Below are 288,358 nucleotides of genomic sequence, written 5' to 3'. Positions count from 1 at the left end.
TAACTCCGATGCGCATGTACGCGCCAATCGGAGCTACTACGGGTGAAATTTTTCCCGCCAACAAAAGTTGGCTGTATTGTGGCCAAATACCGCGCACCTCAGAATGGCGAGTTTCACGCCAAGTGAAACTCGCCTAATTAACAATTTCATGCACACCGCGCTACCGGAGTACCCTGCATAGGACAAAATTAAATGCCAATCCTGTGGCGAATTTAAGCCTTTCTGGTACGTACCTCTCTGCATAAGCCCCTGTATCTGGCAGCAGTATTTTTTTGTGCACAAAACCGGAACAACCGCAAGGGAATCCCAAACAATAGAATAATGCATATTAAGAGTGCTCCTCTGTTTAGATTTACATGTGAGCTCTTGAACACAAGGTCTTGTGGAGGACATGGGAGTACAGTAGGGCCCCACTAATACAGCGGGTTCCGTTCCATGGCAAAGCGAAAAATCGTCAAAAAGCTAAACCGGCGATTTTTGGCGTCTCCTACCCTTCTGCGCATGCGCAGACTTGCAGTCTCCCGTTCTGCGCATGCGCGACCTCAGCCGTCCCCCATTCTGCGCACGCGTGATCTCGTCCGCCCCCCCCCGTTCTGCGCATGCACGACGTCGACCGTCCCCGTTCTGTGCATGCACAGGCATGGCGGCCCCCTTCTCGGTACCGCCGTAGTGAAGGATCGCCGAGAAGCGAAACGCCAAGAAGCGGGGCACTACCGTACCTGTATTGCTGCTTGCAATCTCTCAGGCCAGTGATGGACCATGATGCATCAACAGCCTGAGAAAATAATTCAAGGGAAGCAACATGTGCATTGGGTTAGTGCAGGGAGAGTTTCATACAGTATCTGTCTAGAACTGACCATCCAGATGATCCTAAACCCAATGGCATCCTGCAAATTTACTTATAAACTCCAGACAAGTGGAGCCATGGCGTAAGTCATGCAGCGTTGTATTGCTGCCTGCAATCAATTCACGAGAAGATGAATCAAGATGCCACCTGATCTGACATATTGTGGTACTCATCAGAAGGAGGGTATAGAGTGGAGGTTACTTTTGCCTTAGGGAAATTGCAGGATGGAGTGTAACGTTCAAAAAGCAGCGTTTACCAACACGCTCCATTTCGTTATTGTTTGTGAGTAGTGAGTTGTTTTGTACCCCAAAAATTGCAGCAACAGAAACTGAAAATATAAAACAACCAAAAAATATGTTGCAGGCACGCCAAACACCCTGTTGACCAAATTGCCATTAGTATTCCCACTACTCGCCTTTAGCACCAGGGTATTTTGTCCTTTTAGTGCAAGACACCTGGAATATTAACCTGGAATATTAACAAACAATCCTTCATTTGCTGACTGCAATGTAGAAAGGATTGATTTTATAGGTCTTATCTTTAACCCATTATCAATAGGGACCACTTTGAGCATTCTCTAGATAGTATGGTTCAACATTAGGGACACAGTGTCCATTACACTTACTTTCCAGGTATGCACATCACTTAGTATATATTATATTAATTTTCACTAGAGAAGAAATTCTCCTTTCTCTCCTTTTCACTCACTACAAGTGTGGTTTCTTTGCACAATTACACGCCTTATATACAGGACTACAGTGATCCCTTCTAATTGTGTATATGCACCAACAGATGCATTTTTTAGTTATTAACTTAGGATACAGTGTGGTAGAACAATATCTATAAGCACACTTTTACACACGTGGCTTATTTATTTGACACGCTATTGTTGAATTAGGTTTTAAAATTAATTTGCTAGGTTACTTTAATTAATAAAATGTATTAGTGAAGGTGGATTTCCACCTCTTTCCAATGAGAAAAATTGAGTTCTATTTAAGAGGTTGAGTGCATGCCTTGTATGGGTATACTAACCCCCTTTTTGGTCAAGACTCCTGGAAACCTGTGTTTCTCTGCCCCCGCTTCATACTGGCGAACTTAAAGGCCGTGGTCATGTAAGTGAAAGGAAGCAAGCAGACAGGAAAGCTTTCAAATGTGCCTGTTCTTTCTTCTTCTCAGTACTACAAAGCAAAACAGGAAGCTTTATCCAATAAAACTAGGAATGGTGTATATTAACATATCAACTGAAATAATATATTAACTGCAATAACAGATCCCAAGATGAAAAGAATGCAAGTTTTCACTGATCCAAACTGAGGATAGTATTTCAATGTCAAGAAGTTAATACTACTAATTTAACAAATATCCTAAGCTTGGTATATGTTTTTATGAAAAAAATGGTGTGGGGGGATCCTCCGGCGCGTGGTTCCACTTGTGACTCCAGGACACATAAATTGGAAAAGGAAAAAAACCACAATCAGGGGTGGTTAAATGCAAAAGATATAGGTTGGATTCATCTATATAGGAAATACACTCACATTGAAACAGTGACTCTTCAGTAGGGATGAGGGAAACTTCCTGATGGCACCTCAACATTTAAGAAAAAAGGGAAATATAGTGTAACACCATTTATTAACAAAAAATGTAAAAAGAGATTGAAAACTCACAAACAGCCAACAGTATATGGCAATTAGAAGGAATGCATCCAGACTCCACAAGCCGTCCTCCAGACCCTCTAGATGTCGGTGTGGGCTCTGCTTCGGCAATCAAGTTGTTCGGTCCGCAAAGATGTACCAGCAAGGGGGCTCTTCCGGTGCTTGTTCACAGACGGTTCCTCCCTTCACTGTCTTCTGTGCCGCAGCTCCCGCTCTCACTTCCCGCGCATGCGCGTCAGTCACAGTGCTGCCACCAAGCTGAATGAAGCTAGACCTTCTCAGTACGGTGGCCTGTAGTGTCCAAAGTTTGTCAGACACGTTTCGCCCTTAGCTTCCTCAGTGACAATGATCCAATTGGGATAACAACAATATATATATACTACACATTCTTAATTACATAATTGATTAAAATTTCCACATTAAAATTCGTTTTATGGATCCTCCTTTACCTTATTCTTGGTATCTATTACATTTTGGCTACATTCTAAAAAGGATAAATTCATATTAAAAAGGTTATATACTCAATTAAATTTAGGATTTAAAACTTGCATATTCAGCTATGTCTGTATCAGAGGGAATAAACACCCTCCTTTTAGCATATTATGATCATAAAATACTATGTTGAAAAGAATTCACTTCAGATCAAGGCAGTTACTTCCATCTCTAGATTTAACCCCTTAGGTGCTAAAGTCTGAAGGGTGAAAATCCAGAAAGATTCTCTTTTAGATATTTTCTGAGCGAAATCACCCCCCCTCCAATCTGCCTTAACTTGCTCAATGCCCCAAAATTTTAGACACGCTGGGTCCTTATTATGTTTGTTCTTATTGTGGTTTGATACACTATGTGTCTCTAGATCATTGGTAATATTCCAAATATGTTCACCTATGCGTGTTATTAATTTGCGGATTGTTCTCCCTAAATATTGGAGATTACAACCGCATTGCAGAGCATAGACTATCCCTTTACTGGTACACATAACATGTGATTTTATAGGGTAGTCAATTGATGAAACAGAACATTTGAATGAGACCGTTCTCGTGCTCAGCTGTGTGTTATTTTTACAGGCTTTACAATTGAGACATTTTGTAAAGCCCTTAGAAAGTTTATCCAGCCAACATTGTTTCTGTTGTATGGGGAGGTAGCTTGGTACCAATTTTTGTTTTAAATTTGGTGCCTTAGAGAAAACTACATCTGGTTTCTCCCCTACAATTTCCTTCGGCCAATGGTCTTGTTTTAAAAAAATTTAATAAATGGTGTAACACTATATTTCCCTTTTTTCTTAAATGTTGAGGTGCCATCAGGAAGTTTCCCTCATCCCTACTGAAGAGTCACTGTTTAAATGTGAGTGTGTTTCCTATATAGATGAATCCAACCTATATCTTTTGCATTTAACCACCCGATTGTGTTTTTTCTGATTGTTGCACATCTGTGCTTGTTATCTTTATATGCTAAATAAATAAATAAATAAATTGATGTATAATCTATCTATCTTGCAGTGAGGTGTGTGGATGGGAGGGGTTACATTAGCAGCAAGCTGAGCAGTGCTGTGATTAGGTGGAGGCGGTTCGGTGGACAGTTTTGTCCCTCGCCGCTGCCCATACTGTGTCCCCGCGGTTGCTGAGGTAACGCTGTGCTCCGGGATTTGTTAGGAGGATGTGCCCCGGAGCGGGATTCAGCAGCTAGGACCGGGCGGTGTGGCAGCAGGTGGGACCGGTGAGCAGCAAGTAGGACCGGGATTGTCGGGAACCAGGGGGCGGCAGGTAGCATCACAGGCTCAGTAAGGGACGGCCACTTAGACCGTCTCGGTCAGTGGGATATTCTTATTAATTAGCTGTCTCTGAGTCATTAAAAGCTAGAGTCGAGTGTTGGAAGTCTCATTGGAAGGGTCTGTCCTCTGAGAGAGGAAGAGGAGAGGGGTCAGAGAGGAAGAGGAGAGGGGTGAGAGAGGACGAGGAGGGGGCGAGAGGCAGATTAGTGAGAGAGGAAGAAGATGAGGGGTGAGAGGATGAGGGATGAGGGAGAGGAAGAGAAGGAGGGGTGAGAGAGGAAGAGGAGGGGGCGAGAGGCAGATTAGTGAGAGAGGAAGAAGATGAGGGGTGAGAGGATGAGGGATGAGGGAGAGGAAGAGAAGGAGGGGTGAGAGAGGAAGAGGAGGGGGTGAGAGGCAGATTAGTGAGAGAGGAAGAAGATGAGGGGTGAGGGAGAGGATGAGGGATGAGGGAGAGGAAGAGAAGGAGGGGTGAGAGAGTGCACACTCAGTTGTACAGTGCGATTTATAAAAAAGAATTGCGCTGGGTGGAGTGGGGGGGGGGGTCCCTTTTTTATCTGGCGAGTAGCCTTTTTTATAATTTGTCCAGCCCTGTATATATCCTTGAGAAAGGACGGATTGCGGTCCGAACCTTTGCTCCCGATGCTTCTGATTGTCATATGTGGTAAATACATTTATTTTTGCTGATACCTGGAGAGTGCTGCGGATTTTCGACAATATATATAATTATTTTATTTATATAGTGCTTTTTTCCCCAATGGGACTCAAAGCACTTAACAGTTACAAAAAGGGAAAAAGAAGAAAACATTTAAGATTAGAAACATAACCAAACACAAGGAAAGATGCAGTACCGGATGGGACGGTACTGTAGCTATTAAACGTCGGACAGGTTGTGCTGCATTAATTATCTGGGAACAGGTACGTCTTGAGCCCGTTTTTATAGATTCCCAGAGAGGGGGCCTCGCGAACTGTACACGGCAGACTGTTCCAAAGAGTGGGAGCAGCGTTGCTAATAGCTCGGGCCCCAGAGGAAGTCAAGGAGATTCTGGGAACTGTTATGACTCCTTGATCTGCAGATCGAAGTGAGTGAATGGGAGTGTAGGGAACTAGAAGCTCTTTCAGACAGCTGGGAACCTGGTTAGGTAGTGCTTTGAATGTCAGCAAGTCCATCTTAAATATATATATATTCCACATGACACCTGTTCTTTGTTCTCTGCAATGACTGATTATATATATGTAACTGTGTTCCCCTGTTACCAGGTGTGTGTGGTGCCAATTACCTGCTGGTTCACAGGATGCTGAGCTTTCCGCCGTTGTTGTTGGGGAAAACAGGACAGGCTTTAGGGGTGATAGCTGGTTCCCCTTCATTCTTGGGCCAGCGCCTCCATCTGTCACAGGTTCCAGGAGAGCTGAGGGCAGTCCCTGCAGAAGAACTCTCTCATACTCCCAAACTCAGGCAGGAGTATATTTTATAACAGGAACAGCTTTATGCTCTCAGTGAAGAATACCGCAACCAGTCTGCAATACACTAGCACTTGATCTCCAGCCTTATAATGATTCCTGGACTCAAACTCTGGGTCTTGAGGCCTCCAGAGCCGGTCCTATGCTCCTCCCCTACTGTCTGATGGAGCAGGAGGTATGGTCCTCACTCCCACTCCCCTAAGGGAGGGGATGGGAGGTGAGAGAGACCTGCGCACCTCCTCCGTGGGACCAGTCTCTCTCAAGGGAGAGACACACTGGCTAAATTTAGGAAGTGCGGCCCCTTAAGTACCCTGGTGGAGTGACCAAGGTCTGAGCCCAGGATTGGGCAGAACACCGGCCTTGTCCTGCCCCCCGTCACTCAAGGGAGCTGCTCACTGCTGGGGAAAACCCAGATTGGGCCTAACACTGCCTGCACGGTACCAGGACTTACATGTTAGGCAGGGTAGTAGCCAAAACCAGACATGGGTGTGTGTGTGTATATATATATATATATATATATATATATATATATATATACACATATATAATCCATATGCAAAGACATACAATACAATATACAGATATAGAGAAGGTGTGTTTATTTTGTTGCAGCACAGTGGAAATCAGGTAATGTTTCCGTCTGTTTATATTTTGATGACGTTATTAGCTCATTGGCATGCTTATTGTACCGTTTGGGTTCCTGGATGGGGGGGGGGGAGCCATTGTTAATTATGAGTTATGGCTTTCTCTTGGCTGGAAAGGGAGAGGTTACTTTTACTTGGAAAGTTCAAAGGATGCTTGTCAATTTACTGCTTGTTTAATAAAAGTGTGCTGCTGCCTTAGCACTACCTTACATACCTGCATAGCGTGTGATTTATTCTTATAGGGGGGTGGCTTGTACATTTGGGAAGGGGAGTGTATCTTACATTTTCCATCTACTAACAGATCTTTTTAGTTGATCGTCACACCACAAAACAATAACTGGAAAGTGGGCACAATGGGATACCCTTTAAAGCAAACTGCCAGCGTTATTTTGTCTTCATTATTTTTTTTATTTGATTTACATTTGTTATTTAAAAAAGGACCAAAGTCTGCAGGAGATTGTTCACATGCAAATGGCCGAGGTCCCGCTGCATCCGATGGCGCGCGCGGCCGCGCCACTCACCTGCTCATGACTTCCTCCCGAGTCGGCCCCAGTCCCTCCTCACTGCCAGGCTCACTACGCGCTGTGACGCGTCAGCCAGCAGGGGCTGCAACAGGGTTGTGTTCCCGTGCGGCGACGCGTCACATGGTGCGCGAGGGAGCCAATCACAGACTGGATCCCATCAGCCAATGATAATGTGAGCTGCTTTGTGCCTGTGTTTTAGACCCCGCCCCCCTTTGTCATGGCCGTGCCCCCCCCCCCCTAACCGTTTTGGTCACGCCCCCCGCACCTGAAAATGCTCCCTACGGACCGCAGATAGCGGTGAAGCGCTGTACACACGCCACCTGGACGCAGTGCGGTCACACCGGTGCGTGCAGCGGGGCCTCGGCCTAACTAGTGCCGTTTATCCTCAGTTTCTCCACTCTGCCGGAGCTGCCTTATCTTAATCTTCTGAGATATGTTTCCTTGAAGTTTAGTGATGTCACCAGAGCCCAGACTCACTAAACTCCATAAGGCAGGGATAGCAAACTCCAGTCCTTAAGGACCACCAACAGGTCAGGTATTCAGGATATCCCTGCTGCAGCACAGGTGGTGCAGTCTTCGACTGAGCAACTGATTGAGTCACCTGTGCTGCAGCAGGGATATCCTGAAAACCTGACCTGTTGATAGCCCTTGAAGACTGGAGTCGGCTACCCCTGCCGTAAGGCCATTTACCGCAATGTTAACCTTACATTAAAGATCACATTAATGATAAAGCTGTACTCGCTAAAGAAAGTAAATGAACATTAACCTATGCTAACAGCCCCTTGAAAGCCTAGCAGTATAAACAGCGGACGTTAGGGAAACGGAGATGCACATTATATGCACAGGAGGCGCTAGCATACTATTTGCCCTCTCACGGAGCTGTGCTAACGTTAAGGCCACACAATAACGTCACATTATTTCGAGACGGTGTGATCAACTCCAGTCCTCAAGTCCCCCCAACAGGTCAGGTTTTCAGGATATCCCAGCTTCAGCACAAGTGGCTCAATCAGCCAAAGACTGAGCCTCTGATTGAGCCACCTGTGCTGAAGCTGGAATATCCTGAAAATCTGACCTTTTGGGGGGGGGGGGGGGGAATCAGGGGGCAGCAGGACTGGAGTTGAGCACCCCTGATTTAGATCATATCTAAACCCACCCTGCCACAGAAATAGGGCAAGTTTCAGGGTCTGGATAGAGGCAGCGACAGGCTTACAGTAGGGATGACCTAAGTAACGTAGAGTTATTTCCCTCTCTTCTCCACTCCTCCGGTGCGTGGCTGAGCGGAATGCCAAGACTTAATTAACGTCATGTTATTTGAAGACAACCGAGTAGCGTTATCCTGAAATAACATGACGTTAACCCTAATGCTAATGAGCTCTAGTACGGACATACTAGATGTAGGTAACGTCACATTATTTGCCCTGATTTAATAGTTTAGTACCTAAACTCTTAGATCTGCTCGATCTGGACCTAAGTGAGAAGGGCTTGGGGTCCATATTCATTTAGGGCCTCATGCAGAGAGCAGCGTTATCGGGGGAAGCGCCATTTTTTGGCAAAATCTGCCTTTAGAAAGGCAGGTAATGGCGAGTTTTGAAACAAGCGCCATTTTTTTTTATTTGAAAATTTCGCCGCGCGGCTGGCGAGAACCTACATCTCGCCAGCTTTAAAAATTTCCAAATTCAGAAACGCGCGAACGCCATCTAGCAGCTGTTCGCGCCAATAACATGGCGCGATTTTCTTCAATTTTCTCCGCCAACTAAAGTTGGCAAGAAGCAGGAGCTCGCCGGCTATAGAGAAAAAAAAAAAAAAGCGCAATTTTTCCCCCCCCCCCTTTTAGCAGCGCGCATCTCCTCATTTACAATTCTCCACATGCAGTAATGGTATAAATAGCGGATTTCGCCCATTTCTGCATATGGAGAATAAAACTCTCCATTAAACCAACTATTTATTCCCCTCGCCAATTTTAAAAAGCGCTGCTCTCTGCATAGGCCCCTTAGCCTGTGTTTTTTTTATTTTTTTTAATTAGTGAGCAAGAAAAAACCTAGGGAGGTGAAATCAGACACTATTACGGTGAAGAAATGTTTAAAAAAATCAAATAAAAAAATAAACATGTAAGGGGGAACTGTCTCTTTTGTAATCTTTCCAGTTATCATGTTATCTTATATGATATACGATAACCTCTTTGCTGCAACACAGTTGTGCAACTTAGGGGTTCCAAAATAATTGTCATAGCAACCCATCTTCAAAATGCCTTGTCGCATTGGTAAGCACGATTTACAAGGAAAATAGCAGCACTAACTTGAACAGGAATAATGAAGTGTCAGGTTAACCCCGAGGAGTTTACAGCCTTTCAAATGCAGCGCAGTGCCTACCGCTCTCCCTTTGTTCCAATGGAATGAATAAAAAGTCGCTCTAATTTACTTGCTGCTGCTTTGCAGATAATACCACATTGCAGCTTCAGTTAATTGTTGCTCTCTGTCTTGCTCAATTATAACACACACACACACACATAGTGCAGAATAAATTAGTTCTTCAGTATTCGGTGATACCTTTTTTATTTGGACTAACAATTTATGTCATAGGACAAGCTTTCGAGAGTTCTCCTCTCCTCCTCAGGTCGGCAAAACTAATTAGCAAAGGAATCTATGGCTAAAACAGTGTAAGGGAGAGCAGGGGGGGGGGGGGGGGAAATAACAGAGATGTACTGTAGATAAGGTAGGGTGAGAAAGTGTTTGAAGACATGGAAGGGTATAAAACGGTGACAAGAAACAGCATGGCGGGGGATGGGGATGCTGTGGGGGGGAAGGAGGAAGGTGTGGATAAGAAGAGAGGCAGGCAGGATAATTACAAACAATTGTGATAGTGTGTGAGAAACCCCATATCCACATTAAGTCCTTTTGTTTTGGTGTCAAAGAGTCTTATCATTCTGAGTTTGAACTCAGAATGATAAGACTCTTTGACACCAAAAGGGCTGAATGCGGATATGGGGTTTCTCACACACTATCACAATTGTTTGTAATTGTCCTGCCTACCTCTCTTCTTATCCAGACCTCATCCCCCCAACAGCATCCCCATCCCCCTCCATGCTGTTCCTTGTCACCATTTTATATCCTTCCATGTCTTCAAATGCTTTCTCATCCTACCTTATTTACAGTACATCTCTGTTGTTCCCCCCCCCCCCCTGCTCTCCCCAACACTGTTTTAGCCATAAATTCCTTTGTTAATCAGTATTGCCGACCTGAGGAAGAGAGGAGAACTCTTGAAAGCTTGTCCTATGACATAAATTGTTAGTCCAAATAAAAAAGGTATCACCTAATACTGAAGAACTCATTTATTCTGCACCATCGCAACTGGACTAACACGGCTATTTCTGTATATATACACATACACACACACACACACACATATATATACACACACACACACATATATACACACACACACACAAAGATAGATAGATATTAAGGGAAAGACAAACCCCAGTAATACTCAGCCTGAGTGAGCTCCCATGCATCCACTCCCATGAATAAAGCCCACACTCAGAGTGATCATAGTTCATGAACCTCCCTGGCTCGCGCCTCAGCCTTAGGTGACAGAAGGAGGGTTCAGTGTCATGAAAGGCAATTAATGTCTTTACGGGAGGGCAAAGCGAGAGCTCAACAAAGGTTAATAACCTCTGGGGGAAGGTGGATGCATTGCACCACCCCACATTGGTTCAGCTCATCGCAGTTTAGGGACTCAGCCAATACTTTACCCCTTATATACCAGATAATAAAAGCACAGCTTCTATTCTTGGGCAGGAATATCGTGTGCTCTGCAGGGTGAACTGGATGGGAATGCGTTAAACTGTGGTATGCTACTATTTTTGTAAAATGTTTTCTCATAAGTCTATTTTTCATGTTTGTAATTCTATGCAAGAGATAAATCATTAAAAAAATGTAAGTCATGTTATACCATGTCAATTTCCCAGGTGGTTACCTGTAAATTAAATAAGAAATAAATACAGCCAGAATTAAGCCACAAAAATGTGGAAAATTGCAGATCTTCCCATAGACAAAGGGCAGTTAATCTGAATGTTTAACTCAAAATAAAAACAAGGAAAAAAAGAGAGAAAAGTTGTCATTTGTAAGAATTTTTTGTGTGGTTTCCAAAACAATGGCTAAATCTTTGATCTCACATTCCATTAGCAATACCATGTCCCCTGGGCCTACAAATCCCTAGGAACCGTCTGCTCTGGTACTGACCTCATTTCTTCATTAGCTTTATAACATGCTTCAGGCAGCACATGTGAGATAAAACAGTGACATTCTCATTTCTAAAATGTGTGACAATGCAGTGCCAGAAATGCAATGTCACTAGCAGTCCCACAATAGATTTGTAAATCAATAGTTCTTCTACATTAAAATGTGAATTATGCACAGCGCTGACTGAGAAGTGCTACAGTATATATCAAAATAACCACCAAAAATAGAAAATAAAGCAGACTCATAGCAACAGCAACTGTCCTCAATTAAAAGGTTTCCTTTAAAGCACCTGCAGGGTTCCCCCAAGATATTCCCTTTTGTTCCTCAAGACCAAATACAGTGGGCACAGGCTACAGTATCCAATCAATGAGGACAATTACATTCCTTTAATTCATTAGCTAACCTGTATATACTGCTAATCATAGATTTAGGAAGAAAATGAGAAAGCTGTCTATCTTCCATTGCGCCAAGGAAACTTATTTACAGATATAGTAAAAAATTATTTTTTTATATATATATATACACACAAACATTTTGAAGTTAATACTATGGGAGTCTCTTTGGAATAACGGGGGAGTTCTTCCATATTTTCCATTAATACTAGATGATATATTGTAGAGGTACGTCAGCTGTACTAGTGTGAATATTAAGATGGTAAAATTAGCAGGGTCACTTTCCTTGTTCAAGTATGTAAAAAAAAGGTAGCTGCTATTCACCCAGCTCAGGCACTTGTTCAACCTTTTTTCACAGGCAGATGGATAAATAAGGGACATCTTCAGCCTTATTTAAGTGGAGGGTCATCACGTCCATTTTGATCAGGCCGACGGAGCAGTCAGACCGATCATCCCTTAAAAAAATTAGCAGTGTGCAATGATGTAACAGGTACCTTTATAAGGGCACCCTAATTAAGGTAAATGGCAGCAGGATATATAAATGAATTGCACATACTGTACAGTATTGATTCCAGAATCTTTGTGGCACCAGAGCGCCATAGATATTCTGGCAAGTGTGGTAACCATATGATTTTGATCCATCTACTGACGTCTCCTACAGTTCTCTGAACATAACCCCAGATCTGAGAGCCACAGTCATGATTACCCCTAAATGTACAGTAGGAGAAATAGGGAGCCATTGCAGTGCTGACCTCCAAGAATGTCTAAGGACATACTACATTTTGAAGGGACAGCCACACTTGACTCTGCTGATGACAAAATCAGCATACCAAAAATAGCAAAAAAATATATATAAAAAAGGTGGGACAGGTGGTTTCTTGGTAACATTTCAAACGTTTAAATCTGCAGTAGCATGAAGATCTGTTATGTTCATTCAGTGCCTGAGTGGCCAGCACGCCCCTTTGGCACTAGAGGGATTAAAAGGTTAACGCTGTGCTAGTGTTGCCCTAAAGATTTCACGCTGGGGGTATACAAGACATGGTCACACACTGTAATTGCTTAGGGCCACAGGCAATTAAAGAGCGTATCTATTCACAGGGATTGTCTTTCATTTTTCTCTGTGAGAAAATTAGTGATAAGCAAAAGCATATTGGTTGCCCTATGTCCACTATTACCGGAACATGCTGTATTTATTTTCCTGTTTATTGTATTCATTGCAGCGAATGCTTTGAATTATAGGAAGACGACTGTAGGACCCTACTAATTCTTTTTTTAGAAAAACTGAGGGGGTTGTTGGTGTAAGATGGTAACTGGAGTCACTCTATAACGTCTACCAACGGTGTTTTCCGGTGACCTTAACACTGCCTAGTAAATATGGGCCATTATGTCTACATTCTACAAGTTGATAAGAAATATATTTTCAAAACACTGATGAGTCCTAAGGGGTTACCACAGAACATATGTTTTAAGGCCTTCCTTGCAAGAGAGGATTGCGACACATTGCGCTGCAGTGCCACCATTTTGTTAGGAACACCAGTAATTCTTGTATGCATGTATATCTTCTAAATACAAGTCTCATGATATTTTTTTTTGCACATTCCTATTTACTTATTTTTTTAAACTATTTTTTATTTATTTTTTTGCTTCAAGAGCAATTCATTGCAAAGCACTTCATATTCTTTCTTATTCCCACAGCCCCAATGCCTGACACATGTAGGCTCTGGTGGTGAATAGCCGCCCTTGGGAAATAGTGTCACTGCTGTGAAACATTCCTGCCAATTGAACTTCTGCTCATCCTCAAGACTCCAAATCACGACATTCCCACTCACTCCTATTCAGCACGCTTTTCCCTGTTTGCTTTTCCTGTGCTCGCTTCCTCTTCGAGCTTCAAATACCATGGCACAAGTTTGCACTAGCTTTACAAAAAAAAAAAAAAAAATTTAAAGTGTGTTATTTTCCTGTCTTGTTGTGACTGGCATATGGTTTGCCTATTGCCAGCTAATCCCAACTTCCTACCTGTCTCGCTCACCTTCAGACAGCTTTTCCTTTGCTGTCAGTCTTCTTCCAACCCCCATGTGTATTAGGTATGGGTGTTGCCAGCACCATCTGACCACCCTGCTTCATGAATATTAAAATGACACATGCCTCCCCCCCCCCCCCCCCTCTCTCCTCTCCCTCCTCCAGCTCCTCCTGCAAAGCCTGCATAGATGAAGCAGTCAGCGAGTGTGCTCACAGACGGGCTTTCAGGTCTTTGGCTCTTATTGTCTGTCTGATCGAACGGTTGCAGCTGATTTTGCAACAACAAAAAAGAGAGAAAAGGATCAGAATTAAAAAAAAAAAAGCAGAAGAATCCAAATAATAGAAGGAGGTTGGCTGCTTGGCATTGAAGATCGGCGTACAATAGGAAAGCCTTGCAAAGTGTGTTGTTTTCCACTCGTGCATGCTCAAATCGGCAGAGTATATCAGAGCTGCGGCCACAGCTTTTAGTTTGTGTGTGTGAGCAGCAGCAGCAGAAAGGAGGCGATGCTTTTACGGAGGAGACCGCTCTTAGCTGATATTTCCTTCAGGCTTATCGTTGTTTTACTATGTTTACGGATCAAGGTATGTTGAATCTTGCTCTGGATCGTGCAAAAAAAAAAAAATAAAAAAAAGTACCTTTGCTCCTGCATACCAGGATGGTCTGATCTTTAAGTTGATATCTATTTTTTTTAACTAATTCCCCAGCGATTGGATGATAAAGCGGTACCTGCCTTGCACGCTTTCTGCCGTGCCTCGTCTGTTCCTATAGAGTAGCATTTTACCTAAAAGTTGATTGTTTCTGCACTTTTGTGACAGATAAGGATTTTTTTTATTTTTTGTAACTTTTTTATTTTTTTAAAGGATTGCATTGTTTTTGCAGTCCATGCATTTAATTTTTTTTTTTAGTATTTGGTCATTATTGCTCATGGTTTTCTTATAATTCCCCGGTGCTTTTTTTTTTTGTTTTTCCTGATTTTTGTAACAGGTGTCTGTAGCATCAGGGCAGTTCGAGTTGGAAATCTTATCTATGCAGAACCCCAATGGAGAGGTGCAGAATGGGAATTGCTGCGACGGATCCCGTAACCCAGCCGACAGAAAGTGCACCAGAGACGAGTGTGATACCTATTTTAAAGTTTGTTTGAAGGAGTACCAGTCCCGGGTGTCTGCGGGGGGACCCTGCAGCTTCGGATCCGGATCTACTCCTGTCATAGGGGGGAATTCCTTCAACTTAAAATACAACAGGAACAATGAGAACAGGATTGTCCTCCCTTTCAGTTTTGCCTGGCCGGTGAGTCAATGGATTTATGTGATCTCAGTTTATTCTATTAAATAAGTATTTGGGATACTCCTCTATAAAGGATTTTTTTTTTGGTGGGGGAGGGGTGTGGAAAGTATTTCCGTTTTAAATGAATGATGCTGTAATATATTTGGAGGGCAGTCCTATGTGTCTTTCTCTGCTAATGGTGGAAGCAGTGGTCATGTCATGCATGTTCTTCTCAGTCAAGAGAGGGTTGTGTTGCAATCCTCCCAGCTGGAGTCTTTTTAGTAGCTCAGATTTTGGTAGCAGGGAAGGGGTTACATGCATCTGCAGCCCCTGAATTTTTTTTCTTTGTAGATCTAATTGATATAAACCAGAGACGGGATATCAATATTGATGTATATGTTGAGACTAGAAGTGATCTCCAACAAGTGACCCAGGAGAGATGGATGGGTGCCTGGGAATATGATTGGGGTGATGACCCTGCTCCTTTTTAGTTCAATCCCCTCATGCTGTTCACAGCAAACCTTTTTTTTTTTTCCTTCAGATCTGGAGTGGGAAAAGATATGAGTTAAAATTATTATTATTATTATTATTATGTATTTCACCCAACCAACGTATTAAAGGGTCAGAAGTTCGTTGTTTTTACTGGCACAGCAGATATGACGAGTTAGGAGTGGATTAATCTCATTTAAAGCTCTCTAGCGGTGTCCGGTTGGGTTGAGTTTTCCTATACCCTCTCCCCTCCTGTGTTTATGTGTTGTGCTTTTGTTGCATTGATAAGTTAGCCATTTCTTTGCATGTGTGTTTTTTTTTTTTAAGGCAAGGCTGGCACTGCGCCAGGAGGCACGGGGTTTATACAGTATCATCATACCTACAGTATCTCTGTGCCTCCTCCCTGTTCCAGTGGTTGCCCTGCCCTTCCCCTCCAGCTGTGTGCTCCGATCCCAGCCAGGTGTTGCTGGGGTGGGCGTGGAGCTCATGTGGATCAAGGAGTGCCACTTATATTAATCATTTCTGTTTTGCTCTGGTGCTTTGGAGTCTTAACTCCTTTGGTGCAAAGAATGTGCAATATATCCCAAATGTAAATGGAGCAAGCTACCCCACCATAAATAGCCCAGTTGGTAAGTGGGTTAATTGCATGAGAGTTGCTGACCTGAGTAATTTAACGAAGGAAATGGCATAATTGTCCGCTATCTGCTGTACTCCCATATAAAAATTGTAAATATCATGTGAGAATTGTCAGTACTGTATATGTTTAATTCCATACGTGCAGGAAAAGGAATCCAGTAATGTGTTGCTCAGATGTTGATGTAGGTCGAAATTGAGATTTTTCCAAATGACTTTGTACAGTATACCTGCATTTTACACTCCAGTTACAGTATGCTGCAGACATCTTCACTTTTGTATTGTTTGGAGCCAGCAACACATTGCATTCATTGCGTGGAACAGCTCTGTAGATGAGACAGACTCAGGGGAAATACAACTGTTTTTTAATGTGCTTGAGAAGTATAAACAAAACTCTGTATTAACTCCTCACTTTTAAGGGTCTGTTACTCTTGGACTAACCGTGAAGGGGTTACGGGTTGCTAATGTTTCTTTTCTGCAACAACCAGCACATAAACCTTAAATACAATTTTTTTATTATTATTTTTTTTTTATTTCATTGTCCATCTTATTGGAACAACTTTGCAGATATGTATTATAATCATCCCGATAACATGAATTGAAATGGTCCAAGTCTCCTACTAGATAATAGATAATATTTTTTTATATATATTTTTTTTAAAATACTGATTTTAATTGTATTGTTTTTTTTTTATTCCCATCCCCCTTGTCATTTATATGGAGTGCTTCTCCTCCCTGTGTGTGGGCATCCCATGCTTAACCTAAAGGGAGTCTAATTGGCTCAAAAGCCAGCTCCCTTTTGTCTTGTAGTGGTTTTCACTTTGAATTTTTACCATGTTGTTGCCCAATGGGACCACAGTTTTTTTGTCTTCGTGATAAGGCCACCCCTGTTGTAACACAGACTAGTATGAAACAGTCAGATGTCCTGGGCCTGCAGCACTGTCAGTCCCCCCATTACCCAGAAGTTTGTATTCAACAATCTGATTTACAAGTGTATCATATAACATCCATAAAAAGAATGCAGAAAGAATTGTGCTTCCCAAGCAGAGTGTGCCTTCACTGTGTCACTTCTGGTTTCCTGAGCAGCAGATCGGGAAATAAAGTTTCATTTTGGGGAGATACTGGCACAATAGTTTGGTTCACACAAGTAGCCTCTGTTGGGAGAATAGGAGCCAGGTTTTTAGCTCGCGGTGAGATAAAAATGTTATCAAATATGCCATCAAAGGGATAAAAGGTTTTATAAAAATCTGTGGTATTTGAAGTACTGCCAATGCCTGTAGTGCATGTAGTAACTCCCCTTTCCCCCCCCCCCCCTTTCTTCTTTTGAAGGACAGGGTCATTTCGGATGTTTGCCTTCCAACTTGAGGAAATAAACTCAGGTGTTTGATCCTGAATACAATACTGTATAGTAGATTTATGCCCTGCTACTGTTTTCTCTTTTGTTCCTTGTAAAGTATTTGGGGAGAGGAACGGATTGAGAAACATAGGAGTTAAGCACAGGATGAGCCATTCAAGCACTCATTTTTGTAGATACTTATTGATTTATTTTTTTTGTAGGTCTTCACCACCAATAATTTGATTTGTGGTTTCCTTACCAAATCGGGTACAATTCTAAAAACGACATGATGAAGGCATGGTACTGGTTTTCATACCAATCTTCGTTTCTCATTTGTGCAATTAGAAAGTCTCTATCCATCAGCTGTATGTTTCTTGTATATCCTGCCTACATCCCTTCTGCAGCCTATGTCAGGAATTAGTGTTAATAAGACTGTTCTTTTGTTTCCGGCTTTCTTTGTATTCCACTGCACTTAATTCATGTATTGGATAACAGAGTTCACTGTTATATAGGTTTGAGTAATGGGTCTGGAGATGGGGGGCTGTAAATTTAATTTAAGTCCATTGGAGGTTTGAAAAAGTTGCTAGGAGACAGGTCTACAGACCAACATTGAATACAAGGAGTGTTCCAAATTTGCTGCACCTGCAGAAGAAAACAGCAGGCCTTGTCATTGCTTGCATGATATGCACATGTTAAAGTCTCAGTCCCACTAATATGGCTCAAAAATATTTATTTTACAAATGCTCTTTACTTTGACTTTTGCATCCTGGTCAAATGTAGGAGAAATGTTAATGTGTAATTTTTGCGAGGCCTCTTCATTATGTGTGGTATTGAGACTTTTATAAGAAATACCCAATAGAAGCCCAGGTCAGTGCATCATTGGAATTAATGCAATTATCTTCTCATTTGGCGATGAATCCATTGATTTAGACCTTAGGTAAAGCAGTGTGCATTAATTGATTCCATAGATGTCATTGTGCTAATTGGAGTTAGACTTTTAGGTCTGCCTTTGACACAGTAATGCTTCAGTACATTGGTTTAAAAAACCTCCAGCTTGCAAGTCAAACTATAAAATAAATTGTATAAATATTAGAAAGTATATTCCCTGCTTTCTACTGTAGATGTAATATGTTGCTAATGGGACTGATGCTTTTACTTTGTAAAAAAAATAAATATATATATATTTAAATTTTTTGTAATGGATGACAATTCATGTTGTCTAGAGTATATTTTGTGCTATTTGTTCTTATTTCTCCAATATTTTTAGATCTAAACTTGCAAAGCTATTCTACATTTAATGTACCAAATTTGTTAAATGGCTAAGTGTTTTTACGTTTTTGCAACTTCAAAACAAAACGTTTTGCTCCATTTTGCAATCGTGTTTTGGTTTTGTTTTTTTTTTGTCATTAATCTTAGTAGCGTTAAATGCAAAGATTTCTTTAGCAGTGGCTTACAAGATTGAACCCCATATACATGCATTATTTTTTTTCTTGTTATTGTAGGAGAAACAACTTCTCCCACACGTACGGTGTACGTTTTCTATATTTTTTACACTAAGTAAATAAAATCTTACACTACTTCAATTATGCAAGAAGCGTTCATTAGTATGTTGTATGAGGGTCCTATGGCCATAGGCATGGCATAGGTCAAAGTTTGCATCCATTCTGGTATGCACTGCTCAAGTGTTAGGTTAAATAAACCTTCTAAGTCACATCATGGAATTTGGGGGGTCCAGCTGAAGGGCAAGTCACTGCTGAAATATCTCATGGAGCACAGGCACAGAGTCGTTGGCATACTACACTGTTGTAGCCTTTGTCTGCAAAGCATTGAGTATCTTTATTGCAGACAGGCTGTGCATGGCTCTGGGACTGAGTATTGCAAATGGCAACCACCAATCACAGGGTTGGCCAACTCCTCCAGTCACAGGCCACCAACAGGCCAGGTATTGGGGATATCCTTGCTTCAGCACAGGTGGCTCAGTCATTCTGACTGAGCCACCTGTGCTGAAGCATGGATATCCCCAATACCTGGCCTGTTGGTGGCCCGTGACTGGAGTTGGCAACCACATGCCTATCAAATCAATCCTTTATTTCCTCTGGTGCCTGTATGTGTGTATTATATACTTAATTGAGTTTCAGTTGACTGCGGGCTGAATGCATGTTGTCTTATTTGCAATGATAGTTGTTTGCGGTACAGATTTTGTTGTGTGTGTAGGGGGGAAAAAACACCTCACAGGAGTTTTTAACTTGGTCTAGCAAACGAAAATATCACTTGTGGGCACATTAGCATGTTTCAAACAGGTCTGCAAAATTGCTTTTCACCATTATCTCCTAGCATACAATGTTTTCACTGCAGCAAGGAATTCTGGGAAATGGCATGCAAATGAACACACAGTGATATAGGAAGAAACCTTATCACACTTTATGGAATTTGTTATCATGAGGTAATCACCACATTATGGCTGAATCTTCAAGTTTTTCCCCTTCCACCCTGTGCCACTTATTTGCTGTTCATTAGGCTGCGGCCACGGTGACGCTGGCGCTCGGGATTTGTGGCCAGCCAGTTGCACGCTCGGGGGGCGCAGCCATGACGTCACGGATCTGTTCACCCTCATTGGGCGAACCGCTCACGTGACGCGGCAAAAACAAATTTGGTTGTCTCTGCAAGCAGCTGAGCGCCGTGCGCTCACGGGAACATACACGCGCTCGTTCAAGCTGAACAACCACATTGCTAGCAATGTGTTTGGTCACGCTGAGCGCACACGCTCGGCGTCACTGTGGCCGCAGCCTAAGGCCGAGTCCATAGAAGGACAGGCCGCGCTGAGCCGTGCGGACGCTCAGCGCTGAGCCCCTGCATCCTCAATGAGGATGCCTTGAGAGGGGGCTCACGCGAGCGTCCGCAGGCGTGCTGAGGCTTTGGAATTTTCAGCCGACAGCCAAGCTGTTTTTCAGCGCGCTGTCGGCTGAAAACATCCAATCAGCCTGAAGCAGCGTCAACGTCACGGCGCCGTGACGTTGACGTCAGTGCTTCGCTGGCGATTGGCCCAGCGACGTCACTGCCCCGCCTCCAACCACCTCCCCCCCCAGCTCCCTTCGCGCACGCTGGCTCGCGTGTCCATGGAATCGCGCAGATTTCAGCAGGCGAGCCTCAGCATCAGCGCGGCTCGGAACTCCTCACCCCTCTATGGCCCCAGCCTAAGATCCCTGCAGTGGGGAAATAACACATTCCTTGCTGAAATGGCTTGTAAATCTGTTTGTTTCAAAGTGTAAGGCCGATGACGTCGCCCCTAGCGAAAGTTGTAATTCAATTTGCAGTGACGTCGCGAGCGACATGGTCATTGATTGGTTTACAGACCGTCACATGTGGCGACAGTCTGTAAAAAAATCAAATTTAACCCGCTTCCAAATTTTTGGTCGCGACATCGCTCTGTCGCCGTCGCGCTTACTACAAGCGCTGGCGACTGAGTCAATTGTTTTGGAGCGCCGTCGCAGGCACTATCAGCGCAGCCTAAGGCAGGCCCCTGCATCATCAATAGTTCACAAAATAATGTAATAATTTTAATAGGAAAACTGCATACTCGTATGTACCTGTCTCTGTTGGATTTAATAATTTAGTACAGGAAAACTTGAACTGTCCAGATGTACTGCAGTTTGTTCAGGCTGAGAATGTGTCAATACTGAAGGGTGAGCGGTTTCAGCCTTTTTGTTCTTCTGGATATGTAATGCAAATTGTATTTAGCTACTTGCGAAGTCTTTGCTTCATTTACTAAGCCATTTTGGTGACCTGCTGCTTTTTTTTGTAATATTTCATACGAAGTTCCCGTTTGGCATCTGCTAACGACGTGCTGTGACATTTGGTCGTACACTTAACTAGGTTTGACTGGGTTAAATTATTGTATTTAATACATCACTTATAACAGAATTGATAAATGACATTAGCATTCCCAAGCCCCTACAGTTTGCCTTCAGAATTGATGTTCGAAACCCTTTTGACCTTTCCCAGTTGAATAGATAAGCCTATGAGTCAAATACAGAATGCATAAAGGATGCAGAGATAACATTGGTGTGTTCCATAAAACCCAATGTTTCTGTGTATGATTTTCTGCACTTTTTCAGAAAATACTTTAATGCTACTTATTACTGTGTATGAATTGGTTTGCATCATTTACACATTTTGTATGCTCCTGATTTTGTTGGGAAAAGATATGCATCTCATAATTACTAAGACTTGGGGATTCTATCTTTTTATTTTATTTTCAGTAGATACACTTGTGCCGAATTGCAGGAATACAGATATACTGAAATTTGAATTCTGTGTTGTAGATAAACCCCGATTATTATTATTTATTTATTTAAGGCAGACAATTTATAGCGATTTAGTGATGGGGGGGAAAAGGTCAGGAGTTTCGGGAATCGCTTTATCGGTTGGTAAACTAGAATGATGTATTCTTGCAATCTTTGAACATTGTTGTTTTGGATTAGTGGAGGAATCGTAAAACGTGGATGTAATAGTCAAACATTCAAAGTCTTTTACCAGCTCAACCCAGTTTTATGCACTTTAGGTAAATAAGTAGAAAGGCCTCTTGTTCAGGCTTGCTCTGTGTGAACCTGACTGTTGTGCTTGGCTGGCTACCTGGTATTCTATCTATTAACCTTGCCACCCTTTTGTAACTGGTGCATTTAATTATCGGTAGGATACTTTAAAGAAGGTAGGTTAATGACAAATGTGATAAAGTGAGTAAGCCATTTGTATGTTAGCAATAAAAGTGGACTTTGATTTTTTTTTTTTTTTTATTATTATTATTTATGAGCTTTTCCATTTTTATGTGTTTTGGAGAATAACATTACAACAATAAATGGTGATAAAAAGGCTTATCATATGTACTTACATCCTCCCCCTAGCTGCCATCAGCTTTGACATTAGATTGATTATTGATATGGCCATAGTCTCCCCTTTTTTTGCTTTTGCATCGGTTACTACATACTAGTTTTGCAATTAGAATACATTGTAGTCTGGCCACCCAGACAGGCAGTGACTGCTAATATTAACCAAGAACAATAGTTTGGCCATTCTGACTGCAATGAGGATTACAGAACATAATGGTGCCCATCCAAAAATAATGCTAATACAGGACAAGCAACAGGAAGCAGCAGTAGACTCAGCAGAGCTCAGCTCCCAGACAAACCATGGACTTACTTCACACAATGGCAGCTTCAGCACATTATGTATTCACAGGATGCTCATTATTCCAGTAGGCTTGCCAGATCAGAGATCAGCCTGGTTTATTGGATGCAGTGCACACATAGTTTGGATAGCGGCACTTTTTGTGTACTTTGTCATTTTGGCAAGTTGGGCACAGCTGTATCGCAGAAGTGTTCCAACAATTTGGTTACTGGTTCAGCTTTGGCTATCCAGAAGAAGATGCAAGAAAGAAAAAAAAAAAACTCTTTACGAATCTGATATTATTTTTTTTAATATCAGTTGCTTGATGTGGCTAGGAAGCTATTTATATTTCTACTGAGCAATGAAATCGCTATCAAATGTATTATCACATATGTTATCCATTTACAAAGACCCACAAAATGATCAATGTGCAGTTTGACAGTGGATGTCCATGTGTTAGCAGTTGAGTAAGCAACTTTTATTTGCTGTCCCATCCCTTTTTTGTTTTGTTTCTCTAGGAATAATGTGAAACTTTTGCTTTCCCTCTGGATCAGCTTTTTATTTACAAGGCTGTAGAGAATGTTGTTACCTTAAAAACCCATGTCCGTATTAACTCGTTTGGTGAAAAATGCATTTCAGACCCCTGCGGCGCTGATGGGGGCTGGAGTGTTTTTTAGGTTTTAAACCTCGTTCTTTTGGCAAATCATACATTATACAAACTGCTTGTTGTGTGCAAAGTTAACAATAGAAAGATGCATGAATAGATAGATCTGTGCTGTTTTTGTATCCACTCATAGCAAAAGAACCATCTAACCTAGCACACAATTGTTAGGAAACCCCATTCTTCCGTTTTAAGTGAACGTCATCAGTCTTTGCATCACTCAACACCAATTTTTTTTTCCCCTCTACAGATTATACAGCGTTTGTCTGTACATAGCCCTTGCAGGACCTTTTTTATTGCTGGTGTTTTCTTTAACCAGTTTATCTTCTAATTAAACTTTACATGTCTGTCATGTCTTTACATACCAAAACATTACCCATGTGAAATACCACTATAATTTAGTGTGTGTGTGTGTGCACACACACACCATTTCTGTGTTTTTCTGTTTATCATGTACATATGTGATAGTATAAACACACATTTACCATTTCCATGTGTATTTCCCACTTACTTTTTAGCAAAGGTAAGTATTTATTAGCTGGTCAATAGGTATTGTATTTTAGTGTACCTATGATGGCTTGTACTGGTTGTTATGTGTGTTGCCAATAACTAGCACCAATTACTATACCAGTCTCTATTCTAATTGATATGTAGGATTCATATATTTTGTCATTGCTGCATATTAAGTACCAAATGGCTTTTCTTCCTTGACTACTTCAGTCTTCTTATCCCTGGAGGGGCATATCTTTTGGCTCAGGGTCAGACCTCTAGTGGCTAATTAGGTGTGACATTATCAGCACACAGCTGATCTTTGACACTTCATTTGAATAAGGCGACTGTGTAGTTTTTATTATTTGGATTGAGTGTATATTTAAAGATGATCAAGGGTCATCTATGGTCATGGGAACATTAAAACCTGCTGGGGGCCTTCATTCCAGAGATGTTCAGTAAACCTGAATGCTGTGGCTGGATGTGATTGTGCATTCACCCATTATTAAATGAACAGTTCCCATTATAAGTGTGAGGGAGCAACCCTTTTATTCTGCATTATTTAGCAGCCGCATTCAAGCTTCAATCACAGCATGTTTAAGCAGGTATAACTGATGGATTGAATCACTGACTGACTGGGTTGGGATACAATAAAATACCTGCAGATAGCATAACCTCAGACACAAGTTTCGATCTAAAAATGTTTCCACGGTCCTAAACAGCTTTTCAATGTGACAAGGAACCAAAATGTTTTGCTGCTGATTAGTGACTGCGCAGAAATTTAGCTTGAGTACCTCTGACATTTCCATAGCATGTTTGACACAATGCAGACTCACTAGCCATGTCTTTCTTTCACAGTGCTTTAAAACCAGTTTTCTAACTTTTGCCATTGTCAGTATAGCATCCACATAGTCAACATACCATTATTGAAAACTATAGTATCAGAATTTAAGCTAAATATTTGGCTGCCTGAGCAGTGTTACGGGATTTACTATTTTTTATTTATTTATTTTTGCCATGAAAAAGGTTTAGATCTGCTTTAAGAGATACAGAATAGATACATGTATCTATATGTATATTTGCCATTTTGCCTTTTTTTTTAAATTTTATCTAATTGGTTTTGAGGTCCAAATCTTACCATTACTTTTTACAAGAAGAAACTGTAATGCATACCCCAATGGGGGAAAAAATAAGCTAATATATTAAAGAAATAAAATCATCCTTGTGCAATGTGTATACGTTTTGGTTAAAGGCATCAACAACATAATACATGTAAATGTTTAAATGGCAGAATGTTGCAACCTTTTTATAAGGTGTAAGGGATGTGTCAGATATATGCATGTGCTGAAACGTTTAGGAAGAGGAATAAAAGGATTGTTCAATAAAAACTCAACAGGAACTAATGCTACAATGCGTTTGTCAGACTAGCCTTAACACCCATCATTCCATTAGCAGCACGACTTGTTGCTCGCTTTAATATATCAATTGTTGGATAATATTTTCATTGCTTGCCGTTGCATGTCACTTTTTCTTTTTCCTTGAACTCGATCATTAGATTAACAATGTTATGGTAATTACGTGTCTCTGTTTGCGTGAAAGAGAGAGTGAAGGTGTGGCAAAAAATAAATAAAAGGTAAATCAGAAGGTCTTTAAGCGTTTCATAGGGTGTAGAATAGTTGTATAGATTATCATTTTAATGGGAAGGACCCGATCTAGAGTAGAAAGCCCCATAAAATATTACATGCTTGAAATAAGTGTGCATTTGTTAGCGAAAATAACAATATACCATGATAATGGGTCTTGGCTGATGGCCTTTGTATTGGAGGTTATGTACATGTCTGAGCTTGCCCAGATTTGCTTACTTTTCTTCACATTTTCCCACAGTTATCTGTGAACAAAATGGAATCCTGCTCTTTGAATATGAAACATATTTAGGCTCTATTCCAAGGCAGAGCCTCACAATAAGGGCTTTCCTTCAAAGACTGCATGCTCTGTCAAGTTATGAGAAGCACGTTTGTGCTGACTTTTGAAGTTATCTTATACCTCCACCTTCAAGGTGTTTACCTTTTTTTATAAATGCTGTATGCTTCTAGGTTAATGTTCTATATAATTACCACATTCCATTTACTTTATCCCAATGGTTCGGGATCTGCACTTGGCAGAGCGGAGGAGCCAAGTAACATTAGTGACTATATATTACTGGGCGCCAGCTCCGACTTGCTCTTCGTAGAGAATAAGAAATGTTGCAGAGACGAGGTTTTAGGCACCTCGTCTCTTGAAGAGATGTTAGAAAGTGGTCCCAATGTTGATTTTTGAACTTTAGCAAGACTGTAACATTCTAAACCCGAAGGGAGAGGTTTTGCTCCCCCCTGGTTTGCTGTTGGAAAGCAGAGATAAAAGGTGGCCAGATACAATAGCTGGCATCCCTCCAGCTTGAAGGAGTCAGTTTAAGCAGTCGATGCTTATGATTTATCCTGGAATGTTGGAGATCTCATGGGCAGATTAGTGTGCCTATAAATGTGACACATAGCTGTGCCCCAAGGTTTTGAATGCTTAGGACGTAGGCTTTGTATTATAGAGACTTTCCTCCCTCCAACTTCACTAAAATTCATCAGTTCTTTTCTTCGTTACCTGATACTTGTGGGAGCAGTGATGGTCTATTGCAGACAAAGCTTTCAAAGAGGTGCTGAAAAGAAGGAAGTCCCATGAGACTTTACTTCAGATGCTCAGTGAATTACTGTTTGCAAAGGCTAGAAGTGTGTATATTTTGCTATCTAGACATACTGTTTTTTTTCTGTTTGTTTTTCCATAGGTTTGCTCAATTCAAATTTAGTCTTTAAAGCTGTTTTTTTTTTTTAAATAGGAAAGTTGTGGATAGTTCTTCCTGGTTAAGTACATGAGACTCATTAGTGTTGACAAAGCAATGTAAGGTAAAAGGTCTCTGCTGAATCAGGCTGGATAAAGTAGCTTAGATGATAGAAGAGGATCATGTTTGATTCAAGTATAATCTGCTGCCTTCTTTTTAAGTTTCATTGGACACCTACATACACATAGATTTGAGTTAGTCAAAGACAAGTGTGTATACATACCAAGAACGGCGCATACATGTAATATCGCCAATTTATAAAAAAAAAAGTGTGTGTGCCGAGCACGCGCATTTTAAGTGAAACTTCGTAGGGCATTGTCACTGATTGTACATTTTTGATTATGCTTTTGATACAATTATAGACTTTTGTATTGGGTTTAGTTTTTATCTTTCTCAGCAGACATTTGCATAGTAACACTTAGAATGCATGATCGAATTGAGTAAAGATAACTAAAGTAAAATACATACATTTTGGAGTGTAAAGTATGTAAATGCTGTTAGTCTCAAGTCAGTTGTTATTAGAAATGGGACATTTTAAAAATGTTTTACTCTTTGCACTTTTATATTTGTATTGCTTGTGTGTTGTGTGGTTTTTTTTTTTCCTCTCGTTTTGTCAGTTGTTTTTATAAATGGAACATTTTTATACGGTTTGCTATTTTGCACTTCTATATATTTTTATTTACCGTATGTGTGTCATCTTTTGCACTTTGTCAGTTGTTGTTATAAATGGGAATTTTTTTTAATTGTTGCTTTTAGCAGTTCTAAGTTTTCAGTGTGTGTGTGTGTGTGTGTGTGTGTGTGTGTGTGTGTGTGTGTGTGTGTGTGTGTGTGTGTGTGTGTGTGTGTGTGTTGCATCTTTTACACTTACTATTAGAAATTAGACACTTGTAGAGTTTTTGCTATTTGTACTTCTATATATGTGTGTGTGTCTTTGCGCATGCGCAGACAGACCTGAACCTGTATGCGTTGGCTGTGGTGGGTGCTGTGACAGTACTTCCATCTGCACAAAAGATATTCACATAGATGCCAGCAAAGAAGTTTCACTTCAAAAATGTCTCCCACACACACATTGCTTACCCTTTTTTTTAATGTGTTTTTTTTTCCTATCACTTTTCAGAGATCCTATACCTTAGTTGTTGAAGCATGGGATTACAATAATGACACCAATGGTAAGTATTTCTATATATCCATAATTTTATATTTTTAAATGTTAAATATATAATATCTCATGTGTTCACCCTCCCCCCTAAGAAACCACTGCCTGGCATAAAGCACGTAGACTTGGGTGCTAATACCTCTTAAAGTATACTATTTCTACAGCTTCTGTGCTGACAACTCATTATTTTATTCAACATTGAATAGATTTATACTGTCTATTTTGTGTATTGGAACACTTTTTAGTTCACATTTGAAAAGGTTGTTAACGCTAAGTAAACACACTTTAAAAAAAAACTCGTTTCATAGCCCATTTTGCAAAAAGAGTCGGCAATAATTTTCATTTATATAAACATTTGACACTATTTTCAGTCCCACTGGGACTGCCCATTTATAACCTCCAAGTACAGTTGGTGTGGTCTTGTAGTGGAGATGTATTGTCTCTTTCCTGTAGTGTCTGAAGTTTGCCCTGTGTTAGATATTGCATACTCATTTGGTGGGTCTGTGAATTGAAGGTCCCCCTATAAGGAAGAACATGCCTTTATTGGTTATGGAAATGTTTTGAAATGGCTAAAGGCAGGTGCTGACCAGGGTCATGTATGCCTCTCTGGTCCACTCCAGTGACTTGGTCCAGTTTTTTTTTGTTTTTTTTAAGAGTCTGTATTGACCATTTTAGTTAATGTGTTGACTATCTAAAGCAACAAAGCATTACATGAACAATAATTAATTTAATTTCAGCATAAGCCGTGTGTTTCAAAAATAGCTTACTGTAACTCTACTGTTATGTTTTCAGCACTGTGAGTTTTGTTTATTTTCAGATTGTAATAACTTGAATTAGAGCAATATGAAAATTATTTACGAATCTTGTAGTGAGTTCTGTCTTAAGATGTACATGTGCTATTAGCTAGGAGTATGTATGTATGTATATCTTTATATAGCGCCATCTATGTACATAGCGCTTCACAGCAGTAACACACGTGACATAATAATATAATGCATAATGGGAATAAGCGCTTCGGGCCTAAAAATAACATTAGGAAAAGGAGTACCTGCCCTGAAGAGCTTACAATCTAAAGAGTAGTGGCGAACAACTACTTCAAAGTCTTGTTGAGAGATACAGTAAATAGAATGCAGTATTCTGTATGGACACTATTTTACATAGAATACAGCTGTAGAAAAGGAGGGTGAAGATGAAGCTGTGAATCTTTACTGACATACTGTCGGTAACTGTTGCATACGCCTATAATATATATTGTCTCTAACTGTGCATGCAATGTCTTGTATATATACCCTGTTCACTTATGTACTGTAACTATGTATTTGTAACCATTTATTTGTCATCTTAACTCTATGCCCAGGACATACTTGAAAACGAGAGGTAACTCTCAATGTAATACTTCCTGGTAAAACATTTCAGAAATAAATAAAATACAGAACTGTTTAGAATGTTTAATTATGTCCGTATTGAAATGAGTTCCAAATGTATCATGAATTACAACAACCTACATTTGTGTTTTTTTTTTTTTTATATACCTAGTCACTACAATTTTAGTTGTTTGCTTTTTTCAGTGCAAAACAGTCTGCTATGTAAATTTTCACTATGTGCAAAGCTAATTTAAATGTTTTAGGATAATTCTTCACTTTGCAGTCAATGTAGTGCTTGCTGCAGGTCGTAAGACAGTGTCAGATCGTTTAAGTCATAAGGCCCAGAGTACAGAGTGAAATACCACAGATATGTACAATATTCCGGGCTACTGTGAAATATTATTTCGGGGCATAACTTTAAATGCACATTTCTAAAAGGCACGGTATATATGCCGAATTTTTAAGCACATTAAAAAACATGCTATATATAGTTTGTAAGCTTCTTATTAATCATTTTAGTGATGAGGATGTGTTGTACAAATGTGAAGTGAATTTGTGGTATTGCTACAAACCCTCCTTTTGAGATGACCCTGAAAACCAGTTGCCCTTTTTTAGTGGGCAGATGCATCTGTGAATCTCTGCATCGAAACTAACTTGTTAATCTAAAATAATATTTCCTGTACAAACAGTAACAACTATGACATCGTAATCGAGTATGTCACAATCCCCACTCATTAAGCTCTATTATCTGTATTTTTACCCCATTGTGCTATTGTAGCATTGTATGCTCTACCAGCATGTAAGTGGGGTTGGCTACATTTTGCATGGGTGCTCTGCATCTTGAGATGTTAACTACAAGCATCAAGGTGAAATATGCCAAGACAATAGTTTTAAAGTATTACTTGTGGTAAAATTACTAGAAGTGGGAGCAACTGGCGCATAACCACAGATTATGCTCATAACACAGCCTACTTTTTCTTTGCATTATAAATAATATACAGTTATCATGGATATGTCATTGAAAATATTTGATGAAAGCATGAGGGGGAAAAAGGGGTCTGCGTTGTGTGCCTGAACGCCCAAGTCTCGCTGACACACTGGGAATTAAATTGGAGACGGCATCACTGTTTATTTGAAAATTATACAGAGAAAAATAATTCCTAATGAAAAGCTAATGGTGAATAAATGAAAAAGTGAAGGATGCAAAAAATACACATGTAATAAAATAGGGTTTAATATTAGGTGCACGTTTTGAACCAAAGTACGTCCAGCACCGCATTGTGTTTCAAATATATATTCATTTTTTTACAGACGCTGATGACATCATAGACAAAGCACTGCACTCTGGTATGATTAACCCTAGCCGACAATGGCAACCACTGAAGCAGAATGCCGGCATGTCCCATTTTGAATACCAGATCCGGGTAACTTGTGATGAGCATTATTATGGATTTGGCTGCAACAAATTTTGTCGGCCAAGAGATGATTTCTTTGGACACTATATGTGCGATCAGAATGGCAATAAAACATGTTTGGATGGCTGGATGGGACCTGAATGTAACAAAGGTAATTATTTCTCCACTTGTCTATGATTGCTGTTTAGATTCTATTTATATTTTTAGTCTGGTTTCCTTAACTGGAGCAGAATTGCTGTATCATCTATTTATATTATCAAAATACACAAAACCTGTATTTCTGCCAGGTTGCGCCTTTAAATTAAGAGCAACATGAAACATGTTTTGACTTAATTAGGTTTTTGAGGTTGCTAGGAGAATGTGCATTTCTAATGGAGTATACCTGCCTACTGTAGGTGCTTTACGTGCAGTATTTGAAGATTTTGTGCAATGTAAATTATTACTGCTGTTCTAATTCACTCTTACAGTGCATTGACTTGTTTTTAGGCATTCAGATGAATAGCTTTATTTGGTATACACGTAAAATGCACCCACTTACAACAGGGTACTTGGCACATGTATTTTCATATAAACAATCTTTCTGACATTTACCCTGTATTCATTTTTGTCAGCTATATGTCGTCAAGGCTGCAACCCAAAGCATGGTTCTTGCAAGATGCCAGAAGATTGCAGGTAAATTACCACTTTTGAAAATTTTATGGAGAACGCGGGCACGGTATGCACTCTACAGGGGCACATTAAAATCGACTGTATTTGACTCGTACTTAATAATTGCACTGTTTAGTTGTAGTGGTTAATGTGTGACAACTCTTTCCATTTCACCTGTTCTCTCCAATATCCATTGAGTGTTGGAGGGGCCAGTGTTGAATTGCTTTGTCAGGTCCCTCTAGCACTGGAAGAGTTAAGAGATTTTGCTGTCCATCCCCCAACATTAGTCTATCAATAAGCAAAAGTCAAGCATTCTTTAGACTGGGATTAGTAAAATCTCAGGGTTCTTTTGCTCTTGTGAGCCAGCGTTTGAGTGCTGAGAGGTTAATAGCAGGGATGGAATCTTGTCAGTAGACACTGATGAATACAGAAATTTGCTGCTGTGCTTTGATGTTGACTCTGCTCTGGCTACGATACAATGGAAAGCAAGTCTTAGACATACCCGAATAATTTAATAATTAAAATATTGGGACGACTTGGAATTACAAATCTTCTTTTATCTAGCCATTTTGTGCTATTCCAATGTTATGTTTTCTGAAGACGCGGGAGTAATATGATTCGTAAAATAACTTGGGTTCCGTTTGGAATAAAAGATTATTCATTGTTGACAAAACTTGTTTTGGAAGCACAAATCTCTTGAAATGTGTATTTTTTAAAATATATTTTTATTTTTTTATAATGGGGTAAGTTAATGAGTTCTTTAATTACCTTAATGTCAAGCTGTTGGCATTGACGGGTTTAAAAAGCAAAGTACAAATGGGAATGAAACTGCATAGCACTCTGTGTACAACAATCAGTGGCAAAAAATGCAGTATTGTGATTCTGCAGTGTGGATCACGTACCAGAAAAGTGCAGACAGGAGTCCGACCTGGCTGGCTGCATTAATGATTCTGTTGATTTGAATAAAATTTGTTTTGAAATTGAAGGACACTAAATGAAAGATATTATGACACTTGTTGAAATCGCTGTCGATTTTTCTATTGGATTGCATCAGATTTATACTGTAGATTTAACTTCAGCTACGATCACCATAACCATTTTTACGGTGACCCCCCGATCACGTGACAAGTACTAGATGAAGATTCTCTTGTCACCAAAATAAACATGCCTTGTAGGGTTTGCTGTTTCCCTGCCAGAACAACAGGCTTTGTTTCCCAATTTTAGGCCTTTCTCTTTCTACATCTCCCCTCCCACTCAATGCCCAGACATGCACTACTGCTCGTATTTGCTTAAGGTGCAACTTTCCCACACTTCATTTGCATACTAAAAAAAAAAAAGTATCCTATTGTCTTTTGAGAAGCCTTAAAACCCCAAAAACCAAAACACCACACCAAACACCTTTCTTATTACATCTGAGTTAGATGTTCTCCATGGTGGGGTACTTTCACACGAACGCTTAAACCTGCAACCAGCATGGATAAGATGGTATTTTTATTTTCTTCATTTTTCAATATATATCTATACATCTCTAACCATATATTTCATAGAAAAAAAAATTCAACAGTAGTATTTTGTGATTGACATGTCATAATAATCAAAGGCCTTCATTATGAATTAGCAACAAAATACTTAGACACGTTGTTCTTTTTGTAGGTGAAAAACAAATCGTAACCAAAGCTTTATGTATTGTGCCCAGTATTTTAAGTTGAATTATGAAACCAAAGTTAAAAATGGTAGCGATGATGTCTAATGTCTGAATGCTTTCTATTTATTAAAACTCTTAAGTGGGATTGTACCGATTTTTGCCATCCCTGGGGTGTCCGTTTTTAATCTCCTTGGTTTAAGTCTGCCAGAAATACCACATTTTCTTGTGACTCTTTATTTAAGCAAAAACGACTCTTATTTCTCATGAGAAACTTGATCATGCGCATCATCAAACAAGGATAACTATACGTCTCGCTGTTTTGGACTAATATTTTGTTATGTAATGTTTTCTTAGTGAAGTTGCCTTTAGCTATTTTTGGCGTCCTTTCGTGTGCATAATTTCTGCTCCGTCATTTTAATTAAGGAATGAAGTAAAATGCTTCTGGACAAATTTATTTTGTCTTTCTGTTAATTTAAAAAATGTTGGCAAATGATAATAGTGTATGAAAACACTGCTAATGGTTCCAAAATGGAAAGGATCGCGCAATATCCTTTCTTACCTTTCACAATTGATACTTGGATACCAGAGTCTTAAGACTCCTCCAAAGGCGAAATCCTTTCTGATAGAACCTTACTTGAAAGGCTTTGGTGGAACTTTACTACATATGTTATTGTTTAGTTACATATACAATTATTAAAACTATAAATCCAACATAAGGAAACGTAGTGGATAGTGGTCTAAAAACAAATCCCTAATTCTTAAAATGGTTCTATAATAATAACAAACTTTAATACTAGGAAATTCCAAAGCAAAGAGTTAAAATTACCACTAGCTGTTTTCAGTTTTTTTCCCTGTAGAGCCCTCTAGTTTTCCCATGATAGGGATTTGCTCAGTCAGAAGTTTCTCTCTTTTTTTTTTTTTTTTTCTTGTACCAAAGCCTGAATGACCTGCCTAATGGTTTATTTTTATCATTTAAAGTCGGCTTGGGGATAGTTCAGTCTTGGGCATTACTAATGTATTACTGGGTTTAGCCCAGGAATGGATGCAGTTCACAGCAATGTTGCAGATCCCATCAGCACTGAAAGAGTTAATGCATGTGTCTGGCTCTTATCTTAACATTACATTTCACAGATGTGAAAAGAGGATTTAAAGGACTAGTTCACCCTCCCCCCCCCCCCCCCTCAAACTAACCATTAAGAAAAATGACCATACCAACCACAAGTAATATACCAAGGAGGACAAGATTTCTTTCAAGTCTTCTATTTACATGAAAAATCTAAATCCTGCTAGTTTAGTGAAGACATTTGTCACAATACATTTACTAAAGCTTCACTTTAGCCTTTCCAGATAACCATATATATTTTATATATATTTTTTTTTAGCCGTAAAGCAGCATTTTCATCTGGACATTGTTCTCATGGACTTTTCCTTTTACACACAATTGATTGTCCAGTCTGACATAGTCTAGAGATTGATTTGTAACGCACACCCACCCTCCCTGTCTCGTTTGAATGACCTGAGAATAGAGTATTATTGTGTTCAATGGCACCATGCAGGGTCTCCCAGAACAGTTATTCTTTTGTGAGAAGATTGGCTTAGAGACCTTGGCAAAACTGCTTGTAGGTTTGTTTACAAGAAACCACCAAATACACCCTCTGTACATGTAATACATTTTGATGTATGGTTTTTCAGACTTCCTGTTTGTGCTGTACTGAATGTGGTGTATATAAATATAGATGTCCATATTTTTGTTCCTAGATGTCAGTATGGATGGCAAGGCCTGTACTGTGATAAATGCATTCCGCACCCAGGATGTGTCCATGGCACTTGCATTGAACCATGGCAGTGCCTCTGTGAAACCAACTGGGGTGGTCAGCTCTGTGACAAAGGTATGCTAATCATACAGCAAACGCTAAACTTTCAGATGTAACCCTTTCACTTCTTTTTGCAAGGCTTTTAATGATGCTCCAGCAGCAAATTGGCAATCAACGGATTTTCAAAGTAAATAAAGGAATATTGATTTATTTATCCTGCTAGAGGGACCTGCAGTGCATTACAGAGCAAAGCCATTAATTGCTAGACGTTGTGTTAGAGTAGGTACTAAAAACCTCTTAATGACAGACTAACTGCATTCGGTCCTTCTGTAATGTACGTCAGCATGGAAGTATTTTTCCATTTTGAATATTGCATAGGCGGTGGCGTTCTGCATGTCACGGAGTGTTCTGTGCAATTTGGCAGATCTCAACTACTGCGGAACATACCAGCCCTGTCTGAATGGAGGAACCTGCAGCAACACAGGGCCAGACAAGTACCAGTGCTCCTGCCCTGAGGGTTATTCGGGACAAAACTGTGAAATTGGTTAGTTCTTTATGTGCTTTTTGACTGGCAAATTGTTGAATTTAAGTATTTCTTGCCGTGAAAATATACCCACAGGGTGACATTTCTTTTGGTGCCCACTAGTTAAATGTAACAGTTCTCTGTGTGTTTATTTCTTCTCCCCCTCCATTTGTTAATCTTTTGGTGTGTGGAGCCAGTGTCTTGTCTTGCAGCTCCACCTAGCATTGAAGGGGTTAAGAAGTTTATTTTTCGGGGGGGGGGGTTTTGTCTTTGCGGTGATGCCTTTTCCTGAGGCTATGGGAATCTGTGTTAGTCCTGGCTCAGACTCCAGCTGATCTAAGCTATGGCACATTGATCAGGTCAGCTTAGCATGAAAGATTATTTCCTCCTTGTTTGAAGTTCTGTTAAACCAAGCACTGTTAATGGGAATAAGATATAGAGGTATTAGTGCTGGTCACGTCTTGCAAAGCAAGGTGGTCTGTTTACGGAGTAGAAACAGTGACCGTTTTTTTTCATTTGTTTTATTTTGTTGGGGACATTTCTGAACTTTTAAATAATGAAGGCTATTTGTTTTTGTTTGATTCAGCTGAACACGCCTGCCTTTCGGATCCCTGTCACAATGGAGGAAGTTGCTCAGAAACATCTACGGGATTTGAATGTCACTGTTCCCCAGGCTGGACAGGTCCAACGTGCACCATCAGTACGTATTATCTACATTAATAATGTTACTGTTTCCTAAATAACTGCGTGTCGGATCATTGGTTTTAGTGAAACTGGGTCCCACTGAATATTAGATTGGGCTCTTTCAGTTTATTAACACTATGGCCTACAGTAGCAAATTGATGCAGTATATTGATGGTCTGGAATTGATGTGTGTAAGTTAAACCTATACTTTTGACTTCTAGATATTGACGATTGCTCCCCAAATCCATGTGGACACGGTGGGACCTGCCAGGACCTAGTGGATGGCTTTAAATGCGTTTGTCCTTCTCAGTGGACTGGGAAAACATGTCAAATAGGTAACTTTTCTTGTAACAGTGTTTACGTTTATTACATTCATAGTCCTGATTTCCTCTTACGACACTAAACGTCTCGCCAGGCACAAAGTTCAGCTGAGAGTAATTCGTTTGTTTGTTGGAAACTCAATGCAGCAGAAATAAATGTACTATATTTATAACATTTATTATAATATAAATAAATATATATATACATTAATACATGTAAATATTTATTTATCCACACTAATATATAATATAACAATGAAATTCAACAATTTATTTTAACATGTTTTTTGCGTTTCGTTTTATTCATGAATCTATAATTAGAGTTGCAATACTCATTGTCGTACTTTTTCAATTCTATAATTTGCACGGAAAAGCGACTATATAAACAGACATTATATTAGATGTACTATTGTATATTTTAACCTTTTTCAGATGAATTTTCCTATTTAAAAAAAAAAGTAATTTCACTAAAAATGTTGATAAAAGTAAATTGTAATATTGTGTCTACTTGATTATTTACTTTCAACTTGCATTTCATTAAATGGAAATATTTTTCCAAGTATAAATTGGTTTAGATTTTGTTTACCCACCATAACTTTTATATAATGTTCAGATATTTTTGAAATATACTGTATATAACCATATAGGTGCCTCCTGCACATTCCATGAATTTCAATTGTTAATGTTATTTCACTTCCAGAAGGCCACTGGCACTTCAGGGATTGGATTAAAAGTGAAACGATAAACAAACCAGCATATGAGAAACACTTATACTAAATGGTGCCATGGTGAAAAACACTTTTACCATGAGCCTATGTTCTCCTCTGCTTGGTTCTGTGGGAAAGTTGCTGTATCTTTTCAGCCCTGTCAACTCCCACAGACCAAGGCGTTTACAGCTGGGTTCCAAAATGTGGATGATCTCATGAAGAATGAGCTGTCTGCATTCTTTCTGAAACACTCTAATCTGGCTGACAATAGCAAAGGAAGTTCTCCTCTGAAATGGTCAATTGCCTCTTACTGTTCTTAATGAACAGTTGACCAAATACAAGTAAAGTGGGCAGCAGGTTAAAATTAGATGTTTTAAAGTATGCCTGAAATCTCACCTTGCGCTTGAATATGGTAGCGCCATAATGAAAAACACTGTATTACCATTTAATAATCTAAAGTCCATGGATTTATATATTTACAAGGAATTGAGTTAACGGTTTCAATTTTTTTCATATATGTATGTCCCAGATTTAAAAGAAGCCATTCATATTTTTAGTCTTGATACCTTTTGACCATTCGTTTGCGGCGAATGTGTGTGGAGATCTATGAGCGGCTGTTTAACGCACTGCTTCTACTGCAATATCCTGTACTAATGTTTGAATAGAAAAACAAAAATGACACTCATATATTTGTTTTTAGGTTTTTGTTAATCAAGAAGTCAGGAAGCTCCTAATATTTAAATGGCTTGGTCAGTGACACCAGAATGTTCAATACATGCAAACGGGCGAAACCTAAATATTGAATTATATAACCCTTGTCTTTATGTTTTTTAAGATGCAAATGAATGCGAAGATATACCTTGTGTGAATGCAAACTCCTGCAGAAACTTGATTGGCAGCTATTATTGTGATTGCATTCCTGGCTGGATGGGTCAGAATTGTGACACAAGTAAGCATATTTTTATATCCCATCTATTCTCTGACCTTTTTAAAGCATTATTATTATTTTACTTTCAGAAAGTGTCGTTTAAGCCGCCCTTTCTCACGTCACTTTGAAAAAATCCCACTAGCTGGTGTATTTTAGAAAGGGAGTTGTCATTCTGGAAAGCAAATCTACAATTTTATCAAACTTATTAGTTTGTAGTGTGGTCATATTCTGATAACATAACTAAAACAATGATGTGAAGTTTCACAAAGTCTGCTGGAAGAATGGGTTCCCACCCATTATAATAACCTTATCTAAAGGAAAGCATGCAGGAAACATGACAAAAGCTCCATCTAGCCACAGCTATATAGATTTAAATTCTTTCAGCATCATTGAAATGCATATAGCATTCTTATGATCAGATAGCTTAAGTGTGTGTTTTTCATGTATATTTATATATATTTTTTTTTCTTCCCCATTCAGACATTAATGATTGTCTTGGCCAATGTCAAAACGGAGGAACATGCAGGGTATGTTTAATGTCATTAATTGTTTCAAGATCTATAAAAAAATAAAGTATTGTGTTTGCAACAAAACATCATAAGGACTAGGGCAATGTGTTTTTAATAATCTGCTTGCATTGAGAAACGTGCTTGTTTGAAGAAATACTGTGCCCAACTGTCAGCAGTGGAGTTTTTTTCTGGATTTTCGAAGTCTAATGCAATTCTATTGTGTTCCTTGGTGGTGGTTTTAAAGGAATGCAGGAGGTTTTTTTTTGTCTCTTTTTTTCATTCTTTTTGTTTAATACTTTGTCATTGCAGGACTTGGTTAATGGGTATCGCTGTATCTGTCCACCCGGCTATGCAGGAGATCACTGTGAGAAAGACGTCCATGAATGTGCAAGCAGCCCTTGCCTGAATGGGGGTCACTGCCAGGATGAAATCAATGGATTCCAATGTCTGTGTCCTGCCGGTTTCTCGGGAAACCTCTGTCAGGTGAGCACTGGTGAAATGCAAACCCCAGATAACATAGTTCAGACTAGCAAGCTTTCTCCCCCCCCCCCCCACTCTATATTCTCCCCCCCCTCCACCCCCCTCTCTAATGATTTGTACACTAAATACCTTCTGCTCAGCGAGGCTTGCTATAAAGTCATACTCCTTACAGCTGTCTGCCAATAAAGTGTTTATGGGGGGAGTGGGGAGAAATCGGATCCATTCAGTTAAACAGATCGCAAATGTTTGCGTGTTAAGTTTTGTTGTATGTTCACTGTTGGCCTTCAGTGGCTGTTTTATATCCTAAATCTGTCTGCTCAAATCTAGGCAAACTACAGTGCATGTTCTGCTTTAAGTAAAATTAATGGAGGCAGCTAGATGAAAAGGTCAGATTCCAGAGTGTCTGCTCTCTTTAGCATTGAATGGAGTAATAATAAAACCTTTGTTTCCTTCTGCTTCCCCTTCAACATTTACAGTTGGACATAGATTATTGCGAACCAAACCCTTGCCAGAATGGAGCCCAGTGCTTTAATCTTGCCACAGATTACTTCTGTACCTGCCCTGAAGACTATGAGGGGAAGAATTGTTCACACTTAAAAGATCATTGTCGCACTACTCCCTGTGAAGGTATGTGTCGCAGGTGATGCTTGCTTCTTGCTCATTAGCTTTGTTTTCCCCAACAAACTCTCACTTATTGGGTTCTGCAGTATCATATAGGTGATCCTGAACCACACACGGTGCTAATAAAATCCAGCTGTGTCTGACCTGCATTATTAACATTCATCAAGCTTTGCACTATGTTATTTGAGTATTAGACCTCAGGTCAAGCTAGTGACTGAGGCATTTAAAGTAAGACCTGTTGCATTTTCAGGGTTATTTGAATCCAAATGTTAATATTTTTTCTTTTGATAAGGGAAAAAAAAACAGTATTGTTTTTTAACTCCTTTAGTTGTAAGCTCCCACAGTACTGCAGCATTGATTGTGATTGATTGCAAGTATTATTTGTGCATGAAATTGACAGTCAGAGACGTTGGTTAATAGGTGATGTTTTCCCTTATTAGAACAGTATTAGCAGTGGTAATTGGTACTGGAGATCGCGGAGTATCATTATCTTAAACCAAATTAGTTTCTATTTTTTTTTAGAGGAAAATATATAATCTTTGCCGTCCTCCTCTTCTTATGTTAAATAATTAGGCCAAATATGGAGTATTTAACTGGCTATAAAAAATCAGTGATGAAAGCACCCTTACATTTTGACATGGTATAAAAAGTGGACAGTTTCACTTTTTGTGAATGTGGGGTGATATTGTAACCTTATTACGCACTCCGGGTTTTCTTGCGCAGTAATGCAGTTTTGTAATGCACTTTGACACTTCTCAAATAACTGCCTTGCCTTGGCCAAAGTTCACCTGGAGGCAGGATTTGGCTCTATGAAAGTGTTCTCCCGAGGAGATCCTCCCTCAGCACCAGACCACACAAGTTTTATGTTGAATAAAACATCTGCAAAGTGTTCTACATATCTTTTCCTATTCTTTCCTCCTAGTGATTGACAGCTGTACAGTTGCAGTATCTTCCAATAGCACACCAGAAGGAGTGCGGTTTATATCCTCCAATGTGTGCGGCCCCCACGGAAAGTGCAAGAGCCAATCTGGAGGCAAGTTCACCTGCGAGTGCAACAAAGGCTTCACTGGCACATACTGTCATGAAAGTAAGTTTGCTTGTTGTTTCTTCGTTTAGAGAATTAAGGTATCTTTTGTGCCTTTTTAAAAGCTTATGTAAAAAAAAACAAATGTGTATTGGTTCAATGAAAGTAGCCCATACTGTACTTCAAATAAAACCTATTGTCACCACAGTAGTAGTGTTGATCCTTCAGCAGTAAATAGCAGTGATCTAATTTTCCTTGCAGATATCAATGACTGCGAAAGCAACCCCTGTAGAAATGGTGGAACATGCATCGATGGGGTAAACTCGTACAAATGCATTTGCAGCGACGGATGGGAAGCGACATACTGTGAAACAAGTAAGTCATTTCCTTCCCCTGACAGAATGACATTCCTAAACGGGATTGGTGGCTAGATATATATACTGAAGACATACGGTTTTAGGAAGTGTTGATTGGAAGAAGCTGTTTGCAGTGCGGGAAAAGGTATCAATACTGTATGTAGTAGACACTCTTGGGGTCCTGTGTAGTTTCTTTGAAACGTTGAGGTTGGAGAAGAGTAAATATTTAGAATGTGAATAGCTTGAAGAAAATTTACAAATGTGTGTTGCCAAACCAGCTAAAGGATTAAAAAAATGAAGGAAGATAATTTTGTTGTATAAAATCCATAGAACAAACCTCCAGTAATTTCCTAACTCCGGAGTATTGTCCTGCAGTTTATTTGTACTGTATATGGGATGTGTTGGGCACATGTCATTGTAAGAACATTTTTGTATTTCCTATAATTTGAGCTATTGTGTTCCACATTTTGGGACTTTTTATCAGTAGACAAGCAAAGCTTTGTGTTTGCACATTGATGCCTTCCTACAGTTGTGCAAACACGTTAAAACTTTAAAAGTATTGATCTAGAAAGAATAGTTCATTCATGGAAGACGGCTCATTTGCACACAGTGGGGGTAGTATTATTCCAGGGAAGGAGTGAAAGTTGGTGCAATGTGCAAGCATATTAAATGAAGCCCATGTGAACATTTAAATCTAATCGTGTGCATTTTGTGCTTTTAGACATCAATGACTGCAGTAAAAATCCTTGCCACAATGGAGGTACTTGTCGAGACTTGGTTAATGATTTCTACTGTGACTGCAAGAATGGGTGGAAAGGAAAAACATGCCACTCCCGTAAGTGTGTGTTTCTAATCTGGTTTAAATCGTGAGATTTTAGGAATGCCTGATCTAAAGCAGGGGTCTGTTCCTCACAGGAGACAGTCAGTGTGACGAAGCCACATGCAACAATGGGGGGACGTGCTATGACGAGGGAGATACATTCAAATGCATGTGCTCAGCTGGCTGGGAAGGGACCACGTGTAACATTGGTAAGCATTTGTAATCCACATCCTGTCACCTTTTTTAGTAAAGGGGGAAGGGCTGTAATATATTCTACCCAGCATTTTTTAAAGGGTGTTGCGCACAGTAATAATGGTAGGAAAGAGGTGGCGATGGTTAACTCTTTCATTGCCAGAGAGTCCTGCAGCACATCAGAGCAATGGGATTCTAGCTCTGTTTACACTAGCGGCAATGTGCACAAAATTAAGGGAAACAGCCTGCTTTCTTTCATTACTTATCGGTTCTCTGCTCACGTTGCACTGTTTCCTTCGTAGCAAGAAACAGCAGCTGTTTGCCAAATCCTTGCTTCAACGGTGGGACTTGCGTGATCAGTGCGGACTCTTTCACTTGTGTGTGTAAAGAAGGCTGGGAAGGCTCAACGTGCGCGCAGAGTAAGTTTTGCTTTAACTTCTGCTTTGAAAAGGGGTCGTACGGACGAGACAATTAGCTCATCCTGCCACCCTGGGATACGTTAAATTGAAACCAGAAGGCCAAAGCTTTTGATGTGGACTGGCGCATCACCTGAATCATGTTTTTTCATAACATTAAGTAACAGAGGTTTGACCTGGGCATGAGAAAGTTGCAAATGAGATAACTAGAGCCAGATGTTGTCCTGTGTTTTCCTACGTTTCTATTTAGCCAACAGCTTGTCTGCTTCCACTCACTTTCTTCCTGTGTTTTTTAGGGTTTTATTTTGGATATATATATTATCTATATCTATCACACACACTTGCACACACTCACTTACACACTCACACACTCACACTCACACACACACTTAAGTTATGGTGGGTAAAAAAGTGACAAAAACCCTCCACAGTAAAGCATATAGCAAATGGAAATATTACTGTATGCTCATTCACATGTCTTAGACAGGTCTGCAACCCCGCCTTTCACCATTATCACCCAGCACACAGCACTTCCACCGCAGCAAGGGATTCTGGGAAATGACATGCAAATGAGCACAGAATGCCACCCTTTGCTTCAAAACTATTTAACATGGTCTCCTATAAATATATATATATATATATATATATATATATATATATATATATATATATATATATATATATTTTTTTTTTCTTACTGCCTGTGCATGTTACACAATTCATTTTGTTACACCTTTGACATTTGTTTGTAGAGAAATAACAGTAAAGCACAAAGCCTATTGAATATCACTAATGGATATTTTTGTTTGTTTTCTAGACACTAATGACTGTAGTCCTCACCCATGGTAAGTACAGCCATAAACCCCCCGTTGCCCTCCCCCCCCCCCCCATAAAAAAAGAATACATAATATATCTAGATACAGGATTTTTAATGCAGTAGTTCCACTGAGCACATTATATAAAGATGCAATAAAATCTTCATCTTTATGATGCCTCTATCATATCAGCACAACAATAAAGACCACATCATCTGCAATACTTTGTGCTTTTGCTGCAGTTCTGCACTGCTGGGTTAAGTTAGAAAATTCTCAAATGGCAGACATTTTTGTGAGTTCACAAAAATACAACTTTTATGTTTTAGTTTCTCCAAAATAGAAAATACTGTCCGTTTGGTACAAGGACGTATGTATCCCTGGTGTAAAGGGAGTCTGTGAAACCAAAACACATTATCATGGGCCAATTAAGATTTGTAGAACTAGGGTGGATAGATGCACATTGCTTTGCTGGTGATCAGTTGCACTGCACTTTTAATATAAGGCAATCCTTTGAATGTGCAACGAATGCATACTGTGTTTATTCTTTCTAATAGTTACAATAGTGGAACTTGCGTGGATGGAGACAACTGGTATCGCTGTGAATGTGCCCCTGGTTTTGCTGGGCCTGACTGCAGGATAAGTAAGTATTGGAACTGAGTAGACTTTCACAATGCCAATATTTGTTTATAAACGAATGTATTATTGTTTGATGGTTTGAATAGAAGCAAGTGTTCAGGTCGTTGGGCAATATCAAGTGATCATCAACTTGATGTCATGAGGGAGCACTGCTGCTTTGATATATCAACGTGATGTGTGTGTGTGTGTGTGTGTGTGTGTGTGTGTGTGTGTGTGTGTGTGTGTGTGTGTGTGTGTGTGTGTGTGTGTGTGTGTGTGTGTGTGTGTGTGTGTGACGTTTCGTTGATTGCACTCAACTTAGATATGGTCACAAGGACATTTGGCACATTTCTGTTTAGTTTTTGCAGATAAAACACCATGTTTCGGGGGTCGGGGACCCTTCGTCAAGGGTAAAGTGATGGCTGCGCAGACATGTGACTAAAGTGCACGTTTGATGAAAGGTTTGCAACCCCCGAATCATAGTGTTTTTATCTGCAAAAACTAAACAGAAATGTGCCAAATGTCTTTGTGACCATATTTTGAGTGCAATCAACTAACGTTTTTTCTTATCTAAATTGGGATGGTGAAGGACTCCCACCTTGTTGAACTGCACCGCATGTTCAAGCAAGTCGACATTTTGTGTAAATAACACACTGTGAGCCCCACTTGTGATTCTATTTATATATACAATTTATTTTGATTTTTACCATATTAAAAGCATTTGTACCAGTGCGTACATATAAATCCAGTCATGTAATCCCTCAAATGTTCTTGGTTAGCAAGACAGTGCCAATGTCACGTATATTGATATATTGTGGAGGGTAATAACCACTCACATATTTAACCATCATAAATGTAATGCGTAACTTAACTGAATTTTATAGTGTGCAAGAACTGCTGAGTTGTCTTTCAGGGAGCTTTGTTCTAAGTTTCCAAAGCTTTAAGGGGGTTATCCATTAAGGATCATTGTAAGTTAACACACCAGAGCAGGTGTTAATTCTTATTGAAGTCGATGGCAGTTAACACCCATTCGGGTCCGTTATCCCACAACGGACCTTAAGAAATCTCTGCCCCTAAGTATTTTGGAAGAAAAAAGCTGCGGGATATATTTAATATTCTTACTCCTGAGTTAAGTACTTCTGGGGCACTAAAGCAGAGTGGCTCCCTTTTAGGGAGATTATCCAGAAATTGTGTATTGACAAAACAAAAGCATGTGCAGTATTTCCAAAATCCTTACCTCTCCGTAATGTAGTCTTAAAGTTCGTTCTTTGGAGTTGTTGAAAAGGTCTGTCATAAACCCACCCATAGAACACAACTATAATGCATTCTAAGCATCCGTTAACCAATACATGTAGAAATCAATGCAACCATTAGTTGTGTTTTTATTTTTATTATTATTTTGTTCTTATCATAGTAATTCTGTGGGTTGCAGGGATACTTTATTTTTATATTTAATATAATAATTTGAACATTTGTTTTAAAGTATAAGCGAACTACTATTGTGTACCAGAGTGCTTTTTTAAGGTTTCTTTCATGTGTTGGCTCATATTGTATACCCCTTAGCACCACCAGAGGTATTATTGCTATTATTATTGAGGTTGTATATACTTACAGATTAAGTTACCCCCCCCCCCATTGTTGTAAAGTTTTTTGGCTTACTTTTTGTGGAATAGAAGTTGCTGTAAAATGCATTTTTGCTTCTCTCCCCCCCCCCCCCCCCTTAAGATATCAATGAGTGCCAATCTTCACCCTGTGCTTTTGGAGCTACATGTGCGGATGAAATCAATGACTACAGATGTATCTGCCCACCTGGTCGCAGTGGTCCAAGATGTCAAGAAGGTATTGCAAGATGCTGCTTTTCTTGTTTTCGCCTTTTTTTTTTTTTATTTCAGTACTGAAATAACTTCATCCCTTTTTGTTGCATTGAGAGCCCTTCTCATGTAATTAATTATTTAAAGAACGAGACTACGTACTCAGACTATGTTTTGTGCAGTTACAGGAAGGCCTTGTATAACCAATGGACGTGTGATGCCTGATGGAGCAACATGGGATGAGGATTGCAATGCCTGTCGGTGTTTGAATGAAAAAGTTAAATGCTCAAAGGTAACCCTCTTTGCTGGCAGTGAAAGGTTTATTCAATCTAAACATGGTGGACCCTCCTACATAGCTCTTGAGTGCATGTTGAAAAGGTCTGTAATTACACACAAGATAAATAATGATCACGATTTTGTCGCGATTCATTAATAAAACTTTATTATTTTTGGCCATTTAGGCTTTTATTAGTAAATCGCTGTTCTACGTTTACTACAGAGGTCACCTACATGATTTGTAATACATACTAAGAAACTGGACTATTGTGTCGTACGTGTATTATTGTGATTGGACAGAGTGCAGTGAACAGGGACCTTGGGGAGACTTCTTTGTCATCCCCTTCTTGGTTTCTGGTCCTATTTTTGTAGTAATAATGATTTATTCCTAGGTGTGGTGTGGGCCGCAGCGCTGTGAGATACACAGTAAAAATAACAATGAGTGCCCTGCTGGACAGACTTGTGTTCCAAATAAGGACAACCACTGTTTTGTACCTCCCTGCACTGGAGCGGGTGAATGCTGGCCTTCAAATCAGCCACCGATGAAAACAAAATGTAACGCCAACACCAGTTATCAGGACAGCAGCTGTGCCAACATCACTTTTACCTTCAACAAAGAGATGATGTCACCGGTAAGTGAAGATGCACTTCAGATATTTGAAGAGGAAATGTTTACAACACATTTGGATGATATGGTTTAGGCTCGGGGAAAAATATATGCAGTGACTGTTGAATATGGCAAGCTGCATTCAAAGTCAGGTGCGACCAAGTCCAGTCCTCAACGGCCACCAACCGGTCAGGTTTTAAAGATAGCCCTGCTTCAGCACAGGTCGCTGTCATGGATTGAGCCACTTGTGCTCAAGCAGGGGTATCCTTCACCTGACCTGTTGGTGGCCCTTGAGGACTGGACTTGGCCACCCCTGCACCAAGTCTCCCTTTCCTTATATCAAATATTGATCTGTTTTTAATGTTGGTGAACCCCGTACCCAATTTTTGGGTGGTCTCAGAATTCTTGGAGAGGAAGTTGTTGTTACCCAGGGAAAACGACATATTGTTTGCAGTCTCTAGGGTGCGTTGTCATTAGTTTATTTCAGAACTTTAATTTATTGTGTACTGTATTTTTCAGGGCCTCACCACAGAGAGCATTTGCAATGAACTGAGGAATCTTAACATTTTGAAGAATGTTTCAGCTGAATATTCCATCTACATTACCTGTGAACCATCGCCCTTGGCAAACAATGAAATCCATGTTGCTATAGTGAGTAAAATCCACGTGGCTACTTTATGTATGGGAAAAAATAAATGCGTCTACAGGATACAACATAAAACATTATTACAAAAAGCTTATGCTGTAAACATTCTGCTTTAGTACTGTATGTTGGACAGATTAAGTGCTTTAACAGTATAAGTCTTGATTTCCTTGTGAAAGATCTGCCAGGACCCAGGAATTGCATGGTGAAATGTATTTGTAACCAAGCATAACATTCTGTAGGCTGAATTATGGGAAACCTATCTCCATGAATAAAGCACAAGTTACAGTCACTATAGCAGTCCACGCGTATTTCTAAGAAGTAGAGCTTAGCGTGTTAACAGTAGCTAATATGTAATTTGTAATATCACTAAGACATCTTTGAACTGGTGGCAGTATTAATCTGATTTTGCCTGAGCAGCCGTGTAGATAGGAAACCATGAGCAACTTTCCTTTCTGCTGATCAAATATAGGCATTACATTTGCAAGTTGCTTCAGAACAGACGGTATTACTCATTCATTACGGTGGTGTTGTGGTCGGTGAAAACGACAACCCACCCTTTGCCAAATAGGAGCACAGCACTTGTGGTGCAGAAGAGATGTATACAATTAATTCTTGCAAAGTTGATTCCCCACAAAAAAAAAAAAAAATCTGGGTTCCGCTGAATCTTTTGACAGAGAATGCTTGTGTACAGGGCAATTCATTTTTAACACAACCATTTTAATGGATATTGGCAACATAGGGAGAATGTATATACAGCCAGGGAAATTGTCCAATCCCTTTTGCAGCACCCTCCAGCATTTTGAGTTTCTTATGCTATGTTTCCATTCATTTCCAGTCTGCTGAAGAAAGTAGAGATGGCAGAAACCCTGTTAAGGACATCACAGACAGAATAATTGATCTCGTCAGTAAGCGAGATGGAAACAACACTTTCATTGCATCAGTGGCAGAAGTCAGAGTGCAAAGACGACACACCAATAACCGAGCAGGTGAGTGTGAATTATCCAACAATTACATTTTTACATGAGCTTAAAGGGACCCCCCCAGGTGGGAGGCGGGAAGCTGAATCTCATTTATTTCAGCTCTGGAGACCGTCTGCTCCCCAGATACTTGCATCAGAAGGTGATGCCTGGTATCTCTTCTGTTTAAAGGTCACACTTCCCACTTTAATGTAATGACTATTTCATATAGCACTTTTCTTCCAATGCTACTCGAAGCGCTCCACAACTACAGTGAGTAGTACGCAGCCTTGTACATATCATTTTATAGGTACGGTCCCTGCATTGATATGCTTACAATCCTTGTTTTGATGCCTGAGGCACAGGGAGCTGTTGACTTGCCCAAGGTCACAAGGAGCTGATACCGGGCGTGCCTGGTCAGTGTCATTGTTTTCAGAGACCGTACCTTTACTTACTGAGCCACTTCAAAGTGGAAATACTAGTGCCCCTTTCAACAAATTAATCAACAGGCACACAATTTGGTGCTCAACATTCTATGCAGGAAAAGATGGACCCAAAGACATAATACCCTGCAGATGTTTGGTTTTGTTTGATGTTGCAAAAGGATCGCTGTGCTTGAAGTCTGACTCTCATTCTGCTGGCAAGAATTGATACTACTTTGTATAGGAATCATACTTGAGAATTGGATGCGACAGTGTAGGTCATTCATGTCCTTTCTGTTTGTAGTCCAGTGCTTTTTTAAGACCTGTCTGTGTCACTTGATTGAATCGACGTTCCAAATATAGCAAGTTAATCGGAAAAATGCTTCACCACTCCGATTTTGCTTTAATATTTTGTATTTTTTTATTTAATGATATTCATTTTTAAAAGTACATGCCACATTAAACTCTCATCGTCACATTCTGTTTCATCTACTTTAGTGCATTAGGTTCACATGTAAATCATTATTTCACATCCCTCCAGCATTAATAGAGTTAACGGTTGATTGTATTTCCTGCGGCCAGATATACTGTAAGTGATGATGGTGGCTACTGATGAATCAAATCTAAATTCTGATTATTACAGTGGTAAATTGCAATGTCATGGTACCAGCAGGATGCAGAATAGTGCATTTAAAATGTAAAAAAAACTCTTTAATGTAGTGTCTCTCAAATACTAATTACTTTGTCTGTCTCTTATAGATTTCCTGGTGCCATTATTGAGTTCCATTCTAACCGTGGCTTGGATTTGTTGCCTGGTAACAGCCTTTTATTGGTGTATTCGGAAACGCAGAAAGCAAAGTAGCCACACTCACACCGCATCAGAAGACAACACAACAAACAACGTGAGGGAGCAGCTGAACCAGATCAAAAATCCCATTGAGAAACATGGAGCAAACACTGTTCCCATTAAAGACTATGAGAATAAAAATTCCAAAATAGCAAAAATAAGGACACACAATTCAGAAGTAGAGGAAGATGACATGGACAAGCACCAGCAGAAGCCCAGATTTGTAAAGCAGCCAGCATACACACTGGTAGACAGAGATGAAAAACCACCCAACAGCACTCCTACAAAACAACCAAACTGGACAAATAAACAAGACAACAGAGACTTAGAAAGTGCACAAAGTTTAAACCGAATGGAATACATTGTATAGCAGACAGCAGCGCTGCCATGCAGAGCCTGTGGCTGTCATTAAGGGCTCAGAGTTTCTAGTTCTTAAACTGTTGTGTAATATTTGAGTCTAAGGCTATTATTTACTTAGAATCCCTGTGTTAATTTAAGTTTTGACAAGCTGGGGCTTACACTGGCAATGATAGTTGCTGTGGTTGGCTGGAATACCAAGTGCTGCATTTCACATCTATGCAAAACTAGTCAAAAGTGCCCTAATGTAAATTCAGCTGCAGCTGAAACATGGAAAGACATTGCATAGCCTTTATTACCTTTTTTTTTTTTTTTTTTTTTTTAGCTCTTATTTTTGCTTCAACTTTTTTCGACAGGTGTCCATAATAATACAGTCTTAGAATAATACATTTTATTTATATTTATTAAATATTTTCTTTTGTATATTGGTTTTTATGGAGACGCATACAACTAGTTCTGTATTTGAAAGTGCCTTTGCAGCTCAGAACCACAGCAACTATCAAAATTAAGTTTATTATTTATTTTTTTTATTGTATTTTGTGTTGGGAGGGGGCGGGCGGGACTGTCAGCTGTCGCTGGTAAAATGAAGAAATGTCAAAGTAGAAGTTTTGTATAGACCTGTAAATAATTCATTTTTTTTTATTAATCACTGTGTATATTTGATTTATTAACTTAATAATCAAGAGCCTTAAATATCATTCCTTTTTATTTATATGTATGTGTTTAGAGTTGAAGGTTTTTGATAGCTTTGTAAGCTTGTGGCTTCTTCATTGTTTTTATTTTATTTTTTTTCTTGTTACATGTTTCCTATATGCCAAAATTAAGGTGTTCTAAAATAGTTTATTTTTTAACAATAGAACAGGCTTACGTAAATGCCTCCAATGCTGTTTTTGTACGATGTCAAATGTTCAAAACACCTTTTTATATAGTATCACTTTAAAACTTTTTTGTAAGTTCAGACTGAGACAGTTTTGAGATTTAGACGTTAGAACAATCTTTGCTGCTTTTGGCTTTGATAAAAATTGTTTAAAAAAAAAAAAAAAAACACTACAGAAAAAAAAAAATACTTAGTGACCGGCAGATATTCTGCTACAAGGCAGCGCAAGGGAACAAATTGAGCTATAACTTTTATGTACAAGAAATGTGAGTGGTTGCATGTTAAAAAAATATATATATATCAAATTAGCGTGTGATGTTGGAAGCACAGCAATCTTATTTTGTAAATTGTGATTTTTTTTTTCCACCATGAAATGTACTACAGAACCACTTGTAGATATGATTTTTTTTTTTTTTTTAATCTACTGATACTAGGGAGTATTCTAATAAGCTAGTTGTTGAATACTTGAACAGTAGAATGTCCAGTGATCACTGTAGCTTTTCCATACATTACACTGCCTGCCTTAACATTCAAGTGCATTAACAACTGCAGTATTGAAGGCGCCTGCAAGGCACTGCAGAGCAGCAACACGCCGCAGGCCTCTCAAGTACGGCAGCTGTTAAAGTGCTATTACTATGTTTAAAATATACAACCAAGGCTGAACATAGTAATCTCATTGGTTAGCCACTGAGGTCCTGAAGATACCCTGTATTGTGATATTAGTGTTATATGAACCTTTAAATGCATCTTTGATGTGTTGTTCCTGGCAATAAATTTTGAAAAGTAATATTTATTAAATTTTTTTGTATGAAAAAAAACCTACCATTCTGACTTCATTTTTAAAGTATTTTAGTCATTTGGTACATTATTATACTCGGTCACACGTACATGACATTTCAGGGGTGCAATGTGTCGCTTGAATGTCAAAATGCTGTTCTATTGCAAAAAGCAGTATTTCACTACAATAAAAAACAAACGGATACATTACATTATTTATTTTTAATGTAGCCATAGAACGTATACAAATATTCTAATAGTCATATAGCCACATGATGCCTATTGTAAAATGATTGAAATGTCCATGACTTCTTATCAAGATGGGATTGGCAATGGTCCATTGTCCTGAATTTGTAGGGAATATCCAGGCACAAAAAAGTGATAAAGCGTACACTGTACAGCAAATACAAATACCACTTCTGAGCACATTCACATGTCTTGACAGGTCTGTAAACCTGCCTTTCCTTATTTCTTAGCATACAATTCTTCCACTGCAGCCAGGGATTCTGGGTAATGACATGCAAATGAACACTCCATGTGTGACTTTTCTTCTCGTCCATTGTAACATGGGCCACTTTTAAGCTTCTGCCTGCCGTATCACACAGCTTTTCAGCACAGCTTGGGTTAAAGTGCATGACCAGTGCAACCTCCCAGGCAGCTGTTTCAACCTTTTGCGTCTCATCAATGTGGGGTCCCAACTGTAAATGGGCAGGAAGGACTACGTTCGGGGACAGCTTGGCTTTGCATTATTTGGAATGAATCTGGTGTGGTCTGGTAATATACAGGAGGAGGAGTTGGTAATATACAGGAGGAGGAGTAAGCTACTTGACAGATAAATTGTAGCCGGTTTCTTTTTCAGGTTTATAAAGGGCTTTTTCAGGTTTATAAAATATATATATATTGAGGCACATGTGCGACGGACTGGGAGATGGCTGCTTAAGCTGAGAGCTCCTCCGATCCCCAGCGCATTTATATAAATAAATACCAGAAAAACCCACCCAAACTCAGCGCAAAATATACCCTCAGCAGCATTGAAGCGGCGGCTATGCCCATAACTCGGGCCACGACAAAAAGCACGAAGAGAAAGTCCCTGGATTTGAGATCCTATTTCTGGCACACAGAGCAAGTAAAGGCCAGGGACGAGAGGGCCATGTCTGCAGGGGGGAGTTCTGACACAGATTCCACGCAGGGCAGAGGAGACCCAGAGGAGGATGCGGGGCTGCAGCCCGTCCTAAGGAAGGACATGACTAAGTTCCTAACGGAAATAAAAGACTTTTTCCGTAGTGAAATAGATGGACTGCGCAAGGACATACAGGGCATAGGAGAACGCACCCACGAATTGGAGCAGCAGATGGATGTCTCTATGGAGTGTCACCAGCACACGGGACAAGAATTAAATCACATAAAACAAAGGCTGCTCGAGCTGGAAGAGAAGCAAGAGGACGGAGAAAACAGGGACAGAAGGAACAATCTCCGGCTGAGAGGCATACCTGAGGAGGTCACGGACATCGAGGACTTTGTGGAGAGGTGGATGGAGTCCCTGCTGCCAGATAAGTCCCCTTCTGAGCTCCAACTGGACAGATGTCACCGTGCCTTGCGAGCGAAACCTCTTCCCAACAATCCCCCACGTGATGTCATCCTGCGCATTCACTATTTTAAAATAAAAGAGGCGCTTAGTAAAATCACAAGGGCATCCCCCACCCTCCAATTCGAGGGATTGAAGCTGGCTGTTTACCAGGACATCTCCCCCACTACTCTACACAGACGACAGGCACTACAGCCCCTTACAAAAATACTGAGAGAGAGGGGCATACGTTATAGGTGGGTTTTTCCCTTTGGACTCCTCGTCATTAAGGATGGCAAAGCCCGCACCATAAGGCATCTTGAGGAGGGGGCAGCACTCCTGCAATCCTTAGGAGTTGGGGACAAGCTCCCGCAGCAATCAGAGCAGCGCCCGATTGCAGAAACCTCCTGGACACGAGTGAGCAGGGCGGCCGAGAACAGGAAGACCAACAATAAAAACAAACCCTAAGGTCGGGAGGGGAGATTGGACTGGATATTACCCCCTAGTTATACCCCCGATTCTCCTAGAGGACACGTTGCCCCCTAGAAGTGACAGTTATTGGCTATAGAGACTAAGTTTCTTTTTCCAACCTGTTGCTGCAGTTTGAAGCAGCTCTCAAGTTATCCTCCTGTGTAATGAAAGATGGCGGTCCCCCGTTAGCAGCATAAGAAGCATCGTGTTACTGTCAGGGGATAATGGCCCCCAAGATGGCGCCTTCTGCAGCTACACTGAGGAGCCGGGGAAGAAGCGGGAGTTTCTCCCGGGGAAACATGGCGCCCCTGCAAATGGCGCGAACAGACTGCTGCCAGGCAAGTGGGAGGGAGGGGAGGAAGCGGGGGCGGAGTTTCGGGAGGAGCAGAGGAAGAGGGAGGCCCCACTCACCCGATCCGCATGCAGCAGGATCTGACGTCGGCCGGAACAGAGCGCCCGGATATGACGTCATCGGCGCGCCCGGACATGACGTCATCGGCGCGCCACCGGGAAGGGAAGGGGAGAACTGCCGAGGACCCGAGGCAGAGGTACGCGCACTCCTCAGCCGAGGGTCCCGTCGGCCAGCGGGAGGGGGGCGCTGAGACAAGGGGAGGGGAGCCAGAGGAGAGGCTTGGCGACACACTGGGCAAGGCAGCCCCATATCACAGCAGGGGGAGACGGCAGAAGCTGCTGACACGCGGAGCATTAGGCTCCACAGATAGAGGGAGAGGAGGGAGGGGGGGTGGATGGAGGTTGAGAAGGAGGGCAGATGAGGAGAGGGTAAGAGGGGGGAGAGAGGGCAAGGAGAGGGAACTGAGGGCAGAGAGCGGAAGGGGAATGGTAAAGAAAGCACAAAGGAGGAGTCAAAATTACAAAAGCAGGGAAAACAAAATTACAAATAACAACACAGGAAAGAGGATAGGCAGCTAAATGAGTTAAAACAGGGGTAGCACAACAGGTTCATTATCCCAATCAAGGGAGTGGAGGGGGGAGGGGGGGGGGGGAAAGAAGATAAAGTTTCAAGTTGAAGTTGAAGTTTCGAAACAAGTTGGGTTTCCCAGGAAAGCTGGGTGGTAGAGTTACTTAATGGTATACTTTATGTGGGTATTTAGTGACACATCAGATAATGCTCCACAGCGCGGGGGGGGTAGGAGGTAGCTCCGCTCTCCTGGTAGTAGGCATGGGCCTCAACCACACTGACCTGGATACATTGGGGTCAGGTGGGCAAGACCCGGGGAATGTGGACTGTCTCCAGAACTGGAGCCTTGCAGTGATGAACGGTGAGGTGGACGCAAGACCACGGGGTCCCCGGGCACATGAGCTCAAACCAGCAAGGGCTGGCATAAGCTCAGAACAGTTTATATTGTTGTCTATTGTGATGCTGTCTATACCACATGTTGTGTTGTCTCCCCTGTCTGTTTTTGTGCGTATCCCCCTCCCCCCTATCCCGACCCCCCACATGGAGCGACTGCAGGAGCATTCGGAGTCACGCTGTCTAAAGGAATCTCAGCCATCGTCCGGCAAAATCACCCGTATGAGGGCACAGAATAGGGTAAGCAGATCTATACACACTCCCCAATGTCTGTAACCTGGTTATCCCAAAATGTGAAAGGCTTTAATAGTCCGCAGAAGCGGAGGGTTGCCTTTTCTGAATATAAGAAAAAGAAAATAGATGTTTTGTTCCTACAGGAAACACACTTCCGGGCCAGACATAACCCCAAATATTTAGATGCCCAATACCGACAGTTTTACTTAGCCTCAGCAAGAGAAAAAAGGAAGGGGGTGGCTATACTCCTACACAATAACTTCCCATTCAAAATAGAGAAGATTAAAAGGGATGTGGGAGGCAGGTATCTGATTCTGATAGGGACGACACAAAACAGTAAACTGACATTGGCCTCAATCTATGCCCCGTGCGAGAATGACCCGCAGTTCTTTAGATCCTTTTTCGCCATCCTAAGCAGGGTCGCAGAGGGCAGTATAGTACTCGCGGGGGACCTTAATAAACGGTTGGACCCAGATATGGACAGAACACAGACGAAACATAGGGACAGAGTGGACGGGGTCACAGCTCTCCGACAGGGGATCAGAGAGAATCAGCTGGTGGATATTTGGAGGGAACAACACCCTGGGGAGCGGAGTTACACATTCTACTCAAACCCACACGACAGCTACAGCAGGATCGACTATTTTTTGGTGTCGGCTAGACTGGTCCCTCAGATCACCTACTCAGGGATACATGATATTTCATGGTCTGATCATGCACCGATTGAGCTGAGGTGCTCCCAGATTAAGCTGATCAGCCCGGGAGCAAACTGGAAACTAAATGAGTCTTTATTAAAGATCCCAGAGACCGCTCAACGAATTAAAACCGAGATCTCACAATTTTTTAAAGCTAACTCCGGCAGTGTGGAATCTCACGTCACCTTGTGGGAGGCTCACAAGGCTACTATGCGAGGGGTCCTGATAAGCATAGCAGCGGGTAAGAAAAAAGTGAGGGAAGCCAAAACAAAATTATTACGGGAGAGGCTCCATGAGCTCTCTATACAACATATCCAATCCGGGAACGCAGATACATTGAAGGAGTTGAAGGACGTTAGAATAGAGCTTAACATCCTCCTCACTTCCCAGGCTGAGAAAGAACTGAGTTGGACAAAGAGGAAATTTTTTGAAAAATCGAACAAGCCAGATACCATGCTAGCGAGGAAAATTCGCAATAAACAACACAACTACACAATCCATGCGATTAAGACTAGAACGGGAGAGATAACAGCCAATCCCAAACACATAGTCGAGGAGTTTAGAGCATACTATGCAAAGCTATACGATGGCCAGAAGGTTCGGCATAACGCTAAAACAAATAAGGCTTTAGGCGAATTTATAGCCAAAGCAAACCTACCAAAACTGACAAGGTTGGAGCGGGAGTTCCTAGGTAAGGAGTTCACAGCGGAGGAACTAAAAGAGGTAGTTGTTAATCTTAAACCTGCTAAAGCTCCAGGCCCAGATGGATTCTCTAACCTGTATTATAAAAAATACATAGGAATCCTGTCCCCGCACTTGCTGAGGATGTTCAACCATATTTTGACAGGGGGCTCCTTCTCAGACATGATGTTGCAAGCGTCCATCTCAGTGATCCATAAACAGGGCAAAGATCCCACCAATTGTCCAAGCTATCGGCCAATATCTTTAATTAACTCAGATATTAAAATTTACTCCAAATTACTGGCCAATAGATTGAGTTCGATTCTGCCTAGGCTGATTCACCCAGATCAGGTTGGCTTCATCGCAGGTAGGCAAGCGGCCGATAATACTAGAAGGATAATTGATACTATAGATTACATAAATGCCAACAAGATCCCGGGGATGATTGTAAGCTTAGACGCGGAAAAAGCCTTTGACAGAATCGACTGGCCATACCTGGATGCCACGCTTGCAGCATTTGGAATGGGGGAAACGGTAATACAGGCAATCAAAGCGCTGTACACAAATCCAACAGCGCGGGTAATCCATCAAGGGTACCCGTCAGACTCGCTGCACATTAAAAGTGGTACAAGACAGGGCTGCCCACTCTCGCCACTGTTGTTCGCCCTATGCATGGAACCACTTGCAAATCACATTCGCAGCAATAAAGACATCACGGGAATCCACATTCGGTCTCAGGAGTACAAAACCGCGTTATACGCCGATGATGTTATCCTGACACTGTCAAAGCCCCTAGTCTCCCTACCCAACCTCTTTGACCTCCTGGACAAATTCAACTCAGTTTCGGGGTTTAAAATCAACCAATCAAAATCAGAGGCGCTAAGCCTAAACCTCCCCAAAACTACCGAAAAACTAGTAGAGATTAACTTCAATCTGAATTGGCAACCCAAAATGATTAAATACCTGGGAGTTAATCTCACGAAGGAGGTCAAATCACTATATAAAGCAAATTATCCCAAACTCTTGCAATCTTTGAGAAGAGAGCTGAAGGAATGGGCGACATTCGGGATCTCATGGATTGGAAGAATTTATAGCGTGAAGATGAACCTTTTGCCCAGGCTCTTATACCTTTTCCAGACACTCCCCATACCCATAGATAGAGCGGAGATAAGTGACTTGCAGGCTCAGATCTTTAAATTCATTTGGCACAATAAGAAAGCTAGGATTCCAGCAAAAACACTGATTAAACCCAAAACAGCAGGCGGATTGGCGGTACCTTGCTTGTTCTCATATTACAAAGCGGCACAATTGAGCCAAATTATCCAATGGCACGTAGATCCTGAGCGCCGTAGATGGGTGAAACTGGAGAGCGAGCTGTGTGCCCCATTGGACATTCAGAATCTGATTTGGTACCCAAAATTTAGGTTAAAGAAAATCTTGAGACCGCTATCCTCAATAACTAACTCACTCTCGATTTGGGAAGATACTAAATTCAAATGCGCCTTAACTAAGAAGTACTCCTTGATGACACCACTATTCGGCAACCCAGATTTTGCTCCAGGGCTGGACGAGGGACACTTTATGGTTTGGAAGCAGAAGGGTTACGGGAGGTTGAGGGATCTGGAGGGCATGAGCACTATTCAAACATTCACGCAAATTCAGGCTGACAAAGGCATCCCCAACACAGAATTTTTTAGATACCTCCAGATCCGGGCATTTTACACCAAATACAAGAACCGTCCTAAAGTGACAAATTTTGAATCGCTCTGTGCACGAGGGCACAACATCTCGGGACTTACATCTAGATTGTACAGAGAGGTAGTCGATCCTGGGACCGGCCCCAACACACGTCTTGACTACATGACCCACTGGGAGAGGGACTTAGGGGAGACTTTAGAGGACGAAGACTGGACAGACATACTCGAGGCGACAGCAAAAACATCGATTTGCACGACATTGAAGGAGAACTCATATAAGGTGTTAATGAGGTGGTATCTCACCCCAGTTAGATTATCAAAATTTGTCGCGGGTTACTCCCCCTTGTGCCCCAGACAATGTGGAGAGCCCGGAGACCTGCTGCACATGCTGTGGTCTTGCCCTCGACTGCGCCCAATATGGGAACAGATTCAGAATTGGCTGGAGAGGATCTTGGGCCTTGAAATTCCTCTAGACCCCTGGCTATTTCTCCTGAATCGGCCACTAGAGGGCCTGTCAAGAGCGGGGAACAAATTAATCGCTCATTTTGCGACGGCGGTGAGGTGTGAGACAGCAGCATTGTGGAAGCAAAATACAACTCCATCGTTAGAAAAGATTCGGAATAGAATTTGGTTTGTTTGCCAGATGGAAAAGTTGACTAGTTTGGTCAACGACACTGGCGCAAATTTCCAAAAAGTCTGGTTCCCCTGGTTGGTACAGACTGACATCACAGGGGTGAGCAATGCCACCATTTGGCTGTAATAATGGAAGGTGAGTTCTCCTTCGACGTGTTCCGGACGGTAATAGGGGGAGTACGAGCCCCAGACACAGACCAGAGAGGGGACGTGGCAAGAACAGCCCAACACTGGGTTGCACGGCGTGAGCCGAGAGTTCCGAGGAGTTACAAGAAGCTGTGGAATACGGGTCAACACCCCCTCCCCATCCCCCCCTACCCCACCTCTGCCCCCCCCCCTTCGTGTTACCCCTTCCCCCCCCCCCCCCATTTCCCACATGTGTCTTCCCCGATGTGGCGCAACCCTTTCCCCCCTGAGTCAACGTGTTATGTGTAAGAGAATCAGCAAGTTATGTGGCAACCTCAGCTAATATTGGCCAAAAAATGTATTTACACCGCTGTATGCTTGGAAAACAATGAAAATAAAAAGTTGAAAAAAAAAAATATATATATATATTTATTGACCACTCGTGCACTCCTGGTGTAATCTATTAAGTTGAGCCCCCCTTATTCATCCATGATATTAGTCGGGGGGCCCCCCTGCCGGATGTAATCCAAATCACATGGAAAAAAAACCTTATTAAATCGGTATACAATATAAAGGTGAATACAAATACTTGCATATTTTAACAATTTTAAAACCGCAAAACATGAAAAATGTTATGGGTTTTTTTTTAAATAGATCTGTGTAAAATAATACTGTACAAGATAATACTGACATGCAATTTTTTTTTCTCTCATCCCCTCCTCCATCCACCCCCCCCCCCATCCTCCTCATCTGTCACCCCCCTCCTTTTCGTATACCCTCTCCTCATCTATCATCCCCGCTCCTCACCCCTTCCTGCTCTCACCCCCTTAATATCTGGCTTCGTTGGAGGACCTCTGGAGTGGAGCAGGGCGGTGGCAGAGGCGGGCAGCGGGAGAAGATGACTGCTGCCCACCAGAGCAGAGCAGGACGGCGACAGTAGCACACCAGGCGAGAGAGGACGACGGCCGGGGAGGAGAACGCTGTTGCATCGGCAGACGCCAGAAGTCAGTGAAGACTTCCGGGTCTGACCACTGGGGCGCGCTCCTCCAGGCCGTCGTCCTCTCTCACCTAGTGTGTCTATATATGTAATTAAAAAGGACCCATAGAATGGCGGCAACAGGAAAAAGCAAAGTGCACCAATTAGCTGCCCGTTCGGAATCACCCCAGGGCCAGATGCTGTGTCGCAGCCTGCATGCAATACTAATCATCAAGTACAGTAAATAGACAGCACCGAATAAATGCAATGTAAGGATATGTTTGAGTGGAACAGGGAGGGATCCTGTACCCTCCACAAATATATAATGAAGTATAGGGAAGCCCCCAGCACTCGGTAAGAACAAGGTAATCTTGGAATAAGGCAAATCAGATTTTAATATGATACAATGTGTGTACACAAGCACGCTGAGTAATGAGAAGTGTAATCTGTCACATAAGTAAAGTCAAAATCTAAAGGGAATGCAACATGAGGGAGGAAACTGGGTGGGGGGGGGGCTAATGGTAGAAAGATAAGGAAAAGGAGGGGGGGGGGAGGGAAATAAGATGGGCAACGTTTTGGGGGGTGAGCCCCTGCAAGCCCGTTCCCAGAGATCAAAAGATCAGTGGTACTTCACTTAAACCCTGTTGCATTCCCTTTTAGATTTTGACGTTATTTATGTGACAGATTACACTTGTCATTAGACTCAGTGTGTTTGAGTGTACACACATGGTATCATATTAAAATCTGATTTGGCTTATTCCAAGATTACCTTCTTATTGAGTGCTGGGAACTTGCCTATATTTCGTAATACTAATCATGTTCCGACTTTGCTTATTTAAAGGTTGGTAACCTATTTTTTTTCTTCTAAAACTAATGTGGGACAGACTCTTGTTAAGCAAACAAATGTAAAAAAATTTTTAGATTCTTTATTTTGCCTTTTACGTTAACACGTATGCAATAACAAACCGTAAAAAAGACATGAAAATTAGGTGGAGGGTACAGAACAGAAATACAGGGGTGGGGGTTAAAACAGCATTTTACCTGGTTATCGCTTTTTTTTGAGAATTGAGAACCATGAGGTCTAGGACTGTGGTGTACCCAGAGAAACCCCATGGTGGAAAAAACATTATTCATGGCTACTTCCCCGGTAGTTTTTTGGGGCCAGTGGCAGATGACCGTTACCAACTGGCCACATTTATTCTCCCAAAAATAAATTGAGTGGCAATTTCAACTTACCAAAAATACCTGTAATCAGAGGTTAATACCTACTGCACCAGGGAGTCCCCAGAAGTAAGGTACGACTCTAACACAGGGAGTCACACATTTCTGCTCTAATAACCATAAATGCTTCACTCCCTCAACTAACATCAATCCCCTAGGCAGCCAAAGGGACCGCAATGCTTTTGCAAAGTGGTGCTGGCCCTTCTGCCTGAAGGGGCTAAATCAACTTTGGCAGTGGGTTTGTAAAATGTAAGCTGTCAATAAAAACAAACCTGCTTTTACTCGCCTGATATAAACATAGATCAAACGGATTATTTGTTTTCATTTGAAGGCACAACAGAATAACGCTGCTTAGCAGGATTCATGTGTGATGTATGGCACACAGCTCTCTGTGCAGGCCCCATTCACTGCAAATATTCCGTACATTGCAACCGTTTATGATGCGCATGCGTTAAAACGACACTATGCATAAAGGAATATAATCATCCATTAAAAGAGCAGGAGACTGTAATAGTTTAGTATTCTTACTGAGAAGAAACTGGAAAATGAAAATCGGGGAAAAAGCGAAGGGTGTCATCCAGTCTCTTTTCCCAGAGAACGAGAGAGTAGAAACACATGGATTCATACTTCAGTTATCTAGGTTATTTATTTTTCTCGTTTCTTTTTAAAGTACATTTTGAACATGTGAGGGCCTATGCACTTTAACATTACTTGTGCTGTTCTGTATTGTATCTTCTGTCATACTGGGATGCTTAGAATGCCAGAATCACAAGATTAAAAAAAAAAACTCGCATCTCCTACCGTATATCTAAAAAAGAGCGGCCCAAAAACTTGTGGCCACACCAAATGCCAGGGTTCAGTTTTCCATTTTATCGGCTGTATGATAATTATAATAGTGTCAGCAAGGCTGGGAAGAAGTACAGGAAATGGAGTATGGGAAGTATCCCACTGCTGGTATATGTTTATTCTTTGCAAAGCATGATTCATCTAACGAACAGAAATAGACTTGTTTTCCCAATAAAAAAACAAAAAAAACTTAAAAGGATCCACGTTTCATTTAATCATAGCTGCCATAAATGCATTTATTAAAAGAATATATATATATATTTAAATAGATTTACATTTGGTAGAGAGACAGTCTGGGAATATGGTATATATATCACTTAATAGATTTATTTTAAAGAAAACCAACCCCAAATTATACAGTGTGGAAACAATCGTACAAGGAGCAATAATAAGTGTTCTTGTAAGTAGTTCTCTGTTTGTATCTATGAACACTTAATATAGTTTCTCTGTTCTCTGCATTGTCAAGAAGAGATGGAGAAACCCAACAGCCATCTTAGTGCAAAACACAATTGTAACCTAAGCAAGAAACAGGAGGACAATCTATTTCTGAGTCCTCTGTGTTACCTTCTCGGAATAAAATAGCTGTGCTGTACCTTGTTCTGCACCAGGACTTTCAGATATGTCCTTTATTGATGTATACTTTGTACACCATCCTCTCTATTAAAACAAACACACATGTGCCGATGGTGTTTCATCTCAAGTCACCCATTACACCCCTTGGTGTTTGGGAAGGAAGTTGCTTTGTTTTCTTAAAGAGTAAGAGAGGGGGAGAGAGTCTGTAGCACTATTTCACAATGAAGTCCTTGCTCGGTCACTTTAAATAAAGTGCAGATCAAACGCTGCTGGGTTTTCAGATGATGTCAGCTCTATGACTACAGTACTAGTTCTAGTGGGGGTTTGGAAAGCCAACATAAATGTCTCTAAATACATTTCATCACTCCAGAACTTTGTTTAGGCAAGTTTTTAAGAATTTACAATGCAGAGGAGGATAAGAAATATGGCAATGTAGATGTCACCTGAAGTTCAATGACCTTCCTTTGTTTCAGAGCAATTAAGTGGGATAAGTTCTTAAGAGACTTTTTGGGGGAAAGTTGTCAATGTAAGGATTCCACCATATTTAGGATCTATGTCCACGGACCTGTGAGAAGTGGGAGACCTTGGTCAATATCAATGCAACCATTAGGAAATGTATATACAGAATATATATATATATATATATATATATATATATATATCCCTGTACCAAAAGTTAGGCTGAAAACGTATTATAGGACACATTGTCAATGCATGTTCTGTCACGTACAAGGGTGAGTGTGTAGGCAGCACTACATAGAAATAAGAAGTAATACATTATTAGTAAGAACGACTTACTTTAAAAGAGAGACATAAAATATTTTTTATAATATAATTATACAAAGAAGATACATGATGGTAGGGTTACTGTTCCCTTGACAGAAAACAACCAGCATTGGCTGGAACAGACTAGATGCAATCACCTGAGAAAATTGAAGAAACCACAAGCCCTCTATGCATTGCAAATGTGCATGTGTATGCCCAGGGATGTTTGCTATCCTCCCATGTGCCAGATAATGTACTGTATTTGTTTTTATTTATCTAAAGAGATTTATAGTTGTCAAGTATATACACAAAGGCCCTAGAGAGAGAGATGGAGGGGGAGGTGTCTGCTTCCCCCCCTTCCCGACGGTGGCCCTGCGAATCGTACCCCTCTCTCTCGCACTTCCTCCCCACCCCTCTCTCACTCTCCACCACCCCTTTTTCCCCACACACCCCTCGCTCTCACACCCTCTCTCACACACTCTTACCCCACCCCACTCTCTCACACTCTCCCCCACCCCTCTCTCACACACTCTTCCCCTCTCTCCCCCCCACCCCTCTCTCACACACTCTTCCCCCACCGCTCTATCGCACACTCTACCCACCCCTCTTTCACATACACCCACTCCACCACCCTCTCTCTCGCACACACTTCCGCCCCCACCCTCTTAATGTCTTGCATACATTCTCTCACCACTCCTCTCGCGCACACATGCCTTCTTCGTGTCATATACACAACCACTATTTCTGGAAAAGAAAGATACTTAATATTTTTGTATACCTAGTATGTAACCCCCTTTCCCTATGCTTAAGGGAAACTGCGGGCGATAACACATGCAGCTGTTACCTGTGAGGCTCATGGGAGGCTAAAGCTTCCGCTTCTGGGGAGCCTGGGGTACGATATCACGCGGTGCAGTGCCTATGAGGATCCCAGTGTAAGTGGGATGACGCCTCATAGGACACAATAATTACTATACAACCTGGTATAATATTACTTCTTTACTATAACACACTATACAATAACACACCACAATACAATGCCCAAAAACAATACCCAACACCCCGGTGTGGTTTCCCCAAAGTATTGAGGGTGCCCTAGGCACCTAAACACCCGGTGTCTATAGACAGTCCCACCCAAAAAGTGTGAGGTAGCGCTACCCCCTGTATGGATCGTTGGTGCACTTATATACCTCCCTGGGCACTCCTGTACCCAGGTACTGCAGATCGTGGGGCCTCCAACATCAATCCACTCACTCCTTAGGGCCTGATCCTCCTCATGAGGTGCGAGCTCCAACTGGAGGGTCTCTCACAATATCTCTAATCCCTGTGATCTGGTCCTAGGCTGCAGAGCATCGCGTGGCTGTCCACTCCCTGATGCCTCCGCACTACCTGGTACTAAAGGGAAGAGTGCCTATCTGGGGTCTTCCCTACAATACTGGTCTGTGGTGGCTCAGGGCCTTGCTGGGGCATAAGGAAAGGCCTAGTCCAGGAGCCACTTGCTCCCAAGACACTACCTGCTTCCTTGCTGGCTCCCACCGACTGGCTCGCGTGTCATCCGCCACAGAGGATATCCTGCTTCCCCTCTCTGCCAAGCCCTATTGGCTGTAACGGCCCCCCATGAGTTTTCCTCCCCAACCCCCAGAGGCTCCTGGGACTTGTAGTTCTGTGCTGCGTCTTGCGGAGCCACCTAAGATGGCTGCCGCACTCCTATCTCTCTGCGCATGCGCACCGCATCATACTGCACATGTATGAAAACCAACATGGCTGCCCCCACCCAGGGCCGCAAAAAGAAATCATGGGGCCCAGGACAAACATTTTAAGCAGCCCCCTCTGTGTCGGTGGTATTGTTAGCCCCCCCCATTTCACACCTCACGTGCCCCCTCTCTTCCCCCCCCTCTTCCCATGTATTTCTCTCCCTTCCATCTCACCCCCTCTCACTCCTCGCATGTATTTCTCTCCCCTGCGTCTCACTCTTACTCACTCTTTTCCTCACTCAGCTCTCTTCCTCTCCCACGTCAATTACCCCACCCTCACTCATTCCCTCCCCCTCACACAATTCCGCCCACAAGATATATACCAAAAAACTTCCCTCCCCCAATGCAAAAAACTTCCCCAAGTCACCCAATACATATAAAAATACCCCCAAGCCCCCCAATACATATAAAAAATACCCCAAGCCCCCCAATACATATAAAATTACCCTCAAGCCCCCCCCCAATATATATAAAAATACCCCCAAGCCCCCCAATACATATAAAAAATACCCCAAGCCCCCCAATACATATAAAATTTCCCCCAAGCCCCAATACATATAAAATTACCCCAAATACATATAAAAATTCCCCCAAGCCCCCCAATACATATAAAAATACCCCCAAGCCCCCCCAATACATATACAAATTCCCCCCAAGCCCCCAATACATATACAAAATTTCCCCAATACATATAAAGACCCCCAACCCCAAATACATATAAAAAAAGACCCCCACCGTCCCAATACATATAAAAAAGACCCCCACCGTCCCAATACATATAAAAAAGACCCCCACCGTCCCAATACATATAAAAAAGACCCCCACCTCCCCAATACATATTTTAAAAAAGCCCACCTCCCAATATATATACAAAATTTCCCCAATACATATAAAAAGACCCCCAACCCCAAATACATATAAAAAAGACCCCCACCCTCCCAATACATATAAAAAAGACCCCCACCTCCCCAATACATATTTTAAAAAAGCCCACCTCCCAATACATATAAAAAAGACTCCCCCCCAATACATATTAAAACAACCCCAACAATACATATAAAAAAAAGACTTACCTTGTGGATGATCAGGCCGGGTCCAGCGGATGTGGGGGGCCGGCACTGCAAGCTGGGCTCGACATCTGTCCAGGCCTTGCTGCCGATGATCTCACGGTCAGACTCTCCCCTCAGCAGCAGCCTGCATGCCTCTATCCCTCTGTCCCACGCCGAGCTTCCGACAGGCCTCCCTCTCAAGGCATCGCACGCCGGAACCAGAGCGCTGACGTCAGAGCGCTTACTGCGCGCTGACAGGGAAGCCCGTCAGCGTGGGACCGAGGGATAGAGTCATGCAGGCTGCTGCTAAGGTAGAGCCAGGGCCACGAGAGGACTGGCAGGCGAGCCTGGCCAGTGGTCGGGCCCAACTTGCCGTGCCGGCCGGGCCCCCTCGACTCACCGGGCCCAGGGCGCCAACCCCGGCAGACCTAGGGCCGCCAACAGATTTCCCAGAGCCCAGGTCTAGAGTTACTACCTGGCCCCTCAAATCATGTCTGTAGTCTTGTGAGCCCCCCCCCCCCCATTTCACACCTCGCAAGCCCCCTTCCCCCTTCTCTATTTATCCCCCTCTTCCCATGTATTTCTCTCCCCTTTCTTTTTATTCGACAAGGTGTTTTATGTTCAGAAATGTGGCACCGCCATGGGAACGAGGTTTGCCCCTAGCTACGCAAATCTCTTTATGGGATTTTGGGAGGACAAAACCATCTGGTCCAATGGCGAGCTGGGGGGGAACCTTGTCCTGTGGCGGCGCTACATTGATGACATCATTTTAATATGGCAGGGGGATAAGCAAAGTTTAGAGCAATTTATTTTTAATCTTAACCAAAATAATTTTAATCTCAAATTTACACACACAATAAGCGAAAGTTCTATAGAGTATCTTGATTTAAATATTTATATAGAAGAAGGTGCAATAAAAACCAAAACACATTTTAAAAATGTTGACTGCAACAATTTTATTCTGAGATCTAGTTGTCACCACCATCAATGGATGGATGGAGTTCCCTATAGCCAATATAGGAGAATACGCAGAAATTGCACCGAGGAAAATATTTTTAAAGACCAGTGTAAAGTGTTAGAGAAACGCTTTGTAGAAAAGAACTATAGCCAAGAAACTTTAGACATGGCATTAACAAAGGCGAAAAACCTACAAAGAAAGGAAGTCTTAGAATCACAGACAAAGTCTCCTATACAAAATAAAAACAAATATGATACTGCCTTCCTCACCACTTTCAATAAAGAAGCAAAAAATATAGGTAAAATCCTTCGTAAACACTGGCATGTTTTAAAATCAGATACCATTTTAAACGAAATTTTACCTGATAATCCGAAAATAATTTTTAAAAAGGCACAAAATATTAAAAATTTAATAGCACCAAGTGCATTAAGAAATGTAAAAGGAGAAAATCAGAGCTGGCTAAAGAATTTGACAGGTTTTTACGGGTGTGGTTCATGTAAGGCCTGCAAGCATAAAATGCAAGAAAAAACAAAGTTCACAAGTAATAAAAATAAAGAAACATTTAAAATCAAACAATATATGAATTGCCAAACGAATTTTGTGATCTATGTTCTGGAGTGCCCTTGCGGGTTACAATATGTAGGGAAAACATCTAGACCTATACGTACCCGCATTATCGAACATCTAAGTAACATAAGAAGGGGCATTTTAACTCACAGCGTCTCTAAACATTACGCTAAACACCATCAGTCAAACCCAGATAGCCTTAGATTTATTGCTATTGAAAATGTACAACAACACTGGAGGGGACGCTGTAGAGAGGTGGATTTAAGTAAGAGAGAAATGTACTGGATCCACAAATTGAACACACTGATTCCAAATGGTTTAAATTCAGACTTTGAGATTCTGCCGTTCTTACATACTTAATGCACCTATTATTAAGAACACTTTCTCTTTTAACTTTTCAAGATATGTTGCTATACTCTGTGCCCTATTATATTTCTAAAAATCACATTTATTAATTATTTATAAATATTTTAAATAAATACCATTTATCTTCGCTTATTGCACTTTTTTATCAATGTGTGTTATGTGACAATACAAACTGTACACAATAAAATAATGTAGAGATATATAGTTATATTAAAACATTTAGTGCTTTTGTTAATTTTTATATTTTAATTTTTATATTTTATTTATTATTTTTCATTTTTATATTATTGTTGAATGTCAAGCAAACGAAGCTGATTCTAACCCTGTCTATTTTAAATAGAAATAAGGTTTTAATTACTTAATTACATAATGTTTTTATAAAGGAATGATGTTACAAATAATACTGATAATTTCTCTATGTCTCTCTTTTTCTCCCTCCAATATATACCATGCTACAAATATCATCAATTTTTCGTATGGCAAAACTTTTTAATGAGATTTATTCTCACAAAGACCTGTTTACTAAATACACATTACCAATGAGGAGTTGTTATACCTAACTCAACAGTTTTTTAGTTTTTCTAGTTTGTTTAGTTTTTATTTTTATATGATATTAGGTATTTTATTATATAATAAGTATTGTTAATTTTATTAAGTTGTAATTGTACTCAAGAGTACCATAAATGAATTCCTTTTTTTATTTTTCATATTTTTGGACCACAGAAAGACCTGTGCCTATTTAAAGGCAATCCTGTGGGTTTAATTATGTATTGTTAGATTGGATTGGATGAACACTTGTAAAACAATCAGAGAACACTATATAAACATATGACACCCACACTAGTCATTCATTGCTCCTGACGAAGCTGTGCACCACAGCGAAACGCGTAGAGCCAACGAGTTTGAAGCAGCTGCCTCCAAGAGAAGACGCCGATCGCTAGGACGCTCCCACAGACTCCTCATCACTGCTGGTTGCCATCCCTTTTCCACCGGATGCGGCTATCCGTGAACCGAAAGTGACGTCACACGCCACCGTCGGCGGCACAGCGAGTAGCAGAGGAGAAGACTTGGGAGCACACACCGCTCCGACTGAAAGCATTAAATTGCTAAAGAAACCCTTATGTGTACAGAAACTTTGTACTTAGTGTGAGTACATCTCTTACCTTTTTACAACATAAATCCTGTGTATTGCAATCTGCACTATTGGGCCGCTCTGTGTCTTTTGTTTTTGCATATACCCTGCTGAGAGCTGATTATCTGGCATAGTCTACTGGTGTGAAAGCAGAGTGGTTCCAACTCGCCTTTGAAAGGAAGAAGTAATATCTACACACCTCCTGGTTGTACTTCACTTTTTATTTATTCACTCTTTTGAAGACAAGACATTTTCACCTCAACTAGTTTTGTTTTTATTCATTTTCTAATTACATCATATTGTACTATTATAGCTGTTTCACGTGTATTCACTTTTATGGGGTATACCTGATTGGATCGCTCCCTTCCCATTCCAAACAATTAGTGTATCTGTGGGAAATCTTAGCACATTTCCTTGGTAAGGTTGAGAGGTATCCAATCTGATAATATCTCATATATTACATTTTTGCAATTTTTATTTTTTTATTTTTATTTTTTTGTTTTTTGCACTTATTTGCATTTTTATTTTGTCATCTACACTATTGATTATTAAGGGACTGTGGCGCCTATGCAAATCATTTAAGTATACTTTCTCTCCCCTGCCACACACATCCCCTCTCTTCTTCACTCCCTCTCTTACACCCCCTCTCTGCTCTCACTTTTCCCTCTCCATCAATTACCCCACTCTCACTTAATCCTGCTTCCTCAATCCCCCCTCCTCACACTCATTCCCTCCCCACTCCCCTTGGCCACATTATCCCAGCCATAATAATTCCCCCCCCCCCAAATACATACAACCCCCCCACCCCCCAAATACATAGTTACATAGTAGATGAGGTTGAATAAAGACATGCATACATCAAGTTCAACCTATGCTAAATTTAGATGACAGATACTTTATCCGATATCTAAACTTACGGTATATTGATCCATAGGAAGGCAAACAAAAAACCCCAGTGACATCATCTAATGATATCTTATAAAGGGAAAAACAAATTCCTTCCTGACTCCAAATAATAGCAATCAGATTACTCCCTGGATCAACATCCTCCCCATGTTTACTTATTTGGTATATCCCTGTATACCTTTCTTTTCTAAAAAGATGTCCAACCTTTTTTTGAAGAAATTTATTGTATCTGCCATCCCAGTCTCCATGGGTACTGAATTCCACATTTTAACTGCTCTTACTGTAAAGAACCCTTTCCTTTGTTGCTGGTAAAATCTTATTTTTTCCAACTCCTAATGTATCCCCATTTAATTTGTAAATTGCCTGTTTATTCTTGTTTCCCAAATGCATAACCTTATATTTATATGTCATTTGCCATTTACCGGCCCAAGTTTCCAGTCTATCCAAGTACACAATTTAGTGTTATCAGCATAGATGGAGACTTTGTGCTCTATGACAACCTCAAGGTCATTAATAAACAAGTTAAAAAGCAGGAGTCCCAGTACCGATCCTTGAGGTACTCCACTCATAACTTTAGCTCAACCTGAAAAGTTTCATTTATTACACCTCTACGCTGTCTATCCTGTAACCAGTTTATAATCCATGTGCAAATATTTTTCCTGAGTGCATTTTGCTTTATTTTGTACACCAACCTCTTGTGTGGAACCGTATCAAAATCTTTTGCAAAATCTAAGTAGACCACATCAACTGCATTACCCTGGTCTAAATTCCCACTGACCTCAAATAAACTAATACAGTTAGTTTGGCATGACATATCCTTCATAAATCCATGCTGACTATTACTAATTATTTTGTTTTCCATTAGGTATTCCTGAATATTATCCTGCACTAAACCTTCAAGTAGCTTCCCCACTATTGATGTTAGGCTTACAGGTCTGTAATTCCTCGTTTGTGATCTAGCTCCCTTTTTAGATATAGGCACTATGTCTGCTTTACGCCAATCTTGTGGTACAGAGTATATGGAAATTGAATCCTTGAATATTAAATGAAATGGTTTGGCTTTACTGAACTTAACTTCTTAAGAACTCTTGGATGTATGCCATCGGGGCAAGGTGCCTTATTTACTTACATTTTATAAAGCCATATATGAACTTCTTCCTCAGATAACCAATTGTTCGTTAATATAGAGGTTATGGCTTCCTCCTGCGGCACTACTATTGTAATTTATTCGTCCCTAGTAAAAACAGAGGCAAAGAATTTGTTAAATACCTCTGCTTTATCTCCAATAATTTGCCTGCCCATCTCACACTAAAAGAATCCTACATTCTATGTTCTCATTTTTTTTGTTATTAAGGTACTTAAAGAACTTTTTATGGTTGATCTTACTTTCTATTGCAATCCTTTTTCATTATCCATTTTTTGCTCATTTGATTGCCCCATTGCAACTTTGGTTATATTCCATATACTTTTGATATGATGTCTCCAACCCTTCCGACTTTTTCTTTTCTATTTCCTCCCTAACCTGTTTATTTAACCACATTGGTTTAGACTTGTTTCTTTTATATTTATTACCCAATGGTATACACTGATGTGTGCTTTCCTAACAATGTTTTAAAGACTGCCCACTTATCTTCCACATTTTTCCCTGCAAAAACATCATCCCAATTTATTCCTTGTAGATTAGTCCTCAATTTATTCAAATCTGCCTTTCTAAAGTTTAAAGTCTTTGTTGAACTCAGGTAATATGTTGTTTGATCATTTATTTAAAATGAGACCATACATACAAAAAACAAAAACAAAATACGTACAACCCCCCCACCCTCCAAATACATATAAATGCCACCAACCCCCCAAATATATACAAAAAAATCACACACCCCAAATACATAAACAAAACACCCCCAAATACATACATAAAAAGAGGTACTGACTTACCTACCTTAGAGATGGTCTCAGGCCTCTGGTGCCCTGGCTCTCCCCAGCTGTGTTGTCCTCCGAAAGAGGCCCAGTGCAAGACAGTGAGGGATGCCCGCAGCTGGGGAGAGCTTGGGCCCGGCGGACAGACAAAGTAGTTGAGCCTGACCCCGGGCCGGGACCAACTTCTTTGCCTGGCTCCGATCCTCTCGTTGCCCCCTCCTGACACTAACTCTGTCCCACACCGAGCCTCTGACACCAGGAGCTGTGCCCGGCGCGCGCTGACGTCAGAAAGGCCCGGCATGCTATAATGTCAGAGGCTCCGCATGAGACAGTGTTAGTGTCAGTGAGGGAGGCTCGCAGCTGGGGAGAGCCGGGGCCCAATGACAACAAGAGCTCGGGCAGCCGGGCCCCTCACCCCGTACTTTCACTCACACGTCTCTCTCTCTATCCCACCTCTCTCCCAGGCCCCACAGGGAATAACCATTGGGGACCAAACTATAATCATAATGATCAAAATCAACACCACCATAGAGAATATCCAAATCTTCAATGGAATTCGAATCAATATAGAGGTGGTAACAAAAGATTCCACAAACATTCTTAGAAAGGAACATGGAGGGATTATGGACCCAGATTCCCTAGGGACAATGGGTATATTTCAAAGCCACGAGAACAGCCACATTTTGTCAAACCCCAAGAAAGGAGACACAGACATTTTTCTGATTTTCCTTTTTTAGGGCAGAAGGAGACCACGGGCAAAACAAAGGAGATACAGGAAGAAAACCTAAAAAACCTGTGGCTCCACCAAAAGAAAAAGTGGAGAAGAACCAGAGGGGGGAGAAGGTGGCACAAAAACGAGGATGAGGTAGTTAAACCGATTGGCATTTTTAATATCAGTAATGTGAAGTTAACTAATGACAAAATTTCAGTTTTAAATAAAGGTTTACATTTTGCACCAGCCTTAGGACCCAATTCATTTAAATTGTTTGTTGATGCCCATAAGTATCTAAGGAAACTGACTTTAAAAAATATATTTCTTAAAACAAAATGCAGAACTTAAACATTTTAATCAAAAGAAGGATATAGGAATCACAGATATTAAGGATTCATATGTTCATTCAAGGAAATTGTGTTAATACAGACCGGAGGAATACTAGGAGGAGGCCAATCGAATATTGGGTGATAAAACAACATATAACATTTTGGAAAGTGATCCAACAATTCATTTCCAAAAGATTTTAGAAAAATTACTCTCAAAGGGGAAATCATTAAGGATAAGTAATGATTTAGAATATCAATATTTGAATAACAAGTTTCCCAGACTCCCGATATTTTATCCCCCATATTTCATAAATGTTTAGATAAGCCCCCAGGATACGTACCCGCAGGGCAGAGGTAGGGAGTAATACACCGACCTTGACCAGGATTAGAGGCATGGAATGCAGGGGTATTCATATATACGTTCCGAGGTCGAGGCAGGCGGCAGACAAGGGGTGGTCAGATTCAGTTCCAAGGTCAAGACAGGCAGCAGGCAAAACGAAGTCAAGGGAGAGCTCAGACAGATCAAGGTTTACCAGTACTTTGCATGAGCAAAGACTAGCAGCAACTGCCTGCTAATTAAGGCCAGAGGCAGCTGCTGACAATGAGAGCCAAAGAGAGGCTGATTTCCTGTCAGAGGAGTAAGGGCAAATTTGCCAGGAAGCAGGATAGCCGTGGTAGCTTCGGACCAGATGATGTCACTTCCTGGATGTTCAGACAGATCCTTAATACTGGGATATACTCAATATCCAAAAACCAGTCAGAATATATTGATTTTTTCCTCCAAAATTAAATAGTAAAACTTCCCCCTTATTTAAGGGATACTATGCAGGTCATTAATATATTTGACCAAATGGATTGGGAAGAAAACGTTGTCTTTATAACGTGTGACGTTGCATCGCTCTATACAAGCATGGATCATGACAAAGGCTTGGAAACAATAAAAAGGGTGCTGAACAAAGATGATTCCTTAAAAAAAGAACAAATAGACTTTCTGATATCAGGTATAGATTATATTTTAAAAAATAATTACTTTTGGTTTAACAAGCATTTTTACCTCAAGCTTGGCTGAAGCAAAGCCTCAGTCACATGGTCTACTTGAGCCAATCAGAGTTGGGATGGAGTTCCCATGCCATGTGTCGCCGGCCATCTTTGTTTTGATGACGTCATCTTAAAGGCAATTCAAACAGCCATTCTGATTGGCTGGTGTCATTGCCTTTAAATGACATTATCATTTTGTTTTTTGGCCAAATCACATGTTTTTCACGGCCCAATCAGGACAGTGGGAAACATTTGACCAAAAGGTGATGTCATAGGCCTATAAAATCCTATGTCGCCTCATTTTGAAGCCAGTCGCCGAGGAGGGAACACCTCCCCTCCTAAGAAGAGAAGAAGGGCGTGGCAGAAGAAGATGGAAGAAGACGGAAGAAGACGGAGAAGACCCCAAAGAAAAAAAGAAGACCCCAAGACAGACGGGAAGGATTACAAATAGAAGAAAGAAGACACCGTTATGGATTGTAAGGGTTTATTTTTTTATGGTTACGTGTGGATTGGTTCCAGTGCTTCCGGGTCGCCTGGATTTCGGTGAGTGGGCATCTAATGGTGAGTAAACAAAAGAAAAGTGTATTATTTTTACTTTGACAGGTTTTTTGGATTTTTGATTCAAGTCTTTTATTTTTTCAGTCCCATTTAATGCCCGTGAATGTATCTATGTACTACCTATGGATATACATACATTCACGGACACTGAATGGGTGTATTCTATGTGATTTTTGTATGTAAATGCATTGTTTTTTATGCTCTATTATTGCCCCTGTATGTTATGTACTGTATATCTATCTATATGGATAGACATACAGGGATAATAATTGATTGTTTTGCTAATGTTATGTTCTTTTCATGTATGGCTAATGTATTTATCAACTTTATTTTGTCATTGGTGTGAATAATGTTATTTGTATTTAGTTACAGGTTATTTGTAATGGCTTATTTCTGGTAGTTAGATTAGAATGATTGTGGTTACTTTCAATTAGAATTCTTTTGGCAATGGTTTAGCTTTAGGAATTGAATAGGGAATTGTATAATTGATTTGTATTGTATTGTAATTGTTTTAGGAAATGGATTAATTGATTGATGCTAATTGTATTGATGTTGCTTAGTTTCTATTTGATTTTCATGATGGCATTGGTGGTTAGGGGACATTGTTCATAGTGTATTTTATTGTTACATATATTTTGCATAGTGTTACATGATGCACAGATTAATTGCATCATGTCCACACTCAATGCAATTGTGTGATATTTCATATACATTTGTGTAGCTGCTGGTTTGTTGGTTTATATTTACAATTGCTGCTGGATTTATTTTAACATGCAATGTGGTGATTTTAAGATTAAAAATTCATGTTTTGATTTATGCATGTTTTATGTGTTTCATAATGGGCAAATAATCTATTATCCATATCTGGATAATAGTTATTTTGCACATTATTGTACTGTATGTGTTGGGGGCGGAGGGGGTGTATGTATTTAATGTATAGGCCCGGTTTATTTTTTTTACATACAGGGTTGGTTCCTTTTGGTTTGCGAGAGACCTCTGGAGACCACCTGAGGTCTCCTCGGGCTTCTCACGGGTAACAGGCTGGCGGGTCCACGGGGGACACCTGCGGGGAAGAACCGGCGGCCACACATCTGTGGGGGCACCGCGGACCCATAGGGACCACCCGTGTGTCCCCTGATGCCCGTGGGAACCACACGAGGCCCCCAGATACCTGTGGGTCTGACCGGGGGCCCCCAGACATCTTCGGGCCTACCGTGGGGACCTAATTGTGGCCCACGGTGACCCGTGGAGACCACCTGGTGGGCCATGGTGCCTGGCGGGACCCACCAACAGGCCTCCAGACCCTGTGTGAAACATGATGCTGGTAACCTGTAGGTCTGTAAGGTGCCCCGCCAGCCCACCGGACTCTCCCGTGGGCCTGGGGTATGAACCCTGTATGTAAAAGAATAAATCATGTATTTATGGGGGGGCACAGGGGGTGGGTTATGTATTTAATAAATAGAATGATGTTTATTGTGGGGCTGTGTATTGTTTTTATTGTGGGTACTGGGGGTGGGGGGAGGGGGTATTGGCCCCAAGGGTATGTGGGTAGGCCTCCCAGCTGGGTAGTGGGTGAGGGTGGTTAGGCATCACGGGGTGGGGGGTTAGTGGGGGAGGGTATGTAGGCCTCCCGAGTGGTGGGTGAGGGTGGGTTAACCCCTTAATGACTGTAGCGGTTAATAACCGCTTTGGTGATTAAGGGGTTAGTGGACATTACATTGGATGTTTTTATTCTTGTGTATGTTTTGCAGCATCGGAGGGACATGGGCAGGATGAAGATGAGGATGAAGACGGCCTTCATCGTGGGTGCCTGTAAAAGGTAAGTGTAATATGTTTTTACTGTATTTATTGTAATTTATATGTATTTAAAATGAGCAAATGCATTATTATCCATATGTGGATAATAGTCTTTTTGCCCATTACTGTACTGTATGTGTTAGGGGGCGGGGGGGATGTGTGTTGTTTATTGGGGGCAATTGTCCCCATTAAACATGCTATTGTGCCTTAACTCCTTCATTGCCTTAGCGGATAGCTGCTATGGTAATGAAGCTGCTTTAATGTATTTTTAATAATAGTGTGCAGGAGCAGGGGGTCCCCTGAGGTGAACCGCATTGATTTCTGCCTCAGAGACCCCCTGCTTGCCGAGTTACAGGCCCCGGTGTGGGGCATCGGGTGCCAGTGTCGCCGCCATCTTTATAGCGTCCAAGACGCGACGTGGGCTCTATAAAGATGGCGTCCACACTGGCACCGATGCCCCAAACCGGGGCCTGTAACTCGGGAAGCAGGTGGTCTCTGAGGCAGAAATCAATGCGATTCAGCTCAGGGGACCCCCTGCTCCCGCACACTATTATTAAAATTTACATTAATGCAGCTTCATTACCATAGCGGATAGCCGCTACGGTAATTCATTATTGTTAGGTGTGTTTTAATACTAGTGTAGATGTGCAGGGGGTTTCCAGAGCTGAACCGCATTGGTTTCAGGTCCGAGGACCCCCTACTTCAGGAGATACAGGCCCCTTTATGGGGTGCCGGTATCCCCTGCAGAGCTTTAAAGTGCAGGGGATACCGGCACCCCATAACGGGTCCTGTATCTCCTGAAGTAAGGGGTCCTCGGACCTGAAACCAATGCGGTTCAGGTCCTGAGACCCCCTGCTCATGTACACTATTATTAAAATGTATTTATTTAGTGTACGATCGCCTGTAACAGTCTTGCATGGAGATACAGAATCTCCATGCAAATGTTACATGCGGCTTTTTTCTATCAGCTAGCGTACGTAAAGGTTAAGAACGCTAGCAGGGGGGAAAAAAGCAACACGTACGCTGTGGCTGTTCTGAGCTATTTTGAGCAGGTACGTTAAAAAATGGGCTCAAGGCCTTAGTGCATCGCGTCCCCGGCCTCACTTTTTAACGAACCTGCTTTTTTGGAAAATCAGAACGCAAAGCCATTAAGCTTAGTGCATAGCCCCCATAGACTTTGTTCCAAAAAAATTGAGAGGTGGGAACCGAGAGAAAGATCTGTCAAGGAGAGAGACCCTTTGGATATATAGGCTTAAAACACTAAAACCATTAGGTTTGAATGTAAATTTTGAACTTAGCTCCTTCTTAAGTTGAAATGCCAATTATACATTGATTTGTTCCTTTGTAATGCAATTGGTTGTCATAAATATATTTTATAAGGAATTGAAAATTATTTGTAATAAGTGTAACAAAGAAACATTTTAATAAATTATTTTATATTTTTTATCTAATTGTGAAATTTAATATTAAAGGTTGATTTCATTTTTTCCCTATTAAGCTTTTTTTTTAAAGCTATATTTGCATTAAGTTTGTATGGTTCTGGAATTATTTTATTAATTTGATATTATGTCATTCTGATTTGAAAAATATTTTTAAGGTTACAACAATAAATGTATTGGTTGGACCAATCAGGCCCGAATTGCATTAAAAGAAAGTCATATCAATTATTTTTGTCTGCCAACCAAGTGTTTTTATACTCGTGGTAATTAATATAGTATTATTGAATTTGGCATTAACATTTGTCTCTTCTTTTTATAGTGAAGCTCCATTTGATTGTGAAGCTTATTTTAAGATTCAGTTTGTATTTATGCATTTTAGGTAGTTTTTACAGTATACTGTATATGTTAATGTTTTGCATTATTAAAGAATTTAGTAGATGTGTTGTACTGTAGCTCTATTCACTTGCATTTATTTTGCCATAGCAATGCCTTTCTATAAGATTAGGGAGGTGGTGTAATTTGAGCATTTTAAAAGTTTTATTGGACGCTGTTGCGATTGGACCGTTGCTTCTATAAATGGTTCATGGAGGGTCAATGGAGATTAACCCCTGATGAAGCCGTAGTTTTGAATGGCAAAACGCATAGGGTTTTTGGCCCTCTGAGGACTCTATAATCAAGAACTGACACGCCTGACTCCATCGAGCCACCATACTGCAGCCCACCCAGAGACGGAAGTGCCGGGGCCTACTACCAGGTGAAACAGACGAGCGAGGCAACCGGGGTGGAGGAAAAGGACTTTAAAAGTTTGCAGAATCCTACGAGAGATCCAGAGTGGTATGGGTGTACCCTTAATACACCTACTGTGTCTTACTACTGGGAGAATATGAGTTTGTTTCCTCTCCCAGCTTTGTGTATTGCTATTAAAACGTGTTATGCTATGTCTTCTCCTATGTATATCTTTTGAGGAACCAAGGAGACTGCAGAGACATCCATCACCAGTACTATTGTGCTTTATTCACTTATCAGCACTGTACTTAGTGGTTTATATTGTTTGTATATCAAACAACACTCACTCATTTGCGCTTTAATCTTCACCTACACATTGTACCAGGCTGCAGAATATGTTGGGGGCCATACAAATAAAAGATAATAATAAAAATAAAAACACATTCCTGCATTGACTATAATCTTCCATTTAAAAGAAGCAACATAAAATAACGGCGTAACTTTCCATGTCAATTCCACAGTTTACAATGAAGCACAAAAGGGCAGGAGATAAGAGAGCTTCATATTAAGAGAGACCGCAAGAGAGTATTTAGTTTTGTAGCAAGTTTTAAAGTTGCAGTCCATACTAGGAGCAAAATGAAACAATAGCAATGTCATGTTTAATGTAATAAATGTGAGCTATTGATGTTTTTTTTTCTATCAGACTCCTCTAGTATTAAAATAATTTTTCAAAATGACTTTGCAAACATGACAAGATGAAACTAGGGAGGGGTTGGGTTTCAAGGATTTTTGACAATTTGCTTTTAAAACTATTACAATTGTTTAAGCAAGCCTAGTATAGTGTTAAGATAAACCCTTTGGTGGCTAGAGGGGCCGTAAATCGCAAGCACGTGACCGCCCCTCAAAGTGATTGCTTGATCCGAAAACATCCATCTCCCTGCATGTCTGAGCGCGTTCTGCAATCGTCCCTGGAAAACTAGCACGAAAAGAATCAGAGGGCCTCTTTAAAAAAAAAAAACATGGACAGATCAGCAGGAATGACCTTAATTAATACAGTAAGGGATTCAAGATATGAATATATTTATGTGTGTGTGATTTGTTCGAGCAAAATGGAGAAGATAGGTTTTCATCCAAAATACCTGGACGATCATTGGAAGGCCTTCATCCAGCACTTGATCGACAAGGGCTGAAGAAAATAATGATGATATACAATGGTGAGAAAAAATTTGTGAACCCCAATGATAATTCTGGCAATTCCATAGTTTTTCCATGATAACCGTCTTGAAACAAAACCAGTCTTTTCTTAAATATACAATAGGGTTTATATGAACTAATTCCATGTCTTTTGAAACAAAACAATGAGTAATTAAGAGTCAGGGTATGTGTAAAAGTAAGTGAAACCCTGGTTTATTAGGGGGTAATTAGAATCAGATGTTTAAATAATTAGGCAAATCTCCAGGGGTGAGTTTGGGAGGCCCCATCCTATATAAAGATCAGAAACTTTGTGAGTTTGTTCTTCACCATACAGGTGTGTAGAAACACATCATGCTATGGTCAAAGAAATCGCTGAGGACCTCAGAAAAGCAGTTATTGATGCTCATTGGTCTTGAAAGGTTTACAAAACCATTTCTATGGATTTGGGTCTCCACCAATACACTGTTAGACAGATAGTCTACAAATAGAGAAAGTTCAAGACCACAGTCACTCTACCCAGGAGCAGTCATCCTACCAAAATCTCTCCAAGAACAAAGCAGCAAATCATCCAGGAAGTCACAAAGAACCCCAGAGTAACATCCAAGGATCTTCAGGCCACCCTTGCCTTGGCTAATGTGAGTGTTCATGACTCAACTATCAGAAAAGGACTGAACAAGAATGGCCATGGAAGGATATCCAGGATGAAACCACTGCTCTCGCTAAAAAAAAAAACATTGCTGCCCATCTAAAGTTCGTCAAAGAGCACATAGATGATCTACAAGACTTCCGGAACAATGTTCTCTGGACAGACGAGTCAAAAGTAGAACATTTTGGCCTCAATGAGAAATGTTTGGCGGAAACCAAATACTGTGTTCGAACAGAAGAACTTCATCCAACCGTCAAGCATAGTGGTGGGAGTGTGATGGGTTCGGGCTGCTTTGCTGTCTCAGGAGCTGGACGATTTGCCATCATTGACACAACCATGAATTCTGCATTGCATCAGAAAATTCTAAAGGAGAACATCAGGCGTCTGTGAGCTGAAGCAAAAGTGGGTCATGCAGCAAGACAATGATCTTAAACATACAAGCAGATCTACACAAGAATGGCTGCACTCTGTGGCTGGATTTCATCAAGTTGCTATGCAGGGTGTTGCACCCTATCTAGTGGTAACATTTATTTGAACACCCCGCATCGTGGTTTGATTAATTCAGGCCTATGGGTGAAAGAGTGATATATGCTGTTTGTTTTTTTGATTGAACCAGGGGTCTGCTACTAAACCACCAATACATATGGAGATTTTTATAGATGTACCAGGTTTAATGGTTCCCTTTTATGCCCAGACATACTGCAGTATTCTGCAGTGACATTACCATTGAATGCACATAGAAAACTGTCAATGAGACATTCAGTAATCGACTGATTCACCATTACAGAAGAACAGTCATATTCAAAAAGGGCTCTTCCATAAATATTTTATTTCCTGAAACAATTGGGGTTTAACTCGGTGAGAATGTCAAATCCTACGTTACGCGACCCCCTGGTTCAGACTACCTGCAAAAAAAGTCAGCCAAAGGAAATACTTTCAAGGATTTCTGTACCATACAGTACAATATTTGTGCTCAAACTTGGTCTTTGTTGAAGATTGAAAGGCACGAGGTTCAGCAGCAATTGAGCAAAAGTGTCCAATTTTTGCAAGGAAGCTATATTTACTGTCCCCCTCCTCCCCCACTAGTAGTGGTTATTGTTAACTCCAATGATTTTGTGAATATTGGAGTTATTTCTGCTGCAAATACAAACCTTGCCAACACATGTGGCCATTGCTGGTATTTAGAACCTTTAGTCAGTTGGCAACTTGTAATCATAATTGGCATTTGCTTTATATGGTTGGTATAAAAACGACCTTTCTAGTTAGGCAGCAAATTCAGAGGTCGTTTAAGATAAAATGCAATGTAAATGCATCTAATGCAATAGTTGGGAGGAAAAAAGTAATCAATCAGTTAAATCACATTATTATAGAAGAATTAAAATGTTCGATACCAGAATCAATATATGATAACTGTAAACAAGGAGAAATCAATATTTTGTAAGCCATAGAATATTCTAAGACAACAGACTAAGGCAAAGCATTTAAACAGTGTAATGCTGTATTTCACTAGGCGTTTGGAAATAGGTTATTTGTGTAAGACACAATTACACTCGTGAGAAAAAAAAATATTACTTCATCGTAGCTGGTACTGTATCTGCCAATCTGTCATATAAAAACTCAGAATTAGCATGTTAGACAACATACTAGTAGCACCTCGAGTCACACAAGGCTCCAGCAAAGAAACACTGGCAAACTGCCAGCGGGAGGTAAAACCATGGGCTGTATTTCTCTGGAGAGTTAGAGATGGAATAACTAGCGTCATTTTGTCTGCAACCTACAGATATAGCCAGACTTACTGTTTAAGGTGCAGCACAAAACTGAGGGTAAATCCCTGGCATTTATTTGCATGTTGTGGCACAACGACCGCAACTGCGCCACTGCCACAAAAACGTTGTTTGTGTCGGTCGTAGTACTCTGCAGTAACAATAGGCAGTGCTAGTGTGCGTCTTTAATTCAAAATAAATTGAACCTACCCCTTATTCCTTCCTACTAATCTTCTTCAACTATCAGGAGTGTGGAACCCGCGGATATGGCACGGAACCGCAAAATAGCAAGAGATTGGAATAAGAAAAATGAATAATGTTTAATGCTCACACCAAGGTAGTGAAACAAAAGGCAAAACAAAAAGGTTTCTGTAAAGTCTGGGCACACTTGGATATATGAAGATATAACCAATCATTTACTTCATTATAGACAGGGAATGTACAATGCTAGAAAGACTTAACAATCTAAACATACATCAGTTAGAGCAGAAAAAGACACCTATCAATAATAGTGTCAGTAATATCATCACACAAAGAAAAGTGCAGCAGTAATAGAAAAGTCATACAGTATGAGGAAACCAATAGGATCCTCTGTGGCCAAAATAACAGTACCGAGGTACATGGTGAATCAGGAAATACTGTACATAAGCATCATCATATTAAAGTGCATAAAGGCGAAACATGATATCATTCAAGAAACAGATAGATGGACCGAATGGTCCTACAGGGTAAATGTAAGGCAGATTATAGGCTAAAGCTGTAAATTTCCGGGCATTATTGAAATCCCTGCTCTCTGATTGGTTATAATTCCGGGCATTATTCATTCAGTAACACCTGGAATTTTTGCAGCTTGCAATGTATTTCTTTCCAGCCACTCAGCTTTTCCTTTTGTCAGAACAGCTCTGAGACAGGGCAGGGGATTGGCCAGGAAGCAGCAGCATGCAGTGACTCCTTCCCCTCCCTCCGTGAATACAGCTTCATTTTGAGTTGGAGAGTGTTTGTGTAGCTGCAAAGTAAGTGGCTGTGTGCAGTTTGTTTGTAGCGTGTGTGTGTGTGTGTGTGTGTGTGTGTGTGTGTAGCTGCAGTGTGTGTGTGTGTGTAGCTGCAGTGTGTGGGTGTGTAGCTGCAGTGTGTGTATCTGCGTGTGTCTGTTTGTGTTTCTGCGTGCGTGTGTGTGTGTAGCTGCTGTGTGTGTGTGTTTAGCTGCAGTGTGTGTGTTTGTGTGTGTGTGTAGCTGCAGTGTGTGTGTGTCTGTACAGAGGGGGCGGCAGTGTGTGGATATAAATAGCTGCAGTGTATATAGAGGTGCTTTAATGTATTTACCATTTTTTTTTTAAATTAATTAATTAATTAATTAAAAAAAATCTATATAACTATACAAAAGTGTCTATTATTTATGAAAAAAGCTTACATTTAGCCTATAATAGTAATAATCCCCGAAGAACAGGGCATTACTGGCCAATAATGCCCTGGCTGGGTTAAAGTCCCTCGGCTTCGCCTCGGGCTTTCAACTCTTCCAGCCAGGGCATTAGTGGCCAGTAGTGCCCCGTTCTTCAGGAATTATTACTTAAGTATATACTCCGTATCACCCTACTATCTAATGTATTTATAGCGTTGTACGTTCCCTGTCTATAATGAATTATAATGAATTAAATGATTATTTATATCTTCATACAGTATATACAAGTGTGCCCAATTTTTGGAAGATCTCTATATCCCCTCTAGGGATATACTTTTTCAGTTTATAGCTATGTTTCACTCATATATTTTGCCATCCAGGAAAGTTCTGATGGAACTTCCCTCTCTGAAAAATATCACTATATCAGTAGCAAGTGTCTTTTCTACGACAGCAGCAAAAAAGGATGAAAAAATTATATTCAACACGCTTTAAACATTAACCAGTGCTTTATTACGACACCTAGCAACAATAGTGTCAGTATATCATCACATAAAGAAAGTGCAGCCATACAGTATGAAGAAAGCAATAGGAACCTCAGTGGCCAAAATAACAGTTCCCGGGTACATGGTGAATCAGGAAATACATAAGCATAGTAGGGTGACACTGAGTATATACTCTGCCTTATATTTACCCTGTATGACTTTTCTATTAATGCTGTACTTTCTTTATGTGATGATATACAGTACTGACACTATTATAGCTAGGTGTCTTGTTCTGCTCTCACTGATTTATGTTTAGATTTTTAAGTGCTTCTAGCGTTGCACGTTCCCTGTCTAGAATGAATTAAATGATTGTTTATATTTTCATATATCCAAGTGTGCCCAATTTTTGGAAGATCTCTATCCCCCTCTAAGGATATACTCTTTTCTCTGATATGCATTTCTCTTCCATGGTGCACCCCTTATTAATGCATAGGTTTTTATGGTATATTTTATCCCTGGTTGTAGTGTCCCCTCCTTTGCCTTGTCCTATAGTTATAAGGTGGTCTAACCAGTGGTTCCTCATTGCATTTCCTTGCCCCACTAATCACTGCGCCGGTTGACCACGGACGAGCCGCGGTGAACGAATTGTTCACACGGCTGTAATCGTGCACCTTGCCACGGTACCGAAGACAGTAAGTCTTACATACATCTGTATGTGGAGGTTGTGGGTATGTTACCAGGTTGTAACTTCATGATCAATTCATAATGAACTGGAGGAATGTATTATATAAAACTCAAGGTTTCCACATTTGATAAGACCATGGTCAATCCCTTACAATGTTGGACAAAGCTAGAGAACAAGTAGTAATCCTACAAGAGAAATAGAATAACATATAGAAATATATATTCCTCAAATGTTATAAGATATTTCAAAATACTCTAGAAATGATGTATAGACGTAGCAGCTGTTATTGCCCCACTTGGCACATGCAATGGCATGTTAGTCTCACCCGCTTCTTGTGTTCGGCTACTCTTACTGATGTTTATACTCCCTGCAGCGACACATAGACAACACATTTGAAACATCTGTCTCTACCCCAGCAGCATCATTGAATAATATTTTTGTATCAGTATTACCAAAGTATGACATTGTGTATCAATGTAAAGCAGTGTTTTCCAAAGCTCTCCTCGTGACCTATGGCCACACCAGGTTGTGGGAATAACCAATGCACTTGCATCCAGCTGAATGCACTTTTTTGCATACTAATATAATGAGAAGGTGGTTGTTGAGTGTGAACCCCCAGGCAGCGTTCTTGGGCTACTGGGTGAATGATAGTACTTCCAACACTAATGTGGAAGGAGGTAGTGGGTCCAGGTTTGGGAGGAAGTATGAGGAGCTCTGTTTTTGCCATGTTAAGTTTAAGTCGACAGAGGGCAATCCAGGATGATAATCGCAGAAAGACATTCAGAAACTTTGGGCTGCACAGCAGGTGTAAGGTCAGGGGTTGAAAAGTAAATTTGTGTCATCAGCATAGAGGTGATGTTTGAACCCAAGAGATGTGATTAGGTCACCTAGAGTAGTATGAGCAGAGTTTAATAACCTGTCTTTGGCAGCATGGAGGTCATTAATTATTTTAGTGAGGGCTATTTCCGTGGAGTGAGCAGTATGGAATCCAGATTGTAGAGGGTCTAGGAGAGAATAGGTGTTCAAGAAGTTTAGAGGCAAAAGGCAGGAGGGAGACAGGCCGATAGTTAGAAAGACAGGTAGGGTCAAGCTTGCTGTTTTTGAGTAATGGTATGACTGTTGCATGTTTGAAGGAAGGAAAGGTACCAGAGTAGAGGAAGAAGTTAAAAATGTGTGTTAGCCTAGGGATTATAGTAGGAGCAAGAGGTTTTAGGAGATGGGAGGGAATGGGGTCAAGAGGGCAAGTGGTAGATGGAGAAGAGAACAGCAGTGCCATTCCTCTGTGACAGTGGAAAAAGAGTCGAGGAAGGCAGGAGGAGAGATAGGAAGAGGTGTAGGATGGGAGGAAACAGAGGGGATGTCCTGACATATGGATTCCACCTTTTCCTTGATATAGTCAGCAAAATCCTGAGGTGAAATGGAGGAGGAAGAAGAGGCAGCTGAGGGTGGTCTGAGTAGGGAGTCAAAGACAGAGAAGAGTCGGTGTGGTTTAGACTTGTGCGTGATGATTAGTTGAGAAAAGTTGGTTTGTTTAGCATGAGAGAGGGCATAGTTGAAACAGGATAGCATACATTTGTAATGAAGGAAGTCTGGGAGAGTGTGAGATTTCCTCCAGAGGTGTTCAGAGGAACGAGTGCAGGAACGCAGCATGCGCGTGTGGGAGTGTAGATCAAGAGAGTTGTAGTTCTTGACCAGGTTGTCAGGGTCTGGAGCAGGGCTGAGAGCAGGTACATTTCGATATTGAGACAGGATTCAAACGTAGTTTGTAAAGGTTTTTTTTTCTATGTCATGAAACTTTCAATCTCACAGCTGATTTACGATGGGGGTGGGCTGATGTGGTTTGCATGGGGAAAGAGAATGTATTTAAGTAATAGCAATGTATTAGAGATTTAGATTTCAACAGAGGAGAGTTTGGACCAAACACGTCATATCATACAGTATGTTCTGTACCGGTGACCTCTCTGGGTGAAAACATTTGACATCTGGTAATGTACTGTATAGGGTTTTCGTTTATGTTATATCCTTTTTATTTTGAGAAACTGTTCTGCATTTATTGTAATTGTATGTTCTTGTAATCCTTTTTCTGTAATATAAGCACTGTAATTTTATATATATATATTAAAACATTTAATAAGTGATGCTTTGGGCTCTGAATGAACTGTTACACGCTCTGGAGTATTTACATTTTCGTACACATTTTGCTGCAACGGATTTTGGTGTGTTACAGTGCATAGTTTTTTCTATCATAAATAGGGACCTGGGACCCTAGCAAATATTAATATTCCATATTTTATTTGCATTTCCAGGGTGGTGGAAGCGTATAGATGATAGCAATTGAGTAAGGGGTTAATATAAACTCATTGGAGGTACCTTGTGCAGGCGAATGGTGAATTGGCTAGAGTAGCTGTGTGTATTATCCCTGGTTGCATATCTAGGTTACATGCCCACTTGTGTGCTGTTTGTGACAGTTGCTATATGTGGACAGATTTAGGTGAGATATTGTCCATTTGAGGGACCTTTGCAGAGGTGAAAAGTGGGACTGCTGGCGAGTGGAGTATTAACCCTTGTCTCGTATGCAGTTCACGTGCTCAAGAGGGGGCCATACGTGACAATGCCTACTGTATTCTTTAGGAAACTTTTATTTTAGAATTCTATAGCAGGCTTTAGAACACGTCCCCAGCAGTGCAAGATCTTTGCAACACTTACCTGTTTGTGATAATTTTGTGATAATTGCCACGCGTTGCCATGACAATGCGTCACCACGTGACATTGCTACATCATGATGCCGCGACTGCACCCCCAAATCAAATTTTCAGATTGCGCCCCTGAACATGCTACATATAAGGAATTTACTGACAATGTGTGGGACCACAAATAATTGGACTTGGTGCTTTATTAACAAGGTCAGCGTGATTTAAAGGCATCAAAATACATCTTCAAATGTTAATTGAAAGGGTTTTATTAAGAGGTCCTACTATTCTTTATTTTGCACTTTTCTTCCTTACTGTGTAGTTAAAAAATGTATGGATTACAGATCTGACCGCTACGTCACAAAAAATACCTGCTTTTTAGGTAAATCTACGGGGGTCTGCATTAAAAGAGCAATCCGTGCAATATCCCGTAGGAGTGTGAGTTTTCATATACTGAGCATCCTTTGATTTCTACACCAGGTTTTAGCACACTTCCCAGAACTTTGTAACACTTTGCAGTTTCTGATAATTTGTTGCCAATATTCCCAGCAGCTTCAGCTGCAACAATAGATAATGCCACCTTAGTAATATAAGAATACGTTGTTGCTGCCGAGTTAGGCCTCGTTCAGGGTGCTGGCTTCGGAGGGAGGGCGTACTGCCGTGCGTGCTGCCGTGAGAAACAAAGTATTCAATTTGAATACTGGTTGTCAGGGTAGCAACCGCCCTGTCTCCGAGGCCAGGAGTTGAAGCTGACTACAGTTTCAATAAACGAAAATTTCGTTTTTTGGAGCTGCAGCAGCGTCACTGGGACCTAGGCAGCCAATGAAATCATTCTTCAGAATGATTTCATGACTGCAACTTGGATACTTACCCTGCTGTGTGTAACCCCGCCCCCTCCCCAACACTGAAAAGTCTGCTGGGGGATAAACACAGATCGCCCAGCAAACTGCAGCCCTGCCTCCCTCCCGCCCTCCCTCCGAGTCCTGCAGCTGACACCCTGAACGAGGCCTTACACTCACTGCTTTTCAGTTTCAATCAATCCTACAGCCATTTTTTAACCCTGGGAAGCAGGATCTTTGCTGATCGATCACGGGAGAACAAATCTATCAGCAGTTTACTGTAGGTAATTCGTTTTCCTGCTATCCTGCTTTATCTTGTTAAAGCACAAAGCAAACAAGTGGACACATTCTGTTATGTTGATGAGCTCTCATTTGTAGCTCTTCTCTGGCAAATAATTGTATGTCAGAACATGCATTAAAACAGGGATCCTCAACTCCAGTCCTCAAGCCCGCAAGACAGGTCAGGTTTTCAGGATATCCCAGTTTCAGCACAGGTGGTTCACAGTCCTTGTTTCAGTACAGGTGGCACAATCAGAGCCTCTGATTGAGTCACCTGTGCTGAAGCTGGGATATCCTGAAAACCTGACCTGTTGGGGGGGGGGGGGGCTTGAGGGCTGGAGTTGAGCACCCCTGCATTAGAACATGCAAAAGAAGAAAGGACACTATGGACTTGGATGAGAAAAAAAGAAGGAGTTATTAAGCCATCATAGCCCCACGTTGCGGCCGTCACAGCAGCCTTATTCCAGCTATATCCGAAACATCGGTCTATGCTGGCTGAATAAATCTCTCTTCCTTTCTCAAAATCCGTGGTGCCCTGTCTTCTTCTTTTGCAAGTCTTGACTTTGCAGACAACTGTAGGTCTGGTGCTGGGTGAGGAGCAGCGGTATTTATACTTGATCCATTATTAATATTCAGGAGTGCTACACTTCACTTTATAGCAGTTTATTATAACAAACATTTCAGAAATACTTAAACATCTATAATGTATATGACTGTAATTGCATGTGTAGATACATTTTGTAAATATAGACAGCACTTTAGCATTAAATCATTCAAGAAAAAAAAAAAGCATCTGACTGATTATTTTGGTAAATGTTAAGATAATATTGTACTGAATGTCACTTGACAAGAAAGTCTCCATGTGTAAAATACATATTTACTTTAGTAGTAGTAATATAAAAAGCATGTTTTGCCATCACTTAGGGTGAGGAATATTGGAGATGTTAGAAAATGAAAACCACCCAATTCACACAATTGTACTGTTTAGTAAATGCAGAAAGAGGGCTTGGCAGCTGCTTGCGTATTCACTTCACTCCCAGGGGCACTATGGAAGAGTAACCATGTTTGTGGTGAGGATTTGGATTATACTCATCACTGCTGTTGGTTCAATTTGCACCTATGTGCTGGAAACGGACTATTAGCCGCGGCCGTGTAGCCTCGAGGGATAGTTGGCTGCAGACGTTTCGGCCCTGAGGTAGGTGTTGCATCTAGGACAATTAGCGTTCGGATTAGAGGTTTAAGGTTTTTAGGGTAAGGGGTGAAGGTTTTTAGGGTTAGGGGATACATTACAGTACCTGGAGCGGCAAACTCTGGTGGCGGGCGGCCAAACGTCCCAGTGGTAAAATGGTCGTGGCTAATTGTCCTAGATACCTATGTGAGATTGCACCTTCAAAGCAGCAATTCTCAGTTTTTCTTTTCTTACAGGATTGGAACTGGGGGTGTTCCAACCCCGAAACAAAAGCTCCTCCAGAGCTGAAAATACCACAAACATGGCCGCCATGGTCACCAATAGAAAGCATTATTTTGGCCGCACAAGCGAGCTCTGACCCCGCAACTCTTTTCTTTACGGGGGGGGGGGGGAGCACATATTTTTTGCAGGGTCGCCCCCTAGGAACTAAGTCCAGAGGATCATGGAGCGGCTCCAAGGTCTCCCCAAAATTCAGGTAACCTTAAAAAAAAATATATATATATATTTCAAAGTATCTAAACAGGATCAAGCAAGAAAAGTAACATGGATTGTTGTAACCATCGCTTCATTCTCAAATAGGTCAGTAGTTTTATCTACATACTTGTTTGCAGTGCAGGTAACTTGTTTTTGTTTAGACGGTAAATCCTTTACTGTCAGATAAGGTCTGCAACATATTGCAGATGTTTCTGGAAGTAAGAAAAGGTTTAAACCACACACACACGCACGCACACACAAAATTGTCTTAAAAAGTGAAATACTAGGAGGCCATTACCTCTGCTCTGAATATAATCACGTGTGTTTTAGCTCTTTAATAACATTTTAGAATGGCAAAGAATATACAAATATTAGCACTGGTCTTGTTAAGAAGTTGAAAAATTCTGTATTTCCCCATTTTTGTTCCAAATCAAGGCAACTTTTTGGATCGCTGAAGTTTTAGCCTTCTTGGCTGACTTTCTGTAGATTTCTTGCTCTCTTTAAAGAGTTCTTCAGTTCTGAAATTATAAATCGATGAGGCGACACTTGGCAGTATCTGATCACTAATACAGTATGCTTTTTGACTTTTTGACTTTATCGTCTCTACTGTTACATTTGCCAATGCGTCAGATTTATTTGTTGAAACATTTTGAAAGGCAAGAACCCTTGGATCTAAAGGCACAGCCTCGAAATCCTCTACTGGACCCTTATAACTTTTATTTATTTGTACATTCTTATGGATAAATGTATCATCTCTTAAGTCTGCTTTTTTGCAAACACCCATTTCCCCTTCAGAACTATGCCTTCTCCTCTTCTTTTGCATAACACTTGTTCTCTGGATTTGTTTTCGCATTGGCAGTGCTGACTCACAGATCCAGGAAAGATCCTTGCTCGGGTTCTGCGTCTTTAACCACTCTGAAGATTGGGGGTTTTGCTGGCTGCTAGCTTCATATGGCTGTCTGTGATTAACATCATTTTTCACTTCTGGAACAGGAAGCTCCAAGCTGTTCTCAGTAGTATTTATGCAATACCTTGGTTGTCCCACACTGCTAGATTCTGTTTCAGAGTGTGGACTGGACAGAATCTGATGTTTACCCTCATTCCCTTGGTCAGAGTCTGCTGGCCCTAGGCAAGGCGACCCTGTCCTGCCTCCACCGGTTGCAGCGTCATAATTCGTATCCTTGGTAGCTTTTGTCTTCTTTATGCTGTAATTTTCAAAACAAAGATTAGTGCAGGAATCATTCTCCTACTGCTTATGCAATTCATTACAACTTTAATAGCCTCACAAAACATTCATACTGTAATGTAGCAAAGCTGCCATGCATATATCACCCTGACAAGAAACATTGTTTGCAATGAGAGGATCATGTCATACTTTATTATCTGATTCTCTCTCTGCATTTGGGAATTTATATTTAGTGACTCGGCTTTGGAGAAGTTCAGATTGTGCTCACTAAATTTGTTGCAGATGTTCGGGTCAATATTGCATACTGGTATCACATTTCAGTAGAGGCTGAATACAATATTATAGTACACATTTTTTTAAGGATTGTATCCCAAGGCACATAATGATATTACTTAATACATTTTCAGCCAGTGCCATATTTTTTTTTGCAGTGTGTGCAAGAAAGAAGATAAAACCTGAATTTTCCTGACACATTTCAAACCACAGAACAAGATGAAATCTCAAGAAGCCCAGAGCAGGGTTTTAATTAATATAATTGGTCAAAAGTACAGTATGTTGTACATCAAAATGTCACGCATCCTGTACACCGATAGATGCAAAGGGCCAAGAGTTGTGTAAAAATGTGAAATTAAAAGCATCACATCTTCGACGAAACACTAAATACGTGTGTGCCCCAATTGTGTGTTATGACCCAAATCTAACAGTTAAAAACAATTCCATACAGATCCATCTGTCCAACTCTAGGATTATAATTTCACGGAATTGAATAAAGCAAATCCAGACATCCCAATCAATTAGTGATAATGTAACTACAAAGAATAACATACATGTTTTTCAGTGTAACTTGCTTTTTCTCTGTAGTAGATGATATATTGCAGGTTCCATTTTCTGTGCGTTCAGCAAAATATCCTGACGTCCCGCTGGAAGACTCCTCTTCCTATAAAAACGCAAATAATGTTTTTTAAACAAAACATTACATTGGAAACTGACCAAGGAAACTCTACATTATAAAAGATGAAAGCGCAGTGTGTCCATGACTTACAGATGTTCCTTCGTATTGTCTTTACGGACCAGTTTAGGAACAGAATCATGTTAACCTCTTAGGAAGCCTGCATGTCGTATCTGACACTGCAGGCATTATCCCTGTCTCCTTTCAGTCTGCTCTGACAGAAATATGTTCTATTTCTTTCATATATTAAAACTAACCACAAACAAATAAATGCAATGCAGAGAGTGTAGATTTCAGACTGTGGTAAAACTTTTGACTAACATCTTAAAACAAACTAAACTGACAAGACTTGTCTATTTAAAGCAGAATTATTGAAATATTGTATGAGACACTGTGGCACAATGGTTTTAATCCATGCTATGTGCAGAATTCACCTCCTATTTTTTTGTAATGCAAGTGCTCATTTGGCTCCGGAGATATTGGAGTTAAAACGGTTAAGGCTAACATTTTGATGATCATGGTTTGTGGGTTTTGGCTACACTTCCTACATGGACCACAGGAGATTTTTTCTTTGTCCAAGCTAAGAACAAGCATTACTGGAGAGCGTTAGCATAATATGAGCTGTGTATAGTGTGTGTGTGTGTGTGTGTGTGTGTGTGTGTGTGTGTGTGTGTGTGTGTGTGTGTGTGTGTGTGTGTGTGTGTGTGTGTGTGTATATATATATATTTTTTTTAAAGCTATTCTAAGAAGTATCATTTCACCATGAGACAGACAGTCACTGACTAGATGCGCAGCTTTTATGTTGCAATCATTTTTATTAGCTTGCTTCACATACAGTAGATGTTTACATTAAAAAAAAAAAAAAAAAAAAAGAAATAATCATCAGAATCCCTGGGGGCTTTTCGAAAGAAATTATTGCAGTCCCACATACATCTCCAATGGCAACAAAGGCAATTTCTAGTGAACTAAGGCCTCAGTAGTACATCCCAGTCACCTCCTTGGCTATCTCCCTACTTTCATGATATCACCAACATCTGGACTACATGATATTTTGGGAGGGGAAAGGTTAACAAGGGAGGTGGTGGAGCACAGACTAGGTCTTATTTTCTGCTTTTGAAACGAAGACTGAATGTTAAGGTATTGCAGAAATGGTTTATTTAATTGTTGAAGTGGGATAATTCATTGTACTCCTCAATGTAGGTTATCTAGGACTGGCAAAATTAAAGTATTTGATTTGCAGTTGCCAGGTTCTTGAGCTCAAGAACCAAGTATGCTTTCTGGTCCTCAAGCAAGTCAGCAGGATTACGTTTAAGATTTTTTTTTTATTAACCCCTTCAATAATGTGAAAATACATTATGTGAGGACTGTCATCCCTAGGGGGACCAAAACATCAGGCCTGTGTGTATTTTGGACATTATACATTTTCATTTTACCTGAGTGTTGTGCCAGTATTATAGATCTTTCGTGACAATTCCTTTCCCAATCTCCTTTACCGTACACCATGACTACCTCTTGTAAGGCTCTTTACTCAGCGTGTGTGGCTGTCTTGTGGATATACATGTATATGTGTGTGTGTTTGTGTGTGTATATATATATACACACACCCGTTTAATAATTCTTTACAGCAAAATAAATAAATGATCTCACAACCGGGCAGTGACTAGTAGATTCTACATGAAGCACTGCCACCTATCCAGAGGCTATAAATCTATTGACTCATGAAAGTGTCACATCCTGTTACAATGTACTAAAGTAAAATCGATGTCAATGTATCAGAATGAAGTGCCAGTGTAAACATCCAACTATATCTATGGAATTGTCTTTTCTTTGTTTGAAATCTTTGACACACTGCAATTCAGTAGCTTCTTTCTTGAATAGATACTCAAAAGGAAGAGAAAGCTTCAAAAAAACTGAGAGTATTATTTTTAAACGACGGTTGAGTGGTACACTGGGACTTGTGCTTCATGCTTCTATTTTACTCTGTGCCGTTACTCGAATGGCAACATTAACCTACAGTAGCACACAGCCTTCAGAGTTTCTTAGGAATGGCTCCCAAAAGTGCAGACTGCAAGCTGCAATAGTTTCATGGCAATATCACTCCATAACAAGACTACCAGTACCAGGTACACCAGAATCTGAGCACTTCCTTATGATAGCAGGGCTGGAAGAGTGCAGAAATGTGCTGGTCATAGGAGTCTCACGACTACAAGCATCTGACATGCGAGATGATCCTACACGTTTACGTGAACATGCAGAGTGGCACTTCTGCTTTAAGAAATCTTTAAAAAAGGAACAAAACATGATTTATGTGTGAAACATTTCTGAACATGCCCTATAAGTACAGTAGACTTTCCTCTGTGTGCCACACCCTTAAAAGTGCTGTATTTTGAGAGCTAAACAATTAACACAGACCATGAGTCAGTCTTTGAACAACTCTGTGGGAACCAGAGAGCCTTCTGCTATGCAGAGTGATGTAAACTCCCTAAGGCTTCCAAAGCCTACAACAGAATTCAGAAACAGACATAAATAAAAACAGTGAACACTGCATCTAGCAGTTGAACTATATTATTACAGTTTATACTTATAATATGCTCTAAATTCATTATAATTTTTTATTGACATGTATGTTTTTTGAAGGCACGGCTAAAGTTCATTTGCAGATGGAATATATATATATATATAAAACAAAAAAAAATATATATATATATATATAAAATGTTATTTAGCAATCTACACCTTTCTAATAAAAAAAAAAGGTAGACAAGTTTCAAAGTAGGAACATCAGTATTAGATACATTTTGAACAGCAACATTGTCAGAAAAAATTGCAACTAACGGTTAAGTTGTTTCACCCCCTAACAAATTAAAAGCACATTTCTTGGCGTATTTACACTTGCATAAAGACTGGGTGGGCACGGCAGATTAACATGCTTTTCCAGCCCTTGAACTGTCAAGTCTCATTAGACATTCAGTGTTCTGACTACTCTAGGGTTATTTCAATTTTTTGCCTCCAAGTATGCGCTCTTGTGAAGGGTTATGGCCCTGACATCCCTTAGGGTAATGAGATTAAGAGGAAAGTGAATGTTTCATTGGTACAGAGGTAATTCTAAGTGGTGTAAAAAGCCTGTGTACTTTTCACATAAGTTATCCCCTGATGGACTAAACACACATTACTGCTGTTACCAAGCTAAAATTCTATTAAGTAAAGCAAGTCATTTAATGTTTTTAAGCCCATACAGTGCCAGGCACACACAGAATACTTCAAAGCAATTCTCTGCAACACTGTAGATATTACATTGAAAAGAAGGTCTGATCGTCACTGGTACATTTACCAATGCCATATGTTTCCACAGATTCTTTCCTGGTCCTTCTCTCCATGTAAACAAAGCATTTTTACACCGACGAGAAAGAAAGTGAATCACAATCATTGAAAGTGTCACAAAATCCAACTCAAATTGGTACTAATTAATACCAAGAACATCTACAAATGTGGTATATTTCTCTCTGCCGGCACTTCAAAGCTTTTTTTTTTTTTTTTTTACCGTCTATTGGATTGTTTTGCACAATATTCAATTTTTTTTAAATGACCCCAGCGATGACATAAGATGATATTTTAAGAAAAGCCAAGGGATGGATCGCATCGAAATCAAGAGTATTGTCTGCTAATCAGAGAATAAACTGCAGAAAAGATAGAGAAATGGAATGAAGAATAAAGTCACTTTCCTTTCAATACAATACAGTTGCAAGTAATTCATTGGTAAACTAAATAAAATTCACAAACAAATCAACATTGAGATGTGGAAGAGCAGGTACGTATGGTTATTATATTGGTTATTATACTATTAGACACATGAAAAACAAAAACCACACTTGCTTGTGATTCATTTTCTTGATCATGTAAACAGTTAGCTACGAATTCAATATTTGGATTACTTATTTTATCCTTATGACCAAGATTAGGGGTAGGGACGGGAAAGATAGAAGACAATGTCCCAGATACATAAAACTCTGTCAAAATTGAGTTAATATCGCACCCAGTAAAAAATGAAAATTAAAAAATAACGCGTCTTATTACCGCAATTGAAAAATGGAATACATCAAGATTGCCGCAATATATTTACTGGGTGTGATATTTTACAGAAAATTGATTTAATTACCACATCGCGATCGCTTAAATAATATTTCTATAATAGGCTTCTGTATTATCTATTATTACAGAACCTCTGGTAGAAATGACATTAATCCCTTTGATGCCTGTGGTTACAAAAGTATACCAGGTATTAATACTAGAAACAAAAACTACACTATATACCCCCCTTGGCTACTTTAGTGGCTAGTAAATCATTGCAATGCTTAATGCACCCTCTCAGGAGGCCTCACCACCCACCCCAGAGCAACTACCCCCATCACCAACCCCCATCCTCCAAACAAACCTCTGCTCTAAACCAGCGGTGTGCAAACTGGGGGAGCGGAGCTTACAGAAGGCCCTGTGTGCTTCCCAAAGGCACTTAAATAAAGTGGTGGGGGAGCTGCAGGGCCTCCGTAAACAATATTTACCTTGATTTCGCCAGCATCTGGAGATGCATTGACATGGCAACGCGGCATCAAATGACGGAGCGGGGTCATGTGACGTCACATTGCTATGGCATTGTGATGTCATGACGCCCAGATGCCGGGAATCAAGGTAAAGAGGAGGATGCGCATGGAGAGGAGATCCGGCAGGGGGGTGCAGGGAAAAAAGTTTGCGCCCCCCTGATCTAGACTATTGGCTATTATCCAAATGTGGCTAATTTTGCTTTTTGCCATTGAAAAACCATTAATAACATTTTAAAAACACCTACATTAAAAATACAAACAAAATATTTTAAACGATAAACACATTGATTGGTCACCCCAAAGAAAAAATGAAAAGAAATCCAAAGGCGTATGGCCAATATGTTATTCACTGTCATTCTGGCACAACAATGTTGGATCCTCAACTTGCCATGGAGCCCTCGATCCTCTGTTGATTGGAGAAGTGTCCTGTGTGATTATTTGTTAATTATCTTCTTTTCTTCTTTTTTTGAAAGCTGTCTTCTTCATCCTCTTCTATCTTCCGCCACCAGATGTAGCCTTTTCAGTTATTTTTGGCCTGCCGAGAGGGCTCAGCCTCATATAGGGCCTGGGCCATCCCAGGCGGCCTTACGTCATAGGGTACATACACTAATCCGCTCGCCCGCCCCCCCCCCCCTTCCCTAGTTCCAACTCTGGGTTAACTCCTTGGTTACCTTAGCGGTTAGTAAAGCTTTGCATGGCATGCTTTACTAGCCACTAAGCTGGCTAAGGGGGTTAGCTGGTGTAGTTTTATGTTGATATTAATCCCTTTGTATCGAGCTAGTCTTGAAAAACCATGACTAGTTGACCACTTGGGCTACCAAAAGGTTAATATTTACTGTAATGTATTCAAGTTATATTTTATCATCTAGTTCACGTTGGTTTAGCTTATCTTGCCTATGTATATAATGGTCAATATATTGCCCATTAATTAAATAGGCAAAACAGGGCTAACGTCAGTCTGGAGTACGTGATAAAAAAAAAATGTGGTACATCTGCCGTTAATTCCATTTTGATAAATATCTGAACGTGACGGATGGCACGATCAGGGAGAAAATGTGGTATCAGGCATATTGTTAGCTGTGCAACGTTGATGTATTGCACTATAAAAATACCGGAGCTTGTTGCATCTGGGCCAATGTATTAATTTCAGTATACCACAAAACTTCTTAACCAATGGAACTCGGGGAGACACGTTTTGAAATAAAAAGGTATACTGTATGTATATGCAATGAAATGCAACTATTTGGTTCGCACCCTATAATTAATAGGTTTAGTAGTGCTATAGTATATAACTTCTCTCGCAAAAAGTGCATGCAAATGGTAGCATTATTTCTGCATACATGATTCTTAATGAATACGGATAGAATTCCTGTTTTTTGGCTGATTTTGCATGGCAAATTTTGCAGTTGAATGAATATATGCCCCCATAATCTCTGCTACATCTTCAGACTAAAAGAAATAATAGCCCAAGAAAAAACTATTTCCAACTTTAGCGGCGTTTGAGGATGGTTGCCTGCGGCTTGCCTAGATAGGGACCCGCTCCCTATTGGGCCCAATTTCTGTAATCACCGCTGGGTGGGCACCAGCCGCGCTGCTGTCTCCTGGGTTGGGATTGGGGAGAAGGTGAATCAGGGAGAAGGCGAGAGAGAGGAGAGAGAAAGGACAGTGAGAGAGGAGGGAGAGTGAGAGAGAAGGGAGAGGGAGGGAGAGTGGGAGAGAAGGGAGAGGGAGAGAGAGTGGGAGAGAAGGAGAGAGAGAGAGAGAGAAGAGTGAGGGAGGAGAGTGAGGGAGAGTGTGAGAGAAGGAGAGTGTGAGAGAAGGAGAGTGTGAGAGTGAGGGATAAGGAGAGCGAGGGAGAAGGAGAGTGTGAGAGAAGGAGAGTGTGAGAGTGAGGGAGAGGACAGGAGAAGAGAAAAGGGAGAAAGAGGTGGGGAACTAAAAGAAAGTGAATGAGTAAGGAAAGTATAGAGTGAGGGTAAGAGAGAAAGGGTAGGGGAGATGCAGGCGGGGGAGAAGCTCGTATGGAGGGGAGCTTTGTGGGCCACAGACTTAATATAGATTCTACATTAAGTCTGTGACCTGCAAAGCTTACCAAAGCTTGTCAAGTGGCCCTCCAGCCAAATAATTGCCCACCCCTGATTTAGGCCCATATTTTTAAGCAATGCCCTATCATTGGACACTTTGGGATGCCGGAAGAAACTTAACGGCCCATTCAAGTGTCTTTTGTCACTAAATGATCCACCATAAGACAGCGCATGGCTAAGTAAATATTGGATGTAGTTTCTGACTTATAGGAATTTTGATGCAAATCTGTTTAATGCGTTTTGTGCAAATACATCTGGGTTCCTATTAACACTCAATAATAACTGGAAATATTTTTTTTCAACTAGGTTTCTAAAGCGGCTCTCACAAGAATTTTGTTTTTATAAAGGGTTGATAAGCTTCTTAATTGTATTACTTTTGAGATAAAAAAAGAATTTCATGCATATTCCTGCAGATAAGATGTCTATTTTGTGCATGAAAAAAAAGTTACAACTATACTATTATGTAGCAGGTGTGATGGAATTCTGCAGTTTTAGTTTTGTGTGTGGATGTATGTACCGGTATATAAACAGTATATAATAAGTGTGAGAAAGGATTGTAATGCCAATTTGAGAGTAACACAGATACTAACAATGACCAACACAGTGACACAAATCTCTATCCCTCTGCAATTCTCTATCTTCGCTTTGACACCTTTCTTCCTTCTATGTCACTTTGTATCTCTCAACAGCTCCTCTGCTCTTCTTCTTACTCTTAAATAATCTGTGGGTAAATGGGTCTCTCGGGCATGCTGAACATTTCCTCTCTGCTGTTTCAGCACTGCTGTCAGTTGCTCACGGTCCGCATTCATCCTTGTGACTACGCTTCAGCTTCCCATTTAAGCACGACCTGAAAGGTAGGGAGGATGAGAGCAGTCTGCCGCCTGGACCTGCCGGCAGTACTGAAACAGAGCAGCGAAAAATGATCAACCTCCCTGAGGGTTCCATACAACTACAGCCAAGGATTGTCTGCTGTCATTCCGCACCGCTCTTCTTATTTTCTGTGGCGGACAGCTATTTCTACGTTATTTCTGTGATCATGGAATCCTGACTGATAATAATAGTTTTATCCAGGGGAAATACTAATTATAGACCATAGATTTTGACATAGACAACATCTAAAAATCAGGTTCACTACATAGACATTTATTTATTTTTTTACATTTTTTTTTAAGGTCAATGTTCTGAATTTATTCAGAGAAGGGAAACAGTACAAAAGACATCTTAGAAGAGGGTATGTGCACCTGCCTGAAGTAATACAATTTATTTTTCACTGGTAGATCATTACATGTAGAAACTCCATGCTAGGAAATCCCTATGGTTCGGACTACTCTGAAGAAAGGAGTGGGTCAACAGAGAGGACTGTTGCTTTAGGAACTGTCACAAGTTTATTCATTAGCTCTGAATACCATGCTTGTGTGCCTACTATACATTGAATTACTACATGGATAATTTACATGTACACAAGATCATCCCTTGAAATTGAAGGAAAGGATATTTCACCAGCAGCCAAGGAAGAGTTTTTTACAGAAAGGGCAGTCAAAATGTGGAATTTACTACCGATGGAGACATTGATGGCAGATATAATAGATCTCAATAAGAAAACGTTAACCATCTTTTGTTTGTTTAAAGGAAAGGTATACGGGAATATATCAAATAAGTTAAACATAAGAAAGATGTTAATATAGGGAGAAATACTATAATTGGCTGTTTCACTGTTTTTTTGGGGGGGGTTTGCCTTCCTCTGGATCAATACAAATATAGGATGAATATCTCAGTTGACTAACTTTAACGTAGTTCAACCCATGTTCACTTAAATCTTTATTCACAATGTTGATAGCAAAGGAAAATCAAGCGTAAAAAAATCCCCTATGGTGAATAGTAAATATTAAATGGTGTTTTGAAAGTGATAATGACACAAAATTATAAGTGAAAAAAAGTCCCCAAATAAGACAAATATAAGTATCTATTTAAGTGAAAAAGTAAATACATATAAAAAATACAATACATTTTTACTCATGGGAAAAGTGCAAAACAGTTGTTTGAATATAAATGGAAAAGTCCAAAAGCTATGAATTCCTCACTCTCATGGTGTATGAAAAATGTAACGTTATCTCAACACATGTGGACTCCTGCAGAATCTAAGGTTTTCACTGAGGTGAGATAAAGGCTTCCATTAAATATGTGAAGGAAAGAGAGTACAGAACATGGTGCAAATAACGTGTTATAGGATGAAAATACACAGAGCAGTGACAGTACACTCACGAAGTAGTAAAAGCATATTTATTTTATTTATTTATAAAAGGTTTTAACCCGGAAGTAATAAATTGAGAGTTACATCTCGTTTTCAAGTACGTCCAGGGCAGAGTTATGATGACAACTACATGGTTACAAATACATAGTTACATTAAGTGAACAGGGTTATACATTGTATACAAGACATTGCATGCACAGTTAAAATAATAAATATTATAGGCGTATGTAACAGTTACATACCAGGTTAAAATGTGAGAAAGCTTTAGTTTGGAAAGAACTTAGACTGGTGGCGGCTGTGAGAGTCTCCGGTAGATTGTTCCAGTTGTGGGGTGCACCACCCAGGGTCTGAAAACTGGTCATCCAGAGGTTCCACTCCTACAAACACCAGCTTTCTTGTCCTCCTGTCTCGGCGCCCTTTGTTTCCGGATAGGTGACATCACCATGGGCGGCAGGACTAGTCACATACTCGCGTTGGTGCAGTGATGTAAAGTGAAGAATTTAATGGAAGCCTATATCTCACCTCAGTAAAGACCTAAGATTCTGCAGGAGTAGACACGTGTTGAAAAAACGCTTAATTTTTTCATACACCACGAGAGTGGGAAATTCATAGCGTTTGGACTTTTCCATTTATATTCAAATAACTGTTTTTCACTATGTATATTTTTTCTGTTTTTTTCACATGCACCTTGAGAAAGTTTGCGCTTTGGACCTGTTGCTGTTTTACAATGGTCATACATACAAACATTTGCCAGGGCTTGCTTGATGGCTGTGCCCACGGTTACAGAGGCCCTGCACTGTCCCCAAAAACAATGAAAACAATTAAACTGATTGCCGGGATAGCGCACGGGACCTCTGTAACTGTCTCTGACCTTGTCTGGCAGCATCACCTCCGGCAGCGTCCCGATGTCATGGCGCCGCAAGTTCAAATGGCGTTGCATTGCCATGACAACGTGATGCCGTGTCGTCTGAGGAGATGCCGCGCTGAACAAGGTAAGAAGCCACGCAAAATCCCCTGCACCGAGCTCTGTAAATTCCCAGGCGGCTTTGCATCATTTACTGAAATAAGCATAGTTTTCTGCCCAGAGAAGAATTTTAAACTCTGGAGTAAGTAAAGTGCTACTTGTTGAACTGTTGCGTGTCCCTTCCTAATAATATATGCCATTGCTGAGGTATTGGACAGTTGAATAGTGAAATACATAGAAAGGGTAAAGTAAAGAAAACCACATGAATGCCAGAATGTGCTCACTGCTCCAGGCTATTTTCTAGGATTAGGTATCATAGCATTTAGAGTCACTCAGTGTTAGCAATATGTTTACATCAGTATTAGAAAAGTGTGCATCGTTTATGGACAGTATTCATTATCTCTACTTAGTGAGACAGCACTGACCCTTGATCAGTCTTATATTCAGGTATCATGTGTAAGGGGGGTACAAAGTGCAATTTCCTTTGCATGTCATGAAGAGAAACAAAGGCTTTTGTATTCGCTTAATTATAGTGTAGGTTATACATTGTTGCACAATGCCCAATTGCCCAATGCCCAGGTGGCACTGAAAGATCTGCCTCCATATTAAGCCACAGAAACATTACGAAATGGGATGGGGTATCAAGTAATTAATTTTAATTCTTGCCATATGGCAGTAAAGTACAGGACTTTGCTAGAAATCATACAGGTTGTACAGATTTAAATTAAGTTGCAAAGAATTTCTTTAAAACCAGAACTATCCTTTCATTTATTGATGCTTTGTAAACTAACTAATCCATTTTACGTCATCAAACTGATTTTTCTTTCCCAAAATGTCAGCTCTTACCTGTGCTGCACATAAAATCACCCAAATTTGTTTACATTCTTGGTGTATGTACTGTACTACTGAAACGAGGATATTATTGTTGCTCGAGTTTGAACACAATGCAATTCAGCCTTATTGATATCATTATATAATGATTACCATGACAGTTGTGGAGTTTGTAAAGCAATTTTACATGATGTCTCAAAAGAAATCATTTTAACTTGTTTGTTCAAATATGTGATTCCGATAAAATAAAACGATTTGGTTCCATCATTAATGTTTGTGGGCTCCTTAATAAACATAATTCAAAATATGCTTGTCTCAGAATATCATACACATGCAGTGTTATGAACCAACCTTTCCAACAAAATAGATGGCACTTCCATATAATCTACAAATTAGAACTGCAGAATTCCAACGCAAAATATGTCACAATGTAAAAATAAAAAAAACTATGAAGGTTAATATACTCAGCACACCAAATGTGCACAAAAAGTTAGCAGCCCCAGAGAAACTTGCTATTCCTTGCACAAAGAGACCTCCTTGTGGGAAGCAACTGAGGGTTACTTTGGGAGACTAGTGGGAGCTGTTTCCTATGGATGGGGCTTAACACATGTCATGCCAAATAGCTTTGATTTTATCTATAGGCTTTGGTCCCGCTGTGGCCGGCGGCGCGCGCAGCCGTGGTCCCCCAGCTGCCTGCCTCCGGTCTGGATGTCCCCGCTGGCTCCTTCCGGCGTGGCTGACTGCGTGCTGTGACGTGTCAACCAGCCGGAGCTACAAGGAGCTTGTGGTTTCGGCGAGTGCCGCGTCACGTGACACGCAAGGCAGCCAATCCGATCCCTCCCCTTCCGATTCTCCCCCCTGCTCCGATCAACCCCTCTGCTCCGATCAAACCCCCTGCTCTGATCAAACCCCCTCTGCTCCGATTCCCCTCCTGCTCTGATCACCCTCCGATTCACCCCCCGTGTGTATTTGTGTGTGTGTGAGTGCCTGTGAGCCTGTGAGTGTGTGAGGGTGCTTGTGTGTGTGTGAGCGTGCCTGTGAGTGTGTGAGGGTGCCTGTGAGTGTGTGAGGGTGCCTGTGAGTGTGTGAGGGTGCCTGTGTGTGTGAGGGTGCCTGTGTGTGTGTGAGAGTGCCTGTGTGTGTGTGAGTGCCTGTGTGTATGAGGGTGCCGAGGATCTGAGAGGGCCGAGGGGTGGAGGGGGCCGAGGGTGCTGAGGGGCGGAGGGTGCCGAGGGGCGGCTGCAGTGCTGCGCTGTGGGGCGGTCCTGCCCCCTCACGTCATGGCCACGTCCCCCACCCGTTTTGGCCACATCCCCCACGCCAGAAAAAAATCACTGCAGACCGCAGATCGCGGGCGCGTGCAGCGGGGCCTTAGCCTTATACTGGTTGTCGAGGTCTTAAGCTGTAAGGGAAGTCGACCTGTTATGGGAAGGAATGTTGCAAACAAACACTGTGGATTGGATGAAAGATATGAGGGAGTTAAAGTAATTTTGTTTAAACAGAGATAGGACAGTATTATAAGAGAGAAATAACCTGTAATGAGTGTGATCTACTCAACATGATTTCCTCCTTTGACGTTCAGCAATGGAGAAGCGTTTGGGGTGCAGGAGAGGGTGATATGAGGAGAGAGGACGGTTTGTAGAAAGGTAGAGCGTTAAGTAAGGTCTATTTTATGTATATTCTGACAGGTGAAGGAAGAAGTTGGGGAGGGGGAGAAGAGAGAAAGTATGGAAACCATGTGGTAAAATTGGCCAGAAACTGGGGAGAGTTGAAAATATGAATGGTGTGTGCCTCAAACAAGGACAATGAGAGGGAAGGACACAAGGGGTGTCACTTGAAAGGGCATTGTACAGAGCAGGATGCCTAAACTACACCATCTCACTCTCTTTCTTGCCAGTGGACTATGACTCATGGAGAGGCCACCGTGAGACAGCAGATGAGGTAGTGAGCTATGTTTCAGTGATAGCTAGAAGGCTGGAAAAGTTAGAGAAAAAGTTAATACATGCAGTAAGTTTATTGCAGACAGAGTGTGCATTCCATAGTGAGCAGGAAAATGGAAGAGGAGGCAGGGAATGTTAATAAGGTTGCAGTGGTTGGCAGTGTGGTGTTTGGAGGAGCTTCTGGCACAGACAATGGGACAGGTGAGGGTAGGTACAGTATATGAATACATGTTTAAGCAAGCTTTATGAACCATTTCATTGGGTTGGAAGCCTTCTATGTATGGCCGCAGACTACTGAATGTACCTTTTAAAAATCTTCACTGTTTTTTTTTAAATACACTTGTTTAAAGAACAAACAAAACCCTTATTTATAAAACAATATAGACATATTGTTGCTGTTTATGAATTAATGATCATTGGGCAATATCTGATATAAACACATTCTTTTCCAGCTTCAATAGTAGGGCTTTTACCCACTGTAAAAGTTCTATCATGCTTTATTAAAACCAAATGAGGAAAATGGTACATCATTGTTCACATCATTTAAATTATGCTTAAACAAGTACTGTACGTAGTAATGCTCTTTTTAGTGGGGCATTACTTGTGTGAGACTTCTACTGCACAATTAGAAAAAACAAACAAACATTTTTTTAGAGAGCAAACCAATACCACTGGCTAAACTGGCGATGAATATACAACTTTCACACGTTCTGTTGTGTGTGCACATCGGTGAGAAAATGACTGGCGGCAGTTTATAGAATTAGAAACTTGAGTTTTTCTGCCACTCGTAGAATGTGTAGGGCAGTGCAAAGAAAGCCTATATTAAGAAAAGAGTAAAAGAAAAGCAGGAGGTGGATGATGGACACTTATTTCCAGCTAGCAAAGGAGGCTGAGAAGTGTGTAATATTTAAAGGCAGAGACTATTATCATTTATTTGCAAAGTGCCAACATATTTCCTAACACGGTGCAATGGGGGTACAGAGTGATGTAAATGACAAACAGAATGACACACCAAATAAGGACAAACTAGCACGAACAGATACATTGTGGGCCCCTGCACGTATGTATGTATGTATGTATGTATGTATGTATGGGCATTCCAGAGGTGTGGGGCAATCAGTGAGAAAGGTTTAAGGCTGCAGAGAGCTTTAGCTATAAAAGGGGTAGAGAGAAGACATCCTTGAACTGAACGCAAGAGTCAGGATGGTGCATAGCGAGAAATTAGGGCTGAGATGTAAGGAGGGGCAGAAGAGTGTAAAGCTTTAAAAGTGAGGAGGAGAATTGAGTGTGTAATCGGGGATTTGATAGGAAGCCAGGAGAGGGATTTCAGCAGGAGAGACGCTGAGAAAGATTTAGGAAAGAGTAGAGTGATTCTGGCAGCAGCGTTTAGGATAGATTGTAGGGGAGACAGGTGAGAGGCAGGAAGGCCGGAGAGCATGAACAAACATCTAAAAGCAAAGACTTCTGAACTGCATAAACAAAGCTGAATTGTCATATACGTACCATTATCCCAGCAGTTTCAGTTATCAATGTGCTGGGAAAAGGTTCAAGCTGACTTGCACAGACCACAAATCTGTCTGGAAACACATACAGTTCTATGCAAAAAAAAAAATACATTGATTAGGGCACAGACACCTAATTTCTTTGCTTGTTCAACATTTTTCTTGTCATCGTGTTCATGTCCAGTTTACAGATTCTATTTTTTCTTTTATATTTTATTATGTTTATATGAGCAATGGATAGTAGAGCTATTACAGTAGATAGAATAAACAAAATATAGGGCTGCAAGGGAGCCAAGAATATGGCCGCGCCTATAGTGCCGGCGATGCAACACGTGACGTCACCCGTCGCCGCAAGCGAAAGTTGTATTTCGCTTTGCGGCGGCGGCGACCAGGCTCCTGATTGGTTCAGGGGCTGTCAGAAGAGGCGACAGCCCGTGAAAAATCAAATAATTACGGCTACCAAAAATCACGTCGCCACATCGCTTTGTCGCCGTCGCGCTTACTATAAGCGCACGTGGCGATGACAATGCATTTGTTTTCGGGCGACGTTGCGTCGCCGGCACTATAAGCGCGGCCTAAGGGAGAAGAGAGGCGGAATAAAACAGAGGTGGGAAACACATACAGTACTTAGATTTTTCTTTTTAAATCGGAAACGTTTTCTGCACTAACATCCTTATGTGGAAAATGTGAAAAAGGTGTGTTGGTTAATCATTAAATAGAGCTGTTCCATATTTAACTGTGAATACATATTCCCATACTGCTGATATAAACATTTGGATGTTTCCAAAGTTGGAAACTAATGTCATTCGTAGCAGTCTGCTCTTCTCAAAATGATATGGCCTCTCCAGCTACTGTTAGTATGAAAGCAAAGCTGGGAGAATATTTATTTTCAATACACCTTCACCAATGCGAAATAATAAAAAATGTGTAAGTGGACAATTCGCTGTTCAATTATTAGCAGAAAATCTATTGTTAATGGTGCTTATTACACCATGTCCTTATCCCACCCTGTGCTTATCCCACCCTGTGCTTATCCCACCCTGTGTTTATTTCCCCGGTCCTTATCCCACCCTGTGCTTATCCCACCCTGTGTTTATTTCCCCGGTCCTTATCCCACCCTGTGCTTATTCCACCCTGTGTTTATTTCCCCGGTCCTTATCCCACCCTGTGCTTATCCCACCCTGTGTTTATTTCCCCGGTCCTTATCCCACCCTGTGCTTATCCCACCCTGTGCTTATCCCACCCTGTGTTTATTTCCCCGGTCCTTATCCCACCCTGTGCTTATCCCACCCTGTGTTTATTTCCCCGGTCCTTATCCCACCCTGTGCTTATTCCACCCTGTGTTTATTTCCCCGGTCCTTATCCCACCCTGTGCTTATCCCACCCTGTGTTTATTTCCCCGGTCCTTATCCCACCCTGTGCTTATTCCACCCTGTGTTTATTTCCCCGGTCCTTATCCCACCCTGTGCTTATCCCACCCTGTGTTTATTTCCCCGGTCCTTATCCCACCCTGTGCTTATTCCACCCTGTGTTTATTTCCCCGGTCCTTATCCCACCCTGTCCTTATCCCACCCTGTGTTTTTTTCCCCGGTCCTTATCCCACCTTGTCCTTATCCCACCCTGTCCTTATCCCACCCTGTCCTTATCCCACCCTGTCCTTATCCCACCCGGTCCATATCCCACCCGGTCCTTATCCCACTCGGTGCTTATCAGAGAACAAATAAAGTTAAGGGAAGGTGGGACTCTGGCTGTACAAGTATTAGCTGAACATACAGTGACGTCACACAAAAGGGAACAGCCAAAGGAAGTCAAACCCCTCCCAAGTGTAACTTTAACAAAATAAATACAATATATTTATACGTGTCAGATTTGGGTAAAAAAATCTATAAATTACTCAGATGAGACACTTTAAACATGTCACTGGAATGAGCTCGCTTTGGTTCTGGGAGGAATTGCACCTATAAAGAGGCAATCCAAGTGGCACCAAGGTGTTACATATACACAGATTTTGATGATCTTTTATTGAAAAGAATTACCTAAGCTGCCGATTGATTAGTTCTCCCGTAATTGATCAGCTAAGATCCTGCTTCCCAGAGTTCACTAAATGGCTGCCTTTCCATTTCAATCAATCCTTCAATCGGTGTAACTCAGCAGCTACAATGTATTCTTATATTACTAAAGTAACATTATCTATTGTTTCAGTTTGCAGCTCAAACAGCTGGGAATATTGGCAACAAATGATCACAAACAGGAAAGTGTTGCAAAGATCTTGCACTGCTGGGGAAATGTTAAAACCTACTATAGAAATCAAAGGATGCTCAGTATATTAAAATTCATTAAAAATGGCATTGAGTTGAATTAAAAAAAAAAGTAGTATTAGCTAATACTACAGAACTTGTTTATTTAAAAGAGCTCATGGAAGTGCTGACAGGAGTTTCAGGAGTCATGCACATTCCAACTAGAGATTCAAACTATCCGAACAGCAGTTGCAACATTTTAAGTATTTTTTCCCCACCAAAAGTCAATGCCTGACATAGGGTTTTGCTGGAGAGGAGACAGAGGAAGTTTAAATATACTTTGACTATTTTCCAGGTATTTTGGCGTGTTCACAGGTCCAGTCAAAGTCCAGACCTCAACCCGATTGAAATGCTGTGGCTGGACCTTAAAAGAGCTGTACATAAACAAATGCCCGCAAACCTCAATGAACTGAAGCAACGTTGTAAAGAAGTGGGCCAAAATTCCTCCACAACGATGTGAGAGACTGATAAAGTAATACAGAAAACGATTACTTCAAGTTATTGCTGCTAAAGGTGGTTCTACAAGCTATTGAATCATAAGGTGTACTGTACTTAGTTTTTCACACATGGCTTCTCCATTTTGGCTTTATTTTTGTTAAATAAATCATGACACGGTGTAATATGTCATGTGTTGTTGTTCATCTGAGGTTGTATTTACCTAATTTTAAGACCAGCTAAGGAACAGATGATTGTTACATAATAACAAGCATCTGTTCCTTAGCCGGTCTTAAAATTAGGTAAATACATCCTCAGATGAACAACAACACATGACTTATTACACCGTGTCATGATTTAACAAAAATAAAGCCAAAATGGAGAAGCCATGTGTGAAAAACTAAGTATACCTTATGATTCAATAGCTTGTAGAACCACCTTTAGCAGCAATAACTTGAAGTAATCGTTTTTTGTATGACTTTATCAGTCTCTCACATCATTGTGGAGGAATTTTGGCCCACTCTTCTTTACAACGTTGCTTCAGTTCATTGAGGTTTGTGGGCATTTGTTTATGTACAGCTCTTTTAAGGTCCAGCCACAGCATTTCAATCGGGTTAAGGTCTGGACTTTGACTGGGCCATTGCAACACCTTGATTCTTTTTTTTTCAGCCATTCTTCTGTTGTAGATTTGCTGGTGTGCTTGGGATCATTGTCCTGTTGCATGACCCAATCTCGGCCAAGCTTTAGCTGTCGGACAGATGGCCTCACATTTGACTCTAGAATACTTTGATACAGTTCATGGTCGACTCAATGACTGCATGGTTCCCAGGTCCTGTGGCTGCAAAACAAGCCCAAATCATCACCCCTCCACCACCGTGCTTGACAGTTGGTATGAGGTGTTTGTGCTGATATGCTGTGTTTGGTTTTCGCCAAACGTGGAGCTGTGCATTATGGAAAAACATCTCCACTTTGGTCTCGTCTGTCCAAAGGACATTGTTCCAGAAGTCTTGTGGCTTGTTCAGATGCAACTTTGCAAACCTAAGCCATGCTGCCATGTTCTTTTTAGAGAGAAGGGGCTTTCTCCTGGCAACCCTTCCAAACAAACCATACTTGTTCAATCTTTTTCTAATTTTACTGTCATGAACTTTAACATTTAACATGCTAACTGAGGCCTGTAGAGTCTGAGATGTAACTCTTGGTTTTTTTGCAATTTCTCTGAGCATTGCACGGTCTGACCTTGGGGTGAATTTGCTTGGACGTCCACTCCTGGGAAGATTGGCAACTGTCTTGAATGTTTTCCACTTTTGAATAATCTTTCTCACGGTAGAATGATGGACTTTAAATTGTTTGTAAATGGCCTTATAACCCTTCCCAGATTGATGGGCAGCAACAATTGCTTCTCTAAGATCATTGCTGATGTCTTTCCTTCTTGGCATTGTGTTAACACACATCTGAATGCTCCAGACCAGCAAACTGCTAAAACTTCGGCTTTTATAGAGGTGATCACACTTGCAGATGATCAATTAATCAAGGGCATTTGATTATCAGCACCTGTCTGCTACTTAGCATCTTAATTCCTATGGAAGCAGTAAGGTTGTACTTAGTTTTTCACACATAGCTTCTCCATTTTGGCTTTATTTTTGTTAAATAAATCATGACACGGTGTAATATGTCATGTGTTGTTCTTCATCTGGAGGTTGTATTTACCTAATTGTAAGACCTGCTAAGGAACAGATGATTGTTATTATGTCCTGATATGTAAAACCATAGAATTCAAAGAGTGTGTACTTTCTTTTTCACACAACTGTGTGAGTATGTGTGTATATATATATATATATATATATATATATATATATATATATATATATATATAATCAAAAAATAAATAGATGATACCGTTCTGTGGCTAACGAAATGCTTTTATTTGTGCGAGCTTTCGAGATACACTGATCTCTTCTTCCGGCCATGTTATTGAAGCTCGGCTAACACGGTACTGATACCTCTACATGTATATATATATATATATATATATATATATATATATATATATATATATACACACACACACACACACACACACACACACACACACACACACACACACACACACACACATATATGTCTGCTTTAAGCAAACATACATTCAGTTTGTTAGTAAATTATTATTAGTTATGCAAGTGATAGCACTTCCCCCTTCAAAGTATTAGCTTCACTGTGACATCACATGGTTATGAATTCCACACGGTTAGCCTGAGAAAACGTTTCCTTTGATTACACTACCCTAAGGCTGGTCTTAAGTTTCTTCAGTGTAAAGAAAGTCATAATGAGAACAATGTTGACTCATATTACAGAGTCAGTAAAATGCTTAGACTTGGTATAAAATGTGTGGTGCTGTCCAGCTGATATCCTGAAGGGTGAAGACAATCTCAGGGGAAACTTGATTTACAATATTCAAAGTTCATATATATGACTCCCTGAAGGATGCATCTTCTGAATCAAATTGCGTTTGCAAAAAAATATATAGTCACATACAGGCACATCAATCTGAAGCCTGTCAGGATGTTTTCTCAGCACACCACCTTTAAAGTTGCAACCCCACGCAGTAACTAATTGTGACTAACAGTCTCCCTAATCTGAGTTTGTATGTGTATATTAGGGAGACTGTCTGGGTATGCAACTGCACCGCAGGCTATACTGATACTATTGTGCCAATAGAACCCCTATACTCACAGTACAGCTAGTGAGTTTTCTAGGAATTTTTAAACATCTGAAAGCTGGGGGAGAGTCTGATGGTGCGTGGTAGGGAATTCCAGAGAGAGGAGGCCGCACAGGAGAAGTCTTGCAGGTGGGAGTGAGAGGAGGCAATGAGGTGGGAGGAAAGGCGGTTGTTGTGGGCAGAACATAGGGGGAGTTAGGTATGTATTTCTGGATGAGGGCTGAGATGTAAGGGTGGAGGCGGCGTTGTCGTTGAGTCGTCGTTGAGACCTTTGAAAGTCATTACTAGGTCTTTTAAATTAAATTTGAGAGAATATGGGAAGGAAATGTAGGGATATGCGTAGATGAGCAGCAAAAGTGGAGCAGTGAGTGATGAAGATGAGTCTGGCAGCAGCATTTTGGATGGATTGGAGTTGGGAGAGGCAGACAAAGGGAGTACCAGCTAATATCTTTGTATCAATAAACAAGATACACAGCGATCCTCTCGCCACAGAATTAACATTCATTGTTTTCCCTTTATATTTATCCATACACACTTGGCACATCTTAGTTTGATTAAAGTAAGATTCTATTTCATTATGTTTCCACATGTAATAATTAATGTGGAAACCATTATTTTATTGCGGACATTTAATTGATCCTTTGATTTAGGATTTTAGTTTCCATCTCTGGTGGCTGCTTTCTGGAGACATTTGTACTCCAGAAGACCATATGTTTGAAATATGACAGTCTGAGGGCCTATTTTTTATTTCTGCTCTAATCCACACACAGTAGCAGGCAAGATTCAATGACACTTAAAGTGAAAACGACTCATACCTGTAATCAAAAGACACACTGTAAATACAAAAAATAGCGAAGCTTCAATCCCCATTCCTGCAAGCAAGAATGACTGGTTCTCACAGGAGCAGTCAATTAATTGCTTAATCTTGGTCTACCCCACACCAGAAGAAGGATACCAACTCTTTCAATGATGGCTCTCATCGGAGATGTGGAGAAAAAAATTAAGAATTTTTTTTTTGTTTTGGGATAACTGAATTACACGTAAATTGTTTTCAATACATTTATTCTGTAAACCAAGGACAGCCCCTTTCAAATCGAATAAATTCCCATCAGTTTTACAGAGCCTGTGGGATAGATAACATGGAATTAGTGTTCCTTATCTACAAACCCACGTTTCTATGTGGGTATGTTAACCAAGTGAGAAGAATACATTGCTAGTGTGAATATATGTGTATATATAAATACACACACACACACAAGCTCCTGTAGAGAGCCAGAACATTGTTAGGAAAATAAATAAAGTTTATTGCAAAACGAAGTCCTGGAGTGCCTGCTTCCATCTTTTCGGTTTTCCAGTCCCAAGTGGCTTGCACCCAGCAAGATACTATTTTCAGTGGAGTGCCTATATATATATATATATACATATATACATATATACATATATACACACACATGTAGAGGTATCAGTACCATATTAGCCGAGCTTCAAATAAAAAGCATTTTGTTAGCCACAGAACGGTATCGTCTATTTATTTTTGATTTTATATATATATATATATATATATATATATATATATATATATATATATATATAAATAAATTAAAATTATATATATATATATATATATATATATATATATATATATATATATATATATATATATATTTCTCACTAGAGACTCTAACATTTTATGGCTATGCAGATTGCGTACAGAGTCCCTATTCCAAATCTGAATTGTGTTAACACTGCACCCTCAAGAGAACAATCCTCTGTTACATCTGTACCTTATGGTGTAAAAAGACTCACATACATTGCAAAATCAGATCACTCTACAGACAACACATGTTCCTGTAATCCACACTGATAAACGGTTATTACTGTATTATCTTTAGTATTGCATATACTGTACCGCGATATTGGTGCTTCACAATGCAACGAAGATTAACCCATCTTTTAATGAAGTAGGCTGCAATACGTAATCGGTTTCCTATAAAAGAGAAATGTAACAATTATTATAATAAGCAAAACTGTCATTAATGCAACCAATTTCAAATTGTTCTCTGCCGAAATAACACATTTAAATTGATATGATAAAAATGATGACAGTTATTTAGTGAACATGCAAAGTTTTCCCGCATATATGATGAAGAGCACATGCCTGAGACAGGTTCCCAAACCTGCCATACTTCATAATCGCATGGTATACAGGGCGTCCACTGCAACCAGGGATTCTGGGTAATGACATGTAAAGCACTAATAGTGCGTCACTTTTTACTTCTTATCCACTTTAAGCATATTACTGCTGTTTTAGACACTTTTTACAGCACAGCTTGGGCTAAATAAGTGCATGGCCAGCAAACCTACTTACAGATAGCTGTTTCGCCCTTTTGGGTCTGAGTGTGCGGATGGTTACTTGCTATGTATGTCTTTTTTTTTTTAACCTAAAGCATTCTAATTGATGAGAAATACTCATAAAGACTTTGGAGTGTTGAAAAATAGTGACATACCGGATGTACATGCCTGCATTATTAAAGTAATATATTAAGCAATACATTTGTGAAAAATGTAACTTAACCTCTTATTACAAAAAGATTAGTGCTAGCTGCCTCTGTGCGTAATGGGCAAAGACGGGAATAATTCAGTTCCTTGATTTTAGGACAAATACTATAGGCATATTTCTCTGTCAACACGATAAACAAAATATATTATTGTGTCACTTCCTAATGCATATTATTAACACTAATAATATTTCAGGAATAAACTATTTGTGAGAACGTTAACAGAACCAAATATGACACAAATAATGTGGTAATACTCTTTCCTAAATAGTATTGACAATGTACAGTATACAGAGCCAATTTTTCTGCAGGCAGAATGAGTCTCTGCAGTTACAACCTTATTTATGGTGCCTGCGTTACAGGGAGATAAAGGTCACAAGGAACCAACAATGTATTCCTACATCAAGAAACAAGTCTTCACTTCTGCATATTCTGAATACGTCCAAGAATTCCTCAAATCTGTGGGTTTGGACAACATGCCCAAGATGTATTGGTTCATTGGCTGAACCGCTCACGTGAGGCGGCCGTTGCGTTGAAAAAACTAATTCAATTGTATTTTGAAAAATCACACGGTCTATGGCCTGCCTCATAGGGGTAGGTAAAACGAAAGAAAAAGAGCACCATCGATGACTGGAGTCAGGAGGGGATCCAAATAACAAACTTTATTGGAGTAAAAGGCACAAAAAACACCTCCTACGCATTTCGAACTAGGGTTCTTTATCAAGGAGTAAAGAACTACTGCAAAAGCACATCTTTAAATACCTAACTGATCCGTCTCCATTTCGCGCCAAAATTGCGTCATGACGTCATCACGCAATCTCCCCGCGCATGCGCGTCATGGGGAGGTATAACGTGAGTGCTAAATTAGCAGCTACGGATCATCATAGGTGACATAAAGGAGAAAAACTCAAAAGAAATACAGGTTTAGCTGTAACTAACAAAATACTACCACCTTCTCCAAAATTACATGAAGGGTGTGAAGGGGACAACCTGCAATAGTGCAATAATGATTAAATAACTTCCCAAAGGGAAATTAAAACAAAATTGACACAATAAAGAAAAAAAGATGAAAAAAAGATGTGCATCTGCAAAACATTTAACCCATAAGGGGGGACACAAGACAAATTTAAAAACAAGAAAAAATACAAATACTTTATATGAAATATTACAATAAATAAATAACTAATATATCAAAATAGGAAAAATGTGTAGTTAAAAAATATGTGCAAATGATGATGATTACTTATAGAGAAAATATTGTAAAAATGACACTGCATAGATCAACCATTTAAGTGATATTAATTCATATAACCATGGAATTTATATAATGTAACCATAGAGATATGTATGAAGAAATTCATCAGAGTACAAGACATATGATAATATGGAATAGTCCATTGGGTAACGCTGTATGGACAGGAGTGACAGGAAACAACCCTTATAAATGTACCCTTGTAAATGTAGTTATTCGCCCCCTTATAAGGAGATCACAAAGGATATTTTAGAGAAACATACACTTATAAATATAACAGCTACAAGAAGAAGGATAAAGGGGAGATCAGAACATGCACATAGAGGGGCGAGGATATACTATTGTATAAGTCATAACTGTTGTTATTTCAAAAAATGACTTAGACTCCAATCTACATTTATACCTGGAGGGAAGCGCGTTTTGAGCATGAAGATCCAATACGCCTCCCTCCGGTCAAGCAGATTGACATGATCACCTCCTCTTTTATGTTGGTGCATCGATTCAATCCCCATAAAGGAAAAATTGCTAACCCCACCTTGACCACATTCTGTAAAGTGTTTTGACACTGGGTGGTTCAAATCTTTTTTCCTGATTAATCTAAGGTGCGCTTGAATTCTAATCTTTAATGCCCTGGTTGTTCTCCCTATATATCTCTTTTTGCATCCACAAGTTATCAAATATATTATATATTGACTATTACAATTGATAAAACTTTTAATTTGATATTTTTTATCACTATTATTATTATTTAATTGATGTAAACTGGGGAGAAAAAAGGTTGAAGGTTTCATATATCTACAAATAATGCATGTTCCACATCGAAAAGAGCCCTTGGTTACAAAGGATTCTTGTTTAATGTCAAATGAAGTGAAATCGCTAGGAGAAATGTATGAGCCAATAGTTTTAGCCCGCCTAAAGACAAACTGAGGACCATGCTCAATGTGTTTACTAAGGTTTGGATCCATCTCCAAGATCCCCCAATGTTTTTTTACAATAGTTTTAACACTATTGCTATGTCTGTTAAATTGGGAGATGAACATGGGTGAGTTGTTCGGCAGTTTATTCTTGGCTTTTTTCCCAATCTTCTTCAAGTCAGTATGTAATGGTGCTATATTGCCCTGAAGTAATAAGGATCTGTCAGTATGGAGTGCTATCTGGAAAGCCTCATTCAGGCCCCCCACTGGATAGCCTCTATCCAAAAATCGCTGGGCCAGTTCCTCAGACTGAGAAAGGAAACACTCTAAGGTGGAAAAATTCCATCTCAGCCTGAGGAACTGTCCCTTCGGTATCCCCCTGATCACTGCTCTGGGGTGGCAGCTGTCCGCCCTTAGAAATGTGTTTCTGGAATTCTTTTTCCGGAACACATCAGTCTGTATAACACCATTTATATCAACAAATAATTGGAGGTCCAGGAAACTAATATGATGTGCATGTGAATGAATTGTGAATTTTAAATTATAAGTATTGTGATTTAAATAGTGTAAATTGAGCATTCTTACAACCTTCTTGCTCATAGGGGTAGGGCCTTTTGTTTGCGGCTCACACACTATCATCACGGCCTTAAGGTAACATTATATATTGTTACAGTTTGCAGCTCAACCTGTTGTGAATATTGGCAACAAATTATCCCAAACAGGAGAGTTGCAAAAATCTTGCACTGCGGGGAGGTGGGCTAAAGCCTGCTATAGAAATCAAAGAATGCTTTAAAACGCATTAAAAATGGCATTAAGAGTTGAATAATAATAATAGTAATAAAAGTATTATCTAATACTACAGAACTGATTTAAAATTATATATATATACACACTGAAGTCCTTTTATAAATGTCATCAGCAGGAAAGGGGACCTGTTGTTATGGCTTCACTGGGAGAGTTCAGATTATATATTTAATGGCAACTTTAATTCATAAGCATTGAAACCGGTATAACACACTACAGGCCACTAGTTCTTCCAGTGGGCTGCTATGAAATGAAATCTATTTGCGAGACCAATAAGTTATTAAACATAAGTCAAAGATGTACGTTTTAGAACACCAAAAATATTTATAAAAAAAACCTTTATGCTCACTTATTTGGTTCAGTGTTTTAGTGTTATTTTAGAAATAAATGCGTATTTAACTTTTAAGGATAAGAAGTAAATGAACTGGAAGCGGAAACTTTTAATTGACTGAATGATATTTTTTAATAATCATAGAAATGAAATAACTTGTGAAGAAAAATCTAGGGATGTAATTAACAATTTAACTAACTTCCTGATCTGTATAGGACCTCTTTTTCCCCCCCAAATCAAGTACTTATTTTACGTCAAAAATGATTCATTGTCTGTGTATTCAAGGAAAAAAAACAGCAGAACAAAGACTTTACAGTAGCAAATGGTTGAGTTTAGACAGACGCCGTCTTTCAGGCAGAATTTGTCATAATGCAAAGGGATCCAATCTTCTGACTATATACAGACTAAAACATGGCATTACTCTTCAATTGTCTTAAAGTCAAACTGAGCATGCAGAAATAGCAGAAAAATTACTGGCCAAGCATTTAATTGTTTGATCGAATACATATTGCCTGTAACCACAATCTTGACTGGAGTAAGAGGTTTATGAACTGGCCAACCAAAATAGGAGCAAAACCCCTCTCCAGGTACACCACCAATAGAAATCAATAGGCATTGTTGGTTCTCTAAGTACTGATAAGATGAATCCATGTTATTACAATATAATAAAAGTTTCAAAATATGAATTAAAAAACAGGTGAACATGGATTGGCTAGTTTTATAGACTAAGGATGCCTATGAAAATACTAAATTATATGAAGGGTTTAAGGGTCACACATATGTTCAGTGTCCAGTTATACGGCCATCACAACATGCATGCACATATTTTAAAGTAGCAATTCCGGCTACTCTAATTGAATTTTTACAGTATATGGCCTGGGGATTCCTCTATAGTTGAACTGAACTATTTCCAGCTCCGGGTTCCCAAGATGCTTACAGTTTTAGGTGCCGGTGTATTCTCTCCCTCCTGGGTGATTCAAAATGGCTATCAGAAGCTGCAACAGATTCCTATTGAATGGCCACTGTGTTTGAAGATACAGAAAGTGCACCGGCAACTCTCTGGGGGTTTTCAGCTCTGGGAGACCCCCCGGTAACAATACTATCAAAATGGAATTTTAATTCCGGATGCGATTTGCTGCTATGACGAGAAGCAGAAACCTAATGATTTACAGCAGTGACCTCAGGACGCCACATGCCACCTCTTTGTGACCGTGGGGCAATTGATTTCACTGTGCCTCAGGTATCAAAACAACAACCTCCCACACCAAAAAGAACATGCAGCAACATATGCTGGCACAGAGAATTTATTCAGCCCCCCCAATACTCAATCATTTTATTTAATAATTAAAAAATTATGATTTTAAAAACAATGTGGTATTTTTGAATGCCGTCACTGTTGTAATAAATCTGAAAATGTTTGTTTTTTAAAACTCGGCCTTGGTTCAAACGTTTTGAAACTACAGCTCCGACTTCCCCCAACTGGTACCTGATACAATGAGTAGATACTGTACACAGGTGGGAGGTATCCCTTTATTGCAAGCCCAATGCATGAAACTGGGCCCCCCCCCGGACATGGTTACACACTGTTCTTTTGGTAGCAAGCCCGTAAAAGAAAGGTCATATACAAGACCGCGCTAATTAGACAATGACTTCCATCAAAAGTTTAACAAAAAAAAAGCTAGAGAAAATATACAGGTGAAAGTGATGTCAGAAATACTGGAAAAAAAATAAATAAAAAATCATCAAGTTAAACATCTTTAAATATATAGGTTTGGAGCGATAGCAAGTGGGAAAACTCCGGGTCGCAAGTTTCCAGTATGAAGTTTACAAGCGTCCATGAAATCGCCCTGGTAAAATCATCAATAAAAAGATTAGATGCATGTTCCGCAACCAAAATTCATTTCCAACATGGTCTACAAGTGTTATGTAGAACTGTTTGAAAGTCGTCCAAAAATTAGATTAAACTAACAAACAGAAAACGAGAGCCTGTAATTCCAACTAAAACAGACTAAAACTCAATGCACAGTTTGCTGAGAGAATACTAACACTACGTATAGCCCTGATTATGAAAGTGTTGTGACTGCCAAAACTACAACAATTTGGGTGGGCAAATTTACTAATTCAACTCACCAAGTGGCTGTAAAAGGCTGATCATTTTCATATGCTCTGGATAGTAATATGCTCTATATTTCATGACTCATACTGTATGGTTCAAACTCGTTTCAGGTTGTGATACCTTTTAGTGGACAAACCTAGGTTCATACAGGAGATAAAATTAAAGTCTTCAGAGCTTTCAAAATTGCACATGGTTATTGTACTATAATATGTACCGTTACATATACGTACGTATATACCTATGTACTGACACTATAATTTCCTTTATTAAATACTCTCATGCGGGTCCACTAAACTGCAACAAACCTTCACTTCTCCAGGACCAGTACAGCTACTAGAACTTTGAAGTAATATAGTCCAATTACACATTTAATACTTTTGATGCGAGTATTTTAGGACTTCGATCAGGTGACACATTGTGTGCTCATTTGCATGTCATTTTCCAGAATCCCTTGCTGCAGTGGGAGCACTGTATGCTAGGTGATAATGGTGAAAGGCAGGGTTGCAGACCTGTCTAAGACATGTGAATGTGCTCACAATTGGATTTGGGTACATCAGAGAAAAGTTGCTTAGTACGTTGGCTACCTAAGGCTCTTTCGTGTGGGTAGAATGAGTAATTTTAAGATTAAGTTGCACACAGTACTTTCCCCCAAAAGGGTTTAATTTATTGGGCAGATAACCCTTACGTCATGCAGCATAGAACTTGGGGGGCCACACTGCAAACAAACAGATGGGGGAGAACTCTGGAAACATATTGTCCAACAGAGGGAATGTTGAATGCTATTTAGTACTTCATTAAATTTGACATACTGTTCAATGGAATAGGATTCTATGAAAAGTCAAGAATAAAGACAATACAGGCCCCTTTGAGGGTAAGATTGGTTAAACTATGGAGGGGGGGGGGGGGAGGGAGCAATTGCACATCATTCTGCATATGCCCAGCAAAGCAAGAGGTCTGGCTGGTCACGGAAGTTGCGCCCGACTTCCAGTCGCCGAGTCTGGCCCCCCACATGATGGCATAACAAACATAGCACTGACTTACATTCAAAAAGCCAATTTTAATACGACTATATTACTAAGCAATAGCAACACTGCCACGCCCAGAAGGTGTCTTCCAGACTGCCTGCTTGAAATGGGCGCTCTGGAAGTCCCACACTGCCTTCCCCTAATGATATAGGTATACTGTATATTGCATTTCAAAAAATATTTGGCAAGTTTGATAAGGAATGGCTTGATCAATTTACCCTTTAGTAACCACATGGTCATGAAGAATGCACAATGCACGCTTTCATACTTACCCCTTGCATACAAAAGAAGGTAATAAAGCATTGCTATAGCATACACAGTGTAAACTCCCTTCTTCCCACCTGATCCTCTAACCTTAATACACATCCCCATCTCCAACCTTACCCCATCAAACACACCCCTAACTAAAAAGGCATACAGGCCTAGCATCCAAATGTGGGTAATATGGATGTTGGACCATGTACAGGCATACCCCGGTTTAAGGACACTCACTTTAAGTACACTTGCGAGTAAGGACATATCGCTCAATAGGCAAATAGCAGCTCGCGCATGCGCCTGTCAACACGTCCTGAACAGCAATACCGGCTCCCTACCTGTACCGAAGCTGTGCGCAAGCGGGGAGACTATAGAGCCTGTTACACATGTGTTATTTACATTAGTTATGCACGTATATGACGATTGCAGTACAGTACATGCATCGATAAGTGGGGAAAAGGTAGTGCTTCACTTTAAGTACATTTTCGCTTTACATACATGCTCCGGTCCCATTGCGTACGTTAATGCGGGGTGTGCCTGTATCCCATAAAAAACACTTACCCCATCCACTGTAAGGTCTTCCTGGGGATTCTGGTTTAGGAACCCCCCCAGAACTAATCCATAAAGGTCCATCCCAACCACTTAATAAACAAGGGGCAAAAAATAAATAAAGAATATTTGGCTAACAAAAATGGCCACTTCCTGGTGTCTTTGCCCCCCAAATAAACGCAATAAAAAATCACTAAGATAAATAATTTAGCCTGGTTGAACGAAAGCCTAATCCTGTTGGGCCCCAATGAAAAATATCCTTGACTTGTATTTCTTCTTTATCTCCTTTCTTTACATCAGACACCCATCCTCGTGTCCTCTCCTGACCTTCCACTGCTATGGTATGTGGGGGGAAGGGGGTGGCTCTTACTCATGACACCAGGCCTCAGGCTTCAGTTTCTTAGCATCTTTAAAAAAAAAAAATACTGTACGTATAACATTGTTTTGTCTTTGCCATCAAAAGGCAACCGAGTGACTATTTTTACTAAAAATAATTTTGATTTGTAATTTTTTTTTCATGCAATCACTCAACATGAGCCCTTATGGATTAGTTTGGTGGGTTCCCTGACAATGAAGACCAATGAGAAAGTTTCTGTGGATGGTACAAGTTGTTTATTTCTATCATTAACCTCATAGGTGTATACAGGGCTAGCTAAACCCTTTATGACTAGATGGCTGAATGGCACAAAAGTAGTTAATCACAGGTCATTGACGTGTACAGTATTTGCTTATTGACAGTGTTTATTTATACTGGTTATTTTTTTTAACTTATGGCCTACATTCCTATCAGCCACATTGCTAATAGACCTGTAGGCCTCCTTAGAAGAAGGGTGCTATCGGGGTGGGAGATGGGGTAGGTGTTCCTGATAACGCACCTGTGTCCCAAAAATCCAAAGGCAGAATACAGGATTATTGGCACTATAATGTCCACTACTAGAGAGAAAAGGGACCTGGGAGTCACTATTTCAGCAGAGATATAGGTAACTGAGCAAACCTCAGCTACAGTACTGTATCCATGTCTGGAGACCATATCTATGGAAGCACGCAAATACATTGAAGAGTGTGCATAAAAGGCAACTAAGATGGTGCATGATTTTCAACATAAGAGTTATTAGGAAAGACTAAAGGACCTTACTATGTACAGCTAAGAGAATAGAAGGGATTGGGGAATATGATTGAATCAAATACATAAAAGGTTTTTCATAAAGGACAGGATGAAAGCATATTTCAAAGAAAAATAAATGCTAGAACAGGCCCGTCAAACTCAGAATAGCTTGGGGGCCAATTCTTAAGTCCGACTGCAAGATTCGGGCCGCACCAGGAAAAATAAAATACATAGCAACTATAACCCACGCAAACACTTTTTTTCTTGAGCTATCCCTATTAAAAATATGTAAATGTCGCTGGTATCTCTCCCCCTCTCTTCCCATCCAGAGAAGTCTCTAGAGAAGAAGAAACAGAATCCCGGTAAGTGGCCCTAAGAGGGGAAGGGAGACTGTCTCTCTCCCCTCTCTCTCCTTCACCCACTGTTCCCCCCCCTCCACTCTGTCTCACTCTTCCTATCTTGCTCCCCATCTGTTCCTCTTTCTTCCCCTCAACACACATGCACAATACCCCCCTCCCTCACAACACACACACACACACACACAATACCCCCACAATACACAAACAGCAGGGTGAAAACTCTGGAAACATACGGTCTAACAGAGGGAGTATTAAAGACCACCTGTACAATAGTTGATCAACATTTCCTTTTACAATAATACAGGACTGGTGAAAAACCCCAGAAATATTAAAGCAGCAGTTCGTACTAATTGCCGTTTAGTTTGTATTTAATTTGTTTGCCAACTTTAAGAAATATATTCTTGCCTTTTGCAACACAGTTTTTATTTCTCAAATCTGATGCTCAGTTCAGGAGATAAGTGTTTGAAATATTAACTTTCTGGGAGGTTAAAAATGAGCTCTCCCCGGAGCCTAATGCTTTAAAGGGAATTTGACTATTTGAGGGTTGATTAGATATACAATTTTTTTTAAAGACGATATCTTAACTAGGTTGGGAACAAAGGGAGGTTAAGCAATGGTGTGTTTAGAGGTACAGTATAGCAATTGTTCTCTAGGAGGGAGGTTCGGGATGTGGTTGATATCAATTAATGAATTAGTCCCTTAACTCTTTGGCTGCAAGAGGGGCCGCGGCACCTTTGGCAAACCAGTCATGTGATCGTGGTGTCCCTTAACCCAAAAACGGAAGAGTCCTCCTTTTCCATTTCCCTGCATTACAGATCACCCTAGAAAAGGAGCACCCTAAGGGCATGCTGTACAGACTACCTCATGGGGCGCCTGGAGAGCCAGATCCCATGACCTAGTGGCTATGTCTTGGGGCGCCCAAAGGGTTAAGGTTATCTCCTTCATGCAGATCTCTAAAAAGCAAGCAGAGGCGAAACGAGGGGGGGCCCAGCAGCTTATGGGGCACAGGTCAGGCAAGCAGTGACGGGTGGAGAAGGATGGTGGTGGCAGAAGAAGGCTGAGGTTAGCGGTGGCAGAGGAGGGCGCCCTATCCCAGCAGTCTGACCCAGAAGTCAGTTACAACTTCTGGTGCCATCTGCCACTCCACAGCTAGGAGCTGGAGACTGGGCACTTTTAGATTGGTGGGATGGGAGAATTGGAAGAGATGGATTGAAGAGGGGCACTGAGAGATGGAGGAGGGAGGGAGAGAGATAGATGGAGGAGGGGGACGTGAGAGATGGATGGAGGAGGGAGGTGAGAGATTGATGGAGGAGGGGGGTAAGAGATGGATGGAGGAGTGGGGTGAGAGATGGATGGGGGTGAGAGATGGATGGAGGAGAGGGTGAGAGATGGATAGAGGAAGGGGGTGATGGATGGAGGAGGGGGGTGATGGATGGAGGAGCAGGATGACGGATGGAGGAGAGGGATGATGGATGAAGGAGGGGGTGATGATGGAGGGGGTGATGGATGGAAGAGGGGGTTTGAGAGATGGATGAATAGAGGGGGGTGAATGAATGGAGGGGAGAGAGATGGATGGAAAGAATAAGGGGGAGAGAATAGGGGGGAAGGGGGGATGGGACAGAGAACAGAGAATGAGGAGGGCGGGGAGAGAGAATGAGGGGAGGGAGATAATGGGGCAAGAGGGGTGTTTGTGGGGGAGAAAAATGGGGGAGAGAGGGTGAAGTGTGTGTGGGGAGGAGAGAGGGTGGAATGTGTGTGGGGGTAGTGTGTGTGAGAGAGTAGAGATTGTGTTGGGGCGGGGGGCAAGTCCCACCGACATACAAATACAGTTAAAAGTTCCATGATTGTTTTGCCTTGGTTCTATAAATTGGGGTGGGCGGTGCAGTTTGTGGAACTTGCCTCAGGAGAAAGACTACCTGGTCCCTCCTATGCATATCAGGAAGAGCCCTCAGATTAGAGAATAAAGAATTCAGTGGGAAAACTGGTGGTCAACGGAAACATCAGATTTTGCTTTTTACCGTTTCTTTAATTCGATCTTCATTTCTACACTGGAGCGAACCATGAAGGTACAGGACTATCTAGCATCCGTGATAATAATGCAATGTAATGTTTCTATAGCGTCCTGAATTACACTTTAAATACATTTTAAACAAGGAGGTATGATGAACATACTGTATAGAACATACTGAGATTTTGCTGCCAAGATGTGTCTTTTAAGGATTTCTTCTAAATGGTGGTCACGACTTCCATGTTTTGTAAGTAACATATTTAACCTTCTTTTGTTTCATTTGATCTAGTAACATAAGGCTTCTATTTTCTCAAATGTACTGTATATACCTGTTACTGTTTCTAAGGCTTCCAAAGCTAGAATAGCAGATGTTGAAATGTGATGAAAAGAGATTCTATGTTTTATTAAAGAAAGCTTGCATTAAAACTTTAACATTTAATGTTTTTGAATGAGTAATAGTTTAAAGGGAGTGGTAATTTGCCCTGGTTGTTATATTTCATAGTCCCAGGACAGTAAGAGGAAATATCAGACACTGAGTTTTTACTGTAAAACTATCCAGCAACACTTGTTTTCCAGTGGAGTCACAGCCAAGTTGACTCGATCTTCCATAAGGCTGCCAAAAAGAGTCTGTGGTACAGTGTATAACAGTGGAAAGCCCTCTCCCACGGCTATTAGTGACCATTCATTTGGGAGCCTGGGAAAATGCCTCTGAGCAGCAGAGTTATCTGGAGTTGCCTGGCAGGTGTTTGCTTCCCAGAAAAATCTGGCACCTGCTTAACTCTGTTGCAGCATCCAGTAAAGTCTTCTCCAAAACCAAAGAACAGACCTAATAAGGTATGTTGCACCCCCCAAAAAAAAAAAATATATATATATATATATATATATATATATATATATATATATATATATATACACACACAACACCCAATGGTGTGTGTGTGTGTGTGTGTGTGTGTGTGTGTGTGTGTATATATATATATATATATATATATATATATATATATATATATATATATATACATATACACACACACACCATTGGGTGATATATATATTTTAACATATATATATATATATATATATATATATATATATATATATATATATATATAATCCAGCTAACTAAAGCTATTGACCTGCATATTCCTTGATGTCCTAGTTTTCTTTATCACCTTTTTCATTCTCAAAATAATTTGTACAATATACACAACTTGTTTCAGTGTTTTTCCTTTACTGTACATATGAAAAAAACACATTGCATATCACTAATAATCGTTCCTTGGTAGGAGCACGCAGGACAGGACCAGGATATCCCCAATGTCAGCAGTGAGTAATCCATTTACTTCATTTATGTGATCAGTCGCACACACGGTTACCTAGACCACCACATAAGACTTACCTATATGGCTAGTGGCATAATCTATGGGAGTGTGTTTAACATTGGACTATCTGGAATCCTGAGTCTTATGAACTGTCCTATGCTATGAAGATGTTTATATTTTTATATCATGATCAAACATTGCCTACTCCTGGTTAGCATCACAAGTGGGAATTAACCCCCCCCTTCCCTTCCATTTACTGTACATATGAAAAAAACACATTGCATATCACTAATAAGAGTTAAATGAATTGCAACAACCAATAGTTGATGCAGAACATTAAAGCATTTTATTTGCTAAGGAGGTTAAACCTGAAATAAGTGATCCGTTTCTAAAAATATACTCTGCAAGGGACTGTATTTAATCCAAGTTACAAAGCCTTCTGAGAAGATTATGTGACAAGGTCTATCTACACTACAGTGGAAAATATGCAAGTAACTGGAATGGTCAATGCTTGCAATGTTTAAACCTCTTCACTGCTGTAAGGCCTTGCAAAGCAGAGAACAGGTTTGGATGTGTTGCTTGCTCCAAGGCACGTCCCATGGTTTCTCCTGTCATACTGTACCTTTTTTCTTCTCTAGACTGAATAGAAGATCTGCTTTGCTTCTTTGATTGATTCATTTTTAAGCTACATGTAGGTTTGATTGCAGGTCACAATGGATGGAATAAGAAAAACAAATACACAATAACAACATGAAAATAATTAAGCGAGATTACATGGTAAGTCTATGGATCTAAAATGTCAAATATGAGTGACGGTCAATTTACATATTCATCATATAATTGAGTTTAGTGTTGTGAGTTGTGCTGCTTGCACCACACATAATTTATGTTTTACAGCTAAACACAGTCATAGTTTATTGTAACACAAAGAGTCCATTTGTCAGACTGTATATAGCACACTGTTGACGTCACAGAAAATAATTTTTTGGTAACCAATGCATTGCATTTACACTTTTTGTAACAGCAAAATGATTATCCAAGAGCTTTGCATAAGACTGTACAATAAAGATGACTGTATTTGTATTATTTGCAATATTTTCTGTTATCGAACACAGCACAAATACATTGACATACTGTCGTTTATTCAGATTGTTTGTTCACATACACTGGTGTGAAAGTTTCCACAACTGAAATCCTGAAATGCCGTGCAGAACTGAGCATGTGACTAAATCTTTCTTTGCCAAGTTGTACTCCTTTTAAGGAACTGAAATGGAATGTATGGGAAATAACTTTTAATTAGCATATAAATGAGAATGTAAACTATGTCATTAAAAAAAAAAGTTACCAAGGGCAGAAGTCCAAAGAAGAAAAAAACCATCCAAAACGAAACCTTTCAATCTAAGTTACACTGTTTTTGTTTCAGCACGAGCTAGAAACATCGATCCTCTGAAGTGGTGATATTCTAGCTATGGCTCTTTAAAGCTCAGAGTGTGGCTGTTTAACCAATGAATGTTTCAACACTATACAGTACTTAATAGGGCAATAAGGACATTGCAATGTGCACTTTGAGTCTCAGCCCACCGCTAAAGCTTCTCATTTATTAACTGCAGAGTGGAATACAGAGTATTCATGTTATAAAGAAATCATTGCATCTGGCAAGAAGAATGTGAAATGTACTGTACAGTAGTTACTGCTATTCTATATACCTGACTTTAAAGTAGCCAGCCACATCTCACAAACCTAACATTTAGCCTATTCTAATTGTGCAAACTGTGAGGTCTCCTGCTGTAATACTGCAATACTTCTAATATATTTGGGAAGACAATTGTGCAGAAGAAAGGTAACTGATTTAAAAGGGCTTACACCTTTGTCCAGGATGGCTGCTCGGAAGCTGCCTGCTAACAAGGCAATAAGCAATGGCACTATTATTGGTTGCTTGCACTCATTACATTAACGCAGCTTCCTGGCAGTAGACATTTGTTTTTCATTCTGCAATGGACTAGGTTCGGGAAGCAATAACTCGAAAACCCGAGGATCCCCTCTGTAAGAAATACCAAATTTTAGGGGAATAAGTTCAATAACCACTAGAATTACTATGGGATAAAAAAAGAAATAGAAAAAGACACTTGTGTGGTGCTCAAAAACACATGGTAGATAATGCTTAAGCTGCTTAGAATTAAACAAATCCTTCAATGGTGTACCCTTCCAGTAACAGGATATAGATGCACTAGTCTCAAACACACAATGTATTAACTGGAAAAAATCTCATTATGCACTACGGTGAAGATTCAACACACTCTGGTGTCCAGAAAAATATATACATCAATGAATAAGAAACTCACATGTAGGTGTCTTGAAGTCAGTTCCACTTGTCCTGGGATACTTGGTGTGCATCCGCTTGAGATTGGTAGCAGAGAAAAAAAACCGGAGAGAAAGGCAGAGCACTACATCTCCATTGAAAAAAGTAGTATTACAGAGAAAACGTTCCCATGATAAAAAATAGAAGAATTTATTGGATCAAAAACACAGACATATAGGTCATTTAACAGCACCTACGCGTTTCAGGCATAAAGCCCTATATCAATGGAGATGTAGTGCTCTGCCTTTCTCTCCGTTTTTCTCTAATATGGGATAAAACTGAACTGGTGAAAGAAGTAGAAATTATTTTTTGCTTGTAATGTATGAAGCTCTATAAAATAGAATGTACTTCCAATCAAACTTCTATTATAGTAGATTTCCATTATATATATATATATATATATATATATATATATATATATATATACAGTGGTCGACAAATCACTCAAAAATCTACTCGCCGAACACAAAAATCTACTCGCCACCTAGTCCCGCCCCCAACCCCGCCCTGCTTAAATTTTTTTTTTTTTTTTAATAAATTCCTAGTAAGGACAACATTCGTTTTTGACATAAGTTTATTTATTGTATTACATTATACTAAAATTAGTCCTGGTTACGTGTGTATGTGTGTGTGTGTGTGTGTGTGTGGAAATGTCGGATTTACAAAAAAAAGCCAGGTGTGAATGACTAGTTTCCTGCACCCTATATCCAGTGTCTGGACGCCCCCGCTTCACAATATCTAAAGCAGCAATCCCAGCTGGGATCTTACCTGATCCGCAGTCCCTCAATGTCCAGGTACCGTCATTCCCGCAATGTTATACATTGGAGGGGAGGTGTTCCGTACCTGTCTTCTGGGTTAGGGGGGGTTCCGATGTCTTCCGTGTGAAGCTTGAGTCAGATCTGGAAGAAAGCAGTTTAGGTTATTTTGGTGTAGTATAGGGCAGTTAAGATATATAGGGTAAATAAGAGATCCAGATCCAGAGAGAGTGAGTGAGAGAGTGTGGGGGAGAGAGAGAGTGGGGGGGAGAGAGAGAGAGAGTGGGGGAGAGAGAGAGTTGGGGAGAGAGAGAGTGTGGGGGAGAGAGAGAGAGAGTGTGGGGGAGAGAGAGAGTGTGGGGGAGAGAGAGAGTGTGGGGGAGAGAGAGAGAGTGGGGGAGAGAGAGAAAGTGTGGGGTAGAGAGAGAGAGAGTGTGGGGGAGAGAGAGAGTGTGGGGGAGAGAGAGTGTGGGGGAGAGAGAGTGTGGGGGAGAGAGAGAGAGTGTGGGGGAGAGAGAGAGAGTGTGGGGGAGAGAGAGAGAGAGAGAGAGAGTGGGGGAGAGAGAGTGGGGGAGAGAGAGTGGGGGGGAGAGAGAGAGTGTGGGAGAGAGAGAGTGTGGGGGAGAGAGAGTGTGGTGGAGAGAAAGTGGGGGAGAGAGAGAGTGTGGGGGAGAGAGAGAGAGAGAGTGCGGGGGAGAGAGAGAGAGTGTGAGAGAGAGAGTGTGTGTGGGGGAGAGAGAGAGAGTGTGGGGAGAGAGAGAGAGTGGGGGAGAGAGAGAGAGTGTGGGGGAGAGAGTGTGGGGGAGAGAGAGAGAGTGTGGGGGGGAGAGAGAGAGTGTGTGGGGGAGAGAGAGAGTGTGGGGGAGAGAGAGAGTGTGGGGGAAAGAGAGAGAGTGTGGGGGAGAGAGAGAGAGTGTGGGGGAGAGAGAGAGTGTGTGGGGGGGAGAGAGAGTGTGGGAGAGAGAGAGTGTGGGGGAGAGAGAGAGTGTGGGGGAGAGAGAGAGTGTGTGGGGGAGATAGAGAGTGTGGGGGAGAGAGAGATTGTGGGGGATAGAGAGAGTGTGGGGGAGAGAGAGAGAGAGAGAGTGTGGGGGAGAGAGAGAGAGTGGGGGAGAGAGAGAGTGGGGGAGAGAGACAGAGTGTGGGGGAGAGAGACAGTGTGGGGGAGAGAGAGAGTGTGGGGGAGAGAGAGTGTGGGGAGGGAGAGAGAGAGTGTGGAGGAGAGAGAGAGAGAGAGTTTGGGGGAGGGAGAGAGAGTGTGGGGGAGAGGGAGAGAGTGTGGGGGGGGAGGGAGAGAGTGTGGGGGAGAGAGAGAGAGTGTGTGGGGGAGAGAGAGAGATAGAGTGTGGGGGAGAGAGAGAGTGTGGGGGAGAGAGAGAGAGTGGGGGAGAGAGAGAGTGGGGGAGAGAGAGAGTGGGGGAGAGAGAGTGTGGGGGAGAGAGAGAGTGTGTGGGAGAGAGAGAGAGTGTGGGGGAGAGAGAGTGTGTGGGGGAGAGAGAGAGAGTGGGGGAGAGAGAGTGTGGGGGAGAGAGAGAGAGTGGGGGAGAGAGAGTGTGGGGGAGAGAGAGTGTGGGGGAGAGAGAGAGTGTGGGGGAGAGAGAGAGTGTGGGGGAGAGAGAGAGAGAGTGTGGGGGAGAGAGAGTGTGGGGGAGAGAGAGAGAGTGGGGGAGAGAGAGAGAGAGTGGGAGAGAGAGTGGGGGAGAGAGAGAGTGTGGGGGAGAGAGAGAGAGTGTGAGGGAGAGAGAGAGAGAGAGTTGGGGAGAGAGAGAGTGTGAGGGAGAGAGAGAGGGTGGGGGAGAGAGAGAGAGTGTGGGGGAGAGAGAGTGTGGGAGAGAGAGTGTGGGGGAGAGAGAGAGTGTGGGGGACAGAGAGAGAGAGTGTGAGGGAGAGAGAGAGAGAGAGTGGGGGAGAGAGAGTGTGGGGGAGAGAGAGAGTGTGGGGGAGAGAGAGTGTGTGGGGGAGAGAGAGAGCGTGTGGGAGAGAGAGAGCGTGTGGGGGAGAGAGAGTGTGTGGGGGAGAGAGAGAGAGTGTGGGGGAGAGAGAGAGAGTGTGGGGGAGAGAGAGTGTGGGGGAGAGAGAAAGTGGGGGAGAGAGAGAGAGAGAGAGAGTGGGGGAGAGAGAGACTGGGGGAGAGAGAGTGTGTGTGGGGGGGAGAGAGAGAGAGAGGGGGAGACACAGAGGGGGGAGACACAGAGAGGGGGAGACACAGAGGGGGGAGACACAGAGGGGGGAGAAACGGTGGATGACACACACAGAGGGTGGGTGATACACAGAGAGAGAGAGGGTGGGTGACTGACAGGGGCAGGGGTGACTGACTGATTGGGGCAGGGGTGACTGACTGACTGGGGCAGGGGTGACTGACTGACTGGGGCAGGGGTGACTGACTGACTGGGGCAGGGGTGACTGATTGGGGGGGGTACCTCTGGTGTCACACACATACTCCCATACACACATGCACACACACACACAAAAACACACACACACACACACACACACCCATTCTCCCATATATACACACACACACACACACACACACACACACACACACACACACACACACACACACACTCTCCCATATATACACACACACAAACACACACACACACACTCTCTCTCTCTACACACACAGGGGGGGGAGGAAAGGCCGCGACCAGCACCACCACCACCACGCTCCTCCCCACCCACCCGCGCCCATCTCCCGCTCGTGGGGGGGGGGGGGGCAGGCCGACATTCTCCCCCCCCCATACCTCACGCTGGCGTAGTGGAAGCTTTGGGGAGGTGGCAGGATGGGTGGGAGTCATGTGGTGAGGTGTCCCCCAGCGGGCACCCCAGGGGACAGTCAGCCCCGCCGTGGCCGCCACTGCCCTGCTCCCCTCGCCGGCATGTACCGCAGTGCGCGGCCAAGCAGGTTTGCAGGCTGCATCTTCCCCCCACCTCGTGGCGGCATGAAGCTAGTGGGCGGGCGGGCAGACCGGCACCCCCCCCACCTCATGTGGCGGCTGTGCCGTCATGAAGATAGCTAGCGGGCGTAGTGTAAGCTTTGGGGAGGCGGCAGGGTGGGTGGGAGGCACGTGGTGAGGGCCCCCCCCGCGTACGCCAACCGGGCTGCAGCAGAGGGGACCTCCCGCCCCGGGCAGCGATCGGTGGATCGAGGGACATGAGGAGGGGAGGGGAGGGGAAGGGGGCAGGAGGAGGGGAGAGCTAATGCAAAGGCGCATACTGGCGGCAGAGGGCCACGGTGGTGGTGAGTAGGGAGCCATGTGGGGATCAGGGGGATTGCACGGGTTGTCTTGCAGGAGGCAGGGAAGGAGCAGAGGGGCCGCAGCATGGAGAGATTGGAGAGTACTTACTCTCCAACAGATCACCAGGCAGAAAGAATGGCCGCTCGTTGGGGCGGGCTCATATAGAGCCTGGCCGCGCACCCACAAAGCCTGGGAGCAAGCGCCAATCAGCTGTCAGGTAGGGGGAGTTTTTTTTTTCTCAGCGCGAGCAGGGAAATTTAAAAAAACAAACATGTGTGCTGCTTGGGCCAATAATTGCTCGCCCAGAGGTTAAATCCACTCGCCCCGGGCGTGTAAATGTATAGGATTGTTGAACACTGTATATATATATATATATATATATATAAGGAAAAAAAGAGGAGAGAGCGCACGCCCATAGCGTAAAATTGTAGATTTAATGAGGGGAACATCCCTTGTGCAGTTCCTACGTATTCTGTGGAACTGCCCCAAGGGAATATTGTTGAGCCAGTGTTTGTGATGATTGCTGGACGCATGAACGTAGCACAGACACAGACTTAAAATGTGTGGTGTTGATAATATTTAAATCTGTGTCTGTGCTCAGGGCCAGATCCAGAAAGACAGTTGACGAATTGCTAATATCAAATGTAAATTTTAAACCAAACGGATTGTCGCTGAAGGAACTCAAGATTCCGGATAGAACCGACTCCTCTCCATCCCAAATGATAATGATATCATCTATGAAACGGCCATAGTATACGAGACCCGCCCCAAGCAAGATGTTCTGCCACACATAGGACTGTTCCCAGTGCCCCATAAAGAGGTTGGCATAGCTAGGAGCGAATCTCGTGCCCATGGCCGTTCCACAGATTTGGAGGTGAAAATTTTCTTCAGATAAAAAATAATTGTGCGTGAGAATGAAGTGAATGCTTTGTAAAATAAATGACTTGTGCTTTTCTGGAAATAGTGGGTCCCTGTCCAACCAATACTTGATTGCCTCTAACCCCTTGGTGTGTTCAATGCCGTGACTGACGAAACGCGTCAGGGAGCGTCATTACGTCAGACGCACTGACATTGAAGTCAATACCAAGCGCTGGAGCGGACCTATCCATGCGCAAGTGCTACCGACACTATACGGAACTACTTTCTTGGACTTTCAAACAGCACACCAGCCCTGGAAATCTGTGGGGACGTCGATCCTTTACCAACGGAGCCTGGGATTGCCCCAAGAGCTTGCAGTTTTAACCGGATGGTGGTGATTATTATCACATATGCTTGATTTTATTGTACTTTTGTAAGTGCGTTTTTTACCCCCCCTCCCCCCCATTAAATCTACAATTTTACGCTATGGGCGTGCGCTCTCTCCTCTTTTTTTCCTTTTAGATACCTTGTGGACGCGGTTTGTCCACATTGAGAGCTGCCGGAGACCCTGCATACCAGCACCCATATATTTTTACTGGAACTATTTGAGTACTGGTTTTCCTTTTTTTTGCTTTTTTCTTTATATGTTGTTTATATTTGGTATGGGCCCACTATATGATCTTTAGGTTTATGTGTAAAATTGCTCATGTTATCCAGGGATACACCCACAATAGTTCACATTTGATTTAGATTTATTTGAGCAATTACATCCACACTGGTTCACTTCTATCAGAGGCGCAGCTTTTTTCTTTTTCTGTTTGTCATATATATATATATATATATATATATATATATATATATATATATATATATATATATATATATATATTCAACCCTCATCGATTCACTGCTGGATGAAGGCCTCCCCAATAAACTTCTGGGAACTGCTGTTGCAAGACTCTCTTCTCTCCTTTGCTCCAACACATTTTCTGATTTCATCCTCTCATCTTACTTTTTGTCATTGGCTTGATCTTTTAATTTCCCTTAGAATACAGTTGAGTACCATCTTTGTCCAACTGTGGTAATTTATACTTGCGATGTGTCCAGCCCACTGCCATTGCAATTTCTTCAGTGTGATGCTGTCACAGACATTTGTTTGGGTTCAAACCAATTCATTCTTATTTTTGTTTCTTCGGTTAATACTCAGCATATATCACTCTATACTTTAAGAGCTTTTGAATTATCTTTGCATGTAGGGTCCACGTTTCACAACCATATGCGAGCAAAGAAAATCTCTGTAGGGGAGACGAAACGCGTCAGATTTATACACTCTGTGTATGTCTTTTTTCATCTGGATGAATAAATAATTATTTTACCTTTACTGCGCTTGGTTGATTCCTGATTTCGGAGAGAAGTGACCGCCATTACGACCATTTTCTCTGCATTACTCATCGGCTGGAGCACGCAGTATCGGCGTTCTACGGGGGCGTTCTGGCACAAATCAGCAACTACAGGCGGACACGGATAGACTATCGTGAGTACCGACCAGCTGATCGTCAAAGTGTGGGACACAGGGTGCGGTGAGGGAAGCCACTGAAGACTCCGTATCTTGTGGGATGTTCTGCAGCAGCGTTTTCACGGATGCTTTTGACTGTGTACTGCTTACTAGCCCCCCGCCCTGGGTGAGTCCATTTTAAACACACTAAGGACATTTACAAGCCATTCAGTATCACTTACCCCTACACTCTAATACAACCGAAGGATTCAAGAGTATGTTTATTATGTGATACACTTACTGCATTACTGCTATTGATAAGAGCACCAGCTTTGGAGGTTTATTCCTCATTTTTTTTCATATGCGAGCAAAAGCAGAATACCCTGGTCGAAAACTTTTCTCTTGTGGTACATTGGAAGGTTCCCTGGAAAAATAATCTTGTTTCTTCCAAATATGCTCCATCCCATCTTCATTCTTGATTTCATTCAAAAGGTTCCCATCCATTGTTACTTACCGGTAAAGGTCAAATATATATATATATATATATATATATATATATATATATATATATATATATATGTATATATGTATGTATGTATGTATGTATGTATGTATGTATGTATGTATGTATGTATGTATGTATGTATGTATATATATATATATATATATATATATACCACCCCGGAAGAAGTCGCACAGAGCGACGAAACGTACATCGGATCTTTGCCGACAGTACTGTGTCTCATGGTTAAAGTTTACATCATTAAATATATATATAACTCTACTATCCTACCAGTGAATGTGCGCATATGCATGTAGTTGTATTCAACCAGACGAGATTGCGGCACTCTGTAAGCGTCCATTACGCAAACAGATAAGATCACGACACTTTGTAAGCATTCATTATGCTAAAAATATGTATCAGCCTATAACTATAACTAACGAATTTGTAATATACTTCTCCATCGGCTGATGTGCCCCATATATGGGACAACCTATGGAAATGAAGTGTCCCGTTCTCAACATCTCCCTAATATAGGGTTAAAGAAATTTGAGTATATACGACTTTAATTCAGCTCTAATCCTGATACACCTGCTATACTTACCTTGAAACTATAGGAATTGATACCAGACGCTACGCATTGAGCGTCAAATATATGCGCAAACTAACTCTATCAGACTAAACATGAAGGTCTTTACTATTCAGTAGCCACCACTTTGGCTGGTATATAACCAGTTAAATATACTTTTTAGAGGAGTCCCTATCTCTCTTACCTTTCACTGGGAGACTGCCATTGCAATACTTCAGCACAAACTGTGGCGTATGCGCAGTCGGGTACACTGTACCTCGTATACATATATGATATACATTTTTAGTACACAGATTACCTGGTATCACTGGGACATCTTATGTAGAAGAGTCCCCTTTTTCTTTCACTTTTATCCTGTCTTTGGTAACCGTAACCGCATTATCTCACACGGACTGCGGCGCATGCGCAGCCCGACACTTTGTGTATTATAGGCTATATACATGCTCTATTCACTGATTAACACTTTGCTAGGCACTAATATGTCACATCAATATTTGGTATAGAGATATATTTAGTATCCCATACATCTATCAAACTTCATGATATTACTAGGGACGCCCAATTTGATATGAGAATGCTTTGAGCATCTCCACAGGTTACTATTTGGACACTTAGCCTGTACCTTCAATACACGTAGTAGGATTTTTCTGAAACACTATTCAGAGGAACTTCAACTATAGATATATACCCCCTATCTGGCTGTATATCTATTTTAACTATAAATGTACTATTATAATAAAATGTTTTTAAATTAGTATTTTCAGCTGCTTCTGACCGCTTTATTATATAAAAGGTCCGCAGTGCGCCATTATTTGGGATCTTTTGTGTATCTTGTTTTGGATACACCTCTCTAGGTAATAAATATATATATATTTCATTGTTCTGGGATTTGTTTTAAGAGTTCTTCGTAAATTAAATTATAGTGTATAGAGCGTTTGAAATCTCACAATCACTTTTTAAAATGTACTTTAATGTGAACTGCACTGTAAACTAAAAGCTCTGTACAATCTACAAGACAACTATTGGTTGGTCCCCTAAAAGGGAACACAAATCTACACTTATCCATTGCTAACACATCTTCTAGAACTTTGAACTACTGTATATTGTTCTATGTTGTAACTGGGGAATAATCAACTGTTTTACTTAATTATTTGATTTAAGATTATTTGGCAGAACACATTCTACAAAGCCATTTATTTCAGTTATTTAAGCATGCAGTAAAAAGCTATTGAATGAGAACATGTGTATTCTTGTATTCTGTGGTATGTGCTGTTTTGAGTCGGGCTTTCAGTCCTTCATTTAAAAGCTATTAGAGGGGAAGTCCTACATAAGACATAAAACTTGTTGGCTAATGCCTTCGAAAAATACAAGTATCAAATATTTTTTTTTAGCATTTTTAAACATTGACCCTGGAATATTTGGAAACATTTTACCTTGATGCAAACCCCCTCAATGGGGTTACCAGTTTGCTGGAAGTGGTTACTAGTAGTGCGGTATATGCTAGGCCCCACCCTGGGTTGCCACATGGATATTGACATCACAGAGAAGTATATAGGAGAGGAGAAAGGCTCTGGGAGGTTAGGTTCCTGGAATATAAGAGGAAAAGAGCCTTGGGGAGGAGAGATGGAGATAATGTTTCCAAAGTAATAGGAGAGATCACCCCCCTCCTTGTTTATGTTACAGATAGGGACAGTGACCCTTTAGTAAGGATCCACATGAGATGACCAATGGAAAGATGCAGGTTCTAGAAAGGGGAGACAGACACCACAGAGAGCCACATGCAGAGGGCTCCTTGGTGTCAGAGGTTGAGCTCTACAGGCAGATCCACCTATGTAGTCTGCTCAACCAGTAGGGAATTGGCAGTTCCCAATCAGGAATGGGATATAGTCTTTACCCGCACAGAACCGGCCACAATCTCAGTAAGGGCCCAAAGTAGACGGGGTATAACGGACGTTACTCTGAAGTGGTCCAATGCAAGTAACACAGCCAAGTATTTGCCCCTCCCTCTGAGTGTTAGTAGTGGGCACCTAGCGAAATACTGTGTCATAAGTAACAAAGAGTGATGTAAAGCAACGTACAACTATGTTGAGTATGTGTGTGAAGTGCCCCCGTGCCCGGGGACCTGTATAAAGATGTATGTATATCTTTATTTATATAGCGCTTCACAAAGAATACAGTACAGGGAATTATAATAATACAATAAGCGCAGCAAAATCAGACAATAGGAAAGGAAATCCCTGCTTCAAAGAGTTTACAATCTAAGTGGCATGATGGGAGACTTACAGAGACAGCAGGTGAGGGAATAAGTGTTGTAGATAGCAGTGCTTGGCCACAATGGTTGGTAGGAGTGTCTGTGGGTGTGGGACAATAACCATGTGTGGAGGCTATTAAGATGCTTGATTTGTCAGGCAAGTTTTAAGGTTAGTCAGTATTAAATCAGATTGGTTAACACCATTAGCAGGGAAAGAGGTGGCAGGGAGGTGTGGGTGAGAGCAGGTGTGCATATGGCTGGGTCCAGGATTAGGAGAGATATCTCCAGCAGCAGGAAGGAGTAGATAGAGGGTGTGAATAGAGGATTTGTGGAGGTGCTTTTTTATTGAGGGGTAAAGAAGTTGTCAGGAGAGAGGTGTATAAATAGATTGGAGTTGTACTACAAAGTTCCTGGTGCCCATAATTTTCATCCTTGCTACCTCATCGGCGAGCCACCTGAATTGAGGTAAACTATGCATGTGACCTTAGAATTAGGGTGGGGCATCTAAGACTGTCACTCCCACCCTCATTCAGTCCCAACAAGTAGTCCATGTTTTAAGTAAAAAAAAAAAAAATCAGCTTTTCAAAAATTGATTGTGCCTGATTTGTACTAGGATTACCACGACTACTACTGACTTATGATTTGTGTTGTCTTATGTGGCGATATAAGGGGCTATTTCTTAAAGTCTCCCGGTTGCAAAACCGGGGCAAAATAATAAAAGATTTAACATAGAGGAAAATCCAAGTGAAATTAATTGAGTAACCTCCTTTAATAAACCTGGTGTTTTTGTTTTATCAGTGTCACCCCCAATTTGTAACATAAGGTAAGCGATTCCTGAGCACTATGATTTAAAACTACTGGGGAAAAAACTGACAGTCGTTTTTCCCATTATAGTGAATCATCCATTAAAGTTTGGAAGCCATTATGGTCAGGAACCATCCAATGTTTATCACTGAAAGTCTTTTAAGAGATGGAGTAACAAAAACAGCAATTAGTTTATAGTCTATTTTATATTATGTTCTGGAATGTTAAGTATTCCATTCAAGCCAAGAAAAAGAAAATATGTGCCCCTTTGAGGGGGGAAGGGAGTAGGGGAGGGGGGAAGGGAGTGGGGGGGGGGAGGGAAGGGAGTGGGGGAGGAGGGAAGGGAGGGGGAAGGGAGTGGGGGAGGGGGGAATGGGAGGATGGGGTGGAGGGGTAAGGGGGGAATTGCACATCATTCTGCGAGTACCCAGCAGAGGAAGAGGTCTGGCTGGTCATGGAAGTTGCGCCCCAGTCTGGCCCTCCCACATGATGGCATAACAAACATAGCACTGACTGACATTCTTAAAGCCAATTTTAATATGACTATATTACTAAGCAGTAGCAACACCGCCACCCCCAGACGGTGTCTTCCAGACTGCCTGATTGAAATGGGTGCTCTGGAAGACGCAGACTGCCTTCCCTAATGATATAGGTATATATTGCATTGCAAAAAATATTTGCCAAATTTGATAAACAATTGCTGTTTACATGTTCCCTTTGCCCTAGAATAGTGAAACGTCTTGTGGGTAAGTTTTATTTTGGATATTTGGGTCGAAATACAATTATTTTGTTTGCAGGAATTTGGGGGCCAAAGTTACCGGTGGTCCCCTAATTCTCCCCGGCGTGCAGGCACCATTTGCCGGTACGATGGTGGAATTACATCGGGGCTGCCCAGTGTCCCCCAGGCTCCTGGTTTTCGAGCCCAGATATCCCAGATCCCTCTCCCGCACATATATGGGTCCCCCTAAGAGATATTGTGTAATAAAACATTTTATTATGAGTTGTGCATTTACTATAAATGTCTATTCAGCCAGCCTGCTGTGGGGAGGACTCTCTGGTCTGCCCAGTAGGTGGCAATGGGTTGACTGGGGGGAGCGGCAGAATGTTGGCGCTTTTACCATTGGTCAATTCGTATGTCCCGCCCACAGGGCATCCCGAGCCATCTTGGCACGCCCCCTCCTAGGACCTAGCCAAAGGACGAGCCAATATTCCTATTGGCTGGTGGGAAGGAATTCCCACACTCTGATTGGTCGCTCCTCTTTCTTCCATGCTGAACATAGAACAGCGGAAGGTATATAAGGAGAAGCCCCAGTCAGAGAACCAGACAATCTTGTGGCTTGAGTCGATGACACGAGGGCCGTTTTTTCAAATGTGCTCTGTTCCATATAGCAGAGCAACCGGCTTCGTTTTGAAGCTAGGAAAGTCTGCCCTGCAGAGACTAAGTCAGACGCAAAGTCCAAGTTCAGGCTTTGGAAAGTAGTGGTCGCGGCTAGGAGCTTTAGCCGAAAAGAGAACCAGGAAGCCCGGGTGTATATCCCGGTCAGGGTAAGCCTTCCGAAGCAGGTGCCCTGCACCTATTTTAGCCCAGATTTCACCCCCAGTGCCCCAGTAAGTGTGTATATTTCCTGTATCTTTGTATTTCACTGGCTGTACGCGGATTTACCCAGATCAACCTCATTTTATTCCACTACTGTGTTTTGTCTAGTGAAGGATCCCGGTATAAATGTGTTAAAGGTCCTGGTCTCCGTTAACAGGCTGAATGGCACAAAATTAGTTATTGACACCTGTCATTGATGTGTATGTGCTTATTGACAGTCTTTATTTATACTGGTCATTTTTTTAACTTATGGCCTACATTCCCAGTCACTTGAGAAAGAGCTTTGTACAGCTCGAAACGTTGTGTGTGCCTAGAATAAATTTCTTTTCTACAAATCCGTAGTGCCCTGGATCCTCCTCTTTGTTCATATCTACTGAAAATCACACCTGACAGGTTTTTTCCCTGAACCACGGAGCACCGGTACTTCTATGTCGCAAGTATATTGCTTTTATTATATACATTCAGGTGTGCAGACATAACTCTTTATTGTACTACATTCCCATCAGCCACATTGCTAATAGACCTGTAGGCCTCCTTAGAAGAGGGGTGCTAGCGGGGCGGGATGTGGGGTAGGTGTTCCTAATAACGCACCTGTGTCCCAAAAATCCAAAAGCAGAATACAGGATTATTGGCACTATAATTTATTTATTTATAAAATGTTTTACCAGGAAGTAATACATTGAGAGTTACCTCTCGTTTTCAAGTATGTCCTGGGCACAGAGTTATAATGACAAATACATGGTAACAAATACATAGTTACAATGAGTGAAAAGGGTTATACAGTACATTATATACACAGTTAAAGATAATATATATTATAGGCGTATATAACAGTTACAGACCAGATTAAAATGTGAGACAGTTTAAGTTTTGTAAGAACTTAGACTGGTGGTGGAAGTGAGAGTCTCCTGTAGACCAGGAGTGCACAAAGTGGGGGCGGGGGGCAGCTGTTACAGAGGCCCCGCACTTCCCCGAAAGCATTTCAAATAAACGCCGGGGATCGCGTGAGGCCTCTGTAACTGGACTAACCTGGCTTTCCAACAATGCGTCTCCATGGCAACCCCGCAACGTCATTTGACACCGGAGCCGTGCAGGAGGGGGGGGGGGGGGGGGAGGTAGTGCGAGCCGGAGGGGAGAGAAGACAGGGGGGCGCATGCAAGAAACCTTGCACACCCCTGAGGTAGACTGTTCCAGTATTGGGGTGCACGGTAAGAGAAGGAGGAGCAGCCGGATACTTTGTTGAGCCGTTGGACCATGAACAGTCTTTTGGAGTCAGATCTCAGAAGGTAAATGCTGCATGTGGTAGGGGTGAGGATCTTATTCAGATAGACGGGTAGCTTGCCCAGAAAGTATTTGAAGGCAAGACATGGGAGATGAATAATGTCCACTACTAGAGAGAAAGGTATCCGAGAGTCACTATTTCAGCAGTTATACGATAGGTAACCGAGCAATGTAACAAAGCTACAGGGGAAAGCCAGCAGGATGCTATATTGTATAGGGAGAGGTATTAGCAGCAGAAAGAGAGGGTGGCGATGCCACTTTATAGATCGGTGGTGAAACCTCAGCTACAGTACTGTATTCAGGTCTGGAGACCATATCTCTGGAAGGACGTAAATACATTGAAGTTTGTGCAAAAAAGGCAACTAAGATGGTGCATGATTTACAGCATAAGAGTTATTAGGAAAGACTGAAGGACCTTGCTATGTACAGCTAAGAGAATAGAAAGGATTGGGGAATATGATTAAATCAAATACATAAAAGGCTTTTAATAAAGGACAGGATGAAAGCATATTTCAGAGAAAAATAATTGCTAGAACAGGCCCGTCAAACTCAGAATAGCTTGGGGGCCAATTCTTAAGTCCGACTGCAAGATTCGGGCCGCACCAGGAAAAATAAAATACATAGCAACTATAACCCACGCAAACACTTTTTTCTTGAACTTTCCCTATTAAAAATATGTAAACGTCACTGGTATCTCTCTCAAAAAGATAATGCCCTGCCCCCAGCACACAGATCCCCCCCCCCTATTACCATGTCATGTGGCATCTACGCGATTTGATGTGTCTGGTAAAATATGAACAAAGCAAAACACCGAATTATACTGGTTTCACTTTTTTTTAATGTTAGATATTATTTCAATACTGAAAATACAGATTTTTGGCATAAGGGAAAATATTAAAAAATAAATTAAACAACACACATTTCACTTATTTCCTTACTAATAGTTAGTTTCAGACTAACACTTATTTTACTTTGGCGGGAGTTACCGCTATTAGTGTGTGTGTGTGTGTGTGTGTGTGTGTGTGTATATATATATATATATATATATATTCACTGCAGTGGAAGTGCTGTGCGCTGGGTGATAACGGTGAAAGGCGGGGTTGCAGACCTGTCTAAGACATGCAAATGAGATACAGTAATATTTCCATTTGCTATATGCTTTGCTGTGGAGGGTTTTTGTCACTTTTTTTACCCACCATATATATATATATTTCCTTTAAGGCACTTATTTACCACTAAGTTATAGTTATGGTAACCTTATTGGCACAGACCCCTGGCATTCCCACAGCGCTGCTCACTCTTTTCCTCACTATGTATTGTGTCTAGTCGGGCCCCTCTCTTTCTTTCTTGAAGAAGGCCAATGTATGTCATGGCCATTATATACATAGGAAAGACAGGCATTATGCCAGCCTGCGGTAGGTCATAATGTGCATTATTTTTTGGCAGCAGCTTCATTTATCCAGTTTAATGAATAACATCTAAATAAGTAATTTGGCGATTTATGTGATAACACAAGAATTATCTTGTATCTAAAGCCCTCTCCTGCCTTAAACCTTTCTCACTGACTGCCCCGCACCTCTGGAATGCCCTTCCCCTCAATACCCGACTAGCACCCTCTCTATCCACTTTTAAGACCCACCTTAAGACACATTTGCTTAAAGAAGCATATGAAAAGCACTGTGGATCATCCTGGACACATGATACATAAAGCTTGGCCCCCTGCAGAACTCCCTCCTACTGTCTCTATACGTTCCCCTACCTACCAATTAGATTTTAAGCTCCTCGGAGCAGGGACTCCTCTTCCTTAATGTTACTTTTATGTCTGAAGCACTTATTCCCATGACCTGTTATTTATATTATTTGTTATTTATATGATTACAACGTGTATTACTACTGTGAAGCGCTATGTACATTCATGGCGCTATATAAATAAAGACATACAATAAAATTAATTACCGATTTTTATTCTTTAACACATATATGTGACCATAGCAAAGTTAGGTGAATATACTGTAGGCCCATAATTTTTTCATCTTGACATTTGCACTGAAAAGATGGCTGATGTAAATGAAAATTCAGGGGGTCCCACTTCCGTTTAGATCACGCAGCCGCCCGCTCTGTTGGAGCAGTCACCTCGTTCCACCCTAGTGTTTCACCATGATGTAACTAGTGCATCAACAGGGCCAATAGGGCAGTGTAAAGGTTAATATATGTAGGATAACCAATTAGTACTATATTCTATTTATGCATTATAGTGCTATCTTCACCTAAGCAGGGTGGACCACAAAAATAAAACTATAAGTTTGCATGACATAACGCGATTGCCTCAATTCCCTGAAAGCTAGCCAAGGCTATCATATTCACACGGATCTGGTTCACCAATTGCTTATTGTTGAACTCACATCCTCAGCTTTTCAGCAAAGACACTGGTATACTACTCAATACAGGAAACACTACCCTTGCCATCTAGTGGGAGAATATTATATTGCACTCTTCATGTGCTTCCTGTGGTGCTCAGTCATACCCACATACCCGGACCCCTCACCTCCCCAATACAGGAGAATCATTACAATAAACAGAAGCATCTTGAATCAGGGTCATTATATGAGCTCACTCCTATTCTCTTCGTCCCACCATATTATTGCTTATGTGTTTCATGCATGCAATTTAACATGAAATGTATTTCCTTTCAGATTCCAGTGAGAGGCGGCAGCAGCTGAGTGAGGAGACCGGCACCTTGAGCAATAAGATGAGCAGAAAGTTGACAGATTTCATTCATAGACACTATCTACATGTCAGTCCTGCAGACTAGCTCCCTACATGTATAAGTGCATCACTTTTTTATTTTAATTTGAATAATGCAATCCAGTCACTAAACTCATTTTAGTATTGTTATTACTGATTGAATTGACAATATTAGAACTGTTACGATATTCATTTATTACAACAAAGCTGTCAGTTTAACTTTCTATGGTTCTATTCCTTATAGGTATGCAGAATTTGCTCTATACTCCCATCTATTAAGGGAAAAGATCAAGATTGGTTTGAAAATACATATGAACTTCTTGAGTATTCTGGTATTTTATCTCTATGATAAGAACATATATAAATTATTCTTATGCAGATATTAAAACAGGAAAATGTGTTGTGATCGTTTGAAATGATCCAAATTTGGAATGAAACGATGCTAGATAAAATTCATAATCTACACACGTTTATTATTTTTTACTTATTAGGTCTCACACCGTGCAATCTTAGATCCTTTAAATGACATTTACACAATGGTTCCTTCTCTGTTAAAAAGATATGCCAATACTGTCAGTGAACTTGTCTGTAAGTTTCTCACACTTTAGTGGATGCCAACACAATGCATGTAGGAAATCGTGCAGCTAAAGGTTCGCAACATTTCACTTCCAGGTCATGCTTCTGGTTGCAATTATGTAAATTCCTTATTTTTAAGAACTATCACGTTTCTCAAGCAATTTCTTATTTTCATCTCTGGGTTTTGCCCCAGAATACTGCAGCTATTATGAGCTACTTTGTTTTTTTTTTAAAATACTGCTGAGAAATGGCGTACTTAAAAAAAACTTCAAAACAATGCAGAGGCATTTTTTCATTTAATTGACAGGATTGACACACTTGTTAGTAGTTATGTCCCTGGAAATTGGGGAGAAGACATTCTGTCACACAATATTTAACTTCAACAAGAAGTACTTCTTCGACTTCAGTGCCCTCGTGACTGCAACAAACGCCTATGGTTGGCTTTTACACTTGTTCAAGTCAAAATGTACTCAGAGTGAGCGAACAGGCACGTTTGCATCTTTTTTTGAGGAGAAATAAGTTTAATGTAAACGTATGCATGCTACAGCGTGTGCTAGGAGCAAAAGCCATTGTTTTATCATTTTTTCCTGCTCAGAGTGTAGATTTTTATATGAACTCGAGACTTTAAAGATTTTGTCTTTAATTGTCTTCTTTGAGATTCTGTAGCTCAAGACAACTGAATTAACTATTTCCACATTGGACTAACGCCAAACCCACAAAGTTTCAGGAGCTTTCTTATGTGATTGAGAACAACTCATACTGTAGCAACTTCTATAGTTTGACAAGAATATACAAAACACACACAATTGAAACCTATAACTTTTCTTACCTTATTAAAAATATTTTCCTTGTAGAGCATCCATCCCTCCACAAAATTAGAAAAACAACAGGTATCATGTTTTTTGTTAATGTATTTCTCCTTTAAATAATAATAATAATATATTCTATATGTAATTATCAGCAAACCTGTTATATATCAGAAGACCCTTTTACCAGAGACATATAGAATATTTCAGTCCAAAAAAAAAAAATGCACTTGCTAAAGGTACAACCACATCTGCTGGTCATATTCGGAGCACCCAAACTCCCAACATAATCATGATCAAAACAGTCTGACTTTTTCTATTACTACCCAAAGTAACCACTGACACCGGCTACGCTAGAACAAGGAAGTAATTCCAGCAACCAAGCACCTCCCAGTACTGTGCGTTGTAATGCATGGCTACTCTCAAATTCTAGTAAATGAATTTTTAAAAATATTGTCAAGAAAAAATGTGTTTTGCAAATGCTGTGTTAAAAACACAAACAACAAAACACAAATACTGTACAGAACTAAGATTAGTTTGAAGCTTATTGATGCCACGAGCAGGCAGACAATTAATATTTAAACAAACTATGCAAATGTAATATTCGTTATTACACAAAGTTTAAAACTTACAATGCATTAAAAATAACAGTACCACTTAGCATAAGTATATGCAACTACACGAAAGCTAGAGACGGTAATAGCTAAGGAAATAAAGCTGCAATGATTACAATTTACCACTTTGGCATATGGGGCTGTGGGTTTTCTCATTTTGCCTACCGTAGGTAAACCAACTTAATAACCGTATAAACATTATTTTTTATTTGGTACTTTTAGGCATTTAAATTAAAAAAAGATGGTAACAAAACATTTTGGTGCACTACTTTCTTCTTCTATAACTACTGTACAGTGATTAAACAACCCTGCACTCAAAGTTGGGGCAACATTACACGAGAGAGAGCACGATCAATGTTAATTAAGGGCAGCTCCAAATTTGTTGCAATAAAAATATGCTTGTTCAATAGCGTCCCAATCTTTCAAACAAACACATGAGATCCCCTGCAAAAAAGCGCATCAGTGTCAGACAACATTGTACATGCCATTCCCACTGTCCAAACTATCTGACCCAGCAATTTCCTTCCTTCTATGTCTTATGCTATACTCCATGTGCTGTGCGTGTCCAGTCTATATCAGCCTGCTACTCAACTCAATCAAAAGCAGAAAAAGACAAGCTGTACCAAATGTAATTAACTAAATCAGTCAGAGCAGCTTGTAGAGGCAGAGTTGGGGAATTCAAGGTACTATTCACACTGTTATCAAATTGCTACAGGCAAATTCCTTATAAAGAAAGAAAAATGCTTAAACTGCCCTAGTATACATCTGTGAATGTTCCTAATAAGTTTCATGTCTTCACAGTATCCTAATTTTGTTCCCCTGCAAGCAGTACTTGTATGGATTTCAGTAGGAAGGTATGACAAGTGCCTAAAGACTGTTCCCACAGTCAGAGTGTTGCATTACTGACTCAGCAGTCTGACAGTTTTCTACATATACCACTCAGACGTGTTGAGTGAGTAGATTGCGTGTTGTTAGAGTTGTTGAATTTGTGTCGGAACTACTAATGCTAAACATCTAGTGGTGTTTCCTGCCAGCACAATCGTATGAAACCAGCTCCTGCATATTTTACATGTGTAACTCTCTTGCTAAATTATTTCACTAAATACACACACCCCACAAAAAGGTTTTCTTTCACACTACAATAGCTCTAAATTTGCAGTCACATGTAAGTGGCTTTAATATACTGTATGCTACATGTTGTAAATGAATACTGCATAACAAATTGAAGCACATATTTTCAAATATGCAATCTAGCCCCTTGAGTGCTCACGATGTAAACACAGAACGAGCAACTGTGAATTACTCATAATATCTATACTGACTATCTTATTCTGAAGAAAAATTCCTCATAATCCCCTGAATAATGTTTCTACTTTCTCTCTAAGGGGGAGGGGGGGGGACAATAATGCACAGCAAACTCCAAGACAAAATAGTTCTTACATTGGTCAGTATGCCGATTACGAGATCGTTCCAGATGTTAAATAGGAGAGTTCGGCACAGCCTTCTCAGGCTTAGCTCAGACAGAAGGCGATGCGACGTGCGCGCGCTAACGTGCGCTCGCTAACGTGCACGTCCGTCGCAAATTTGTTTTGTGCGGTGGGTGTTTTCAAACTGAAAACTCCACCGGCGGCAAGGTGCAGCATTGTTGCTGCGCCATTTTGCCGGCACAACCCAAATTGAAATTTGGGGCTACAGTCACGTGACGTGAGCTGATTCAGCCAATAGAGGCGAACCAGCTCCGTGACACGTTTGTTACACGGCCCCGCCGCGCCCCCAAATGCTGTGATCTGGCTCCGGCTGTTTGAGCACAGATCGCTGTGCTGCAGGAGCGCTCGGCGGGGGCGCGAACACTAGCAAGCTGCTGTAGCAGCCTGTCTGAGCGAGCCCTAAGACTTTACTATTCAATTCCTAGTTACTATTCTAATGATTCTTCAACCTGTGCTCCCCCTTTCTCTCTCTATATCACTATTCTAATGATATACTGTATGCAAAGAAGAGAAGTGATAGCACTATAAGCAGCAATACTTCTTTGCATACTGTACCTTTCTATGTGGCAGACAGAGAGAGCTCGGATTCAGGGTGCTCATAAATATAACAAACAGTGATCAGATTCTGAAAAACATTCTATGGATTGAAAATAAAATCTAACGGGTGGGACAAATAAAGCATGCATGAAACGTAGCTACTTTCTGGTAAGCGGAGAACAATGTGCTAGTTTATAAAAACAAAACGAACTAGGATAACAATATTAGGAAATGTATCATGATTGATGATCATATTTAATGTGATAAATATCTGTAAAAAAGGAAAAAAGTTTTTTGTTTTTTTTAAATTGGCATTAAAGAAAATTATCTAGAAGTCATTTCGGGTTTTTTTGTTTTTTTTTACATTTATGGCACGTTAAATATGTTTTAAAATAAATTAGAGATCAAGATATATAACACATCTTTACTTTCACCTGTCGCAAAAAATCAGAGCAGGCAGCAATGATTAAGAGGGAGGGGGCATACCGACGCTCCTGAGGGTGCTGCTATTATTGAGGGGTGAAGAGTAAAGGATGGGAGCCAGGATCTCTATTACATTGCAGTTTTATGAGGCTGACGCATCTTAAACGGCATGTCACTAACTGTCCCCAATAGGTCAATGACAACCCTAGGTGACTGACAGTAGTGCAACAATAACTACATTCAAGATCGATTTATTATTTCTTTTATCATCATCGCAACATTACCATCATATTGCTATATTGCCCAACTCTAACCTGAATATAGCAAGAAATTCCAAGGACCATACAGGAGTCAGAACACAAACGGCACTCTTACTGTATGTAACGGGTATTCCCCCCCCCAATCTCACATTGGCCCGGGTAGTCTAACCAGTCCCCATTACGTGATCGTGTATGGTGGTGCACCTGTAGGCAACAGGGCTCCTGAGTCTCCCGCTTGATGGTACTAGGGGATGTCATCCAGACAGGCAGCTGAGGTAGTGTGTGCGAGTCCAACTTACTTCATGTGCAGCGCCTCCACCTCATCAGGATCTGTGCTTCCGCAGGGAGATGGTCCTGGTGAGGAACTCCTTCTTGGTGGTGCCATCCACTGCTGAGTAACTTCACACTCACACAGTGGAGGTATATTCGAACAGGGCATCTTTATTGATGGTTGGTATGGGCAAACTGCCCCTCACAGATAACAGCTCAGCCACTCATCTCCTTGCAGCATTCCATTAGGAAGGTCCCTTCTCTAATAGAGCTGCTTTCCACCTATCCTCTCAGAGAGATTCCCCATCTTCTCTGGCTGCTGTCAGCTCCTCTCCTGAGCTGCTTTGTCTCTCTCAGCTACTCTAACTCTGCTGCTTCTGCTCACTGACTCACAGCTAGCAGGAGACACTGCAACAATGTTGCAAACCTTCACGTGCCTCTCACTGAACTGAGCAGCTCAACAACAGGAAACTGAACTCCTAACTTTAGGCAGTGCTGTGTCTTATATCACCCCCCAGAGAACAAACATGCTCTGTATCACTAAGTGGGAACACACTGCATGTTGTCACTTCCTTTGGGGACATATGACACCTCACCAGGGTGTGAGGGGAAACCTCATGATTGTTGCTGGCACTCCTGCACACTTACCAGGGTTATTGCCAACATGAGAAAGAGATATGTACACCAATCCTAGACCTGGCTACATTCTCCCCCTGGTGGAATCCCAACGTCCTCGCTTGGAACCTAAATTTGCGGAACCTTCCTTCAGGTAGCACTGCAAAACATAACAACACATATTACAGTACATATCTTTTCTCATAACATTATAACAGATACATCCTAACGTAGATGTGTAACACCCAGAATTATTCCCTTCTGTAGAACCCATGACTGGTACCCCCATGCCTTCTCAAGGTGGCTTGCGCACAGCATGGTCCACTGGGCTTAGAGTATCAATGCGGTAACACTCTGGGTGACATACTGGACACCCACAATCAGCCCATAACTCTGGCTTGGATGCTAGTGGACTGAAAGGATCATGCCCATACACCTTCCTAATGCATCTCCTGGAGATGTAGCATATCCCCTCTTGACTACACCACTTCTCATCTAACCCGCCAGGATCCCAATTTTCTTCTTCTAATCCTTCCTCTTCATCAGTGCCATATCCCCTATCTTCATCAGGGGACCTCATTTCGAACTTACTTTCTCCCTCCCATGGATGGTGAAAATAAAGTAACCACTTTTGGCGATCCCTAATAACTCTTTCTGACAGTGAGGGCACATAGGGGGCTCCCCGGGCAATAGGCACCATATGAGCAACATTACCCAAATCCCCAGATGAAACTCCCAATGTTCCTGGGGACCCAAAATTTGACCCAATGCTCTTAGAATCACACCCCACCATAACAGTACGATTGTCATCATCAGTGCAGTATAACATCCTTTGCATAGCCATTTTCCTCCCCGATCCCTCATCGGATGTAAAACAGTCACCACAGTCCAGATTTTCCACAGTCCATTCTTCAAAAGTGGCTCGGGACTCCCCAGACAACCCTTGGCTAGACTGGGACCCATAGGAAAAAGTGACAGGGGCATGAGTTTTAACTATGGCCGGGGGTTGGGCATAGGGAAACACTGCCGGCATACGCGGGGCTACGACCCGCAACTTCTCGCTACCTTGCCCAGTACCATCGGACTGGCACTCCGGTTCATTCGCCTCCTTACTCCCAGGCTTCCGCAGGGCCTGCTGGCTCTTCTCGGACCCAGGCAACCTGGTACAGCTGCTTGGCCGAGAGGACACGGCCATCTCGCTGGACTCGCCGCCATCTTGTGTTGGGTTCCCAACCGGAACCTCTTCCTCCAGAACGACATCCACCGCCGTAAGTGATGGTTCTGCTCTCTGCTCCGTTCGGGCCTGGACTAGGCCCGTCTCCGCCGTTGCCACCACCGGCGCCTGTGGAGGGTAAGGATGTATCTCACCGCTCCGTCGGCTCGGGATGGAATCTTCTCCTTCCGCGCTGTAAGTCACCACGGCCGTGGGACTCCGCCTCTCGGGTTGGTTCTGCACCGGCAACACGAGACTCCGCTCCACCGCGACACAGGTAAATGCCGGTTCTTTTCCAGCACCGCTGTAGTGGTCCGCCGGTAGGCGCATCACCACCGACGAGACTTCCACCTCTTCCTCGGAGGATATCACGATCGGATCCTCCGCAAAGTAGTCACCGGGTTCTTCTGCGATACAACCAGTGGTTGTTGGTACGAAGCTGGCGTGCTCCGGTACCTCCACTGCAGTCGCGCTCTTCTCCGCCGATGGTTCTTTCTGTTCCGTAGCCTGCAGCAGCACAGGCTCTAGGAACTGTGCCCCACAGCAGGCACACTTGGGACCCCAGGTCGGTTTGTCACCTGGGAATTCACACTGGTCACAAGCACATCTTATGCACCCCTCTCCATCCACCCAGGCCACCCGGTATTTTATGGGTAACCTAACATGGTTAAAGTCCATACCACCAGTCAGGTTCAATTTCTTTTGTAGACACGGGCACACCAGAAAGGATATTTTCCCCCCTTTGTATCGCCAGGCTCCATACAACTGCGGGTGTGCTTCTCTGCATTCTGTACTGTCTTTAGTATGAACAGCGGTTGCTGATCGCTGTTCACTGAGCTTGCTCCCCCTGGTGGACTGTAAAGGAGGGGCATGCTCTATAAGGGAGTGGTTCTGGCTCTGCGCTGAGTCACTCACATCACCGGGGAGGGGCTCTGAGTCCGTCACAGTCCCTGAGGGCGCGGCTCCAGCTTTCGCGCCAAACTTCCCCGCAGGGTGGGGTTTTTCCTTTGGCGCCAATCCCGGCCAACTTTCTGCAATCTTAGCATTTGCAGCATTTTCTGCAACTGGCCCACGCGGTCTCCCAGAGAAGCGGGAACCGCCATTTTGATTCGCACCATCAGTCTCTTTGAATGTTGAGGTAGCATTTAACCGTTGGCATGCCGACTGACATTCAATTTCCACAGGCTCTCCACACATCACTACAATGTCCTCCTCAGTATCCTCGGGGGTATTGCCCCTAGACCCCAGACAGGACAGAAACGGCGCAGCCACAGCTTTAGCACCACTCCATAGCAGGCTCACAAAAGTCGCTTCTGTAGCTTGCTCTTCACCCGCACACACGCCATGTGCGCTCTCTCCATCGGCCTCCGTCCGCCATTTTGGACCTTCCGCACCGCGCGGATCCTCCATTCTTGCGGTCGCCATTGGATTACTGTGTTCGTTCTGATCGTACATGGAGCTCCTCTCTGCGGGGCAGCTGCCATACCGATACAACAAACATGCCTTGTGCACCACCTTGTGTACCTAACGTAGATCTGACTCGTGTTTGCACTACCTCAGGCTAGGCTCACTCTTTCTGTGTCTACTGTATCTCCTTCCTCCAGTCTGTGCTCCCTTCGGTAAGTGATCTGGAATGGAGACTAGAGTACTCTGGCTCTTCCATGCAGTACTTGGGCGTCTACCTCCTGTTGGCTAGCCTAGTGCAGATCCTCTCCAGAATTCCTGACCACGTTAACAGGCTATCCCTTCAGGCATCCTACCCCTAGCGCTACCTCAAGGTGACTAGGACAGCTATAGCCCCCGGCTCCAGACTCACTAACCCCTTAGGTCAGTCTAGGGCGTGCTTTGCGAGGTTTTTCGTTCTCCTGACTACCCCTAGATTTTCCCTTTCCAGCACAGAGTGGCAGCAGACACTCTCCCTGTTTCCTGTTGTGTGCCTAGCAAAAGCCTGTCCTGTTAACAGGTATCTCAGCAGCGCCTCCAATTGTAACGGGTATTCCCCCCCCCAATCTCACATTGGCCCGGGTAGTCTAACCAGTCCCCATTACGTGATCGTGTATGGTGGTGCACCTGTAGGCAACAGGGCTCCTGAGTCTCCCGCTTGATGGTATTAGGGGATGTCATCCAGACACGCAGCTGAGGTAGTGTGTGCGAGTCCAACTTACTTCATGTGCAGCGCCTCCACCTCATCAGGATCTGTGCTTCCGCAGGGAGATGGTCCTGGTGAGGAACTCCTTCTTGGTGGTGCCATCCACTGCTGAGTAACTTCACACTCACACAGTGGAGGTATATTCGAACAGGGCATCTTTATTGATGGTTGGTACTGCTGCGACACACTTTATTCGAGCAAATACCCAGTATGTACCTGGCAGATACCTGGAATGCGCCGCTCCTCACCTCTGACAAGCCCCGTTGCATTTGCCTTCCCAGCCTGGGTTCATGCCTGGCTGATGGGCGGCTGATCTGTTAAATGATAATGATTAGGATTTAATAGGCTGCAATGCTTCGCGTGTCTACCAGATGGCATAAATTCATGAATTGTAATGCAGTATATATATATATATACTGTGCAGTATTGCAGCCAGCGGGAATAAAATGCTTCAATCCCTGCTTGGAAAATAACTCAATGCACTCGGGCAGAAAACAGTCACAAACCTCAATACACCCGGGTATACCCGAATTCTTGGGACTAGCCGAGCTTGAATAAAGTGTGTCGCCAGTGTATGGGCAAACTGCCCCTCACAGATAACAGCTCAGCCACTCATCTCCTTGCAGCATTCCATTAGGAAGGTCCCTTCTCTAATAGAGCTGCTTTCCACCTATCCTCTCAGAGAGATTCCCCAGCTTCTCTGGCTGCTGTCAGCTCCTCTCCTGAGCTGCTTTGTCTCTCTCAGCTACTCTAACTCTGCTGCTTCTGCTCACTGACTCACAGCTAGCAGGAGACACTGCAACAATGTTGCAAACCTTCACGTGCCTCTCACTGAACTGAGCAGCTCAACAACAGGAAACTGAACTCCTAACTTTAGGCAGTGCTGTGTCTTATATCACCCCACAGAGAACAAACATGCTCTGTATCACTAAGTGGGAACACACTGCATGTTGTCACTTCCTTTGGGGACATATGACACCTCACCAGGGTGTGAGGGGAAACCTCATGATTGTTGCTGGCACTCCTGCACACTTACCAGGGTTATTGCCAACATGAGAAAGAGATATGTACACCAATCCTAGACCTGGCTACATGTATATGACCTATTCTGCAATTGTTGATAAGGGTATGTCGTGGCACTGCTGAATTTAGAACTGCACTTTGCTGTAGAGAAGCTTTCCGTTGCTTTCTTCTTGCGTCGTAGAAACCCCTCCACCTCCCAATCAAGGTGACGATTACCTAAACCTTGGAATCAAATGCCATCTTCCAACACCAAATGTTGTTGAAATTGTGATTCCATAAGGGCATTGAAGATTTGGGGGAAAAATCTGAATCACACATTGCCACAGCTTCACAAGCATGTTTGCATTTCAGACCACAATGGGTCTTCATAGTGTGTTTGAATGACAGAAAATCCTACTTAGGGTCATCTGCATATGCAATGGGCCAAATGCCCTGGGCAACTCCACAGAACAAACGTATCGGATGTTCCAAAGCCTCCTTTCCATAGTTCACCAACATCACTGGGAAATTCCCTTGGGTATAATATTATATCCAAAGCATTAAAGGTGTCAATTTCAGCAGCAAGAAACCTTTACTGCAATGTTCTCATGACTTTGTAGTCCTATACATTTTCGTGACCAAATAAAGTAAACTTGCATCCTTTGAAGTAATGGTTAGATATTTGTTTAGTGATGTCAACAAAACTAAGGCTGTTTGTAGTTTCATCAGAAACTGTCATGTTATTTTTTTTTTACAGCATCTGTCCATATTAGACGATCAATTTTCACGGTCACCCTAAGCAACGTTTCAATTTTGCCATTCAGCAGGTCTATAAAACGTTAACAGATTGTCAAATATTATAACTGCACATCTACTAACTACAGCATACATAAAGTTTCTCATCTGTAATACTCGTGACTGCTCAGGCGGATCTTAGGCCAGGGCCATGGTCAAAAAGACCGTGCTGAGGCGCGCTGAGCCGTGCTGAGGGGAAACATTATCCCTATCAGCGCGGCTTTAGTCGGCGCTTCCGCAGGCGTGCGGAGGCGTGTGGAATTACAGCCGACAGGGAAATGTAAGTTTTCCCGCTGAGGGAAGCGGAGGGCCGGTCACGTGACTGCCAAAAGCCAATGGCAGTCCGTGACGTCGGCGCCGTGACGTGGCGCGCTAGCCCCGCCTCCCGTCCTGCCTCCCACCCGGCACAAAAGCGCGCACGCTGACGCTCATGCAGGGACAGAAAAAAACTCCTGCTTGAGCAGGAGAGCATGAGCGTCAGCGCTGCTGAGCGCTGTCAATGCTACCATGTCAGAGGCCTTAAAACAATGACTTACTCTTCCATTCTTGTATCATACATTTAGAACAACAACCCAATTAAATTAGGTGATTAGCCTAATGGATTTGCCAAAAAATGTGTAACAGTTGATAAGATGGCACTATCAAAATGTCAACATGTGCTCAAACACCTACACATTTAGGAAGTGTTTCTTCAACAATGCTGCATGAATTAGTTTATTAGTGCATGTATTACTACAGTACTAACGAGCACACATTTTAGGATTTCACATAAAGAGAAGTTACTGTTTACAGTACTCCTCTTTTTTGTAATTTCTACACATGCCATCTATTAAGGCTATTGCAAAATAATTGTGGATGACGCCTTACGCTCTTTCTTGCGCTCATTCAAGTGAATTAGAATAAATGTCTGTTTACAAATAACAGAATCGCCATGTCTAAGCATTTTCAAAAAAGTTTGTTGGAAACCTACGCAGGCAGACGGGTGTATAGTCTGTTTCTATTGCCAGAATCTTGGAAACAAAAGCAACAGTCAATTTTACCATCCTGAAAAAGGATTGCTTTTCTGCATCCCTGAGCTGCAGGTAAATGTTTTTCACCTGCATACATATGTAGCCAGGTCCCCCAGGCTTACCCTTATCTCCGGTGCAATGGGAGAATAAGGGAAGGTTGCAGAGCGTGCAGGGAGCGTTTCGATACACTGGAGGCTCCGCGGCGGCCCGAGCGTCCAGGGCGCCGCCATTGGTACTTGCGCATGCGCAGAGAGTCTCGGAGGCGACGGCGTCAGATAAGAGGTTGCGCATGAGCAGAGAGTGGGTGCGGCAGCGCGAGAAGCATGGGCCAATCGGAAGGGGTCTTGGCCCGGAGACTACAAGTCCCATGAGCCTCAGCCAGACCAGGTGACGCTAGGGAGCCAATAGGGCGATAGGAGACTCTGCAGGAAGAGTTAGGAGGTTGCGCAGGGGAGCTCGCAGACAGAGAAGATCGGGAGGGGGACGAGGAAGGAGCTCAGCGTGTAGAGAGGCAAGTAGCCTCTACACTAGGCCCGTATACCCCCAGGCCCAAATAGGCCCTGAGTCACAGTCAGTAAGAGTTAATGTAGGGACAGGCCCTAGCATAGGAACCTGTCACGTTAGTGAGTGAAGCTGCTAAAGACACAGAGACTGTCACAGCACCATCCCAGAGGTTTGGGACCAGACCTCTTCAGGCATATCATCAGCCATCCGGGTGGGATCACCCCGGAAGGTATCACAAGCAGCTCTGCGTCGTCGGATCCTTTGTGAAGTCTGTTTGCGGGCCCGAGCGCAGGAGTGCTCGGCAGGTAACATCCATTAAGTGCACCAACTATAATATTATTCATACTAGTGCCTGCGCAGTCACACACATACACTCACTTTGGGGTATTGGACACGGTGTGGGACAACGGTGAAGGGTCGCGTCCTGTGAGACGCGGTAGTATAGTGTCTCATTGAAGAGTAACACCAATAGGGATATACAATACATGGTTATGGTTACTGCTAGTAAAGCTACTGTTTCTTTTACATGCTGTGTGTGTAGTATTGTATTATTGTCCTGCGAGGAACATCTCCCGCTCTGCTGGGAGCCATCGCAGGTGGAGGCGCTGCACCTGATAAGAGGTACTCTATATAAATATATTGCCCCAGGCTCTCCGTGGCAGAGGCTTAGCCCTGTGAGCCAGCAGGTTATACAGCATTGGTAGTTGTACTGTATTCAGAAGGAAACAGGGCTACACATACATGGATGTTTACTTATTTGATCAAAAGTCAAAATAGATTGCCCACCCTTTTTAAGCAAGATTTTGTTTTAACTGGGCCTATACTAACCTTACTTCTTCACTGAAATGCCTTTTAACACACAACTAATATTTAATATCTTAAATACACGTAGGCTCTGCAACTACAATTTACTTGCGAAATAAACATTTACTGCTTACCTTTCAAAAACAATGGACTGGTCTGTGTAAATTCTTTGCGTTTCAATTGACCCTGCTGTTTGCGCGTTTCAATATGTTGCCTCACTCTAGCATCAATGGTATCCTTAAGTAACATGCAGACTTCCTGAAATGTACAGAAGACCAAATATTATGACACTTTTCTACCCTGCATAAGCTTAGAACAGAAACTGCACTACAATATAAGATATAGAAAACTAACATACGGACATGATAGCAAGATGGCAATCATGGATACAGTAGGTTAGTAGATTTTTAGTACACAAATTTGAAAACAAACCAGGCATAAGATAAATAGAAATACAAAAGATATTCGTTGAAAAGTACACAGGTGCAGAATCATGGAGAGTATTAGATGTGTGTATCTGGGAAAACGAAATTTTCATTCAACTACTGTAATGGTATCAAGGGGAGGATGGTTGTTCTGTGCGGGAAGAGAGGCTAGCTAGAAGCAACTCTGGATAGTGTTCAGTGGAAGCAAGTGAGAAAATGGCGCTAGTTGTATGGGGTTAGGACAACATATGACAAAATGTATTACAATTTGAATTCTGTAGGCATAAAGGAAAAGTTGCAGGACTTGTCAAAGAGCTGGATGTGGCTTGCAAAATAGTGGAAGCAGGTGGATAATTATGTAATGAGTAAGCACTAATCAACTAGTATCAACATCTATTAGACCATTGGTGGGAAAACAGGTGGCCCCCCCAACCGCTACCCTTTCCCCCCAGGAACCTGGGAAAGTTGCCTTTGGGCCCTGGCTGCCCACTTTCCCTCTCTCCCCAGAGCAAAAGGAGAGCAGACGTTGTTGCCACATATGAGCGCTTCATAGTGAATAATGTCCCGCTCTTCTACGAGCTTAACACTAGTTTTAAGGGTAAGATAATGAGCAGGACAGTATTAATGAGCACACCAGCATTAGGGAGCTGATTAGAAGGAACAGGGAGGAGCAATTATTAACAGCTGCAAAGTCCATTCTCCCCGTGTCCTGGGAAAAAAGACCCCCTATGCCTCTTCCCATCCCTCCTTTACCATTCCCATGCACCTGAAGCCCTTATTCCTGCTCCCTGTGCACTAAGAAAAAAGACCCCAATGTCACGATCTCTCCACCCCCCCCCCCCCTCCATGTCACCCACTCCCTCTCCAGGTCACCTGAAGCCCTCCTTATCAGGTTGCCCGCCACCGAAATACAGCATTATTTTTGTATTTCCAGGTTGTAAAATAATCCTGAATCTTTGAAATGTAAATAAAAAATGTATAGAATAAAAAAAATAGTTGTATGAAGTTACAAGACTTCATATTACTGCATTTATCGCAAATCAGAGTCAGAATCCCCATCTTCCCAATCAACGTGTACTGCAGCTTACATAGTTCCATGGCTATTGACAGTAACCCGATAAAAAAAGGAAGAATCTATTATTAACTTTCAAAATGATTTTCTTAAACATTGACTTGTATTTCAAACCAAAATCTATACTTGAAGACAAACTAGCATGGGTTAATTTGAAATTCTTTACATTTTTGTAATCCAAAATGGGCAACTGGTAAAGAAAAAAAAGTGAACTTTTGCCTACTTCATTAATCTTCCAATATCTAAAGCCTCTGAATATTCTACATTATTTATAACATTATCAACTTGGTTTTACATAGTGATCCTTACTTAATTTACTTGCTGGAAGAGAGAATCACACTAGAAAGAGAGCAAAGTTGCTGGGTAATTAATACTACATGTGTATGAAGTAGTGCAGTGATCACACCACAACCCAGAGGAATTAATTGAATGCATTATTGTCTTGTCTGAACTAAAATGGCAGAGGATTATTAAGACAAAGCACATTATGTTGTTAAACTTTAACAGCACAATTTTGCAGCAATCAAAGCAACGGATGGAAAAAATAAAAAAATAAAAAAGGGAGAGAAAAAATAGATTATATTTCTGGTTAACGGTGGATACTTTTTATTAAGAAACATGATACGATATTGTACGTATTAGGGAGTACTAATACATTTCTTGGTTGAAAATTAAAATTATGCTCTTTCTAAATAAAACAACAGTATGTAATGTAAAGTTGACAAGACACAATATAATACTAAGATATACAACAACAAAATTATAATGTCTGTATGAGAAAGACCAGAATAAAAAGAGTAATTAATTGAGGGGAAACAGAACACATGCCTAATAGTCCCTTAGGAGTTGTTAAAGGTTAGTTATAACTCACAGTAGTCTCAACATAACAATGAAAATAAGATCTGAGCAAATCAGTGCAGTCCAATTTCTTCCCTGCAGCTATAGGCTTTTGAAGTTGAAATGGTTTTGTTGTACCTCCTTCTCATGGTCGGAAAACCAGCTGGTGTCTTTACTAGAGCCTTGAGGCAAAACATGAAGATCCACCAGAACAGCAAAGTTCCCACACTGCAAAACAAAGGATGAAATCTTCAGGATGTTGTAAGGCACATGTACAGCAGACAAAAAAGGAAGCCACCATCAAGAGTCATTATAAGCTTCTAACTCAAAAGAAACACATCAAATTACATGATTACTTGACCCACTGCTGGAAGCTGCAACCATTTGTTTTGCACTCCTTCAGATACTTGCTGGAACTTTAAATTTAGTTAACAAAAAAAAGGGGGATGGGGGGGGGGGGGGGTGGAATGAGAAAATAATTAACTGATGACCGTGGAACAAAATGTGCATCGTCACATTTAAATAATCAATCAAAACAATCCGAGATAGAACCAAGTTTTGAACAAGTGGCAAAGGAGAATAATTCTCATAGATTTCTTTATTATAGGTTTTGACAAAAAAACAAAACAACTTTTGGTCTTGCATTAACATGCAATTAAAATCTAAATATACATCTAATTTTGATTGGGACTGTTCCAAAACCGTGAAGGAACATCTTACAGCTAATAAACTTGTATATAACCTCAAAACAGACATTTAGGGCATCATACTTTAACTCTTTAAGAATATATTATGACTGCATTGAACCACTTAAAAATGTAGCATCACTTTGCGCGACCCCAGCCCACTTATCATAAGTAAATAAAATGACTATTTGCTGTGGTAGAGATTATATATGCTTCATTCATTAACAGCTTTTTATGTTATATCAAATTCAAACATTACAGCATACCATTTAATAAGATTTTTGAATTATTAAATAAAATACACCAAAAAATAAAGTTAGTGGGTCTTGAGGAGTAAAAGGTCATTGCCAAAGGTTTCTCGGGGGACGCCACGGTTCCATGCAACACCGATTGAAAAGAAATGGGCAACATTTTTGCAGAAATCCGAATCATGCAGCGTATTTGCAAGTTCCTTTCAGCTGCGGAATTGATACATTATTTACTTAATAAAACTCGTAGTCCACTCCCTGGGCTAGTGCCTGCCTGGCCTCAGTGGCCTGTGCACTTCTACTGTACTGTTTCTATTATATAAATTATATAGCAATATATAGCAATATACAGCTCAACCCCGTTATAACGCGATCCGTTACCACGCAAATCCGCTTATAACGCGATGCAAGTGTGGCTCCCATTTTCTGTATTTATGAATACTTTACAACACAACTACTGGTATCTTAAATACTTTATTGTACAATGCATACAATGGCACATTATTTCTAACGCGATCCGCTTATAATGCGATGTGATTCTTTGGACCCCAAGCACAGTGTTATAAGGGGGTTGAGCTGTATTTATATTTAATAATAAAAATACTGTGTCAATAGGTTTCGAGGAGGGTTAAACTTATGCACATTTAGTTTCTCTCATTCTCTGCAGCTAGTGTGCCAGATACTGCCAGTGCGCAGCCCAGGCCACTGAGGCCAGCAGCTACTGCCATTCCATTACTAGAGTTGCCACATTGGTACCACTGCCAGTTCCACAGCAACCACAGCAGCCACAGCAGCCACAGCACCCAGCCTGGCAAATCAAGAACACTGTATAAAAATAAATAGTCTGACTTAGATTGGACAACATGAGATTACTCTGACTGTTATTATACCACCGTTTACTATTAGTACTAGTTATCTAGTTTGTTGTTGTTATTTGTTAATTAACATAACATGGTACACCACCATCCAGTGTGTCCAGTCCAAAAAAACACACACACACACACACACACACACACACACACCAGTCCACCACGTCAGTGCCGCCTCTAGTTAATAATAAAAATATAATATCTAATTATTATACACACTACTAAATCTAAAGGTTGCCTGGTTTTAGAGCTGCCTGCTTGCTGTGTGTTGTTGTGTTGTTATAGTTATAGCCATTAGCCAAGTCAAACATTTCTAACATTTACTTAATAAAACTTGTAGTATTTAACTGTAACTAACTGGACTGGCCCCTGTCTGTGTGTGTCTGGTGCCTGTTCACTCGCCTGCCCTTAGTGGCCTTGATCTTTGAGATATATATATATATATATATATATATATATATATATATATATATATATAAAAATGTATATATATATATATATATTTATTTTTTGGACTAACAAGTTATGTCATAGGACAAGCTTTCGAGAGTTCTCCTCTCTTCCTCAGGTCTGAGAGGAGAACTCTCGAAAACTTGTCCTATGACATAAATTGTTAGTCCAAATAAAAATAGGTATCACCTAATACTGAAGAACTCATTTATTCTGCACTATCGCAACTGGACTAACACGGCTATTTCCGTTATATATATATATATATATAAATGTATATTATACATTAAAACAACAATACGATAGCGCTAAAAACTGTGATGTTATTATACATGTGAAGTGAAATCAATAGGTTACCTCAGGGGGCGCAAACTTTTTTCCCTGCGCCCCCCTGCCGGCTGTCCCCTCACTCCCGCGCCCCCCCCCCCAACCCCAACTTACCCGCGCTCTGGCGTAATGACGTCACGTTGCCATAGCAACGTGACGTCACATGACCTCGCAGCGTCATTTTGATGCCGCGTTGACATGGCGACGCAGGGAGGAAGCCGCCGGAGCCACGGTAAGTGAGGTTTACAGAGGCCCTGCAGCTCCTCCGGCACTTAATTTAAGTGCCTTCGGGAAGCGCGCGGGGCCTCTGTAAACCCTGCGCCCCCCCCGACGGCAGTCTCGCGCCCCCCTTGGGGGTCGCGCCCCACAGTTTGCGCACCGCTGGGTTATCTTATCCAATGTGAAATAATATAATGGAACCCAAGTACTGATTTATGAATACTCTGTGTAGTGGGACCTCTAGGTCCTAATATCATCAATAAGTAAACAACCTAATAACAATGATGAAAAGTATGGGAAAGGTGACGGACTATGGTCTAGGTGGGAATATATCAGGAGTATAAGGCTGCTTCCTAATAGAGACCAATCCAAATTTTACATAAACACAAAACAAGGAAGTGCTCGCTCCAGATAAATACGTGAAGGATATTCGTATCACAATGATATTTATTGTATCCTCAATAATCCAATAGAGGATAAAAACAAAAAAAGAACAAACAAATACCACTTCAAATATCACAAAATATCATAAAAGCAGGGCCGCTAACAGAAATCATGGGCCCAGGAAAAACATTTTAGGCAGGCCCCCCATCTTGTCGGCGGTATTGCGAGCCGCCCCCGCCCCCATTTCACACCTCACGAGCTCCCTCTCTGTCCCCCCCACCCCTCTTCCCATGTATTTCTCTCCCTTCCGTCTCACCCCCTCTCACTCTCCCGCCTCGCATGTATTTCTCTCCCCTGCGTATCACTCTTACTCCCTCTTTTCCTCCCTCACCCCCTCTCCTCTCCCTCTGTCAATTACCCCACGCTCACTCATCCCCTCCCCCTCACACAATTCCATCCCACCCCCCAATGCAAAAAATTTCCCACCCCCAAATACATTAAAAAAAAAATATCCCCACCCATTCACATTTCAGCAGGACAATGACACGAAGCAAAAAGCCAAACCACACTGGAGTGGTTGAACAAGAAGAGAATGAATGTTTCTGACAAATCCAATTGAACATTTATGGCGAGACTTGAAGATTGCAGTCCATCGACGATCCCCAACAAACTTATCAGAATGAATATTTCCCCTGAATAATGGGCAAAAATGTCACCATCCTACTGTGCAAAGCTAGTAGAGACCTATTGAAAAAGACTCATAGCAGTAATTGCTGCAAAAGGTGCTGACTTCAGGGGCGGAATACTTATGCAACCAGTAAATTTCATGTTGTACATTTCCTTTGCTGACATTTAACCACTACAGATTTGTAACTTAGAATAAAAAAGTTTGTTAAAAAACAAAACTGAGCATACATTATTTGTAATTCAACAAAATGTGACATTATTGGTAGAGCGTGAATACTTCTGAAAACCACTGTATATGTAACAATAGCAAGAATGTTCAGGGCACTCAAAGGGAAAAAGTAAAAGGAAAAAACTTATCTGATCAGCCGTGGTGCTCACAGTGCGGCCAGGATCACCATCCAGCAACAAAAAATAGATAAATACCCAATATCAAAGAATCTGGAGCACTCACAAATTCAAAAAATACAATTTAATGAAGTAACACAGGCATCAGAGGGTAATCACAGAAAAAAGAAGCAACGTTTCAGACCTTACAATCCTTTCTCAAGCTCCCCCACATACTCTGACATACAATGTGAACATTTACAGCATTTTTGGCGCCAAAAGTTCCCCACCCGGGTTCCTAAGGTGGCTCATATTGGACAAAAAAAAACTTGCATGCAAACCCAAAACCACACTTGTAACTTAACATTCTAAAATAGAGGAACACACAATGCTCAGCCCTAGGTGCATTAAATGTGTGTGAGGGGCACCAATGTTTACAAAAGGGCAGGGAAACTACAAACAGATCTATTTTCGAAAACCACAGATCGTAATACTTTGCTCCACTATAGCAGTTTCCATCCCCCTGGTACCATACGGGCATTACCGAGAAGTCAGTTCTTTCGAGTGAAGAGAATTGTGGGGGAACCTAATAGACTTGAGAACCAACTAACAGCTATGACTAAGAAATTTGAGGACTGGGGTTATCCGATTAGTGAACTCACTAATGAAAGAACAAGGGTTGATAGTCTTGACAGGGAGACTCTATTACGATCTACTAGGGTCAAAACCAGATCACAAAGAATACCCTTTGTAAGTACATATACTACTGCCAGTCCTAAGATTAATAGAATCCTTAGAAAATATTGGCCCTTGATTAGATTACACTGGCGACACACTTTATTCGAGCTCGGCTAGTCCCACGAATTCGGGTATACCCGGGTGTATTGAGGTTTGTGACTGTTTTCTGCCCGAGTGCATTGAGGTATTTTCCAAGCAGGGATTGAAGCATTTTATTCCTGCTGGCTGCAATACTGCACAGTATATATATATATACTGCATTACAATTCATGAATTTATGCCATCTGGTAGACACGCAAAGCATTGCAGCCTATTAAATCCTAATCATTATCATTTAACAGATCAGCCGCCCGTCAGCCAGGCATGAACCCAGGCTGGGAAGGCAAACGCAACGGGGCTTGTCAGAGGTGAGGAGCGGCGCATTCCAGGTATCTGCCAGGTACATACTGGGTATTTGCTCGAATAAAGTGTGTCGGTGCAGTAGATCCTATGATGGATAGTTTGTTTACGGCCCCACCATTGATTTCATATAGAAGGGCACACACATTACGGGATTCATTGGTCAGAGCAGACCTTGGTTCAGCTAAAGTACAAGGGTCTTGCTTTAAAGGTACACCTATTCAAGGTACCTTTCCATGTTTGTCATGCGCACAGTGCGGCAATGTGCAGAAGGGTTCCTCTTTTACGCATCCACATACGGGCAAAAGGTATGAGATAAGGGACAATGCCATTTGTAACACTGACTTTGTGGTGCGGGTTGGCTTATGTAGGCGAAACAATTCGCAAAGCTAAAGAACGGATTAGTCAGCACAAATCTACCATTAGATGTAAAGTGCTGGACCAACCCGTGTCCTCACACTTCGTACAAGCGGGGCACAATGTGAGTCAATTGCGGTTTCAGATCATAGAAGTGGTGGCCAAACCACGACGTGGTGGAAACAGAGTACGTGCACTCAGGAAAGGGAGGCCTTCTGGATTCGGGAATTGGGCACGCTACATCCAGGGGGTTTGAACAGGGAGTATGATCTCGCTAATATAGCGTGACCTGTCCACTGTCCTGGTGTATATCTTTGTATACGACGTACGGGGTCGAGGGATGGGTGCTATAATTCACCCATCACTCAAACCAGTTTGTTGTCGTTCCAATTTAGATCCTTAGGCACCAACTTCAGAGGCCTCCCACTGATACAGAATAGCACGTTAACATATTCTACCACTATGACTGTCACGTTAGACATACCACAGCTTATTGCCCTTGGGAAGTTGTGGGCGGTTGGTGTGGGGCCACCTCTGATAGTCCGTAAAGCCTCGCAGTATGTGGATGTTATTATTGAGGATTCCCTCTTTAACATTGGATCCAGCCTGGTTATGGTTGACTGATGGTGCACTTTGTATCTGTACTTGTACCTGTATATTATTTTATGATATCACAGACCTCTGACTCTTTTTGTTCCATCGTGGGTCCTCCATACCTATATACCTTTATACTTTCATCCAAATTTTGGGTATTTGTAATATTTCAGATCTGGGTCTCTATCCGGCTTTTTAATATTGTTTTTATTCTTAGACACATGGGTTCTTACCGGTTTGGCTCATTTAGACGTTAATTTGCATCTCAGCTGACCAGACAGGCGATATGGACACATGGACATATTAACTTATTGTTATATTGTATATTCTGTTTTTTCAGACATGTATTTTTGGGCGTCACAGCAAAGTATATCGCGGGGGCTCGACACTTGGAACTTCACTATGTTGCTATCTGACCATCTATATGCTGGGCATGATTTATGTTACTCATCATTAGGTTATATGCAGCAAGGATATGTCCTGTACTAATGGATTATAGTATACAAATAATGCTTCATGAGGTATTTGGATTTAGTTGGCTTGGTTCTGCATACAATATTCATGGTATTGCAGCCATAGATATTGATACATAGTGGTCCCTAGTGTTATATACATGGATTGTCCTTGTATAGATAAAACACATAGTTTTCCCTAATGTGTCCATTTAAAATACATGCCATTCTCTTAGAGATTGAAGCTATAGGGGTTGTGCATTTGAGGAGGGCTAGGATTGGCGTTACAGGAGAAAAAGTTAGGTAGTCCGAGGTTCACAGCATCTTCAACAGCCAACGCATGGATATAAAAAAACTTTATTGACAGCTAGTAACGATTCGTTACTAGCTGTCAATAAAGTTTTTTTATATCCATGCGTTGCCGGTTGAAGATGCTGTGAACCTCGGACTACCTAACTTTTTCTCCTGTGACGTCAATTCCGGTTGGAGCATGCCGACGCCAGTAGCAGCGTGGGAGCAAGCTGCTTGAGGATTCTCCCTTTGCAAACGGGAACGGTTTTCGTGAGTACAAACGGGCTCATTACCTCCACGCGGTATTCAAGGGAGACAGGTGAGGCGCTTGGTTACCGGGCCGTGACTTACTTGGGGGCTCCCCCTTGGGAGGTGTCCCCCTGTACTTCTATCCGGTCATACCATTGCCCACCTCCCTGAGTTATTACCGGAGGCTTTAATAGCTTTATTATCTTATACATGCTGGTGTCTGTCTTCAATCAAGTGGCTAAGGTGTACTCTCAAGTACCTCGTTGTAGCCTCGGTATTTAGGGTTTTCCCAATTTTTTCTATTAGGATTGGCGTTAGTCCGGTCCCATTTTGTGCGCAAAAATTGCGCATATGTGACTGTGTGCTTGAGTTTTTAGTTTTTTAGCACTGGATTAAGAATCGCATCGGAAGGGAACAGTGGATTAAGTGAGAGCAGATCGGGTAAGGAAGAGTAGCTGGCTCTATATGCAGTACGGAAATGTCCCCCACAGGTCTTTTGGGGTAAATAGAAGTTGAATAGACAGTACTTGTTCCAATCCAGCCCTATGGTAGTGCGCATGTGCATGGGCTTAATAGATAAAGCCCTGTTGTTCCCTTAGCTATGTAACTCATGTCACACAGTTTATATGCCCTGTTTGCCCCTCACACACATTTAATGCACCTACGGCTGAGCATTGTGTGTTCCTCCTCTATTTTAGAATGTTAAGTTACAAGTGTGGTTTTGGGTTTGCATGCAAGGTTTTTTTTTTTTTGTCCAATATGAGCCACCTTAGGAACCTGGGTGGGGAACTTTTGGCGCCAAAAATCCTGATTGACAGCACTATAAATGTTCACATTGTATGTCAGATTATGTGGGGGTGCTTGAGAAAAGACCGTAAGGTCCGAAACGTTGCTTCTTTTCTCTGGGATTACCCCCTGATGCCTGTGTTACTTCATTAAATTGTATTTTTTGAATTTGTGAGTGCTCCAGATTCTTTGATATTGGATATTTATATATATGTATACAGTGGTCGACAAATCACCAAAAAATCTACTCGGCAAACAAAAAAATCTACTCGCCACCTAGTACCACACGTGTGCTGCTTGGGCCAATAGGAGCTCGCCCGGGGCGTGCAAATGTATAGATTTGTCGAACACTGTGTATATACTGTATATCTTTACTACGACTAGTAGTATAATTATAAAATACATTTATTTGATACCAACTTGAAGTGGCTGGTGGTCTGGTGCCTGGTGGTGCGTGGCTGACGGGAGAATCAGGAGGGGAGTGGGTGGGGACGGGAGGAGAACTATATGCTGCTTCCACCTGCCAGTGCCAGGAAGGCAAGAGCTAGTATATAGCAGCAGATCATAGGAGTCTGTCTGACCCTAGGCTAGCTAGCAGCATGCCTAGTTTTCACTAGCAAACAGTATAGAACAAGTTAGCAAATAATAACAACCTATCTAATAGTAATCCCAGTTTTAGTCGTTTGAAGAAGGTGGAGGTAGTCTTGGTCGTGGTTGTTGTGGTAGCGATCGTGATGAATCGGATAAAGTTAATTTAAATCGGTGAAACCCACACAAGACTCGCTGAGATCGGATGCACTCGCTTGGCAAATAAGTGCTTTTTTTCTATTGGTGATTTCGTTTTCTAACAATTCATACATCAATTTGTTTCAAAAGACATGGAATTGGTTAATATAAACTCTATTGGATATTTAAGAAGGTTATCATGGAAAAACTATGGAATTTCCGTAATTCTCACTGGGTTCACAAACTTTTTCTCGCCACGGTAGCTTATGTCGAACAGTTGTGAAACAGGGTTGATCGGTACCCATCTTGGCACCTCCGTATTAAGAGGTCACATGACCCACCACCACCATACAAAGTGGCAGGGAGTCAGTAATTGTCACTGCGTGCCGGCTATCAGTGGCTTGTTGTGTGTTATTGATCATCTGCCGCCGCCACCACCACCATTCATTATCTTCTAGGCAAAAACAAAACTTGCAAATATGGCATTTGTAATGAATATGACAGAAGATATTTGGTATTTTAATCAATCTGGCACTTCATGCGTCAACATTGGTTACAAATTGTCTTAAAAATACAAGATTTGTTTATATGGCCTGGTAAACCCCTGGCCAGGCCTCCTGTTATTTATAGGACTGATAGGATTTAGAGATAAGGACATCTGGCATTGCAGATGGGTTTGAAATATGGCTTCCCGTGACACTAGAATAAACAGGCACTTTTAAATATACCTTGAAAGGCACTCATAGAAGAATTCCACAGAGTATCAGGGTGATGCGACTAACCTCACCTTTCAAATATATTAAATATGGAATTCTGGGCTGTGACAGCAATTCGTAAGAATAACAACTAGATATTTGTAACAGTTGCGATTACACAAATCAAATGATGCCAAACACTTGATGATTAGGAGGTACCAAGGACAGATATCTGTTTCTCCTGTAAAATAGATGTTATGTGGTCATATTTTACCTTGAAGTGTGTTTGTGGAGCGCACAACAGTGAAGATGGCGCGTGTCTAAGTATTATACAGTAGAAACAAAGTTATAAAGCCTTTTATATATTGAGGCAAACTTTAAAGTTCAAAGGAGGTTTTTTTTTCTTTTAGGTCGTTAACCTGTCAGCCAGAACTGATTGGTGAAAGGGGTGGGATTATGTTGTTTTAAATAGGACAAGAATGGTATATAGGTCTTGCCATAGAGTTATGAAATCAAAATTCAACAGAGGTGTGTTTTGGGATCAGACACGTGAATTCCCATCTTTTCTACTCCAGTGACCTCTCTGGGAAGAACCTATGACATGTGGTAACGTACTGTAAAGGGATTTGTGCTTTTGTTTATCCTGTTATTTTAAGAAACTGTCTGCATCTACTATAACTATACTATAGAGTTTAGTCCTCTCCAATGAACTGCACATATGTGTAAAATGTGAGTGAAATCTTGATGATTTGTATTTGTGCAATATACCTTTTTGTAGACATACTGTACGCACTATCGTGAGTTTTTTCTATATCGCTGAGAAACACTGGATGACGAATATACATATCCCTGGGGGGAATCTTCATCAAGTGCTTCCATCAGAGAGAGGTGGAACTCTAATATGCCATTATATTCATATAAAGCTGTGAGTGGGACCAACACACTTATACTGTATAAATAGATGGTCACATATCCACGACTGGCTACACAATTATTTGTATTTTCTATTTTCATGTCGTGATTCACAAGTGCTCCCCTTACCTGGAAGACAACGCATTTACTATAACTGTATGTTCTTGTAATAATCTTTTTCTGTAATCAAAGCACTGTATTTTTGTATATTAAAGCCAAACTTTAATAAGTAATACTTTGGGTTCTGATTGAACTGTTGCACGCTTTGTAGAGAGTAAATTACATTTTCGAACAGATTTTTGTGTGTTAAGTGCATAGTTTTTCTTTAGTAAACAGGGACCGAAGACCCTGGCAAAAATATATATTTGTGTGCGTTTATCTTTGGTGATGGCAGTGGATAGATACATTGTAACCAAGTAAGGGGTAAGGGCAAATATTAACTCATTGGAGGTACCTTATGAAGGAGTAAGGCGAGTTGGCTAGTTTAGCCGTGTGTACAGTATTAACCCTGGTTGCATATATAAGTCACGTGCTCACAAATGTCCTGTTCATGACAGATGTTATACTGGGACGTATTGAGGGGAGATATTCATTTGAGGGACCTTGCGAGGTGAAGATTGAATCAGCTAAATAGCTGTGTGTATTAACCCTTGTCCCATTTACAGGTCACATGCTCAAGGTGTGCCGTACGTGACAGCATCATATTAGTTATATTTTATTTTGACCATCTGGTCGGGGCTTAAACAAGCCAGCCCCCAAACTGTTGTGCTATGCCAGGCAGGCAGTGCTACACTAACATCTGTCAGAACTGCAAACTGGCAAATTGTCACCTGGCAATGCAGGACAGCCAGACACTAATTACATAACATCTAGATTGGCAATGGCAATGGCACAGTGCTTGGCTTGTCGTTGTGTTATGCATGTCGGAAACCACAGTTATTGTTCCATATCTGAGTAATGCACAGGTTGGAGGGAGGGGCCAAAACATACTTCTTTAATTTTGTTATACTTTTACTCACATGCAGCACTTGAGTGTTGTATCTGTGTGAATCAATGCATGGTCCACTGCCAATAGTCTAGTAGCAATGAGTGACTGACTCTGAATGAGTATATTATTGAGTACTAAATTCAATTCAGTAACAACAATAAGTAAATAACACAACCAGTCAGACAGGCTGTCAGGCTGACTGTCAATGTCAACTACACTTAGGTAAGCTTTGTGGCTTCATAATGGGCCATGGACTGGCTTGCCACTGGTTTGTGTGTTCCACAACTTTTGGCCTGTAATACTACTGGCCAGTGAGATGCCCAGTGTCCCGGCCACACTAAGCCTAGGGACATCCTAACCAACCTGCTTCTGGCATTAGCTGAGTTGGCTATATAAGGAGCTAGGAAGCAGTGGTTTGAAGGGGAGGTCCCAGTTAACATTGTGGCATTGTAACCCCCATTTGGATTATTTTACTTTTAAGGTCCTACCTATACCTCCCTGATTTAGTGCACTGTATATCCCAGTTACAGTGGACATGATAATTATCGGTTCCTTTTATTTTTTGTTTATATGGTTCTCTTTTTCCCATTTGGTCCTGAAAAAACAATAGGATTCTATTACCACTGATTAAATCTGCATAAAATAGTAGACTGCTACAACAGCAACCAATGTAACATCTAGGCTGGCAAATTGGACACATGGCTTGGCAGCACTTGACACATGGCTTGGCAGCACTTGACACAGACAGGACTCAGTCTCATCTGAGTGCACACAGTCAGAGAGAGAAAATATCATCAACATTCAATTAAATCCTTCATGATGAATCTGATGCCTGACTCCTACTTAATATGATATCGCTAAGTTAAGAAAATATAAGACTGACTCAAAACATTAATTCGACAGTGAGTGGTCAATGGCAGCCAGCAGGTCATATGATTCTTCATAATTAATTATACCATAAAATCCTGTTTTTTGTTCATGATTTACAACTTCATATACAGTAGGTAAAACTTATTGTTTTTTTTCCTTCTTTGGTTTTAAACGACTAATAGTACTACTACAGTGTCTTTGTAATAAATTAATTAACTAGAAGTAGTTATTAAATGTCAATGATTGAATGCTATTAAATGCAATTACACATGTTGCATTTAATTTGAAAAAAAAAAGGCCATTAACACAGCCTTGAACTAGAATAACGTAATGTGATAAGTAATGAGTCGTAGTAATTAAATAGGTCAATGACTGATGATTTAAATTAAATGCAATTTGGCATATTGCATATTAATTTGAAAAAAAGGCTATTGACACAGTGTTGTACTAGAAAAACATGATTAGTCTGCAATGCAAATTTAAATGCAACAAACTTTTATAAACATGATTAACTATTTTTAAAACTGTGCATTTTAACTTGTCAACAATTTTTTCTTTGTATTTCTTTTTCTTAATTTCCATATTTAAAAACTCTTTTTTCAACTACCCCCCACCCCCAAAAAGAAAAAGAGAACTGAGGAGGGTAGGCTCAGTAACCGTAACACTACAAAACAGCAAAAACAGAAGTATTCAAACATTTTTTTCAGGGAATCTTCCCAAACTGAAATCAACATCCTTTCTTCCAGCCCTGAACACAGATGAGTCTCTGATACAACTGTTCCTGAGTATGTATGATATGGGTAAATGTTGGAAAGAGAGTCATTTCTGTCCACCAACTATTAACCCTGCACTTATTGCCTTTACTATTTTGGTCACTAGGTATGTACAGTAGAATCACTAGATTGGCCCACCCCAAATAAATCTACTAATTGTAGTAGTCTGGAGTACAAGACACCAAAAGAACTTGAACAGAATGCAGATATGATCATCAAGCCAGCAGACAAGGAGGCCTCGATAGTGGTTATGGATAATAGTTACTATTATTAAGAAATCATGCGACAGCTCCTAGATCTATCGGATCGCACCTACTGATCCAGTCTAATCACAGAGAGATTATCTCCAATGTGGTGGAAACACGTTTATCTTGTGAAACACGAAGGGTGAGAAGCTGCAGGAGCAAGTGAGACGCAGTGAGTAAGCGACCCCTCGTGAGACACGGATTACACATGGACTGGATAGTGACGTCAGATGTCCGGAAGATCGGAACAGACATGCACACACGAGAAGAGAAACTCTCCCCTGCAACACACTGGCAGTTTCAAGTTTCACGAAAGTTTTAACCAATGCTTAAAAGAATTGCAACATTGTAAGCATTCTGTAGTTACCTATTAACCAGTTAAAGGCTATACATTACATATTGAGCAGGGTGTGTCCTGTGTTTTATTATTTCCCCTCCATGTTCCCTGTGAAAAATCCTGTCAAAGCAAACCAATAAAGAGATTCACCTAATGAATCAATGCCTATATTCTAGGCACTAAATGTGAGTGCAATATCTATTATCAAAGATTATTCAAAAACATACTACACTATATTTCCTTTTTTACCCCTTTTTTTAAGCCAAAATCTTTGCGCTGGATTTTCTCCTTTTTTTTAATGCACAAATAACATTACAAAAAAAACCCCCAAAAATATTTTAATTTCAAAACATCCGATTACACTAGTTTTGTATATACTACCAAACATCCACAAGAACATACAAACACCACCAGGTAGACTGATTATTGCTGGTACTGACTGTCTTTCAGGTAAATATAGCGTTTACCTACTGAAAGGCCCTTGTGGACGAATATATGTGGGTAAGACGTTGAAAAGTCTAAAGGAACTAGTGTCACAACACAAGACAAACATTAGAAATCCAGATAGTAACAACTCAGTGGTACGGCATTTTAGATTGATGGGGCATAGCCTTGCACAACTAAGATACCAAGTAATTCATCAGGTAGTATTATCCCCACGAGGGGATGACATGGAGAAACACCTATTACAACACAAGGCAAAATGGACCTACACACTGGACTGTGTGGCTTCACTGGGTCTCAATGAGAGGTTGGAACTCCACGGATTCATTTAAAGTATTGTGGTCCACTTTTATGCAGGTGGAGGTGGACTATATTAGAATTAAAAAAACATTTTTTTATTTATAAAAATGTTTTAACAGGAAGTAATACATTGAGAGTTACCTCTCGTTTTCAAGTATGTCCTGGGCATAGTTAATATGACAAATAATACATGGTTACAAATACAGTTACATACATGAACAGGGTATACATTTTATACAATACATTGCATGCACAGTTAGAGAACATGTATATTATAGGCGTATGTAACAGTTACAGACCAGATTAAAATGTGACACAGCCTTAGATTTGAAAGAACTTAAACTGGTGGTGGATGTGAGAGTCTCCGGTAGGTTGTTCCAGTTTTGGGGTGCACGGTAAGAGAAGGAGGAGCGGCCGGATATTTTGTTGAGCCTTGGGACCATGAACAGTCTTTTGGAGTCAGATCTCAGATGATAAGTGCTGCATGTGGTAGGGGTGAGGAGCTTGTTCAGATAGGTGGGTAGCTTGCCCAGAAAGTATTTGAAGGCAAGACAGAAAAGGTGAACTTTGCGCCTAGACTCGAGTGATGACCAATCTAGTTCTTTTAGCATTTCGCAGTGATGTGTGTTATAGTTGCATTGGAGAACAAAACGACAAATTGAATTGTAGAGGGTGTCAAGTTTGCTAAGGTGGGATTGAGTTGCCGAGCCATATACTATGTCTCCATAGTCAATAATTGGCATTAGCATCTGCTGTGCGATACGTTTTCTGACCAGGAGACTTAGGGAGGATTTGTTCCTGTAAAGTACCCCTAGTTTGGCATAGGTCTTGGTTGTCAGGGTATCAATGTGCATCCCGAATGTTAAGTGGGAGTCAAGCCATATGCCCAGGTATTTAAAACTAGTAACAGGAGTTAGGGTGGTGTTAGTGTTGGTTCTAATGTGGAGCTCAGTCGCTGGAATCTTTAAAAATGTAGTCTTGGTCCCAAATACCATTGTTACAGTCTTGTCAGTGTTTAAAAACAGTTTGTTTTGGGAAATCCAGTTTTCGAATCTCAAAAAGTCAGACTGAAGTATGTGTTGAAGGTCAGAGAGGGTATGGCTGTGTGCATATAGGATTGTGTCATCTGCATACATGTGTATTGAGGCTTCCTGACAAGCTGTGGGGAGATCATTGATGAACACTGAGAAGAGTAGGGGCCCCAGAACAGAGACTTGCGGGACGCCACAGGTGATATCCAGGGGGTTAGAGTTAGAGCCAGAGATGGACACATGTTGGGATCTACCTGATAGGTAGGACTGAAACCAGTTTAAAGCATGCTTCCCTATTCCAGAGCTCTGGAGTTTGTTAAGCAGGATAGCATGATCAACAGTATCAAAAGCCTTTGCAAAATCTAGGAATACTGCACCAGTGAGTTGACCCCGTTCCATTCCACACTGGATTTCATTGCAAACTTTTAGCAGGGTAGAGTTACGGTAGAGTGTTTGGGGCGAAAGCCAGATTGGAATTGGCTAGGGAAATTTGTCTTGTTATAGTAATCGCTTAATTGGGAGTGGACACATTTTTCCATGACTTTGGATAGGATTGGGAGAAGGGAGAAGGGAGTCTTCTTGTTACATCTTGATTGATACCTGATTGCTGGAGAATTGCTATTTGATACTTCTTCATTCCAACACCTAAGTAAGTGTTACTTTCTTGTCTGTTAATTGTACTAGCTTGTTGTGTTCACCTATCTAAGGAATAAATATACTTTATTATATCTAAGCCTCGTTCAGTTCAACCCAGTTATTTGGTGTATATTATATCTTGTCATAAGTTACCGTGACAAGCATATATAAACATTATGCTGAATTTATTCTCTTGTCCCTCATGACTGCTAGCACTCAAACATGTTTTCTATATAGAACTTATAACCCTCCGGACAACAAAGTGCTTCATCCATTGGATTGTGTAAACAAGGTATGATGATTTATGATAGGTACAATTACGCACTTGGGAAATTATAGAATGGCATTAGTATAATCTATGTGATGGCCAATATCCATATATACAGCATCATGAATGGTGTCTGCAAGATGACTATCAAAAATATGCATCCTCTATATCAGGCATGTGAACATATGTCAAAGAACTCACGACGTTATATAGTGATTAAACGCTTCAATTCTCTATATATTAATGAAACCCGTATGGATATAAGAAAGAACACCGTTGGGAAAAAAAACAACATCTTTTTAAATCATTTTTTGAGCACCATGGATTTTTGATCCAACACTATGAAGAGATTAATCGTAATACAATAAAGAATATAGTATTTGTTAAACTGAACTAATTGTCGAAGCACGAAATGGAATATTGCACTAACAAGCATCCTTCATTTGCAAACGATCAAAAAAATAATCTGTATTTTATATTGGAATACACAAGTACTTGGACTGATAATATGGATTCTACTTTGTTGATATCAGCAGTAAATAAACATTTAGGGATACAATTCCCCCTTTTCTCTATTACTAGGGCTCGTTTTGGTTGAGGGTTCTGAGAACTCTATACAACTCTATAACATTTACTAAGTGCCTTTTTTGTGATGCATGCCTCCTCTGTGACGTGTTTTCTGTTGATTTGTGGCTAAGCAACAGTACTCAAGCTGCATGTATTATTATGTGGAGGTGGTGATATCACTGTGCATGTGCACAGAGGGCATCACGTGTGTGCTGATATCACGGCAATGACGGGTGCCACTGAGCCCCGTGGGGCAGCCTCGCAACCAGCTCTGAGATTGTGGTAATGGGTCACTGGTGATGAGCACTGTGGGGTGTATATAAGGGGTGATGAGCACTGTGGGGTGTATATAAGGGAGATCTTTGGGAACATTTATTACACAGGTGGCATTGTCTGAGGAAGGGACTGTGTCCCAAAACATTATGTTTTCGTCTGCTTAAGCACAAAGTAAACTTCAGCATTTTTTGCAACTATACCTGTGTGCCTCCATATTTTTGAATATATATATATATTTTTGAATATATATATATATATATATATATATATATATATATATATATATATATATATAGGGGCACTGATGGGCTAGTCTGCACCAGGATTAACTTTTCTCAAACAACCTACAGTATAGGCAATTGCAGTGCCTCTCTATATCTGCATAGTATTCAAACCATAGCAAAGGAAAAGGCCATGTAGAAAGCAGAAGAAACAAATAGAATTAGGATGTTGCACCAAAACACAACCCTAAACTTTAATAATGGCTAAGATGCAAGCAGTGTCACTAGCTAGTACACATCTGTGTTATGATGACTGTCAAATAATTATGTGTTTTGTATAGTGACAGACTCAGACAGTAAAGGACTAGGTCAAGGAGTGGGAGTAAGAAAAAGTAGACCTGAGGAATTGAATTGAGAGAGAGTCAATTGCTTTCACAGAGAAAATGAAGAGGACGAAGGATCTCCATCACCACGTACTGGAAGAGCCGCAACAACAGGGACCGTGTGACCACGACCGTTCTAAATCGTGGAATTGCTGGGGGTCATGCAGCCTCAAATGCTTGCCAATGTACTGTGTACGCGTCTCATCAACTAACTCACCGCTAAGAACGATGTGCCCACATTACGCGCATTGCATCCTCACAGAGGCCTACTTAGTCTCTCTCTCATTTCCAGGCACCATTGTCTCGTGGATGGTGGTGGCGAATGTGGGGGACGAGTTTCCACAGGCGGGGAGATGGATGAAGAAGCAAAAGAGTAACTTCTCACAGCCCACCTGAAGACGTGGTGTGCCGTCAAGAAGGAGTCGGTGGTGGTGGCTCTTCCACGATGACTCGGAGCAGGATCATCACATCTGGAGATAAGTTCAGACGCACATGTTCGCTGATGCTGCCTCTCCCAAAGGTCATAGTAGTTGTTCAGCAAGTGTTGCTGGAGACCACTTGTCCCCAGGCAGGCTCCACTCCTGCCCCTACCCACTGCTGCACCACAAGAATTCAATGTACGACTGCAGAGTCACTCACGAGCCATGGCGGAGCAATTGGAAGTATTCCCATACCATGCAGTTGGTTTTAAGATAATGGTATATATTTATTTATAATTATATTACTTGAGTGGCAAAAACAAATTGCAGGTTTAGCATAAGGCATAAGGCTAAAAAAAAAATCTTTTAACATAATATTTAGCATTAGCATTAATTTATTTAACATCTTAATTATTATGAACATCTAACTATTCAGATGACTTGAAAAAATTATTTGTTCATGTTCTTACTTGTCTCCCCTATCTTTATTTTTCAAATGCCCATACAGTGTTTCCTGTGTATTTAACATTATACAGAAAATGCAATTCATGCTGTGTTATAAGCCAAAAAGTGCTTACCACTATTGAGCACCTGATAAAGTGATTAATAGTCACCAGGCTCATATTCCATGCCATAGTTTCTGTTCTAATCAGGCTTCTTCACTTGTTTTATTATAACTGCTGTCCTCAAAAACTTGAAGACAGTTTACATCCTACCTGCTACACGAATGAAAAATACTTATTTGCAAAACCGATGTTCAGTAAGCAAATTCACTTCAATGGACAAATGCTACAGGTAGACCAGCACATTTTTAATAAGCCCTTGCGTGTTTCCCAAAATTCAAATCCATGCTAAATCATAACTAGATTGATTTAGGAGGCATACGTTATGGTTCATCCTTATCTGTTTATCTTATGCTTATTCCTTATGCTTACATTGAAATGGCTGTTGGTCCATTACACCATCACTAAACCAATTACATTTTGTTAGTTGGTATGCAAGTTATAGGTTTAAACCAGTGGTCTGCAGGTCAGTTCTGTGCCCGTTTCTGGATCAGGAAATGCATTTCCAATTTGTATATTGATATAGAGTTTGCCACGGTGTTTAACCATACAGAACGTTGGAAACCACTGTTCTACAGACTTGAAATGAAAACCCTAAGCTTACATTTGCAATGACATTGCATTTTTGTGATTTAAACAAAAATAGCTGTCTCCTAGAAGTGACCACATATACTCAAACTAGGTTCATACCATTTTAATTGTTTATTTGAACTTACAGTATTTTTCATGATAATCAAGCTTACGGGAGGTAATCAACAGGATATGACAATAATTGCAATTTGGATGCAGGAGTAAAAATGACATTACAATTTATGATTGCACATTTGTCTGTTACATAATTTTCAGAATAATACTATTTATGTTTTGTTTATGGACACACAAGGAAAGAGCCCAAGGAGATATTGAATCAGTAAAAAAAAATCAATTTATAGAAAATAAAAGAGAAGTTAAAAATGTACCTTTACAAAATGGTATAACATCATAACTGTGGTCATCATCCCAAAACGAGGAAAAATTAGAGCTGACCATGGATACAGCGCAACAAGATGGAAACGAGCGTCGCAAAACATCACTATGGATAACTGCAGTCCACGCTAAACCCAACCCAGCTTGCAAGGAAAAATGTCAGCAGCCTCGTGGTAACGCCAAGCTTCTGACATCACTACGTGATGACAACCTCAACGCGTTTCGAGTGCGTTTCGAGTAACATAAGCTTCATCAGAGGGTTGGCGTACGGATCTCAGGGATGTCCTATATATATATGCTTATAAGCCACACCTCCAAAATGAGATCTAATCGTTGTAACTTAACCTATCATGCATATCCTAAACATACATAACTAGTATAAATACAAAATGAAATACAGAATTACAATAGAAAATAATAAAAACACAATAATACAAACATAACATGATATGGGTGCACTTAGGTGACAAATACACAATCCTGGAAAACCTGTTATGACTAATAGCTTAATAACAAATCCAGAGAATGCTATACAAGATGGATGTCATACACACAAACTGCAGATGTAACATTTAAAGGTAACTAGAGAAGAACAATTATGTGCACTTCATACAAGTGCATCCAAGTGTAAAACAATTGGAACAATCGTAATAACCTAAAAAAAAACCTGATATGAGAAGCTTATTTGAGAAAAGGGTTCAGTTCAATCATTTCATTGAGACCTAACTGTGCGTTGCTATGCAAGGTAAAGATCCAGAACTGTTCTCTCTGCTGTAGCTTATGATCTCAATCTCCTCCTCTGGGGTATCTAGGGATCCCCTCTAGTCCTTTGAATTGAAGACCCTCATGATTTCCTGCATGTTTGTCTAAAAAATGTTGTGCCAGATTATGGATTTGTTTTAACCAGCATTGATTAAGCGATTTGCATTCTTAATGCGTTCTCCAATTCGTATTTTAAGCAGTCTAATAGTCTTACCAATATACTGAAGCCCACAAGGGCCATTGATGTCGAAGATAGTGCGACAATTAATAACGTTTTGACCGCAGGGGAAGGTATGTGAGGGTTAACCCCTTGTTTGCCACAGGGGGTAGTAAGACATTGCTAAGCAATACTGTACTAGCCTCTTTGGAATGCATGGAAGGCAGGGGGATAGTTAGTCTACTGTTTGGTATATATGAATTCCTTTGTAGCACTTAGTGTCCAGCAAGCCCTGGGTTGCCCATGACTAACTGGACACTTGGGCTACTAAGAATGTTTTAGCATATTCATTTGTAGTGTTTTTATGTGTATGTTAAGCACCTGAAGGCATTAATTTGCAATGCACTGTAAACTCCAGTTATCAAAGGGGTAAATTTATTTCTCCCATAGGGCTTTGTAATAAATTAGATCACAGTACCTATGGTACATAAAAGTGACACTTGCATGTGGATTTTTGACATTATTTAGGACATTACGAAAGTAACCATTTCAGCTCTCCTATTCCTGCCCCAAAACATGCCAATTAGATCATTAACACATGGTTATTCCTTATATATAACTTTGTAAACACAGCTTTGAAGTGGAAAACATTGAAAAATATCCCGCTTTTCTTTTTATAACATAGAATATTATCACCAATTTAACAAACTTTTGTGAACTCAGGTTTGTTTGTTTATTCCCAATTCCAAGTGACAGAGGCGCTTCAGCACTGAATCCCTTCAATATGTATGCATAAAACAGGACTGGATAAGGATATGGATAACTGTGTATAAGTAGTAAAGTCCCCAGGTGGGCCAATACTTCCTTGAAGGGTAAGGTGTAAGGCTAAAAAAAAACCATCAAACCCTCATTGGGATGGTCCCTGGACTCACATTGAGTAATCATGAATAAGAAAGTACTCACAGAAATCTCTTAATCCTGAAGTCCTGGTAAGCGTGCAGCCGGGAGTAGAGAGGTAAATCTGAGAAAAAAGGTGATTCTGGCGCAACAGCCAAAAGTGGGTCCCAAACAAGTAGTATTAAAAATATTCCTGTATTGATCCATCTAAAAAAGTGGAGGCACTCATCCTCCTACGCGTTTCGTGTAAAACACTTTATCAAGGAGTTTGTTTGTTTATTCACAAAGATGTTATTGTGTTTTAAAAGCACTAGTAGATCCAAAGCAGTATTATACAGGCATTAAAGACAATAAATGGAGAAAATAGTTTTTTCGGAAAAAAAATAAAAACAGTACACTTTGCACTCTTGACACACTATGGCAGCTATTGGGTTGACATCATATTTGTGGTTGAATTCAGTCTACTTTATTGCACTTCGTACATGGAATATGAATGTACAGCACAAGCAGTCTGCAATCCACATGAGTCACATCTTTCAGCCTTAGGGCTTAACCACATTAAACATGCACAAAATCAACAGCTTGTGTGACATAGCACCTCGCAGTCACTTCAAGACTGTAACTCTACAGCTGTCATTATGGGCCTTTAGTGAACCAGATAAACAGCGGAGTTTAGATTTCACTTTAGTTTTTGTTTATACACTGACAGCCTTGGGGTGATCTCTCTCAAGAGAAAGGCTTAAAGCCACTATTTAATATGCTTCCAGGGGACATAAAATGGCTACAAGGTCAGGCTCCCCCAGGCAAACAATAGTAAGTTGCAATTTCATTGGAAGACATCTGTGACTCTGTGGCCAACTACAAAATATTAATAGTCAATTTTGCCAGCAACCTCAACGTCTCTGAAGAAGGGAGCACAGTTCTTCTAAGGTAAAAAAAAGAATAATAAAACATTTATGGGATGATTGCTGCCTTAAACGGAGCTAAATTCCAACGCAGGAAAACTGCTTCATGGCATATAAAACATAGGTCATAGGGGTAGACCTGCAGACGGTCGTTAAATTCTACCTAATAACGTGACATTGACTAAATAGGGAACGCATGTTATTTTTCTTATAATTAACGGGAATCCTCAAAGCTAATGAGATGCAAAGATACCTTGTGTTAGCAAAAAGACCATCGTAACGTTACCTGGATGAACGGGGATTATCGTTGTGTTCAGACGTGGAAAAAAATACACTGCACATGCGCATTGGGAAAGAGTGGTATTAGGGGACGTCAGTTAGTGACACGTTACATGTTGGCGTGCCCTTAACACCGCACCCATTAGCATTTAACAGTTTCAAATAAATACACAGGGCAACTGCTAACCTCGGCCATATTCGACTGATACGCAGTACAGATGACTTACCAACCTTCTACTTCTACTGCTGGGGCTTTACTGCTGCTAGGACAGGCAGAATAAGAAGCCAAAGGTTTAAAGAGGAGGAGCTGAAGATATTAATAGAACGTGTGGTGGCCAACCATTCACAATTAATTGGGACTCTTTGCCAGAAGACCAGCACTTCTGAAAAGCAGCGCATTTGGGGCCGCATGCTGAACCGGATTAATGCTCTGGGCAATACTATCCACACCATCGACATGCTAAAAAATAAAATACATTTAAATTGATGGACAGTAAGGCCAAAGTTAAAAAAAAACAATTGCCAGATCATGCTGCTGACTCAGATGAAGGAGCGGATCAACTCAGTGATTGCACGCTCACAGGTTGTGGGACTCCCTGGGCTTGTGGACGCCGCAAATCATGAGACCTGGTAACACTAGAGTACATATATAATACACTAGATATGCATCTCATGTACTGTAGTGCCGACGATTATTCTAAAACAAACCTGGGGCAATCTCCAAAAGACCCAGGTACATGCTGGGTACATGCTGCAACATTTCACACATTTCTGCAGACAGACTAATGGCCCATCTAATTAGAAAACACCACAGGACATTCCTTCTACATTGAATTAAGGGATTAATCAGTATAAAGTGGTAATTTGCCTATTTGAGGATCATAAAACTGCTCTATAATCACAACACTCATTTAATCAATACTTAAAGAGTCTCAGTATCTCAACAAGTTCTATTTAAACCTGATTAATAATTTTAGGATAAGTATACAAATACCCAATGTACCCAGCACTTATATTCTAAGATTCAACATCACCATCCAGCTTGGTTTTAAGATTCACTGAAGAATCTTGTTGCTCTTTCTTCTGCCAACAATCACCCAACTGCATTAGCTATTTACCTGTGTCCTTCAAATCATCTTCCTGTCTAAATCAATTCCAGACTTATGATGTTAGCAATTAGAAAAAGTGACTTTGAAAGTACTTAACATGACTTGGTGGCCAGGATATATTTGAAAAGGAGAAGTCACTCTAAATGTCATTGCACCACAAAAGGGTAATAAACTACAGCATGTCTCAGCTCTCATCCATGCGCATGGGATTAAAGGCCTTCTAAAGTTTCGAAACAGTTTCTGGATCAGGGTATATATATATAGAACAGAACAGGTCTACGGCAGATGACTTAATTCACTTTCTTTTATAGCCAATACACTATTAACACATACACATTCTTTGCACATGTTACTACAGCAGGGCCCCGCTTCTCGGCGATCCGCCGATACGGCGGCACCGAGAAGGGGGCCACCATGTTGGAGCCTAAGTCGCGCATGCGTAGTTTGTGTGCACAGACCATAGGTCATGCGCAGAACGGAAAAAATGTCGGTTTGCACATGCGCAGAACGGAAAAATCGCTGGATCCGCTTTCCGACGATTTTCACTATACGGCGGGCCCCTGGAGTGGAACCCGCCGTATACCCAGGGCCCTCCTGTATTTCTTTTAGGAGATGCAAATTCTATCCTCCTATCAGACACTAGCATGAGTCAGATGTATCTATCCAATCCAATGTTATCAAATGTATGCCAAGCCTCTAAAGAGGCAGAATATATTGTTTTGCAATTCCTTTGCTAATTTATGTGAGCATATCCCTAGGTATGGCTCGTATCTACTAATTAGTAAAACCAGCTGAAGAATCCTTCCATTGCTTGTGTGTCACCTTTTTCCTAAATATATTCTTCAAAAGTTCGGTAACGTGACTCGGATGGACGGTCACCCGGCACCCGGAACCGTGAGAGTGCCCTCAGATGCCCAACGAAAGACCCGTGAGAGAAACCTGATCTATTTTTTCTTTTTAAGTCTCTCTGGCTGTCTGGAGTAAGTCTCTGTGATTCATGGGGGACGCTCCATGCAACCTAAATTTTAGGAATGAACACAGGCATTATGACTAATTAAGGTTTAGATTGGTAAACACGAGCCCATTGGTAGCTCCCATGGCATGTTATCCTCCCATAAGGGTGAGGGAAGAAATAGTAGATATCCTCTCACATGGGTGAAGGAGGAAATTGTTGTAACCAATTTCAAAAGAAACTTGAAGGATTAATATATTATGGCAGACTGGTGGAAGTATGTGATAAGCCTGGGCACAAATTTATTTGGCCAGGAGGAGACAGTTTTGATGAACATGTAATTAAGAAAGTTAAAAAGGAAGTAAATGATTGCCCTTGGGAAAACGCAAGGAGGATGCCTGGTGGATGTTGAAATGTTTTTACAAAGCGAGTGTGAGTGAAAAACGAAAGTATATTTCATGTAATGAAAGTTTGAAAAGTGAGGTCAACAGAGGAAATCAAGCACTTGACAAAATACAGACAACGCAGATTTATTTATTTATAAAATGTTTTACCAGGAAGTAATAAATTGCGAGTTACCTCTCGTTTTCAAGTATGTCCTGGGCACAGAGTTATAATGAAAGGTTACAAATACATAGTTACATTAAGTGAAAAGGGTTATACATTATATACTGTAGAAGACATTGCATGCACAAATAAAGGTAATATATATTATAGGCATATATAACAGTTACAGACCAGATTAAAATGTGAGACAGCTTTAGTTTTGAGAGAACTTAGACTGGTGGCGGAAGTGACAGTCTCCGGTAGACTGTTCCAGTTGTGGGGTGCACGGTAAGAGAAGGGGGAGCGGCCGGATACTTTGTTGAACCTTGGGACCATGAACAGTCTTTTGGAGTCAGATCTCAGATGATAAGTGCTGCATGTGGTAGGGGTGAGGAGCTTGTTCAGATAGGCGGGTAGCTTGCCCAGAAAGTATTTGAAGGCAAGACAGGAAAGATGAACTTTGCGCCTAGTGATGACCAATTTAGTTCTTTGAGCATTTAGCAGTGATGTGTGTTGTAATTGCATTGGAGGACAAAGCGGCATATTGAGATGTAGTGGGTATCAAGTTTGCCAAAGTCAGTTTGGAGTGCCATGCCATATACTATGCCCCCATAGTCTATAATTGGCATTGGCATCTGCTGTGCGATGTGCTTTCTGACCAGCAGACTTAGGGTGGATTTTTTCCCTATATAGTACACCTAGTTTGGCATAGGTTTTGGATGTCAGGGTATCAATGTGCATCCCAAATGTTAAATGGGAGTCAAACCATATGCCCAAGTATTTAAAACTAGTAACATGGGCAAGGGCGGTATTAGTGTTGGTTCTGATCTGTAGCTCCTTTATTTGAAGCTTTAGAAAGGTAGCCTTGGTCTCAAATACCATTGTTACAGTCTTGTCAGTGTTTAAAAAAAGTTTGTTTTGGCAAATCCAATTTTCAAGTCTCAAAAAGTCAGATTGAAGTACGTGTTCAAGGTCAGAGAGGTTAGGGCTGTGTGCATATAAGTTTGTGTCATCCGCAAACATGTGTATTGAGGCTCTCTACAAGCTGTAGGAAGATCAGTTCCCCCCCTCTCCCTCCCTTACCCCCCTCTCCCCGCCATCCTCTCCAAACAAAAAAAGGGGTGTAGCCATCCTAAATAGAAATAATATCCCTTTCTCTCCCACTTGCACCTACTCAGACCCCGATGGGAGATATCTAATTATTCAGGGTACCCTCTCTGGCTCGCCTATCACTCTTATCAATATATATGCCCCCAATGAGAATCAAATCCCATTTCTAAAAAAATTACTGAAGTCTCTTGATCAGCAGATCCTCACATCACTAATAATAGCCGGAGACTTCAACATTGCAGCCTCCCCCACACAGGACAGAACCTCTGCCCCAGCAGTCTCCCAATCAATCTTAGCCCAAAAGAGAGCCCAAAAATGTAGGGATCTAATGGAGAACTACTCCCTAGTGGATATATGGAGGGTCCTGCACCAGGGCCAGAGAGACTACACTTTTTTCTCAACTCCTCATCAGACCTACTCGAGGATTGATTATTTTCTGGGTAATAAAAATATTTTCCAGGCATCTTCCCATTCGAACATAGGTCCCATTACCTGGTCCGACCACGCCCCTGTAGAACTCACCCTCTGCCATTTACTAAAAATAATTCCTATAAATGGAAACTTAACGACTCTCTGCTCAATTACCCAGAGATAGAGAACACAATTCGACATAAATTCTCTGACTTCTTTACAATAAACAAGGGTTCAGTAGCAGCCCCAGCAATGTTGTGGGAAGCCCACAAAGCTTCAATTAGAGGGGATCTTATATCTTTAGCCTCTCATAAGAAAAAAATGAAAATCAAACTACAGACAGAGCTTACAGATAAAGTCTGGAACAGCAGCAAAAAAACAACCCCTCCAAAAAATTATACAAAACACTTAGTAAAACAAGGACAGAGCTAAAACTAACACAACTTGAAGAGGTAGAGACAGCACTGAGGTGGACTAACCAAAAGTTCTATGACAGGGGTAACAAAGCAGACAGCTTACTGGGTGCAAAACTCAGAGGCCTACGAGTCAAATCTCAGATCTCTAGAATCCGCACTAGAAATGGGCAGAGCACCTACATAAAAAAAGAGATCGCCCAAGAATTTTCAAATTATTACTCTGAACTTTATAATCTACAAACCCCAAGCGGGAGCCCAGCGAACGCCCAAGCAATTACACAATACCTATCATATTGTAACCTCCCTTCCTTCTCAGAAGAGGAATCAAATAGTCTAAACAAAAAAATCTCCCATGAAGAGTTAGTTAAGGCAATGAAGTCCCTCAAATGCGCGAAAACACCAGGCCCCGATGGATTTTCCAACACCTACTACAAAACCTTCATGCTGACCCTATCCCCGTACCTCCTTGACATGTTCAACTCCTTTCTTTAGGGAGAACCAATCCCAGCTACAATAACCGCAGTGAATCTGGCCATTATCCATAAGGAGGGTAGGGACCCGCTCCAGTGCGGTAATTACAGTCTAATCTCCCTAATCAATACCGACCTCAAAGTCTACAGCAAGATCTTAGCAAACAGACTAAACCCAATTCTCCCTAGACTTATCCATACAGATCAAGCAGGTTGTGTGTCAGGAAGACAGGCCTCTGACAACACTTGCAAAATAATAGATATAATTGACCATGTGCATCTCACCGGAACAAAAGCCATGATACTAAGTCTCGACGCCGAAAAGGCGTTCGACCGAATTAAGTGGTCTTTCCTAGATCAAATCCTGTTAAAATTTGGTTTCAGAGGTCCCTTCTTAGAGGGAGTCAGAGTCCAGAATATAAAATATCCCTTTTTGCTGACGATGTGATCCTGACCCTGGCAAACCCACATGTCTCCCTTCCTAATCTCCAAAAAATGTTAGATCAATTCGGCATAGTTTCAGACTACAAAGTCAACATTGACAAATCTGAAGCCCTAAACCTCTCTCTCAGAACCGGAATGGAAATTATTACAATCAAATTTCAAATATAGGTGGAGCTCATCCCACATAAAATATCTTAAGAGTAAAAATCTCAAACTCCTATAAATCCCTATACAAAAGCAATTACCCTCCCCTATTCGATCAGATTAAAAAAGACTTAGACTCCTGGAATAAGCTTCAAACCTCATGATTCAGAAGAATCACTACAACTAAAATGAATATTCTCCCAAGATTGATATATGTCTTCCAAGCCCTCCCCATAGGGGTTCCAATGTTAGAGCTGAAAAATATTCAATCTCATATATTCCAATTTATCTGGAAAGGAGGTAGACCGAGGGTCCCGAGGTCGGTTCTGTTGGCACCCAGGACGCGGGGGGGGGGGCTGGGGGTACCTGACGTGGTCGGATACTACCAAGCTGCGCAGCTGAAGCAGGCTGTAACATGGAACAATGATCCAGCATCTTCTGGCTGGCTAGCGATAGAGTCACACTACGTTAGGCCCCTGACCCTTCCAGCGATCTTGGGTCCTCAGGGAAACAACGAAAGAGCACAATGGAAATTTGATCTGGGAGCAATGGGATGCACTTGAAGTATTTGGCAAAAGACCAAAGGGAAATATGGCCTAATAGCATCTGAGAATAGGTCAACAGAACACAAAACCCCTGCGAACGGGTGTCTGCCTTGTCATGGCTCGCAAGCTTACAACGCTTTGGCCAAAGGGGTAAACTAAATGACCCTTTTTCAAGAGAATATATACAAGTATTTTACTGTGTATTTCTGTCATGTTGGATGTAGCATTGGGCTTCTCTGTCGTCTGTTGTATACTAATAAAATCTCCCTCACAACTGACCGCTATCTTCGGGAACCCGGATTTCCTGCCTGGGTGTTCCCAAAGGGCAATTAGGTCAATTTCAAGACCTTAATATTAGAATGGTTGCGGACTTGCTGAAGAAAGCAGAAGCACTTTCCTACCAAGAGCTCAGAGATAAATACCAAATGCAGGACCTACATCTCTTTAAATTCCTCCAAATTAGGCATTTTATCCAAGCAATATCCCAAAAATCTAAATTCCCAGGAATGACCACATTTGAAACTCTTTGCTCTAAAGGTACCTACCAGAGAGGATTGATTTCTGGGATATACAGGGACTGGTGTCAGCATCAAGCACAGAATCCCATACTTACATGCTTAAATGGTGTGCGGACCTCAACATAGACATTGATTTAGACAACTGGAAGGATATTTGGGAATCGGCAGCCAAAACCTCGATTTGCACAACAACAGAAGAAAACATATATAAAATGTTATTCCAGTGGTACCTAACCCAGAGTAGGCTGAGCCAGATCCTCCCCGGCACTCTAGATGTGTGCTGGAGAGGATGTGGTCAAAGAGGAGACATGGCACACATTTGGTGGTCATGTCCAGAGATTAAGAGGTATTGGACCATGATCCAGACCATTATTCACGAAGTCTCGGGATTGAGAATCCCCCTTGACCCTCTGACCCTGGTGCTGGCAAAGCCAATTGAGGGCCTACCCAAGCCAATGGAGAGACTACTCTCCGCTATACTCACGGCCGCAAGATGCTCCATCGCTGTGGCCTGGAAAGAGATAGAAACCCCATCCAGGGCAACGGACAGACAGAGAATACCAGACAGAGAATACCACAGTTCCAGAGAGTCTGGGAGTCATGGCATGAAGTCTGGGGACTAGAGAAGTCATAGATTTTCACCGGAGGGTGGGAGGGGGGGAGCGGCGGGGCTATCTGCACCCCCCCCCCCCCTGCTTCCCAGACGTGCCCTCTGGTCCACCCATGCGTCCAGGCTCCCCTCTCGCCCTCTCTCACCACCCCGCCCCCGCCTACCGCCTCCTCTCCCTCCCCCAATCTTGTTTGTCTCCCCTCCCTCCCTTTCCCCCCCACTCAGCCAAAAGAAAAGCAAACATAAAAAAGAAAAAGATTGCGGATGAGCACAATTGCTTAACTTAACCAAATAAGACCAGACCAACCGCCCCAAAAACTCCCACAAGGAGCGGAGCGATCCCTGAAAACACCCAAATGGGGAAACTGGTGATAACATATGTCTTCATTTCTGTGCATTATACTATGTCGCTATCACTGTTACAATTGTACATATATATGCTCAATAAAAAAAAGATTGAAACTAAAAAAAGTAGATAAAATGATTGGCTTTCCCACCTAATATTTTCTTTACCTACTCTATGTAAGACACGTATGGATAGAAAACTGGGAGATCTTCTAGAATTTCCCTTCTGAATGTTTTAGCATTTCCTTAAAGTTCCAGGTGTTTTAATCACGGCCAATTGATTTTCTTGAATTCTCTACCAGACAGTTATTACAGAATATTGTAGTTTTAGAACAACCATGATCCCATCCATGACATTTCAGCAGTACATTCAAAAGCTAGCAACTTCGTAAACCAAGTCCTACCTACAGTTACTAGATGGACCCGACATGATCAAAGTAAATGAGGAATATACTAAAACATCAAAATGTCGATCCTAGATTCTTTAAGGTTTTATGAAATAGCACAAGTTTATATTTAATGTGTTGATTAACGATTGCAACCCATGCGCCAGTGGGAAGGAGCGAGGTAAAACAAATCATCTGGCTGTGGTTCTCTCTACAGCCTGAAAGAGTGCCAAGGATGACAAAGAAAGACCTTTTTAAAAGGAATTACAAAACATACAGGCCTAGTAAAAGGAGTGCCTATGCCAGTGGCCAGATTATAAGATAAAAACAATAAATGAAAACAAATAAGTAGCAAAAAATATCACATTTAAAAGTTATGTCAGAGTCAAACTCTTGTTGGAAACTGCAAGAGAAATGTTACCAAAATCTAAAGCACTTTTTGGTGCTGGAATTAAATAAGAAAATTGTTAAAGCTTCAGTTCCGTGTACCTCGTGGGGAGGTCTAAGGTACGTCCAGTAGTTATTTGGGGGAAGAAAGGAGAACCTAAACATATACTAAGCACTCAACCTATTTGCATAGCAACATAACGTTGAACGTCTTGTATTCTCTCGCTTGCTCCATTTTCTCAACACCTATTCTCTCCTAGACCCTCTACAATCTGGCTTCAGCACTGCTCACTCCACGGAAACAGCCCTCACTAAAATAACTGACGACCTCCATGCTGCCAAAGACAGAGGTCATTACAGTCTGCTCATATTACTCGACCTCTCTGCAGCATTTGACACCGTGGACCACCCTCTTCTCCTTCATATTCTCCATACTCTTGGTATTTGGAACAAAGCTCTATCCTGGATCTCATCCTACCTCTCCCATCATACTTTCAGTGTCTCTTCTGCTAGCACCTCCTCCTCCTCTATTGATCTCTCTGTGGGGGTACCCCAGGGTTCTGTCCTGGGACCTCTTCTCTTTTCTCTGTACACTCTCTCTCTAGGTGACCTAATAACATCTTTTGGGTTTAAATGTCACCTCTATGCTGACAACACACAAATATACTTTTCAACACCCGACCTTACACCTGCTGTACAAACCAAAGTTTCTGAATGTCTCTCTGCTATATCATCCTGGATGGCCCTCCGTCGCCTTAAACTCAACATGGCTAAAACAGAGCTCCTCATACTTCCTCCCAAACCTGGCCCTACTACCTCCTTCCACATTACTGTTGGAACTACGATCATTCACCCAGTAGCCCAAGCACGCTGCCTAGGGGTCACACTCGATTCCTCTCTCACATTCGCCCCTCACATTCAAAACATTTCTAAAACTTGTCGCTTTTTCCTCTGCAATATAACAAAGATATGCCCTTTCCTCTGTTGCTCGACTGCTAAAACTCTGACTCAGGCCCTCATTCTCTCCTGTCATGATTACTGTAACCTCCTGCTGTCCGGCCTTCCTGCCTCTCATCTGTCTCCCCTGCAATCTATCCTAAATGCTGCTGCCAGAATCACTCTACTCTTTCCTAGATCTGTCTCAGCATCTCCCCTCATGAAATCCCTCTCTTGGCTTCCGATCAAATCCCGCATCTCACACTCCATTCTTCTCCTCACTTTTAAAGCTTTACACTCTTCTGCTCCTCCTTACATCTCAGCCCTAATTTCTCGCTATGCACCATCCCGACTCTTGCGTTCTGCTCAAGGATGTCTTCTTTCTACCCCCTCTCTATCTAAAGCCCTCTCCCGTCTTATACCTTTCTCACTGACTGCCCCACACCTCTGGAATGCCCTTCCCCTCAATACCCGACTTTCACCCTCTCTATCCACCTTTAAGACCCACCTTAAGACACACTTGCTTAAAGAAGCATATGAATAGCACTGTGGATATTCTGAACACATGATACATAAAGCTTGGCCCCCTGCAGATGCACTTACCAGAACTCCCTCCTACTGTCTCTGTACGTTCTCCCTACCTACCAATTAGACTGTAAGCTCCTCGGGGCAGGGACTCCTCTTCCTTAATGTTACTTTAATGTCTAAAGCATTTATTCCCATGATCTGTTATTAATATTATCTGTTATTTATTTGATTACCACATGTATTACTACTGTGAAGCGCTATGTACATTAATGGCGCTATATAAATAAAGACATACAATACAATACAATAACAATAACCATAAATAACTGTCAATGTGAAAATTGTGAAATTAATAAACCCTAAATAAAAGGATAAACCAATAGTGCAAGGAAACCCCACAAACAACCAAGAGTGAATGGGAGGGTGGCTGCTTAAGGATAAATAACAAGCCTATCCACAAGGCTATAGACAAATTGGCAAACAATAGAGAGAGTCCTTGGCGCACTACCAGGTATGAAAACCTGATGTATAAAAGTTCCCAATTCTCTGAATGAGGGAGCAGTTCGTGGATCTCACAGATGGTCTTTCAGAGATTCTTTGCTGGTAAGTTTGTATCTGTAATTAAACAAAACAAAAGAACCATTGCGCAGTACTCTCTGATATTAAAGATCACACCCACACAGCTGCTAACTACTTACTTAAAAGTAGATAGTCAAGGGCCTTGAAAGGTATCTTTAGCTTGTGCTCCGGTGTGTGGGACTGGATAGCAGTGGGTCTTCAGACGGTATTAGCCCTCTCCACATGGATCAATCACAGTCGCGAAATATGCATAAAAATGGTAGAAAATACCAATGGTATGATACCATAATAAGAATTTAATAAAACAATAGGGATCAACAGCAATAAACTCACATGCTACACGACCCTATGAACGGATTACAAAGTGCCGTCCGCAGGCATCAGAAGATGCTGCGCGGTGTATAGAGAGGCTAGGTCCTGCGTCTGCCTCGCGGCCCCGACTCGGAGCGCCAGGTCCACCTCCGATGATGTCACTATTACACCCTTTGCTATTAAATTGCTCCTCTAGATTAGGATCTTCCTCTGCATCCTCTGTTCTTTCCCGCCAATATCATAGTCTTTTCAAGTTAGTATAAATTAGATTCAGCACTGACTATTTCATTCAAGTTGTTAGTGTTGTGAATTATGCAATTTTATTTTTTGTGTTTGTTTGTATGTATTCTGTATTTTTTAAGCAAGGTGCAGATTGTATGATCATTATATACCATTCATAAGGGGGTTTTGGATTTCGGCATAGTTATATGTCTCAATCCCCACCCGTATACTTGTTGTTTAATTGCTGTATAGTCAGTCGGTCCCTTTAAGATCGAATCGTCCAGTGAGGGCCTTGTGACTAGTTTTCTATGTGCTTAAATAGCGCATACATTCACCCCCACTCCATTACCCCATAAGAAGTGACGTCAGCAGTCACGAAACACGCGTAGGGTGGAGCTTAGCTGGACGGGATACTGCGTGCGTGAGCCGGCGGAGGAGAGAAGCGGCGGTGTAATAGTGACGTCATCGGAGGTGGACCTGGCACTCCGAGTCGCGGCCGCGAGGCAGACGCGTGACCTAGCATCTCTATACACCGCGCAGCATCTTCTGATGCCTGCAGACGGCACTTTGTAATCCCTTCATAGGGTCGTGTAGCATGTGAGTTTATTGCTGTTGATCCCTATTGTTTTATTACATTCTTATTATGGTATCATACCATTGGTATTTTCTACCATTTTTATGCATATTTCGCGACTGTGATTGATCCATGTGGAGAGGGCTAATACCGTCTGAAGACCCACTGCTATCCAGTTCTACACACCGGAGCACAAGCTAAAGATACCTTTCAAGGCCCTTGACTATCTACTTTTAAGTAAGTAGTTAGCAGCTGTGTGGGTGTGATCTTTAATATCAGAGAGTACTGTGCAATGGTTCTTTTGTTTTGTTTAATTACAGATACAAACTTACCAGCAAAGAATCTCTGAAAGACCATCTCTGAGATCCATGAACTGCTCCCTCATTCAGAGAATTGGGAACTTTTATACATCAGTTGTTTGGGGGAAGGTGGAGTCATGCTTGGGCAGCCGGAATGGCATTGACCTTCTAGTGGTGGTGTTGGTTTGGACCAAGCTGCTTGGGCAGCCATTGACAAATAGAGGTACAAGCCTTGCGGTATCCCTCGGGTTTATGGATTAGCGGGGTACCCTAGTTTTTTTTTAAATTACATTTGTATTATTAATAAAAGCTGCAACCTGTTTCTTCCAAATACTTGTGTGTGTATTATTTAATAAAGTGTTGGTTTAGGGGGTTCAGGACGTACCCTCTCTCCCCCTCAAGGATTGAGGTCTGTGTAAATCATGAAAAGGAAGAGTATTTGCAGGAATTGATACATATAGTAAAATGAAAGTTACATTTCTTTACGTTTTTGAAAAAGAAAAGAACATGGGGGGCAAATTATTAAAATCATCCATCACTCTGCTTTCCCTTTTCTACTTAAAAATCATATACAGGTAAAACTCCTTTAATTCATTGGCAGTAAAATACTCATTTCATTTTTACCACACTACAAAATGTTCCCCTTTCCTTGAAAAAAATTTTTTTTTAAAGAAAAAGTAGCATCTTGTTTTTAAATAAATTACAGATTGTGGCCCATATTTACCAAGTGGTGTAATTCCATAAAATACCCTCCAGCACTGGAAGGGGTCTCATAGATTAGTAAATCTATTGATCTTGCGAGATACTATCATTTAATGTATAAACACATCTCATGTTGAACAATAAAAAGGAACAGTATTACTACTTACAACAAACCTACACCTGTTCAGGACAAATGCAGTTACTTGAACTTAAATTAATGTTGATCGCTAATGTTGTTTTCTTGCATATCAGAGGTGGTTTAAATATTCATTGAAATAAATAGGTCTCTGTTTTAGAGCGGTTTAATGTCTCAGTGTAGCTGTAATTCCACACCATCTTAATTATACAATACTATCTTATATACCCGGCGTTGCCCGGGATTTCATGTTTTATATGTTTATAAATATCCGCTCCCCCATCTCTCCGCTCCCCCTTCTCGCTCCGCTCCTCCCTCTCTCCGCTCCCCCCTCTCTCTGCCCCCACCCCCCTATCTCCCCCCCTCTCTCTTTACCCTGTTCAGATCAATCCGGTCCCCCCTTCACATGGATCCTGCCCCCCCCCCCGTTCACAGCTACGACTCCCCCCCTTCCCCCGTTCATAGCTACGGTCTCCCCGATCACAGCTCCGGTCCCCCCCAGTTCACAGCTCCGGTCCCCCCTGAGTCCCCTGGAGTAAACCTCACTCTCTCCCCCGGCGGCCGTTGCTGGGGGCTCACTGTTGGGGCGGGCAGGAGGGGTGCTCGGCAGCGTCACTGTGTGGGCGTGCGGGAGGGTTGCTTTGAGGCGGCGGCTGACTGTGGGGGCGGCGGGTTGCTCGGCGGCAGCTCAATGGGGGGGCGGGTTGCTTGGTGGTGGTTCAGGGTGGCGGGTTGGTTGTCAGCAGGTCACTCACTGGGGGCGGGCGGGTTGCTCGGCGGCGGCCTGCTACGGGGGCGGGTTGCACGGCGGCTCGCTCTGGTCCCCCCTCCCCCCCGTTCACAGTTCCCGTCCCTCCCCGTTCACAGCTCCGGTCGGTCCCCGCCTGAGTCCCCTGAAGTACCCCTCATTCGGCTGGCAGGAGGGTTGCTCGGCGGCTCACTGTTGTTTTGCTCGGCGGCGGCTCACTGGGTTTGCTCGGCGGCGGGTCACTGTGGGGGCGGATGGGAGAGAGGGACGTGACGTCACCCTGCCTCAGCGAGTGCCAATGAGAGCCAAGCCCCACCCCGCAGTCAGCCAATGGGAGCGCGCACAAACCCACAGACAAACAGATTTTGAGTTTCATATATATATATATGTTGTTCTATATGTAAACTCCAGAAACAAGTGAACAACTGCTGTAACTAGTGAAAAATATGTTTTTCAATTAAACTGTAAGATGTTTTTTCATTATGAAAAGGAGTTTCCTACTAGCAAACAGATGTCACTGAGTACCCTATAAACCTTGGGGAAAAAAAATCCTATACTGGTTATTTTTTATATATTAAAGGTAATTCCCAGTATTTTAATAAAACATGCAGTTCAGGGATGCACATTTTCTATAGTCTAGGGAGTGGGCCTATCACGCTTTCTCTGCCTACCTCCCTTTCTTTCCACACTAGTATGGAGGGCTATATGTGGGATGTAGGGGTCTTTAATTATTGGGGTCTTTTGAGTAGAGTCATATGAGGGGTGCTGGTCTATGTGACAGCTGGAAGAAAAAATGTGCATCAAGAGTGCTAGTGAAATATTCAGCAGGAACTTGGCCTAGTTACAACAAAGACAAAAATCACAAACGTTCAATAAAAGAATAAAATGAATAAATAGATTAAATAACTGACCACAAGGCATGACTACCATTACAATTGCCACTACAAAATCTGCCAACAATAACAGTACATAAATTGTCTGGGTCGCTTACAGGAACATTAGAGTAATTGTGGCTTAAATACATATATCACTACATACTTTAAAAAAAAGTAAATAAATAAATAATAATTAAAAATTAAAAAAAATACAAAATATCTATATATCTATATATCTATATATATAGATATATACACACAGTCATGTGAAAAAGAAAGTACACCCTCTTTGAATTCCATGGTTTTACATATCAGGACATAATAACAATCATCTGTTCCTTAGCAGGTCTAAAAATTAGGTAAAAACAACCTCAGATGAACAACATTATATAATATACATTATATAATATACAAATATGTAATACATATAAAAATACCCCCCCCAAAAAACATATACAAAATACTTCCACATCCCCAATACATATATAAAGTGCCCCAACCCCCCCCACTATATAGAAAAAATACCCCAACCCCCCTAATACATAGGAAAAATACCCCAACCCCCCCATGCATAGATAAAATACCCAACCTCCCCCCCCAATACATAGAAAAAATACACCCCAATACATATAAAAATCAGACTTACCTTGGGGATGGTCTCAGGTCAGACCCAGTGGCTGCGGGGGGGTCTGTGGCTGTGGGATGGGAGAGGGCCTGTGGCTGCGGTGGACCAGTGGCTGTGGAAGGGCTGTTGCTGCGGGAGGGCCGGTGGTTGTTGCAGGGGGGCCAGTGCATGCGGGGGGGCTGGTGGCTGCAGAAGGGCAGTTGGCCGTGGGGGAGGGGGAGCTGGTGGACTGCGGGGGGTAGGGGTTGCTACGGGAGGGCCCATGGCTGTGGGAAGGGGGGTGGATTGGTGGCTTCAGGGGGCGTTGCTGCGAAGGGGGGGTCGTTGCTGCGGGAGGGCCGGTGGCTACGGGGGGGCGATGACTGCGGGGCACCCGGCGGCAGGTCACAGCACTTTCTGCTGGTCCCGGCTCTCCCCCACTACAGGCTTCTCCCTCACTGTCTGATGCTGACGTCACGTGCGCCGGGTCTCCCTCTCAGGCCGGCGTGCCGGAAACTTAGCCCAGCTGACTTCTGGTGCTGACGTCAGTAACAGACACGTCGGCGTGGGACAGAGAGTGAGGGGAAAGCCTGCAGTGGGGGAGAGCCGGGACCGGCAGCAAGTGCTGTGACCCGCAGCCACCCTGCATGTCCGGTATTACCTTTCATTTTATAACGGACGCAGGAGCAAAATACCAGGCTGTCCGGTTGAAAACTCTAATTCCAGGAGGTTTTGAGGAGGGGATCTCACACGTAAGTAGTACTCTTACAAGAAATGTATTTAAAGAAACCTACAGTACACTACTGCTGCAAGTAGTCTCTATTTGCAGGACTAGGAAGAGACCTGAGTGCACTGCTGGTGATCTCTAGATTAATGGATCTGGATCTGCAACCAGGCAGGGTAAAAGGCTTCAAAAGGGAGATGAGCCACTATTAGTCTCTTGGTGAGAGGTACGGACAATTACTAATTTCTGTATGCTGAAAACCTGTCCTCTTGTAGCTTAAGAACTGCGCCTCTTTACGAATGCTGTGATTCATATAAAGAAGATCATCTGTTAATACATATTCAAAAGTTCCTGGCGCCCTGTCCTCTTATTTTTAATCTTCATCATGAGCCAGCGCGGATCCTCAACACCGAGATGAACCAGGTAACCACTGAGCACCCACAAACACCTTTAAACAGCAATCATGTTTAAAAGACATTATGGGACTGTTATATCCCTCCTTTTCACTGTACACCTATCCTTCATGCTGGGGTGGGGGGGGGGGCGGTTGGGAGGGGGGAGAGATAGAGGCGTTACACGAGTTAATAAAAAAAGGTGACCGATTGAGCATTTTCTTTTAAGTCAAAGATTGTTCTGATTCAAAAAGCTAATAAAGAAGGAAAAAGTATTCCCCACCCTTGTTGAAAACATTATAGAATACAGTGCAACGTTTTAAAATGATCTTTCATTGCCAGCTCAAGCAAGATTGTTGTCTTTAAATCGCCAGTCCTTTATTCATGAGCAAAGCAAGCTTGTACAGTATAATGTAGAAATTCTATTTTTATTTCTAATCACTTAGCAAATCATTTTGGTATTAACACCAGTTCCCATTCTCTTTCTTTCCTGATTGCAACCCTGGTCTACATCATTCTCAGTTCCCAAGCAACGTTTCACCACCCCTTATCTTTAGACTAGTTTCCCACTGTCAAACTGTGTTTTTCTAGGAAGAAAGCACCAGCAGAGATGGGAAATGTTGCTTAACACTGCCTTGCCCTTTAGCATTACTATCACCCTTGGGGGAGGGGGGAGGGGGGTCTTTTAACACTTTAAAAGTCATGTAAAAAAACGTTTTTGTGCAATATTCCCGGTGACGAAAGTAAAGGATTTCATGCAAACTACATTTTATTTTTATTGTGCACAGCAAATAAAAATATCACTTGTGAGCACATTCACATGTCTCAGACGGGTCTGTAACCTTGCTTTTCCCCATGATATATTAGCATACAGTACTTCCACTGCACTGTATTAGGCGGCGGCCATAGTGCATGCGGCATGATCAAAACCATTAAATCAATCAGGCTGGCCATACTGCGCGCGATGTAGCGCTTGGAACCGAGACAGGATTATGACGAGACAACTTTTTTTTTTACATTTTAAGTGCCACGGCCGCGTCACTTTAGAGTTTGAGCCAACCAGCACGAACCAGCCTGGTGATGTCATGGACACGACTTCCCGAAGCGAGCGCCTCCGAGTCCACAGTTCGCTCAGGCGCCTCCTTGCGCTCCACCGCACCTGCACTATGTCCGATGCCTTACTGTATCATATTATGCTGACTGTTTATTTATAATGACTGCAATAACATGATGCCCACTACTCCTTTAATACAACATCCAGGCCAAACACCAGTTAGGTCACTAACAAACTATTATCCCTAGTTGACTCCCATTTACACCAGTGCACATCCACAAACAGTTTCCACCGCATGTTGCACAACGCTAAATACTTAAAGGAAAGAAACTCAAGGTCAACTATCTGAACAGCTATGTGTCTTTTCAATCCGGCTGCAGCAGACAACCACAGATCTACTGTAGTTACATGTATGCCATTGTCTATAAACAGAGGAAATGAGGGAAGGAAAAGCAGTGAGAGGGGTGAAAGGCAGTGCAGGGAGGGGGTGGTTGGGTTATCTGACATTAAGATTGAAGGCAATCTTTTTATGTAAACTCAAAGCTAGGGTAGCATATGGTCTAGTATACCCATAACTGGTACCACTTATGTCAAGCAATGCTTCATTCCTTGAGTGTTTATAGCTCTCCTACCTTGTTCTTCCCTGCAAGAGTCTGGGTGCGAAGTGTCATAACGACATAATGAATAAAACCATATTGCACTGTTTATCAAAGCAGCATTTCAGTAAATCATAGTTTTGCATGTTGCTTTGCATGGAAAATAGGAGAAAATCAATTGTTGCTGCTTACAGAAAGATGTGTATGTATGGCTGTAACTACACGTTTCTAGTACTTACTTTATTCAAACACACCAGCAACAAGATTAAAAACCTTTATGTTCAAGGATTATTTTATGTGCTCACCTCTTTAAATGTGTTTATTCAATTTCAGACTGAAGTGAAACTTAAATAGGACTTAACAAATCAGGTTTACATTTAGTCTTTATCAAGAGGTTATATATTCACTAGGCACAGCCAAAAACATGTTGACACAGTTGCACATAAAACTATGCTGAACCATTTTAATATGCTGATCACATTAGTGCACAAAAATATTTTTTCACTTTGCAAAAAAGCCAGACTGTTTACATGCTTAAGTGGCTAGAGACTATACTGCATGTGTGTGGTCGAACATCTCAGTATCACAACTATGAATAAAAAAAGCAATATGCCACATTTGAACTTTTGCAGCAACATAAGTGGTGAAGCACTCAATATGCATGGCAGCTAGCAGACTTCCTTAAATGGGAATTTTAAAAAGAGAAGGTTTTTTTTTAAATATAACTACACAATACTATGGCAAAGATGCCAAATGCAACTAGACAGCATCGTCTGAGAATAACTGAATTGCTGTAATAACTCAAATGCGAATTTATTGCTCACGTCTTAAAGTAGCAATAACCCCCATTTGTAGTTTTTTTTTTTTTAGCATTGGATGCACAGCTCTGGGACTCCCCACCCCCCCCCCCCCATTCCCGATCAAAAGAGAATTGGATGGCACTCTACTTACGTTTTTTTTCAATTGGGGGTGGCTATGTGTCTGCGAAGCGATTAAATGGATGCAAATCCCTGAAGCCCAGTGGCACTCGAGTGGTGCCAGGCTTCCCCCACCGAAAAGGTTAGGTTTTCTTTGGTGCTCCAGGAGGTTCTTTGGACTATCCAATAAAGGGTATTGACATTTCTCACAAATGTGAATCTCTAAGTTCCAGAAGGATACAAATAACAATTGAATTTCTGCTGCACTCACCTATTCCTCTGTCTTTTTCATATTTCAGGTGCTTGTGATTTGGGCAGAACCTCACACCTCTGCCCATCAAGAGTTTGAATAAAAGTAGTATCACCGCCGTACTCATCTTCATTGTATTTTATTGTACTGACTCGATTGCACAACGTTTCGGGGCTATATCCTCTTCGTCAGCTGCCCAAATTATGTCACACACTAATGTAATACTACTTTTTATCTAAGTTCCAGAAAGAGGGAGTGAGAAGAGTCTAACACACCTTAAATCAGGCCTGCACAACACGCGGCCCGCCTGCACTCATTGTGCGGCCCGCGGTGGCTTTCCCCGTCCTCCTCCCTACCGAGCCTGCTCTCCCTCCCGCGATCCCGCATTCACCACGCCCGCGAGCCCGCTCTCCACCTTCTTTCCCGCCCGCGAGCCCGCTCTCCCCCTCCTCCCACGAGCCTGCTCTCCGGACTGCACGCTCTATGCGTGTGGCACTTCCTGTGCCCACTGCTTGCGAGTGTGCTAGTCCAGCATGCTCTGCTCCCGTGATGTGAGGTGTAGGGGGGAGAGTGAGGTGAGGTGCAGGGGGGGTGAGGTGTAGTGAGGTGCAGGGGGGTGATGTGAGGTGCAGGGGGGGGGGAAGGTGAGGTGTAGGGTGGTGATGTGAGGTGCAGGGGGGAGAGTGAGGTGAGGTGCAGGGGGGGTGAGGTGTAGTGAGGTGCAGGGGGGTGATGTGAGGTGCAGGGGGGATGAGGTGTAGTGGGGTGATGTGAGGTGAGGTGCAGGGGGGGTGATGTAAGGTCTGCAGGGGGGTTTTGTATGTTATGTGGAGGGGAAGTATTGTGTATGGGTGAGGGGGAGAGATGGGGGTGTGAGATAGAGGGTGAGTCTCGCAAAAGTTGATGATGAGGGGTGCAGGGGGAGATATGAGGATGAGGGGTGCTGGGGGAGATATATGAAGATGAGGAGGGGTGCTGGGGCAGATATATGAGGATGATGAGGGGTGCTGGGGGAGATTGATGAGGGGTGCTGGAGGAGATGTGAGGATGATGAGAGGTGCTGGGGGAGATGATGAGATTTTACCCGTGCGGCCCGAATCTGTTTTCCTTGGAGCAGTTCGACCCTTCTCGCTTTACAAGTTGCGCAAGCCTGCCTTAAAACTATTCCTTCAGGACGTGATTGCCCTGCTAGATGATAAGGTTTCCATCAAGTTTGCAAGTGCAACTTGGGGTTCTTGTGTTCTAATTGTGAACAGTAAAGTTCTGGGCCAAAGATGTGATGTTAAATAAAAATTACAAGCATTACTTATAAGTATCTGATCAATATGCACAGTCATCTATGGTCAAATCACTGCAATTGGGCTATGTTTAGAAGCATTATTTATTACATGGTGAAGGAAAATTATGAAAATACTGCATGAAAATAAAAACTTGAGTCAACCATAATGATTTTAGACTTACAGTAGCTAGGTTCTAAACTACTTTAATCATTTCACTGACCATGTAATTAATAGGCACTAGGTTGGAAATTGGATGTCTAGACTCTATCCACATACTGACATATTTGACCTCTCCAAAGTGATGAAAATAAAGCAATTTACCCTGACAAATTTTGTGATGTAGCTGAATTTCTATTTAAAAAAAATCTAATTAACGCCAATACAGCATGACTTTGCAAAGTGCAATTAAACTGGCAGGTTGCTAGATTACATCATTGTAAAATCTTCCAGGAAAACGTTTTTCTTCGTAGAAATATGGATACAAACCGTTTTCATGGAAAATCCGACATTATGATTATCTTTTTTTTTTTTTTTTTTTTTTTTTAAAGCTTAGTCGTTGCAAGTTTGGGACTGCTAATATAAGTCTGTAAGAAAAGCAATATGGATATTTGTGATTTTTTTTTTCTTTTTTTTAAATGATCTTTCATGTTTTTAGTTAAAATTTAATGAAACACAAAATTGTAAAAACAACCATCAAAATTGCAGAAGACTACTTTAACTTTATTTTAACGCCAATATGTGACATGTTGCCAAGTGTGACTGGCGCCGAAGGAATGCTGGGAATGATATAAACCTGGATTATTTGAACTACTGTTCCTGTGTGTGTTGCTTTATATATACAGTATACACTGGCGACACACTTTATTGAAGTGTGGCCAGTTCCGCAAGCCGGGAGATTTCCCGGCTTGCAAGTGGCATCCCCTCGGCGTGCCGCGCGTCACCGATGCGCGGTCACGCGTCATCGGGTGCCTGCGCCCCCTGCACGCGCGTCCAGGGCTCCCCGAGGGAGCCCTGGTGTCCCGCGATGTGGGGGACGGCGGCAGGGGGTTCCGGGGGACCCGGCGGACCAGGAGAGGAGAGGGGGAAGCCGCGATCGGCGGGCCTCTCCTCCGCTGCTTCGGCGCGCGCCCGGCACCCTCCGGCGCGCGCCAGGTAACTGCTGCGGCCGAGAACGGGCAAATGCTCGAATAAACTCGGCCGCAGCAGTATCTCATCAGCTGTGCACTCTAATAAAGATACAGACTGCCTGACCCAGGGATGGCCATATCCAGCACTCAAGGTCAACCAACAGGTCAGGTTTTCAGGATATGCAGCTTCAGCATAGGTGGCTCAATCAGCGGCTCAGTTGTTAACTGAGACACTTATTGAGCCACCTGTGCTGAAGCAGGAAAATCTTGAAAACCTGATCTGTTGGTGGCGCTTGAGGATTAAGGTTGGCAATCCCTGGTCTAACCAATTTTTAACAATAAAATGCTAAGCCCAGCAAAAAAACTCTACCAATTTATCAAACCCAATAATAATATGGATTGGAACATGCCTACTTAAATAAAAAAACATGTGGCAAGCAAATGAATCTCAGTGTTCTTATTTTGCTCCAATTGATAAGGACGGTATTACATTGAATGGTAGAGTGCTTGAGCGTTTTCAAAATGCCAAACTAGAGATCTTTAACATTTCGATTTCAGTAATATTGTTTCCAAAGTTTCACAATCAATAAAATAACATGGATGCTAGTCTCTAGTCTAGACTGACACATTCTCGGTCTAAAGGATTGGCAGTTTTCTTCATGTCGAATATTATAAAGCCAATACTTTAGGTAATCAGATTCTTAGGGCCTTATTCTATCATTGCCCAAAGCAGCCGTTTGGGGATTTTTGGCCTATAATGTCCCGTTCAAGTCACAAACCTCCAATGCCATGAGAGATGGAAGGGAAAGGTTTAACGCTCTCTTACCATACGTATATCTAATGTCCTGTGCTACAGAATGAGATTATGGTCATAAAGATATACATTCACATTTGAGTGATAACCCCAATTGGAGAAATAAACATTCTGCTGAAAAAAGGTGGCATATCGGACTAATTTCAGAAAGTGTAACAGTGATGATTCGACACCACCTCACAAAAGCTCTCATTAAACACAATGTGTGTGGAACTTCCAAACTGGCACGATCACATTTTATTGAATAAACCCCTAGATGTCAACGCAAAAGTGGGCCAATTCTGGGGTAAAACAATTAAACCAGATTTACGAAAACAATTTATTTTACTTATATCTGTAGCATCAACACGCATAGCATATACAGTACAAACTGTTTACTGGTTAGAGAGCCTGGTTCTGAACTAATTTTCGAAGTATGTCCCCAGCAAAACTCATGAAGCTATGTAGGCTCTTCCAACAACCCATTTCAAACAGATAAGATGCTTATAAAAATAACAAAAATATTTGTATTTATATAATTTAGCGCTTTTCTCTTAATGGGAATCAAAGCGCTTGTCAACTACAAAAGAAAAATATTTAAAACTATAAAAGAAACCAAACAAAAGATACAAATATAGACTGTAACAAAATACAGAATGGAAAGGCTAGTATTAAATGTTATTACTGTCTTAATACAGTGTTAGTACAGTATTTAGTTACCAAAGGCTTAAAAAGTGGCATTGTAATATGATGATTCATGTACTTGTTAACACATGGTTCAATCAGTGCAAACACCACTAGAAAATGGTGAGGATTTAATATACTGTTTACATGTATGCATGAGATTATTGAAATTGGAAGAATGCCCTCATGATGTTCACTAAACATAAGGACTGGCACCCTTGTGATGTTCCGTTCAAGGCCTTTATGCTCTCTGCGGAAGGACGATCTTTGAATGGAAAGGAAGCAAACCTCCACTCCTGAAGTCATGACCACGTGATTGAAAATGATACTGGAATGCCAGTGCGACTTTGGTGACACGGGACGTTCTGCCACCACATGGTTTAACATTTATTCAAAGTAGCCTGCTGCTAACATTCAGGCTTGGGCAATAACAAAAAAATTCCCATGAAAACTATATTAAAAAATACATTTGTGGTAACAGTTATTTATTGCGATATTTTTCCAATAGAAAAAAACCCCCAATTAACTGTTTTAATATCAATACATGCTTCCGTAATAAATGTTAAAAATGCAAATTGGAAGGCATTTCGTTTTAAGATTACAAAGGAAAATGTTTTTATTTTTTTAATTATAATGTTTAATGTATAAAACACCCATACCCCCTTGTCTCTTAGGGATGGGGGAAGGAATTAAGAGGCACAAACACAAGCGACAGTGATCCTCGGGGGAAAGACCAGCCCTACTCTATGTATGGTTGGTGAGAGGTGCTAAGATCCCATTTATATTGGCAGCGTTGCCTTCTTTGAAGTTGCCACGTCTTAAACTGAACGTCCCTATTTGTCCTTAAAGCGTTGATGACTTCCACAGCCGATGTTCATACCGCGCAAATAAATTGCAATATCACCTTATTTCTATCATATCTGCATTTGGTCTACTACCAACGCTCTGCTTAGTTAAAGCTTGCTTTAAAATCTAACCATTTAGTATATTTTATGTGAGATGAGAAATATGCAAGATTAATCTCTAAACACGTTACACTGGAACAGAGACCTATTGAGATGTAAATACATTAAAAAGTAGTAAGCCAGCACATATTCCACAGAAAACCTAAGGGGATTTCTGGCTTGGGTTTTTATGCAGTATTCCTACATTTTATGTGGTGGTAAAACACTACTGCAGCTTTGAACAATATATGTGCAGCCATCATTTTTACATTTCACACTTCATTTGGAAGAAAAATGAATATCTTCATTCCTACTTTTGCAATTTCTTTTTTTTTTAAATGAATTTCAGGAACTTGTAATCAACAATTTGGAGTTCAAAAGTCATGCTAAGAATAGTCTTAAAATACATCTAGGACCATATTTACTAAGCGGTGCTTGCTTCTTCAATAGAGATTTTCTGTCACCAGAAGACGTAAATGGGACATAAGGGGTCTTCCTGCGTCAGAAAGTGTCCTATAGAGGAGCACCATTTAGTAAATATAGCCCCAAGTCTGTTGGATTGTCAGTTGTTGGGATCAAAGTGCACTATTATTATTCACTTACATGTACACAGTAATATATTTAGAACAAAAACTGGCAAGTAAACCTGAAGTCCAATAGCACAAATGCTGGGACTTTCCCTCTACGGAAATTCTTTTGTTTATACGAAATAACAAAAGTCGTATTGAAGATATTTAAAATAGTTCTAACCGGTCAATAATTCGAAGCAATAAGAAAAACAGAATTGATGCAGCGCACAGCCAAACAGAGATACCGGGCAAAAAATACCTTCAAAACCATCATTTTATTTAAGCCATGTATAGATATATATATATATATATAACAAAAGGAATAACGTGCGCAGATAAAAAATATTAGTAATTAATAAAATAATAGCCAATTTGCTATTTCTATATAAAGTTGCCGTTTCATACTTCACTATTGTGGCCCTTTTATCATTCTCTTTAGGATAAAAGAAAATTGGGACTTGGTTACTATTCCGAACACCTTCCGTGACACATTGTGTATTATTTTATTAATTACTGATATTTTTATCTAACCTGAGTGTGAGGTTAGGAATTCTGAGGCAGCGTTAAATTATCTATATTTAATTACTTATTTTGATATCGTTGCACATCCATTTTTTACACGTATATAGCAAAAGGTGGCACTGTGTGCTCATTTGCATGTCATTTCCCAGAATTCCTTGCTGCAGTGGAAACACTGTGTGCTGGGTGATAATGGTGAAAGGCAGGGTTGCTGACCTGTCTAAGACATGCAACTGAGCAAACAGTAATATTTCCATTTGCTATATATATATATATATATATATATATATATATATATATATATATATATATATATATATATATATTTTAATTACAATAGGCCTCTAACAGAATTATATAGATCTGATGTTTTTGACACTATCTGACCTCTACAATTCATACAGTAGCTAATGCGTATGCCACATAATCAACAAAGAGACACTTGAGAACTTTAATTATTTTGACTAAAAATAAAAATGGGACTCTAGTTTGTTTTTTTCACGGTTTGAATTGACTATAATTGCGACCATCTGACACATATGTATCAATACCCGTTGACATAATCAGCTACACACCAGCAATAAGGTGCAAGATTATACATTTAAATAAATCATACAGCCATATGTACAAGCCCAGTCCCACTGACTAGGAAACAAATTTCGTTTTTAAGAAAATTGCTTTCAATTTTCATCGTTCATTCTGACCCCATATTTTCTTTCAGAAAATCAGTGCTGTACAATAATATTTGTAGTGGTCCTTCAAAATGGTGGCTCTAGTGAGGTTTATGATAGCTGTAGCATTATTTTGTCACAAAGATACTTAAACCGGCATCTAATGTAAGCAATATGTATTGTATGACTTGTATATGCCATGCTATTTATCATATTACTGCTGGGTATGAGTTTGTTCATATTAGTATTTAAGGAATTAAAGGACGGATGCTTTTAATATATTTTGTGCAAACACATGTTGCCAAGTAGGACTCTATCAAAAGCTCGAATTGTTTTAGATGAGCAAAGTAACTCACTCTAAGCTTAGGATAACCATTAGTGGAATTGTACACAGTAATCTTTCTTAAACCGTAAAATACTAAATTATAAACCCCACAAATGTCAATATGCTTCATATCAGTTTGTCTCTGGTTCCAAACCCCACATTAGGGGTTTTTGTGCACATCACATAACCATCCAGTTTGTGGTACAATTAAGAGAAGCCCATTTAAACTTATTCTGGATGCAAAATGCATGTATAAAAGCTGCAATACGGGTTTCACTTAAGTTTTATTACAGGATTGAAGCAGGGGGTTTTCTGAGCTGGATTACGTTCATTTCAGCCCCGGGGACTATCTGCTTCCAGAGATACTTACCTCTGTAGTGGTGATGGTATCTCTGCAGTCAGAGAAACTGTGCGCCTAACATAAAGGAGGCATTCAAATTATTGGCGTCATGCGGGCCAATGGGAAGCTGTGACGTCACCCGGTGCGGCTTCCTAATGGACCGTTTGACGGGAACATTTAATTTGAAGAGAGATATCGGCACCTCCTCAGGAGGAAAGAATCTCTGGAAGCAGGGGGTCACTGGAGCTGAAATCAACAGCTCAGATCCGGGGACCCCCTGCTACAATCCTGTAATAAAAACATTATATATATATATATATATATATATATATATATATATATATATAAATGAAAAAAGGTCCGCAGCACTCTCTGGTAAGTATCCAATGTAAAAAAGGTTTATTGCATCAAATTAACATCAGGGGTGAAGTACAGGAAAAAATTGTGCAAGCCCCTGACATAGGATTGGGAGGTCCGAAACGTTGCTCCATTTTTTCCTGTACTTCACCCCTGATGTTAATTTGATGCAATAAACGTTTTTTACATTGGATACTTACCAGAGAGTGCTGCGGACCTTTTTTTCCTTTATCGATCGCTTTATTTTTGTTAAATAAATCATGACACGTGTAATATGTCATGTGTTGTTGTTCATCTGAGGATGTATTTACCTAATTTTAAGACCTGCTAAGGAACAAATGATTGTTATTATGTCCGGATATGTAAAACCATAGAATTCAAAGAGGGTGTACTTTCTTTTTCACATGACTGTATATAACATATTGCTGCCACATGAAGCAGAACATTACCAGATATTGAAATGATGCATTAATGCAATGCTATGTATTGAAATAGCACACAAAACACGCAGAAAAAGTGATATAAATCCATATCAATGCAACAAGCCCTTTTTTTTTTTTTTTAAATAAATCTTGAGCTTAAAAGTTGTTCAGTTTAAACAAGACACTCTGTGCATTCTGACATTTTTTAGACATCTATGGAAAACAGCATAATAAAAAGGCAGTAAAGACTATCTTTTCCCAGGGTGTTGGGAATAGTAACGATCAGTACAGGATAATGTCATCCAACATCTAAGGATAATAATTATCCTTGGTTAAATTTACTGAGTTCAAGAAGGCTTTGAGGCTTTAGTAAAATGCCTGTGCTCCTGAGAGAGACAAAACGAAGCTTGGTACTGATAACAATGTCTTCACCAAAGAATGTATGGTATTTCTCAAGGTAACAGTTTACAAAAAAAATCTGTTTCAACTAACTTATATAAAAAATACATTTGAATAATCCCAAACTAGTAAACATTCACTTTAATAATGATCATAAAGTTTAGAACGCTATCAACTTTTAGTCTAATATATATATATATACTGAGTTAAGTTATGGTGAGTAAAAAAAGTGACAAAAACCCTCCACAGCAAAGCAAATATGCAAATGTAAATACAACTGTATGCTCATCTGCATGTCTTAGGCAGGTCTGCAACCCCGCCTTTCCCCATTATCACCCAGCACACAGCACTTCCACTGCAGCAAGGGATTCTGGGAAATGACATTCAAATGAGCACACAGTGCCACTTTTTGCTTCAAAACCCATTTTTAACATGGTTCCCTATAGGCTTAAGCTTGCTGCATGTCACAGCTTTGAGCACAGCCAGGGTTAAGGTGCATACCCAGAAAACCACCCACAGACAGCTGTTTCGACCTTGATGGGTCTCATCAGTGTGGGGTTGATTAACTGGGTATGCAAAGAAGCTAAAGGATGGGCCAACCATAATACTGTGCAAATACTGTGTGCTCATTTGCATGTCATTTCCCAGAATCCCTTGCTGCAGTGGAAGTGCTGTGTGCTGGGTGATAATGGGGAAAGGCTGTGTTGCAGACCTGCCTAAGACATGCAGATGAGCATACAGTTGTATTTACATTTGCATATATATATATATATATATATATATATATATATATATATATATATAAATACATATATACAGTGTTCGACAATCCTATACATTTACACGCCCGGGGCGTGTGGATTTAACCCCCGGGCGAGTAAATATTGGCCCAAGCAGCACACGTGTTTGTTTTTTAAAATTTCCCTGCTCCTGCTGGCTGAAAAAAAAAAAAAAAATCCCCCTACCTGATAGCTGATTGGCGCGCGCTCCTAGGCTTTGTGGGCGTACGGCCAGGCTCTATATGAGCCCGCCCCCAACGAGCGGCCATTCTTTCTGGCCGGAAATATGTTAGAGAGTAAGTACTCTCTAAGGCCGAGTCCATAGAAGGACGGGCCGCGCTGAGCCGTGCGGACGCTCAGCGCTGAGCCCCTGCATCCTCAATGAGGATGCCTTGAGAGGGGGCTCACGCGAGCGTCCGCAGGCGTGCTGAGGCTTTGGAATTTTCAGCCGACAGCCAAGCTGTTTTTCGGCGTGCTGTCGGCTGAAAACATCCAATCAGCCTGAAGCAGCGTCAACGTCACGGTGCCGTGACGTCGGCGCCGTGACGTTGACGTCAGTGCGTCGTGGGCGATTGGCCCAGCGACGTCACTGCCCCACCTCCAACCACCTCCCCCCGGCTCCCTTCGTGCACGCGGCTCGGAACTCCTCACCCCTCTATGGCCCCAGCCTAATCCTCCATTCTGAGGCCCCTCTGCTCCTCCCCTGCCTCCTAGGTGTTCCCCCTTAATCCCCGCTTCTCTCCCCGGTCCCCGCGCCACTTCCCACCGATACCCGCGCCACTTCCTGCTTCCCACCGATACCCACGCCGCGGGGCGGGTGATGGTAGTGGGGGTGTTCTCCCCCTTCTCTCCCCGGTTCCCGCGCCACTTCCTGCATCCCCCCATACCCGCGCGGGGCGGAGGTATTCCCCTTAATCCCCGCTTCCCACCGATACCCGCGCCACTTCCTGCTTCCCCCCGATCCCCGCGCGGGGCGGAGGTGTTCCCCTTAATCCCCGCTTCCCACCGATACCCGCGCCACTTCCTGCTTCCCCCCGATCCCCGCGCGGGGCGGAGGTATTCCCCTTAATCCCCGCTTCCCACCACTACCCGCGCCACTTCCTGCTTCCCCCCGATCCCCGCGCGGGGCGGAGGTGTTCCCCCTTAATCGCCGCTTCCCACCGATACCCGCGCCACTTCCTGCTTCCCCCCGATCCCCGCTCGGGGCTTGAGATGGTAGTGGGGGTGTTCCCCCCTTACCTCCTTGGTCTCCGCTTCCCCACGGTCCCGTGGCTGTCCGCGCAGGGCAGGAGATGGTCGCGGGGGGGCGAGCGGGGCAGTGGTGGTGCTCGGCCGCGCGGCCTTTCCTCTTCCCCCTGTCGTGTGTGTGTGCATGGGAGAGTGTGTGTGTGTGTGCGCGTGTGTGTATGGGAGAGTGTGTGTGTGTGTGTACATGGGAGAGTGTGTGTGCATGGGAGAGTATGTGTGTGTGCATGGGAGAGTGTGTGTGTGCATGTGTGCATGGGAGTGTGTGTGTGTGCATGGGAGAGTGTGTGTGTGTGTATGCATGCATGGGAGAGTGTGTGTGTGTATGGGAGAGTGTGTGTGTGTGTGTGTGTGGGAGAGTGCGTATGTGAGTGTGTATGCGCATGGGAGAGTGTGTGTGTGTGTGTGTGTATGGGAGAGTGTGTGTGTGTGTGTGTGTATGGGAGAGTGTGTGTGTGTATGCATGCATGGGAGAGTGTGTGTGTGTGTGTGTGTGTGTGTGTGTGTGTGTGTATGCATGCATGGGAGAGTGTGTGTGTGTGTGTGTAGGATACGAGAAGTGTCACGTCACCCCGTCACCCAATCACCCCGTCACCCAATCAACCCCCCTGTCTCTCGCCCTCTGTCTCCATCCCTCTCTCCATCCCTCTAACCCTCTCTCTCTCCCCCTCTCTCACCCCCACTCTCTCTCTCTCAACCCCTATCTCTCTCTCTCTCACCCCCTCTCTCACGCTCTCTCACCCCCTCTCTCTCTCACCCCCTCTCTGTGTCTGTCTCACACTCTGTTTCTGGATCTCTTATTTACCCTATATATCTTAACTGCCCTATACTACACCGAAATAACCTACACTGCTTTCTTCCAGATCTGACTCAAGCTTCACACGGGAGACATCGGAACCCCCCCTAACCCAGAAGACAGGTAGGGAACACATCCCCTCCAATGTATAACATTGCGGGAATAAGGGTACCTGGACATTGAGGGACTGCGGATCAGGTAAGATCCCAGGCGGGATTGCTGCTTTAGATATTGTGAAGCGGGACGTCCAGACACTGGTTAAGAGGTTCAGGAAACTAGTCATTCACACCTGGCTTTTATTTCTAGATCCGACATTTACACACACACACACACACACGTAACAAGGACAAATTGTAGTATAATGTAATACAATAAATACATTTATGTCAAAAACGAATGTTGTTCTGACTAGGAAATTATTAAATGTATTTTATTTATATATTTTATTTTAAGGCAGGTTGGGGGCGGGACTAGGGTCGAGTAGATTTTTTGGTTGGGCGAGTAGATTTTTGGGTGATTTGTCGAACACTGTATATATATATATATATATATATATATATATATATATACACACAAAAACAAATAGTAGCGCTAGTACGTTAATTATAAATGATGTAATGTGCAAAAAGTGTGCTAAGAGTGAATTATATAGAAGGTAATTATAATAATGTAATACGTGAATAATGTGGGATAAATAGGTAATTAAGGCACAGGGACAGTCTGTACGGAGGAGGCAAAGCTTCTATATGGTCAAGCCTGACCACAGTGATAATAACAAAAAACAGAAAAAAGAAGCACCAGTTCCGTAAATATAAAGTAATGCGTAAAAACCCAGAGTGCTCAAAAGGACCAATGTTCAACTGGTGTGATTAAAAAGCAATCAATATCAGATAGTAGCAGGGTGCAGCAATAGGCAAGTGACATATAAGGGGATGGTAAGGCGAGGGAGCAGGAGATTGTAAGGGAGGAAAACAACCAGTTGGAATATCAGTAGATTCAATAGCAATCCATATAGCCGATAAGAACCCAGTATAAAACAATAGTCACCAACTAGAGAATGACCCTTCTCAAATGTAAAGTCAGTGTACTGTTGGCAGACCTGGTAGAGCACGGCGCTAAATACCTCGACGTGCGGTCTGATTGGGCTGGTGTATCCTGATGTTAGTGAGAATACTTTCCTACTACGGCTTAAACGGAGCTCCCGTGTGTCAAACCTCAGTTAGAGGTGAAAAACTTCCTGCGTGTCAGACCTCGTTTTGGCACCGGATGCGTGGTTCAAACGGGTGCCTCTATCCCCAGAGCGTAATCGCGTCACTGCGTTGCTGCATCACGACGCGTTTCGTCACTCAGGGTGACTTTCTCAAGGACAGGATTACATACATACATATATATATATATGTATATGTCTATATATATATATATATATATATATATATATATATATATATATATATACATACATACATACATATATACACATGAAGGTCAGTCAGCACACTGTAGTAGAAAAGGTTGTAATAGCAGATGCTAGTCCCATAGAGAATAAGTATGATACGAACCAATCAAAAGACCAGTAAAGAGACAGCAGACCGCACGGGGTTAATCCAAAAATCTATATTCACAACATGAAATACACGTAAGCCAACGTTTCGGTCCCACAGAGAGACCTTCCTCACGGCCCTGAGGAAGGTCTCTCTGTGGGACCGAAACGTTGGTTTACGTGTATTTCATGTTGTGAATATAGATTTTTGGATTAACCCCGTGCGGTCTGCTGTCTCTTTACTGGTTTTTGGATTGGTTCATATCATACATACACATATATATATATATGTGTAGCCAGGGTCCCTGCGGTCCCCCTGACTCCCGGTTCTCTTCCCCCGTACGTCCAGCTTCACGGGTGCGCTGCGGGGGTGAGCGCATCACCGGGGGCTCACGGTGGCAGCTGCGGCAGGGCGCCGCCATGTTTGGTGTGTCCGCGCATGTGCGGAGTGTCGCGCGTGCGCAGAAGGTGTTCGGCGGCCATGTTGGGGTTGGCGCGAGGTTCGAGCATGTGCAGTCAGTGTGTGGAGTCCCGGCGGCCATTACAGATTGCGCAGGAGCAGATTGTGCTCGCGGCGGCAATTACAGCTTCGCACATGCGCAGTGGAGATCGTGCACGCGGCCCCCATAGCAAGGAGCTCTCCAAGAGACTACAACTACCAGCAGCCCCAGGGGCTGGAGCACAGGTGACTCATTACAGCCAATTGTTCTAGGATTCCTGCAACATACATATAGATACATTGTTGTGTGTAGAGTCTGTGAGGAGTTGAAGCTGGGAGTGAGACAGGGGAGGTTGTGTGTGCAGGGGTCAGGGACCCAGTGCACTAGGCCCGTAATCCCCTAGGCCCAGCTAGGTTGGAGCTGCTACAGGGACATGCCCTAGCTAGGGAAGGGATCCCCTTAACAGTCAAGTGTATTCTAAAATAGTCAGGGACACAGCTGTGTGCACGTGGCCTGACAAGTTTGGTCTGGGAACAGACCTCTTCAGGAAAGAGACTGTCTTCATGGTTGGAGCATCCGGCGGGACAACATCCCACGCGGAGGCAGATTCATCGCGGGATCAGCGGATCCTTTGTGAAGTTTCATCATACCTGTGTGGACACATCCAGCAGGTACAGTCACCAAGTGCACCACCATTACCGGTATCAAACAGGCACTTATCACGCCTAAGGGGTGGGTTGCAGAACACTTGGGACTTTGGGGTACTGTGGACACGATGTGAGGTACAGGGTGTGGGATTATAGTGAGGTGTGTGGATAGTTGGGTCTTTAGTGGGTAGAGTGATAAGATATTACCATAGTCATTACATTAGAGCGTTAAGAGATATTTTATGTTCAGTAAAGCCCTTTTCTATTTTACCAAGCTGTGTGGTTCATTGTAAGAGTGTCCTGTCAGGGGCTGCTCCCACTCTGCTGGGATCTCTCACAGGTGGAGGCGCTGCACCATATAGTAGTAAGAGTGATTCACCCCAGGCTCCCAGCGGCGGAGGCTTAGGCTCCTGCGAGCCAAACAGGTAAAAGGGCAGCACCGGTAGCTAATTACAGTAACCACCCCCTGATCTCACTTAGGGGTGGGGGAAACAGGGCTACATAAATATATATATATATATATATATATATATATATATATTATACATATATATATTTAGTTAAGTTATGGTGGGTAAAAAAAGTGACAAAAACCCTCCACAGCAAAGCATATAGCAAATGGAAATATTACAGTATGCTCATTTGCATGTCTTAGGCAGGTCTGCAACCCCGCCTTCACCATTATCACCCAGCACACAGCACTTCCACTGCAGCAAGGGATTCTGGGAAATTACATGCAAATGAGCACACAGTGCCACCTTTTGCTTCAAAACCATTAACATGGTCCCCTATAGGCTTAAGCTTGCTGCATGGTCACAGCTTTGAGCACGTCATTTGCATGTCATTTCCCAGAATCCCTTGCTGCAGTGGAAGTGCTGGGTTATAATGGTGAAAAGCGGGGTTGCAGACCTGTCTAAGACATGCAAATGAGCATACAGTAATATTTCCATTTGCTATATATATACAGTGTTCGACAATTAATGATAATCACACGCCCGTGGTGTGTGGATTTAGGCCGCTGGCGAGTCGTTCTGGGGCTCTATTAATTTTCCCCTTCTCGCGCCAACATTTTCAATTTTTTTAAAAATAAATAAATAATTCCTCTCGATCAACGACCGAGATCCCCTGAGGCTCCCAAGATGGCCGCCGACGCACGTGGACCGCCTGCAGGGATGCCGGGGGCGGGGCTTTAAAATGCCTGGCCGCAGGGGATTGGATGGGATGCCGGGGGTGGGTCTTTGACAAAAAAACCCAGTCACAGGGGCGGTCACGTGGCTTCCCGCTCTCCCCTGCCTTCCATCCCCCGGCTCCTCTTCCCTCGGCACCCTGGTTCTGCCTCCCTCCGGCTCTTTGGCCCTCCTTCTGGTTCCCGGCACTCCTTCCCCAGGCACCCCGGCACTCCCTCCCCCGGCTCTCCCTCCCCCGGCTCTCCCTCGGCACCCCGGTTCTGCCTCCCTCCGGTTCCCCGGCTCCTCCTCCCTCGGCACCCCGGTTCTGCCGCTCCCCGGCCCTCCCTCCGGTCCCGGCCCTCCCTCCCCCCAGCTCGCTCTCCCCACCCAGAGCCCGCTCACAGCCGATCGCTAGCAGTGCGGCACCTGCTGCTAGTGAGCGCTTGCCTCCGCTGAAGCAGCCGCCTCCGCCGAACCCGCAGCTACCTGAGGTAAGGATACAGAGGGGGGCGGATGGGATATGCAGAGGGGGGGGGCGGATGGGAGATGCAGAGGGGGGGGGTGGATGGGAGATGTAGAGGGGGGGGCGGAGGGGAGATGCAGAGGAGGGGGGCGGATGGGAGATTCAGATGGGGGGGGCGGATGGGAGATGCAGAGGGGGGGGGGGGCGGATGGGAGATGCAGAGGGGGGGAGATGGGAGATGCAGGGGGGGGAGAGAAAGAGATGGGAGATGCAGGGGGGGAGAGAAAGAGATGGGAGATGCAGGGGGGGAGAGAAAGAGATGGGAGATGCAGGGGGGGAGAGAAAGAGATGGGAGATGCAGGGGGGGAGAGAAAGAGATGGGAGATGCAGGGGGGAGAGAAAGAGATGGGAGATGCAGGGGGGAGAGAAAGAGATGGGAGATGCAGGGGGGGAGAGAAAGAGATGGGAGATGCAGAGGGGGGAGAGAAAGAGATGGGAGATGCAGGGGGGGAGAGAAAGAGATGGGAGATGCAGGGGGGGAGAGAAAGAGATGGGAGATGCAGGGGGGGGGGGAGAAAGAGATGGGAGATGCAAGAGGGGAGAGAAAGAGATGGGAGATGCAGGGGGGAGAGAAAGAGATGGGAGATGCAGGGGGGAGAGAGAAAGAGATGGGAGATGCAGGGGGGTAGAGAGATGGGAGATGCAGGGGGGTAGAGAGATGGGAGATGGGAGATGCAGGGGGGGGGGGGGGGAGAGAAAGAGGTGGGAGATGCACCCAATCACCCCGCCACCCAATCACCCTGCCACCCAATCAATCCCTCTCACCCCCTATCTCTCTCACCCCCTCTCTCTCTCTCTCTCACCCCCTCTCTCTCTCTCTCTCTCACCCCCTCTATCTCTCTCTCACCCCCTCTCTCTCTCTCTCTCACCCCCCTCTCTCTCTCACCCCCTTCTCTCTCTCTCTCACCCCTCCTCTCTCTCTCACCCCTCCTCTCTCTCTCACCCCTCCTCTCTCTCACCCCTCCTCTCTCTCTCACCCCCTATCTCTCTCTCTCAACCCCTCTCTCTCACCCCCTCTTTCTCTCTCACCCCCTCTTTCTCTCTCTCACCCCCTCTTTCTCTCTCACCCCCTCTTTCTCTCTCTCTCACCCCCTCTCTCTGTGTCTGTGTCACACTCTGTTTCTGGATCTCTTATTTACCCTATATATCTTAACTGCCCTATACAGTTACACCGAAATAACCTATACTGCTTTCTTCCAGATCTGACTCAAGCTTCACACGGAAGACATCGGAATCCCCCCTAACCCAGAAGACGGGTAAGAAACACCTCCCCTCCAATGTATAACATTGCGGGAATGAGGGTACCTGGACATTGAGGGACTGCGGATCAGGTAAGATCCCAAGTGGGATTGCTGCTTTAGATATTGTGAAGCGGGGACGTCCAGACACTGGTTAAGGACACACACACACACATAACAAGGACTAATTGTAGTATAATGTAATACAATAAATACATTTATGTCAAAAACGAATGTTGTTCTGACTAGGAATTTATTAAATGTACTGTATTTTATTTTTATATTTTATTTTAAAGCGCGGTTGGGGGCGGGACTAGGTGGCGAGTAGATTTTTTGGTTGGGTGAGTAGATTTTTGGGTGATTTGTCGAACACTGTATATATATATATATATATATATATATATATATATATATATATATAAAAATGATGGGTGTAACGAAACATCAGACTATAAACCAAGAAAAAAGGGAATATATACTTAACAGAAGTCGAGGTGCACGCAGATGGACAGGGAACACCAGCCAGTCCATAGATACACAGCAAAAAAAGAGGTCTGCAGCACACTCAAATGAAGAATGGTAATTTAATAAAACATCAGGCAACCAACATGCTCCAGAGCAACGTACATTTCGGACCAACAAGGTCCTTTCTCAAGCTCTCTATATATCATAATATAATGTGCATACAGTATATGTATGTATAGAAAAAAATTGAATGGCAGCAGATTAGTAATTTATATTCCTAGACAAAAAAGGAGAAAAAAAAAAAAAACACCAGGTAATCTAGAATAATTTCCTAAATAACGCCATATGCTGATATTACGAAATAATGTTATAAAACTTTAATTTTGTGCATGCTAGGAAGCTGGTAACTGAAAGACTTTCTTTTGAATCCAAATACTGTATGTTATAGACTCTGAAAACATAATTCAAACATGTTTGTTTATTGTAAAAAAAAAAAAACCCTGTAAAACTCATCCATTAGATCGTTTATAGGTGTTTAAAACATGTTTATTATGTGCAAAACTTTAAAAGATCCTGTCACTCATTTTTGTCACAATTGTCATCTTATTAGCAGACATTAACTCTTCAAGTAACACTGATAAGCGGGTAGATAAAACCTCTCTGTCCTCCAAGTAACTTTCAATTATCAAGTTTATAGATAAGCTAAACACACAAAAACAAGGTGCCTCAATGCTTTTTTTTGACAAGGGAAATCTTGCTCTATCCACCACAATAAAGCAACCAAAGCCACAAACTTGGCATTTTTAGCTACATTAAAACATTTATAAACCAAACATTCTTCAACAACCACTTATGCAGTTTAAAAGAAAACAGAGAAGCAATAAAAACTTCTATACATAATGGGGCCTATTTAGAGTTCACTGAAAATTCGCAATGTAATGCAGCGCTGAGACGCAAAGCACAATTTAAAGCAAGGCGAGCTTTTTGAGCACCAATATGTTGAAATACAAAAATATAGGAGATATGCAATAAAGATGTGGAAATTAAGTTGAACTATGCCAGTTTTAAAGAGTTGAATTCAGGTATGTAACCAACTGGTCTGCCTGAAAGTCGAAAACACAGACTCAAGCAAGATGTACAGCAATTAAGAAAGTGAACAAGAATGCACCAATGCCAGGAGAGGGTGCATTTCTCTATAGTAACTAGAAGAGGGTTTATCTTTTAGTCCCAAATATCAAATAAAAAGAAAACAACAAATCTATGCAAATACTGAGCTAATCTTCTAAACAAGTCCCTTTGTTTTTCGATTTAAACCGATTCTTACCCCAACATAACCTGGATTTTAATAATAAATGACACTAACAGGACTTCTGGAATTTACACTGAATCCCCTATATCAACTGTCTGGCAGACCTTTGCATATGTGCAGCCTGTGGCTACCGCCCTCCTCCTCCTTCCGAATCGCACGAGTCGGACATCACCAACGTGAAAACACCAATAATTAAACATTTTTACAAGATTCAACATTACGTTAGTGGGTTACTATGAAAAAGGGAAATTGGCCTTCTATTTCAGTTTCTACAAGCCCTCCATAGCAGCCAAGGACACCTGGCATAACTCCTCCTCATAGCTGGGATAGGACAAGAATTCTGACTTGGGTATAAAAGAGACGTGGCTCCTGGACTGGTCAGTTACCACCATAAGCTATGAAGAGAGCACAGAGACACAAACATACTGTACAAAACAGGAGGACAGGAAGTATTCTGCCTTGGAGAACTTGAACAGAGTGTCTCCTTTTTCTTCATATTCCTCCGTGGCATATCCCAGAGCATTAACGAACGTTGGGTGGGAGAACCATCCCTGGCTGCAGGGACTACTGCATGGAGAACCTTTCTGCTAAATTTAGCATCTGCTGAGGCCTGCAGATCCAGATGATAAAGCTTTGAAAAAATATGTAAGGAAGTCCATGTAGCTGACCTGCGTATTCTCTGCCCTTGGTGCCACCATTGTTCTGGTGCAATGGACCTGGATTCCATATGCTTACAGGTGGCCGACTTGATCAATCTAGATATTGAAGAAACAAAGGCTGCTTGACCTTTCCTGGAACCTTTGAACAGGACAAATAAATGCAAAATCTTTCTGAAATATTTGGTTTTCTGTACATTCAAATTATGCAATATCTTTTTTTTTTTTTTCATTAGCTGGATTAGGACAGACGCAAGGAACTATATCCTGGTTCAGATGAAGTGTATAGATACCATCGTTCATCTGAACAGATGTACTGACTGCATGACAATCTTATCCTGAAGAACTTTAAAATAGGGCTGTTAGCACAATAAGGCCTATAACTCTCCAATGTGCTGTAGTGATTGCTGTTAAAAATACGACTTTGATAGTAAGCAACTTTATAGACATACAGTAGTACCCTGATCAAATGCAAAAGCCAACTGCAGTGAAGAAAAGCCACTTAGTCTTGCACTCTGTATCCAGTTGTATAAAGAAATAAGGAGAACAATTACTAGGTGATGTACTTTGTAACCAATTGAATAATAATACTGAAGCAGCATTTAATTAAAACTCCTTTTTGTTTGTTTTTAATAAATCAGTTGTGTAGTATTAAATACTTACTGCATTGCTCCACCCTCCCCTCCCCCCCCCCCACACTCTTTATGGCAAATAAAAAGAAAACAACAAATCTATGCAAATACAGAGCTAATCTTCTAAACAAGTCCCTTTGTTTTCGATTTAAACTGATTCTTACCCCAACATTAATCCTGGATTTTAATAATAAATGACACGAACAGGACTTCTGGAATTTACACTGAAGCCCCTATATCAACTTAATAATTTTTAATGTATGAAGCTTCCTTGGGTTGCTATAGCAACCATTTAGAAAGCCACACTACTTCCTCAATTGAAAGAGGCAGCCATAAAGCGTGCCCAGGGAAGCAGGATCTTGTCGATCGATCACAGGAGAATGGATCGATCGGCAGCTTAGATAATCGCACTGCCATAAAGGCAAGGAACTGCTGCATTAATTAAAACCCCCCAAAAATTGGACAAGAGCAAATGCCTCTTGAATCTTCATTTATTAACAATGTAAAATGAATAACATATTTTAAAACCAAATATTCCAGTCTCTTATATACGCCCTATTGCAATTAACTTTAAGAATATAGATTATAACCCTATACTAATATATAATGTAGTCAATTATTGACTGATACAAACCCACCTTTATCTATAAGGTTATTATTATTAGATCTTGCTTTCTAAAAACATTCTGGGGGGCCTGACAAAGGGCGATTATGATCCCATTCTCTTCAACTGAGGAAAGTTTAAGTGTTGCTGTTAACGCAGAAGATTGCATGCGGAAACATGTTCCATGTGGTGATCCCTCGGATCCGTAAAAGATCCATTTTCCAGTGGAATGGGATTTAGGCCATAGCTGCATCCACCTTTGGTAAAACATTCCAACGTTTACAGCTCACTTCATTAAATGGGTACATGTGTAAGAAATTTTTTGTCAAAGCAGATCTTCTACCCAGTGAAGCCCATTCTACATTGGTTCCATTTTTTATTGGTTCTGTTGATCCAGCACTCTCATCCCTTCCTTTGCATCCTCAATGTAAAGGATCTCCCTCATAAACATGATCAAACTTATCAATTTAATCTAATTTAAAAGATCCTGAATCTTCATTGATCTCACCCTCTTTTGATGAGGAACATTCACCATGCTCGAAAAAACTTCCGTGATCCTTAAATTCCCGCATACTGTTGTAATCTAAATCCACCCAAGTCTGTGATCTGGAATGCTTAAGCAAAGTCTTCATCCAGACCTTCCACCTCCACCAACTTCTTCACACAGTCACTACATAATTGTGTGTGGCTAGATGTTGGCAGCTTCTGATCACCCGCTCCTTAAGACACCTGTAGCAACATTAAAGCATCAAATACCTTCATGATCAACGCCTCTAGTTCCACAGTGGTCATTTCTGCAGTGATGTCACTACATCCTGCGGCAAAAATTACATCACCGGCCATGCCGCCGAAGACGCGATAACCATGCAGGATAATTGAGCGATTCCACAGGAGAAACGTCCGAGCCATAGGCCTGCTGCGCTGGCTGTTTGACACCACAGATTAAGGCTCTCTTGAAGAAAGGTAAGTAAATCCACTACAATGCAAGCCCACCACCAATATGTGTGAAACCAGGCGGCCAGACAATCCTCTGAGGGTGGGGGAGGTACAGGCCATTGGTGGGGTGGCTAGTCTGACATAAGGGATGGTGGAAAGAGGGATTCATAACACTGATGTGGAACACGGTGACCTGAGAGCAGCCTGACAAAACAACCATTATGCCAGCAAAAGCTCAAGGCAACAGCTCGTTTCGCACGCTAAGGTAGGACAAGAACCCACCAGCAAGGGAACCACACCTTCTTTATACCAGTCACAATTTGCATCCTACCAGATAGGGGAGGAATTATCCCAGGTGTATTTTGCTGCCATGGAAGATGCTGAAAATATAATTTCTTATTCTCACCTCTCCAAGTTCCCAACACAATATACTTTTGGAGAGCTTTCTGAAATACTTATCAAACGTAAACTTCACGGAAAGTAAAAAATAAATTAGTGATGCCATTTGAAATGGATGGAAAGAGCAAAAATAAACCAAACTATGAAAGCACCAACAATAACTGGACAGCAGCAGCGTAATTCATAGGATATATGACCTTTATGTATATAAATCTTGCATGGCATATAAAACTACACATCACTCATTTTTCTATCTTAAATGTACATTATTTCTATTTAAACAGCTCAGGCAACTTCATATTTACCAAATATATCTTCCTTTATTTGTATATACTGTATATTCCCCAATTGTGGTCTAGTGGCAATGAAACTGCATTGGGAAAACCAATTGGAAGCCCAGTGTCAGATCACAAGCCATGGGTGTGATGGTGAAGAGGTAACCAGGCTCACTAATAAAGGTTAAGCCCGTTTGGTTACCTCTGATCCATGTTTTGGGGTTCAGGAGTGTCAGCTCTTGGATCCAACTGTTGTAAAAGCATTACCTGTAATTATGCGACAATACAAAATTTTTACGCTTTTACCTTTCCAGGGATGCCAGCAAGCAGGGATTGCTGTGGTATGAGTTTCAGGGGGTGGGTGGGCGTACAGAGAAAGTGTTGTCAGATTGTGTCTATCTAGTCAGGGCCCAGAGTTGCTGGTTGCCCTAAAAATGTAGCCAGGAATCTGGTCGGATGCCTGGATGCATGTAGACCCATTATCTCGGTAATATTTCCCCTTGAAAATGCTTGCGCAACTCACCACTAGGGGCCGCTGCTTCAGCACAGCCCAGAAAGGTAAATTGTGCAAAGGGATGTAAAGTATCCCTGTAACTATAAGGGGCCCCAGGTTAGGGGGGATACCCAGTTACTGTACAGGTAACCCAGAACCTGCTTAGAGGTTCTGGGAGTACTCCAATCATCTACACGTTGTGAGGGGACTTTTAAAAGTCTTAAGTTTATTGTACAGAGTGTGGGGAATATGGCTAGTAAGAAATAACGTGCAGCTTCTTATTCTATTTCCCATAACCAAAAGACTTAGGATATTTTTAAAGTGTATATAGGTCTGTAACTGTTTCATACGCTCATAATATATATTTTCTTTAACTGTGCACGCAATGTCTTGTAAATAATGTATACCTTGTTCATTTATGTAACTGTATTTGTAACCATGTATTATTTTGTTTTACTCTGTGCCCAGGACATACTTGAAAACGAGAGGTAACTCTCAATGTATTACTTCCTGGTAAAATATTTTATAAATAAATAAATAAATAAATATATGTTTTAAAACACATCTGTTTGTGCACAGAAATGAGCTGGGACTTTCAGAACCAATGCTCTGAGAGGTCACTGGGGCTACCAATTTGTGCCAGTAGGTCTGGCAAGACATCTGGAGATGAAAGCCCCTGAGGATGTCAGAGGTGTCATGACCATTTGGACAGGAGGGAAGGATTCAAGTATCCACGTCCTGAGATCAATGGACGCTCTTTGCATTTCCATTTGCCCCATAGGACTGGCAGGAGCCTGTCACTGCGGGTGGCATTGAGGGAACCAGGGCCAAAGGTGCCAAATTGCACATGCCCCATGGCTCATTCAGATTTCCAGGTAACCCCGTTTTTTCTACCGGTTTGTCTCGGATTGGTTGCTGAGAATATTCTCACGCTTCTGATAGGGGTGTAGTATTCTGTGAATTATTAAAGTCAGAGGTATTATAACCCCTTGCGCCCAGCAGATAGTTAGTTCTCCAGTCCTCTAAGATTCTCAGATTCTAAGTTTCCAGTTTCAAGTCTCCAGCAAGAAAAGGGCTGCTTCAGCGAAACCTGCCTAGAATATTTTCTGTCCTGTTTTTGCAACTGTTATCAAGGTTAGGATTCCCTGCACCTAGGAGAGTCTAGGTTGTTACCCCAATTCCCAAGTAAGTGTGTATTTTGTAGTTTGTGTATCATTGTGTGTATGCCTTTTCTTGTGAATAAATTTACAATTTATTTAATTCACTCGTTTTGCTCAATGCATGATCCTGGTAAAAAGGTGTAAATTGCCTGGTCTCCCATGACAATGGGCACCAACATTGGATTGTAAGCTCATCAAAGCAAGAACTCTGTGTGCTTGCGCTGCATCATTCAGCTAGAAATACCGCAGAATTATACGTGAAAAAGGTTTTATGTCACTACAATCAATTATGCAGATATTTCCCTGAAGATGGCTGAATCCAAAATTAGAACTGTTGGGGAACAAAAGTTGCCTTGTAGGATATTTAGGACTGGAAAGCTGGGCTGCTTGTTTGTAAGAGACTATATTCTAACTATAAGGAAATAAAAAGTTTTACAATTGTAGCTCCTCAAACAACGGTACCTTATGAATAACACCAGTGGGAGGAATGCATACTATTGCGGTATGATGTAAACGTAAAACCATCCACCTCTAGCGCTGAGGGGCTGAACAAGTCCGGCAGTCAGGTGACACAAAGCTGTATTTAAAAAACCGTCTTACTTTGCAACATGATGACAAAGCCTAGAGTTTGTAGAGTCCAATATTGTAGTGATCAGGGAGTCTTTCTGATGTCCTCTCAGTGTTGCAGTACAAAGTGTAACCTCAGCTTGTTCTCATTGAGTCGTCCTGTAACCAATCAGACAGAATGAAGCAAAGGGTGACAGACAGTCCTTACAAGCACCTTGTGGGTTGCTAGTTCGTGGAGGAAATGATCATCAGACAGATCTGTTCGGACCCACAGCACTGGAGGTGGATAGTTTTTCGTTTACATCATACCCCATAGTATGCATTCCTCCCACTGACTCATTACCCAGACTCTGGAGAGCCTGTCCCCTGGGAGCTCCACCAGGAGGGAAAAGAGAAAATCTGCAGAGCATCCCCCAACAAAATGGAGGTCTTGAGGGCTCTTAAGGTTGAACAGGCATGGGTGGGAGAGGAGTCTTGGGAATGCACCAAACCCCTTGTGTCCGATGGACACAACCCTTTGTGTCCGATACCCCCCCTAGTCTCCCTTGGACCCCACCTGGTCTCCTCGGGCCCCCACCTGGTCTCCCATGCCCCCCTTTGCCCCCAGTCAGTCACCTACCCACCCAGTCAGTCAGGGTCACCTATCCACCCGCCAAGTCAGTCCTAGTCACCCACCCTGTCTCTCACTCTCTCTGACACACACACACACACACACACACACACACACACACACTCTCTCTCTCTCTCTCTCTCTCTCTCTCTCAATCTCTCTGTCACACACATACACTCTGGATATCTTATTTACCCTATATATCTTAATTGCCCTATACCTACACTGAAATAACCTATACTGCTTTCTTCCAGATCTGAATCTCAAGCTTCACACGGGAGACATCGGAATCCCCAGAAGACAGGTAGGGAACACCTCCCCTTCAATATATAACATTGCAGAAATGAGGGTACCTGGACATTGAGGGACTGCGGATCAGGTAAGATCCCAGGCGGGATTGCTGCTTTAGAAAATTGTGAAGCGGGGGCATCCAGACACTGGTTAATGGGTTCAGGAAACTTGTAATTCATATCTGGCTTTTTTTTCTAGGTTAGTGAGGTCATCCGATATACACACACAAGCGCGTACACGTACGTAGCTATGTAACAAGGACTAATTGTAGTAAAGTATAAATGTAATACAATAAATAAATTGTTATGTCAAAATCAATTTTATTAGTTCTTACTAGGAATTTATTCAATTTCTTTTTTTTAAAAGCGGGACTGGGGGCGGGGCTAGGTGGTGAGTAGACTTTTGAGTGATTTGTCAAGCACTGCTTATATGGTTACTATTGCGACCTCCAGTATATTGATAGATTTTACTATTGTTGCTATACGGATATGATGATCTGAATAGTGCTGCCGGGTTATTTTACATTACTAGGGATATCCATCCCTACCTAGGAAAGCTCCCCTTCCCCTATTTTTCACTTTGGATTTTGAGCCCCGTTGGCCCCACTAGGTCTCCACCTGCCTCATGATATCATCAGGGGTTAACAGAGTCAGGTTTTTGCTGTTTTTTTCAGGGGTTAGAAGTACTAGGTTTAATGTATAAATGCGGTCACTGTTACACTTGTGGTGCTCTTGAAAAAGGCTCCTTTGGGAGGCAAAATAACAAGATTAAAATGTAACCTTTTGGAACTTGGAGGGTAATTATAGATTACTACATTTACGAATGATTTGATAATCTAATAAATATTCATTGGAATTGGTGACAGCATTATGACCTCATCAAGTGCATAGTTACAAAATGGTGTTTAGTGAAGAAGATAAGCACGTAATAAAGTGCTTGAGACAGAGCCTGAATTATGGTCCAAAATGCTTACATAAAATGTATCCTGATAAAAGATGGTGACGAGGAGGACTGAAAAAACTAATTCGTAAAACAACGTATCGTTCAGGGGTGGAAACAGCTAGATCAACATGTTATCGATTATGCAATCAGACAGTGGTGTTCTCGTCTTCAGGAGGACATTTTGAACACACTTCGTACCATACTTTGAACTCAAACTTTATAGTAATTCTAGTGTTTCAGACAAGATTACAGCAGTTTAACACATATTCGAGCTACGAAGGAAAAACTCCTATTTCTCGTTTAATGAAAATGAACCTACCACAGTGTGTTTGGTACTTGTTGACACAATACAGAGACATCAATTTCGTTAACATCAGTTGATTGTCTACATTGTGCTTCTTATATACTATGGTGTTAATCTATATTATAGATTATATAACATATAACAGACATACAATTGTGCAAATTTTCATGAGGATTGAGCAAGAAATATATAAATTATAAAAAACGAAAGGGGCCTTTTTTTCTGAATTCGGTGTGTGTGTGTGTGTGTGTATATATATGTACTGTATATGTGTTTCTAATTTGTTGCACAAAAGCTTCATTGCAGATTAATATGATATAACACAAATTCATGTATAATACATGGCATTGTATTATGATAGTGATCCTGTGACCCGTAACATTAGTTTCTGAATTTTTATGCAATGATGTCTTTAAAAGAAAGGAGCAAACTCAGATTACATGCCAGAGAACACACATCTTTTCTGGTAGCTGGCAGCAGATGCGTAACTTCCAGTAGCTAAATACAATTTGCATCCCTTTTTGTTGTGAAATGTATTCTTTTCTTTTTTTTAACTAAGTTTTAAACAACTGACCAGTTTTTATTAGCTACACACTTTGCCACTTTGTACATAGCAAGCTAAAGCACAGCTTTCTATAAAAGTCTGGATTTGTCATGCCAAGCAGTTAGTGAAATTTGGTTCCTGTTTCAGTGCACTGAGCAGTTCATGATAATAGATACTGTACAGTACAGAAACCTTTAATATCATCAAAAGGTATACATCTATAAATATACATGGAAAATTGTGTTGCTTAGCCAATATTTCACTAAAACGGTGTGCACTTTTGAAAGCACTTTACTCAATTGGAAAAGTCAAAATAGTCAGCCAAGTATGATATATTCAAGCACAATATGTCATAATTATTATAAAAATCATGATGTTATAATTACAGTACATGTGGACATGCATTTATTATTTTATATTATTGAAGAAGCTCCTTTAGAAATAAACTGCAGCAATACAATATTCTTTTAAAAAGTTAGTTAAAAAAAATATAACAACAATAAATGAATACCCCGTGAAAACAAACTCTTCTGAAATGAAATTCTTCTGTCTGATTTTATCACAAGTGACATTAATCATAATATTCCAAAATACATTTTAGTCATCATACAGTCCATGGGAAAGCAGTGTTGGTTCCTCAGACATCCAAAAATAGTTAATTTTTTATAAAAAAAAGGGGAAGGGATAGGTCAATCTAATGTGCAAAGTCATTGTGAATATTATGAGGCATATTATTTGATTACATAGATGTAAGTTATAGTGATGACTAGCGAAATCACAAGCATTGTATCGGGAATGCATGCTGTTGACTATTTTTATTACAAGTTACCAGTAAAAAAATGTAATTCTTGCACAGAAAGCACCAAAGTATGAACTTCCTTTTGCAATTGAAGAACTCCACTTTTATTGCTCACAGAAAGAAGATTAGAGCTCGTGGGACAGTGACCGACATAATTCAGTCCCTACGTCATTACATTCACATTTTTATTTATTTAATTTTTTTTAAATGGGCCCACTTTATGTTAAACATAGCAATAAAAAAAGAAAAAAGGGCTGGGGGTTAAGCACAATAAAGGTGTATAACCAAAAATGTGTGTGTGGAGGGGGGGATGTGACTTTGTGTGTGGAGGGGTGGGAGTTGTGGATTTGTGGGTGTACAGAGGGGCAGGTAGAGTAGGTGTGTGTGTAGAGGGGGGTAGAGGATTTGTGTGTGATGGAGGTGAGGATTTGTGTATGTGGGGAGGGGGAGGATTTGTTTATGTGGAGGTAAGGGGAGAATTTGTGTGGTGCGGCGAGAGGATTTGTGTGTGATTGGGGGGGTTGTGTATGGTGGTAGAGAGGAGGAGGATTTATGAGGGGGGGTTGTAAAGGGTGGGAGGAATTGTGAGTGGGGAATTGAGAGAATAGGAGGGGGAGACAGGGGGAAGAGTGAGAAAGAGGGGAAGAAAGAGAGAGGGGGGGAAGAGTGTGTGTGTGAGAGAGAGAGAGAGAGAGAGAGAGAGAGAGAGAGAGAGAGAGAGAGAGAGAGAGAGGGGGAAGCAAGAGAGAGGGAGGGGGAAGAGCAAGAGAGAGGGAGGGGGAAGAGCAAGACAGAGGGTGGGGGAAGAGCGAGAGAGAGGGAGGGGGAAGAGAGAGAGGGGGACGGGGAAGAGAGAGATAAAGGGAAAGGGAAGAGCGAGAGAGAGGGAGGGGGAAGAGCAAGAGAGAGGGAGGGGGAAGAGCAAGAGAGGGAGGGGGAAGAGCGAGGGAGGGGGAAGAGCGAGAGAGAGGGGGGAAGAGCGAGAAAGAGGGAGGGGTGAAGAGCGAGAGAGAGGGAGGGGTGAAGAGCGAGAGAGAGGGAGGAAGAGCGAGAGAGAGGGAGGAAGAGCGAGAGAGGGAGGAAGAGCGAGAGAGGGGGAGGAAGAGCAAGAGAGGGAGAGGAAGAGCAAGAGAGGGAGAGGGGAGAGCAAGAGAGGGAGGGGGAAGAGCGAGTGAGAGGGAGGGGGAAAAGCGAGTGAGAGGGAGGGGGAAGAGTGAGTGAGTGAGAGGGGGAAGAGCGAGAGAGAGGGGGGGAAGAGCGAGAGAGAGAGGGAGGGGAAAGAGAGAGAGAGAGGGAGGGGAAAGAGAGAGATGGGTAAGAGAGAAAGTGGAAAAAGGCAGGGAAAAATAGAGCGAGAGCGCGTGAGATCGAGGAGGTAAAAGACTGATAGGAAGGGCTCACAGGCTACCAACAAGGGGGGGGGCAGTCCTACGGCAGTGACAGGGAGGACAGTGCCCCCCCCCAAAAAGGTTCCCTTTTATTGACCTTTTTTTAAACTGTGATATTTCTCAAATAGTTTCTTGCTTTATAACTCAGCCCTGATCCTCACATTTTGGGAACTGTTACTACCTTATTTCAACGGTAAGTCCGTAACTAGTGCATTATACTGTACAAGTCCTGAACTAGTGCACAAGCAGTAAATACAGTATGGATGTGTGAACCTTCTTTCTAGACTACCAGTCTACACAGATCTTGGACACATATTAAAAGTGGCTCAGAAGAAATTACATAGTTCAACGCCTTCAGTTTATTGCAGTTCCAATATACTGTATGTTTACTAAAGTGACAGGAGGCCCTTTAATACATTTCAGTGTGTGCACGAAACTGGCACCTACAGTATGATACATGCTGGAAAGCTGCATTGATTTTCACATTTGTGTGTCATTTTTAACTTGTCTTGTCAACAGTGAGTCTCCTTTTTAGCTTTCTTGAAGATATCGCAATGCAATTGGTTAGTGGGAATTGGGAACTGTGAAAGTTCTGGAGTTTGTTGCTCACATAGTAGGGACAATAACAGCAGTTAGGAGAGGTGTATTAAAGATCCAGTTATATTACTACTGTAGGTACTTCAGGGGCAAAGTGATTTTCCATGAGTCTCTAATCTTAGGTTATCAAAGGTTACTATATAACCCTCGTAGCTATACTTAATATTATAATATATGCTAAAGCAGTAGTCCAGGTTGCATTGCTAGTATATATCAGCGAGCCTCTAGAACTGAACCCCATTAATTTCAGGTCTGGGGAACCCCTTGCACAGAGAGTCCGGCACCCCCTGTGGAGGTAGGTATCTCTGGAAGCAGGGGGTTACCGGTACTGAAATGAATGGGGTTGAGCTCCGGAGACAACCTGCTTCTAGCCTACAACAACAAAAAAGCAAGAAATGCAACCTGGGCTGCTGCTTTAAAGCCACTTTGTATAAGCTTTTTTTCCACAACCATACAAAAAAAGTTTACACATCCAGAAAGTAACGAATCAGCAAAGTTAAAAAAAAATAGCTTACTACTGTAAATGTTTTGCTATCCAGTACTTTTATACCAAAAGTGTGATTTGGATTATGTTTTGTTTCATTATATCATCAATACAATAAATAAATAAAAGTAATCCAGTTATATCCCACCATGGTAGCAGAATGCAAACACATTATCCTATATTACACCTTCAAGTTCCCTCAAGGATCACCTACCAACTATACCCAAGTCTGTTAGAATGCAGAAAACTCACTTGGCAGTTCTCCTTATGGGAGTATTTAAGGTTGTCCATGTATTTCTCAGGTTCCAAGATTTCCATATAGATTAGTACTTTAGTGTTCAATTACACACTATTACGATCATGCTGGACATAATGAATTGAAGCTGTGCAAAGGAAGATATCTATTTACAGGGCCAAGCCCCTTGTTAAAGTGGTCCCTATTAGCACATGCTCCATTTGTTTAGTGACTTTTCGAAGAAACTGGATGAATAGTATGTGTTTGTATGTATATGTTTAAGTATATATATATATATATATATATATATATATATATATATATATATATATATATATATATATATGTATAAGTATATATATATATATATATATATATATATATATATATATATATATATATTGTTAGTGTATGTAGGTATATATATATATATATATATATATAGTATAGTATCTTTACTAATTCAGTTCCAGGAGTTCTACTATACATGATGAATTATGCTACTACTTATTATGCTACTGTACATAATAAGTATTTTAAAAAAAATACAGATATTTATATGTGCATATTCTGATTTTGTTTCCACAGTGTCTTATTATTTTGTCATGTGCCATAACAGCACAGAGGAATGCAGGGGTAGTGATGGACAGAAAGATGAAGGGACAGTGATGGGCATTTGTCTTAGTAGGTAGTTGAGAGAAGCAAGCAAAGTCTGCCTCACACAGGGTCCCTGACAAAGGGTGGTCCGCGAAACATGGTGCTTCACCTCTGCAATAACAGTCTAATGTATTTAGGACCCCCGTTTAGTCTACCTGAGTTAATCCCACTTTCTCATGGGCTAGAGAGGCAATATAGGGCTGAGGGAGGAGGAGGGAGGGAGGAGGAGGGAGGGAGGAGGAGGGAGGAGGAGGGAGGGAGGAGGGGGGAGGCAGTGTGATGCAAGGAAAAAGGAAAGGCTGACAAAACTAAATAACACACAACTCAGAAGTATATGTACTTAAACCTTTTTTAAACACTTTTACAGGTTTAATTTGTATTTCTTTTTCTGATGAATACAAATTACAGCTACTGCACAGAAAATGCACAATTACATTGTATGGATTTGTAACAAACATATTTATGATTTGCAGCGATTCACTGTGTTGTACTATCATTGTAACCAAGACAATACATTAAATACATATACTCGACGGTCCAAGGAAAGTTTTAGTCTCCTAATTGATATGGCATCTAAGACATAAGAAGGAATTTGTATGACTACCTTGTAGTAACCAGAATGGTAGTAAAAATCCTGATTGTAATAAAAGACCTGACCAACGCTGCAGAGCCCAACAGAGAGTGTCTTTAGAGTAACAGAGTGAAAATAGGTTCCCAGTAGGTTGGAGGATAAAGCATTCTTTTGCACCAGAAACTCATTTGGATAATCTATGTTTCTTTTCTCAACCCTCTCTTTGGGACACTCCTGTCAAACCAACATTTAGGGGAAATTAATGAATTACCAAGCACACATTTGTACTTCTCTTATACGTGAATGTGTGATTAGCTGGTTATCCATAAAACATGCCCTGGCTGGGGTCCGAGGAAAGGGTCGAGGAACACTGCTCTAAACAAATATTTCATTTTAAGTAAGGAACATGTTAGATAGTGTTCGGGCTGTGCAAGTGCTTATATTATACATCATTTTTTCATCTGTAGACAGGACTCTAAAATGTTAAACTGTACACGTTTTAAATTGGCTTGATGTTCAGATTGAAGTATTTTCTTGTAATGCATGTACAGTATAGCAGCTGTTTGTTTATATTCAAACACCTAAAAACAGAAAAGGGAGTTTTTTATGTGTTTGAGTTTGCCCCGGTGGATCACGGGAGAGAGTTGGAGCAGCGGGACTGACTGACCTTGGATCAAGAAGGGAACCCCTAATCAGCGCAGTCTCATTTTTCCTTTGGGCTTTTTGTATTCAAACACTGTATTTTTTGTGACTTGAACATATTATTTAGCACTAATGAAACCAAATGAATCACTTTTTTGCATCTTGACATTTATTTGCATGATTCTGCCAGGCTTGGTGTATATTACAAAACACAGCTGGCATGGTATGCAGTCCTTGGGCAAGAGACGTATAGTTGGAACGTTGTATTTGCTTTGTTCTTCTGATAAAAGTATGCAGCAGTTTCTACTGTGTCAACGTCTTTCATTCCATTGATTCCACATATTATCAAGAGAACGAGCCCAGACTAAGTGTTCAACTATGGATGAACTGCTCCCTCTACTGGAGATTTTATCTTGCAGCACGGCAAAAATATCACCTTTTGTTATAAACTGAAATAATAAAGCAACAACACTCAAAAAATAAAAAAATTAAGCGTTTTTTCGCTGCATATTGTGGAGCCAATCTGTTGTTGTTTAGTGATGCACACCATTTACAATTCTGTAGTTGACCTGGAGATTAACTGCATAAAAAATGTTGATACTGGTGTAGCCATGCCTGGTTTTGGCTCCCAGTCTGCCCTCCCTGACATGCAAGCCCTGGTAACACAGTACAGGCAGTGTCAGGACCAATGATCATGGGTTCCCCCACAGAAGCAGCTCTCTTGAGTGGCAGGGGAGGAGATGGGACAAGGTCTGTGTTCTGCCCAATCCTGGATTCAGACCTTGTACCTTTCCCCTCTGTACTTAAGAGGTTGCACAGCTACATTGTTTCAGTTGTCTCTACCTTTGAGAGAGACAGGTACTCACACAGGGGTGCATCTTGCATTGGCACCCTCTGTTCTCTCCCCTTGGGGGAGAGTGAGGTATACCATTCCCCTGGTTCTACTAGAGAACCAAGGAAGAGTAAAGACTGCTTCAGGTGCCCTTGGCCTGGAGTGTAGGTCTAGGGACCATCCAGAGGTTGGACGCCTGCATGAACTGTACAGATACAGAGTGTTATACTGTGCTGAAGCAGAAGGAATAACCCGGCTCCAGTTAATCATACTACTGTCTAGTGTACAATCATTGTGGAGTGGAGTATGTAGGAGATTGCCTTCACACTACTGAAGCCTGTAGCAGATGGAGGCGCTGTACCAGCAGAGATAAAGACCAGTGATGTACCCCAACAACAAAATCCAGGATCACTCCTAAGAAAAAACTGATGCTGCTAAATGAAAACTAGCAAGTCCCACACAAGAAAACCCGATCCATAAATCACAAATATAAGTCCATAATCATCTCTTCCTTTCACTGTACCACTAGTAAATTGAATGCTGTAATAACACCCCTTAGAAGTATATGGCTATTGACTAACACGGGTAGGGGCTAGATGTGGTAGGGAGGAATGAATAGCTGTGATACCGCCGTGTCTCCTAAAAGGAACCACAGGCTAAGTACACCGCTACCCTCCGCCACTGCCCTCCTACACCCGGTGTCAACCACGGACCCAGGAATCCTCTCACGGAGGTAGGGGAAGGGAGATAACTCACAGTCTTGACTCGCCGGTCTCCGGTCTGCGATGACGTCACTGGACTGTGAACCGGAAGAGGAAATCAGCGTGCTCCAGCCCAAAGGTAAATAGAACAAAAATAGAAAGTTGCGAGGCGGTTCACTGCTGCCGCCGGGGTATGAATGCAGACACGCAATAAAAATAAAAAGTATTTATTGGTGCATATTACACAGAAAATCCGCTGCAGAGCAAACTCTGACGCGTTTCGTTCCTAGCAGGAACTTTGTCAAAGAGTACGCCTGCATGAACTGTACAGATACAGAGTGTTATACTGTGCTGAAGCAGAAGGAATAACCCGGCTCCAGTTAATCATACTACTGATTAGTGTACAATCATTGTGGAGTGGAGTATGTTGGAGATTGCCTTCACACTACTGAAGCCTGTAGCAGATGGAGGCGCTGTACCAGCAGAGATAAAGACCAGTGATGTACCCCAGAAGCCTGTCCAAACGTCCCCACTACCACCGGCGGACCACACAGCATCCTGTGAGCCAACAGGTAGTCAGCCCTATACACCATGTAATGGCAGAATCTCCCAGAGGGTGGAGGAACCAGCATTACATTGGGAATTTAAAAGGGCTGTTGCCATTCACAAATATTAAACCGAGAAGTCATAGCAACCCTTGACACTGATGAAAGTAAACACAGGTAAACACTAGAAAACTTAGGGCACTTGCATCAAGTGCCAGAACTGGTTAACGCACCCGTTATGGCATTATCGCTCATTCAAGTCAATGGGCATTAACACCAGATGGGATGTGATAACCCGTACATGCATTTGATGCATGTGCCACTTACAAACATTGAATTTGACAGCAGATAAGAACCACTTGGCCCATTGAGTCTGACCATTTTCCTACCTGCTATTAAACCACTATTTCTCGGCTGCCTTTCTTTTATGTTTAGCAACTGAAAATATCACTTTGTGAGCACATTCACATGTCTCAGACAGGTCTGCAACCCTGCCTTTCACCAGTATCTCCTAGCACATAGTTATTCCATTATATCAGTTCTTCCACTTATTCCCAGCAAGGGATTCTGGGAATAAGACATGCAAATGAGCACACAGTGTCACCTTTTGCTTCAAATCCATTTTCACATGGACCTCTATAGGCTAATGCCTGCTGCATTACACAGCTTTTCAGCACAGCTTGGGTTAAAGAAGTACAAAGCCAGTAAACATATTCACAGACAGCTGGTTTTACCTTTCAGGTCTCATCAGAGTGAGGCTGGTTATACCGGCTTTGCAATTTGAAGCTGGGATAAGTTTCAACCGCACATTAAATAAGTTATGGTGGGTTAAACAGTGACAAAAACCCTCCACCGTACAGCATACGCAAATGAAAGGAGAAAATTTAAAACAACTTACCGTCATTTTCTTTTCCTTGAACCATGGCAGTGGGCACCATTGGGTTAATCCCTTCTCACTCTAGGTAGGACAGGAAATAGACTTTTGCAGGTAGGCCATATAAGGCCCCTCCCTCTACCTGCACCTTAGTCTTACGATTCTTCCATAGCTGAAAATATATAACTGAGAGGCATTAGACATACATAGGGAGGGTAACTATGTGCCCACTGCCATGGTTCCAGGAAAAGAAAATTACGGTAAGTTGTTTTAAATTTTCTCCTTTCCTGATCACCCTGGCAGTGGGCAGCATTGGGACATACCCAAGCAGTGAATTTTTTTTAGGGAGGGATACATCAGAATAGACAACACCAGTTTAATGCTTTATCAGTTTGACCTTTATTAATACACTTTACACTTTATTTCACAACAGATTCTAACACTCTACGACCAAAGCTTGCGTCAGCTGATGATTGTACGTCTAGTCTGTAGTATTTCAAGAATGTATTGAATGAGGACCAGACTGCCGCTTTGCATATCTGTCCTGGTGTAGCCTGGGCTTTAAATGCCCATGAAGTAGACATGGCCCTTGTAGAATGAGCTTTAATGTTCAAAGGTTTATCTTGTCCTTTGCTTTCATAAGCCTTTTTAATACAAGACACTATCCACTGGGAAATTGTTGTCTTTGATGCTGCTTGACCTTTCTTTGGTCCCTCTGGAATGATGAATAGTTTGTCTAACTTTCTGATATCTCGCATCCTTTCCAGGTACACTTTTAGACATCTTACTACGTCTAATTTGTGTAGTCTTTCTTCTTTCTTATTTTTTGGTTCTGGACAGAATGACGGAATCACAATTTCTTGATTCAGATGGAACTGTGATACAACCTTTGGCAGGAATTGATGTACTGGTCTGAGAACTGCCTTGTCTTGATGTATGACTAGGAATGGTTCCATGGCAGATAGAGCCTGTAGTTCTCCCACTCTCCATGCTGAGGTGATTGCTATCAAAAACGCCATTTTCCATGATAACCATTTTAGGCCTATCTCCTGTATAGGTTCAAACGGAGCTGCTGTTAGTACATCCAATACTAGAGACAAGTCCCATGTAGGTACCCTGTTCTTGATTTGAGGTCTTAACCTTTTAACTGCCTGAAAGAACCTGATGATCAATCTTTCCATTGCCAGATTTCTTTCCAATAAGGCTGATAGTGCAGATACTTGTACTATCAATGAGCTAAGACAGAGACCTTTCTCAAATCCCTTTTGCAGGAACTCCACTATTGATACAATTCTAGGTGAAAGGAAATTGTGTTTCTCTTTTCCACACCAATCGCGAAAGCAAAGCCAGATTCTATGGTATACTCTCGATGTGGAACTTTTCCTTGCTTGTAAAAGGGTTTGGATTGTTCTGTCTGAACAACCTTTCAGTCTCAATGTTTCCCGCTCAATCGCCATGCCGTCAAAGCCCATTGTTTGGCATTCGGATGACATATTGGCCCTTGTCGCATCAACCCTTTGCGATCTGGTATGTGCCATGGTGTATCTACTTCCATATTTACCAAGTGTGTGAACCAAAGCCTTCTTGGCCAGTAGGGTGCTACGAGTATCACTTCTGCTTGGTCTTCCCTGATTTTCCTGATTGTTTTCGGAATTAGGGGAATTGGAGGGAACAGGTATGCCAACTTGAAGTGCCATTTGAAACTGAGAGCATCTGTACCTTGTGCGCTTGGATGAAACTGTCTGGCACAGTAGTTCCTTACCTTGCGGTTTTGGTGTGTCGCCATGAGATCTATCTCTGGTTGACCCCATCGCTCTACCAGTTCTTGAAACACGTGTGGATCTAATGCCCATTCTCCTGGGTGTATGATGTTCCGACTTAGAAAGTCTGCTGTGACATTTTCTAGTCCTGGGATATGTATGGCTGTAATATCCGACAAGTGGCGCTCTGCCCAAAAGAGGATTTCTGCTGTAAGGTTCATCAGCTTTCTGCTCCTGGTTCCTCCTTGTTTGGCTATATACTTGACAACTGACCTGTTGTCTGATTCTATTTTTATACAGCCACCTCTTATATGGTCTTGGAAAGCTACTAAGGCCCTTTGTACTGCTTTTAATTCCAGTAGATTTGATGGCAGATGCTTTTCCTGGTTTGTCCAGGTTCCTTGCACCAATGTTTCTCCCATCTGGGCACCCCAACCTGTGTTGCTCGCATCTGTTGTAATTCTTACCCATTGCACTGGTTGTAGTGTTTGTCCTTTTTCCAGGTTTCGGGTATCTTCCCACCACTTTAATTACTGTTTTGTGTGTGGGTGTAACAAGATTCTTTGTCTTGTGTCTTTGTGATTCCCGTTCCATTGTTGTAGAAAATTGTTTTGCAGTGGTCTCATATGTAGTGCTGCCCATTTTGTGACGCTTAATGTTGAAGCGAATTTCCCTAGGAGCTTCATGCATTCTTCTGCTGAAGTCCTGGTAGCTTTCCTGAGCTTCTTTGTTTGCATGGCTATGTCTTGCCTCTTTGCCTCTGGTAGTCTCACTTCTCCTTTTGCTGTATCGAATTCTACCCCCAGAAATCTTAACAGCTGAGTGGGTATGAGATGGCTCTTGTCTCTGTTTATTAACCAACCGTGATGTTCCAGGAAGGTTATTACCATATTCTGGTCTTGTTGGAGTTTCTCCAGACTCTTTGATTTTACCAGGATGTCGTCCAGGTATGGGTATATTTCTACCCCTCTTTCTATCATTTCTGCCACTAGAGGGGCTAGAACCTTTGTAAACGTCCTTGGGGAAGTAGCCAGACCAAATGGCAGTGCTTTGTACTGATAATGATCTTGATTTACTGCAAACCTTAGGAATCTTTGATGTCCCTTTGCTATGGGCACATGTAGATAAGCGTCTTTTAAGTCTATCGCCACCATCCAGTCTCCTGGTTGTACCTCTTGAATAATCAGATTCAACGACACCATCTTGAATTTTCTTATCCTCAAGAATAAATTTACCCTTCTTAGGTCTAGGATTGCTCTGTAATCCCCTGTAGGTTTTTTTACTAGAAAAATCCTGGAATAAATTCCGCTTCCTCTGTCTTCCTGAGGTACCTTCTTTATTACTTCTGCTTGTAATAATTTCTTTAAAGCCGAATTCATCTGCCTTCTTTTCTCCTTGGACTGTATACATGTTATTACGCCCATATTTCTTCTTGGCATCTCCCTGAATTCTATACTGTACCCCTGACGAATGGTCTGTAATACCCAATTGTCCTGTATTGTTTGGGCCCATGTTGCAGAAAACTGCTTCAGTCGCCCTCCTACTGACAACTGCTGGGCCCTCTGACCTTCATGTGGATTTATTCTTTGTGAATGATCCTCTTCCTCTGGGGCCACGAAAAAGCCGGTTCTGGCCACCCCTCCATGTTGTTTGTCTTGGGAATGACCTACCAGGTCTATATGCCTTTGCTTCTTTATACTGGTTTCTATTAGCCTGTTGGAAGCCGAATCTTCTGGCTCTGTTTTCCTGAGGTAAAAAAGTGCTCTTACCTCCTGATGCTTTTGTTATTATCGCATCCAGTTTGTTGCCGAAGAGGAATTCACCTTCAAATGGTAATCCACACAAGCTGTTCTTTGATGCTGTGTCAGCCATCCACTGTCTGAGCCATAAAGCCCTTCTTGCTGATACCGCCAGTGCCATAGATTTGGCAGCTAATTTTACTGCATTCAATGAGGCTTCCGCTATGTAATCTGTTGCCCATTTTACTTCTGATAGTGCTTTAAGAATAGCACTTCTTTTTACGCCTTTGTCTATTGCCTCTTCAATGTTTGCAATCCATACTCGCATAGCCCTTGCTGCTGACGTAGTTGCTATGGCAGGTTTGTAGGATGTTCCTGCGGTAACGTATGCTTTTTTCAATACAAAATCCATCTTCCTATCCATAGCGTCCTTCAGTGACGCAGCTTCCTCTATTGGGATTGTGGTCTTTTTTACTATTCTGGAAATAGCAGTATCCACCTTTGGGCTAACCTCCCAATTTTTTACCTGCTCCTGTGGGAATGGATACATCTTCCCAAACCTTTTAGGCGTAAATACTCTGGCGTCTGGTCGAGCCAGTTCCACCTGAATGAGGTCTTTAATTACTTGATGGATAGGAAAGACTCTACCTTTTCTTTGTCTTGCCCCAAAAAGTTTATCTTTCTTGTGCGTTAACTCCTCGGTGTCTTCTAGTTCCAATGCCTGTCTCATGGCTTTGATGAGTGGATCCACCATTTCTACATCAAATTCAGATTCTTCTTCCTGAATATCTTGATCTGATGGATCCAATTCCCCCTCTGATATTTGAAAACAATCAATGTCAGACTCATCTGATGAAAAACCTTTCCCCTTATCCAGACTGGTTTGGGATCTAGATCTTTTCTGCGCAGGGTTAACAGCTTGCTGGACTGCCGCATCAACACTCTGTTTAACAGCCTCCTTCATCAATACAAGGAAAGTGCTCATTTGTTCATTGGTATCACCTGCAGCTGCCTTAAGACAATATTCACATAATTTCTTCCCTATTAGGGCTGGTTTCTCACAAGCTGAACACCATTTAGTTTTCTTAGCAACCTTTCTTTTATGTTGCAGGGATTCCCCCGTCCCTTTTGAAGATCCTGCTTCTGTGAGGGTAATCACCGCACTATATTATAAAAACAAAATAAATACTAAACATACACCCTAATGTATATAGACCATCTCTCTTTCCCATGTAGAACTAAAAACTAAGGACTCACCTAGCTTTGGGACCTGAAGTTTTGGGTGTTTCCACTTTCGAATCCATTTCCAGCACTTGGCTTCTCCCTGCTGAGTGTTCCATGCTGCAGCTCTCATTCACACATACACGCAGTGTGTTCGTCGCTTCTATGACGTATCAAGTGCTCGTGCACGGCCCGCGTGTCTGTGCACGCATCTGCCAGCCGGAACGTGACGCGCGCGCTCCCGTGCGGTCGCGTGCACTGTTCCCTCTACCGCAGTGTTCCAGACACTAGCGCGGTCAATTTGAACCTTTCTCCGGTTCGCAGCTATGGCTGCTCCCCCCTCCGCGTGTAGCGGGCTCCTGGGGTACTTTTACTGCAGCGTACCAGACGCTAATGCGGTGAGTCTGGGCCTCCACGGCTCTCAGCTGCAGCTGCTATGCACCCTTCTGTGTACCTTCGTTTGGTACTGGGGCTTCCTTGCACGTAAGCTTCCACGCCCGCGGCTGCAGCTGCTCCCCCCCCCAGGATGTAATGGGTTCCAGGGGCTCCCCCGACTCTAAGGGGTCTCCGTCTTGCCACCAGCAGGGCGCGTCGATCGGAGCTTCAGGGCAGAGAGGCTGAGACCCTGGATATCTGCACTAAGTGCAGTAGGTGAGTCCCTTTAGAAAATAAAAAATCCTACTCCTAGCTGTGAGGACAGGAAAAAGACTAAGGTGCAGGTAGAGGGAGGGGCCTTATATGGCCTACCTGCAAAAGTCTATTTCCTGTCCTACCCAGAGTGAGAAGGGATTAACCCAATGGTGCCCACTGCCAGGGTGATCAGGAAATATTACTCGTGAGCAAATTCACCTCTCAGACAGGGCTACAACCCTGCTTTTCACCATTATCTCCTACTGTACCATACAGTGCCTCCACTGCAGCAAGGGAAAGCTTTCTATCTACCCCAAGTATTTGGGAATTCCCACACTGAATTAGCCTCTACCACCTCTGTTGAGAGGCTGTACCACAAAAATCCAGCACCCTTTGTGTGAATACTTCCTGACATTTCCCGAGCCCACCACCTTCCAGCTTCAGAGCATGGCCTCTTGCGCTAGCACTTCTCTTTCTCTGAAACATGCTTCCCTCCTGTACTTTGTTGGAAATCTTTATGTATTTGAAAGTTTCTATCATATCTCCCCTCTCACTTCTCTTGTCCAAGCTGTATATATGAATTGCCTTCAGTCTTTCTGGATATGTTTTATGATGTAGACCAGTGGTGCGCAAACTGGGGGGCGCAAGATTGTTTAGAGGGGGGCACAGACAGAGGCGACGATTTTGCCAGGAGCAGAGAAAAAAGCCGTCGGTAGCTGCAATTTCTCTTTTGGCCATTAGGTGGCACTGTGCTACACTGCTACACAGCTACACAGCTACACAGCAGCATCTCCTTCTTGCTTCTTGCATCAGCGTTGTGAGTGTGTGTGACATGGGGAGGGAGTGTGAAACTGGGACATGGGGAGGGAGTGTGCGACTGGGACATGGGGAGGGAGTGTGAGACTGGGACATGGGGAGGGAGTGTGAGACTGGGACATGGGGAGGGAGTGTGAGACTGCGACATGGGGAGGGAGTGTGAGACTGCGACATGGGGAGGGAGTGTGAGACTGGGACATGGGGAGGGAGTGTGAGACTGGGACATGGAGAGGGAGTGTGAGACTGCGACACGGGGATGGAGTGTGAGACTGGGACATGGGGAGGGAGTGTGAGACCGGGACATGGGGAGGGAGTGTGAGACTGGAACATGGGGAGGGAGTGTGAGACTGGAACATGGGGAGGGAGTGTGAGACTGGAACATGGGGAGGGAGTGTGAGACTGGGACATGGGGAGGGAGTGTGAGACTGGGACATGGGGAGGGAGTGTGAGACTGGGACATGGGGAGGGAGTGTGAGACTGGGACATGGGGAGGGAGTGTGAGACTGGAACATGGGGAGGGAGTGTGAGACTGGGACATGGGGAGGGAGTGTGAGACTACGACATGGGGAGGGAGTGTGAGACTGCGACATGGGGAGGGAGTGTGAGACTGGGACATGGGGAGGGAGTGTGAGACTGCGACATGGGGAGGGAGTGTGAGACTGGGACATGGGGAGGGGTTGAGTGTGCGAGTGGGACATGGGGAGGGGGGTGAGTGTGCGAGTGGGACATGGGGAGGGGGGGAGAGTGTGAGAGTGGGACATGGGGAGGGGGGGAGAGTGTGAGAGTGGGACATGGGGAGGGGGGTGAGAGTGTGACATGGGGAGGGAGTGTGAGACTGGGACATGGGGAGGGAGTGTGAGACTACGACATGGGGAGGGAGTGTGAGACTGGGACATGGGGAGGGGGTGAGTGTGCGAGTGGGACATGGGGAGATGGGGTGAGTGTGCGAGTGGGACATGGGGAGGGGGGAGAGTGTGAGAGTGGGACATGGGGAGGGGGGAGAGTGTGAGAGTGGGACATGGGGAGGGGGGGAGAGTGTGAGAGTGGGACATGAGGAGGGGGAGTGAGAGTGAGTGAGTGTGTGACATGGGGGGGTTAAGAGTGTGAGTGTGACATGGGGAGGGGGTGAGAGTGAGTGTGACAGGGGGTGAGAGTGTGACATGGGGAGGGGGGTGAGAGAGTGAAAGTGTGACATGGGGAGGGGGTGAGGGTGAGAGTGTGAGTGTGTGAGTGTGACATGGGGAAGGGGGTGAGTGTGACATGGGAAGGGGATGAGAGTGTGACAGTGTGACATGGGGAGGGGGGGTAAAAGAGCTACATGGGGAGGGGGGGTGAAAGAGCTACATGGGGAGGGGGGTGAAAGAGCTACATGGGGAGGGGGTGAAAGAGCTACATGGGGAGGGGGGTGAAAGAGCTACATGGGGAGGGGGTGAAAGAGACATGGGGAGGGGGTGATAGAGACATGGGGAGGGGGTGAAAGAGCTACATGGGGAGGGGGGTGAAAGAGCTACATGAGGAGGGGGGTGAAAGAGCTACATGAGGAGGGGGGTGAAAGAGCTACATGGGGAGATGGGTGAAAGAGCTACATGGGGAGGGGGGTGAAAGAGCTACATGGGGAGGGGGAGAAAGAGCTACATGGGGAGGGGGTGAAAGAGCTACATGGGGAGGGGGGTGAAAGAGCTACATGGGGAGGGGGGTAAAAGAGCTACATGGGGAGGGGGTAAAAGAGCTACATGGGGAGGGGGTGAAAGAGCTACATGGGGAGGGGGTGAAAGAGCTACATGGGGAGGGGGTGAAAGAGCTACATGGGGAGGGGGGTGAAAGAGCTACATGGGGAGGGGGTGAAAGTGCTACATGGGGAGGGGGTGAAAGAGCTACATGGGGAGGGGGTGAAAGAGCTACATGGGGAGGGGGTGAAAGAGCTACATGGGGAGGGGGTGAAAGAGCTACATGGGGAGGGGGTGAAAGAGCTACATGGGGAGGGGGTGAAAGAGCTACATGGGGAGGGGGTGAAAGAGCTACATGGGGAGGGGGGTGAAAGAGCTACATGGGGAGGGGGTGAAAGAGCTACATGGGGAGGGGGTGAAAGAGAGACACGGGGAGGGGGGTGAAAGAGAGACATGGGGAGAGGGGGTGAAAGAGAGACATGGGGATGAGAGACACTGGAGGGAAGGAGAGACACACTGGCAGGAGGGAGACACTGGCAGGAGAGAGATACTGGCAGGAGGGAGACACTGGCAGGAGGGAGACACTGGCGGGAGGGAGGGAGAGACACTGGCGGGAGGGAGAGAGACACACAATGGCTGGAGGGAGAGTGTGAGAGAGACAATGGCTGGAGGGAGAGTGTGAGAGAGACAATGGCTGGAGGGAGAGACAATGGCTGGAGGGAGAGTGAGAGACACTGGGGGGAGGGAGAGAATGAGAAACACTGTGGGGAGGGAGAGAGACATTAGAGGGAGGGAGAAAGAGAGACCCACTGGGGGGAGGGAAAGAGAGAGTGGGGGGAGGGAGGAGGAGACACTGAGGGGAGGGAGGAGGAGACACTGAGGGGAGGGATAGAGAGACACTGGAGGGGGAGTGACAAATACTGGGAGAGGAGTGTGAGACTGTGGAAGAGGGGAGAGAGGTCCTGAGAGGTCCTAATGTAGCGGGAAGAGAGATTAATAATACAGCAGGGTGAGGTCTTACCAATGATCTATAACGTGTCATCACTATCTCTCCCTATACAGCTTAGCATACTGCTGGTCTTAACTATTGCTTATCATAAAGGGGAAAGGGAATGGGAAAGGTGTCTCCTCATCAGCCTAATATGTTAATAATGAATATTTGTGAAAATAATAATAAAGTTGTTTATGGTGCAAATAGGGATGAGATTGGAAACTATAAACAGACAAAGAGTCCCTAATGAATGCACTCATAAAAAATAGAGTGGTATGATAATTGTTAATTTAAAAACTCTTTAATTAGACATATTAAAAAAATATTTTTTGTAAAGGGACTGGGTAAATAAATCTATGATCCATCCCATAAACCTTCTAACAGGTCATGTTGACCTTTAACAATAACAATTCTAATAGATGTTTAATATTGAAATATCTGTCCAATAGTGCTAACTACATCAAAGTCACGTCAATCTGTTGACAAGAATGGCCGTAACCATAACATAATCACCTTTGAAAAAGCGTGAGAAAACGCGAAACGTGCATCAGGTGACCAAACGTGCGGTGATGTCACCATGCGGAAGTGATTATGAGTAGCTGTATGCCGAGACATCAGGCTGGAACTCTGATATGCCTAAACATCTCAGAACATCTAAATCAGTGGTCCCAAACCCCCGACCGAAACCGGGCCGCACAGCAGGAGGTTAGGAGCCACGGGTTAAGCACAACTGTATAAATCGGCGAAACGCGTTGCTCAGTTGTTTGTCCCAGAGAGGCCACCGTAGCAGCCCGATCCAGATTGCGTTACAGCTGTGCCCCAGAGCAGGATACCGGACGCGGTAGCAGGGACACGCCAGTGCCGCACTGGTCACGGATAACACGTTTGCAGCCTGGGACTTTCTTACATGTGAGTTTAGAGAGTTAATTTGTTATTAAAGTGTGTATTTTACCTAATACCTCTCTCTGGCCTCATCCCGAAACCATCCTCCCCGGTCCGTGGAAAAATTGTCTTCCACAAAACCGGTGCCTGGTGCCAAAAAGGTTGGGGGCCGCTGATCTAAATAGATGATTATGATCTTCCTATGCATTAAGTACTGACACTGTTTGTTACAAATGTATGAAGAATGCTTCAAAGGAACAACAGATATATGTGGGCATGTCTTGTGAATATATGCAACTGATCTGAGTCCTTTAACATATGCAACTGTGCATGCTAATAATTAACATAAGGCTCAATACTTAGGCTGGCTAACGCTGGTTTCACTGGTCTCATGACATACAGTATATGTTTAAATATAAGAGACAGTGTATCCATTAAGTAGAAAGTATAGAGGCTATAATTGGATACGGTATGTGAACCGTGCCTCAGGGAACATAAGCAAATTAAGTGTGTTCCCATAACTGCATGTATGTATGTATGTCTTTATTTATATAGCGCCATAAATGTACATAGCGCTTCACAGCAGTATACGATCATATTTACAAGTTGTATTTCAGGCATTCACATTTGTCATAGGACAGACTATGCTGATATTGTCTGGTTTATAGATAAATACCTAGTGATACTTTATAAGAACTGTATTACATAAGTGCTGCAATAATCATCAGAGGCTGTAACTGGATACGGTCTGAGAACCGTGCCTCGAGGAAATAATCCATACTTTGTGCATTCCTTAAAGTGCAGTGCAATAACAGCCAGATTGGATACTGAATTCACCAACCTGACATCAGCATAGCTATAATGAGATATTGCATCTTTATTGTCTGATTAATGATATACTACCTTTATGATCTACTTCAGGGGTGAGCAAACTTTTTAATGCCCCCTTTTCATCCATGAAATTTCTCGGGCCCCCCTGCCTGATGTAATCAAAATCACATGAAAATAAAAAAACCTTTATTAAACAGTATACAATGTAAATACAAATATGTCTAAATATTTACATATTTCAACAGCTCGTGCTTGCAAAATTAGGCTGTGTCCACACTGCCGCTGAGAGCGGTGACATCACCAACTCTTCAAGCATGAGCACAGGGTGTCCGGCATAATTTTGCAAGCACGGGGGGGGGGGGAGGCGCGGATCGGGGCTATTTGTGTGTGTGGCTGTGTGTGCATTGACTGCTGCTGAGCGCGCTTTAAAGTCAATTTTGTTCGTCTCCCCAAGCTTGGGAGAGCATACGAGCATAAAGGCAATCCTTTTTTTTCCCCCTCCCTTTTTTCCTTCTCCCATTTGCCTTTTTATTCACCCTGCTCTTTGGCTTGCTGTCCCCAGTGTCATCCAAACCCCTACCTACAGTATTATGTATTATTTATTTATTTCTGTTTTCACTTTTTTTCTTCTTAATTATTTCTGTACATTCATAGTATGATTGATATAGTGGCAGCCTACCCTTTCACTTGCAGAGGATCACAGCGAAGCAGGTTGCCACCGGAGGAGAGCAGAAACACAGCACTATTGCAGGGCAGACACCGGAAGGAGGGGCATTTGACATCACAGTGCTGGGGTGTGCTCCTCCCAAGGCCCCGCGAGTGTGCGCACACACACCATCGCGTGGTCGCCACCTGCACTAGCCTGTTCGGCCGCCCGCACACATCTTCGGCTGCCCGCCCGCGCACATCTTCTTGACCGCCTGCACACAGCTTTTTTGCCCTCCAGCGCACACCAGGTTTCGCCACACGCCGCCTGTGCCCCCCCCTAAATAATCTTGCACCCCCTAAGGGGGCTCGCGCCTCCCCCAGTTTGCGCACCGCTGATCTACTTTGTACTCGTCTGAGAGAGGAGTCTGATTCTACTCAATACCCGCTTGTGACATTATGACAGCACCTATTTAGAGTGCTGTTACTACGTCAGTTATAGGTGCTTAGTGAATAATCATTCATCAGCACTATACCATTTCCATAGATGTTTTTATGTCCAAAATTTACCTCGTTAACCATAAGAGTGATTCAGTGCATGGAGATGTGTATACTTTAGTAATTTCTTACTCCATGTTTTAGAAAAAATTATATAAATATTCGAATACATTAAAAAAGAGCACTATGAATTTATGTCAATCAATAAATGTTGAAGTACATTCTTGTCGACAGATTGATGTGACTTTGATGTAGTTAGCACTATTGGACAGATATTTCAATAATAAACATCTATTATAATTTTTATTTTAAAAGGTCAACATGACCTGTTAGAAGGTTGATAGGATGGTTCATGGATTTATTTACCCAGCCCCTTTACAAAAAATATTTTTTAGCATGTCTAATAAAAAGGTTTTTAAATTAACAATTATCATACCACACTATTTTTTTATGAGTGCATTCATTAGGGACTCTTTGTCTGTATATATTTTCTTAACTATGGCTTGCCTACTTTTAGGTCAGCCAAAAAAATGACTCCCAAAAACGTTACCCACCTGCACCGGTCCAACGTGGTAAGCAACTCGTCCCTTGGAGGTGTTGGTGCAGGAAAGAAGACGGCTCTTGCAGATGCTCTTTGGAAGCACACCTGTCAATAACTGCTCTGATTCTCAAAGATACGCCCCTCTATAGCTTGCACAGCATTATGCAAGGCATCATGGGGCGCAACTTTGGCAAGCAGAACGATGATTAACAGCCCTGCTTCTGAAGACGTGCTGCAGCAGCCACTGTTCTACAGCTCCACACACCAACCAATTCTTTCTTTCAACAGCGTGTCCAACTATTTTCCCACTACTGATGTCAGGTTCACTGGCCTGTAGTTGGCTTCTAACCTACTTCCACTTTTGTGAAGTTAGACTACGTTTGTGCTTCTCCAGTCATCTGGAACACCACTAGTTCAAAGTCACTGGATAAACAGTTCTGTTAATGGTCTTGTCAACACTCCCATAAGCTCTTTTAAATAAATCAGTTCTGTAGTTTTAGATAATATTTACTACATTTTTTTTTTAAATTCAACTCAATGTCATTTTTAATAAGTTTTAATATACTGAGCATAATTTGATTTCTATAGCAGGGTTTAACACACTTCCTCTACAGTGCAAGATCTTTGCAACACTTTCCTACTACTGTATGTGTAATAATTTGTTGCCAATATTCCCAGCTGTTTGAGCTGCATACTGTAACAATAGATAGTGTCAACTTAGTAATATAAGAATACATTGTAGCTGCTGAGTTACACTGACTGAAGGATTCATTGTAACTGAAAGGCAGCCATTTAGTGAACCTTGGGAAGCAGGATCTTTGCTGATCGATTACGGGAGAAATAATCGATCGGCAGCTTAGGTAATTCGTTTTCAATAAAGGTAATCATAGTCTGCATATATTTTTAAAAAAAAAGGATTTTTTTCTTTTTAAAGTTCTGCTTGGTTTGCCTCTTTAAAACCCTTAGATGTTTCTGGCATCATTGACAAGTCCAGTTTTGAAAATCCTATTAGCACCCTCCTCTTTACCTTCAGCTATCAAGACTGAACAAGAGTTATTATTATGGTAGTTTGTTATACGGTCTCTTTTAACATGACTGTTCTCTTCTGTCTTACAATCCCTCATTACATTTTTTTCACATGTCCCTTACATACCTAAACAAATAGGTTTTGCCCCTTTCTTTACTGACTGGGCTATTTTTCCTCCTGCTTGGGCCTTTGCACGCCTGAACAGTTTCTTGGCCGCCTTCTGCCTAACCTGACATAGTTCTCCATCTTCCTTATTCTGTGTCTGCTTATATTTCCTAAAAGCGCTTTTTGTAGCTTTTACAATACCTGCCACCTCTTGCACTCCATTCATTTTCTGGGGGCATTGTGATTTTAAATCTCTTATACTGTATTGTTTTGCACAGTAACACTTTAATTTAATACATAGCATAAAACATAGATGAAATATTGATGCACCGAGTATTAAAAATATTTTGCTTTTACACTTTACAACCCACAATAAGGCACACAGAGCTTTGAAAACTCTGCAACAACACATTATTTTTTTAACAAATGGGGCCACCTTCAGATACATTTAAATCTTTAACATGTGACCCCCAGCCATGGTACAGCTTTGCAATGCTGATGGCAAGTTGAGAAGAGTACCATTGTGCGAGGGTATAAAAGTAAAAAGTACAAGATAGAGTATAAAGTATGTACAATTCATTGACATGCCACTTACACATGAGCAGGACAGTGTGTGATACTGACCACATGAGCATGAACTTACTAAAATACCTCATTTGTCTTTAAAACAAATCAACTCAGACGGTCCAATTCAAACTTTAGAAATGTCAAAGCATGAATGTAATGTCATATAAACATTCACTAAAATCCACATTGATATGCATATTAATGGCCCAGCTGTATATTAGAAGTCGTGTATTTTCATGAAAACCTTTAACAAGCTAACCTTTTAAAGACCATAGTTTTAAGTTGTCAGCAAAAACTGACATCAAAAGAATTGTTCCTCTTTCATCAAGTCTGAACATCAGAGCGGATGTGATTTTGTAATACAAAAAGAGTGAGGAAATTTTAACTTGTAAGGCTCTTTCGCCTTTATAGAGAAATGATGGGTCCTGATGCGCTGAAAGTTTGTCCTATCTCCAGTTTGGGCTTTATTCTCTATTGGTTTGTCCTGGCATAGAGAGATGTCGAGTGGGAAAAAAAACTTCATGAAAATATTAGAATTAACATTAATTGCACATCCCGCCTACTGATACAGCCTGTAAAAAAATGGAGGGCAAAAAAAAAAAATCGAGTAGGGTGGGCTGCTGTTTTTATTATGCCCATTGTAAATCAATAAAGTCATGAACAAGTAAATAAATTACTGCAGAGAACATCTTACAAATGAATATTTACAACTGGGGCTCTCAAACTTTCATCAACCTTTCCCTGAGCCAGATCAGTTTTTAGGATCTTTCTGGTGTGTAGATTAAGTGGGTTCCCAAATGTATGCAGATGCATTGGTAAGTCATAAAACCTGGCATGGCTGACAAACACCAAGGATTCATTTAGAACTGTTTAGAGTGTACTTTGGTTAATAGTAGATTGTTAATAATATATTGGGACATGTTCTCTTCAACATATTCATAATGGACACGGAGAAAGCTATAGATAGCAAACTGTCAATATTTGCAACGGAAACAGGAATGTGGGAAAGCAGATTGCAAAAAGCTGCAGAGGGGTTTCTTCAAACCTGGAGATTGAGAAACTAAATGGAAAAGCCCTGTACCATGGGAACAAAGAATTCCAAATATAAATATACATTTATGGAATGTGATTTAAATACCATGACCTAGGAAATGTAGCTTGGAGTAATTGTCAATTGAGTAAAATCCACAACCAAGTATTTGTACACTCTAAATTTATCTTGTCCAATGTGTCTGTTCTATGCGCTTCCCTGGAGCTACAAGTGCTGCCATTATTTCAGCTAGGATACAGTGCTTTATCGACTCTGTATTGGCAAATCTTGTGTTTGTGGGACTATTTTCAGAAGCTTGTATTACGTATATATAAGCCATCATTGTAATGCATAGTTATGCTTCCTCCTGACTACTCACACAAAGAAAAATACAGTACAAGCCTTGTTTCTTGGAGTAACCACTGGGCACTGAGAAGAGGGTGAGCCGAATGGAAGCATTAGGATATTGCATGAGTTGCAAGGTAGTCCTTTTGTCCTACCTATTCATCTAGGCATGTGTTGGTTCTCTGCTCTGAGGGCAGTAGACCATACTGATACTCCGTAAACCATGACGTTGGAAGCTGCTGTATGAGAAAGCCAAAAGAGAGGTGCAAAAGTCCACTAGTAGGAACGGGGCGGATATATTTCATGCATTTCCACTTTATCAGCAAAGCCTAAAATGTTTTCAGTATGACCTATTATTTCTGGTATTTCATCTTTATCTTCGAATTTATCTCAATTTATTGATTATCATTTGCAGCCTTATGTAATACATAGTAAGTCCTATTTGAGAGATACGACCCACATACTCCAAATCCTAAGGGATTTGGAGTGGCAGCCCAATTATATACTGGTAATAGCGGACGTCAAGTCACTGTATACAGTTATAGACCATCAGTTGGGCTGCAGGGCAATATCTCAAAAATTGGATTCCACTACCCAACTAACATCTGTTAAAAAACAATTTTTGATTGACAGCATTTTTTTCATTTTAACCCATAATTATTTTACTTTCAACTCACTTTTTTATAATCAAGTATGTGGAACCGCGATGGGCACCAGGTTTGCCCCAAGTTATGCAAACCTTTTTATGGACAGTTGGGAAGAAAGTTCAATTTGGAACAACTGTCCATATGGGGCAGACTTGGTGGTCTGGAAACGTTATATAGATGACGTTATATTCATCTGGTCCGGCGGCGAAGCATTATTACAACACATTTTTTCTTATTTGAATAATAATGATAAAAATCTTGAGTTCACTTTTAATCACAGTACAGAGCACATTGATTTTTTAGATTTAAATATTTATATCACCAATCACACTCTACACACTAAAACATACTTCAAGCCAGTGCAGGCAAATACCTACCTTAGAGCCGACAGTTCACATGACCCATTGTGGATAAAGAATATACCGAGGGGCCAGTTTCTCCGCTTGAGACGCAATTGTTCCGATATTGGTGACTTTGCGTTACAGGCGGAGGAACTGAAGTGCAAGTTTCTTAGTAGGAACTACCCAGAGCAACCTTTAGATGAGGTTATCAATCATGTTACCAACATGAAAAGAGAGGATCTTTTGGTTTATAAGAAAAAAGATTTGAAAAACAATTTTTTTGAAAAGGTCCCATTTATTACACAATATAATGGCATGGCACCAAAAATCCGAAAAATAATCAACAAACACTGGCCAATCCTACTGAAGGATAGTGTTGTAGCAGGAGTTCTACCTGTGAAACCGCAAATTATATTTACTAGGGCGTCCAATTTAAAATCTAGGGTAGCTCCTAGTTGTCCACTGATTCATTTAAAAGAGAATAGAGCTGTGTTGAATAAAGGTTTTTTTTAAATGCTCCAAGTGTATGGCGTGTGCATACAGTAGTAATGCTAAGAGTTTTAAATCTAACGTCACTAAGATAGAACATCCTATCAAGTCACATATTAACTGTCATATGTGTTTTGTCATACTGTATATCTGTTACAATGTCCTTGTGGCCTGCAATATGTGGGAAGGACCGGAAGAACATACCAGAGGAGAGTGTATGAACACATATACAATATCAAAAGAGGACTGATAACCCATAGCGTATCCCACCATTTCCTCACACATCATGATAAAAATCCTAGCGGTCTTAAATGTCAAGCTATTGAGACAATTCCTGCTAGTGCAAGAGGTGGTGATAGATAACAAAAATCTAGTATGCGTGAGGCTTACTGGATATACGAGCTTAAAACATTATCACCTCAAGGGTTAAATATAGACTTTGAGCTAGGAGCGTTCTTATAACATCAGGCGTATGTTTTCTTTTATTCCTGCACCCTTTGAATGGGACTTTTTATATATATATATATATATATATTATTTTTTTAAATTATTTTTATCTACTCTACTGTTCATTGCCTATGCCATTAACTTATCCATCCACTATCTTATCTGTTTTTATGTCATGTTAAATGTTGTGTCATGCTGTTTTTTTATGTTTGCAAAGCTGAATCAAATGTCAGTGATCTATTAAGCTAATTGGTGTATCCCCTTGACTGCCCTGATTGACAGACCAATCGGAGCCAAGCTAAGGATATATATACCAGGGCTCACTGCCATAACTTTATATCCCCTGAGGAAGTGTGGTTACCCACACGAAACGCGTAGGGCTGTTTTATTCTATTTTGGACACTTTTGCTGAGTACAAGCTGTTATATCGCTGAGCGCTTTTGTTGAGCGAAGTAGGGGCAAGGAGGTGCGGATCGCCATTTCCCTGAGGCTTCACTGGATTCACCAGTCCTGACGTCACACCCGGCGACGTCATCTCCGGTTTCGGCGCAACGGAGACGTCATTTCCGGTCCTCACCAGTAAGGAGCAACAGAGGGAATACACGGCATCCTGAGAACCCTGCGACCCCCCCACACGTGGATTTCGGCTCACATTGACTTATGCGAATCTACATCTGCCGTCCTGTGAGTGTTATTCAGATTTTAACCCACCAGAGCGGCATATCAGCAACCTGTCCTACTTTTTATTTTCAGTTATAATAAATTAACTTTTATCACTAGCTTTGCTTTAATGTTGTCTGTCTTGTTGTGTCTGTCTGTCTTGTCCCCCTGTGTCACCCAGCTTGCATTTTCATGTCTGTGTAATCTGTTTAGCTGTGTTGCACTAAATTCTCTCTTCTTTTATTTCATGTTCCACATCCCCTGCATGAATTCCTAACGGAGCACTCAAAGATTCAGTGACTGTAGGAATTGGGACTATTTCTTGGAATTGGGACTATTTCTACTGGACTTCCATCCATTGTGGACTGATCAGGCGCCGGTATCTCTCTTTTATTTACGTTTATGACATACGGTATAATTTTTTTTTTGTAGGTGGGTGTTTTGGGTAACTTGGCAAAATAATAACTAAGTAGCTTTGAAGTCAATAGGGAATTTCATCTGAAAATGGCCACTACAGCCGATATAGAACGAGCCACTAAATATTGATAAAATAAGTAAAAATGTAACATGTATAAAAAAAAAAGTAACGATATTTTTAAAAGCTAAAATTAAAAACACAAGCAAATATTTGCCAAATGCTAACATTCTTCCTCACATTTGCAAAAACAAACAGCATGAATTTATGTCCAAAAACAACTTACCTTAACAACCAATTTATTAGACGTCATGACAGGTAATCCAAATGCAAGGCCTGTAACAATGAATGCCATGACATTAGTTACAAAAGCAATTTAAGTTAACTCAATCAACATTACAAATATCACAATCGTCACTGGATAATTTTGATCAACTTGCCAACGCTCTAACCACTTTATTTATTTATTTTTTATATTAGAAATGGGACTTTTTCCTTCCTGGTCTTGTCACTCAAGATCTATGGAGAGATCAGGTTATAGTTTGACATGTTAATTAATGTTAATCATCCGTACACATTCCCTTTCTTTCCATGCTTCTCCTCCTTGCTTCTGGGGACATCTCTCCCAATCCTGGTCCTGGTCTAATTTCTACTTGCTCTCGTCCTTGCCTCCCACATGCAACTTCCACTCCATCTGGTGTGGACCCCTATAACCTCATACCCATCCCCTCTCACCCTCCCTCCTCTCTCCCATACTCCTGTGACCTTTGGAATACTCGCTCCCATTCTAAAAATTTCCTCACTGTGCACGACTTCTTTTTCTCTCATTCTCTCCTTCTCTTTGCAATAACTGAGACTTGGCTCACTCAGTCTGACTCTGCTCTGGAAGCTGCCCTCTCTTATGGTGGCCTCTCTTTCTCCCACACTCGCCCTGATGGCAGGGATGGAGGCTTGGGCGCCTGCTCTCCTCTATCTCCCACTACCAAACCCTTCCTATTCCTCCCTCTCTTGCTTTTCCCTCCTTTGAGGCTCACACTGTCCAGATTTTCTCCCCTCTCCCTGTCCACGTGGGGGTCATCTATCGCCCATTTCTACTCATCCCCCTTCTGTCTTTCTCTCTCACTTTCAATCCTGGCTCTCCTTCTTTCTCTCCTCTGACTCCCCTGTTCTTCTCCTTGGGGACTTCAACTGCCACATCGATGACCCCTCTCTCCCTTGGGCTTCCCGCTTTCTCTCTCTAACCTTTTCTTTCGGCCTTCAACACTGGACTGTAGCCACCACACACAAGGATGGCCATTACCTAGACCTGGTTTTCACTAAAAAAAACTTTTCTCTCTCTGATTTCTCCATTTCGCCCCTTCCTCTCACGACCATCATTCCATCTCATTTTCTCTCTCTCGCTTCTCCCCTTCTCCAACTCCATCTACCCCTCGCTTCTGCAGAGACCTGCGCTCTATTAACCTACCAGATTTTGTTTCCACTTTATGCTCCTTCCTCTCCTCTCAGCCCTGCTCTAGACCTGACAGATTGTTTCTTGGAGATGAGGAGGAGCGCAGGCAGGTGTAGCAAAATATGCAAAAGAGAATAAAGTATATAGTGCAGATGGTAAACACTGTGCAGATAGATGTAATCTATAGAATAGAACTCACATAGATCGCAGAAAATATCACGTGTCAGAGATCCTTCTCTCTCTGACTGGAGCCCTTTGAATGGTAGCAGGGAAATCCCTCAAGGCACGGATATGTATGGATAAGAAGAAAAGCCACAATAGTGCATACTATTCCAATATTGTATTAATCAAACAAATAACACGAGTATATTACACTCACATTCGCCATGTAAAAATCAGGTGGAGGAGAGAACCGCAGCTCGTTATATGGTGGTGCAGGTATAGGCAGCTTCACAGCATTCAGGATTCTCTTCCTTCTTATATCTTTCTTATAACTCCTGACGAAGCATCTGGCGAAACGCGTAGAGTTTGCAGTGAGGGAACAAGCTCTGAAGGACTGGCAGAATTCGGTCTAAGGTCTCTTCCATTGGGAACTTCCGCCCTCAGCCGTGACGCGATAGCGGAAGTGACGCGACGGCTGTGACATACGCGGAAGAGAATCCTGAATGCTGTGAAGCTGCCTATACCTGCACCACCATATAACGAGCTGCGGTTCTCTCCTCCACCTGATTTTTACATGGCGAATGTGAGTGTAATATACTCGTGTTATTTGTTTGATTAATACAATATTGGAATAGTATGCACTATTGTGGCTTTTCTTCTTATCCATACATATCCGTGCCTTGAGGGATTTCCCTGCTACCATTCAAAGGGCTCCAGTCAGAGAGAGAAGGATCTCTGACACGTGATATTTTCTGCGATCTATGTGAGTTCTATTCTATAGATTACATCTATCTGCACAGTGTTTACCATCTGCACTATATACTTTATTCTCTTTTGCATATTTTGCTACACCTGCCTGCGCTCCTCCTCATCTCCAAGAAACAATCTACCCTTCTGGGACCCGGAACTGTCCCATCAGAGGAAGTTGAGCTGCTCTTTACACATATTTATTTTTCACTATTGGTGTTATATTGTGTGATATTAGTTGTATTCCCAACAACATTATTGGTTCACTTGGGAGCGCCCAATCCACTTCCCCACTCATCCCCTCCACCTTCCCTCACATCCCCTTGTTTTGCATTCTAGACCTGACAACCTGATCAAGAACTAAAACTTTGCCCTATCCTCCTTTCTTGATCTACATGCCCCGCTTTCTCTCTGCTGTTCTCGCCCTTCTAACCCCAGACCCTGGCTAAAATCCCACACGCACATGCTGCGTTCCTGCACTCATTCCTCTGCATGCCTCTGGAGGAAATCTCACACTCTCGCAGACTTCCTTCACTATAAATGTATGCTATCCTGTTTCAACTCTGCCCACTCTCAGGCTAAACAAACCTACTTTTCTTCATTAATCAATACACACAAGTCTAAAACACGCCAACTCTTCTGTCTTTGACTCCCTACTCAGACAACCCTCAGCTGCCTCTTCTTCCTCCTCCATCTCACCTCAGGACTTTGCCGACTATTTCAAGGAAAATGTGGAATCCATATTCAGGACATCCCCTCTGTTTCCTCCTCCAATCCTACACCTCTTCCTAACTCTCCTCTTGCCTTCCTTGACTCTTTTTCCGCTGTCACAGAGGATGTGGCACTGCTGCTCTCCTCTTCTACATCTACCACTTGCCCTCTTGACCCCATTCCCTCCATCTCCTAAAACCTCTTGCTCCTACTATTATCCCTATGCTCACACACATTTTTAACTCCTCCCTCTACTCTGGTACCTTTCCCTCCTCCTTCAAATATGCAACAGTCATACCATTACTCAAAAACAGCAAGCTTGACCCTACCAGTCTTCTTAACTATCGACCTGTTTCCCTCCTGCCTTTTGCCTCTAAACTCCTTGAACGTCTTGTATTCTCTCGCTTGCTCCATTTTCTCAACACCTATTCTCTCCTAGACCCTCTACAATCTGGATTCCGCACTGCTCACTCCACTGAAACAGCCCTCACTAAAATAACTAATGACCTCCATGCTGCCAAAGACAGAGGTTATTAAACTCTGCGCATACTACTCAACCTCTCTGCAGCATTTGATTCTGTGGACCACCCTCTTCTCCTTCACATTCTCCATACTCTTGGCATTCATAACAAAGGTATATCCTGGATCTCCTCTTGCCTCTCCCATCATACTTTCAGCGTCTCTTCTGCTAACACCTCCTCCTCTATCGACCTCTCTGTGGGGGTACCCCAAAGCTCTTTCCTGGGACCTCTGCTCTTTTCTCTGCACTCTCTCTCTAGGTGACCTAATCACATCTCTTGGGTTTAAATATCACCTCTATGCCGACGACACACAAATTTACTTTTCGACCCCTGACCTTACACCTGCTGTACAGACCAAAGTTTCTGAAGGTCTCTCTGCGATATCATCCTGGATGGCCCTCCGCCGACTTAAACTTAACATGGCTAAAACAGAGCTCCTCAAACTTCCTCCCAAACCTACTACCTCCTTCCACATTACCGTTGGAAGTTCAGTCATACACTCAGTAGCGCAAGCACGCAGCCTAGGGGTCACACTCGACTCCTCTCTCACTTTCTCCTCTCACATTCAAAACTTATCTAAAACCTGTCGCTTTTTCCTCCGCAATATCGCAAAGATACGCCCTTTCCTCTGTGGCTCGACTGCTAAAACACTGACACAGGCCCTCATTCTCTCCCGTCTCGATTACTGTAACCTCCTGCTGTCCAGCGTCCCTGCTTCTCACCTGCCTTGGCCCCTTGCAGACGCACTTACCAGTATGCCCTCCTACTGTATCTGTATTTTCCTCCTACCACACACATTCCCAGCAAGCTCAAACCCCAACACAATATATATATATATATATATATATATATATATATATATATATATATCAAAAGGAGTGCTACTGAGCATGGCAAATGTATACAACAAAAGATAGGGGAGCCCAATGCTACATCCAATTTACAAAAGATATACGGTAATAAGTATAAAGTTAAATACTTTAATAATAATATTTTCTTCGTTATTTAGTTAAACCCTTTGGCCAAAGTGTCATAAGCCTGCATACCAATGTCAAGGTATAACAAAATGTGCAGGTCCTAACACTGCACTGGGAACCTTCCCTTTTACCTCTGTATGAGGGGGATCAACCATAGTAGATCCTGTTCATACAGCAAAATGAGAAAACCTCCCAAGTTAAAAAGGTGGGGAGGGGTGAGATGTTGGTATGCAGGCATATGACGCTTTGGCCAAAGGGTTTAATTAAATAACCAAGAAAATATTATTATTGAAGTATTTAACTTTATACTTATTACCATATATGTTTTGTCAATTGGATGTAGCATTGGGCTCCCCTGTCTTTTGTTGTTCCTCCTACCAATTAGATTGTAAGCTCTCGGAGCAGGGACTCCTTTTCCTAAATGTTACTTTTATGTCTGAAGCACTTATTCTCATGATCTGTTATTTGTAATTTATGATTGTCACGTGTATTACTGCTGTGAAGTGCTATGTACATTAATGGCGCTATATAAATAAAGACATACAGGCAGTCCTCGATTATCCGACGCAATGCGTTACTCAAAATGGCGTCGGATAGCGAAGCGTCGGATAGCGAAGCGTCGTAAAGCGAAGCCCGTTTTCCCATAGGAACACTGTTTAAATGAAACGTTCCGTTCCTGAAGGCATTTTTAATGCTAAAATACACAAAATATTTTACTCAAACAATAAGATTATGCTGCACACACATACATTATGATGTAAAGATTCTATTTATTGAATCCAGAACTGTATAATAAAACTGTTAGACATGTTTAAAGGCATAAATACCCCACTAAACCTTCACACAGACTGATCTGGACGATTTCCCTGACTGCAGCTTTCTGATTGACATAATGTTGCAACTTTGCAAAGCGTCGTAAGAGCGTCGGATAAGCCATTTCGGCGTCGTAAAACCGGCCATAGGGATGCATTGGACAGCGTCGGAAAAGCCATTCGTCGTAAAGCGAAGCGTCGTAAAACGAGGACTGCCTGTACATACATACATACATACATACATACAATTATGACAAAAGGCATCTTAATTTTGCTAACCTCAGACAAAACTGTGAGTGTGGTCATTTCCCACATTTTGATTGAAAAGCATATTTCTTAAAAGCACAGTGTGTGTCATCAGACAAAGCGACCATTCAACACATTTTTACACAAACACACCTTAAAAGAATCTGACAAGTATAAGTATTTTTAAACATTTTTTTTTTTTAAACTTTAAAAATCAAAAACAATTATGATGCCATCATTAGTCAGATAAACATAAGTAGCAGATATGCTTGTCAGTGTTCCTGGAGAAAAGAAAAACATAATTTTCTTTCACAAGATACAAATACATACAAGTTACTCTATGTTCTCTTACGATGTTCCCTGAACGTCACAGGGGCCGGCTCTCTGTGTGCCATTTTGACGTCCAGGGAACGTCATTTGATTTCGTTCTCTCTGGGAAGATCGCGTACTCACTATATCAGAGAGGTGAACATAATAATTGGAAAGGAAGTGGAGGATGCTCCACATCTGCCCACGGCATGAGGGGCTGGCCATGACCACATGATCGCTACCACACTTGATCATATGGTTGTGATCCCGGATGTCCGACAACATAGCGGATTATTGTGATTTAATCTTTCCAGGGAAGCAAATTCAGTGTGAGAACAGAGGGGAGAGGAGTAAGTGTGAGTGTGTTAAGCTTTCAATGAGGGGATACTTTTTAGAAAATTAAATATTAAAACGAAAATATGAAGTAACACACGCTAATCTACAGCCTCCGTTGAGATGCTTGATTCCAAATATAAAGATCATTTAGTTCTCAATTAATGTAATGTAGATTTTTTGTATTTTCTTCCTTCTCTCAATCAATGCATAAATCCCAGACTCCAGAGAACCCTCATAGTTCGTGTCCATTTAGCAAAACGTGTGAAAGCAACTGTCTGTGTGATCCCAACATTTCTATTATTTCCTTTAAAAGACTTAGGCTGCGCTTATAGTGCCGGCGACGTCGCCTGAAAACAAAAGCATTGCCGACCAAAAATTTGGAAGCCAATAAAATTTGATTTTTCAGCGGCTGTCACCACATGTGACAGCCTCTGAACCAATCAATGGCCAGGTCGCCAGCGACGTCGCCGAAAGTGAAATGATAACTTTCGCGGGTGGTGTCACCCGTCGCATCGCGCGCACTATAAGCGCGGCCTTAAGCAGAACACATTTTAAAATGCTTTATTTACAGCAGTGTTTTTCAACAGGGCTTCCTAGGAAGGCTTGGGTTCCCCGGACACCCCTAAAGAATTCCCTGGAATTTTCACGTCATTTCAAAATTATACTAAACAGAAGAATTTACAATGCATCTGATCTCAGATGCGCCATTAGAGAGGGTTGGGGTTCCTTACAATGCATCTGATCTCAGATGCGCCATTAGAGAGGGTTGGGGTTCCTTACAATGCATCTGATCTCAGATGCGCCATTAGAGAGGGTTGGGATTCCTTACAATGCATCTGATCTCAGACACTATTAGAGAGGGTTGTAGTTCCGCAGAATTTCACAATATAATAATTACAGGGTTTCTTAACCAAAAAAAAAAGGTTGAAAAACACTGAATTACGGTGTGATTACATGCTTGTACCTAGAGTAGTACAGTCATTTGCACTGATCAAGGCTGAATTAACTTTCTTAGAAGACTGACAATGGACATTTTAAAAAGTCAAACAATGTGGTTTTACAAAAATACTTCTCTTACACCAATATTTTGCTAGAATAGCCAGCAGTAGAATGTTTTCCCAGGCTGCTAAATATATTAACTATGATATGTATAAGAAAAATGTTGTGCGTTTGTTAGTGGGTCTGTTGCAGCATACACAAAATCTTTTTTATTATTATTATTAATAGCATTTTCACAATTATAAAAACACTGACCAATTCCGTAGTGTTCTAAAACCTATAAGTGCACAAATAAGGATGCCACAGAAAAGCTGTGTGGACCAAACCTACATCTTTGTTTATTAAAATGAGGGTTATTTATAAATTACAGAACCTATTAGGTACAAACCAAAGCCCAAAATCATAAACTACAAGTAACTCTTGTGCACAGTCCGGTTTAGTAAAAATACCCATTTAGGTCAGTGTATACAAATAGGTCATTCAGGCCAAGGTAACTTATACAGTAGGGTTGCCAGTTGGCTTCTCCAAAAATACTGGCCACAATGGTGAAAGGTGTAACGTGCTTGAGACACACACACACACACCTCTCTATGCTGTTTCCTCCTCTCCCTGGCCCCACCCCCAGGCTCCTCCTTTTGATTGGCTGCATTAACCAGTAGCCAATCAGGATGGAAGAATCTGACCAGCTTCCTAGCAACAGTCCTGCTCTCTCCCTGCTCAGAGAAATTCCACGGCCCCCCAAGCTGGTCGGGTCACTATGTCCAGAGTGGTAATACCGGACACATACATGTCCAGTATTACCTCCAGTGTCCAAATATAGGACAGTCCGGTTCAATATCGGACACCTGGCAACCCTAGTTAATAATAACCATGTTATTTAATATTGCCAGGATCCTCCATACACACCAACATGCGTTTCAAAACTATCCACTGCACACGATTCAATAGACGCAGCAAAACAAACCTTACTTACTCATAACGAGACATTGACAGTGTAACAGGGGAGTAATCCCTGTTCAAGTAATGTGCCTTTAATCTAGCAGTGTGGTGGTTAACTGCTGGTAGTCAATTAATAAACACCACCTGCCTGATTTAAATTGCTTACACAATGTTGAGACAGGAAGTGTTGAGACAGGAAGTGACTCCTTAGCTCACGTGTGAGCTGAACTTTGGAGACAGAGCAGAGGTTCTTGAGTCTCCCAGGAGAGACTGACCAAGAGAACACAGATCTCTGGAGCTGATCTGTCTTGAGCTCTGCCAGAAGACACAGCATAGCTGATTTCAAGACACAGGGAAAACTTCTTAACCTGAATGCTGACACACCCTGAGGGAAGGGAGCTGAACCAGGAACTGAGAAGATTTTCCCTCCAAGGAACAGATAAGACTTTCATTCTTAAGAGACTTCTTATATCTGCTTATTTCATGCTATATGTTTTGGGGGTTGGGAGACATGCTTATCTAAGGGAGTTGTGAATTAATTGCATAGTATTTCACTAGAAATACTCCCAAGTGAATAGAAGCTTTGTTCCACCCCCCCCCCCCCTGTGTTTGGATGGTTTCCTGATGAAAAGGAAAAGGCACAATAAAGCCTTGTTATAATTTCACCTTACAAAAGTCTCCAATTGTGTACCTCTGTGAACGTCCGTTTACAGACAGCATAACATTTCCGGGGTCACAGCTCCTTCGTCAGGTAGGTACTGTTTTCACATGATACTGACCCCTGAAACATTATGCTATCACTGTCTCAAGAAAAATAATGTGATGAAGCGAAATTCAAAATAAAATGTCCTGAAGAAAAGGACGAGGGAGAGGATTGGAGGACAGACAAACACAACAAACGACAGTGCTAAGGCGCAAATAAACTGTGTGTGCTTCCTGTACTCATCCAACACACTTCTATAAAAAATGGAAACAAATTCTTATATTCCCCAGTCATTTCCCCATCTCCTCTCTGCTCTTGTTCCTTGCTGCTGGTGACATTGATCCAATCCTTGGTCTTATTCTATCCCTACTTGCTGCTGCATTCACCCCTCATCCTCATTTCTTCCTCCTCCTTATGCCAACCATTCAACCCTCTCTCTATCCCCTGCTCCTCTCTCCCTCTCCTGTGCTCTTTGGAAAGTTATTTCCCTCCCCAACAATATCCTTTCCTGCTTCCGCTCTCTGAACCTTTTTGCTTTAATGGAAACCTGGCTTTCTTAATCTGTCTCTGCACTAGAGGCTGCTATGTCATAAAGTAGCCTTTCTTTCGTCCACATTCCCAGTGCTGTTGGTTGGAGTGGAGGTGTAGGGCTCCTCCTGTCTTCTCACTGCCGGTACTAGTCTTCCTTCCTTTTCCTTTTTTGAGGTAAAGACTGTGTGACTTTTTCCCCCCACTCTCTCCAGATGGCCCTCATCTATTGATGAGATATCTCTACATTTAGCTTTAGTATCGGACTTTGAATCCTGACTTTGCATCTTCCTTTCCTCTGACAACTTTAACTGCCATACTGATTATGCCTTGGTTCCCTGGGCCTATATCTTCATCTCTAACTCCTGCTATTGGCCTCAGAAAATTGACGGCTTCCAGTACACACAAGTACAGCCACCGGGTTTGACCAGGTCATTACTAGAATTCACTCCCTTTTTTCTGACATCAGTATGTCCACTTTCTGATAATCTAGATTTATTTGATCTCATTTCCTTTCCCCTTTTCCTCTTACCTCCTGTCAATACAATCTTAACTTACATTCCATTGACCTCACTGCCCACGAATGCACCCCAATCACCAACCACTCCTCCTTCTGCTCTACCTCTGACCCTGACAATCTTGCCAAGACACAATTCTATAGTTACCTCCTCTTTCTCAGCATGCACCCCTTATTCCTGGCACACTTCGCCGCTCTAATTCTCAACCTTGGCTTCACATATCTACACACGTCATATGCTCCTGCACTCGCTTCTCTGAACACCTCTGGGAAAAATCTTGCACTTTCGCTGACTTCCTCAAATGCACATTTCTCCTTTCCTGCTCAACAACACCCTTTCTCAGGATAAACAAGACTACTTCCATACCCTAATATTCTCACAAACCAAACCCATGTCACCTTTGCTCTATCTTTGACTCACACCTGCTACCTCCTTCTAACCGTTTCTCTCTTAAAGCTATACCTCAAAACTTTGCCGACTATTTCAAGCCAAAGGTAGATCTGATCAGTCGACATCTCCCTTGCATCTCATATTTCTTCTTAACACCCCTCTCACTACCCTAGACCACTCATCTGTTAGAGAATTGGAATTGTCTAAGCTATTCTACTCATCTCCTTCCACTACATGCAACCTTGACCCCATTCCCTCTCACCTCAGACTTACTCATACGGTGCTCACCTATCCTTAAATACAACACTCTTGATCATACAGCACTTCCCCCTCTATTGCCACGTCACTCTGCTGCCTTTTGCATCCAACCTTCTTGAACGTCTTGTCTATTCACGCTTACTCAACATGCATACCCACTTATACCCAGTGCAAGTTAGCTTCTGAACCGCTCATTTCACTGACGCTGCTCTCACTATAGTAGCTAATGATCTACATACGGTTAAATCTCAAAACTCTACTCCCTTGTAATTATGCTTGACCTCTGCTGCTTTTAACACTCGACCACCATCTATTACCTTGCTATACTCAACAAAGCCCTCTCCTGGTTCTCTTCTTATCTTTCTAACCCGTCCTTCAGCGTGTTCATTGCTAGCTCCCTCTTTTTCTGTTGACCTGTCTATTACATAGTTACATAGTAGATGAGGTTGAAAAAAGATGTACGTCCATCAAGTTCAACCTATGCTAAATTTAGACAACAGATACTTTATCCTATATCTATACTTACTTATTGATCCAGAGGAAGGCAAACAAAAAACCCCAGTGCGATATCATCCAATTATATCTCATAAGGGGAAAAATAAATTCCTTCCTGAATCAAAGAATTGGCAATCGGATTAATCCCTGGATCAACATTATTTCCATGTTTACTTATTTGGTATTTCCTTTCTAAAAAGATGTCCAACCTTTTTTTGAACAAATTTATTGTATCTATCATCACAGTCTCCATGGGTAATGAATTCCACATTTTAACTGCCCTTACTGTAAAGAACCCTTTCCTTTGTTGCTGGTGAAATCTCCTTTCCTCCAACCTAAAGTGATGCCCGCGAGTCCTTTGTACTGCCCTTGGGATGAATAGTTCATTTGAAAGCTCATTGTACTGTCCCCAAATATATTTGTATATAGTTATCATATCCCCTCTTAGGCTGCGCCTATAGTGCTGGCGACGGCAATGCGACCGCTGACATCACCCGTCGCCGTCACCATTGTCGAAAGTTGTATTTAAAGTTTGAGTGATGTCGCTGGCGACAAGGCCAGTGACGTCACCAAGGGGGAGGGCAGAGTGCAATAGGCGCTCTGTGATTGGTTTAGAGACAGACAGTCACATGTGGCGACTGTCTCTCCAAAAATCAAATAATACCGACTACCAAATTTTTGGTCGCTACGTCGCGCCTACTATAAGAGCATGCAACGGATTCAATGTATTTTTTTGGCGCAACGTTGCGGCGCCGGCACTATAAGCACAGCCTTAGATGCCTCTTTTCTAATGTAAATAAATCTAATTTAGCTAGCCTTTCCTCTTAAATTAGATTGTCCATCCCCTTTATTAATTTGGTGGCTCTTCTCTGCACTCTCTCTAGTTCCAGAACGTCTTTTCTAAAGAGTGGTGCCCAAAATTGTACTCCATATTCAAGGTGTGATCTTACTAATGCTTTGTAAAGGGGCATAATTATGTTTACTTCCCTTCCATCCATTGCCCGTTTAATCCAAGATAAGATCTTGTTTGCCTTTGCAGCTACTACATGACTTTGGACACTATTGCTAAGCCTGCTGTCTAACAGCACTCCTAAATCCTTCTCCATGAAGGATTCCCCCAATTTATCCCCATTTAATGTGTAAATCGCCAGTTTATTCTTGCATTCCAAATGCATAACCTTACATTTATCTGTATTAAACTTCAACCCTCTGACCTAGGACCCATCCTTTTCTCTATATATACACTCTCACGTGGTGATCTCATTAACTCCTTTGGTTTCAGACGACACACAATGGTATCTTTCAAGCCCTACAGTTACTCCTCACAACCAGTTCCAAGTTATTGCCCGGGATGGTCGCCTGAAACCGAACATGTAAAAAAGGAGCTCATCATGATTCCCACCTAAACCAGGCCCAATTGCTCCCTTTTATGTCTTCAACAACACTGTGATGTTGAAAAATGTTGCACACCAATAATCAAAATAAATCTAAGAGACTAATACCGGTGCTCTCTAACTCGATGAGGGAAAGGGCGCTGAAATCCAGGTACAGGATACACAAAAAAGGAAGAGTAGAGGCTCCACGGATTTTATAAATGCAATAATTTACTGAAGCCAAATATTGTTTATTGCACTGACTATATAAAGTGTTCCCTTATGGATCAGACACATGCCACTCCTTGACAAAGGCTTCAATAAATTATTGCATTTATAAAATCCATGGAGTCTCCACTCTTCCTTTTTTGTGTGCACTCAATAACACTACCATTCATCTAGTCTCCCTGCACTCGGCCTTGGTGTAATGTTTGACTCCTCCCGCCTTCTCCTCTCACATACACGCAGTTGCTAAATATTGCTGCTTTTTCCTCCAATAAAATACAAAAAAGCCCCAATGCTACATCCAATAGGACAAATCATTTAGTACATTACAGTACTGTGTATTTATATTCTTTCTTCATAAATATGGGTCATTTCGTTCAATACTTTGGTTAAAATATTTTAAACCTACAGCCACATCAGTGGAAGAAATAGTCAAGACAGTATAATATTGGTAGTGTAGGACCTACTGAAATACGTTTACCGTGACGTTGCTGTAGGCTTAAATGTTTTAGCTAAAGAGTTGAACGAAATGACCCATATTTATGAAGAAAGAATATAAATACATAGTAATGTACTAAATGATTTGTCATATGGATGTAGCATTGGGACTCTTGTCTTTTGTTGTATACATTAGGTCATAAAGCCAGTTGCACTCCAAATAACAACTATATATACACAATAGAATATACAAGATTGGTCTTTGTAGGAAATACACTCACATTAACCAGTGATTCCTCAGTGGGGATAAGGAGACTTCCTGATGTTACTGAAGTGACTGTCACTGAAGAAGCTAAGGGCGAAACGCGTCTGACAAATTTTGGGCACTACAGGCCACCGCACTGAGAAGTAGCTTCATCCGGCTTGGAGGCAGCACTGCGACTGACGCGCATGCGCGAGAAGTGAGAGCGGGAGCTGCGGCAAAGAGGACAGTGAAGGGAGTAACCGGTCTGTGCACAAGTACCGGAAGAGCCCCCGTCGCTGACACATCTTTGCGAACCAAAACACCTTGAAAGCAGGAGCAGAACCCACACCGAAAGCCAGGGATTCTGGAGCACGACTTGTGGAGTCTGGATGCACTCCTTCTCATTGCCATAAACTGTTGGCTGTTTGTGAGTTTTCAATCTCTCTTTTTACTTTTTGTTTAATAAATGGTGTTACACTATATTTCCCTTTTCTCCTAATTTGTGGTAACATCAGGAAGTCTCCTTATCCCCACTGAGGAATCACTGGTTAATGTGAGTGTATTTCCTACAAAGACCAATCTTATATATTCTGCTGTGTACCTAACCACTCCTGATTGTGGTTTTTTTCTCTTTTTAATTTCATGTGTCCTGGAGTCACAAGTGGAATCACGCACCGGAGGATCCCTCCCCTTTTTATGACTGTTCCTTATAGAGGTTGGTGAATCACCTCTAAGAAACTCTGGCAGCAGGACTTCATTTTTGTGTGGCACTGAATTTTACTCTAATACGGTTGGCGCTACTATTATTTCCCCTTTATATATACACAATGTAGTGGGTTTGGGTTTTGAGCTTGCTAAGGCCGCGTTTATAGTGGGCGCGATGGCGCAAGCGTGGCGCGAACAACAGACCTCTTCTCTGCGAGGCCGGCCATATTGCGCGCCAGTGATTAAGAGTGACCGCGTGGTAGATTTTTGAAAAGACAAATAATTGTGTCTTTTCGCGCGATGGCCGCGTCATGGCCAGATCACGTGCGTGGTTTAGCCAATGAGGGCGAACTGCTCGTGTCACGGCCACGCCTCCGCCACCCCGTCGTGCAAACCCAAAGAGCCCAAATCGCTCGAGCGACAGGCGTGTGCTCCGTCGCTCTCGCACGCCTACTGTAAAAGGGGGTGTATGTCTTATCTATCCTCTGCAACACTGACACAATCCGCCCTTTCCTCTGTTGCTACACAACTAAAAAAAAAACGATCGTGGATGCATCCATTATCTCAGACGGGACTGTTGTAACAGTCTCCCTTCTGGCTTTCCTGCTTCCCAACTCCATACTCACAATCTTCTCAGTCTGTCTCCGCCCCTCTACTCCTGAAACCCCTTCAATGGCTCCCCATCAAACTCTGCATTACCTATAACATTCTACTTCTCTCTCCTTCAGGCTCTACATTCTTCTACCCCGTTATATCTCAGCTCTAATCTCCAGCTACACCCCTTCTCATCCATTTAGCTCTGCTGAAGGCGGTGTCCTCTCTACTTCATTTGTCTCTGAAGCACTCTTACATCACAAACCTCTTTACCCTCCACCACATCATTCGCACATTATTATCCTTCCACATCTTGAAGTCACGCCCAAAATCTTAAGCTACTCCTCGCACTTCTGATGCACTTACAGCACTTGCCCCCTGAAATATGTTCTATAATGCACTTGCTCCTATTTTATTCTGCAAGTCTCCCATTATTCCATTTTAATTGTAAGCTCTGTAGGGCAGGGTATTGTCTGTATTGTAATTCTATAAAGTGCTGCATACATTGGTGGCACAATATAAAGACACCTGTACATATATAAATCTATGAGTTGTTTGGAAATATTTAATATGGAATGAGGAGTTATATGGCACAAATATTAGAATTAAATATCAAGTGCTACATGGAATCGAAATCTCTGGCAAGGTCTACTCCTCCACAAATGTTTTCCCCTCCCTTTTATCTATTAAATGTAAGTAAATTGGTATTAGGATTCAGCAGGTGTGAAATCTAATCTGAGCAGGTCTGTTTCATATGCAGAAAACAAACGTAATTAATACGGATGCAGACAGAATTAACGTCAGGCGTGTAAGAGACACTTTTTGTAATCCGATACCTTGCCTAAATCATGTAAAAAAAGAGAAAAATAAAATGCTGAGAATAGTTTAAGAGATTTGGGAATAGTTATAATAAGCATAATTGTGTTAACCCATTTGCTTCAAGTTAGAGTGTTGGAAAAAGAAACTTTATAAATCAGCTTTTTTTCATTTTCTTATTGACAAGCATGTCAATTCAACATTTTGGATAAAAATGAGAACAGATGAACACAAATTGTTCAAAGTTACAATATATGATGATTACTTAAGTAATAATCACCTCAGAACAGGGCATTACAGGCCAATGCTTCGCCTCGGGCCCTCAACTCTTCCAGCCAGGGCATTATTGGCCAGCAATGCCCTATTCTGAGGGGATTATTGCTATTATAGTCTAAATGTGGGCTTATTTCATAAATAAGACATTTTTGTATAGTTATATAGATTTTTTTAATTAAAATAAAATGGTAAATACATTAAAGCATCTCTATATACACTTACACATCAGCTATCTATATCCACACACTGTTGCCCCCTCTGTGTACACATACACGCACCACACTGCAGCTACACACACACACACCCACACACCCACACACAAACTCCTGCTACACACAAACTCTGTAGCTACACACACAACAACACTGCACCACTGCAGATCTACACACACATACATACACACACACACACACACTTTGCAGCTACAAACACACTCTCTCCCTCCTCTCACTGTGTCCATGGAGCTCTGTTCACAGGGGAGGGGCAGGAGTCACTGCCTGGCTGCTGCCTCCAGACCAATCCCCTGCCCTGTCTCAGAGCTGTTCTGACAAAGGAAAAGCTGATTGGCTAGAATAAAAACTTGTTAAACGGTCACAAATTCTGGACATTACCGAATGAATAAGGCCCGGAATTGTAACCAATCAGAGAGCAGGGATTTCAATAATGCCCGGAATTTTACTGCTTTAGCCTAGAAGGTCAAATACAATCTACGAAAAACCTTTGAAATTGAGAACATAGTGATTCAGTTATACTCATCGTGTGAAACTTTTATGGACAGTTTCATTAGCTTGCAATTTTCTGTTCCCAGGAATTAATTGTCCATGTTGTGTAATGAAACAGTTGAATCATGGAGACTTTGAAAGATAAGGTGGATTTTTTTTAGTTGTTTCTAATAAGCCCAAACCCAGAAACATTTGTTCTTCCAACTTGGTCATAGTGTGACAAGCTGAGGCATGAAGATTCAGTATGTTAAAAAATGCTAGACCGTTTAAAACGCTGACAATAAAATCAGTGTCATTCTTTTCTACAACATCAAAATCTATTGTTTGAATAAGTACATTAAGCTGTGGCGATTACACTGTTCCCTTGATCTGATGAAGGTAGAGAGCGCCCACTGAAATAGTTGCATTTTTTTTAAATGATATAATTTTTGTTTTACTAATTCCTGGGGAGCCAAGCATCTTATGACTATTTGCATTGCCCTGGGAGAAATAAACTCTATTTCTACAAAGGTATCTACGTTGTGAAACTCATCTTCCGCACTTATTTTTAATCCATCCCGCTATGGCGTGCCAACATCTCCTTATCAACATTTTATCACTCAACATCATATCGATGTTTATATTTTACTTTATAACAGCGAAACAACATGAAGTGAGTCAGCCCTACAAAGAAAGCCAGCTGATCTCTTCTTGCCACTTACAGGGTATCACACCCTTTGCTTATCACGTATTCCCCTGAAATACAGTACACTTTTTTTTTGTGCGCTGTTCAGCATCAAGAATCACATCACGAACAAAATAATACAGTAAAGCCCTCAATATAATCCTTAGGAAAAAGAAGACATTTCACACAATGAAAACCCAGTCTAAGTAACGCAACTGAAACACTTATTTGTTTTCTTGCACCTTTCTGGCAGCCTTGCAGGTAAAAATGAGAGTAGCAGCTCGATGTATTTTGGTGCAATGAAGGTCCAGCTCGTCAGTAGAAAATAACTGTAAATACAGCATGCACAGAAGAAAGTACTCACGTGGACTTGCTTGAAAATCAGTTTTTTGATTTTGCTCTATTTCTTACACATGCAAGTCTACGCAAGTGCTTTCTTCTGTACATACACTATTCACTACAGTTTGCTGGGACCGCACCCCCAGCTTCTGACAGCACCAGTGGCAGTATCCCCAGTGTGAGTGCTCCTGTTCAAGGTACAGTAGCAAATAACAGACATTTCAGGGATTGATGGAAGACCATTTAACTTACCTTACTGTACCCATAGAAAATGTAGATGAATAAAAAAATTAAGTTCACCTGTTCTATTCCAGAGGGGGCCATTCAGCAGGAAAAAGGATGACATTTTCTCTCAGGGTTGTATCCTTAGATTTTTTTACCATTGATACAACATACTGTCAATTTTCAGTTAGATTACCATGTTTTGGTTGAAGTATTTTTAATGCCGTAAGTTGTTCTTAATTTCTTTTGGTGTATTTATAACTTGGATATATATAGGAAAGGTGATAACCCAAATATCTGATAATGAATAATAATAATATTTACTTTAGATATAAGTGAATTGGAGGAAAAAATGTAAGTACTTGTATAAGTGATACATAAATTAGCAGTACAAGGGATGTGTTATCTGTATTTAAATGACAGTATTTACAAATAAATTATATAGTTTGAGCGTTTTAAGTGGAAAACTAGATAGGAAATGCTCAGTCTGAAGAAGCAATGTGCAATTCAACTGAAAATATTTTGTTTTTGACAAATCTCTTGTATTTTGTTCACAACAGAAAGCCGAACAAGATTAATATCATTCTTGAGGAAATATATTTATGAAAACGGAATTGAAACCTTATATATAGTGGATATTATGTTATCTTGTATTAATTTAAGAGTGGATTCGGAATACATACAAATGTTACAAAAAAGGAATACAAATAATTTTTAGTAATAACCATAGTGATAATGACCATCACTTTTCCTTTTAATTTAGCATCACTGGCGGACTGGGACCTCAGGAGAAAATAGATTGCATGATCACTGTAGGGCCATAACAGGAAAAACAAAGCTATAAAAGGGTTTTCACTCATGCATATATACAGTTCACAAGCTCTTACATGTATTCACTTGCGCATAACAACATCACCATGGATACATACTCACATACAGAAGTAAAGCAGAGTGGCTCTCCATGCAGCCGCTCTCATGGACAGAATCCTATGAGAGATTTGGCCAGCCCTCGGAGAATAACCAAGATTTTGAGAATGTCTGTCATTCTGGGACATCGGGCCGGTCTGGACCTTAAGAGCATATCTGATAGCTGGGCTCAACGGGGACCACCCTGTTACCCAAAGGGCCAGTCCTAACCTGTTTTATACAAAAGCATTTGTTAACAACCGTCATATCTTTAAATGGATAGCATTTTTACTTGTTTTAATGTCAACTATGTCCGCAAAAATGTAATGAGCAGTTATACAAGTTATTAGAAGATTAGTCAAAATAGGTATGGAAGTTCCAGAACATTGTAGGTGCTTCAATTAGCTGTTGTAAGGAATCGGGAACGCGTCCTCCGCGGCGCGCTCCCTCCTTACCTGCAGCTTCAAGCAGCTCCGCGGATATTACTACGCGCGCGCACGGAGAGGTTCTAATAACATCATGGGGGCGGTCCCTGCCTCCCGTACACGTCACGGCGCTGTGCGCACACGTGACGCAGTGCACTGCTCCCCAGCTGCGTGTCAACAACCAATAATCTGTTCATCACTCCCACCTGTCTCCTGCACCGCTCCACCTATCCCTGCCTCCGCTGTGACCGCACCTCCTCTCTATCTCATTGGTTCTCATCTCCTATATATGTTCAGCTGTGCCACTGGCAATATGGCTGAGCATAGTTCATTGTAGCCTTGCTGTTCCCACGTCCCTGTTCCTAGCTGCATTTGCCTTGCCTGCTGTTTGACTTCCTGTGTACCGACCCGGTTTGACCCTTGGACTCCGCTTCTCTGGATTACTGACCCCGGCTTACCTCTGACCTTCCGCATTTCTCTATCCCTGATCACGGCACCCGGACATCAACTATTCTACTGGCTCCAACCCCTGACCACGGCACCCCGGATATCGACTATTCTACTGGATCTAACCTCCGACCTCGGCAAGTATCAGAACTGTTCTCATTTCTCCAATGCCGACCCGGCTACCTTTACCACCCACTCTCCAGATGTGCCCTCGTTGCTGTGGGTGACGTTTATACACTTTCACACCTCAGTAACGGGGTCCCGTCTTGTTCGTGGTGAGCACAAGCGTTACAGCTGTATATAAGTTATAAAGTGCTCTCAAGCCTCTTCTTCATTTATACATTAAAATTCACAAGTCTCCATCAATAAAACTGAGAAATGCTTTCGACTATATTCCTAGACAGTAGATAGTAAGGAGGAATACGACACATTTAACTCTTTATATCTCCATAAGTATTGTACACTACGCCTTGATTTTGAGATGAGGGACATCCCATGGATGGGAATCGCAACAGGCTTGGTGTTGTGCCTCTTTTTCTTATATGAACAGTATACCACGTTTCCAAAAACGTTGCGAAAGTAGAACTTAAGTCTTTAAAATGCTTTGTTCAACACGTATAAGGGAAAATTGTTGGTATGCACATAAAATAAAAAGTTTAATTATTCCATATTAGTAGTAAAGCAGAAATACAACTGCCACCTTGAAGACAAATGTAATCAAAGCCAAAAATCACCTATGTAAAGTCTTCTAATGTAGTCCAGACTGAGGTAGATAACTGCTTTTAACTGCTGTATTACAAAGCAATATCACTAGGTGGCAGCATTACCACCCATATATACTGAAGTCATTGAGACATAATACTGTATATCAATGACTCCAGGCACCAAATAAAGAAAATAAAAGCTGTGGGGGCCACCTATCACATATGCTGTGAAGATTCTTTTAAAAGAATGGGACTAAAATGTTCTCCAGCAGAGGGAAGCCGCATATTAACCCTTTGAGATACCAGAGTGCCAGGGCTCCTCTGGCACAGCATGGTCACGTGACTGCGGCGGCCCTTAACCCGGAAACGGAAGACTCCTCTTCCATTTACTGGTCACTGCAGATCGCACCCTGCACTCCATGGAAACCACGCAGGGCGCAATCAAACCTAACATATACTCTTTGAGCAAGACGTAGCCTCCTAACTTAAGTACAATTACCATGTGAGCGGTTCATGTGCAGAACATTTGCAAACTGAGCTGTGCAAGGCAATATTGTCGCAAAACTAATGTAAATAGTATCATGGTCTTCTTGCATTATTATATTAAAGCCCCTTTTCCCAATTTTTGAGCCAAGTGCATCAACTTACAATTTGGGGAGAATCAATAGGGGTAAGGGAATAGACACACGATAATCATAATGGGATGTACCAAATTCTGTATCAATGTGCAACACTTCATCTTTTCCTAATGTCCCAAACCAATCTGCCAAATCAGAGTTAGCTTCTCTGGATAACAATATCAACTGTCAAAAATAAAACACATTATTAATCCCTTTGCTGCCATAGGGACCAATAACACTTTGCCTACTAACACACATTAGCAAGGCCTCTACGGCTGGTCCTGCTGTGCTGAGTGAAGGAGCCTGGCAGTGCCAGCACCAAGGTTTCCCTCATTGAAACATACAATTTGACGGCAGATATGAACCACTTGGCCTACCGTGTCTGCTGTAAAACCTCAGACCCTATTTGATCCTTTGCTTTTTTCATATCGAGGATAGCTAGACTTATAAGTGCAGTATCTGGAAGTGCTTGGCCACAATAGTTGGTAGGAGTGACAGTGGTCATTAATCTAGACTATTGAAATGCTTCATTTAAGAGGTGAATTTTAAGATTCGACTTAAAGGTGGGGAGAGAAGGTGCTTGCCATATACGGAGTGTTAAGGAGTTCCAGAGGTAAGGGGCATTAAGGGAATAAGGTCTATGGCGGGAGAGTAGTAATGGTGAAAGGTGTGGAGAGGAGACAGTTAGGCATGTATTATGGTAAGCGCGTGCGCGCGGCAATGAAATATACCTGTCTCCCTATGACAGTGTATCCACTGCCGACGCACGCGTACAGCACATCGTTGGCGCAGCAGCCTGGTGGAAATAGATACATTTGTATTTTCAAGCGGCTGCCGTGCCAAGTGACACTGTGAGCCAATTACAAGGAGGCCTACCCGTGTGATGTCATGGCCACGCCTCCTAGGCGCGTGCGGCACAGCTTTGTCTGTAATCACAAAACAAAGTCATATGCGCGCATGTGCTTACCATAATACATGCCTTATGGTTAGAGCACAGGAGACGAGCGGGGTCATAACTAGAGATCAACGCTACGCAGGAATATCTTTCATGTCCCCCTTTCCCTTCTATCCTCTAAGCCAGGGTTGCGCAAACTGTGGGTCGCGCCCCCCAGGGGGAAATGGGAGATTTGTCTGGGGGGGCGCGGACGGTTGCTGAGGTCCTGCGCTCTTCCCCCAGGCAAAATGCCAGGGGATCATGTGAGTCCCCTGCAACAATAACACCGGGATTCGGACGCGGTGACGCGTCTCCATGGCAACGCGGCGGGGGTCATGTGCCCTGACGTCACAGGTGGCAAATGACGCCTCGGGTCATGTGACCTGACGTCTCGTGACCCCGGAGCGTCATTGACGCAGCTGCCAGGTAGGAGGGGGGGGGGGGGCGCGAGCTCCGGAACAAGCAGACAGGGAGGCGCAGCTGGAAATGTTTGGTCCTTTAGTCTTTCCTGATGTATTATGCTGTAGATCATGCACCATCTCAGTAGCTCTTTTTGGCACCGATGTATTTACGTCCTTCCAGAGATTTGGTCTCCAGACCTGAATACAGTACTGTAGCTGAGGTTTTTTCAATGATCTATAACGTGACATTGCCAGGGCCGCCGACAGCGGGTTCGGGCCCCGGTGAAAAAAAACATTTTGGGCCCCCGCGCGGCTCTTTTATCTCCTGCACTTAGCTGTCACGGCCACCTCCTTGCAGCCGCCCTCCTTCTCCTTCTGAACCGCATCGTCAAATGATGCTGTGGACGTCACCGTGACGTTGAATTGCCATGGTAACGCGACATTGTGATGTTATTTGCCGCTCCGTCGCGTTGCCATAGCTGCGGTTCCGGAGGAGGGCGGCAGCAAGGAGTGACAAATAATGATACTACCGATGATACATATGCAACATTAGTCGGGCCCTGGGTCCCCTTCCGGACCACCGGGCCCAGGTAATTTGTACCTGTTTCCCCTTCGCCCCCCCCCCCCTTGTCGTCGTCCCTGGGCATCGCCACCTTCCTTTCTACTGCTAATACCGCTCCCTATACATTATAACATCCTGCTGGCTTTCCCCATAGCTTTGCTACATTGCTCGCCTACTTTTAAGTCTGCTTAAATAATTACTTCCAGGTCCCTTTCCTTTATAGTAGTTGACATTATAGCCTCATTCATCCTGTATTCTGCCTATGGATGTTTGTGACCCAAGTGCATTAATTTGTACCTTTTGGCATTAAATTGTAGTTGCCATTCCTCCAATCTACCCAAATCATTAGTCATTATGTCTACCCCAAGAGTGTCAACCTTGTTGCAGATCTTTGTCCTATAAAAAAAAAAAAGTGTGTGTGCGCCAAGCATGCGCAACCTCGGACGTCCCCCTTCTGTGCATGCGCAGACATGGCAGCCCCCTTCTCAGTACCGCCGTATTCCGCGGATCGCCGAGGAGCGAAATGGTGAGAAGTGGGGCCCTACTGTACTATACTGTGAGGATTGACAGATATGATCAGTATTATAAACCTTAATGCTTTTATTCTGCTAGTCAAGTGAAAAGTAAATTTAAAAAAAAAAGTCCAAAGAAGTTTGCTTACAGCAGCAAAACTAACCCCCCCCCCCCTTTCTTATTTTAATATGTAAAGCATGTGGAAATGTATAAATCTACATTCTTACCTAAATTGGCAATTGGTTGCTGCTCCCGTTATAAATCTGTAAAAATCCTGTGAGCCTAATGAAATGCCTGCCGTCTAAGACCGCGGATATAGTAGGCGCGCGACGAAGCGCATGGCGTCTCACGTGCATTTGGCTAAGCGATCTGTCGACTGACGTCCACAACCACGGGGGGAGGCGTGGCGGTAACGTCATGTGAGCAGTATTGTATGTCTTTATTTATATAGCGCCAAAAGTGTACTCAGCGCTTCACAAAGAATACAGTACAAGTGCAGCAAAATCAGCCTCATTGGCTGGACTGCACACGTAACCTGGCATTCGCCCGACAAACACAAATTTGTTTGTCATATGATGTAGTAATTTTGCTCCAGAATTACTACATTTTTGCTCTAATATATATCTATCCCTCTGTGGGCAAGATGTGTAAAAAAAGGATAGTGTCATTAATGCAGCAATGTATACTTAATGCATGTGACAATGTAGAATTCTACATTCTTAACGAAGCTGGCACTCGCTTGGTGCTCCTGTTATAAATCCTAATTGTGTGCCTATCAAAATGGCTGCTTCAGTCACTGTAATTCAACAGCTACAATGTACTCTTCTATTACTAATGTAGCATTATCTATTGTTACAGTTTACAGCTTAAACTGCCGGGAAAATTGAGAACAAATGATCACAAACAAGAAAGTGTTGCAAAAATCTTGCACTGCTAAGGATGTGGTCAAAAAACCTTTGGTCTGATTTATTTAAAAAAAAGATTTCACGGTTTGCTGCTTTCAAATTGTTCCGTCAAATTCACAATGAGGTTGACTTGGAATACAGTTGGTTATAAGTGTTTTTCACAATTACAATTAAAAGGGGGTATAAGGTGAATTAGAAAATAACACATGGACTGCTGCTCATGATTTTAAATCACAACCAGTTTTCTAATTAAACTAATGTACACGCCGCAGTGTATAGTGACCACATGCTGGTGCCAGAGAGCAGGACTCTGACACTGCAGCATTCCTATCACACAGCTCTCACACTCCTGCATCCTATCACACTCCTCTAACACTGCTCTCTCACTCCTCTCACTGCAGCATTCCTATCACACAGCTCTCACACTCCTCTAACACTGCTCTCTCACTCCTCTCACTGCAGCATTCCTATCACACTACTCTCACATCTCACACTACTCTCTCCCTGCTCTCCCTTTTCTCACTGCTCTCTCTGCTCTCCCTTTTCTCACTGCTCTCCCTTCTCTCACTGCTCTGTTTCATTAACACGCGGTTTCCCATTATACTTAGACCTGACACAATCATAGCTGTCATGTGTTTTACCTTTGCAGAGAATTGCCTTGAATCTCTCTCACTTCCCTGTCTCTCTCAGGGCTCCGTGAGGCTGAGACTCAAGACACACACAAAGGAAATGCAAGTCACCGTGCAAGGAAATGGTTACTCAGGGCACTGATACAGCTGCACGGAGGACTCTTGCCCTGCTCAAAGATGGCTACTACGGTGTCCCCAGTGAGACAAAATAGCTAAGACCCATGCATTTGCCAAGAAAGCAATTGTCATCGTTGTTTCTGCTTGTTTTAAAGTACTATTAATGCCTGTGGCGTCTTTTTTAATTTTATGGCAATTTGATAAATGACTAATTAGATTAGTAACAATACTATAATAACAATAAAAACATTTTAGGAAATATATATTTTCTTGAAAAATCAATGACATTACAGATGACAAACTGTATATACAGGCAGTCCTCGGTTATCCGACACAATGCGTTACTCAAAATGGCGTTGTAAAGCGAAACGTTGTAAAGCGAAACACGTTTTCCCATAGGAACACTGTTTAAATGAAAGGTTCCGTTCCTGAAGGCATTTTTAACACTAAAACACACCAAATATTTTATGCAGGCAATAAGATATGCAGCGCACACATAAATTATATAGTGTATATACTGTATTATATATATATAATATAACATAATAAATAATATATTATATAGTATAATATAATATTATATAGTATAATATTATATATATACGCTCTTACGATGCTTTGCAACGTTGTTTATGTGAATGTGTATCTTATACTATATTAGTGAAAGCACTGTATGTTTGCCTGCCTGCATGCATGCATGCATGCCTGCCTGCCTGCCTGGATGTCCGGTGTCCCTAGGGGAAATCTCATTGGTCCCTTGGGCCGCCCCCGCACACCTCTCATTGGCCTGAGGCGGAGTGACGGGCCAAAGGACACACAGGGACACACACACAGGGACACACACACACACACACACACACACAGGGACACACATACACAGGGACACACACATACACAGGGACACACACACACACAGGGACACAAACACACACACACACACGGACACACACACAGGGACACACACACATACACACAGTAGGGGGGGGGGGTGTACATTAGCAGCATGTATAACCCGGGGGGTGGGGCTCACATACCCACCGGTCCCGGAGCCTCCGCCTCTTCCTCCCCGAACATCAGCCTCCACACCCGCGCGCACCTCCTCTCCCCGTGTCCCGCGCTTTCAGCCCCCCCCCCTTCCCCCGGCGCCACTACAGTCAGCGGGGGAACGAGCGCCGGGACACAGCGGGGGAGCGGCCACAACAAGCTGCCTCCCGCCTCAGATCCACGTGGGAGCTTCCGGACGGGTGAGTGAGCGGCCTTCACCTCCCCTCACCCCCCTTCACCCCCCTTCACTTCACCTCCCCCCTTCACCTCCCCCTTCACCTCCCCCCCCCCCGGCGCCGCTACAGTCAGCGGGGGAGCGAGCGCCCGGGACACAGCGGGGGAGCGGCCACAACAAGCTGCCTCCCGCCTCAGATCCACGTGGGAGCTGCCCGGACGGTTGAGGGAGCTGCCGGACGGGTGAGGGAGCTGCCGGACGGGTGAGTGAGCAGCCGGACGGTTGAGGGAGCTGCCGGACGGGTGAGGGAGCGGCCGGACTGGGTGATTTTATCATATTCTTTATATTGTATCTCCTCCCCTCACCCCCCTTCACCCCCCTCCACCCCCTCCACCCCCATCACCCCCTCACCCCCCACCACCACCCCCCCCATCACCCACCCACCCCCCCCCCCCCCAACACCTCCCCCCACCCCCCACCACCCCCCCCCAACACCACCTCCCCACCCCCCCCCACCCCCCCCACCCCCCCACCTCCCCTCCACCCCTCCACCCACCCCCCCCACCCCCCCTCCCCACCACCCCCCCCACCCCCCCCCACCCACCCACCCCCCAACCCCCCACCTCCCCCCCACCCCCCCTCCCACCACCAACCCCCCCATCCACCACCTTCCCCCCCACCCCCCACCACCCCCCCCACCCCCACCAACCCCCCCCAACCCCCACCACCCCCCCTCCTCCCCCCACCTCCCCCCCTCCCTCCCCACACCCCCCCACCACCCCCACCACCCCCCCCCACCACCCCCCCCCCCTTCCCACCACCACCCCCCCCCTTCCCCCCACCACCCCCCCCCATCCCCCCACCACCCCCCACCCCCTCCACCCACCACCTCCCCCCCATCCCCCCCCCACCACCACCCCTCCCACCACCTCCCCCCTCCACCCCACCCCCCCCCTCCCCCCCCACCCCCCCCTTCCTCCCCACCCCACCCCCCCCATCCACCACCCCCCCCTTCCACCCCCTCCCCCCCCTTCACCCCTCCCCACCCCCCACCTCCCCACCACCTCCCCCCTTCCCACCACCTCCCCCCTCCTCCCCCCCCTTCCCACCACCACCCCCCTCCACCCCACCACCCTCCCCCCCTTCCCACCACCTCCCCCGTCCTCCCCCCCTTCCCCACCACCTCCTCCCCCCCTTCCCACCACCTCCCCCCTCTACCCCCCCCTCCCACCCCCCCCCATTCCCACCACCCCCCTTCCCACCACCTCCCCCACCACCTCCACCACCTCCCCTTCCCCTCCCCCCCTTCCACTCCCCCCTCCTCACCACCTCCCCCCCTTCCCCCCCCTCCTCACCACTCCACCTCCCCCCCCCTTCCCACCTCCCCCCCCCCTTCCCACCTCCTCCCCCCCATCCCACCTCCTCCCCCCCCCCATCCCACCTCCTCCCCCCCCCTTCCCACCTCCTCCCCCCCTTCCCACCTCCTCCCCCCCCTTCCCACCTCCTCCCCCCCCCTTCCCACCTCCTCCCCCCCCCTTTCCCACCTCCTCCCCCCCTTCTCCCCCCCTTTCCACCTCCTCCCCCCCCCTTTCCACCTCCTCCCCCCCCTTTCCCACCTCCTCCTCCCCCCCCTTCCCACCTCCTCCTCCCCCCCCATTCCCACCTCCCCCCCCCTCTTCCCACCTCCTCCCCCCTTCCACCTCCTCCCCCCCCCTTCCCACCTTCTCCCCCCACTTCCCACCTCCTCCCCCCCCTTCCCACCTCCTCCCCCCTTCCCACCTCCTCCTCCCCCCCCTTCCCACCTCCTCCTCCACCCCCCTTCCCACCTCCTCCTCCCCTTCCCACCTCCTCCTCCACCCCCCCTTCCCACCTCCTCCTCCACCCCCCTTCCCACCTCCTCCTCCCCCCCTTCCCACCTCCTCCTCCCCCCCTTCCCCTCCTCCCCCCCCTTCCCACCTCCTCCTCCCCCCCCTTCCCACCTCCTCCTCCCCCCCTTCCCACCTCCTCCTCCCCCCCTCCACCCCTTCCCACCTCCTCTCCCCCCCCTTCCCACCTCCTCCTCCCCCCCTTCCACCTCCCTCCCCCCCTTCCCCCCTCCCTCCTCCCCTTCCCACCTCCTCCTCCCCCTTCCCACCTCCTCCCCCCCCTTCCCACCTCCTCCTCCCCCCTTCCCCACTCCCTCCACCCCCCCTTCCCACCTCCTCCCCACCCCCCCTTCCCACCTCCTCCCCACCCCCCCTTCCCCCACCTCCCCACCCCCCCTTCCCCCACCTCCCCACCCCCCCTTCCCCCACCTCCCCACCCCCCCTTCCCCCACCTCCCCCCTCCTCCCCACCTCCTCTTCCCCCACCTCCCCCCTCCTCCCCACCTCCTCTTCCCCCACCTCCCCCCTCCTCCCCACCTCCTCTTCCCCCACCTCCCCCCTCCTCCCCACCTCCTCTTCCCCCACCTCCTCCCCACCTCCTCTTCCCCCACCTCCCCCCTCCTCCCCACCTCCTCTTCCCCTCCTCACCTCCCCTTCCCCCTCCTCCCCACCTCCCCTTCCCCCTCCTCCCCACCTCCCCTTCCCCCCCTTCCCCCCTTCCCCCCCTTCCCCCCTTCCCCCCTTCCCCCCTTCCCCCCCCTTCCCCCCCTTCCCACCTCCTCCCCCCCCTTCCCCACCTCCTCCCCCCCCCTTTCCCCACCTCCTCCCCCCCCCCCTTCCCCACCTCCTCCCCCCCCCTTCCCCACCTCCTCCCCCCCCCTTCCCCACCTCCTCCCCCCCCCCCCTTCCCCCCCCTTCCCACCTCATTGGTCCCTTGGCCCGCCCCCGCACACCTCTCATTGGCCTGAGGCGGAGTGACGGGCCAAAGGACACACAGGGACACAAACACACACACACGTAGACACACACACACGTAGACACACACACACAGACGTAGACACACACACACACGTAGACACACACACACAGACGTAGACACACACACACACACGTATACACACACACACACACGTATACACACACACACGTATACACACACGTAGACACACACACACACACGTATACACAAACACACACACGTATACACAAACACACGTAGACACACACACACAGACACACACACACGTACACACACGTACACACACACGCACGTAGACACACACGCACGTAGACACACACATGTACACGTAGACACACACACACACACACATGTACACGTACACACACACATGTACACGTACACACACACATGGAGACATACACACACACACACACATGGAGACATACACACACACACACACACGGAGACATACACAAACACATGGAGACATACACACACACATGGAGACATACACACACACATGGAGACATACACACACACATGGAGACATACACACACACATGGAGACATACACACACACATGGAGACATACATACACACACACACACACACACACACGTATACACTCACACACACGTATACACTCACACACACGTATACACTCACACACACGTATACACTCACACACACGTATACACTCACACACACGTATACACTCACACACACGTATACACTCACACACACACGTATACACTCACACACGTATACACACACACGTATACACACACACGTATACACACACACGTATACACACACACATGTATACACACACACATGTATACACACACACACGTATACACACACACACGTATACACACACACGTATACACACACACACACACACGTATACACACACACACGTGTATACACACACACACACATGTGTATACACACACACACACATGTGTATACACACAATATATACATACACACAATGTATACATACACACATGTATACATACACACACATGTATACACACACACACATGTATACACACACACGTACACATACACACACACACACATGTATACACACACACACACACATACAATTTATACACACAAACATGTATACACACACGTACACATGTATACACACACACACACACACACACACATACAATTTATACACACAAACATGTATACACACACACACTATCCCCAGCACCACCACATCAGCACACCGGTATCCCATGCCCCCCCAGCACACTGGCATTCTCGGCTCCCCGCCATTCCCAGCCCCCATCAACACCATCAGCACCCACACATCGCCACCTTTGCACCTCCCCCATCGGCACACCCACATCCGCACCCCCACATCAGCACCAAACCCTCCCAAATCAGCACACCGATACAATCACCATCAGTACAGCCACAGCAGCAGTACCACCGCACATGGGCCGCGTGGACCACTCCCCACCCAAATGCCACACCCACACCACAAACATCCCGGGCAACGCCGGGGCTCTCAGCTAGTATATATATATATATACACACATACACAACGTTGCAAAGCGTCGTAAGAGCGTTGGATAAACCATTTTGGCGTTGTAAAAATGAATATAGGTATGCATTGCATAGCGTTGGATAAGCCATTCGTTGTAAAGCGAAGCGTTGTAAAACGAGGACTGCCTGTACAGGGTTGCCACCTGCTATTGAAGGCTAACCCGGAGACTTTTTGCAATTACATTTCATTTTTTAAGTATATTGTATTTGTATATTTACTTCTCTTACTTTCTCCGGCGACGGCATCTCTTCCTGCAGGGACCCATCAACATGGCTCCACGAAGTCAAATGGCGCTGCGTTGCCATGACAACGGGACACCCTGGGGTGCCGTGTTGCCATGCCAACGAGACATCATGTTGCCACGGCGTTACGTCATGTCCCGTGTCATGGCAACGCAATGCCATTTGACATCGTGGAGCCATGTTGAAGGGTCCCTGCAGGGGGTGATGCCGCCGGAGAAGGTAAGAGCCGAGTCTCCGCCCGGAGATTTCACAGGTTAAGCCCTGAAATATGTGGCTGAAACCCGTAGTCTGGGTTAAACCCGAAGCGGTGGAAACCCTGGGGGGGGGTTTGTGTGTGTGTGTGTGCTGCTGCGGGGGCTAGCGCGTTCCCGGGGGCTCCCGGTGGAAGCTGCGGCAGGATGCCGCCATGTTTAATGTGTTCGCGCATGTGCGGAGGCTTGCGCGTAAGCAGAGCAATCGCGGCGGCCATGTTGAGGTTGGCGCGGGAGTTCGCGCCTGTGCCATGCAATGCACAGAGGTTGGCAAGCATAAAGGTGGCCATTACATGTGTGCAAGAGCTCTTGGAAGTTGCGCATGCTCAGTTAGCAGCGGCGGCGGCCATTACACAGCGCGCACGAGGCCCCAATGTTAAAGAGAGCCACCAAGGACTACAATTCCCAGCAGCCTCTGGGGACTGCACTTTCACCCTGTTCACAGGCAGCCAGACAGCCAATAAGGCTGACAGATTCTCATGCTGCAAAGTTGCAACAATGTTGTGTGAAGACAGGGATTGTCAGTTAGGAGCTGGGACACAGAGAGGGGAGGGTGTGTTTTGTGCAGGGAGGAAAGTAGCCTCATGCACTAGGCCAGAAGTCTCCCCTGAGGCCCCCAGCTAGGCCCTACTCACCTCAGCTTGTGGTTACTACAGGGACTCCCCTTAGACTAGGGACAGGGTCCTGTAGAACCTAGACAAGTGAGGGTCCAGCCAGGAACTGTAACTATCCTGGCCATTGCTGTGATGGTAATACATCCTCTGCGTTAGCAGAGATTAGAGACATTATAAAGGTGGATCACTCCATGCGGGAGCCACCCACCGTTGAGGCGGAGGCATCTTGGATCATCTCCTGGAGCAAGGGATTCCAAGCAAAGGTCATCTGCGCACCCGGTAGCAGGAGCACCGGGCAGGTATTATCCAAGTCAACAAGTGCACCACCTATACACTTCATCTTAGTGGGCAGCGCTGTCCCACACGTGGGTGGGGTTGTGGGACTTTTGGGACTTTGGGTACAAGGACTTTGGGAATACTGTGTAAGGAGGTTATAGCCCCGGTAGGGGAAAGGTTATAACTACCAACTAGTGGCAGAGGGTGGCATATATATCGTTGTGCATACTGATGATGTTGCACTGTTAAAGTATGATACTCTGTGTTGTGTTGCTATACAATATGATGTGATGTTATTGTGTTATTTGCTCGTTCAGTAAACCTTTCAGTCATAACCCTGGTGTATGTGGTTTCTGGGTGGGTTCCTATGTTTGGGCCATTCTACATTCCTATAGAATCCTACATAGGTGGAGGTGCTGACCGACGAGAACGTTCCAGAGAAGCACCCCAGGTTCCCATCAGCGGAGGCTCAGGCCTCCTGTGAACCTGCAGGTATACGCACCACACCTGGTAACATATAGGTTCCCCCTCACATTCACTCTATCTGCGATTGGGGGTGGGGGAATACCCGTTATATATATATATATATATATATATATATATATATATATATATATATATATGAACAACAAGAAAAGAAAGCGCCCGATCCTAGTGCAGCATGAAAAAATACAATTTAATAAAAATGGATAGAACCAACAAATGCAAACTCACAAACAAATAAAAGGTTAAAGCATGTAATGAGTATACTCATTCGCCAACCGCCCACGATGTGACTCTGCTTGCACGCCAATCTCTCCGTCCGTGTAGTCCCAGCTCTTCTGAACCGACATCCGGCAGGGGATACAGGAAAAGACAGCCACAGTGTGACCCGGAAGTCCTCCACACTTTCAGTATGATCCGGATGTGAAGTCTGTTGTTCGTGACCCCGCAAGGCAAGGGATAATCAGAAATACCTCTCCAATGTCCCACAAGTGTCCGTGGTGAATAGGCAGTGGCAAATGGGTATAAAAATGTAGCAGTAGTGTAGCAGCAGCTAAAAAACTCTCTTCCCTACACGTTTCTTCACTCTCACGGTGATTTTCATCAGCAGCTTTTAACCATCAGCACATATAGCATTTATTAATCATCACATTGTGTGTATTTTTATTAGTGTGAGTCAATCAGCCATTATATTGATATAATAGTCTCATGCCATTTCCATATTGTTCACTTAAATTTAGCATATCCATTGTGTATATTCAAAAGTGTCAGTATACACCTAAGGAGCGCAGTCTTTTTCTTTATATATATAACACAAAGGAAGAAAAAATATCCCACATAAAGTACTCTGGTGTACAAAAAATATAACAATTTTATTTAAGGAC

General features: G+C 42.3%; 2 protein-coding genes across 5 annotated transcripts; one reads left to right on the top strand and one right to left on the bottom strand.

Moving 5' to 3' along the window:
• Nucleotides 1-13,732: 13,732 nt before the first annotated feature.
• On the top strand, nucleotides 13,733-51,224 carry JAG1 (jagged canonical Notch ligand 1). 2 transcript variants are annotated; one of them, XM_075596043.1, is made up of 26 exons: nucleotides 13,733-14,130; nucleotides 14,534-14,836; nucleotides 27,567-27,618; nucleotides 30,281-30,535; nucleotides 30,996-31,056; nucleotides 34,436-34,566; nucleotides 34,916-35,035; nucleotides 35,601-35,714; nucleotides 35,920-36,033; nucleotides 37,561-37,674; nucleotides 38,134-38,180; nucleotides 38,472-38,645; nucleotides 39,119-39,269; nucleotides 40,186-40,350; nucleotides 40,549-40,662; nucleotides 41,365-41,478; nucleotides 41,559-41,672; nucleotides 41,958-42,074; nucleotides 42,889-42,916; nucleotides 43,441-43,526; nucleotides 45,227-45,340; nucleotides 45,495-45,604; nucleotides 45,981-46,220; nucleotides 46,715-46,846; nucleotides 47,677-47,827; nucleotides 48,979-51,224. In XM_075596043.1, the coding sequence occupies exons 1-26, from the start codon at nucleotides 14,053-14,055 to the stop codon at nucleotides 49,434-49,436; spliced, it is 3,657 nt and encodes a 1,218-aa protein (XP_075452158.1). In that variant the 5' UTR covers nucleotides 13,733-14,052; the 3' UTR covers nucleotides 49,437-51,224. The 2 variants fall into 2 exon arrangements, with proteins under 2 accessions (XP_075452158.1, XP_075452159.1); XM_075596044.1 differs by lacking the exons at nucleotides 13,733-14,130; nucleotides 14,534-14,836 and adding an exon at nucleotides 14,934-15,930 and having other exon boundaries at nucleotides 48,979-51,223.
• Nucleotides 51,225-88,491: 37,267 nt separating this feature from the next.
• Nucleotides 88,492-280,036, bottom strand: SLX4IP (SLX4 interacting protein). Of its 3 annotated transcripts, XM_075596041.1 has the most exons (9): nucleotides 279,893-280,036; nucleotides 273,768-273,971; nucleotides 255,402-255,451; nucleotides 160,120-160,209; nucleotides 157,782-157,905; nucleotides 113,416-113,493; nucleotides 106,060-106,151; nucleotides 91,770-91,879; nucleotides 88,495-90,961 (listed from the first exon to the last, which is right to left on the bottom strand). In XM_075596041.1, the coding sequence occupies exons 3-9, from the start codon at nucleotides 255,426-255,428 to the stop codon at nucleotides 90,187-90,189; spliced, it is 1,296 nt and encodes a 431-aa protein (XP_075452156.1). In that variant the 5' UTR covers nucleotides 255,429-255,451; nucleotides 273,768-273,971; nucleotides 279,893-280,036; the 3' UTR covers nucleotides 88,495-90,186. The 3 variants fall into 3 exon arrangements, with proteins under 3 accessions (XP_075452157.1, XP_075452156.1, XP_075452155.1); XM_075596040.1 differs by lacking the exon at nucleotides 273,768-273,971 and having other exon boundaries at nucleotides 279,893-280,035; XM_075596042.1 differs by lacking the exons at nucleotides 157,782-157,905; nucleotides 160,120-160,209; nucleotides 255,402-255,451; nucleotides 273,768-273,971; nucleotides 279,893-280,036 and adding an exon at nucleotides 119,496-119,680 and having other exon boundaries at nucleotides 88,492-90,961.
• Nucleotides 280,037-288,358: the final 8,322 nt, after the last annotated feature.

The sequence above is a fragment of the Ascaphus truei genome, chromosome 4 (assembly GCF_040206685.1).
Source record: "Ascaphus truei isolate aAscTru1 chromosome 4, aAscTru1.hap1, whole genome shotgun sequence".
Classification (NCBI taxonomy): domain Eukaryota; kingdom Metazoa; phylum Chordata; class Amphibia; order Anura; family Ascaphidae; genus Ascaphus; species Ascaphus truei.
Note: the sequence above shows the minus strand (reverse complement) of the source record. Positions and strands in the feature narration are given on the sequence as shown.

Coding starts and splice junctions, on each gene's coding strand:
- JAG1 (XM_075596043.1), top strand. CDS start 14,053: ATGCTTTTACGGAGGAGACCGCTCTTAGCTGATATTTCCTTCAGGCTT. Junction 34,567..34,915: donor TGGTCAGCTCTGTGACAAAG/GTATGCTAATCA, acceptor GCAATTTGGCAG/ATCTCAACTACTGCGGAACA. Junction 42,075..42,888: donor AGGCTCAACGTGCGCGCAGA/GTAAGTTTTGCT, acceptor TTTGTTTTCTAG/ACACTAATGACTGTAGTCCT.
- SLX4IP (XM_075596041.1), bottom strand. CDS start 255,428: ATGACGTCTAATAAATTGGTTGTTAAG. Junction 157,906..160,119: donor TTTCCGACCATGAGAAGGAG/GTACAACAAAAC, acceptor TGTACATTTCAG/GAAGTCTGCATGTTACTTAA. Junction 113,494..157,781: donor CAGTCCATTGTTTTTGAAAG/GTAAGCAGTAAA, acceptor TCTCTTTTATAG/GAAACCGATTACGTATTGCA.